Here is a 217,953-nt window from a genome sequence, read left to right as displayed (position 1 = left end):
TCTTTAAGAGAACAGCAGATGATAATAAGCGGGCTTTCTCCATAGAAGACAAACAGTTTCTGCAAATAATGGACAATGAGGTTTTTCAGGACGACTCCAATAGTTGGGTGGCTCCACTTCCATTCAAGTCCCCTAGGCCGCCTTTGCCTAATAATCGTGAACAAGCAATGAACCGCCTTACTTCACTTCAGCGCACATTGGAGCGTAAGCCAAAAATGAAAGACCAGTTTTTTGCCTTTATGCAAAAGATATTTGACAACAACCACGCAGAGGCAGCATCCCCACTATCAAAAGGAAAAGAGTGCTGGTACTTGCCGATGTTTGGAGTCTACCATCCAAGGAAGCCTGACCAAATCAGGGTTGTGTTTGACTCAAGTGCTCAATACAATGGCATCTCCCTAAACAACGTGCTGCTCAGCGGACCAGACTTGAATAACAGTCTATTGGGAGTCCTCATCCGTTTCAGAAGAGAACAAATAGCAGTCATGGCCGACATCGAACAGATGTTTCATTGTTTTGTTGTAAAAGAAGATCACAGAGACTACTTGCGTTTCCTTTGGTACCGAGATAATGACCCCAGTAAGGACATCATTGAATACAGGATGAGGGTTCATGTATTCGGAAACAGCCCTTCTCCAGCTGTGGCAACGTATTGTCTCAGGAGAGCTGCAATGAAGGGAGAGCAACAGTATGGGCCAGACACCAAACGCTTTGTAGAGCGAGAGTTCTACGTCGACGATGGTCTTGTTTCCACACCAACAGAAGAAGAGGCAATTTCTCTGTTACAGAAAACACAAGCATCTCTTTCAGAGTCAAACCTAAGACTTCACAAGATCACATCCAACAGCATCAAAGTCTTAGGAGCCTTTCCAGCTGAAGATCATGCTAAGGGTATTAAAGACCTCTGCTTGGATAAAGATGTAGTACCCACACAGCGAAGCCTTGGATTGAGTTGGGATGTCAAAAGCGATGTATTCACCTTCCAAGTATCCATCAGTGACAAACCATTTACCAGACGCGGTGTCCTTTCCACCATAAACAGTCTCTTCGATCCTCTCGGTTTTGTTGCTCCTGTAAGCATTCAAGGGAAGTCGTTGCTGAGGGAGCTCACCATGGATGGAACGGAATGGGACAGCCCACTTCCACGAGACAAAGCTGAGGTTTGGGAGACATGGAGAGATTCGCTACAGGAACTACAATATCTTAACATTCCTCGAGCTTATACTACTACTTGTTCCAATGCCAGTCGGAAAGAGCTATGTGTGTTTTCAGACGCTTCGTCCAAAGCAATCAGTGCCGTAGTATACCTGAAGACTACAGACGAAAACGGCCAGATAGACGTGGGTTTTGTCTTTGGAAAAGCTAAACTTGCACCTCCAACTGAACCAACCATACCCAGATTAGAACTCTGTGCGGCAGTGCTAGCCGTAGAAATGGCCGAACTCATCGTTCAAGAAATCGACATTGAAGTTGATGCAGTTACTTTCTACTGCGACAGCAAAGTGGTGCTGGGTTACATTCATAATGAGTCAAAACGTTTTTATGTGTACGTCCACAACAGGGTACAGAGAATCCGTCAGTCTACAGAACCAAACCAATGGAAATATGTGCCTACAGAGCATAATCCAGCTGACCATGCTTCTAGGTCAGTTCAAGCCTCAAAGCTCACCAAGATCAGCTGGCTCGCAGGCCCAGCGTTCTTACGCAAACCACGGACAACCATTGAACAGCAAGAGACCTTTGAGCTCATCAATCCAGATTCTGATGTGGAAATCCGACCACAAGTGACAAGCTGTGTTACAAGTCAAACGGTCAACCAACTGGATCCTCAAAGGTTTACAAAGTTCTCTTCTTGGAAGTCTTTACAAAGAGCAGTTACAACACTCATTCATGTTAAGGATTCCTTCAAGAAGGAAAGAAGGACCACAGAATGTAGTGGTTGGCATTGGTGTCCAAAACCTTTCACCACTGATGAGTTGTCGAAGGCCACAACAGCGATTGTTTTTGCTGTGCAGCGAGCCTCCTTCTCTAAAGAGCTAGACATTCTCTCAAAGGGAGATGATATTCCCAAAGGAAGCCCACTGACTAAACTAAGTCCGATTGTTGATTCCGAAGGCTTGCTAAGGATTGGAGGAAGGCTTCAACTTTCCGATTTAAGCGACAGAGAAAAGCACCCAGTCATTCTTTTAGGAAAACACCATGTGTCCATGTTGCTCATCAGACACTATCATGAGCAGGTTGAGCATCAAGGTCGGACATTCACTGAAGGTGCCATTCGAGCTGCTGGCATATGGTTAGTAGGTGGCAAGCGTTGTATAAGTGCTGTTCTTCATGCATGTGTCATCTGCCGGAAACTTCGTAGAAACAGAGAGAAGCAGAAGATGTCAGATCTCCCGCAAGAACGACTGAGCAGTTCACCGCCTTTCACCTACACTGGTCTGGATGTTTTCGGTCCTTGGAGTGTGACAGCTAGGCGCACAAGAGGAGGCATGGCTCAGAGCAAGCGCTGGGCTGTATTGTTCACCTGCATGAGCACACGTGCAGTCCACATCGAAGTCATCGACTCCTTAAACACTTCTTCATTCATCAACGCTTTAAGAAGATTCTTTTCAATCCGTGGTCCTTCCAAGCAGCTACACTCAGACTGTGGGACCAATTTCGTAGGTGCCTGCAGAGAGCTGGAGTTCCACAAAGTGGTAACAGACTCAGAAGTCCAAAGGTACACAAACAATCAGGGATGTACGTGGTGTTTCAATCCACCTCACTCTTCTCACATGGGGGGTGTGTGGGAACGCATGATTGGAATCGCAAGAAGAATCTTAGACTCGATGTTGATGCGTACTCCCTCCTCCAGCTTATCTCATGAAGTCCTGTGCACCCTGATGGCAGAGGTGACAGCCATCATCAACTCAAGACCTCTAGTTTCTGTCTCCTCAGATCCAGATGTTCCACAGATACTTACCCCAACAATGCTTCTCACTCAGAAGCAGAGTGTTTTACCTCCTCCAGGAGTATTCACTGAAAAGGATCTGTATAAGCAACAGTGGCGTCAAGTTCAAAGATTGGCTGACAAATTCTGGTATCGTTGGAGACACGAATACCTTCACACCCTACAACTTCGCCACAAATGGCAAGAGTCAAGTCCCAACGTTAAAAAGGATGACGTTGTTTTGCTGAAGGATGATCGTATATGTCGCAATGATTGGCCCATGGCTCTCGTGACCGACACTTTCCCAGGCAATGATGGCAAGGTCCGCAGGATTGAGGTCAAGGTCATCAAGGATGGAACCGCTAAAAAGTTTCTCAGACCTATCACAGAAGTTGTTATGCTTTTAAAGAATTAGGACTAGCAAGTTTATAAGTTTGTGTTTTAAGTACTGATATGTGGCATCTTGACAGATACCAGGCGGGGAGTGTTATGCCCTTTAATTTTATGTTAAGAGTAATAAGGCTTTTATTTTGAAGGTCAAGCTAGGTCTAGGACAGGAAGTCGTTAAGTTTCGTTTTGTTTTTTACTGTCACACGTGAGGAGGTGAATCGGTTACAATCAGCCTTTTGTTTATGCCATCGACATCACCGTCTGTAAGTTTTCATTTAATATTTAAGAGTAGATTTTATTTAGTGTCTTATTTATTAAGAATCTGTTTTTCGTTTGAACTCTTTTGTACTCATAGTAAATGCAGCTGTTTTATTTATGTTACAGTTTACTCCATGTTGTACGAGTGCTTGGGTCACCGGAATAAAGCAGAAGTAAAGAACCTGTATCCTGATTCAAGTGTTCATTCCAGTGGAGTTAAGCTTACTGCTGAATTGCGTTGTAAACACACAAGGAGAGCAGAAAACTTTTGAACAAACAATTTACACATGCTCAAAGCAAAAGTTTAAAACAAATGCAAAAGGAAAACATTCTGTACCATGGTTGGTCAACCATCTTGTTTCCAGGACCAGAAGGGGAAAAAATGGGGGTGGGGGGGAATTATTAGCAGCACAAGAAAAATCAAAAACTTTAATTGCAAAAACACAATTTAAAGTCATACTGAACTTTGGAGTACACAGAAAAGAGCAATTACAACACTAAAACTTCAAAAACTGAACTTTTTACACCACAGTCAAATTAAAATAACAATTTTAACTGATAAATTATTGAATAGAACATTGTCAACATAAGACTAAATTATTTCTCTTGGGAGGTGAGCCAACCTCACCGATCCAGCTAAGATCATCCCCATGCCTTCCAACCCTGAACGAGTGCTGCCTCACCCCATGGTCCACGTAGGTCTCCTCTCCCAGCTTGATGTCTCTTGTTTTTATTAGGAGAAATGGGTCTGCCAGGCCTGGGAACTTAACTAACAGACATTTTGTGTTGATGATTTTGGCAGAAAGGTTTATCGGTCAGCCAAAGATGGCGAGTTGCGGATGACTGTCACACAGGTGGACCTGAGAGTTTATGCAGAAGTCCTTGGTCCCCAGACTTGAAAAAGTAAATCTATGCATCTTGTCCCGCCTTCAGGGACCCCGCAAGCCGCCAGCCTTGGCAGCAATAGTGAATATTCCATGGTAGTCACATGCGATGGACCCCTTGATGAAAGTCCTGGTTGCAAAGAGTCATGTGGAAGAAAAAAAATATTATTTATGAATTTTTTTTTTTTTTAATTAAAGAAGTGTAAGTTTTGTTGAGAAAAAATGATTATTTTTAGTGTTTAATACAGATTAATCTTTTTGAACAAATTTTTAAACTTTGAACAGGTTTCTGTTAGTGATTTAAAATTAAACTATGGCTGGGTAAGTATTCAAAAATACCAAGGAAAATGGGGTGATCTGCAGAGCTTCTCCCTGGACCCCTGTGGTTGTAACACATAGGACAGGAGGCCATGGATTAACATATGCAGGAAGGTAGAGGCCAGTATCATTTAAATTACCTTGGGAAACAGGAACTTGCAGAGTTCACGGGAGACCAGAACCCTTCTGTGAACATCTGGGTTGTGTGAACATTTTAAACCACTAACATTTACCTTACAAGATATTTTTCTTAGTTATAGATAGCATGTTCTCACTGAAAACTGTATTATTTCTGACTGTTAGAATTAAATGAAAATGTTTAGTATTAGATAGAATTAATTTAGACGATGATAAATGGATTTGAATGTTATAATTAAATGAAAATGTTTTGTTTAGTATTAGAAAATTACTCAGGATTATGCTAAATGGGGTTTTGGAAAACGATTGTGTTAACTTGTATACTTAGGATTGAATATATGTTTCATAGATTAGAAAAAGGAATTGTACCTCATTTTGTTCTGTTGATTTTATGTGTTATTTTTGGTTTAAGGCAGGACTCAATCTTTTGGGATGCTGAGTGCAGAAGAGCAAAACTGAGTTTGTTAACATGAACTTTCCTTAAATTAATTACAAAATTTAAGTTTGTTCCTGAGAATTTATGTAGGGAGAGACTCCCGCTTTCACACATATCTGTGAAATCCTTTTCTCAGTATATCCTTTATTTAGATGGTCTTAAAACCGCAGGAGTTCAGGATGAGCCTCTCCTCTTCGTTTGTTAAACAAAAGAGCAAATGGCCTTTGTTCACAGCAGTAAATTAGGGGAAGTTCTAAGTTTTTTTGACTGTCCAAGGTAGCTTCCAGTTGGTCAAGCGGAGGTACGCCTTAATTGAATATATTAAAAAGGAAAGACACACCTACATTATAAAAGTTCGTGCCCAGGGAGTAAGAAGCCAGATTGCTGCCCCTATTTTGCCTTTTTTGCACCAGCTCTCTCCAAAGACGCGTCTTTGCCTTTTCTTTTATCTTTTTGTCTCAGGTAATCAATGTATGTTTCTGTTGTTCTGCAGTTTTGTTGTTGATTCATGAGTTGTTTCTTATTGGATTAAATTCTGTAATTCTGTGACGTCAACACGCATTGTTGATTTCCTTGTGCCTACACGTGGCCTGCCGAGAGGACCTGGGATCTAAGGAAGAGAGAGAGCCAACTTTTACCAAAGTTAACTATTTTAGATATTCTTCCTTAACAGTTTCCAAAACAAGATCCAGGAACCGGCATTTGATATCCACCCACCTCTTCTTTTGGGGTGTGGTGGATAGCACTGTGCAGATCTCCAGGACCTCCTCTGCAGTGTTACAGTTCCCAGTTCAGTTGGACTTTGCAATGAAGCTCTCCATCTTGGCCAATATGGGCTTCTACCGGTTCCGTTTGGCCAGGAGAAAGAAACTACCCACGCATGCGGTTAGAGTTGAATATAACGTTCCCTGCATCAGAACCTGGTACGGTAGGGTCAGTAAGAGGAGGAAAAGAAAAAAAGTAAATAAATCAGGTGATCCCACCTCGTCTTAAACTGAATCAATTGCAACTTGTCAAAGAGGCTCCTTGTCAGGGGGGAATCCGGCCTCCAGTTTTTTAGGAGGCGGTGCATCATTCAGGGTTATCCTAAAAGACTTGAGAAAAGTGCCCAGGTCTGTGTATCCCTCACAGCTTCGCCTCCACCTTTTGGGCCTCAGAGCATTGTCTGTGGAGCTAAAGGAGATAAATACATTAAACACATCACAAAACACAAACATGGCTACTCTGAGATCAAATACACACACCCTGCTCAGCTTTAGGTTTCCGCTCTGAGCTTCCACAGGATGCAGGACTATTGCTAGTTTCCTATTCTGAAGATTGGAATTTTGATTGTGGAGTCATTTTTTCATCACATTCTTTTCTTTTATTTTATTTTCAGCTGTGCCAAGCGCTGGAATGGTTCAATGAGATGAGAACTACAAAGATCTCCGCGAGTTTTACCCCTAATGCACTGCAGTTACTTGATTGCTCCTCTGAAGGCTGAGTGCTGTCTTAAAAACTCTGCTTTTCCACCAAGCTCTTTTAATTCTTTGTTTTCAAACTCCTTTTCCTGATATGAAGCTTGATAGAGCTTTTAATTTAATTTCTGAGCTTCTGCCGAAGGCTGGAACTACACAATGAGATTTGGACTACAAACATGTCCACTTCATTTACCCATCATGCTTAGCGGTTGGGACTTTAAATTAGCCTCTAGTTTGACCGTTTTGATGCAAACCCTGTTAAACTTTATACCGTTTGATTCAGCATGAACTTCTCTTTTAAACTGTATGGGTCAGAACGACCTTTAAAATGATTTGGGGATCGGTGGAGAACCGAACAGAAAATAAGACTTGGACTATATGGCCGCTGGACTTGCCCAGAGTACATTATGGCTCCTTCTTTACTACATACTACAGCTGCACGCTGCCATTTTGATCACAGAGAACGCATATGCCTACAGCTGAACTGCTGTGGCTAATGCTGGGCAAGTCTTCTCCGTTTTCAATGAGTGATTTAACCTTTTTTTGGGACCACTAAAAACCTAAAAAGTAAATGATAGAAGAATAAACCTGGATTTAACTCAGTTTAAAACCAGATTTTGGTGTTCTCTTGGAAATAAAGGTTTGATTTATTCTGCATTAATCTGATTTCAAATCCTGATTCATCTTTGGAGAATGAAAGGCCAATGGGGGCTCCTCAATAATCCTGATTGAGACTTCACACATGATCCTGGACAAATATACACAACTAAAGTCTCAATTTAACTCGATTTAACTCTTATTTTTATCTCGGACACACAGCATGGCTTGATCAACCATGACTGGACTCTCCTTGGGTAGGGTGTCTAGCGACGCTTTCCAGGGCACGGGCCCCTCTCTCGGAGCAAGCCCAGGGCGCCCTGCCCTTCACACAGTGGCGCAAAAAGTGGGTATGCAGCGCATGCAACGCATAGGGGCGCTGCACCAGAGGGGGCGTCAAAACCCCGTCTGGAGGGGGCGGCACCCCGATGATGCCTTCGCATACACTTCACCGCGCCCTGACGCTCCTTCACCTCGCGCACATGTAAATGTAAATGTAGCGAGTTTTACCTTTCACGTGTCTTCGTCTCCGGGGGAGGGGAGGGGGGGTAAACATATGGTCGCTCATACGGATAGAGCGACCATATGTTTTCTACGCTCCTTCACTCTTACACGTACCTTCCTTGGGGGGAGGGGGGGGGCGGCTGATTTATGTTTTCGCATCCACCTGAATAATATGTAGTTGCGCCCCTGCCTTTGTAAGAGCGGAAATACTATCTAAGGAGTTGTTTGGCGGAAAAATGACACTGGCGCCTCGGCGAAGACTTTGGCTTCGCACCAGGTCAACCTGACCAAATTCTTTCCTTCCATTTGCGTGCAAAGCGCAAATGGAGCCAGAATTTACTGGAAAGGATGTCTGTTTGTGCAAGATAAAATCAACAATTTGAGATAAATTGTTCTATTCAGCAATTCTGAAATGGAGCAGATGTTGAGTTCGTGAGGTCCAAAATATTTTAAAGGTCGTCCAATACACACTCAGTATAAAGCGTGCCAGAATCTTTCTGCAAAACAACAGTTGCACGCCATTGGTTGAAACTTTCCAACACACACTGATGAAGATGGAAAAGTATAAAACAGGTCGAAATTAAGACTTCGAGGAGATTTTTTGTGACAAGACGATGATGATGAAGATTTTGTATTGAACTGAAGAAACTGTAAAGAGGAAGCCGTGGAAGTGTAATAAATCTCCAGCTCGTTTATGGCCTAGCAGCAAGAACTAGTCTCTGTGCGTTATTTCTTTTACTTAGATATTTAAGAGTATAGCCACCTTTCTAATCCTCAATAAAAGTGGTGACACCCGACGTTTGAATGAACAATTGAACAACCAGGAGAAGGAAGGTGACTCGCTTCAGCCTGACTGCGGACGGGAGCCGTCTGGGCCCAATCACAGGAAAGAGGTAAGCTTTTATCTCTTTTACTTGTTAAAAACAGAACGGTTTCCTGTCTGCTGGCGGTCTGAAGTGCTAAAAAGAGTGATTAAGTTCTTTCTGCTTACCATAGGCGAGTAATTTCTTTGCGCAAAGAACGAGCTGCCAAAAATCTGAGACTCATAGGTATCTCGTACATTCTGGAAACATGCAGCTCGGAAAATAAGCACTTTTTCAGTCTGGTCTCACCCGTTTTGGTGACGGTAACAAGGAATTTCTTCCATTATAAGTTACCATATATCAGCCAATCTGGTGTAGTTCTTCTGAGCAGGCACTTTCATTGAGCTGACTAATAAATAATATATCACGATTTGTTAAATTTGGCAGGAGGCCAAGAAGCTTAACTTTAACATTAAACCAGCTGAGCCACGAAGAGAGATTGGGATCTCTGTGAAAAGCGCTATAAAAACAAAGAATAAGAATAAGAAGAGGCCAGGAGAGGACAGTTCTTCTTTTCTCTGTGAGACCACCGAATGTCTCCATGAGAGAGACAGCGGAGTTTCCTTAGCGGAGGGAACGTGTTTTTCTCCGAGGAGTGACCACGACATATCCCATCCACGAAGAGAGCAAAAAGCTCGTCTGGTGGGAGAAACCAAAGTCCTCCATGAGATGATGTGTGGCCTGAAATAGAGTTGAAAATGAGTAAAAAGTGAATAAAGAAGTTCAAGTGAAGAAAATAGAGTTTTACAGATTACTTTGTGAGTTAAACTGCAGTAATTGTTCTTTCATTTCTTTGAGTTTTTGGTGAGGAGTTTAAGTGTTTCTGTCAGCCTTGGCTAAAATAACTGAAGTCCTAATATAATTAATTGTGTGCACACATTAAAATTGGACAGTGGCTAATTAAATCAACAGCCAACTAAATTTTATATATTTATAATAAATATAATTACACTCACTAGAATCCCCGGGGAGGAGAAGGAGTAAGGAAAGAATAAGGAGTAGAAATGCAAATGGAATGATTGTTGCTGAGATGAATGCTGAATAATTGGGAATGTATGTTGTCTATTGTGTAAGTATTTGATTGGCATGCCTGTATATATTGTAAAAATCTGAAATGTGCATGTTTTTGGCTTATTGAATGACTGACTGCTTTCAAAGTAATGTTGAGCATTAGAAGCCGCCGTGCTCTGTATTAAAGTTGAAATTTGGTCTTCATTTTGACTGCAATTGTTAACGCTGTTGTAACGTCTAATTTTATGCTGTGCAATATAGATAGGAAATATCCATATCTCGCTGCTATATTTCAGAAAAGTTGGGAGAAAGAAAAGAGTTTCTTGGCTGAATCCCCAGAAACACACACACGAACCTTCCCTCCCACCCCTTCCCTCCCTATCCCTTGACCTCCCTTCCTCCCTCCTCACTCTCTTTCCTCTCTCACTTTTTCTCTCTTGCCCTGCCCCTATCCTATCCTCTCTCTCTCTCTCTTTTACTCTCTCTCTCTCCACAACACGTCATTTGGTCCCGGATCTGTCGTGAACTGAGACCATTCTTTGTTAACACCCATTTGTAGTCCATAGTATTTAAGACAGCCCACTTCCTATTACGCAAAGTTGGCCCCCACCTTTGCTCATTTCGGACTGAAGCAGACTGAAGTTTAGTTTTTCCTTTTTTCTCTCCTCTGCTTACAACGGTGAACAGGTCCAAGCCTAAAACCTTGCGTTGACTCACATAATACAGACTTTTATCCAAATAATCATTGTTTCTGTGACACTGAACTATGTTAAACATTTTTCAAATGTATATTTTACTGTAAATAGAGTTGAATAACTGTAAAAAACTTGGTTAACAGTTACACTTATTGAAGAATACTTAACACATGTAACAATATATAGCAACTATAAGCAATAATACTACAAGGAAAAAATATTATAAGAATAACTAACTAAAAATCAACTTATTTTTTACTAAATTGGAAAAATTAAAAAGTTAAAGGACAACAAAACTGCAAAAGACAGAATTCTAACAGACAACTGCTAAATAAGCAAGATGAGCAACATACCTATTGTCATTATTGGTTCAAAAAACCCAGAATATGCTTCTCAAATTCCAAAAATTTCTAAGAAGTGGCAAAAGAGAACGCAAGGACTTCCATGCCCATGGCCAGAAAATGGGAGCTTTGACTTATCTCTTTGTGAACAGATGGAAACTCGGATTGCAGACTACAAAGCAAAAAACAAAGGAAAGAAAAGACAAGCCAAAAGAGAACTAGAATTAAACATTTTACAACTATTCAAGGAAGAAGGTGAAAAATACCGGAAAAACTTAAAGCAGCAGGTAATTGAGCTAAAAAATAATTATGAAAAACCAGACGATGATCAAATGAACCCTGCTGGGTTGTATCCAGCCCTGACAGGAGTTCTGAATATCACAGGTGATTTTGGATACAGGAATGATGATCAAATTAGGGACATTAAACAAGGTAAAAACAATGAGATGGAAACTCAATTAGACAGACCCTCTACAGGGCACACACCACGATCAACAGTGGTTCAAACACCAGCTCCACCCAGAGGTGCACCACAGACGAGCACAAGTGCTACAGACAGTAGCACAAATAATAAGCACTCAAAAAGCATGGAACTACCAACGTCATATGCAAATGCAGATGGCTATAAGCCAGCTGGCAGATATGACACATCATTACCGCCAATCCAACCCAGAAGTCAAACCTCTGGTGCCGGATGTTCCACAACACGGACAGTTGGAAATATTAAAATTCTTGACTGCTACGCTGGAAGTAATAATAATAAATTTTTTGATGGCTACGCGGGTCATCTGAAAAGACGCAGAAGCGGAGATGCTTATTGGTTAAAGTTAGGCCCAGAAGTCTTTAATATAGAACGTAAAGCAAACCAAACACAGATACAGGAAATAGAGGAAGAAATTGATGAAGGCCTTGTACGATTAGCTGAAACAGAGTCAAGATGTGATAATGGTGAAGACGGAGCAATGGCTGGTCCAAGTACAAGCACTCCGGTCAAAGAACAAAAAGCCCCAAACCAAAAAGAATACGATTTGAGATCCAGACCTGACATACGCAAACCTGATCGTTATGACCCCTCAAAACAATTACCAATCATATTAAAAGGAGATATTGCTCAATATTTGCCATTTGCCTCGATGGATCTGGTAGGGTTAGTCTCGCGGTTGCCGGACATTCATAATGGTGCAGGAAGATGGATAAGAGCACTTGAAGAAGAGACAGTTGGCAAAATGTTGGCACTTGGAGACATCAAAGCCATTCTAGCAAAAGTTGTTGGAATTCCCACCATGCAGAACATTTTGAAGGATCATCCCTGGATGCTACAAGAAAGAGCAGACGGGATTGAACTAAATGCATGCCGGACAATGATCTGGGCAGCCTTGAGGGCAGAATTTCCAAACAAAGTGGACCCTAAGAACATGAAAGCGGAACCAATTGGTGACTCGGAGAATCCAGCATCCTACGTCGCCAGGCAGTTGAGAAGGTGGAACGAAATAATGGAGTTTGATGTTGACGAGTACCCAATGATTGCAGGTGTGTTTCGAAAGTCATTGGTGGATGTAATGCCTGAGCCAGTGCGCACCAAACTTGAAGAGGTGGTGGCTCTGATGTCTATGCCACACAAAGAATTTCGTGATCATGTGGTACACACAATAGAAAAATACCGAAAAGATGAACAAAAACGCACTGACCAAGACAAAAACATCCAAAGGAAATTGGCTCAATTACAGCTTGGAGAACTTCAAGGAAAAAACAAGACTAAGACCCAAGCTGCAGTGGTAAGGGGGGACCAGCATCCCGCCCCAAATGTAGCCAACCTTCCTAATTCTGTGAATTCAGCGCCACAGATGTATACTCCAACTTCGCAAATGACTCAGCCTTCTCAACCAGTGGTGAATATTTATTCACAACCATGGAACTCACGTCCATTTGTGCCTCGAGGAAGGCAGCAAAGAAGCCCTTCATGGCCTAACAGGGGACGAGGCGGTCCGCCCAGAACACCCGGAGCATGCTGGACATGTGGTTGTTTTGGACATCGTGCTGACCAGTGCCGAAATGGTGACAACTCATTCCAAAGACGGCCGCGTGGCAGAGCCAGACCAGGTCCACCGACAGCCCCATACAATCACCAAGCAGTTCCATATAATCAACAGGGAACTCCATACGATCCTCAAGGAGTCCCATACGATCCACCAGTTCAACAAAATTCACCAGCTCAATACAATCCACCAAATTTTGGATACTAGGGATGCCCAGAGGACCCTAGGGGAGAGAGTCAGTACCCAATTCTAACTACAGGTGCTGACGATGAACCAATATTGAAAATTCAAATTGAAAACAGAGAAACTCCAATGTTGGTCGATACAGGAGCAGCTTACACTTGTGTAAGTCCAAACTATGCAACGCATCTCCCCATGTCTGATAAATTTGTATCAACAATAGGGTTCTCGGGAACAAGACAATTAATCCAAATGACAGCTCCTGTTCGACTTACAACAGATGACAATGAAATAAAAATACCAATTTTGGTATCTGATCAAACCCCAATAAACCTGTTGGGAAGAGACGCTCTATGCAAATTAAAAATAAAAATCTGGTGTTCTCCTCAAGGTGTGTATGTTGAAAAAGAAGGTGTGGATCTTCAAATGTTCATGCAACAACATGAAGCCAAAGTTTATTGGCTTGGAGACATTAATAACTCCATTAAAGAGGTAATTTCCAAATGGGGACAGTACATTCAAATTCAAATTCCAGAAGCTAAGAAACCATTTCTAGACTATCATTGCACAATGTACTATGACATTTCAAAAAGTACAGAATTTGAAGAACAATGGGACAAAGAAACACAAGGTGAAGCGGTGAACCTTGAGTCCCAATATATCATTGTTGGGAAACAAGGAGCAGCGCTAAATGTAGAAATTAATGATTTCATTTCACAATGGTACAATGTTGCAGAATCTGTACCCCACATAACTTTGTTTGTAAATAAAAACTTTCATGCCAAAGATCTTGGACCAATGATGAAAATCGCAACACAGATTCAATGGGAACAGACAGAAAGCCCATTAATTTTCCAATCAGAAGATGCAAGAATGATTAAAATAATAAGTGAAACTACTATGACAGCAAAACCACAGGTGGTAACAGTACCGATTAATGACACAAAACAAACAGAAGAAAAAGATGAGTCAGTTGAAAACCCATTAATGCAGGACATGTTAAAGCTAGTTCCTGAATCAGTATGGTCAAAACATGAAACAGATGTAGGATTAGTGAAATCAGCTAACCCATTTAAAGTTGAACTGAAACCAAATGCTAAACTTCCATTTCGTCCTCAATATCCATTAAAACCAGAAGCAGAAGAAGGAATCAGCAAAACCATTGAAGGATTGTTAACAGCAGGAGTGTTGGTGGAAATTGAAAGTCCATGCAATACGCCAATTTTTCCAGTTCTGAAAGCAGATAAGTCAAAGTATCGCCTGGTACATGACCTTCGCACAATAAACGATGTAGTAGAAGACAGATCATCGGCAGAAATGCCTAACCCACACACACTTTTAACCGCAATCCCTGCTGAAGCAAAATTTTTCACGGTGATTGATCTTTGTTCAGCATTTTTCACCATTCCCTTAGCGGAACAATCTCGATACTTGTTCGCATTTACTTACAGAGGTAAGAAGTACAGCTACACTCGATTACCTCAAGGTTTCAAACACAGCCCTCATTTGTTCAATCAAGCACTCAGACAGGACTTAGAAGGATTGGAAATAAATAGCACATTGCTACAATTTGTTGACGACATTCTAATTGCGTCACCTACATTGGATGATTGCCATCAGGATTCGATAAAAGTCCTTGAAAGACTGGCTGAAGGAGGGTACAAAGCCTCCAAAGACAAATTACGGTATTGTCAGACACAGGTAGAATACCTGGGTAGACAACTCTCAGAAGGGAGCATTGGCATATCACCTTCTCAACTAGAGGGTGTCAGCAAAGCTCCATGTCCACGAACAGTTGGAGAAATGATGACATTTCTCGGTATGACAGGTTTCAATGCTGATTGGATAGAAAGTTATGCAGAAAAAACAGCACCACTCAGAGAACTCATGAAAGAACCAGGTCATCAAAACCAAAAGAATCTGATAAATTGGACTTTAGAAGCAAAAGTAGCATTTGAATCTCTAAAATGTGAAATGCAGAGTGCACCTGCACTAGCAGTTCCAAACTATGACAAACCATTCTACCTATATGTTGCGAACAAAAAAGACATGTATGTCACAGCAGTTTTGATGCAAGAAACATGTACAGGTCGAAGAAAACAACCAATTGCTTATTACAGCACAAAGTTGGACAATGTAGCACAAGGCTGGCCACCATGTTATCAGGGGCTAGCAGCAGTCTACCATGCTTATGAAAAAGCTTCAACCATAACAATGGGTTATCCAGTTACAATATTAACTCACCACAAAATCGCAGAGTTAATAAATCTAGGAAAGTTTGTCGTAACACAAGCAAGAAGTTTGCAGTATATGCTACTTCTGATATATCCTGACATAACTATTCAAAGATGTATCACCAACAATCCAGCAAATGTGATTCCTTTGGATTGTGACGGAGAACCACATGAGTGTGTAGCAGAAACAATGAAATACACAAGACTCAGACCTGATTTGGAATCCACTCCATTGCCTGACGCAGAAGTCACATACTTTGTTGATGGGTCATGTTTCAGAGACCACCTAGGAAACCACGCAGGTTTTGCAGTGGTACAACAAATAGGTGAACATTTTGTAACCATCAAAGCTGAAAGATGTGACCAACCATGTTCTGCACAACTTGCGGAACTTAAAGCATTAACTGAAGCCTGTAAAATGGCTAGGTCAAAAGTCGCAAATGTGTTCACTGATTCAGCCTATGCCCACGGTGTATGTTTTTTATTTGCCGCAATTTGGAAACAAAGAGGTTTCAAAAGGGCAGACGGAACCCCAGTGCAGCACGAAGCACAACTAAAAGAATTAATTGCTGCCATGATGCTTCCTTCGAAGCTGGCAGTGATCAAGTGTCAAGCACATCGCAAAGGCAATGACATCGTTGTGAGAGGTAACAACATGGCAGATGAATTGGCAAAAATGGCGTCCAGGAGCCAAATGGCTATCTTGGCACCTGTGATAGCTTTAGAACCAGCTGTAACACCGGAAGATGTCATTTTGATGCAACAACAAGCAAGTAACAGTGAACGTGATCTTTGGGCACGAAGAGGTGCTACGATGAGTGAAAATGGCTTATGGAGGTCACACCAAGGCCTACTAATAGCACCAGTAGCATTATTAACATTATTGGTCTCAGAAGCCCATGGCTTAGACCACTGTGCCCGAGGAAAAGTCATGGAAAAATTGAAAGAACAAGGTTTCTGGTCTCCATACATGCAAGACATGGTGGATGAAATTCTAAGCCAGTGTGAAATATGTGCCGAAAACAATGCTCGGAAAGGCATAAAACCAGGTATTGGACACATTCCAGTTCCAGACGGACCTTTCAAACACCTGGTGATAGATTATGTAGACATGCTCAAACCAGTTCAAGGTAAAAGGTACATGTTGGTGATAATTGATCGTTTCAGTCGATGGGTTGAAGCAGTACCATCAAAAACCTTAGGAGCAGACACAGTTATCAAATTTTTGACAAGAGAAGTAATTCCAAGATTTGGAATTCCATCTGAAATCAGTTCAGACAATGGTTCGGCTTTTGTACAAAAAGTTGTTAAAGGCATTTTGCAAAAGCTACAGATCAAACAACGTTTTGGCGCAGTCTACCACCCTCAGAGCCAGGGAATGGTGGAACGCATCAACGCCACGTTGAAAGCAAAGCTTCGGAAAATTTGTGCATCAACTAAACTAAACTGGGTAGATGCTTTGCCACTAGCATTAATGAGCTATCGCATGCAAATGCACAGCAGCACGCATTTAACACCGCATGAAATGCTGACTGGCAGACCTATGCCTGTGCCGCAATGGAGGTTACCTTTCAAGGGACCTCCCCTTGAGCAATTGCAAACTGAGTTGAAAGACTATGTTGAACAACTAACTGCTATCCATAGAGCTATCTATTTGCAGGAAAAATCCAGAAGTCCAGAGTCGACGGTGTGGGAACCACCGGTGAAACCTGGAGATTTGGTGTACATCAAGGTGTACAGACGGAGATGGCATGAGGCCCGATGGGAAGGACCTTATGAAGTCAAGAGAGCAACCCCAACGGCTGTCCAAGTAGAAGGAAGTACCACTTGGCATCATTTGACTCATTGCACTAAAGTTCAAAATAAAGACAAACTGAGACTTGAGTTTCACAAAGAAAATGAGCAGAAGCCTCACAGCGATGAGACTGATACTGATAACTGTCCAACTGTGGATATTGACAGAAGTGGTGAACCAAGCAGCAGTGACGGCAGAGACGAACTTACACAATCTGCAGCCGACACTATGGACCAAACCAACCACGACAAACCGCGGTGACAGAGAATGGACTCTCAGACAGCCTCCAGGGGGGACAAACGGTGACTCAACGATGACTGTTCACAACACAAGATCCATCTCCAATGACAAAGATAAGTATCACACAACTTATAGAAATCCAGACAAGTACATACCAGTGTTCTTTCCAGCAAGTGTCAATTTAAATGTTTCCATAAAATTGATTTGCAAAACTAGATACGTGCACTTACAATGGAAATGGACAGCAAGTTTAACAGATACCGAATTTCTAACTAATTCATAAAATTTAATTACCAGTAACCCTAGTGTATGAAGGAGTTAAAGACTTGGTAGGAATGCACAACAATAAAACAAGGCTTCGTAGAAGCCTGGGGGATTATGGGTTGAATGAAGGAGTATATTTAAATCTTATAGGTCAACCAAGAGGAATTCCAGATGAATTCAAAGCGCAACATGAACTTCGCGCAGGTTTTGAATCTATCTTACCTTGGATCACAATTAACAAAAATGTTGAATGGATTAACTATGTTTATTACAATCAACAGAGAATGATCAACTTTACAGTTGAAGGATTTATGGCCCTAGGAGAACAACTCCATGAAACCAGTAGAATGGCAAAACAAAACAGACAAGCGTTAGATTGGATCTTAGCCAATATGGGAGGAGTTTGTCATATGTTTGCTAATGAATGCTGTACTTATATCCCTATGAATACCTCACCAAAAGGTACATTTAGAGCAGTAATGACTAAGTTGAAGAAACTGAAATCGGAATTCAAAGAAAATGCAGGAAAGAACACTTGGTCATGGAAAAGTCTGGAGGAAATTTTAGGTGAATGGGGAGCCTTTGTAGTTAAAATAGGAATAACACTGGTAGTAATACTAATTGTTATTTTTCTGCTTGTGTGTTGTGTGATCCCTATCATGAGGAAATGGATTGTAGGGACTGTATACAGATGGATGACCAAGGACGGTAAACATCAGACGGACTAAGCACAAGGCCGCCCGGACCAGTGAACCTATGACCGATTCGAAGGACTGCTGAGCTCAAGGATAATTGATGCCTGAATTAAAATGGCTTATGGAATGTTGAAAGATCTAAAAGGTTCAAGGGAAATGAAGTCAAACTTGGGTTGGAATAAACGGACTCATGGAAAAGACACTGTTTGCATACACCATTACACATACTCATTACACATAGTTTATACACTTTATATACAATACAACACGGGTGGCCCACACATAGTTAACACACTAGGAACACGTGTGAATGAGAATGAATGTGTGAGACAGTATGAACAAGAATGTGAGTATGAATGATAATGTAAGAGAGCGTGGATGAGCACAAGCATTAAGCGACCAATACTTTGATCATTATGATTAGCATTTAAATCACACAATCACTCTGATTATATGTGCGTCATGGACACTTCTTCATAATTGTCATCAAGATTATGTATCAATGTTGAAGTACTATTGTTACCATGTATATCTATGATTTTGGTCACTGTGGATCCATGATTGTGTTACATTTGTGCCAGATTATGGAATACTGGTGGTCGCCCATGGCGAGCGGGGGCCATAAGGTAATTTTTTCCCTGGAAAGCAACAAAAGGCCAACAGGGTTTTTCGACCTTATACAGATGGAAGAACAATCATGGAAGCAATGACCAAGCAATGTTTAATCAATGTATTGGAATTGTTGTATTAGTTACAGTAACTCATGAAACAATGTTGCCCCCACTATTCATTTTATTTCACTTTTAAGTGACTTCTATATATATTTCTAAGGTTTATATACAGAGTTGTACTCACAGGTAAATATGTAAACTTAGTATAGCAATTAACCAAACAACTGCTAAGGTTAATTAGGATTCCACTTGAAAGCGGAATAGGGGGGATTATGTAAGAGCGGAAATACTATCTAAGGAGTTGTTTGGCGGAAAAATGACACTGGCGCCTCGGCGAAGACTTTGGCTTCGCACCAGGTCAACCTGACCAAATTCTTTCCTTCCATTTGCGTGCAAAGCGCAAATGGAGCCAGAATTTACTGGAAAGGATGTCTGTTTGTGCAAGATAAAATCAACAATTTGAGATAAATTGTTCTATTCAGCAATTCTGAAATGGAGCAGATGTTGAGTTCGTGAGGTCCAAAATATTTTAAAGGTCGTCCAATACACACTCAGTATAAAGCGTGCCAGAATCTTTCTGCAAAACAACAGTTGCACGCCATTGGTTGAAACTTTCCAACACACACTGATGAAGATGGAAAAGTATAAAACAGGTCGAAATTAAGACTTCGAGGAGATTTTTTGTGACAAGACGATGATGATGAAGATTTTGTATTGAACTGAAGAAACTGTAAAGAGGAAGCCGTGGAAGTGTAATAAATCTCCAGCTCGTTTATGGCCTAGCAGCAAGAACTAGTCTCTGTGCGTTATTTCTTTTACTTAGATATTTAAGAGTATAGCCACCTTTCTAATCCTCAATACCTTCACAAAGAAAACAGAACTGCTGCCAGCTTCTCCGGGTTCGTTTGCGTTACCGCACTGGGCGCCTCACGGCGCCTATCTCCACCGCTACAGGTTCAGAATAGTGAGTACTCTACAGTTTCTAAAATATAAGCTAAAGAATGACTAATAAACTAGAGTCTGGATTCCAAGTTTGTTCTAATTCTAAGTCCGAGCAGAAAAGTAGTAGTTTCATAAGAACTCAAGAATATGTGAAAGAACATGCATGTGTGTGCTTCAAAGTTTGACTTTTAGTGTGGTCCTTTCCACCTGTAGTGATACTCGTAGAGCTGACAAACCTTACAGGTGAAGCACAATGTGTTGGTCTTTCTGTCCTCATTGCTAGGGAAGACCTGACACCTGTTTCTTTTTGAATCACATGGTCTCACTGGGGTTGTAGCTGTGGTTGATGTTGAGGCAGGGCTGGCTGAGGAGGACAATGATGCTGATGGTCTTCTTGTTGTCATCCCTGGGGCCTTGCCACGAAGGAGCTCTTTAACCACCTCAGTGACCTCATCCCCAGAAATGGGAGAGCCTGTAGGGAGTTGGTTGAGTGAACAGAATCCTGCCTCATATCAGTAGCTGTTAGCGATCAGTAGCACACTGCGGGCAGATGTTTGGTGTACTACGGAGAAGAAAGCTAACGTAGCTGTTTCTCCCTACATCCAGTAGGTGACTAAGTTTGCTACAATCGATAGCCACTCAGGCACACTCGCTAGAACAGTGGTCCCCAGAGTGGGTCCTAGAGGGTCAGCATCCTGCATGTTTTAGTTCTCTCCCTGGTTTAACCCACCTGGATCAAATGATGGCTCATTATATGGCCTAAGAAGAACACCGACATGATGAAAAGGTTGTTACTACCACCAGGGAGAGAACTAACCCATGCAGGATGTCGGCACTCGAGGACCCACTTTGGGGACCACTGTGCTAGAAGGAAACAAACGCACCCAGTACAACTTCATTCTATTGGCTGAAAGGTTGCCAGGTGACTGTGCCAAAATGCAGTTCTACATTTCGTAAATGAGCAGAGTCTGAGCAGAGACTAAGTGTGAGCGTGAGGAAAAGTTTTGAGTAAGCATTACAAGTTTTGAGAAGAACGACATGAAGTCCTGCTTTTAAAATAAAAATGTATGCAAAAGTATTAAAAGTTTTGAGAACAAAAGATATGAAATCCTGCTTTCAGAATGAAAATGTGTGCTCTTGGATTATGGCAGAAAATTTCCCCCATAAATTAACCATAGGAAAAAGTTTGCAAACAACAGAAGCATGACTGGCAAAAAAATGAGTAATTTATTGGACAAATAATAAAATTGTCAAAAATGACCACTAGCAAAAATAGATTTAATTTAGAACAGTAAAATATTTTAGCTATGCTGGCGCTGGGAAAAGGAATGAAACAACCAAAAAATAATAAACGATCTTCAGAAAAGTAGTTAATTACCATGCCTCCAATAGGGAAAGCTAAGGGTGAATAAAATATCAACAAAACAAAATCAAACACCAAGGCGTTCAAATAGCAAATATCAAAAAAAGAAAAATTAGAATATCTGAACACCAGGAATCTTAAAATGGCAAATTAAACCCCAGATACAACATATAGTAAAATACCTTTTTTAGAGAACAGCTTGTTTGCTCTACAAGTGTACCGAGGTAAACATTGGTAGGGTCAAGTATTGACTCAAACAGTAGCAGGCCAACCTTTACACTGAAAAACAGACCCTTGCCTGCGGTCACTTGATGTCAGGAGGATCTTACTATAGAATAGCGAGGAACTGTTGAGGGTTACAGTTAAATTCAAATCAACATTTTTACACAGCCTTCTTCTCAATAATAGGCAACTAAAACAGGGTTACAGGACAGCAGAGTCACCTGTCTTGACTGAGCCTTACCAATGTTTTCCATGAGGAAAGACAATTAACATAGGTAATTACTAAGTGCAGTTTTTAAATGAAAATGTTTATTATAAAGGGGCAGTATTACATCACTTCAAAGACTCTCCCAATCAACTTTTTCAGACTAATCAGCAGCAATTAGCAAGCAACTGGTGAAACGGTGCAACTGCTGAGCTCATTATAAGAGCTACTTCTCAGTGCAACATTGGTCAAAATTAGTTAATAAAGGAATGCTGTTGAGAAAGCTTCCTGAAGGCAGTTTCAGAAAGAGCATAAGTTTTTAAGGTGACAGACATCCTATTTCAAGGCATTTATTACAAAGTCAAAGTTCTTTTAAGTCATTTTTGATATAGCATTTTTATAACAACTTAAGGTAACAGTTTGTGCTATAAAGTGGTACTATGTGCTTGGAAAATACATAATGCTACCCCTTTAAGGGAGAAAACAAACCCAAATCTCTGTGGCCCTCTGTAAAAAAAAAAGGGATGGGATTGCTCCTGCACCTAATATCTGGTTGGGCTACCCTTAGAAGGAACAACTGCAAGAAAGCATTTGTAATAACTTGCAGTGAGTCTTCCTTTTGAGAAATTTTATTCCACTCATCTTTGGAGATTTGTTGTATTTCAGCCACATTGGAAGATTTTCCAGCATGAATTACTTAAGTTCATGCCACAGCATCTCCATAGGATTCAGGTCAGGACTCTGGGATTATGGACTGTCCATGTTAGCTGTGACTTTACAATAATGTCACATGAACTACACAACTGAACGGTGTATTATATTACATTGGATCATTTCACAGCACAATACCTCTGGTAATCTCTTCCAGTTAAGATAATCCTTTCACTACAAGAATACTTTTGGCAAGAAAGCATTTTTGGTTTAATTCCTTGAGAAGTTCAGTAATAATATTCATTACTACACTGTGCCTCACTCAGTATGTTGTCATGTATACCTTACATCTGAACAACTTTTGATTGTTTTGCAAGGTTTGTAGTTTTTTCAGAACATATACAGTGTTTTAGATGTGGATTTACATAATCCACATTTTTATTGGAAAATTTCCGGCTCAGAGTGAAGGAAATGAAACTTCCCAAAGAATATTTAATCCAATAAATAGTGAAGAAGTGCCAAATACAAAGACACAGATAAACAGGTATTAACTGTCATCACACAGACAAAACACTTTGTTTTTGATTCATCTAGAAATTCAGCATTAGAAGGTCTCTGTCATTTTGTTAGTGCATAAAAACAAATTCTGTAATTCATGATTACATTTTGGAACAAACTCTTAAGAAAATTCTGAAGGGGTAAATACAATATTTGATGGACTTTTAAAATAATATAAAGTCCTACACAAACAGTCCCAGCCTGTTAGCTAGAACAGGTTTCAGACTCCTTTGACTTTGTATTTATTTATTTTTTATCTTGCAAGATTTTAATGAATTTCTTACTTCTTCTAATCCAGTCTTGTTAAAAATGTGCTTTTAATTACTACATTTAAAGAGAAGTAATAAATGTTCATATAGTAGTAAAGCTTAAGGAAAAACAGCACAAGTTTGGATTTCTATACCATAAAGATGTAGCTAGATGTTGTGGATTTGATGAGAAAATATTTATTACACAGGTTGGAGACTTGACTTGGAAACCCTGACACTGTACTAAAGGACCTAAGCTTTCTCAAGTACAGTTCCCTCTTGTATAAAGATTCTGTCCAGTATGTTGTCTCGGTGTACAACAAGGTATTTATTCTTTTCATCCACTCCCAAGCTGAAAATACTATTTTAGGTACTCATATTTTCCCAAAAGTCTAAAATCAACTTCAGTTTTTTCACATTTGAGATGTGTTATTTTTGCACTTTGTATGAAGCAGTCCACCAGCTCTCTCTCCACTTGCCCATTTCTGATACATCCCAAAACTGGGTATTTCCACAGACAGCAGTCTGAGGTGACGTCACTGTCGTCTATGGATTCTTTGGGATTCAAATCGGGACTTTGTGATGGCCATTACTTTGTGATAACCCATACAGCAAATATGACAGACTCCTTCTGTGTTAATATTTCTCTAATCCCAACTGACCTAAAAAATCAAAAGCTTAGTCCATTTAAACTCCAATAACAGTAACCAATTGTGTCGTTTTATAAAGTTTGTCTAAATATATGGCATAAGCTACGCATGGCACTACTAAATGGCATTTCTAAGTAATACTGTTATGAATTATTTAATTTAAATTAAAATTAGCATAAAAAATAATTATAAAACACTACAGTGGGGAAAAAGTATTTAGTCAGCCACCAATTGTGCAAGTTCTCCCACCTAAAAAGATGAGAGAGGCCTGTAATGGACATCATATAGACTTCCAGTATGAGAGACAGAAAGAGAGAACATATCTAGAAAATCACATTGTCTGATTTTTTTAAAGAATTTATTTGCAAATTATGGTGGAAAATAAGTATTTGGTCAATAACAAAAGTTTATCTCAATACTTTGTTATATATCTTTTGTTGGCAATGACAGAGGTCAAATGTTTTCTATAAGTCTTCACAAAGTTGGCACACACTGTTGCTGATATGTTGGACCATTCCTCCATGTAGATCTCCTCTGGAGCAGGGATGTTTTGGGGCTGTCGCTGGGCAACATGGACTTTCACCTCCTTCCAAAGGTCTTCTATGGGGTTGAGATCTGAAAACTGGCGAGACGCATTTCAGGACCTTGAAATGCTTCTTAAGAAGCAACTCCTTCGTTGCCCTGCTGGTGTGTTTGGGATCACTGTCATGCTGAAAGACCCAGCCACTTCCATCTTGCTGATGGAAGGAGGTTTGCACTCAAAATCTCACGACACATGGCCCCATTCATTTTTCTTACAGAGAACCAGAAATCTTGCTTGTGTGTTATTGACCAAATACTTATTTTCCACCATAATTAGCAAATAAATTCCTTTAAAAAATCAGACAATGTGATTTTCTAGATGTTTTCTCATTTTGTCTCTCATAGGTGAGATGTCAATTACAGGCTTCTCATCTTTAAAATGGGAGAACTTGCACAATTGGTGGCTGACTAAATACTTTTCCACCCACTGTATCTGGTCATCTATCTTTCCATCTTTCTAAAGTGTTGCAGACTGATAGACATTTATGAAATTGTGATACATAATTGTACTTTTAAACCTTTAAAGTAAATTTTGGTTCTCCTTTCAAAACAATGTGGAAGTGACTGATGGGAAAAAGAAGTGTTCGACTAAAGATCCGAGAACTTTAACTATCTACTACTTGATGTGGTAGAGTGACGGATGAACCATTAATAAATGAACCCTGTTTGTCTCTTCCTTTAAGAAAATAAGTGAGCAGTTCTCCTTTTCCCTTTACAAAGATGGGTCCTCTTCTCACAAAGCGGAAGCCATACTCCTTCAAAATATTATAGCAGTCCTCCACTACCTGGGGAAAAAACATACTGTCAGACAGATCATGAAAGTTAAAAAATGTATTGAAAACAGAATCATTCCATGGATAGCCAACAGTGATGTTGGATATCAGAGACATCTTAAACTACAAGATTGTAAACAACAATTGACAAACCTTATTACAAATATGGCTAAGAGAGTTGATGTTTTCAATGCCAATCAAGATGGCGCCAGTGTGTACGGCAGGCCGTCTGTCCTTACCTTACCTATGTATATTAATGTTTGTATTAGCGCTTATTTGCCAAAGTTTTTATACCAGCGCTCTACTGATCTATGACCGCCGAACTCTTTTGGATCTCCGATCCTCAGCAGAGACGACATTTCTTTATGGAAATCCGAAAACTTTGCCTCCGGTTCTCATGGGAGTACCGGATTACCTCCTCTGCATACTGGTCACACCTTTCCGGAGAAAACGCCATCGCGTCCGGGGGAGACGCAGCGGTAGGCTGGTGAGGTTGAAGTTCAGCTTATCACGGATTGCCACAACTGGAACGAATCTTTTTTGGTCCCCTCTGGATTCTGCTTATACCTGGTTGGTGCCGCTGGCTGGCTCAGAAGGACGGGTTTTTCAGCAACGGCCCCGCTACCGTATTCAGAGACGCTCTAGACAGCAGGGAGTGAACTCGACGAACCTCCAGGCTCTACGTCGGGGTGTTTACAGCGGTAAAGACCAGAACCGACCGGCCCCTGTCAGGATCGGCTTGGTAAATGCCAGATCACTTTCAAATAAAACTTATATTCTTAAGGACTTCTTCATTTCAAATCGACTAGACTTCCTGTGTGTAACAGAGACTTGGCTGAGTGTTGGTGAGCTCACTGCATTCTCTGAACTTTTACCGCCAGACTGTGTTTACTTGAATTGTCCCCGAAAGTCTGGTCGTGGAGGAGGAATAGCAACCTTTTTCCGGAATGTATACAAATGTAAGCCGCTGTCCACGTCCTTCTCCTCCTCCAGTTTTGAACTGAGTATGTTTGAGTTAGGTCGCTCGTACCCAATGCTGTGCGCTGTTATTTACAGACCCCCTGGATATAATAAGGACTTTTTGAATGATTTTTCTGAACTGTTGGCATATGTTTTGCCTCTATATGATCAAGTTCTTATTGTTGGAGATTTTAATATTCATGTTTGTTGCCCGGACAAACAGATGGTAAAAGATTTTTTAAATTTGATCGATTCTTTTAATTTCATTCAGTGGGTATTTGAGCCCACACATGAAGGTGGTCATGTATTAGACCTTGTTCTATCTTTTGGGTTGTCAATTTCCCACTTGATGGTTGGTGATGCTGTGTTTTCAGATCATAAACCGGTGTTGTTCAATATTGATATGCCTAGCAACTTTGTAAAACCCTGTGTTTCTGCACGGTGCCATCGCGTAATAAGCCAGCAAACGGCTATTCGTTTTTCTGAGTTATTTGAATCAAAAATTTCTATGCCATCATTTACTGATACAGAGACCCTTACCGCTTGGCTCTATTCTACATGTCAATCGGCTCTAGATGAAGTGGCTCCAATGAAACTCAGGAAATTGAGGACTAAAATGGAACCATGGCTCAATGATAGAACTCGTGCTGCTCGACGTGAATGCAGAAAATTTGAACGAAAGTGGAAAAAAGACAAGTTACAGGTGTCGTTCCAGCTGTTAAAGGATTCCTGGCATCGATATCAGCTAATAGTGAAAGACACCAAACGGGAGCACTTGTCAAATATAATTTTACTTAATCGTCACAAGCCTCGCTTATTATTTCATATTGTTGATAGTGTTTTGAATGTTCCGCATTATACGGGCTTTGAGCCATCTCTGGAGGTATGTGAGAAATTTCGTGTTTTTTTCTAGGACAAAGTGGCTGGTGTTAGGGCCAATATTATGTGTTCAGCTTCTGACCCTTCAGTTGCTGTCAAATGCTCCACTGCTTTGTCTCAGTTTGAACCTGTTACTTTGTCTTTAATACATGAGACTGTAGGTCATCTTAAGGCCTCAGGTTCTGCAGCTGACATTTTACCCCCACGACTTTTTAAAGAGGTTCTTCCTGTTTTAGGGATTTCTATTACGGCTATTATAAATAGTAGCCTGATCACTGGTGTGGTTCCAAAACCTTTTAAACAGGCATCAGTTCAACCGCTGATCAAAAAACCTGGCTTAGACCCTTTTCTGTTATCTAATTTTAGGCCTATTTCAAAGCTTCCATTTATGTCTAAAATTTTAGAGAAAGTTGTTTATAATCAACTAAAGGCCTATCTCGATGTAAATAACATTCTTGAAGATTTTCAGTCTGGTTTTAAAACTTTACACAGTACCGAATCTGCATTGTTGAGGGTGTTTAATGATATCCTTTTGGCTACTGATGCTGGAGATCCAGTGATTTTAGTTCTTTTAGATTTGACTGCAGCCTTTGATACGGTGGACCATGATGTTTTACTTTCCCGTTTAGAGCATTATGTAGGTCTCAAAGGCACAGTCTTAGTGTGGCTTAGGTCGTATTTGACGGATAGATCTTTCTGTGTTGACATAGATGATTTTAGATCATCGCCTGCTCCTTTATTGTGTGGAGTACCGCAGGGCTCGATACTTGGACCTCTTTTGTTTTCTCTATATTTGCTTCCCCTTGGGTCAATATTTAGGAAACATAATATTGCTTTTCATTGCTATGCGGATGATACACAAATTTATGTGCCTCTCAATCGTAAGGGAGTCAATACAGTACCAATTTTAATGGAGTGCCTTGATGACATAAAAACTTGGATGGCTCTGAATTTTTTGAATTTTAATGAAAGAAAGACGGAAGTTATTATTTTTGACCCTGGTACTACCTGCAAGTCCACTCCTGTGGATTTGGGTCCGCTATCACATTACGTAAAGCCATTTGTTACAAATTTGGGCTTTGTAATGGACGCAAATTTTAAGTTGGATAAACAAATCAGTGCCGTTGTGAAAACGAGCTTTTTCCATTTGAGGCGGCTTGCTAAGATTAGGAATATTGTACCAGTGGATTATTTTGAAATATTAATCCATGCTTTTATCACAACACGACTGGATTACTGTAACTCCTTATATGTGGGTGTTAGCCAGTCTTCCTTGTCCCGTCTTCAGCTGGTCCAGAATGCGGCTGCTCGGCTTTTAACTGGATCGCGGAAGAGAGAACATGTTACCCCGATTTTATATTCTCTGCACTGGCTGCCGGTACATTTCAGAGTGCATTTTAAGATTCTTTTATTTGTATTTAAATCTTTAAATGGCCTTGCTCCCTCCTATCTCTCTGAGCTGCTACATATACACTGTCCTCCTCGAGCTCTTAGATCAGCGAGCCAAATGAACCTGGAGGTGCCGAGGACTTCCAGGAGGCAGAGAGGAGACAGGGCGTTTGCTGTTGCAGCTCCCAAACTTTGGAATTCTTTACCTATGTTGGTAAAACAGGCCCCCTCTTTAGCAATTTTTAAATCTGCTCTTAAGACTTATCTTGTTCGGTTGGCCTTTGATTCAGTTTGAGATGCTGCTTTTCTGTATTAATCTGGGTATGTTTATGTATTATATAGAGTGTTTTACGTCACTGCATTGTTGGTTTTGATGTGTTTTAATTTTGATTTTTATTTGTTTAATCTTGTGATTGTACAGCACTTTGGTCAGTGGTACTGTTTTAAAGTGCTATATAAATAAACTTGCCTTGCCTTGCCTTGCCTAAGATTATTTTGAGAAAATACCTCAAACCCCCTAAAAGTAATTCACTACTGATTAGCTTAACCTTAATTTAAAGACAGACTATATAACCCAGGGCTGGCCCAAGGCATAAACAAACTAAGTAGTTATTTGGGGCCCCGGGGTCACCAGGGGCCTCTTAAGTGGAGCAGATTTTTTTAAAAATGTTATTTTTAAGTAATAATTCTTGCATAATGATTTTAACAATGACAGACATTATAAAGCTGTGATTGCTTTAGTATAATCAACGTTTATGTTTTGGGATGGCAATTTCCACCTTTTTACAAAAAAGGAAGACAAGGCCTTTTCTTGTCAACTTAATTTTATGATTTTTTCTTTTATCAGACGGTTTGTGGATTTGGAATTTACTCTGTTATATATTGCTTCAGAGATTTAATGTATTTTTGCTTAATACTTTCACCACATGCTGGTGAAATCAGTGTAGCTCACAACTGTTAGATATCCCCCATCTTTTCTGCATTTTGTTCACACCTTTATGTTTCATGTTTACTTTTCTGTATATTGGACTTTTACTTTATTACATTTTGTACTGCTTGCTTATATATAATTTTAAAAACAAAACGTGGTTGACCAGAGTGCTAAACTAAATAAAACAGATTCTTTTTGCCTCATAAACCAATTGCCAACTAACAGGGGTGCCGCCAGGAATCTTGGGCCCCATGACAAAAAATTAGATTGGGCCCTCCCCGCGCAGCTGCTGTTACAATTTTTTGAGTCTATCTAACCCACCAAAAGTGTTGCAGTTTTAAAGACTTGCAACTGCCTTGCTTTCTTTGGTCCAATACTGACAACTAGCACAATATTTACTGGACTGTGGAGTGTTTTACATGCAACAGTCCACATACAGTATGCAAGTAGGCTGCTTACATTTTTTCTATTAGTTTTAGCTTACTGAAAGGCCTACCCACGAACAAGTCATAGGCAGCATGCAAAATATAGATGCAGCAATCCAGACTTCTCAAAAATGCTATGTAGTTGCATTTTATTCAAGTTGCAGTATATAACTTTAATAAAAAATATGTTTTCTCCATATTTGTTAAAGCTGTCACCATGTCGTGATAGTTTGCTATGAGACAGATAATCTGTGAAAATATCAATCTCCTCCATCTCCTTCCTGAGCTGCTGCTGCTAAAGTAATGCAATGTTCCTGCCACAAACAACCAATCAGAACCAGGAGGAGGGTCTCAGTGTCGTCAGTCAACTTCATTCACTGCTAGATGTGCTAATGGTGGAGAAACAACTTATCATTACAAGAAAATTGTTCATCTGCCATCATTGGTAGCTGTGCTAACTAGAATGAGTATTCACAACAGGTTTTGCTAGCTGCAGCATAGCACAGAGCAAGGATGAGCAGCAACGTGAAATTGTGATTAACAGCGCTTAAACTGTCCTGCCACTGACTGGTTGTTTCTAGATAGCACTGGGAGAAGGCAGAGGAAATAGATTTTTCACAGATTATCTCTCATGCCATACTTTCGTAACACTGTCAGTTTTAACAAATATGTAAAAAAATATATTTTTTTATAAAGGTTACATACTGCAGCTTTAATTTCACTCAGGAGAGAACAGGTCAGGAGAGACGTGGGTTAGAGCTCCTGCTGACTGACTCATCTGTTGTTAAGTGGTAAAAGGTACAAGGGACAAGTTAAATATATGAATATATTGGTAATTTCTTTACTTATTTCATTAAATGCCTGTGACATGGAGGAAAACAGTAGTCTGTACCTAAGCCAACTATGCTGAATGATTGATAATCTCACACAGTCTACCCACCTCTCTCGGAGAATTGGGTTACAAATTGACACTCTTGCCTTTTTCTCTCTCACTCTCTATTTTTTTGGAAAACTTGACTTCATCATTTTTTTAGTAGCATAGTAACCTCCACAGTTGTTCTTGTCTTATGCTTACTGCTGCTGAACACCATCACCGTCAAGCGCGAGTTGGAACGAACCATTTCATGCAGATCTGGGGGGGTCCAGGGCAAAATGTGTGCTTTTTGGTCTGGGGGTTAGGGTTAACCCTTACCCTAACATTTAATTTTTACTGCTATAGCAATTTTAGAAAACACAATCTAATTTATTTTGTAATTGACAGGGCCCCATTTTTTTATATTTCTATGAACAAAAACAAAAAAAATTTGTGGAAGGCCCCCTGTCGGTCAGGGGCCCTTGAAATTGTCCTGTCTTTTTCCCCGTGTCACCGCCCCTCAAAACTCAGGGATCATACATTTTCAAATGCTATTGCAAATCTAACAATATTAAAAAATGTATCTGCATAAACCACTGGCTCCAGCATTGTATGGCCTGCTTATCAAAACAGCTGTTTTGTTGTTCAATAGTCTCAAAACAGTTTCCAAGTTCAGTTTATTAAGTCAGTCAGTAACATTGAATCAAGACTCCCAAGTCTGAGAGAGAAAAAGTGTAAATGATTAACTGGGATGTGTGTTTTTAGACTTAACACAGTGTTACGACCCCTGGCCTCTTGAGGCTGTGCAGGCTCCCTTTTTGTTATGCAGGTTCAGCTGTGAGAGCACATCTTCCTGAGTGGCTGCCTGAAGGCCGCAGGAGAACAGCTACACCATTGGACCAACAGAGGATTGACAAGCCAATCAGATGTTGATGAGGCCCACCTCTACTGTATAAAAGGCTCCTGAGTCCATTCCTCCAGTGGGGCAGCTAGTTTGAAGAGGTTTTGTGAAGCTGTCCCCCTTGTTTGGTGTTTGCAACTGGTTTGGCCAGTTTTTGAATAATTTGGTCTTGTTTGTTTCTGCTTGTTCAGTTGAGCGATTTTGACTTTGCTCTAGTTTAACTTCACAAGCTAAAAGCTCGTGTTTGGGAGGCTTGGCCCTTAGCATACCCTTTGTGTGTTCTTTTTTTCTCCCTTTTGGGTTATTTTGAGGTTACTTTGAATTGATTTGTGTGGACATTTTGTAGCTTTAATTTGCATTTGATAATCTTGAATTTGTTAACCCCTTTTGTTTTACATCAATTGGGTTAAATTGTATTGTTTTGAAAAACTTACTTTTGTAATAAATCATTTTACATTCCACTTGTTTCTCTGGACACATTTTATGTTACCGCCCCTGGAGCCCTAGACCTTGGGGGCGTAAAACTTTTTAAAACCGTAAACATTGGTTACTAGTCAGCTTCTTCAGCTTGTTTTTCCACAAGGTATGTAGTTATTTTTAACATTTGTTGTGCAAAATTTGCAGCAATATTGGTTATATTTCAGCTTGTCAGATAAGATGAAAAGTGCATGACATTGTGCATTAACATTAAAACCTTCCTGACCTATTTCTGTGAGATACAGTTACTCGATTATGATGATGTTGGGCCAGACTAAGAGTTATTTGGTTTGTGTTTTAAGACTGCAGGAGGCCAAATGGCTATTTAACACGGTCCAAGCTGCATCACAAGATGATTGCCATTGTCCCTGTAGTTTCACTTTCCCATGTTGTAGTTTAGTTTGATAAGTATTAAAATCTTTAAAAAAAACTTTTTGTGTGTGTGTGTGTGTGTTCAAGACCAAATTTGTCATCTTGAAAAGCAAAATGCAAATAACAAACCTCATGCCGCCCTAGACAAGAAGCCGCTCTGGGCCACTCCATGTTGCCCATTTCAGAAACCTCTACTAGGTATACATATAAATATATCTATATGACACTTGTGCTGATGTTAAAGGTGGACATGTGATGTATGAGATGTGAGAACATGTAATTTCGATTTAGGAACCATGAAAATAAAGCATAATACCTGTTTTGTTTTGTGCTGACTTTCTCCTGTTGTTTTAATTCACATTTTGTGAATTGATATTTAGGTGTTTTACATTTCATATTATGAATGTAATCTTGATTATTTGCCCAGTTAAAAAAAAAACTTCTTATTTAGTTCTCAAATAAATCCAGGAATACTTGTTTTTTAAACTAAAACATCAGTGTTGTCTATGAAGTAATTACTTTCCTCAGTCATGAACTTTGCACAAACATATTACAGGTATGATTTGTACCAAGTACCTTTCCAACACTTAAGAATAACCAAAAATGGAATAAACCTAGTAACCAAGTTGTTTGTTGGAGCGCTGAGAGCTGTACCTGGATATTTCCCATCACTCCTGTGGACTCCATACGACTGGCCACATTCACAGTGTTTCCCCAGATGTCATAGTGGGGTTTCCGGGCACCAATCACTCCAGCTAGCACTCCTCCTTTATTCAGGCCTGTAGGAGAGGGTTTTTATGTTAAATGAAAGATCATAGAGTATGTAAGGTTTAATACTAATTGAGTTCTCAGGAGTGGTGTGGAAGTAAATTGAATGTTTAGCTGTGTTATAAACTAATGAATTGGTCATATTTGTCTTGTAATTAAAGGAAGTGAAGGAGGACTACACTTCCTTTAACTTTATACTGTATAAAAATTACAAATCTTCAATGTTGTCTGATGAAAAGATGTAATAACATATCTACAAAACTGTAAGGATGTACTCATAAAACTTTACTTTCAAATTTTGTTACTATTTTATGAGCAGAATGAAGTTCCACTTGTGAATTTCACAAAGAAAATGAGGAAATATTGATATCAGAATTTTTAATTAAAGGATCACCCTTATAAATAAAACATTGAACATTTCCTTGGGGCTGAAAAATCTTTTTCTTTCAGACTAACACTTTGACTAACATCAAAGTGTTAGTCAGTGAATGGATCTGCTGACTATTCCTGGTGGAGTGTGAATAATTATAAAATAATATAATTGGAACTACTTACTATACATTTTGTTAAAAAATGTAAGTTTTAATTGAGTTATTTATTCTTAACGTTCTTTTTTGTATTAGTTATGTTTTACTGAAATTTTTTGGTTACATTTGATTTACTTGTTTCTACTTTTGATTCTGTTAAAGTTTTCTATTCTGTTGTGTTAATTTCATTTTCCAAAAAAGTAGAAAATTATAGAGGAAAACTTTTAGTTTGACCTTTAAGGTGTGAAAACTGTGCTTTGAGAGCCACAGAGTCATGAAGAAATGAATGTTACTCTGATCCCTATCTTGAAAAATGTTAAGGACTTACAGGGCACACAAAACACAACAGCTTATTAAATGCGTCCCACTAGTTCTTTGTGTCATTGTACACAATAATGTTAAGTATTTATTTATTTACTTAACTATGTATTAATTAATTTATTTTTAACATCCCAGTTGTTCTGAGTTTATACTCTATTTGTTATATTTATATTAATTAGTTTTACTTCTGTGTAACCAGGTTGTTGTTGTGTTGCAAATTTCTGCCCAGGTCCCTATTGAAAATGAGATCTAGACCTCAATGGGGTCTTAAATACAGGAAAAAATACATAATAATAATAATAAATTAAGATATATTATTTTATTCAAAATCTGACTTGCCTTTGAGAGTTGCTATTTTAAAATTTTGTTGTGCTTTATTTGTGCACAATGACATTAAAAGGAATTCTGATTCCAATTCTGATTATGACATGCATTTCTATACATCACGGAACTCTGAATAAAACTATGCTATTTCAGATTTGCAAACAAATCAGACCTTGTTTGCAAACCTTTGGCTTATACTCTACAACTCATGCTCCAATAATGCCTAGGTAAAGGAAAAGGTCGTACCAATGCGTAGCATGAAGTTGTTGAATGACTGGTAGTTGATGTTCATTAGTGTCACCTTCATGGCCAGAGCAAAGTCTGCCAAGTCTGCCAGGTGCTGCCAGCGCTCTCTGTCAGACTGCTCTTCCTTCTGTATGACAGGAATACAATGCTGTAGCATAAGGATGATTGTTAACGTTAACAATGTTAACAATGTTAACAATGTTAACAATGTTAACAATGAACAATGTTAATGTTAACAATGTTAACAATGAACAATGTTAATGTTAACAATGAACAATGTTAATGAACAATGTTAACAATGAACAATGTTAACAATGAACAATGTTGATGAACAATGTTAACAATGAACAATGTTAATGTTAACAATGTTAATGAACAATGTTAATGTTAACAATGAACAATGTTAATGTTAACAATGAACAATGTTAATGTTAACAATGAACAATGTTAACAATGAACAATGTTAATGTTAACAATGAACAATGTTAACAATGAACAATGTTAACAATGAACAATGTTAACAATGAACAATGTTAATGTTAACAATGAACAATGTTAATGTTAACAATGAACAATGTTAATGTTAACAATGAACAATGTTAACAATGTTAACAATGAACAATGTTAACAATGAACAATGTTAATGTTAACAATGAACAATGTTAACAATGTTAACAATGAACAATGTTAACAATGTTAACAATGTTAACAATGTTAACAATGAACAATGTTAACAATGAACAATGTTAACAATGAACAATGTTAACAATGAACAATGTTAATGTTAACAATGAACAATGTTAACGTTAACAATGTTCAGTGTTAACAATGTTAACAATGTTCAATGTTAACAATGTTAACAATGAACAATGTTAATGTTAACAATGAACAATGTTAACAATGTTAACAATGAACAATGTTAACAATGTTAACAATGAACAATGTTAACAATGTTAACAATGTTAACAATGTTAACAATGAACAATGTTAATAATGAACAATGTTAATGTTAACAATGAACAATGAACAATGTTAATGTTAACAATGAACAATGTTAACAATGAACAATGAACAATGTTAACAATGAACAATGAACAATGTTAACAATGAACAATGTTAACAATGAACAATGTTAACAATGTTAACAATGAACAATGTTAATGTTAACAATGAACAATGTTAATGTTAACAATGAACAATGTTAACAATGAACAATGTTAACAATGAACAATGAACAATGTTAACAATGAACAATGAACAATGTTAACAATGAACAATGTTAACAATGAACAATGTTAACAATGTTAACAATGAACAATGTTAATGTTAACAATGAACAATGTTAATGTTAACAATGAACAATGAACAATGTTAACAATGAACAATGTTAACAATGAACAATGTTAACAATGAACAATGTTAACAATGAACAATGTTAACAATGAACAATGTTAACAATGAACAATGTTAATGTTAACAATGAACAATGTTAACAATGAACAATGTTAACAATGTTAACAATGAACAATGTTAACAATGAACAATGAACAATGTTAACAATGAACAATGTTAACAATGAACAATGTTAACAATGTTAACAATGAACAATGTTAACAATGTTAATGAACAATGTTAACAATGAACAATGTTAACAATGAACAATGAACAATGTTAACAATGAACAATGAACAATGTTAACAATGAACAATGTTAACAATGAACAATGTTAACAATGTTAACAATGAACAATGTTAACAATGTTAATGAACAATGTTAACAATGAACAATGTTAACAATGAACAATGAACAATGTTAACAATGAACAATGTTAACAAAGATACCGTTTCCATTCACCAGTGACCCAAACATTACTTAAGAGAAATTAGGTAATCTGTTTACCTTCATGTACATGTAACCATCATTGACATCAGAGGTGACACCTGATGCTGCCATGTATGTGCTCCCAATGGTCTTGATCTTTGTGATGTAGCGAAATTTGGGCTCATCCAGTAGCTGACATTGATGCATATAAAGAAAGATAAGAACTTTATTAATTCCACAGGAAATCAAGAATATTTTCAGGGCCTGGGTTGTCTTGATTTGTTTTGGGACTTGATTCTAGCTTTAATATTATTCTGTGTTCATTAGTCTCTTTCTTTGACTAGATCAGCTTTGTCTGTTTGACCTTAGTTCAGTCCTTTAGTTTTATTATGTTCCTTATATGAAGCCCAGTGTAAATTCAATAAAGAAGAGTCTTCATCTCACCTGCTCAGCTAATCACCTCATTAGGCTCCTCCTACCCAGCCATCTCCTCCAATCATCAGAGTTCGCTCCCTCCATAAAGACCGGCATCCTCTACACCTGTTCCTCAGTCGAGCGTCAAGCAAGCTGCTGCACAACCTCCATACAACCTTATGATATGCCGGGTCCTCACTCCTTTTCATGGAGATCACTAGCTTATTTTTGTTCTTTTTAATCTATGCTCAAAAGCTCTGCTTGCGCTGCTAGCACGGCCCGGGGTCTTTCTGCATGGAGTTTGCATGTTCTCCCTGTGCATGGTGGGTTCTCTCCAGGTACTCCAGCTTCCTCCCACAGTCCAAAAACATGACTGTCAGGTTAATTGACCTCTCTAAATTCTCCCTAGGTGTGTGTGTGTGTGTGTGTGTGTGTGTGTGTGTGTGTGTGTGTGTGTGTGTGTGTGTGCATGGTTGTTTGTCCTGTCTGTCTCTGTGTTGCCCTGTGATGGACTGGTGACCTGTCCAGGGTGACCCCGTTTCTCACCTGTTGACAGCTGGAGAAAGGCACCATCACCCTTCCCATCCCCTAAATTGATAAGTGTGTTAGAAAATGCATGGATAAATGGATGGATATATAAGCTAATTTCTTTATTTTTAGTGCTGTTTTGGTGATACGAAACTGTGATTACTTGATTAATATTGTGGAATATGGAAAAAATTGAGAAATTACTAAAGATCCCTTTAAATTTGAATGGTAATAATTAATGGATATTAATGTATTGAATTTTAAGCTGCTTTATTCTGGACTTTTCTTGGTCAGTTTTTTTGTTGCTGTGGTGAACTATTTGACCTGCAGTCTTGCAAAGACAACAGCATTACCATTCCAGAATTGGATGGTGAGCCACAGCTCAAAGGATCAAATAAACTGATAGATTGTGACCAAACTGGTCACTAACAATGAAACTTTGAATGAACATTGACAGATACATTGAGAAGTAATAAATGACACATTGGACAAACATTTGACACATTGAAAAGACTATGAATTATTATTTTTTTCCAATAGGGCTCAATTTTGTTTATTTGTAAACTTGGATCCAAATATCTCAATGAGTTAATTCTCTTCTCTCACAAACTGTGTATGTTTTCCTCTGTTGCTCAGACCTAGGCTCCCACAAATTCTGAATTTTCTGATCAGACCCAACATCCCCTACAAGTCTGTAGTATAGGTATTAGTCATTGAAGTAACTTACCTTACTTGTTATCTAATAACTATCAAGGATATTAGGGTTATGTACATTACATAACCCTTTAAATTGCCTTTTTTAAATTGTGAATAAATGTTCCTTACAAACTAACTATCCCACATCTTAGGGACACAATACTTACACTATCAAAGTCTGAGATGATCTCGTTGAGAAACCGTAGACATTCAATGCCACCATTATTGATGCTCTCCTCTGTGTAAAAGTCAGAGAAGTTGGGAATTGAGGCAAACATGACACCAATCTCATCGTATGACTGGCTGTACAACTCCTGAAAAAAATAAATGCATAAATCAATTCAGAAGCAAGACAAAGTGAGATTCCAATCTGTTATTTCCTGAATATTTGAAGGTTTAATTGTAAAATCAATTATTCCATTTTCTCTAACTTTTGCAAATGGTAGTATGGTTAGGGGTTTAAGATCTCAAGATGTAAAGGGCATGAGAAATAAAATGTATAATTATTATTATTATAAAAGCATGTTAATCTACACAGAAAACTCTCATTACTTGTTATCCAGGTCACTCTTCCAAATAAGATCTGGATCTCAATGGGGTTTTACCTTGTTAAGTAAATGAAATAAAAACAAGTTGGAATTTAATTATGGAAAATTTAGTTTAGTTTGGAACAACATAAAAGTTTGAGTTTAAACTTTTTGTAGAATTATGTTAAAGAGATTTGAATTATTTCTTAGAAAAAAATGATTTGAGTAAGAGTGACTTAAATTTGTCATGTTAAAAACACTTAATGAATTCAGTTTAAAAAAAATTGTAAATTGAGTTGTACAAACTTAATTGAGCTGGATCATCATTGTAATATATTTGGCTTCTTGTCTAATGCTTTACATGAAGGAGCGATCCTGTTGGGAAGCTGCTGGGGTTTTTGGTTTCTTTGGGGTTTTTCTTCCATTTCCTCTAGTCATCCACCAGATGGAGAAAGGACATTGCCCATCAATGGCTGAAGATACAAATTCACATCATCAGCCAGTGTATAAGAGAAGCCAGTTGCCAGTCCTTCAGTGCCTGAGCGTTAGCCATTCATGGTACTCTGCGCCCCTCAGTGTTTGCTCTTCCTGAGTCTCTCTTGAGTGTTTAACTCAACTCTCCTTTGTGATCTCCTTGCAGATTCTGTAGTGGGGCTCTGGGTGTTACCCTTTGTGTCTCCTGAGTCCTTCCAGTTCGACAACAAGAAACTCCATAAAGAAACCTCTGGTTCGTTATTCCACGACTGGCGATATTCCTCTTCTTGTGCTGCTACCTGTCTCCACGCCAACAAAAACAACAACCTAGCAATCATCACCGCTCTTGTCTCTCTGGCTTCCCTGGAAACAGTTTCACTCGCACCTGGACCAAACATCTCAAGAAACTAAGCCCCAGCACCAGCCTTTCTTCCCCCCTGGCAGATGTATCTCCACTGCACAAGTAAGGTCATCCTCTCAATCTCTCATTCACAATCTGTCGAGCTGAGCTCACTTCTCATCTCCTCTGTCCTCAGTGCTCCAGATCCCCCCCAGCCGTTCCAGTCCCCTGACAAAGGAAGCTCATTCATGTCTTTGTGTACATTAAACTTTATTTTACTGATTCATCCATCTCCTGAGTGCGTCCTGTATGTGGGTCAAATGATCATTTGTGGATGCTTCAGTTAGTTTTATTGGTAACCAAGACAACAGACGTAACGTTGCAACCTTACATGTGAGCATGCGCTGGTGGGTATTACTATAACCCCACTAACTAGAACCAGCACCAATACATAATCAACATCAGCATACTACATGCCTCCGTTTTTAATTTAAAACTCCTGCAACTTTTTATTTTTCTATTAATTAGAAAAGTATAAACCAAAAGCTAACCAGAATCTAACTTTGCATAAATAACTTGCATAACAATATTAAACATCTATTGCTCTGCTATATACTTTGAACTGCCTTGTTGCTGAAATGTACTGTAGTATATAAATATACCTGACAGGTCCACAGTTTAGTATGTTTTGGAGTGACTCCTCTTCACAAAATGTCTTCTCATATCTTTTCTGATCATCACTCTCAAATTTATTTCCCTTTTTTTCCCCCAAGTTTCTTTTATCACAGAGGGTCACCCTAAAGTCTTCACTTAACATACCCTAATTGAGCTGTAAATGGTTCAGAGCCCATGAGTCACTTAGGTAATTTTGATCAATCCACAACTAAAGTAAAAGTCCAACTTTTTACAGTTATAAAAAACCCCAAGATGTTTTATATGCCGTATAAGTTTAAAAAACAAAATTGTTCTTACTTAATTAGGGCAATCAATGTCAAATGTAACAGATTTGTTTAAAATAATTTTCTGCACATCAAGTTTTGCTTTACCTTTAGACCATTTAGAAATTTCCACAAATGGAAATGATGAACTGGATTTATGATCTCAGGGGTGTGCACTGACCTGACGTTTAGAAAGGTAAAAACTAATTGTAACAACAAAGGTCTTACCTCATCCCTTTTCTTGGAACCCAGGAAGTGTCGAGCCACGTGTTCAGGTAACATGTTTGTTACGAGAGCTTCATTCCAGCGCCTCATTTCATATACTTTCTCCTTCTGCTCATGGACTTCTATCTTCCATAAGAAAAGCGTGCGAGCAAGCTTCTCCACCTTCAACCAGGACAGTTGATATTAGCATTATTAATTAATAATATTAATTAGCATCAGACAAGCATAGAATTAAAAGCTCATAAGAGCTTGTTTTAAATGGCCAAAGCACTTCATACATTTCACATTTTAATTCATCCATTGACATACACATTCATATGCTGATGGTGCTGCTGGATTGCGGCGACATCTGCCCTGGGACAGTCTGACAGAAACAAGGCTGCCATTCACCGGCACCACCAGGCCCTCTACTGTTGTGTCCTTCGCCAAGACAATTCAGAGGCTGATGGAGCAGGAACTGAACCGGTGGGTTTAGGAACTGAACTGGAACTCTTACTAAGACCGTCCTATTATGTTTACTTAATTTGTCAATATACACACTATATTGCCAAAATATTTGTTCACCCATTCAAATAATCAGAGTCAGGTGTTCCAATAACTTCCATGGCAACAGGTGTATAAAATGAAGGACCTAGGCATGCAGACTGTTTTTACAAACATTTGTGAAAGAATGGGTCGTTCTCAGGATCTCAATGAATTCCAGCATGGAACTGTGATAAGGATGCCACCTGTGGAACAAAACCAGTTGTGAAATTTCCTCGCTCCTAAATATTCCACGGTCAACTGTCAACTGTATTATAAGAAAATGGAAGTGTTTGGCATGTTCAGTTGACACAATTGAACATATGTCACTGAATAGTCAATCAGTTATGTGGGTTTGTCGCAATTTGTCCCACAGTAAATGCCCCTTACCTGGAGGACAAAATTGCCAGGTCTACCATGAGCTACAGTCTGGCTACTGGTTTGCTGCTTGCTTGCTATTAAATGTGATTTAGTGGAAAATAATCGGAAAAATGTTAAAAGTTATCAGTGGAACATGCACAAGACACCCTTTACCCAGAGGATTTAGAGGACAGAACAGACTTTATTCCATTGTCAAAACGGAAGTCTGGAAAAATGTAAAAGTTGGACAAATGCCTGCAGCTGACCTCATGAACAGCTGAATACAGTGATCAACGGTATTAAAACATGCTCGCATGAAGGTTTTCTCATCATTACATCATATGCTTAATGGTTAAATTACAGATCGATGCATCAAGCTTGGTCCAAAACAATAAATGTGTGCTGTTTCTGCAGTCTCTTTGTAAAGCAGTAACTTCTCAGGCATGTGGTACAAATATTCATACACAGCCTGACATACGTGATCAAAACATAGTTCAGATACACACTATTAAGTAATTGCTCACCTGCTTGTTGCAAGTGCAAAACATGCATGATACAACTACGCTGAAGATGCATAGACATGACAAAAATCACGACTGGTCAAATATTTGGAAGATTTAAAAATACATATAATTAAATAGATGAAAAATATCCTCCAGCAAAGCCAGTTTTGAGCAGCAGGACAGTAACTCCAGCACATCATCATGCTACATCTGGATGTTCTGGGTCTAAAGCCAAAAGGCTCAGATTATATTTGCTGCATATTCCAACAAACTGTGTTGGCAAAAATGTCTCAGTGGGACGGCTAACCAGCAGAACTGCTGACAATATTTTTTGCAATAAAAACAAAATGAAAAACACCACGATTAAACGTTAATGTACTTATTTAACAAATAAAAACAAATTTCAACAGCCAACAGAGACCTGAAAACCATAAGTAGTCATTGATATTGAAGATAAAATAAGTTAAAAAAAAATAAAAAATTTGTACAAAAAATCAATTTCTCTGTGGTTTCCAAAAATAACTCCGTGGGTCTGATGTATGAGTCGTTCAAAATACTTTGCTTGTCTTGCTTTCATTGCATGGCTGACTTTTGGATGAGCAAAGAGGAAAGAAAACTATTGGGGAAATTATTTTTCGACTTGACAGCAAAATATTATCTGCTCTGGGCAAAGTGTGGGTGAGCATTTGGTCCGGACCCGTATACGGACATGGGCTTGATGTCTTTTTTTTAAAATCCCAACGGATGGAAAGAAAACACTGCCACAGTTCTATAAATATAGCATTTGGGCCTGATGTGGCGCAAATACAGAATTATTATTTCATTTTTAGGAAGATTTGGTCCAGACCCGGACTGGATCAGAGCCAAAGCTTTTCTGAGGTGCCAGAGCGGTTCATGATCCCAACCCAACCCGGAGCTGGTGCATACATAAACCCAAGTGACTGTCATGTGATCTGGAGCCTTCATAGATTTGATCAGATCTTGATGCTGTAGGTTTGTCTGTATATAAACACAGAGATGTCAGTCACAGATTGTCAGAGTTGGGTCCAAATGTCTGGTGGGACCATGAGACGGGGAGGGCTGTAAAATGCCCTGCCCGGGGGGCAAAATTGTTTCCATTTCTATTTTTCTTACATGTTTTAAATGTTATATTTCTTTTAATTAAATTAGAAACATTAGAATACTATCCAAATGACTTTCTTCTACAATTATTATTGAAGGTTTCCTCAAATAAAGGCATTTGAAAAACCTTCAATTAAATTCAAGTGCCTGTCGTGGCCTTCTAGGTTCCAAAACCAAACATTTCCAACAAAAGCCCTGGGTGGTAACATGTGGTTTGATTCTTGCCTCTTGCATGCATGTGAACTTACATGTCTGGAGAAGTAATAGAAGCTGACCATCATAATGAAGATCATAACTGTCATGGTGAACTTGGAGGGAACCATCTCTGAGCTGGAAAAAGAAAAGTGTCATTCTAAAATATCAAGGTGAAAACCAATGTTCCATTCCTAGTTAAAGGACGAATTGCTATTTATATTCCCTATTTCCTGCAAAGTGGGGCTTTTGTACAATGCCCCTATTTTGGTGTTCTAGCATAGAACTGGAGAACATAAGATTTGTGTAACCCAGAAAATTGTCATACATCATACACATCACACGAAACTCTATGTTGAAGCTCCTACATGTGCAACAGCTGAGTTAATGTTAATGCTTTCTTAAGGACTGCACTCCACCGGTTCAGAGAATTTTCTTCTCTTTCCCAGTGATGGAAGAACAAAATTACATAATTCAGTTTTGCAGTCTGTCTGGGAGCTCTGCAGCTTACCTCTGGTCAACCATCCAGACAAAATGCATTTTTCTTATGTGGAGTCTGACAACTTTATATACTGTTGAGACGCTTTACCAAGGTCGAGAAAGAGTCACATGCTGTTAGACAAAAGGCCGATTGTAAAGAGTTACATTTTTGATTCTGTTAGACGCTAAGGCCCATTCCTCAGACAACAGAAACTTATCAGGCCACAGAGACATGGTGTGATTTCAGGGAGTGTCTTCAGTCCATATAATCAGCTGCCCTCCTCCTTCTCCTCAGACGCTGCACAGACTTTTTTAGAAACTCTTCTCGAATGTAATGGTAAAGCGTCTCCTTTCAGCGCTGAAAGTGAAAAAAATAAGTAAAGTCTGAATGCTTTTCTTGGCTGATTTTATGCTCCATGTGTCAATATAAATTATGATTCATCGATTAGGATGAATCATACACACAACATACATAAGACGTATGAGTGTTTCCTAAGAACCTGACACTTTGCAGAGACTTTGTACTTATTTCTACTACTTCAAATAAAAGATAGTTGACTACTCTTGTGGAATTTGCGTTGCCCTTTACTCTCACAGAACGTTTTCTGTTTTCAGAAAGTTTTACCTGTATTCTTGGAAGCGAACCATGTCGTAGTGGTCAAAGATGTCTTTCCAACTGTAGATGTTAACGATGCCAGTTGTTGCTGTTATAAGTAGCATCAGCGTAAGCTTGACCATGTGACTGACCTGAACTAGCATGGTAGTGGCTATTAGTGCAAGCACTGCTATAAAGCTGAAATATTTAGGATTATTCACGCATCCTCCAAGCCTGGACTGTGAAGATGAGGAAGAAAACGGAGCCGCTGTGGTGCTGCCTGAATCTGGGACTCCAGGCGTACAACTGAGCTAAATATCAAAGAGACATAAAGGGAAATCAATGGTTATTTCTAAATATTTTCTCTTTCAGAAACCATTTTAACATGGTTTTCTAATTAATGGCTGCTCTAGATGCACAGGAGTTTTCTCTGTAAACATGAATTTACAGAAATTACAAAACCCTCTTGTTAGAAATAAGTCAAAGCCACTTACCATATCTAAAAGGTCTGCCATGGTTAAGATGAAAATAGCTGCAATGGCCCACGTATTTCGAGCCCAACGGGTGTGGTCAATCCAGATTGAGAAAGACACCAACTTTTTGGGAAAGACCTTAAATGAAAGGATATATTTTGTAAACTAAGCCAATCATTTGCAACTTATCTTTTTCATGCCACAACAAACGGTACACAGCTGGTTTCTTTTATTAGTTTTACACAATCTAGCTTTAATGATTAGTTTTGCTTCCCACAGCCTAGATAGACAAGAAGTTGAGGAGCAAAATATTCAATTACTGCTTTATTTTTACTTGGTTCTTTTTATTTAGAACTTAAAATTACAGATTGTATTTATTTTGTTTTCTTCACACACCTCATCTTGCTTCCATACCCTACAGCCAAATGATAATGCTGCAAATGTCCATTGTCTTTCAATGTGCAGGTGGTCAGCCCAATGTCTTCCATGTTAGAAAGTCAACAGAATGTGACTCTCCCATGTAACACTGTGTGGAATCACCACAGCATTTGTGATTTGTTCTTTACACAAATCAAACAATTTTCCTTTTTTTTGGAATGAGACTTTCTGCTACTTCTGTAATTCCGGTAAAATAAATGAGAAAATGTGTATTTTGCAGACACTGTTGTGACATTTTTCCTTCTGCGGTGTTCTTTCATAAAACAGTCAATGATTGTAAGGCAGCTAATTTGGGATGAGTACTGTAGTTTTGGGATCAGAGTATACAATCAGATAATCACCTTGGGGTTGAAACCAACAAGATACCCAGGCAAGATCACTGCAAATGCTCTGGGTGAAGCATGTCAAGTGCATGTTCCCCACTGACAATGTTTAACCTTTTTTTTTTTTTTGGATTATTTTTCATTAAATTGGTGCACATTCCTAATAATAACCCTGATAAAAGCCCACATTTTATCAGAAGTTAATTTCCTCTAGGTAAAGGGCGTGTAACACAGGATAAATTGTGTCCACTGATTGGTCAGTTGACAAACCCACTGGACTGGTTGACAGGTGGCGTGACATCAATTTTAGTTGTTTTTTTATATCTTTTAGTAGAATTTTTTTATTTATTATTATATTTTAATATTTTAAATTTAAAATAAATATTTAAATATTTTAAAATATTTATAAAAATCTGTAGAGGTTTTTAAAAAAAAATTTAGTTAGAGAAAACTAAGGGTAGACTGACATTCACAATCAGTTACGAGTACCTCTTAACTCTTGTGGCATTGCAGGCATGTAAAATGACAATATTTAATGCAGTATTGACGGTACTAAAAAGCCTTAAGCACTATTTAGATTAAGTCTATATTTTCTGTTCTCATGAGATTGACTGACTTACTTTGTGTAGCTTGTTGACCTAAACTGAGTTTGTGAAAGCATCTGTCAATATTCCGATATTGACCTGCCTGGTAAATGTCAGGAAATGACATGACTCGACAAAATCAAAAGTATTACATAAAACCCAAACACCCCAAGAGTTATGTGGTATCCAAAGCTACACTTTTATAGACAGATAATAGTTTAATAAGTTATGTTAGTGTATGATGGTGTAGAAATAGCTTTGTAACTCACTCCTGGAAAGATAGCCGCAAGAGAGCAGATTGTCAGGATAAACAGCAAAATCTCTCCTACTCCAAAGGTGATGTAGTTTATAATGAGCCTGTTTAAAAACAAACATACCAGATAACATTTGGGACCAAGAGCAGTTTGTCAAAAACATTAATGAAACTTTTTCACAATTATTTTTTTATCTGTGTTATGAAGTGCTATGGGAAATGATTTTGGTGTAAAACTGACCTGGGGTCTATGAGTGCCTCCATTACTGTAGTAAAGAGAAGAACAACACAGGAGCAACAGAACGCAGCACCACTCTGCTTCTCCTTCTCAATAGAATAACGAACCTCTAGGTCTGGATCCACAAACCTCAAAGAAAGTCTGTTGGTGTGTTTTCCCTTCAGACTGTCAAGACATTAAAGTTCAGGCGTTATAATGAGAGCCTTTACATTTTTGGCATTCTCTGATATTTTTTTAACTATTCTAAAAAAATTGCACATCTGTTCTCTAATATGCTTCCATGTTTTTTATGTGGGTGTCTATTGTCTTAATCCCAAAACTGAATCAGGTTTTATGTCTTATGGGTTAGTCAGGGAGTTGTCCATATACATTTCATGAATTAGATCTGTTTTGGTGTAAAATGTCGAGATTACATTTGTTCTGAATTGGCACAATGCAAAAATGAACTATTTTAAATTAAGCTTAATTCAACAAAATTTTATTTGGTTGCATACTATGGGTAGGTTTATCTCAGAAAACACAATATGACTGGCATGCCTCTTTGTAAGCCAGTCAATTACCTGGCAAGCATAAATGCCTATAAATGAATACCAGGAAATATTTGGGCTATGCCAGAATTATTTCTAAATCTAGATTTTTTTTTCTTATGGGGCAAATAAATGACTAATTAACTTTCATAAAATAAAAAAAGAAAATATTTAAAACTTAATTTAATTGCTTCAATTGGTAACAAGTAATTCAATTATGTTTATCCAACTTAATTCATTAAGTTAAATTAACAAATTTAAGTCAGTCTTACTCAAATCATACAGCTTACTTCAAATAAAAAGTAAACTAATAAAGGATTTTTTGGCTCAGGCTGCCTTTATTTGAGAGCAGTTAGACAGGAAAGTGGGTAATGAAAGAGGGGGAAGACATGTGGCAAAGATCATCAGGCCGGGAGTCGAACCTGTGACAGCGCCTCCACAGCATGAGGGGTGGTACAGGATCTGTTCCTGGTGAAGCTTGTGTCATGATGTCAGACATCGGATACAAACGTGGCTTTGCATTTAATTGTTTCAAGTAAAGTGAAAGTAAAAAGTTCCTTTAAGTAAAAAAAAAAAAAAAACTTTTAAGTTAATTCAACACAAAAAAGTAAGTTAAGTAAATTAAGTGAGATTAATGTCCATAACATGAACTGCAGCCTAAAGACACTTTTTAGAGTGTAGACTTATAAATAATTTATACTTTTTTTTCATTCTTTTGTAATGTTGCCTAATATTAGTTGTGTTGTAAAGTGGCTTTATGTAGATATTAAAAATTAAAGGAGCCAGTTCTCAATCACGGCGAAGTTGCTTAAAGTTTAACTGGTTGCTGTGTTTAAGGTTCTTATCTTCCTTCTGTCAGCACCACATGAAGAGAGAGACATTGAACACTTTGTTTTGTGTAAAATAAAAAGCACATTATGACTTCACTCATCTCTCAATTTCTCACCGCTCTTCCAAACACAGACAAGACTCTAGTACAAATTAGGAATTACACTTTTACATAAACAATATACCATATTTTCCGGACTATAAGCTGCTACTTTTTACCTAAGCTTTGAACCATGCGGCTTATATGTGGATTTTTCTTCAACCACCAGGGGGCTCTTTAACAAGAAGTGAATCATTGGAAGTCAAAATTGGAAATAAAAGAAGAAAGCGCCCATTAAAACAGAATTAAGTTTTAATAGGAAATTGAAATTTGAGAATGTTGTTGATCAGTTACATAGCATTGAGGGGACAAAGAAGATTTTTCGTTTTTTAAATAATACTGGGATCATTATAAGATTTTGAGGTGTAGATATTAGGATCCAATAGATGGCAGTAGTGCATCAATAATGGAAACAATGGATGCAAGCTGCTGTTAAAATCTGAAGAAGAAGAAGAAAAAAGCACCCATTTTCATTTAGCACATGCTAGTAGCCGACAGTAAGGAGATTTTTCTCTTCAAACTCATAATCAGTTCAGTTAAATCTAAACTTGTCAACTTTTTCTTTTTCAACCATAATAAATGTGATATTCAATTGACCTGTTATGACTCAGATTTTGGGTGTCCGCTCCCCTCTGCTGCTGCATCGTTGTGGAAAACCTGGAGCGGCAGAGATATCTGTGGCTTATAGTTCGGTGCACCTTATAGTCTGGAAAATATGGTAATTTAGAACTAAAGCATGTCATTTCAGCTTCAAATATGCTCAAAGCAGACTTGCACATGATTGCCTTGGGATATATCAACATTTGCTGCAACAGACTGGCAACACAACCTTTTGCAGAGCATTTTCATTGAAACTACAACCAGTATAGATACAACAATGGGAGAATATAGAAGATGCGCTTATTTAGCAGTCAGGAAAGAATTTTGGGGAATCAGTTTTCTGACTGGAAGAAAATGTCAGTATCACTGGTCATTTCTGGTTCAAAAGGAAAAAATTGACACTTACGCTTGAACTGTTTCTCTCTCCAACAGAGCCTCATTAAGCAACTTGTTAAGCTCTTGCTCATTCTCTTGGGCATCAATCACCCGTTCAGCCAGGTCCCGCAGTCGGAGCCTCCTCCGTGGATTTGGAAAAGATGGGTTCACTACCTGCAGTCCCAGAAAAATAAAAACAAAATTGTGTGCTATTGTTATTGTTTCTTTGCTGGTTTATTCATTACATAAAGTGGTATTCTCATATTATAGACCTACCTCTATAATAAGGTTTTTTTCCTCTCTTGATCTCAAAGGCAACCGCTTTTTTCTTCTGGTCCCTCCCTGCCCTTGCCTGTCTTTTTCTATATTTTTGGAGCCTTTCTTTTCACATCCTCCAAATCTACAGATTATGGATCTGGTCAACCAGTCTCTCAATGTAATTGATCAAATTTTCTCAATGAGAAGACTGAGCACAGGAGAGCCCTAATGTCCTACGTGGACACACCCGGCATGATTCACCCTGGATTTATTCATGATAACAGGATTTCTGCTGTTTGGAGCTTGTGGATTCCTCGATTATCGCCAAATTTGTGACGGACTTGGCCGAACTAGCAAACACTCAGACTGTTGGTGTGGACAGAGACGCAAGTTGGATGTGAGTCTTGCCGAGACTCGCAGCCCAGTTGAGGACTCAAAACTCACTAATGGAATGGAATCGATCTTGGAGAAGTTGCTAGTTTCAGCTCAGTGGAACGACCAAACTAATTTGGATAATTGGGAACTGAGATGTATCGAAGGGACTTTAGGAAGATTGAAATTTATAATCTACCTGACCTAAGACATTCTGTATCTGAATTGGCTTTTCCCGTGTGGCCTTGGAAGGGCTGCATATTTCCAATCTCCTTGAAGATATGTAAACGTAACACTCCTTCCCACCTCACCCCCTCCTGTATCCATGGAGCTGTGGAGCTGAGCGCTCCCAAGGACATTCCTCGATGATAACACCTTTATCGGACTTCTGCCAGGAGCCTGAGCAATGTGGTTTCATGACCCTTTGATGGTACCGCCTTCACTCATGTCTTTGTTTTGCCCTTTGTTTTGTCTGAATGTTGCCATTTCCTCTAATGTGTCCTTTTCTCTTTTTTATTTTATTTAGTTTACCTGTTAGAAACTGTGGAGTACTCACTTTTAACCCAGAAAAGGAATTAGATTAGTCACTCTTTAGCTTATTTTTTCAGAAACTGTAGCGTATTCACAACTTAGATGCAGCGACCAGAAGCCCAAAGGACACTTTTGGATGATTGTCAATATGGATTTAGAGCCAAAAGATCAACTTCAATGGCCAAAATACAACCAGTAGAAGATATAGAAAATGTAATGATAGAAGACAATATACTGTGGGAGTGTTATATAGACATAAAAAGTATTTGACACGATAGACAATGAATTACTTTTACATAAATTAGAGAAATATGGTGTATGAGGCATTGTAGTCTTGGATAAGAGTTCCCTGCATCAAAGGTATCAATATGTACAAATAAGTATCATACATTCTGATTTACTAGAAGTTACCTGTGGAGTCGGTAGTGGGTCCTAAACTTTTATTTTACTTTACATTAATGATATATGAAATTAATTTAAGTTGTTAACATTTACTTTATTTGCTGATACTATCACACCATATTCATCTGGTAATAGTTCAGACCAGGTTCTCACATGCATAGTAGGAAAAAATATCAAATTTATCAAAATATCAAATATTTGACCTGACTGCTTACCCTTGTGTCCAACTCTTCTGGTTCTTCAGGTGTGTTGCAGGCTGCCTCCACGCTGCCGTTACACTCTGTTGTGTTGATTAATAGTGGGGAATTTCCATTAGAAGAGGTTACTGACAGCTTCTGAGAAAAAAACAAAACATGGGTCTTCTGTGATTATGAGTGAAAACTTACCAACTATGTATGTATGTAGTTCTAAAACCTTATTTCACGGCTTTTTCAAAGAAAAATGTTTAAACGTTTTCAAAATTACATCTCTCTTCCGTCCTGTCTTCTTGTACATACTGGTGATGAGAACAGTGAAAATGTTTGAACATTAACATACTTGCTGTGAGTGTCTGGATGTTTAACTAACCACAGGACTGATTCCATTCCTTCCCAGGGGATCTTTAGGTACCATCACCAGGTAGGTCTCAATACCTCTCTCTCTCAGGTAGTCACAGCGATCGCCTCCATTTCCTGGCTCCACATTGAACTCTCCATGAAGACACTCCATGGTACTTTGTGAGATGTGAACACGTCTAATCCAATAGCACAAAAGAATGAAACATCAGATTTTTGTTTTTAGTTATTGTTTTTGTTTTGTTTGTTTTACCAGCCCAAAAAACATTTTTGGAGAGAAAATTGCCTTTTGGTGTCTAGTGTGATTAAAAAAAATTGCCCATTTTTTGTGTTTTAGTACACCTTTATCAAATTGAAGAACTTATACAAATCAATTTGCATTATATGGCTTTTTTTCCCCCAACTTTTAACATTATGTTCTCTGTTCTCTTATGTTCTCAGAAAGCCATCCGAACTGGCTTTCTGTTAAGCTGTGACATGTTGAGGATGGTGTCACAGCTAGTGTGTCCTACAGATGACATATTTGCCCCTGCCTAGTGCTGTCTCCATTGGCTGAACTTTTCCTCTGTGTTGCCTTTAAAGTGTCTCAGAGCTCATCTGTCAAGATGCGTTTCTCTCACAAAGGAGACATCACTCCTAAAGGTGACACCACTAACGGAGTTCCTACTAATGATACATTCTGACTTCTCTATAACATAGAAAAGATTCCAGGATCAGAGCTTCTGTTTTTTTCTGTATCTGCTCCGTCTTCTCCAATCCCCATTCGGTAGCTCATACTGACTCAGGTTCTGGTTCTGCTGGAGGTTTCTTCTTTGGAAAGTCAACAACACATTGCACAGGACTGTCCATGGGATTGTTGAAGCATTCACTTCAGGAGGAGTGAACGCTTCAAGTCAATGACTTGATGCTCTGCTGGGTTTCCAAAAATAGAATTTTCCTCTAAGCTAATTTGAATAATAAACTAAGCTTAATGCACTGATTGATAGCTAGAATCGATTGGATTTATAAGAAATTTAATTGAAATGCCTTGTTTTTTGCCAAGGTAGGCAGGCAAAACACCACACACACTGTCTGCTACCTGGCCTGAACAGTGAAAACTGGGATTCTTCCATAAAGACACCTCCAAATGTGCCAGACTATCAAATATGAGCATTTGCCAACTCAAGTCGGTTACAGCGACAAACTGCAGTCAGGTTGAGACCTCGTTGAGGACAATGAGCATAGATAAATCTTGTTTTTTGTTTGTTTGTTTGTTTGTTTTTATTAGGTGAACATGTTGGATGTGGAGGTCCTTGGCAGGTTTGGTTATTTCTGCGTGGTCTGTAAAGGTGGGGCCGGTTGATGTACTACCAAATTCTCAGAAATGCCTTTAGAGACGGCTTATGGGACAAGAATGAACATTCAGTTCACGGGCAGCAAGTTCTGCTTGACATCCCTGGAGTCAGAATGCCAATCGCATGCTCCCTCAAAACTTGTGACATCTGTGGCATTCAGGTGTGTGATAAAACAACATATTTCAGAGTGATCTTTTATTGTGGCCAGCCTAAGGGACACCTGTTCAATAATCATGGTGTCTACTCAGCATCTTGAGCTGGAATGGATTACCATATCTATGCAAAGGAGAAGTGCTCGCTATCTCAAATTTAGACAGATTTGTGAGCAATATAGAAAATGTATCAAAAATGTTTTAGATCTTTGAGCTCATCAAATGAAAAATGGGAACAAAAACAAAAATTTTATGTTTGTTTTTTTCTTGAATGTAGATGGATTTGTTTGTGAAATTTGTGCCATTCACTACAAAATGCTGTCTTAGTGTAATGCTCAGGAGAAAATGTCACGGTCAGACAGTGGGGAAATGGGAGGTTGCCCTGTCGATACATTCTGCCACAACCAGCCCTTTGTGGACATTAATGCTCTTGACATGACCTGAAATGAAAATAAGTTTGACACCCTCGAGTTATATGAACAGAACTTGCTCTTACCCTGGAATGCCTCCTGCTTCCATTTTGTTGGCTACTGTGACATCCGTAGACCAAACATCATACTGCCAGCGTTTCTGTCCCAGCACTCCTCCAAGTACTGTTCCACTGTGAACTCCAACCCTCATATCAACATTGGTTTGGGTTTTTTCACGAACATACCTAGGGTAGTTTCACAAAAATGTATGCTAAATAAAAGGCAACACAAGGTCCCCTTAAAAGAGAAAGTTCCTGTACAAAAGCTTATTTTCTTATATCTAAAAACTGAAAACAGCTAGAATACATTTTGAACCAACAATGTATAAAAGGTAATTATTTCTTAAACACAGAGAGGACAATGCACATTAGAGAATATGGAAGAATTAGAGTTTTTATCTGTAATCCTTCAGTGTAAAAATTATAAATATAAAAGCAGTGTACACAAGTTAACAAGAATTTTAAACAAAAATTCGTCAAATAACATATCATGTAACAAACTTACAAACTAATTAACTAATTTCAGTACTGGTTATATACACATTCCACCAGTATTTTATTCCATAGAGATTTTAAAGGTGTATTTTAAAGATACATACACTTTTATAATCACGGTTTTAGGTTAAATAGAGATCAAACTTCTCTCATTTTAGGTTAGTTCGAATTACCAAAATTATTTCTAGTTGCTAAATAAATAAAATTGGTGTCCATGGCAGCATGTACAGATGCAATGGCTTGGAGCATCTCTCACTGCCTTGTTTTTATTTGGTTTTATTTTCTAGTAAATGACTAGGATCATCAACAGTTAAGATCTTTTCCGCATTGGATTACGGAGTGAAGAGTGCATAATCGAGGACTTTATACAGATGCACAACAGCCAGCATGTTTGGCAAGGGATCCAGCACATCACCAACTTCAGATCAAACACCACCACCAAAATCTCTGGGGGATGCTTCACTGGCAGAGGAGATCATTCATTTCTTTGCCCATTTTGAGGCCGAATTACTGTAGCTGTCAATTCCTCCTCAGCCTGACCATCACTGAACAGGAGGTATGGAGAACCCTGAGGGTAGTGAACTCTCGGAAAGCTGATGGACCTGATGGTACTATTAGAGGAAAATCTGTAATCTAGTTCTCTGGTGGTTTTTGATATGTTTTCGGTTTCTAACGCCAGTTAGCAAAAATGATTCACACTACCCATCATCTGTTAGGGATCTATATTAAAAATATTAGGGTAATAGAGATGCCATCCTGTGTCACTGAATGCATGTCAGCCTGACCAAAGTGCTGCATCCTAATCAATTTCTTCAATGATCTCTTTAAGCTTGGAAAGAATCAATAACTTTCCATCAGAGTGATCAATATAACACTGAGGGCAAAGTCACCAACAAAGTCCTTTATAGATGGACAGATGACTGACATGAAACAGCACCAGGTCATTCCTGTACAGTATTTGGCATCACTGAGAACCACCCTAATATGGAAAGAACTATATATATATATATATATATATATATATATATATACACCACAATGTCCCAACCGGACATTGTGGTGGTGGATAAAGAACAGAGGAAAGCCGTTGTGGTGGATGTAGCAATACCAAGTGACCACAACATCAGGAAAAAGGAGAAACTGGAGAAATACCAGGGCCTCAGAGAGGAACTGGAGAAGGCCTGGAAGGTGAAGACCACAGTGGTGCCTGTGGTCATCGGGGCCCTCGGGGCAGTCACCCCCAAACTGGAGCAGTGGCTCAAACAGATCCCAGGAACAACATCAGACATCTCAGTCCAGAAATGTGCAGTTCTAGGCACAGCCAAGATACTGGAGGAGAACCCTCAAGCTCCCAGGCCTCTGGTAGAGGACCCGAGCTCAGAGGATGAAAGAGACCACCCACGGAGGGTGAGAGGGGAATTTATTTTATATATATACACATATATATATATATACATATATATATACATATATATATATATATAGTGAGAGATAGATAGATAGATAGATAGATAGATAGATAGATAGATAGATAGATAGATAGATAGATAGATAGATAGATAGATAGATAGATAGATAGATAGATAGATAGATAGATAGATAGATAGATAGATAGATAGATAGATAGATAGATAGATAGATAGATAATATTTTAAAAGACCACACCAATCCCAACAAGCCCGGTCACTATGCAGCCACAGAAAGCTCAGCAGGAACACAAACCAGCATCACCTGATCAGAAGCCCAGAGGCATTATAGAATTACACTGAACAGAAAACCACCATCTCTGATGTTTACATTAGAATCAATTCATTAGCTCCCAGTCTTAAGTATTTCCTAATTTTACTAACCAATAAGTTTGGTATAATGTGAAAATCACTTTTACTTGTTATTACTAGATAATGAGATAATTTTACTTATAAAGGAATTATCATACTGTCATGTGGCTAGCTATCAATGCACGAGATCAACATCTTGACAACAAAACATAAAACAAAAGTGTAAGAGTCAAATCAAAACATTTAAATTCATGAAATTTTCTTAATTTTGTGTTGTAGAAACATCATGTAGAATAAGCCAGAAAAAGTATTCCAATAGATGGAAATTAAAATCAGTAATTTTTTGCACTTACGAGATAGCATCCACCATTGCCAGGCCCATCCTGATGGAACAGGCAGCATGGTCTCCCCTGTATTCTGGAAGTCCACAGATGCAGTAATAGCAGTCTCCCAGGATCTTGATCCTCAATTGATGATATTTCTGACAGAAATGTACACTGAGCTTAATTAAACAGAGAAAGAGAATACATATACACACACCTCTATCTGTCTGTCTGTCTAAGTGTTTGGAGATAGACCCAGATTACAACATACACAGGCTTTTTAACATCTTTCAGGGGGGGGGGGGGGTTCTCTACATTCTCTATTGCTACAGCTAATGTGATGTAAAATCTCCTTGTTTTCTGTAAAGGAAAGTGTTTTCTCTATTTTGTTTGAAAAATGAAGTGGAAGTCTTTATCTTCCCCAAGATTTAAAATCTCTGCTGATCTTCTGTTTGGACATGTCTTTTCTTCTGTAAAATGAAGAGTCTTTTCGTTGTTCCATTAGCTTGAGTTACAGTTAAGTCCAAAACATTAACATACCTGGCTGATTTAGAGTTAAAGCAGTCTTTTAATTATAATATTTGTTTCAACAAATTTGAGAACATCCACCATACAGTCTGGACTGGAATGAGAAGGATAATCTGTGGAAAGAACTACAGATTAAGGTTATGGTGAGGAGGCCCCTGCCTTTCCAGCGGAGGCATTCAGAGGTCTCTTTGCTGGTTCCAACACCTGCAGAACTTTGTGTTTCCTCAGGACAACCTCCGGGGGGTCTGCCTAAAATGTGCCCCAATGAGACAACTCCCATAACCTCTTTGTGGAATCCTCCAACCACACAGCCATCCTCCATAGACTCTTAATTGGATCCTCTGGTCATCCATCTGAATTCCATTGACTTCACCCTCCTGAATTCTGCTTATGTTTTTGTTGTTTCTCGCCCTCCTTCTGTGGCTGCCCACATGTTGGTTGCCTCATTCTCTTTGTTGTTTCTGATGAATCCATTAATCTTTACATACTGCGCTGTGCAGTACTGAACGATGGCTAGTGCCCTTCCCCAGCAACCATTACCAAATGGTACACAACCAGGGACAAAAATAGACTTACACAGACTCATTGTGCCCACTGCTGAAAAGTTTTATCTTCCAGAATCCAGTTATCAAACTGAATGTTTCCTAAGTATAGGGCTTCACATTTTCAGGGAATTCTCTCAGTAAAGATGTTATTTAGGTAAACACATATCTGCTCCCATAATACTTTAATCACCGGACAACCCCAGAAGATATGATTTGCCCTATTTGATCCACAGAGTCTCCAACAGGTGTCTCCGATCCCCCGGTGTCTTTTCTGGAGTCACAAAATATTAAACCGTGTTTTTCCAATAGAATTCTCTCCGTGTGTTGGAGATCAAGATCATCCAGTGTAATTCGTTGATCTGTTCCCATGAGATAGATCTATTTCCTTCTTTTATCCACTTGTTTCTTATGTAGTTTATGTCAACTTGCTTAGAAGATAGAATACCATTGAAACGTCCTGGTTTAGGGTGCACAACTTAGAAGCACAACCCATGGGTTGTGCTTCTAAGGCCTCAATACACGTATTGAGGCCTTAGTTCTCATGCTGGTGGTCGCAGATTTGATTCCCAGCCTGGCGACATTTGCTGCATGTCTTCCCCCTCTCTCATAACCCTCTTTCCTGTCAAGCTACTTTCAACTAAAGGCCACTAGAGCCAAAACCTTTAGAAAAAAGTCCTGGTTTGTTTTTTTCCCAATTGTCATGTATATTTAGTTTGAAATAGGCCCTAGCTTACAGATATCTGAACAAGTCATCCTTTTCCAACCCATTAGATTTCTGAAGTTCCTCAAAACTCTGAAACACTCCCTTCTGGGTAAAGGTATAGTAAGTGGCTAATCCTTTTTGGATCCATCCTCTAAATTTCCCATCAATCTGTTTTAGTTTAAAAGCTTAATCAAAGGCACCATATGAGAATTTTTATCTGAACATCTAATTTTCAAAGTTAAACTACCTTTCTCCAAGAATCCAGCATTGTGTGTAGCATTACTCAGCCCCTCTTGTAAATCCTTGTCCATTAATACTGATATTAAAGATATTCCTTCCATTGTTGTGCCTTCCATATCTTTTTATCTTGCATCATAAGATGGAGAACATAGACAAACCACTGGTCTTAACTGAGCTGACAGGTAGACCAGTACATTGGGAAGACCCAGTCCACCTTTCTTTCTTTAACTGCAGGGTTCTGTACCTCACTCTAGCCTTTTTACCCTGCCAAATATACTGAGATATTAATCTGTCCCACTCTATGAATAGCCTGTTCAGCCCCCTCTGGAACACCACAGATCCTGACATTCTCTCTCCTAGATGGTCTCTCCAGGTCCACCAGCTTATCCTCCAGATTCGTGTGACTTTAGCAGCTCTGCTACCACTTCCTCCATGTTTTGGGTTCGCTCCCCCGTCTTCTCCAGCTGCTCCTCTACTTCACTAATCCTTGTGTTTTCTTTTTGTAAATAAATAAATGCATAAATAAATCTACATTGGTTATGCCAAAACAATTTTTTTCAAAAGCTACAAAAAGTGATTGCTTGCTTACTGAACTCAAAGATTTGTATGTGTCCTGAAAATGGCTTACATAATTTCAATTCAAGTAATGTTATTAAGCACTTCACATAAAATTACTTGGAGTTTATTTATTGGTCCCGTATTTCTGTTAGTTGATTTTTTTTTTTTTCAAAAATTTCTGACTTTTCTTAGCTTTGTTGTATAATAAGAACAGTTATTTCTTTGAGTGCCTATCTGTTTTTTTAATAATGCATTTCATTTCCTCCATTTTATAAAACAAAAATGTCTCTGCACCTTGTAACAAAGCGTGAACACCATGTAACCTACCCACCTACACTTTTGGCTTTTAACCTAGATGATAATTTTATTAAAATTTTTATTATTTCCTCATTTTTATTTGGTGCATTTTATATAGACTTTCTCTTTAATTTCATTGTTTATTATCTTTTATATTCTGCAATTAGATCAGAGCATGCTATATATAAAGTGCTTTGATTAAAAGTTGCCTTGCTACTATGATAAAGACTGAATATGGATGAATTAAGGCCAATTAATATAAACAATATTGTATAGTGACATTAATTTTTGTAAGTCAAACCGTTAAAGCAATGTGCATCAAAATATGGATTAGTCTGGCTAGAATTTTGGCTAGATAGACTTTCTGCAAGTCAATCAAGCACAGCAATTATTGGGAGTTACATTAAAAAATAATCTAATGTTGCACTCTTATGCTTCCTCTGCCCCTGTAATTAGAAGTTTTACAAACCAGTCAAAGAGGAGCAGGACATATTTGATTAATCAGTGATATTTAATCTGCAAGCAGAAACATAGTATGAGAAAAAAGCACAGCAAATAAAAAAAACATCAGGCTGGCTTTTTTTTTTTTTTTTGAGGTGCACAAAAGTGTAGTACTTTATCTCAATGTAAAGAGAAATTATGGTCTTAAACTGTTTTCTTAAATTAAAATAAATCTCCAAGGTTGTATGAAAGCAGGAAACTCACAGCAGCCAGCTTGTCAAAGCGAGCAAAGAGCTCATTGAGCAGCTTCACCAGCTCCTGGGCACTGCAAGATGACGACAGCTGGGTGAAACCCACAATATCTGCAAACAAAATACTACATGACAACAAGACACACAAGACAGCATGTTACTACAACATGCTGCTCACTTTTTTTACAATTAAAAACATTTATGGCATGATAATACAATATTTAATAATAACTTATGGGATTACTTGTTAAATGAAATAATATTTATAAGTAATCCATCTTCTTCCTATCTAACTCTTTATCACAGATATAAACAGTAAAAAAAAAAGATTCCATTTCATAAGCCACTGGAGTGATGCATTATTGAAACTGAGAAGTACAGCTAAGACATATGGAGCTAAAACAGTCTCAATATTCACAAGTGCACAATGCATTTTTCCACACGCACAGAATTAGATTTATGAATGCACAAAACAACTCAAATGCACAGAATGATTAATTTTTGCACAAACAACATTTACAAATGCACAGAAGGATTAACACTTAAATCTTTGATGCAAACACAAATGCATCTCGACAGGGGTGCTGTCATGAGGTGGCGGTTTGTGAAGGTCAGAATGAACGCAGGAGTCCAGGTTATGAAGAAAGTGATGATGAATTTAATGATGAAAGTAGCTCAAACAGTCCAGATCAGGCAGCACGGCAGAGACAAAAAGCACACAGCTAAATACCGGTAGCAACTGACACAAAGACTGAACATGGAGCAAAGTAGTCTCAGGACTATACAGTTCGACTGAGAACTACTGACGACAACCGACAAGATACATACAACAAGGATCTGACAACAGACAAAGACAACAGGTGGACTTAAATACACTGGGAGGGTGATCAGGGAACGAGACACACCTGGGAAACAATCAAGAGGGAGGACAGGACATCACAGAGACTCATGGGGAACAGGATCACAACAAACACAGAAAAAACCCAAAAATAAACACAGAAAACTCAAATCCTAACAGGCGCGGTATAGGGGGGAAAAGCGATGACAATTCTAGGGGCCCTGACTAACAGGGGGCCCTCCACAATTTAATGATTTATTTTTTGTTCATAGACATAAAAAAAAAAAAAAATCAGGGCCTTGTCAATAACAAAATTGATCATATTGTATTTTCGAAGATCGTTTTTAGCAGTAAAAATTTAATGTTCCCACTCCCAGATCAAAAAACACTCATCCATATTTGCCCTGAACCCCCCTATCTGCATTAAATGGTTCGTTCCTCCTTGAAGCGCTTCAGAGTGAGCTGTTAGCAGCAGACGGTGGGAAACAAGAACGACTGTAGCAGTTACTATGCTGCTAAGAAAAGTTATAAAATCAGGTTTTCAAAAAATAGAGAGAGAGAAAGAGAGAGAGAGAGAGAGAGAAAGAAAGGCAAGAGTAACCCAGTTTTTTTCCAAGAGAGGTAGGCTGTGTGAGATTATCAACCATTTAGCATAGTTAGCTTAGCTACAGACTGCTGTTTGCCTCCATTTCACTAGCATTTAATGAATTAAGGAAAGAAAATACCAACATATTCATATATTTAACTTGTCCCTTGTACCTTTTACCACTTAACAGATGAGTCAGTCAGTCAGCAGCTCTAACCACCGTCCCTCCTGACCCATCCTCTCCTAAGTGAAATTAAAGCTGCAGTAACTTTTATATAAATATTTTTTCACATATTTGTTAAAACTGTCATTATGTTGTGACAGTATGGTATGAGCGGTAACCTTGAAAAATCTATTTACTCTGCCTTCTCCCAGTGGCTAGAAACAACCAGTCAGTGGCAGGAGAGTTTTAGTGCTGTCCATCACCATCTCATGTGGTGCTGCTCATCTTTCCTCCCCCTCGATTTGTGCTGTGCTGCAGCTAGCATAGCACAGAGCTGTGAATGCTCAGTTTAATTAGCATTGCTACCATAGCTATGCTATGTTATGGTAGCTATGGGACCAGCTATGGTAGCATAGTTACCAATGATGGCAGATAAACGATTTTTTGTAATGATAAGTTGTTTTTCCACCATTAGCACATTTAGCAATGAGTGAATGAGGCTCATTGACAGCGCTAAGAGCATCCTACTGGTTCTGATTGGTTGTTTTGATCAGAACGGTGCATTACTTTATCCAGTAATAGTAATTCAGGAAGGAGATGGAGGAGATTGATTGTTTTCACAGATTATCTGTCTCATAACAAACTGCTACGACATGGTGACAGCTTTAACAAATATGGAGAAAACATATTTTTTATTATTTATATATTGCAGCTTGAATAAAATGCAACTACATAGCATTTTTGAGAAGTCTGGATTTTGCTCATTGCTTTTGACTGTTGCTCATGGGGAGAGACATTTCAGTATCTAAAACTAAAAGAAAAAAATTTAAGCAACCTACTTGCATACTGGATGTGGACTGTTGGATTGTGCTAATTATCAGAACTGAATCAAAGAAAGCAAGGCAGATGCAACATTTTAAAATTGTGATGCTTTTTATGGTTTAGATAGACTCAAAAAATTTTAACAGCAGCTCTGCAGAGGGAGGGGCGTGGGGGGGGGTAAACAAATTTTTTTGTCAGGGGGCCCATGATTCCTGGCGGCGCCCCTGGATCTTGATATAAATACTAATTCTGGCCTGTGGGCTTCACTGCATTTGTGTGTGAATTTTGAGATTCTTCCAAGTGGCTCAATCCACAAATGTCTTTTTTTAAACAGGGAATGTTCAGCAACCAGTCAGATACAGACCTTTTGGAATGGGTTAATGTGACTGGCTTATACAAAAGTTACCCAAAGTGGGAAAAAAGTGCATGAATCATCCTCTGCATGTGTGGATCATTCTGCATATTTGTGACTTGTTTTGTGCATTTGTGATGTAATGAAGAGAACTTCAATACTGGGACTATTTTACTTAAGTCACTGTATAGCACTTTAAAAGCACTTTTTGCACTTTATTAACAAGCACTTTATTTAGCACTGCACTTTAAGCAGAGATTTGCACATAAATAACAATTTGCACACGAGAAGATTTAATTGTGTTTCTTGAGTATTTTAGTAATTAGCATGTAGCCTTTTGTTCTGGGCTCTGCACAGCTGCTCCTCATTGAGAAGTGAGCTGGTTGCCTGTGGAGGGAGGATAATTGTTACTCAGAGCTACTGGTGGGTAAAACTGAGCAAATGTTTGTGCATAATCTGTTAGGTGTGGAGTGCTGATATTAAGTGACTCACCTGTCTTTTCTGTGTCCTCTCCAGGGTGTTTGGACAAATACAACCCCAGGGGTCCAGACACCATTTACAGGTTCCGGGAGAGGCCATTGAAAAGTGGGGGGAGGGGGGGATCATATATGGGTTTCTGTGGTGGCTTCATTTGGTGTAAGATAAAACATAAAATATTTATAAAAAGTAAATGGAAATGTTTGTAATTTGGTAAAAGGTATTTTATTTAAATAGATGGAGATTGGTGAATTGAGATCCCCCTGTGAATTGGAAGTGGTTTGGTCCGTCACAGCTGAGACTATTTAAGCCTGCAGTTTCACCTGTGAAATGTGTGTTGATGCTGTGAGAAGAATAAACCCACTGCTGTTTCCACCTGACTCTGCCTCAACTAGTCTTCCTCACTGTAAAATCCAGCCGCAAAAGGCCGCCTTGTTGCATGTGAATATTGAGACTGTTTTAGCTCCATACTATGATTAAGTGCACAAGATTTATAGGCAATATCTCTCAATAGAAGAATGTTTATGTACGGAAGCGCATTGCTATCATGCAGTAAAAAAAATTTTTCGATCGCTATCTCGTTATAACGAGTTACGTATCTCGTTTTAACGACTTACGTATCTCGTTTTAACGACTTACGTATCTCGTTTTAACGAGTTACGTATCTCGTTTTAACGAGTTACGTATCTCGTTATAACGACTTACGTATCTCGTTTTAACGACTTACGTATCTCGAGATACGTAAGTCGTTAAAACGAGATAATTTTAGGTCCAGGAAGTGGCGGTATTATGCTAGGCTAGTACAGTGACTAACATGAATTGGTCAGGTTTCCCTTCATGTTTGGTCTACAACATGTAGAGATACGGATGCTGCTTTGCACTGTGGTTAAAACCATTAACAGCATGCCTACTCTGACAAGATCCTAAACAGAACGGGACTGCACAGAAGGAGACGTCAGTCCGGTCCTCTAGCTGTGGCGGCGTTCCTGACTGGATCGAAGCTGAAGTTGGCTTCCGATTGTAGCTTCTGATTCGGGAAATGGCTAAAGGGAGATTATAACGGAGGCTCAGACGTATTTGATGAACATTTTCTGGTCAGATTTTTTTATTAGAACAGTACACTTGCTGAACAACGGCAACGGCTGTTCGTAACCAAGCAACCGAAATCAACAGAAGGCTAGGTAGTGGCAAAAGACAAAACTAGATCCTGTTAAGCATTCTTCAAAATAAAAGACTTCCTCTCTCCAAAATAAATCATAAATCAGCAAAAGCTGAATGGCCTCCTTTAAGCGTCTTGAGAAACAATCACCTAATGATCCCGATTCATAAATCTCTACTCGGCTTGGCTCCAGCATACTTAAACTTTCTTTAACATAGGTCTGTTAATTCCCATTCTTTACGTTTTTACAATATTTTTCTTTTGCATGTTCCACGTTTCCAAACTGAAAAAGGGAAGCAAGCTTTAGTGTGATGGCTCCTACAGCCTGGAATCAGCTCCAGTCTGAAATAAAGATGTCAAAACTGGTTCCACTGGACTTATTTCGAGCAATTCTTAAAAACAGACGAGATTCTCTTAAACGGTGTCACTGTTTTTAAATTCTTTTCTACTGTTTTACACTTCTGCATATAATTAATTTTATTTTGTAACCAGGTTGCTGTGTGTTGCAGACTTCTACCCTGGTCCCTCTTGAAAATAAGATAAGATGTGTATCTCAACGGGGTTTACCTGATAAAATAAAAAAAATAAAATAAAAAATAAATTATAATATTTGTCAAATATTGGTCAAAGATTTTTAATATTTGTCGACAAACAAGGAGCAAAGAAGAGACACCTCTCCTTTACCATATAGGTGACTTACAATAATGTCTTCTAATGAAGACAAAGAGGGTAGATAAAGATTATTGTGTTGCTTTGATAAAATAAAACTCTGAACTTGAAGATAGTTATAGAAATATTTTGTAGGAATAACATGTTTGTTTTTAATTTCTTCAAGTTACATAAATACCTTCCCAGGAAAAAGATCAGACACTTTAGTTATATCCTTAGCAGTTTAAATCCTGCTCTACATGGATGAACATTACATCGGATAGTTGTTGCATTTCTCCCAAATAATCAAGTGTTTTTAGCCAGATCATCATTGTATTTTTCAGAAATGGGTATTTTGTTTGCTTAATTAACCTTTTCCTGCCTGATGAGTACATGTACAAGTCTATAGCAATAGAGATCAAGTGGGACACAATAGTAAGCCATGCTGGGGGCTGTCTGGCAGTAAAGTAAAACATTGCTGCCCTGATCTGGGTTGAAATAACATAATAGGTTTGATAATTGTTAACACCCTCTGTCATATGGCAGATATAAGAGAAACAGTTTCATTATTGGGCGTTTACCATTTAAGTGAAGTTGGAAAAAGTTATATTTAGCTCCTTAAAGAAGAAGGGGAGTGAGGAAATTGAAACTGATTGGAAAACATATAAGAATTTTGGTAATATTGTAATTTTTATAATATTGATGTGACCAATTAAGGAGATGGGTAGCATCTTTAACTATTAAACTTTTAAAGCTAACATACTTAGACACTTCCGACCTGGAATAGATTATTCATCTCTGATGCTACGTTGCATCACTATAAATTGGAATCTGAAAAGTTGTTGGCATTATTATCCCAGCTGATGGATCCTTGTAAGCCACACAAAAAGGCAGGTGCTCTAGGACAAAAAAGTGAAAGAAAACAGAAGGTTAAAATAATAACAAATATTGTAAATGTGATAGGAGTTTATTTCTAATGCACTCCAGATGCAAAAATATTTTTAAATCTCTCATTACTGAGGTTTCAATTCAGATAAAGATTTCACAAATCACAAACTAGGTTTGAAATATTCTGCCATTAGCGTAGATTAGAATAATCTACTCCAGATTTGAAGTGTCGATGTATGTTCGTTTTTAAAGCATAACAAATGATTTCTTAACATTTATATGTTAAATATAATTTCCAGTTACTTATTTACAGTCATATGTCAAGTCATATGTTAAGTATAATTTACATGATAATTATTATTCACCGAATTTAACTTGATTGTACACAATTCCAAAAGGTGACGTGAAAAATAATTAAATTCAAAGCTTTGTGTATGATTTATTTTGGAGAGAGGAAGTCTTTTATTTTGAAGAATGCTTAACAGGATCTAGTTTTGTCTTTTGCCACTACCTAGCCTTCTGTTGATTTCGGTTGCTTGGTTACGAACAGCCGTTGCTGTTGTTCAGCAAGTGTACTGTTCTAATAAAAAATCTGACCAGAAAATGTTCATCAAATACATCTGAGCCTCCGTTATAATCTCCCTTTAGCCATTTCCCGAATCAGAAGCTACAATCGGAAGCCAACTTCAGCTTCGATCCAGTCAGGAACGCCGCCACAGCTAGAGGACCGGACTGACGTCTCCTTCTGTGCAGTCCCGTTCTGTTTAGGATCTTGTCAGAGTAGGCATGCTGTTAATGGTTTTAACCACAGTGCAAAGCAGCATCCGTATCTCTACATGTTGTAGACCAAACATGAAGGGAAACCTGACCAATTCATGTTAGTCACTGTACTAGCCTAGCATAATACCGCCACTTCCTGGACCTAAAATTATCTCGTTTTAACGACTTACGTATCTCGTTATAACGAGATACGTAAGTCGTTAAAACGAGATACGTAAGTCGTTATAACGAGATACGTAACTCGTTAAAACGAGATACGTAACTCGTTATAACGAGATACGTAAGTCGTTAAAACGAGATACGTAACTCGTTAAAACGAGATACGTAACTCGTTATAACGAGATACGTAAGTCGTTAAAACGAGATACGTAACTCGTTATAACGAGATACGTAAGTCGTTAAAACGAGATACGTAAGTCGTTAAAACGAGATACGTAACTCGTTATAACGAGATACGTAAGTCGTTAAAACGAGATACGTAAGTCGTTAAAACGAGATACGTAACTCGTTAAAACGAGATACGTAACTCGTTATAACGAGATACGTAACTCGTTAAAACGAGATACGTAAGTCGTTAAAACGAGATACGTAACTCGTTATAACGAGATAGCGATCGAAAAAAATTTTTTACTGCATGATAGCAATGCGCTTCCGTATTTATGCCTCTAAATAATTTACTCATGAAAAAGCAACTGAAACTAATTACTACCCTAGGTCTGTTGCATGAATGTGGAAATAATAGCAAAGTTTAAAAATAAATTGCAATTTGTATACTTAAATTAAAGGTTGAATCATTGAACTGACACAAGTCAATATGTACAGTAGGTCTATTCCATCAAGGGACCTGCAGTAGTTGTTAAAATATTAACATAATAGCTACACATTAGCAATTTTGTATTGCAGGACACATGGTTGGTACTGAATACATGCTGAGAAAGGTTCACAAAATTTTGACTTTTCATTACTTTATCAGCTGCCCTTGGTTTTATAGATAGTAAACCCTAATAGCGTCTAGCAAGACACTGGAAGTACTGCCAGTCAGAAGAACATGATTACCAGATTCCATTTATTGTTATCGCTACTGCAAATAGCTTTTTACCAATTGAGTTTTTTTCCCCTTTTCCTCTAGGAAGAAAATTAATGCTTGATTTTTAAAAATAAACAGAGTATATTATGTGCAAACAAGGGCTTCAACTTTACCATTTCACTTCCCCAAAATGCTATGAGTTTCATATTGTACTCTATTAAGCTCTGCCAACTGGGAGATGGTAGAAGAGTCACCCCTGGCTGGCAGGATGTACCACAGTGTTACAGGCATTCATGATGTCAAGCTGCCATGTGTACATGAGAAAAAGACAGTAAAGAAGACGCAAGATCACATCTATGATTAAATCAGCATTCATAAAATAATTGTTGAGAAAAAATGTAGCCACTTTTTTTCTTTGGGCTTCAACTTATAGATATTGAGTAACTGAATTTGATTAATTTATGTGTGTTAACTAGCTCCACCATTCTATGACCAGAATATCAAAACAGCTAAAATGAGCAGTAGTATGTCATTTTATTGTTTTAAGTTTCCAAACAATTTCCAAGTTTAGTTTATTAACTAAGTCAGTAACATTGAATCAAGACTGCTCAGTCTGTGAGATTCTCAACAGAAAAAAGTGCAAATGATTCCCTGACAGGTACATTTTTAGTCTAACAGAAAAACTTTGTAAAAAGTTTGTAAAAAATAATTTCCAACTTCTTCAGTTTGTTTTTCAAAAGGTACATAGTTTTTAAAACATTTTTTGTGCAAAATTTGCAATTATATTACTTATATTCCAGTTTGTCAGAGGAGATGAAATGTGCATAACATTTTACATTCACAGTAAATAGGCTTCATATTTCTGAGAGCTACAGTTACTTGCTTACGAAGATGTAGCCAGACTAAGAGATTGTTTTTTTGCTTGTTTGAAATATAACACAAAACTTGTAATAATACAATATAGTTGTAATTTTATTAGAATTCTACACCACATTTGTGATAAAATGAGGAATATTGAGGGTCTTGTGAAGTTATAGTTGGTATTGGTTTTACAAATAAGGAAATACTTCATCTTTTAAAACACCAGAATAAAATCATCAGCCAAATGATTGTTTAAACTACTTTTTATTTCAAAGAACCAGACTTGCTGAGCTGGTCATGTCAGATCTTGATAACTATCAAACTTTTTTTTAATTAAAATTACATTTTTTTTCTCATCTTTTGACTGTGACGACTTTGTAGTATATCTGTTCTCGTAATATTATGACTTTATTCTTGTAGTTAAAAAAATATATTAGTCTGGCCCTAAAACTCCATCATGCTTGCTTTACTAACCTCTGCCATGATTTTTCTTTTCACTGTCACAAACTTCTCCATCTCTTCTCTATGGCGGTGGATGTGTTTCAAAACATCTGCGCTTCTACCCTCAGCTCTGAACCAGTATTTCAGTGTAGACTACCTCTTCTACTGGCTTGAACAGGCAGCCTGTTGATTGATTTGAACACTGCTGCCACCTAGTGACTGGAGGTTTGTTTATCAGTCAAGCATGAGAAAAGAGGACAACTATAAAGTCCTGCTTCTGACGCCCATAGTCATGATGCTCAGCCCCCCAGCCCGCTGCCCCAGGGGGCGCACCCCACTATTTCAGAAGTACTGCTTTAGACAGACTTACCGCAACATACAGCCAAGTTACCTGACATTTTCATGCCTGTACATGTACATGGTGTTGAACTGTTGCATCTCTTTTTGACTGGGCTCCTTCTTCATATCCTGAAGCATCTCATCAGCTATATGCTTGGGAAGAATGGAGAGCAGGAGACGTTCCTGTAGAGCACATGACAATAAATCACAGACATGAACCATACTTGTGACTGAACACATACTTTGATTTACTTTGACATTCCATGCTTTCTCTTTATTCTCTACATACTCTATAATGTATTTATAATGTGTAAAAAGCACAATAAACTTGAAAACAACTATCTTCCAGGATCCAGGGTTGATTAGATTTTCAAGTTTCTTTATTTTTATCCTCAGCCTTAGTTTCTGTCTTTAGATTGAACATAGGTTTAGTTCTGTGTGTGTAGTTTCATCTTTGTATTTAGTTTATATTTTACTACAGTTAGATTTATGTTTTGCCTGTTTCCTAGTTAATGTTTTCTCCTCCTGTGTCAGTACCCCCACTCTCTCACTCTCCCTGTCTGGTCTCCACCCTCAGCTGCAGCCTCTTCCCAATCAGCCACCAGTGCTCCGTCCAGTAATCATGCTCCCAGTTTATAAGCTTTTTACTTTCTGACAGTCCACTTCTGAAGAAATGTCTTCTTCTGGACCTGAGTTTCTCAAATTCATGGATGGAATGAATCAACAAGTTATCAAAGCTACTTCTTTTCTTAGTGCTCACAAAGCAGACTTTACTCCATCAAAACCAACTGGCTCTGATTACCCAGAGCATCCACCACTCTGTGTATCAGAGATCGGAGATTTCAGACAGTAGCTTTGCACCTGTCTTCCTCTAGAATGGGCCATTTTAACTCTTTCAAATATCTGAGAATTGAGGTAAAAACCCATACACAAACTCTGACGCTAACTTTGTACAAAAGCTCAACATGTGTAAAAATTTCTTCATTGACTTTAATGAGCTTTTATCTTTTATATGCATTGATAGTGACTGTTTAACAATTGTGGGAGATTTCAACATCCATGTTGACAAGTCTGAAGACAGAGGGGCAACAAAGCTGTGTGACATACTTGAAAATTTTGGTCTAAATCAGCTTGTTAAATAAACACACAATTGAGGTCACACACTGGACCTGGATATCAGTAAGGGTGTGAATATTTCCAATATCTGTAACTGATTGTCGCCCTGTCTGACAAAGATGCTCCTCCCGGTGGGACGTGCCCTTAACACCTCACCAGGGAGGTGTCCAGGAGGCATCCTTACCAGATGCCCGAGCCACCTCAACTGGCTCCTCTCGACGTGGAGGAGCAGTGATTCTACTCTGAGTCCCTACCGGATGACCGAGCTTCTCACCCTATCTCTGAGGGAGATCTCAGCCACCCTACGGAGGAAACCCAGTTCGGCAGCTTTTATCCGTGATCTCAATCTTTTGGTCATGACCCAAAGCTCATGACCATAGATGAGGGTGGGAACGTAGATCGACCGGTAAATCGAGAGCTTCGCTTTTTGGCTCAGCTCTGTCTTCACCAAGATGGACCGGTACAGGGCCCGTTTCACTGCAGACGCTGCACCAATCCTTAGCCAATCAGCTACTATCATAAAACACTCTTTCACAGACAACACAGCAGAAACATTTAATCAAATCTACTCTTCTTCCTCGCCTTTAAGCTGTAACCATGTAGATGAGTTGGTAGATAATTTACATTCTAAAATTTCAGGTACCATTGATTTCACTGCTCCCACTGAAATGAAGGTTGTGTCTGGTAGGAACAAGTTTCCATGGAGAAATGCACAAACAGTTAGATCTGGAAGACAACTTTGCCGTAGGACCGAACGTAAATGGTGTAAAACTCAACTTCACGTTTATTATGAGATCTATAAAGAAAGACTGCATAGCTATCACTCAACACTAAAACATGCAAGGGAACTGTTCTTTGCTGAAATCATAAAACAAAAACCTTAATGATGGTTGAGCTTTATTTGCAGCACTTGACAGGCTCTTAAGACTTGAGTAGGACTCTCTGGTCCAGTATGCAACTGGTTCAAATCTTACATAAAGAACTGGGATTTCTTTGTTTCAATAGGAAACTTCTCATTGAAGCGGACAGAAGTCAGATGTGGGGTACCCCAAGGTTCAATCCTAGGACCATTCTAATTCAATATTTATATGCTCCCAATAGCTCAGGTTATAACAGTAAATAGGATTTGTTACCATAACTACACAGATGATATACAGCTTTACATTACGATGTCACAAGGAGACTCTGAACCCATCCAATCACTGAACAGATGCTTAGAACAGATAAATGTGTGGATCTGCCATAACGTTCTCCAGCTGAACAGAAACAAAACTGAAGTTATTATTAAGGAGGTTATTATCTTTGGACCTAAAGAGAAACGATGTAGAGTCAACACACAACTTCAGTTATTACAGTTAGAAACCAGCGATCAGCCCGAAACCTGGGAGTAGTGATGGACTCTGACCTGAACGTTCAGAACCACAAAGACAGTTACAAAGTTGGCCTTCTATCACCTGAAGAACATCTCCAGGATTAGTGTCTCAGCAAGATCTAGAGAAACTCATCCATGTGTTTCTTTAGTCGCTTGATTACTGCAACAGTGTCTCCACAGGTCTGACTAAAAAAATCAATCCTCCAGGTCCATTTGATCCAGAACGCTGCTGTTCATATTCTACTAAAACCAGAAAGATAGAGCACATCACCCAAGGTAAAAAGTCAATACACTGGCTCCCTGGACCTCAGAGAACATACTTTGAGATACTGTTGGTTTATAAATCACTGAACGGCTTAGCACCACAATACATTAAAGACATGCTGATGTTGTATCAACCTTCCAGACTCCTCAAGTCTTCTGGTTTCTGATCTGCATGTAGTGTTTCAGTTGTTGACTGTGTGTTTCTATGACTTTGTATTTTTGTGTTTTTATGACATAAAGCGGGCTGCACATTGGTGCAGTTGGTAGAGCTGTTGCCTTGCAGCAAGAAGGTTCTGGGTTCAATTCCCAGTCCAGGTCTTTCTGCATGGAGTTTGCACGTGTTCTCCCTGTGCATGGTGGGTTCTCTCCAGGTACTCCGGCTTCATCCCACAGTCCAAAACCATGACTGTGATGTTAATTGGTCTCTCCAAATTCTCCCTAGGTGTGAGTGTGTGTGCATGGTTATTTGTCCTGTCTGTCTCTGTGTTGCCCTACGACAGTCTAGCGACCTGTCCAGGGTGTACCCCGTCTCTCAAAAATGTTTCTTTCAGAATGGGCCCGGAATGTTAGCTGGAGATAGGCACCAGCACCCCCCTGACCCCACCAGGGACAAGGGTGTTAGAAAATGGATGGATGGATGACATAAAGCGCTTTGTTGCTGAAATGTGCTATACAAATACAACTTGATTTGATTTTGATTTGACTGTCCCACTTATTACAGTAAAATATTTACAATAGAGCCCTTGCAGAATGAGGTCACGTGCACAAGATCCTGCCCCCTCCCCCTTTAAGTGTAAGCAGTGCTTACACTTAAATGTCTACACTAATTGTCAACACTATGATAACAAGATAACAAGGTCAGGAAAAACTTTTAATTAAGAAAAAATAGCAAGGGAGAGGGAAGTAGTGGACAACCGTAGCATGTAGATGTGAGGTGAAATTCTGTGTGTTTAAACAAAAAAAGGCGACCCACACACAAACTCTGACAGATCATCAGCAGAGCAGGTGTTTAAATGAGCTAATCATCTAGTTAGACTAGCTAATAGCAGCTAACTAGATAATAAATAATCTACCACAAAGATTACTTATTAATGATGCAAAATAAACATCAAGCCTAAAAACATAATACTGAATGTTCTGTTCTTTGTGTAGGAAATTTTTAAGTCTGTGAGGATTTGAGTTTTCTGTGTGTTTATTTTTGGTTTCCTTGTCCAGTGAGTCTCTGTGTTGTCCTGTTCTCCCCTTGATTGTTTCCCAGCTGTGTCTAGTTTCCCTGATTACCTCCAGTGTATTTAAGTCCACCTGTTGTCTCTGTCTCTTGTAGGGGTCCTTGTCTAATGACAGATGTCGTCGTGTCAACGCTGTTGTTCCTGTCTGTGTGCCTAAGGCTCCAGTTTCCCTGTGTTGCCAGTGTTTGGATTTTGTTTCTCAGATTCATCATTAAACCTATCATCTTCTAATTATGTCAACCTGGGCTTGTTGCGTTCATCCTCACCATCACCAACCGCAAATCATGACAAAGTTTTTTTTGGCATTGAATCTTGATACTTTAGTGGCGTTGTTGTCAATCAGTTGCTATGGCAACAAGTCTGTGTGTATTGTAGCCGACACAGGGAACAACAAAAATACGAGAGGTTTTGAATCATTCTTCAAAAGTTTTTCCGAGTTATTTTTCCCATTGCTGTGGCGCTGCACTGAATTAATAATACCAACATCTTCAGTTTCATTTTGCTAACAAAATTATTGTACCACAGCAGCCTGGCTATGGATGGCATGTAAAACAACAGTCTTTTTTCCCTCCAGTGTTGTGCCCATATGCAAAATTTCCAGAGGTAAATGATAGCATGCAAGGTGTCTATAGGTCTTCTGACCTGTTGCTGGCTTTGCTCTTCTAGGTTAAGTTTAACTTCCAGTGACTGTCTTGCTTCCAGAAAAGCCTTTCGATGCTTCCGGTCAGCCATGTAGTACGATGTGACACCCACGGTGATGGCACAAATATAGATCACAATGTTGGCCAGTAGCTTGAAAACAAACATGAAGAGAGATTCAAAATTAGAACTCAGGGTTAGATGAGGATATACATCTATTTATGAACTATTTGACTACAAGAAGCCCTATACATAGTTCCCACAAGTCTGAACCAGAAGTGATCCACACTGTCTTAGTATATACCAAGACCATTTGTTTGCACAATGCGTAGCAGACCCATGGCTTCGAGACCAACAAAAAAGAAAATATCTGGACACAACCGATGTGCATAAACAAAGCTGTTGCTTTCAGGAGGGACCCATATGAGATAGAGAAGTACAGTATGTCAGTCAATGTGGCGAGGCTCCCTCCAATCTCATGTTACAAGATAGTTAACTAACTAGTGAACAGGGTATTAATGCTATAATCTGTGTTAAATCTGTCTATAACATTTTTAATCCTGGGCAGATTACAAAAAATAAATAAATGCATTTTCAAAATTGATGGGGACAAACAGCAGAGATGTACATGCAATCACCGTGATCATGAATATCATTAATATCTGCTTTCAAGGATTTTTATTTATTCTTAAATTTCCATAGTGGAGTATTTAAAAACAAAAAAAACAAGAATTGGTTGCTTATTTTGGGGATTTTTTTCTAATTAATTGGACATAGTTGCATACATACGTAGTTGCCTACAAATAAATAAGGAAACATTATGTCCACATTTTTGAAGCTATCAGCAAGTTTTTGCCAGAGATTTCTTGCCACAGTTGACACCAGAGCTGACTGGGAGCGAAGACAACAACAATGGTGACTCCTGAAGCAGCTGGAAAAACTCTGAAGGTCAGCAGTTCATAGACTGTGGACAAGTGTTGTTTCTTCTTTAAACAGTGTTTAATGGCAATACTTTCAATGGTTAAACTGTAATGGTATAAAGTTCACAAATAAGTTTAAGATTTAGCTATGTTTAATTACGGCGTGGACAGCTGAGTGGAAAATTCACAGATCACACTTTACTCTTGAAAATGTCTAAATGAAATGTTGTTAAAACAAATACTGTTTCTCTCTAATCTTAGTGACCAAATGGTGATTCACACTAAAACAAATCATTTGAGATTTAAGAAACACCTTGGGCTGCCTCTGGATCAATTCCCAACTTTACCAACTTGTTTCCAGATTTACTACCTGGCTTTTCCCATTGTTAGACCACACATTTATAATTTTTTGTTCCAGTTTATTTCAAATTATTAATGTGTCTATTACACAATCACATTTTCATCAAGAAGATGAATATATGTGGGCTTGTGCTTGTTAACCAAGTTTTGTTTGTCTCCAAAACCACCTCAGCCATCTGGCCCCGTTTCAGAAAGCGGGGTAAGTGCCAACTCAGAGTAAGTTCAAGGGTAGGGATGTGCAGACCCTGGGTTTTCAGTTTCAGAAACCCAGGCGAATCCAGTTACTACTACAACTTACACTGTGAGCCAAGACAGAGTGTTGGTTCACTCCTCACCTCTGTGTATGACTAATTAGTTTCTTGATCACTCCTTTAGAAAAAACACAGACATAAAATAAAGCGTACCACAGCACTGGGAACTCCACCGAGTTAGAGTTGAATAGCTCTGGCCCCCAAGAAACTGTGGCAAATGTTCCTTATTTTTATTTCTGAAAGATGACAACTCTACCACCTCTCTCCCATGTCTCCACCTAAATATGTTCTTTCCAGCCAGACATTTTCTGCTAGATTGTATAATGCCTGAGAGCCTGTCTAGGGTTTCTTCTTGCCTTGCCTTGACCTATTGTTTATGACCATGGCCCATTTCTGACCTCGACTAAGGACTATGTCTTGGGATACTTCTGCCACTTTTGAATCTGGTTACTCAAACTGGACAGAGCTTCTGGAAATAGGCACCAGCATCCCCACAACCCTGCATGGAAAAGCTGGTGTAGGCCATGTTTGTCTGTCACAAACATGTAACTAAATCTAGACGTCACAAATTATAAGCTCCACATTTTAAGTACAGTCACAGAAATTACAGAAGAACACTAGTTATTTCTGTCCAAAAGTTCATTCCTGTCTATCACTGAAGAACATTTATTAACCCAGGTTAGCTTACGACAGTATTTCTCAATTCCTGTCCTCGAGGACAACTGCCTTGCATGTTTTAGGTGTTCCCTCTGCATGCAATCAAGTGCATGGAGAGGAGGTCATGCAATCATTTGAGTCAATTGTTCTACAACAGAGACACATCTAAAACAATTACATAAGAACATAAGAGCCACAATAGAGAAACACTAGTGTGAGACAATCTCACTGACCCAACTTCCCCCCCTCAAGTGTTACCTGTCTGGCGAGCGCTGAGCCCTGGATGTTCTCCTGCTGCTGCTGAGCAATGGTGACTCCAAGAACCAGGGTGTGAACCCCACAGGATACAGTAGTGATGAGCACAATGGGTGTTAGTCTCAAAGGCAGAGTAAGGAAAAAAGAAAAGCTGAAGAAGGCCTGCCAACCCACTGTGTCACTAGCCTGGTGGAAACGAGCATAATTTAGACCCAAGTGGCAAAATATCTGTAATGCGATAAGGACCCAGAGGGAATAGGGCACAAAACGTCTTGAGATCCGGTCTGGTAACAACCCAAAGCGGCACAGCAGGTAGAGAAGAATATCTCCTGCCAATCCCACAGTTGCCACAGAAACAGATGCAAGTTTTTCAGAGGTATAAACCACTGCACACATGATGAGGATGTAACTATCAAAAAGAGCAGCAAACACAACCAGCACCAAAAGTGTTTCATGTCTCTGCCTTCTGAAGTAGGTCTGGTAGAGATTCTCCAACGACTCTGGTGCAAATGTCAGGCGCATAAACCGTGGCAGGCAAAGGCAGGATCCAGAATTTCGAACTGTAACCTCGTGTGTTCGCCCAACAGCCTGCCCCGGATCAGAGGGCAATGTCACAGAGCAGTCTGCCGAATACTCCACAGAGTACTCTGGTTCAGAAAAAGCTTGATTGCGAGGCATGGTGAAAACTGAACCAAAATTTTCAGTCTTGTTTTAATCAAAGAATATAAGGCATGTTGTCCTGCAGCAGTGGATTAATATAAAAATAATGTTCAAATGTATCACTTTTCTCTTTGCAGAGTGGTCTTGATTCTTCTGAGCACACACAATCGAGTGTTCTCATAGCTTACAGAACTGGACAGATGTATTCTTTCATCACAGCACTGATGTCCCCTTAGTCCAATGCAGTCAATCAATGTTCTGTCACCAGCACAGGGTAGTTCTATCGTTTATCAGAAAGATGAATCAATACTGATTAGATGCTTCAAAATTCATTAACAATATGTGACTTTCTGCTATATTCCATATTTGTCTATTTTTTAAGAATTTGTTTCTTCATCATTTCTCTGAATTGAATAGTGTTTCCTTCTTCATCTTTCCATGCCTGAATACAGATAGACAGAAAGTTTAGCACATAGATATTTATACCCATCCAATAATAGCTGTAGCATAGATTATGTCCACAGATAGATAGATAGATAGATAGATAGATAGATAGATAGATAGATAGATAGATAGATAGATAGATAGATAGATAGATAGAATAAAGTATCTGTCTTGCAAGTGATTTTATATATATATAGACAACATGTGGATGTTGGCCTGCATAGCAACATGTTTGCTCCCTCACACAGGTATGTTGTGGAAGCACGTCTAAAATCTAACATCCTAATCTTACATACCTACAGCCTATACATTACTTTTTTTCACTGCTTATCGACAGGCAACCTCATCTTCGGTTGCAAAAGCCTCAATTAAAACATGTACATATTACACACACTCCTCTGACTAGGATTTTTCCTTCATCCCCTTATTCTCCAATCCTTATTCCCTGTTTCCATGAACCTAGCATGCAGGACACATTTCATTTCTATAAGCTGTTCTGGATGTTTGGGAAATTATGTACATCATATGTCCTCCTACTTCCACTTACCTTCAGTAACGCCAGATTATGTCTCATTGTTTGTGCTAAATATAATTACCATTAGAATAACGAGGCTTCTCGCAGTCCTCTTGAAATGCTGCAGTTTACAATAACACAGCCATACGGAGGGAATATTTTTCATCAAAATAAATAACCCAGTGAGAGAAAATAAACGTAAAAGAGACGTAAAAGAGAGAGTCACCCTGACTTAGCACCGCATCTGTGTTCTCAGCAGAAAACGGAAAACCAAAAGCAATCAAAGATGTACATGATGATGTCGCCTTGACTACTGCTGTTGATACGAACGATGCGGCAATACCATCGCCATCTTGGTACGGGTTAGAGGGCTCCTCCCTCTAACATGACGTCCTAGTCACTCGGAAATGTAAATTCAAACACTCATATTTAATATATTTAAATATGTTCTGATGAGGCCCATTTGTCAGATTAAAAGTGCTTTAACTTTAAGTGAAATATAATTAAAAGGAATAAAGTCGTTAAAAGGCCAGTCTATATGTAATGACTTAGTGAATTGATTTACTGAACGAACTTTTCAAATTCTAAATTACTTAATGCATCGGTATATATACATCCATATTCAATAAACTTATCTTACTGACAAATTAATTCATGTCATGATTTACTACATATATTTAGTACAGAGACAGTGATGATGTTGAGCCTTTATTTTTGATAAGGATCATTTTCTACATACATTTTTTTCTGCTAAAGTTGTGACATTTAAAATTACATTACACCAAAACAATAAACTTCTGCACTATGGTGCATCAGAAAAGTATTCACAGCACATCACTTTTTTTCACATCTGAACTACGTTACAGATATTAATTTCAAACTGTAATAAATACCTCTATTTATTACCATATCTAAACCATATCTTCTAAGCATAGAAGACTCTTTGGTACCTGAGCCTTGTCATCTTTCCTGTTGACAACTGGTTCTTTCTCCAGGTGCTCAGCACTTAGATGTAGTTCAGACAGGGTTTCTCTTAACAGCTTTCGATGCGACAAAAACAGCAACAAGGTGTTACACTTGAGAAGCCACTAGCAGCCTTCTTAAGGCTAAGTCATAAAGAAAAGTAGTTAAAAAGCCTCTCTACTGGACTATCTTGTCCATCTTGAGTAAAATTCATCACCACTATTTTGACCTCAGGATCTTGAAATGTCTTTCAAGATCTCAGGGATTTTTAGCCATCTGTTCTCGGGTTCACACAAGAAATCTGGACCAGAAAGCCATTCATCAGATGTTTAGTGTCTGACCTCTGCACCCCTACAGGTTAAATCTGCATGGTTTCTTGAAGTATTTACATACATTCATTAAGATGCGTTGCACAGTTTATACATATCTGACTCTCAGTTTGCTACAAAGATTTTGAATCTAGAAGTATAATTTTTACAGTACTTCAAAACAGAAGGGCTGTCTGTCCAAAAGACATGCTTGCAGGGTTAGGGGTAGACAGGTCCATTTGTAACTCCTTCCTCAATAACTTGTGCATCCTGCTAGCAACCACTGCAGCAGTCAGCTCTTTACAAGGAATAGTGACAGGCTTCAGAGAAGCTACATGTGCCGCACACATCACAAAACAATGAGATGCCTGCTAATCATGACCAAAATTGGAAGAAATTATTGTATTTTATTTGTCCATTGCAAGCACAATAAAAATTCAGTATTTTCTCTTTTTTTTAAATGAAAACTTACATTTAAAGAAAACCCTATTAAGGTGCCCTTGCTCACATGGATATATTATTCAGAGGGACTCCACATATCTCAATGAGAGCTAATACTCTCTCCGCGAACAAAATTGCTTTAATATTTCTAGTAAGTGATTACATCTGCTACTGAAGTTTGGGCTATTTTCTCCTGTCATTATCCACTTCACCTGTATGAATACATACAGGCCATTAATGGATCACTAATCTTAATTTCGTAGCTTAACTAATTTTATCACGCCGTGATAAAAAGTTGTAGTACACTAAACAATATGTTAGCTGTTGTTAAAACAGCAAGACAAATATGTTTAACTATGGCAACCCGTGACAATTTAGAGGCCGCCTGACTCTTTCTACTTACTATATATGAGGGAGAGGTGGACCTGGAGGGATACACCTCCTCTGTTCTAGGCTTCATCTCTAAGTGTGCTGGTAATGTCACCACCAACTGGACAGTACGTTATCCAAACCAGAAACCCTGGCTGAATGCCGAGGTGAGAGCTCTGCTGAAAGCTAGGGATGCTGCTTTAGGAAAGAACTGACTGCAGGCATTGTGAGGGAGGGCCAGAGCCACATACACCCAGAAAATTCAAGGCCACTTCACCACCAACGACTCCCGGTGGATGTGGAAGGGCATCAAGAACACAACAGACTACAACATCAGGGATGCACAATGCCCAAGGGACCTCTCACTGACAGATGCACTCAATAAGTTTGATGCCTTCTTTATGGATCCTAACACCACCATCAGCACCAGACTTATACCACCACCTAGTGACACACCTCTCTGTGTGACCACAGCAGATGTGAGGCCTTCAACGCCATCCCTGCTGCAAAAGCTCTTGATTCAGTTTCACAAAAGAGGTAACACATAACTTACCATGGTAATTTATTCTGTGAAGCTAGCCTGCTCCAGACCAGGCTAACGGCCAGGCTTAAGTTAAACCTGGAGCCTTATCTGTTCAGTCTGCGCTCACACTGATCAGAAATGTATGTGTTTTGTCCGTGATTTTGTTTTCTTATTAGTTTTAGTCTTTCTTGTCACCAAAAAAATACTAGTATTCACTCAAGTACTTTTATTATTTTAAGATTGTGATGGTAATAACTACCATTATCCATTTCAGAATGACCCACATTGGCTCTGTTACTGTTAAATTGTGTTTCTGAAGACCACTGTTTGGCAGAAAGGCCTTTAATAGACCATTGTAGAGTTGACAGTATTTGAAAAATTGGATTGGTCATAAACAAAGATATTGGGTAACACTTTATTTGAAGGGGGTGAATAAGACTGTCATGACACCATTATAAACATGACATAACACCTGTCATGAACATGAATAAGCCTTTATGAATATTTATGACTGTTGTCATAAAGCGTCATTCGGTAAATTATGACACTTTTAATACAAAGTTGACATTATTCAAAATGTCTTTGTTATGACAACTTGACATTAACCAGGAAATCATTACTGATATAAATTTGTTATAAAAGTATTACTGATTGCACTTTAAAAATTAGGTAACTTTATGTTATTAAAGGTAAAGTTTAAACAGTAATGATTTCCTGGTTAATGTCAAGTTGTCATAACAAAGACATTTTGAATAATGTCAACTTTGTATTAAAAGTGTCATGATTTACCAAATGACACTTTATGACAACAGTCATAAACATTCATGAAGGCTTATTCATGTTCATGACAGGTGTTATGTCATGTTTATGACAGTGTCATGACAGTCTTATTCACCCCCCTTCAAATAAAGTGTTACCAGATATTGTAATCAAATCAAGCCACTGAAGTATAACTAAAGTATATGTAGGACAGTGCTTTAAATATGTCAGTGCATGTCACCAAAATGTTAGATTTTTTTCTTTGGGTTGTGGAAGTTGGTAAAGTGTGTCTGTTGAAGAACTCTGTACTTGGTGTCTGTTACTGTGCGTTGGCAGTACAAAGGTCAGTATTTGCTGTGAATTCTGAAGACAAGCAATACTGACTGCCAGCCCCTCACTGTAGCCAAGTGTTACTTTTAATGTCCAAGTAGTTAGTTTGGTATCATTTTGTCTTTTTCTTCTATTTTTTAGTATATGCTATATTTGTAAACAAAAACAAAAAAAACTGCGTTGATGAGACTTATGTTGACACGCAGTATTTGCTGTGAATTCTGAAGACGAAGCTGCTGCGCTGTCCAAATAGACGGTCTGAACCACGATCTCAACCGCCGTGTGTGTCCGATTCCTGCCTCAAGTTTTCTTCCGACAAAAAAAAACCCTTAAAGAAAACACAATGCAGAGTCTAAGAAACAGCGAGGTGTCATCTCACACGGACAGGGTTGCATATACTTTAGTTATATGCTGAAACTAAAATTAATTTGTAAAAGTTATTTTAAGTGAAAATTCGCAAAAAAACAATGAAAACAAGCGCTTACATGATAAACATTCCTTTTGTCTTTGTTAAGCGGGCTGCTAATAAGATACATTTTATAAGGCTATCTTTATAACCTGTCGTGTTTTGATATCGGTGTTTTATCTGCTGCCTTCGCGCTGACAGTTAAGACATTTTTGCTTCAAACCAAATGCATCACAATTCAAACGACTGTTGCTTTTATCCAGCTTTCGCTGTTTTTGTGTTCAATAAAAACTGAACAGAAAATGTTTAGTGAAGACATCTGAGCCTCCATTATAATTGCAGAAGCTTTTTCTATGCAACAGTGTTCTCATATGAATAAACTGAAATCAGAGGTAATATTCTTACAGGAAACGCATATTTGCACCAAAGGCATTCCCAAATTACAGAGAGGTTTGGTGTCACAGGTCTACCACTCTCAATTAAAAACATTGTGGTTCAGCCATTTTAATTGGGCTCAACAGCCTGATAAAGAAGGCTGGTTCAGTTCTGATTCAGTTCTGGTTCAGTTCTTCAGATTTAGTGCAGTACAGAGTGCTGGAGAAAATCTTTCCTGCCAACAGCCATCACCATCTTCAATAGATCTTTGTAGAATCTAAATTAATGAGCTACAACATTTAATTTCCCATTGGGATTAATAAAGTATTTTTGAATTTTGAAAAATGCTTTTTAAATCAGGCTAATCGTAAAAAAGAAGCTACTGTATGTTGAGAAAAAGCCAACATACAATTTTTTTTGGAATACAATTTTCCAACCACTGGTCAGTCCAGGTTTCTACGTTCTGCCCCTTTCATTTTCCCCATCTTGTGGTCAACACTGCCCACAAAGCTCTTGCTGTGAATCAAACCAATTACTAAAGATTTGAAAAATGCTACAAGAGCCAGAAGGATTGGAGGAAGAATTATATAGAAATAATTTTGTGCCTTTGATTCTTTTATTTAATCTTTAAAAAATAGAAATAAAATACCAATATGGGGATGACTGAAACACATACGACTGTATATCAACAGTCGTAAAAACATTACAATCAATAATGTTTTTAATAAAACTATCTGTGGTCACATCAACTTAATTCAAATCTGCTATTTTCGGTTCATACTAATTATTCAAAGACAGTATATTTACAACTAAACCTTAAAGTTATTACTTAATTTCTAAGTTGGCCCATCTAATAAAGATATTTCTCCTCTCAAAATCAAAATCTCTACAATAATGGAAAACATTCGAAAAGTGGTTATTGTGTGTGTGTTCCTACAAAGATGTGGAAATAATTCCTTTACATAATAATTCTACATTTTCATGAACCCATTCATAAAGCCTGTTTCTCAAAGAGTAAAGTGAATCTGAACCATATTCACAGAACAAAAAATGTACTTTATAATATACAGTTGTTTGGGCTTGAGCCTTATTGAAACCTATTAAACCAGTAATTGTAGGTGCTGACAATTTGTCAGAGGTTTATTAATCACAGATAATATGCATCATTTAGATCAACACTGGAAAAAGGTACTGCAAAATTAAGAGCATTCCCACGATGATGAGCCCACAGAAGAAAAGCCAGGGAGGAATAGGCCCTAAGATAGATGGAGAAAAAATAACAGCAAAACATGAGAGGCTCAGAGATATGCATTTTAAATGAAAAAATGAAAATGCCAGACTCACTTTCTTTGGTGACAGTATGTACTTGACATCGACTATCCACAGCTACACTCAGTAATGCTGCTTTGTTGTTCCCTTTGATATTTTGGCCTTTCATCAAGTTGGGCAGAAAGACTACGTCTGTCACAACAATGCCATGTGACTCATGAACATAGTACAGCTTCTGCAAAAATTAACATACAAATAAACTTTTATGCATACACTTTATATGTTACGGTTAGTATGATGTTTATGTTACCTGTAGAGAAAAAGCAATATGAACTGCTACTGATCCATTTACTGTTCCAAGGCCAAGAAACCTCCCAGAGTCACTGTTACAGATAAGTCAAAGATTACATTTTCCATCTGCCATCCTCAAATGCGTGATTGATCTACTTTCTATATGTGCACACAAACATATACATATATATATATATATATATATATATATATATATATATATATATATATATATATGATGCCAGTAACAAACACATCAGAATTAATTATGGTATAACTCCCCCCCCCCTTTCAAAAGAAATTCCAATCTTCATCTTCTGGTTCTCCCAGTTCAATTACCTCACAGCCAGACAGGAGATAACTTCAGTACCACAGGGAGATGTTAACATTGGAAGTAAGATCTTGCCGTCCCACTTGGTGATATAGCATGGAGGAGGTTTTTTGTCTCGTTTATGAGGTATTTGCACTGTGTAAAGCCTTATGGCATCTTTCTCATCTTCACCATTTCCAAACCTAGAAAGACACAAAAACAACTTAGATGGACCTTTCAAGAGAAGAAACCCTTCTCCCATTTCCTTATTATCATACCTGCAGGCCATATATCGATAGGTCTTTTCAGCAATTTGAGGCATAGTTTCAAGCCAGTTCAGACTTGTAACCAGTTGGTTGTCACTCCACACATTGCAGACAAAGTCTCGCCCCACAGTCACAAGTTGCTGCAAGAGGAAACATGAAACATGAATGAACATTTATTATGAACATTCATTACATTCATATTAAGAGCAGTTGATAGTTCACCTTGCTTATTGTACTCATATCCAAGTCATCGATCTCCTTTTCATGTGCTTTAAAGTCAAACTTTTTCTCAAGGGATGGAAACTTAAAAAAAAAAAATCCAGTGACAGGGTCAAAACAAAAACACACCACTACAAGACATCTACAAGGTTTATACGGAAACCTGCTAAACATATTTAATGTTTATTATTATTTACATTAATACCATTGTTAGTAAATGCATAACTGTTAAACCTTCTTGTTGTGTCAGCAAAAGAAACTTGGAGAATTTTTTTGTTTTGTTTTCTTCTTTACCTAAATAGTTTGAATTTGTCACTTTTGCTAGATTGGACAATAAATAAATAAATAAATAAATAAATAAATAAATAAATAAATAAATAAATAAATAAATAGAGATAAGCTGTTGTCTGATTTTCAAATGTTTCATATGATTCCATGACCTAAAAGGCAAGTTTTCAAAATGTTATTCTGGGCTAAATTAAGGGAAAAACTGGAAGATGGGAAAAAAGAAAAAAAAAAACATGATGGATATTAATGTAGTAGTAAGAAGGACCAGTGAAATGTTATTCTTTGAAAAAACAAAATATATATATTTTTTGTTTCTGATTACCTAAAGTAGATTTGAAAACATAAAAATGTCAGCTGTCACATTTAAAAACTGATCAAAGTTTACCTCCCAAACTCTGATGTATCCGTCGGTGCCTCCAGTCAGCAGAAGGTTCATGTCAGGACTGAACCTAACAACTTTCTGAAGAGGGTCATGGGGGTTTAGGTCTGACAGCACTTCAGCTATATTGGTCACTGTGATCTGAACCGTCTCATTCCTAGTATCAGACACGTCTCCAGTAGTAGAACGGTTCTCAAGATTACCTTTGCCAGCTTTCCCAGATCTCCGTCTGGCAAGGGTGTTACCTATAGCAGAAATAACACTCTTAACAACAAAACACAAATAATACAATAAGATGTTTTGAAGATTTTGCAATCCCTGGAATCAAGGTGCAGTAATATATACTATACAGCCGCAGCAAATTATATATATATATATATATATATATATATATATATATATATATATATATATATATATATATATTACACACACACACTCACTGGTCACTTTATTAGGTACACCTGTCCAACTGCTTATTAATGCAAATGTTAAATCAGCCAATCACATGGCAGCAGCTCAATGCATTTAGCCATGCAGACATGACCAAAATAATCTGCTGCAGTTCAAACTGAGCATCAGAACGGGGAAGAAAGATGATTTAAGTGACTTTGAACGTGGCATGGTTGTTTGTTGGTCTGAGTATTTCAGAAACTGCTGATCTACTGGGATTTTCACACACAACCATCTCTAGGGTTTACAGAGAATGGTCAGAAAAAGAGAAAATATCCACTGAGTAGCAGTTCTGTGGGCACAAATGTCTTGTTGCTGCCAGAGGTCAGAGGGGAATGGCCAGACTGGTTTGAGCTGATAGAACAGCAACAGTAACTCAAATAACCCAAGGTATGCAGAAGAGCATCTCTGAACGCACAACATGTTGACCCTTGAGGCAGATGAGCTACAGCAGCAGAAGACCACAGCAGGTGCCACTACTGTCAGCTAAAAACAGGAAACTGAGGCTACAATTCACACAGACTCACCAAAACTGGACAACAGAAGATTGGAAAAATGTTGCCTGGTCTGATGAGTCTCGATTTCTGCTGTGACATTCAGATGGTAGGGTCAGAATTTGGCATCAACAACATGAAAGCATGGATCCATCCTGCCTCCATCCTGCATCAATGGTTCAGGCTGGTGGTGGTGCAGTGATGTGGGGGATATTTTCCTGGCACAGTTTGGGTCCATTAGTACCAACTGAGCATCACGTCAACACCACAGCCTACCTGAGTATTGTTGCTGACCATGTCCATCCCTTTATGACCTCAGTGAACCCATCTTCTGATGGATACTTCCAGCAGAATAATGCACCATGTCATAAAGTGTGAATCATCTCAGACTGGTTTCTTGAACACAACAATGAGTTCACTGAACTCGAATGGCCTCCACAGTCACCGGATCTCAATCCAGTAGAGAACCTTTGGGATGTGGTGGAACGGGAGATTCACATCATGGATGTGCAGCCGACAAATCTGCAGCAACTGTGTGATGCCATCATGTCATTATGGACCAGACTCTGAGGAATGTTTCTAGTAGCTTGTTGAATCTATGCCATGAAGGATGCTGAAGGTAAAAGGGGGTCCAACCCGGTATTAGGAAGGTATACCTAATAAAGTGGCTGGTGAGTGGATATATATTTATTAGAAATTGCTTTGGGTTTATTTCAACTGCAATGGACACATACTTGGAAAAAAGCAGGGAAAAGAGAGAAAAAAAGTGGGGGAAAGGCTTAAAGGGAAAGAAGGAGATAGGAGTAGTGAAGGGAAATTAGAAAATAAAGCATACAAGTCAACCTGGAGCCTTGGCCAACGGCCCGGCAAAAATGAACCCACATCAGAATCACTTCAACCCAGGGACACCAGGCCCAGTTCCCTTGGTGTTTTTATAATATAATTATTATTCAGTTTAATGGGTTTGAATTTACTTTAGAATACATTCATTGATCATTGTGTATTCGTATATAGTTGTGCATTTTCTGGGATCCTGAAAATGTGCATTAAAGAGCTAATTAAAACGGAGCTGGTAAGGGGACATGGAAAAAGAAAAAGCAAAACCGAGAAATTACTTTCTCTTGATTCCAAGTAACTTTCTCTAACTGTCTCTTTTCACCCTTTTTACCTTGGGTGAAAAGGGTTAGGGTTATAGCCCAAGTCTGTGACTTCAAATTACAGCTCAGAATCGCCTCCCACAGACAGACAGTACAGGTATATTATACATTTTCTGAATCCTTAAAGTCTGTTGAATATATTAGTTGTCAACTTTTGTGTCTCTGATGTCCCTGAATACCACTAGGATGAAAAAAAAATATTTAGTTTAGTCAAAAAGTGTGGAAAAATGTGTATTATTTTTGGTTTAACAAATTCTAGTGATCTCTGTGTTGGTCAGAGACTCAAAATCTGACTTAAATGAAAGCCAAGAGTGTCCCCTTTAAGATGATACCAAACACTAAATTATAGAACTTTAACAAATGCCCATATCATGAGCTTAAACCAGACATAAATCAGTCTCAAAAAACAGAATTTGTCTAAAGGTGTTGTTAACTTCAAGAGCTGATATGACTCAGCTACCATTTTGGGAAGGCTATCATAACAAAATATCAACTAGAGACTAGAGGTGTGCCGATCGATTGGCCACCGATCATAATCGGCCAATTTCCGTGAAAAATTGTATGATCGGTGATCGTCGATCACTGTCTCTTGTTCCCGATCACCAAAACCGATCGTAGTCATTTATCTCACTTCGCAGCCTATGTGGGCAGCTTATTTCCTCTTTCCTTCACATGGTGCGGCAACAAATCCTATGGTGTGGAACTATGACGCCCTGAGTGAATAGGAAAGTTTGCATTTTGCAGCGGAAAATTACCTCGGGGGTGAAGCACGTCAAAATGCATCAACACAATGAATCTACCGTAACATGGCATTTAAAAAACAAACACTTGACGGAGTTTGGCTATATCGAGGCTCACTGCAGGAAAAAAAAGGACATCCAGAGCGGCCAAATAGCAGGTAAGCCAATGCACAGCTACTAATACTCACTTGGATTAGCATGATAGTCAGAAAGCTAAACAAATAACCTGAAAAATAATTCGGTGTAAGACGCTGGTTCTGCTCTCGCTCTTGGACCGCCGCTATGCTCTACTGGTAGTAATATTTCACAGACCGAGCGCCGCTCAACCTCCACCAGACAGTGAACTCTCACACAGAACATCTGCTTAAAGCTGCAGCACGTAACTTAAAAGATTTTAGATATGTGTTAAAATATGTCTATGTCTAAATTAGGTGAATTTATTGCCAGATAATTTTTCCATTTTGCCAGATAACATAGCATCATTTATACCTGAATAAAAAAATTAACAGCCATTCCATCGGCAGATATCGGCTTCATGGATGATCGGTATCGGAATCAGCAGCAAAAAACCTGATCGGAGCATCCCTACTAGAGACATGTAGCCTTTCAAAAAAGATATGGATAGACTTTGCCATCCAGAGATGGACCAAAAAATGGTCTGGGATGTGGAAAAAGAAGGGGTAGCAGTTTGATAATCTACGTAACCCTGGCCATGTCGTAGTTAAGGCAGTGTGTGTTGCCCTGATCTGGAGCTGATAGCTGTCAGCCTGCGTCCCTATCATCTTACTCGAGTCACATGATCTTTGTCTGTCAAAGGATACAAGTTGTCACAACACCCTGAGGCCCTCTAATAATATCAAGAGATTGTAATCATGTTACCTTGGATTTCACTCTGGCTACTTTTCACCAGGTAGTCAACTTTCCCACCAGAAAAAAACAGGACAACTGATTTACTGTACACCAATGTAAAGGATGCATGTAAAGCTGTTGCCCTTCCTCCACTGAGTCTTTTAAAATAAGTAGATCCATTTATGAGTGAAATACAGTGGCACTGTTTGTTTAATTTCAATAATAGTGTTCCTAAAGTTTTACCTTTTACTGAACCACATTTGAGTTAAGGTTAAAATTATTTCAGGTTTCACACTAAAGACACTGGCTAACTTTGAATCAGATTACAAACCATTATATATGGTTGCTTATAATTTTTGAGCCCCGACAGCAGATGTGTGGTCTATTAAAAACTAATCAAGGAAAAGCAACACAAAAAACAACAAAAAAAACAACCAAAAGTAAATAAAAATAAATAAATTCTGCATCACAATCAAAAGTTTAAATGGTAATTCCACCTCTGACTCCAAATGGGAAAGATAACAACCCTTTAGTTCAAAGTATGTTTTAACTGTCTTTTCAAAACAGCAAGTAGTCTTCAGAAAGTTGCAAACCATACCATCTCTATGCGTAGAATTTTCTTCTTTCTGCAGGCAGAGTTTAAACCTCATGAGGCTGCATGTGCCATCCTGTCCAGCAGCAATCACACCATCACCAACAGCCATGTTTATAGTGGCGCGTGTGTCCGTGTCATGAGAGTGAAGAAGACTGGAGCTGTACTGATTTTTTCCAACCATCTGCACATCCAGGAAATGCTGAAAGACAAGTTTGCTTCTGATGAAATCAGATTTGCATTCTGTCATTAGGTGTCTGTGCAAATTTTCACCACAATATTAAAAAGTTATATTAAAATTAATGAGAATTTCTTTACTAGAAATAAAACTAGAGATTAGTACAATTAAAATGTACAAATAAAACAGACCGAACTTATAGTGCAGTTTCAGACATTTTCTTAAAGTGCGTTGAGATGACGTGTTGTGAACTGGCACTAAATAAATTAATTGATTTAAGCTGATCTTGTCAGCCATTCAAAGCAATTTCCACACAACCTATTCACACACAAATTAATGTTAATATAATACTTCTTAGTACAAAACCTTTTTTGGTGCCATACATTCAGTGTCAGGGAATGGTGCTGGTTAAAGTTGGACCCAAATGCAGATGCCTGAGGCATGATATAAACTAACCAGCAGAGCGCAGTAGAACTGCAAAAATATTTAGGACAAGGACCAAGTCCTCCTTTTTGACAGTCCTTTCCACAAATTACCTCCCTTTGTTGGTAAATATTGTGAAAGTGATCCTCTCCTTGGGCTGCCACCTTATCACAGTGGAGGGGTTTGTGTGTCCCAATGATCCTAGGAGCTATGCTGTCTGAGGCTTTATGCCCCTGGTAGGGTCACCCAAGGGAGACAGGTCCTAGGTGAAGAACCGGACCAAGCGCAACCCGAACTCCCCGTATGACGAACAATAACAATGGTTCTAGTTTTCCCTTGCCTGAACGCGGGTAACCGGGGCCCCACCTTGGAGCCAGGCCTGGAGGTGGGGCATGATGGCAAGTGCCGGATGGCTTGGCTCTTACCTATGGAGCCTGGCTGGGCTCAGCCCGAGGAGGAGACATGGGTCCCCCTGCCCATGGGCCCACACTCCATGAGAGGGGCCAAAGGGGTCGGGTGCAATGTGGGATAGGTGGTGGCCGAGGGAGGGGGCCCTGGCGGTCTGATCCTCGGTTGCAGAAGCTGGGTCTTGGGATGTGGAATGTCACCTCTCTGGTGGGAAAGGAGCCAGAGCTAGTGTGTGAGGCTGAGAGGTTCCGGCTAGAAATAGTCGGTCTCACCTCAACGCATGGCTCTGGTTCTGGAAGCAGTCTCCTTGAGAGGGGCTGGACATACTTTCACTCTGGAGTTGCTCGTGGTGAGAGGCGCCGGGCAGGAGTGCACATACTTGTTGTCCCCCATCTTGGCACCTGTACATTGGGGTTTGCGCCGGTGAACGAGAGGGTAGCCTCCCTCAGCCTATGGGTGGGGGGGACGGGCTCTGACTGTTATTTGTGCTTACGGGCCGAACGACAGTTTAGATTACACCCCTTCTTGGAGTCCTTGGTACTGGAGAGTGCCCCTCCTGGGGACTCCCTTGTTCTGCTGGGGGACTTCAACGCTCACGTGGGCAATGACAGTGAGACCTGGAGGGTTGTGATTGGGAGGAATGTCCCCCTTGATCTGAATTCGAATGGTGTTCTGTTGTTGGACTTCTGTGCTTGTCATGATTTGTCCATAACAAACACCATTTTCAGGAGTAAGGGTGTCCATATGTGCACTTGGCACCAGGACACCGTAGGCCACAGTTTGATGATCGACTTTGTCATCGTTTCGTCTGATCTGCGGTGGCACGTCTTGAACACTCGGGTGAAGAGAGGTGCGGAGCTGTCCACTGACCACTACCTGGAGGTGAGCTCTCAGGAGGGGAAGCAGTGTAGCACCAACACTGTTTATAGTTGGGAGGATGTGCTGCTGACCTCAACCTAGGACGTTGTAGGCTGGTGGGCAGAGTACTTTGAAGATCTCCTCAATCCCACCAACATGCCTTCCATTGAGGAAGCTGAGCCTGGGGACTCTGGGTCAGGCTCTCCAATCTCTGGGGACGAGGTCTGGCTTTAGGATCGTATCTCTGCAATCCTAAACCCAGACCTTTAAGGGTATTGGGGGGTCCTACCCCAAGTGGAGGAGTTTAAGTATCTCGGGATCTTGTTCACGAATGAGGGAAGAAGGGAGCGGGAGATCGACAGACGGATTGGCGCAGCGTCTGCAGTGAAGCGGGTGCTGTACCGGTCCATCGTGGTAAAGAGAGAGCTGAGTCAAAAAGCCAAGCTCTCGATTTAAAGGTCGATCTACGTTCCTACCCTCATCTATGGCCATGAGCTTTGGGTCATGACCGAAAGAACGAGGTCTCGGATACAAGCAGCTGAAATGGGTTTTCTCCATAGCTCACTTAGAGATAGGGTGAGAAGCTCAGTCATCCCGGGAGGGACTCAGAGTAGAGCCGCTGCTCCTTCATGTCGAGAGGAGCCAGTTGAGGTGGCTTGGGCATCTGGTCAGGATGCCTCCTGGACGCCTCCCTGGTCAGGTGTTCCAGGCATGTCCCACCGGGAGGAGGCCCAGGGGAAGACCCAGGACTATGTTTCTCAGTTGGCCTGGGAACTCCTTGGGATTCCCCCGGAAGAGCTGGAACAAGTGGCTGGGGAGACCAAAGTCTGGGCCTCCCTTCTTAAGCTGCTACCCTCGCAACCCGACCCTGGGTAAGCAGAAGAAAATAAATGGATGGATAGATGGATGGATGGTCTTCTATACGTAGTATATACATGCAGCTCCTGTGGGGCTCTTTTATACTGAATTTCCCACACTCCTTGAAGGGAGCATTGCCAAAAGTAGTATAACGTGCAGGTGGTGGAATTTTGCTAAGCTATCACTTCAAGCTTGCAGTCGTCGTCAGTCTAGGATAGCAGTTCTCAATGTGGGCGGTACCGCCCCCCAGGGGGCGTTCAGAGGATGGCAGGGGGCGCTGGCGGACATTTTTACAAAAGGGGGGCGCTGGGATGCCTTTGGGGGGCGTTTGGTCGAAGGTAAATTTTACACTTTAAATGCACAACAATGCCAGTTTAGACTTTGAGCAACTTGGTAAAACTGTATTGTGTAACATTAAAACACGTTTGGTTGCAACAATATACATGGCAGCTCTTCTTCTATTCAGTGTTTGTTAGCTTCTGTTAGCTTCTTGGCGCAGCTCCGTTCTCCTGGTACAGGTAGCTAAAATCACGATACCCTCACTGTGTATCCCTCTGAAAAATGAACCATTTAAATAAAGAAATCCCTCCATAGTGATACCACGATAGAGAGCGTTCATTTTATAGCGATAACACCGGAGCTGTAAGTGGTCCGGTATGAAACGGGTGTGATAGAACAAAGGTACCACAGCACTTTTAAATTTCAATAATCAGAATACCGAAATTGTTTCCGTTGTTTTAAAAGGTTTATGTCAGTCTGCCTTTTCCCCATCCATACGCTTCCCGACCGCCCTGCACCTTCGGGGTGTCATAAAACTAGGTTGTGGTGAGGATGAGGACGCAGACAGACCCAGGATGTAGGTGAAAATGATGAGTTTAATGATAATCCAAGCACAGAACAACGGAGAACAGCACGGGGAAACAGGCATCACACGACAAGGATCCGACAAGAGACAAGGACAACAGGTGGGTTTAAATACACACGGGGTAATCAAGGGGATGAGACACACCTGGGAAACAATCAACGGGGAAGACACAGAGACACAGGGAGCAAACTGAACACAAAAAACTCCAAAAACAAATTCACAGAAACACGATCATGACAAGGGGCTTAAAAAAAAAAAGACGCGCACATTGCGCTAAACTCTGAAACAGGAGAAGCAGGACATAAAACGGAGCGACGAACTAGATGTGAATTATGGCATAAAAACAGAGAATCCAACGCTGAACAGTAAAAAATCAACACATGATGTGAAACATGATTAGGTGGCGCAGCAGGTGATGAGTGAAGATTAATGATGGTCAATAAATGATAAAATAAATCTAGCAACAGGAAAGAACTAAAGTGGACATAGCAATAAACCAAGAGAGGATAATTACTAATCAAAGGAAACTAAATGGAAATGAATGAAGAACAAAATGCAAGAACAAACTAAGAAACTAAAGTAAATACAGAGGAATGAACTGGTATGGCAAGAATAAACAGACACTATTTCCAGATAAAAGGTAAAATAATATTGTTGAAGTGCCATGGGTTTGTTGAGACCATATCTAGTACTGAGAATAAATATCTTACAGATCATAACAGTAAATAACTTATCACTTATTCATGTTTTTAATTAGATTTGATTAAGAACCAGATTTGTTCTTTGTAATTTCTGTCCAGTAAAACTATTAATCTATAAACCAATAGAGAGGTCTATATAAAGATCAATGTTTCTGTCTCATATTTCTATGGCATTAAAAGGACCTGGAACTTTAGTTTTTCCACTGAAAGCTCTGGATTGAACACTAAATGCCATTGTGGGTGAAATTTTATGGATGATACTCTGATGTCCCATTCTCCTGAAGGCAGCACAGAGCTGGACCACCAGAAACTCACAGAAACACTGAAGAGAAGAAGAGCTATGATTAATGTAGTTACAGTTCTATCCATGTTTTAATGCTGCAGAGCTCAGTTGTTTTGCAAATAGTTCAAAGTTTAAACTGGCATGTTGTTCATCTTTTATCTGGTCATTTTGTGGAATATTTAGCAACTAGAAAATGGCTCAAAATAAGAATATTTTTTCCACTCCGATTGGCTGCTGTTAGGCCTACCAATTTTAACTTGAATGTTCATTGCATTTTTCATAGACGCTTGTGAAAATAATTTCTATTCCCATGGCTTTTTTGTTCTCTGGGAAATTATTTTTGATGATAAATACAAAAACAAGTATAAAAATCAAAACATCTACAATAGTGATAGTAATATTAATGATAAAATAATGGTCAGTGCAAAGTAGCCTGCAAATTTTTTGGTGGGGGGCGGTGAGGGACCTGGATAAGGGCTGGGGGGGTGCTGACCCAAAAAAGGTTGAGAAACACTGGTCTAGGAGGAGAGATTTTAGGTGATAGATGAGAGCTGAATCATTTAAGAATAAAATCTGTTTCCATGGTAGCGGCTTTCCTCAGCAGGTCTCTGGACTTCTATCGGCTGTATTATTTCACATTGGTGCACTTTGCATTGCATCCAAGCTCAGAGGAGTGTGGCGCAGAGTGAAGTAGAACGAGCCACTGCTGCTGTGCACATAAGATACAAGTGAACATTATGGCTGAGTTTATGCTGTTGGTTCTGGAAAACAAACTGGTTCTCAGTGGAAGTTTCTGGGAAGGGCCCGGAAGGGTGGTTTGCCCAGGGCGCCAAACAGGCCAGGACCACTTCTGCTGGTCCTGATCACATTAACACAATCAATGCTTTGTGCACTACTGTTTTGAGTTACAGATTCTGAAAGTATGAATTCTAAGCTTTTCCAGTTATAAAAAACACATGGAAATCAAAAAATGTTTTTTACTAGAGTTCTGTGCACTAATAACATTTAAGGGATATTTCTAATTTAGAAGCATAATAAAGGAAAAATAGACTTGAGTTGCCTTGGCAAAAACAAACATTTTCTTTCAGCCATTTTATTTAGCCCAATATAAATAACTTTATATTTTAGGTGTTAACATGCAGTTGGTCAGCATAGGCGCACCTCTGCGCACCACCTCTTCCCCATCATATCGCATTCACTGGACTTACAAAACAAAAGTTCTGGACCTCACCCTGAGAAACATTCCACTGGTATCTTCTGGTTTTCTTTTCATTGACCTGGTCTTAAACCATTTGTCCATTATTATTTTAAGTACATCCTTTGGTAAGCCAACTGTAGCGTAGCACGGGAAATTAACAGTTGTTTACATGCAGTACATCGCAGCCCACACTTTGAGACAGACTGATCTAAACAATCATCAGTACTTACTACAGCATTTTTTATTCCTGTCTTTGAGGGACCCCCTCCTCCAGCTGTTATCACAAGCCCTGTAGTGGCATCCACTTTGACGGTGTACAGTGGAAATGGGGCTCTATACAGATCCAGCACCTTCTTCTTCCCCATAGTTTATCACAGACGTCCTTAGTCAACCACACCTGTTGAAAACAAAGTATTAAGCTTTTCTGGTTATGCATAAAGTGACACAAATAAACACAAGATAGTTGTCATAACACTAAAATTTCAAGATTGATGTGATACTAAGACAAAAACTATACAATTTTGGTAATAGTGGAACATTTCTATGAAAGAACAGAATGTTTTCTAGCTAACTGCAAAAAATAAGATTAATTAATATGACAAAAGTTCCTTTATTTGTGCAAAACCAATCAGTAGGGGACACTTTAGCCATGGCATAGACATAAATACATAATTAGAGAGTTATTTTTTTACGGTTTGGACAAACAGTAGACAGGGTAACACTTAAACACTAAGCAGAAATGTTAATATCATTTTGCAATCATTTTTATTTAATTAAAACTGCTTAACTTTAATATGTCACTATGTTTCTATTTGCCTGTCAATTTGCTGTTAATCGACTAAAAATAAATTGTGTTTCAACATTTTTTTTACAGCATAAACAATATGGCCCATGCAAATGAATTCAGCAGCAATTCTGTACATTTCTTTTTTCTTTTGTAAGTATAATATTTTCTTTAGTTGCTAACTACAGTAGTTTGTGTGGTTGCATACAAAGTATGAAAACATAGAGCTTAAGTTCAACATCCAGTATGTTTTTTTGGGACACACCAGCTAATATTACAAACGACTGAATCAGTCAAACTAACCATGTCAAATTTTGAGGTGAACATTTATCCATTGACACACCTGAAAATAACAGCCAACATAAAAATCCCTACATGAAGCCCAATGAAATCTGTCAGCAAAATAAAAAGCATGAATAAAGAAAACTGAAGCCAGTGTGACTGCATTTTGCCTTCAGGCTAATTACACCTTTTCCACAAATACAATTTTAAAGCAAAATTAAAACAGGTTTCACAGTATAAAACAAATATTATACAGCTGATTTAAATTATACACTTAGAAAACCAATAAATCCACTGAACATATTTTGATAAAAATAAAAAAACCAACCTAACACTGCAAAATATTCCAAATTGAGGTCAGGGGTGGACAAAGAATAATAAACAAAAAAATGTAACATGGTTAAAGGAGAGGGCTGAACAATTAACAAGCAAAGATGTTTACAGGCAGGTACGTTAACTTTATACGTGGCGAAACATATTCACTGTAATTATAACAATATATCTGTTGTATTTAAAAACGATGTATCGGGGGTCGTTGAGCTTACACTTTAATGTTCATTTTGTATGGAAAAGATGGCGAACAAGCTGATCGCACTTCCATTTCGTACCTAGAACGACATTTCGCACTCACATATTAAACCCTGCTGTGTGAATTTATTTTTCGTTGGCAATAACAATGCGTACCCTTAGGTAGAAGTTAATTCATTAATGTAATTACATATTGTTCGAAAACTTTTTATTACACTCCTAATTGTAATGGCTCTACTTCCCAATCAGAACACCAACATGACGCCTACCCTTTATGTGCAGCATCATTAACGCTACAGGATCGGAGTCTGTCTGGCATAGCAGTAATATATCAGAATTACAACTTTCTGCACGGTACCCATCTTGTCACGGAATCCTAAGTTCCATACCTTTGCAGTTTTTCCGGTTTATCTTGAGTAGCGTTTTGTTAAAAACCTTAGCAATAAACCGAACGAATTCATTTTTGAATAATTAATAATAAAAGAGTACACTTTGATACATGCTAAAGCTAACTTTCCAACCTACACGTCAACAAGAAGTTCTTCTTCCTTCTTTTTCTTCTTCTGTTTATTGCGACCCAGCTTAAGGGCCCTTTACCGCCATCTACTGAGGTGGTGTGTGAGCCAAAAGATAGAGCAACCATCCAAACAAAAACAAATGACCGATGTCCTTTTGGCCAGTCTAGTTTCATTATTCAATCGGGTCTTGTAGCAGCCCCTCAGCTCAACACTCAGCGAAGCTTGACTGGTGATTTTCAGCGTTTTTATTTTCCTTTTGATCCAGATCACCATGATCACCGTGAAAACCAAAACAAAACGTACCTCGCTACTTTCACCGGGGAATGCAACGCATTTGTTTGTGTTTATGCAAACTTTTCATTACTGACAGTTGTTTCATTCATTAGTACAATTTCTTTTGTGTCTTATTTGCGGATGGCAACCAACATATTTACCGCCACCTACCGGACTGGAGTGCGGTCATCAATGATATTCAAAGGGAATTTAATAATATCTCAATGGTATATGCATGTGTGCCTATTTACACACACATACACATAAACAAATATTTGCATGTGTATGCACATGCATGCATACATATACACACACACATACTTTGTAAATTTGATTAAATAACCTAGTATTGTTTTTTAAATTTAATTAATTGATTTCTAATAGATTTTGACTAATTTCCTAAAAGATTTATTATAGAAAGTCTTTTTTCCTCTCTGTTTAATATTGACTTCAAATTCTGACATTCCTCTGAATATTTATTACATTATAATAAGACGTGTTCCACTGTTTCTGATTACAATAAGTACAAGTCCCAGTTTCATGTTTCCCTATTTGAGAAAGTGAACTATTAAGTCACGTATGACCAATTCTAAGAGATGATATGATTACTTCTTCTTTAAGACTTCCATCAATAATCAGCCATCTTTCTACAAACTAGACTAACAAACATTATGACAGCAGTATTACTGTAAAGGGGGTGAAGGTAACAAGCCCATTACAGGTTTACTATAGAAATGGACAGTAAATATAGGAGTACATCTCAATAACAGCATCCACACATACCCTTTTTCACAGTCTCCTCTTTTTGAGTTTCAATATGATGTTCTGCATTGCTTACCAATTTCACAAATTGAACAGTGGTGGAACAGTGTAAAAATATTTTTATCAGATAGGCTTTGTTGTCTTTCATGTTACATAATGGGTTAATAGAAGATAATTAATATTTTATCCATTAAATTATTTGTTAACATTTCATCATAGTCTTACACATCTTGACAGATACCTAGTTTTATTTCTTTATTTACAGTATTCAAGCAAACTTGAGCCATTAACAAAGCACATTCTTTTTTGAAAGCAAATTGAGTTGCACAGGGAAAACAGTGCCAACTAGAGTCCCAAAAAGCAATAGTAGGGATCAGCCAGAAACATAAAAACATGGTTTCCCAAAGGCAAATGAAAATCAAACTAAATTAAATTTTTTGCTGAGCTGTTGACCATAAATGTTACATTTTCCATTTAATAATTGTGTATCTTATAGCAAAAACCATATAAGCATTTCTTTTTGTTTTTACATCACTGGGTTTTGATGAGAAACATTAAAAACCTTAATCCGATCATACAAATTCCTGGTCCTGCCCTGTCAACAGAGTCCAAAGGATATTTTTCATGCATATTTGCACAGCAGCAGTAGACCATATCTCATATTTAATGGGGGCTATTGCAAATAAAGTGAGATATTCAACAGTTTCTACTTGCAACTGTGATCACTGTCAGGCTGATGTTTCATATGTTGAGCATGCTGTGTAAATGAAACTAAATAAAGTAGGCTAAGTGGATCAGTTGTATGCATTACTTATTAGTAATGTTTTGTAATTGACTATGTCTTACATTTTTTTTGTTTCAGCTAACTGAAGCACAGAGAAAAAAAATTCACACCAACATACAATAAAAAGCAAATGTGATTGCCCTCATGTCAAAAAAGTATTTAAAAAAATAATATAGGGTTCTTTACCATACAAAAACACATTTTTGGCTATTATGAAAGTGTTATGCACTGGATGGTTAAATATTAACCACATAACTGTATCAAACTGCAAACCTTGGATCCTGACAACACAAATCAACAGTGTTCTGAGACATTTCATCCAAACAGTACAGATGTGAGGGTGGTCACTCTGTTGAGGGCCTCAGTCATTGATCAGAGCCAGGATCATGCTGCAAATACATGGAGGAAAAAATAGTACTGTGCAATTTACTAAAATAATATTGAATTACATTATCTAAAGAATAAGATGTCTATAAACAAAATGTGATGGTTTTGTTACCTGTACAAATAAATGAAGAAGCAGAGCAGGTGGTATCCTAATTTAATCATGGCCTCCTTCATGTACGATTTAAGCAGACCCCTGTTGTGGATCTCAGTTGGGTCAAACACGCCCATGTTTCCCATAGGAATCTTCACATACCTAAGGGAACAGAAGAAGAGTCAAACAGAAGCTTGCAACGTGTACTGAAATACAGTATTCATGTCTCCATCTCAGATCAGACGTGTGACATATGGTCTTTATGGTTTAGCAAACTTCATCCTACTTACCTAACAACAGCTGCATCTTAATAAATTCTGACATCAAATGTGTCCTCTCTCACTCGTTTCCTCCTTCACAGTGACCGAGTGTGTGAGGATGATCTGATTTGATTCTTGGCAGATTTATACATGGGCCATATTCCTTTTATTTGTTGTTAATAAACTAAACTGAACTCCAGAGGATGTTCGGGGCCTTAGAGATTTGTTATATCCATTCCCTGACTGATATTTTTCAACAGCTTTTTCTCTGATTTATCTTGGAGTGTTCTTTACTCTTCTGAAATCCTGATTAACCAGTGACTGGACCTCCTAGAACCAGCTGTCTTGTACAACAATCACTAGAGACACACTCACTGCACTCAGTTCATCTCCATTCCACTCATTGTGAGATTACCAGTTGGTTGGACCTATGCTGAATTAGGTCAGTTACTTTGAAGGGGCAAATATTTGTACTTCTTGAGGAAGCTAAGATCCTTCAAGGTTTGCAGGAAGACACTGAAGATCTTCTTTGTTGTTGAGAGCATCATCTCTTCTGCCCTTCATCTGTTGGGGCAGCAGCAACAGAACAAAGGACTTAAAAGGCTTTACAGCCTGATAAAGAAGGCTTTATCAGGCCTTCTTTATCAGGTTCATTCTGTTTGTCTGGTCTGTTCGTCTGGTCGACCCTCTGGAGATGATGCGGCAAAGAAAGACTTTTCATAAAATCAAGAAAGCTATGGACAACCCTGACCATCCTCTTTATAAGACTGACTTGGGAAAACAGAGTGTCTTCAGTCAGAGGCTTCTTCAGATTAAGTAAAGTTGTATGAGAATAAAGGTGTAATTTTATGATAACTCTTTCATTTTATGTGCTAAAATGAGGAATGCTGACGGTCTTGTAAAGTTATAGTTGGTATTGGTTTTACAAATAAAGAAATAGTTAATCTTTTAACAAAATAATCAAATTATCAGCCCCAAGACTTTGAAACGATTGTTTAAACAATATTTTATTTCAAAGAAAGAACCAGACTTGCTGAGCCTAAGTAAGGAGGCCCAGACTTTCCTCTCCCCAGCCACGTGGTCCAGCTCCTCCGGGGGGATCGTAGGGCGGGTTAGATAGTTAGATACATAGTCAGGCTGGCCTGACTATGTATCTCAGGCCAGCCGAGATACATAGTCCCTCCAGTGTGTCCTGGGTCTTCTCCTGGGCTCCTCCCAGTGGGACGTGCCCAAAACATCTCACCAGGGAAGCGTCCAGGAGTTCAACATGTAGAATACTGGTCTTTTAACAAGGTTTGAAATCTTTTCCAGGTGCCATAGTTATGTTAACTTAATTTTACCTTTGGAAGGGGATAGACTGATCATTGTGCAGTAAGCGTAATTGATGTTGTTTGTGTTCAATAAAAATACCAGTTCTTATAATATTACCCTGGAGTGAAGATCTTTGCTTTTATATTGTGATATATCAACTACAAATGTTTACACACTCAAACCGTTAGCTATGCACTAGCTTAAAAACATGGCTTACCTGTAGATGTTCCAGGCTGCTACAGGCATGTTGAGCAGGAAAATGAACCAGTGCATGGAGACCAGCATGAGCATCATAGAGAGACACTGACCAACCATCTCTGGAATTACCCACTAGAAACATTAAACCATTAAAATCTGTATTGTCTGTTATTATTGTATAAAAACAGACACATTTCAGGACATATAATTAACTATAAACATATATATTTAAAATGGAGCATAAACACAAGGAAAAATAATGTCTTTACAATGGAAATCAAGAACACAGAGATGGTACTTACTTTGTTCAGCTTGGAGCAGCATGCTCGGGCATTAATGTAGTCACATTCTAGATCAGATAGAGTGATAATCTTTAAATTAATGTCAAGGTGTCATACTACAAACTTTGTTTGTTTTTTTTAAAGAAAAGTATTTTCCATATCGCTCTGTCATCTGACACATCTGTTATTTCTTGATTATTATTGTGGTACAATCTGTCAATTATTGTGGAGAAAATTATACATGAGACAGAAGTGTTCCTATCTTTGGATCTAAGGCTTAATCTGTGGACTATAGATGATGCCCTGGGAAGCACTGTCCCCTGTTTTATTTCTACTAAAGGTTGATATTTGAGGATTTCAATTGATATTATAAACTTACACAGCATTTAATTCTATGTCCAGATTTTTCCATTCTTCTTAAAATCATAATCAGGACACACAAGTGAAGTTTAGACCAACAGAAAATGAAGTGTTTGAAGGTCAGAAGAATTTTCCAAGTAAGCCGTTATTTCATGTTTAAATTAAACCTGAAATTCGGGATTTAACTTGACCAGGGTTGGTTCAAGGAAGAATATCTTGTTTTAATTTTTAAACAGTAAAAGTGTTTTATTCTACAGTACTGAACAGGACACAGATAATAAAGGAACTATTGTAGATCAGTTAACCGTCATTCATGCTAACACCTAAAAAGTCAACATTAATCACAGATAATTTGAGAAACGTTATCAAAAAGATTTCTTGAAATGTATTAATTGATTATTATGGTGCTGCAAATTTTGTAGGTTCCAACGCTAAGTAAGAGAAAATAATTCCTCCACAATTCCAGTTTTAACAAATAAAGTGGAGTAAAGGAAGAAGGAACCGATTTATTCGGTTATGAAATTCTGCCAAAAGTTAATAGAATATTCACAATTTCCGGGATAAACCATTTTAGTCTATTACTGTTGTCTAGCAGCAGCAACCCGCGACAGGCCACTTGCTTCCGTGTCCCCACCAAGTTCCGAGGAGCCACGGTCTTTTGGCTGTATGAAATGCTTCATTATCCAGGGCTAACTAGGTGGCTAAATGTGTAGCCTACACAGATTGTGTAGAAAAAAACAAATACAGGAGTTCCGATTAGCTTTTAGCTGAAAAGGCTACTTCAAGCAATTATTTTCAACATTCACGAGAAGCATATACAATGAAAGGATACAAAGTAAACCGAAAGAAAAATCAGTGCACAACAGTCTACAAGCGATAGGATAAACACAGTCGCCTCCATTGTAGCGCAATCTTTAAAGTTTTCTTCCTGTTTCCGGCTTAGGCCGGAATCGACGTAAATCTCCTTCTTCTTTTTTTATTTTATGTCGCTTACAGTTTTATTGTAATAATAATAATAATAATAATAATAATAATAATAATAATAATAATGTTATTATTATTATTATTATTAGTAGTAGTAGTAGTAGTAGTAGTAGTATTCTCTAACATTGACTTAGATTATCTGACAGAAGACAAGAGCCCACATTAGAAATGTGACAATGTAACATATATTATAAAACTTATATTACTTGTTATAACATTGACCAGCAACGTTTACACAGGTGGTAAAGACTATTATTTATATGTTATTCTTTCACTCTGTCAAAAGTAAGATAGCTCCCAAATCTTCCGTTTTTGATTTGAAGGTTTCCTAAAGACACGATGTGAGGAAGAAGTGGGAGATATCTTTAGAGAGAGACGGATTCACTGCACGGCATGGATTTTGGACTCAATCTCAGCTGCTGAATCACTCTGAAGCTAGAAATCCTCGGCTGGAAAACAGCCGATATATAAAAAATAAAAATTCCCTTCTCACCCTCCGCGGGTGGTCTCTTTCATCCTCTGAGCTCGGGTCCTCTACCAGAGGCCTGGGAGCTTGAGGGTCCTCCAGTATCTTGGCTGTGCCTAGAACTGCACATTTCTGGACTGAGATGTCTGATGTTGTTCCTGGGATCTGTTTGAGCCACTGCTCCAGTTTGGGGGTGACTGCCCCGAGGGCCCCGATGACCACAGGCACCACTGTGGTCTTCACCTTCCAGGCCTTCTCCAGTTCCTCTCTGAGGCCCTGGTATTTCTCCAGTTTCTCCTTTTTCCTGATGTTGTGGTCACTTGGTATTGCTACATCCACCACAACGGCTTTCCTCTGTTCTTTATCCACCACCACAATGTCCGGTTGGTTCGCCATTACCATCTTGTCTGTCTGGATCTGGAAGTCCCACAGGATCTTAGCTCGGTCATTCTCCACCACCTTTGGGGGTGTTCCCCACTTTGACTTCGGGGCTTCCAGTCCATATTCTGCACAGATGTTCCTGTACACTATGCCCACCACTTGGTTATGTCGTTCCATGTACGCTTTCCCTGCCAGCATCTTGCACCCTGCTGTTATGTGCTGGACTGTCTCAGAGGCCTCCTTGCACAACCTACACCTTGGGTCTTGTCTGGTGTGGTAGATCTGAGCCTCTATTGCTCTGGTGTTTAGTGCCTGTTCCTGGGCGGCCAGGATGAGGGAGAGACGGATTCACTGCACGGCATGGATTTTGGACTCAATCTCAGCTGCTGAATCACTCTGAAGCTAGAAATCCTCGGCTGGAAAACAGCCGATATATATATATATATATATATATATATATATATATATATATATATATATATATATATATATATATATATATATATATATATATATATATATATATATATATATATATATATATATATATCAGTGACGTGCGGTCAGGGGAGGCCTGTCATCATGGAAAAATAATATATAATAATAAAACCATTTATATTGCTATTTTCACCCTGTGGTTTGTACTATAAAGTATCTATTTTTTACTTAGCTTAACCAATTCTCATTATTTTTTTCTTCAAAATTGCTGAATTTTCGCATTTTCCCATTCAAATGCTTGGAAGCGAAGCCGGTGTTACGTCAATCCCCGTTTCGTTTCCCCATCAAATACGGTTCCCCCTTCGTCTTCTTGCCGCTCCGCCCCGCCCACGCGGCAAAATACGCGCGTGCTCGTGATAAGCACTGAGAAAGCACGCGCGTAGCAAGCACACGCTTGTTCGGCGCGCTTATCTGGGGAACTACGGACACCGTGAAAGCTCAAATAACATGGTTCGGCAAAGTTGTCACTTTCTTCACGTTTTTGCGTGAAATTAATAATAATACTAATAATTATAATAAATAATATATATATATATATATTATATATATTATAATTATAATAAATTACATATATTACATTTATAATACATAATATGTTATATATATTATAATTATAATAAATAATATATATAAGTTATATTATAATTATGATATAGATAGATAGATAGATAGATAGATAGATAGATAGATAGATAGATAGATAGATAGATAGATAGATAGATAGATAGATAGATAGATAGATAGATAGATAGATAGATAGATAGATAGTGCTATATGAATTAAAAACAGGGCAATGCATTTTAATGCTCAATATTACCCATCAGACACCGTTCCCCCTGTTTTAATTTTAATGTGGGGGAACAGTATCTGATGGCCATAAATCTCCCATCAGATACTGTTCCCCCACTGTAAAACAGGCTAAACAGTATCTGATGGGTAATTTATGGCCATCAGATACCGTTGCCCCTATGTTAAAATCACCCATCAGATACCATTTCCGCTATGTTAAAGGGGGGAACAGTATCTGATGGGTAATTTATGGCTATCAGATACCGTTCATCTCCCTTTACCACAGGGGGAACGGTGTCTGATGGGTAATATTGAGCATTAAAATGCATTGCCCTGTTTTTAATTCATATAGCACTATCTATCTATCTATCTATCTATCTATCTATCTATCTATCTATCTATCTATCTATCTATCTATCTATCTATCTATCTATCTATCTATCTATAATTATATATAACATATATATATTATTTCTTATAATTATAACATATATTATGTATTATAATTATAATTAAAAAAAAAAAAAAAAAAAAAATATATATATATATATATATATATATATATATATATATATATATATATATATATATATATATATATATATAATTTATTATAATTATAATATGCATAACATATATATATTATTTATTATAATTATTAGTATTATTATTAATTTCACGCAAAAACGTGAAGAAAGTGTGACAACTTTGCCGAACCATGTTATTTGAGCTTTCACGGTGTCCGTAGTTCCCCAGATAAGCGCGCCGAACAAGCGTGTGCTTGCTACGCGCGTGCTTTCTCAGTCCTCATCACGAGCACGTGCGTATTTTGCCGCGTGGGCGGGGCGGAGCGGCAAGAAGACGAAGGGGGAACCGTATTTGATGGGGAAACGAAACGGGGATTCACGTAACAACGCCTGTGTGCTTTGTAAAATGCTCATCATACATCAATATCAGGGTATTCTATTCCTATTCTATTGTTTTCCCCACTAAGCATATTTACATATGCTGAACTATGTCAATACAATTAAAAAATACAATTGTTTACAAATGTTGCTTTGATAGATGTTTGAATATGGTTTCCAGTAACAAAAAAGTGTGTTATGATCGATTAAATCCGCTGATACGTCATTGTGCTGCTAAACTTAACGCTGAGTGGAGTGGTGGACCGCTCCAAGATGGCCGCCCTAAATCTCGTCAGCGACAATAAGCGAGAGCGGTCCATGAGGGTCTATCCTTATATTATGTTTATGGTTTACATGCTTTGTGTATTACAGCCATCAACGGGACCGAGATGTAATTCAAAAATTATTTTTTTCCTTCAAATGTTAAAATAACTATATTATATAGATACTTATACACTCACACACATACATACTAAATCCTCTCAGCTAATTTTGTATCTTTTAAATATTTAATGAATGCTTGAATTATATCATGTAATTGATGCTTTTGATTTTCTAATCCTTACCTCAACCCCTATAACTTTTATTTCTTCATTTATCGTAAACCTTCTTCTTTCTGAATTACTTCTAGACTTAGACTTATTTTATTGTCATTGCACAAAGAAACATAAGTAAAATTGGCCACCGGAGCACACACAAAAACACAAGTGTGCCTTCTATTACATAATATACAAATAATAATAATTATTTTCAAACTGTCTCAGACAGCCTTCATGATGGGATTGTTGAGCAATCTGATGGCCAGTGGGAGACTACTATTTCTGAGCCTGGCTGTTCTGGAGCAGATGCTGCGGACTCTCCTCCCAGATGGCAAGCGGATGAACAGACCATGAAGAGGATGAGTGGAATCAGAGAGGATCTGGTTTGTTCTGGCTAAGCAGCGTCTGTGTGCAATGCTTTGGATAAGGGGAAGTGGAGCCCCAAAGATCCTCTCGGCTGTCTTCACCACTCTTTGCAGAGACTTCCAGTCTGATCAGTTGCAGCTTCCAGACCAGATGGAGATACTGCTGGTCAGCAGGCTCTCAATGGTTCCTCTGTAGAAGGTGGAGAGGATGGGAGGGGGGAGCGAAGCTCTTCTCATTCGTCTCAGAAAGTACAGGCACTGCTGTGCTTTTTTCATCAGTGAAGCGATGCGAGTTGTTCAGCTGAGGTTGTCTGTAATGTGAACCTCCAGGAACTTAGTGCTGCTGACGATCTCCACTGCTCTGTCGTTGATGAGGAGTGGTGTGTGGTTGGGTTGAGACCTCCTGAAGTCGACAATGATCTCTTTTGTCTTGTCGATGTTCAGGGGCAGGTTGTTTATTCTGCATCAGTCCACAAGATGTTGTACCTTTTTTCTGTAGTTTACTTCATTGTGGTGCTGAATGAGTCCCATAATTGTTGTGTCGTCTGCATATTTCCTAATGTGGTTGGTGTTAAACCTGGGATGACAGTCATGGGTCATCAGGGTAAACAGCAGGGGGCTCCGGAAACAGCTCTGAGGGGAGCCAGTGTTTAAAGAAATTACATTGGAGGTGTTATTATCCACATGGATAAGACTGAGTTCTGTCAGTGAGGAAGTCCAGCAGCCAGTTGCACAGTGGAGTATTGATGCCCAGGGAGACCAGTTTGCATACCAAATCCTGGGGGATGATCGTATTGAACGCTGAGCTGAAGTCCAAAAACAGCATCCATACGTGGATGCTGTTTTTCTCCAGGTGTACCAGGCTCAGATGAAGAGCAGTGGAGCAGTGGCATCCTCAGTCGAGCGATTAGATTTGCATACAAATTGGAAAGGGTCAAATGATGGAGGCAGTATAGAGATTATATGACCCTTAACCACTCTCTCAAAGCACTTCATGATGTTAGATGTTAATGCAACAGGTCAAAAGCCATTAAGACATGAGATGGTTGGTTTCTTGGGCACTGGATTAATAATAGCTGACTTAAAACATGAGGGGACAATGGCCTGATACAGTGATGTATTGAATTTGTCTGTGAGCACATGGTCTAGCTCAGTGTTTTTCAACCACTGTGCCACGGCACGATCGTCAGGTGTGCCGTGGAAATTATCCAATTTTACCGTATTTTCCGGACTATAAGCTGCTACTTTTTTCCTACACTTTGAACATGCGGCTTTTCTGTGGATTTTTCTTCAACCACCAGGGGGCTCTTTAGCAGGAAGTGAATCATTGGAAGTCAAAATTGGAAATCAAAGAAGAATGCGCTAATTTTCATTTAGAACAACCACATGCTAGCAGCAGGCAAGACGGAGAAATGTTTTCAAACTCATATGATGCAGCTTCTAAGTTGAGGAGTATCGATCTGGCAGTGCAGGAGGGAAATAAAGTCGCTGCACGTAAACTCGGCATGAACAAAACCGGATTTAGGGACAGAGAACTGCGTCCTTAATATAGCCAGCAGTTATTAGGATGCAGCCCTCTGCTGGGTCATTATGGGAACTCCATAGAATACTACTTTTTTTTGTTTGACATAATTTTTTTTTGATTGAATAATTGTGAAACAAAACTAACTCCATATACCGGCGGCCTGTAGCCCGGTGCGGCTGATATATATAAGTTTCCAGGAGGGGGGAGGCGGGTTCAAAAAATTTGAAGATATGGTTTATAGTATTTTCCGGACTATGAGCGCACCGCTCATAGTCCGGAAAATACGGTAATTGGTCTTAAAGATTTTTTTAAAACGAATTAATTATTTGCAAATAACGGCATCTTTGAGTGTCTTTGCTGTAGTAGTGACTAGTGGTCATGTAATTTTATTATCACTAGATGGCAGTAGGTACAGAGCATTTTACATTAAAACAAGAGAATTAGTGATGCATGAATGTTACAGTGCTACAACCATAGACATAAGGATAGACCCTCATGGACCGCTCTCGCCTATTGTCGCTGACGAGATTTAGGGCGGCCATCTTGGAGCGGTCCACCACTCCACTCAGCGTTATGTGTTTAGCAGCACAATGACGTATCAGCGCATTTAATCGATCATAACACACTTTTTTGTTACTGGAAACCATATTCAAACATCTATCAAAGCTACATTTGTAAACAATTGTATTTTTTAATTGTATTGACATAGTTCAGCATATGTAAATATGCTTAGTGGCTATAACAATAAAATAGGAATGGAATATTCTGATATCGATTTATGAAGAGCATATTACAAAGCACACAGCCGTTCATAATTTATTTAATAAATTATTTAGTAATATCAATACATATTTTATATAACTATACAAACACTAATAAATAAAGATTAATAATGGCACAAATAAATAATGATTATATATATATATATATATATATATATATATATATATATATATATATATATATATATATATATATATATATATAGGTTTTTCAGCCACGAGTCCAAAATCCGATGTGAGATTCATCCGTGCTGCAGTGAATCCGTCTCTCTTTATAGATTTCTCCCTCTTCTTCCTCACATCGTGTCTTTAGGAAATTTTCTAAACAAAAACGGAAGATTTAGGTTGTATCTTACTTTGACAGAGTGAAAGAATATAAATAATAGTCTTTACCACCTGTGTAAACTTTGCCGGTGAATGTTATAACAATAATAATCAATTTAATTTGTACCGCACTTTTCATTAGAAAAAATCTCAAAGTGCTACACAGTGCAACTAAAATCATAGATTTAATATAACATAATATAAGTTTTATAATATGTGTTATGTTGTTTCATTTCTAATATAGGCTCTTGTGTCAGATAATCTAAGTCAATGTTAGAGAATAATTAATTCTTTTAGATTTACAGAATCTCAGTTAGCCTTCATAGCGGGGCTGAACCCGTATTACACCAAGCACTGTAGCTAATATTAGCTGGTATCTCGCCGGTGGACATAAATACATTAAAGTAATATTCTCCAGTAACTCCAGTCCTCAAAGGCCGATGTCCTGCAGTTTTTAGATGTGCCACAGCTACAAAACACTGGAAGGAAATGGCTTAATTACCTCCTCCTTGTGTAGATATGTTCTCCAGAGCCTTGCTAATGACCTAATTATTCTATTCAGGTGGTGCAGCAGGTGCAGCAGTGGCTCATCTAAAGGTTGCAGGACACCAGCCCTTGAGGACTGGAGTTTGACACCCCTGGCGCTAGCTGGTCTGCACACTCTTTGATCAGCCTTGCTGGAATACTGTTAGGAGCTGCAGCTTTTCGGATGTTAACGTTTCTCAGGGATGTTCGCACAGTACATGTTAAGAGCCTGAGGGCCTGTTCATCAGGGTGAGGGGTAGCTTTTCTTGCAGGGGTCTTATTTAGGGCTTCAAATCTTCCAAAGAAGTTGTTGAGCCCATTAAAGAAGTTAATGCCATCTTTGCAGGATGAAGATGAGGTTTTATAATCAGTGACAGATTGGATGTCCTGCCACAGTTGTCTGGTGTTGTGTGGGCATGTTTTGCTGCCTTGATGGAACGGTTTAGATTGGCCCTCGCTGATCTAAGTGCGACCATGTCACCAGATTTGAAGGCAGCATTACATTTCCTCAGTCTAGAATACACCTCTTTAGTCATCCAAGTTTTCTGGTAGGCCCGTGTGACAGGGCCGTGCAGAGACCACTAAAGGGGCAGGTGGTCAAAAAGAAAGAGGGCACATCTTACCGCATTCTAGGTCAAAATATTAACAAAGCCACAAAGTTTAACAATCATAAATTACAAAATTGTGAGATATACAATCAAAGCTAAGGAAAATCTCTATATAGAGCATACAACTATGCATATGTAAAATGTTTTATTAGTAATTTCTTTCTGCAGGTCTATTTTGTTGTAGGAAAGTATTGTAATATTCAAACCTGCAATTTAGCAAGATATGTAAATCAGAGCTGGACCACCAGACATATTTTGTCTTTACAGAATTACACTATTAAAAATATAAACAAGGGCACAATGCAACCTTTTAGTGACTGTAATCTATAAAAAAGAGCTGCCTGTTTGCTACACTTGCAGTGGAGATGAAGATGGTCCATTCAGGAAAGCAGAGCTGCATGAAACTTTAAGGTGGAACTGCAGAAAAAAAGAAACAAAAACAAAACTTTAATTGTTAATGCATGTCAACATGAGAAAGGAATACTGAGTTTTGCTTTAAAAAACTTGTTTTAAAATTAGAATCACACATTTTTGTGTCATGAAGTGAAAAAATGATTTGCAAAAAAAAATTATTTGTGAATGTCATAAATCTTTTCTTGCTATTCTAAGTTTTTGTTTGTGACTCAAAGTTTTGCTTGTGATTCTCACATGACGTCGTGGGCAGGGCCCAAAATAGCAACAAAAAAAGATTTCTGATGTGTGCAAATAAAAGTTTGTTTGGCAAATAACTTTTTAAGTTCACGAGACAAAAATAAGTTGTTTTTAAAAAAATTTTTTTAAACAAAATGTTTTGTTTTAAAAAAAGAAATCATTACAATTCCAGACGTTTTGATTACAATTTTGTTTTACTTAACTGAGGTTAGTTTTCCTGTTTTTCCATTGAATATTTGGGAAAAAATAAAAATAAAATTAACTTCATACTCTGCCAACCAGACCCTAAACTTGCTTAAAGTCTGGATTGAGTTTTTTCCCCTTAATTAATGAGACACTTTTATTACATACATTATATCTATCATGGTAATTCAGGTGAGTTATTTTTAATTGTAAATGAATATCCTTGTTGGACTTTTATTTAAGTGCTATTCTCCTTCAAGACACATTTACGTAACACCAGAATAAATCGAATGTATTGTTTGACCATGTTTTCACATTTTGGTCACTAAGAATTGATCAGGGGCTTAAAAGTTTAAACTCAGTTTTAATTATCACCTATTAAGGTTACAGGTTTTGGACACATTTTCTCCCTTTCTTACATTGAAGATTCTGCAGGAAGACAGATAAACAGTGAGTGGATAGAATGATGATGTATAAATAGAAACTAACATGATTTGTATTTTGGGTTCTTGTTAATAGCAACCCTGATAATAATGTCAAAATGTTTGGTTTGCTGAATAATGTATTCAGTTTTGGATGCCTTCATTGGTAATCTACAATGTTAAGTTCAATGAAATATTTATATAATGATATTTTTTCCCTCTGGCTAAAGCTCCTCACATTTTGGGAGGATTGTATTAGGACCTTGATGCCATATAAACTACAGTATATACAATATTGTCTGGAGTGAGTATAAAAAAGAGAGACTGTTCATTGAGAGAAAACAGCATTTATTTTTCCTTTTGTTTGTCTCAACTCTCCATGGAGCTCTGCCACCTCTGCTGGTAGCTGCTTCCTCCTGAAGGAGATCCAGTTGTCAGCCATGTTGCTCTTCTTCTGTTCCCTGGGAAAAGTAATCAGATGTTTTAGCTTATAGCACATAAATGTAGATAAATAACAGTTACTGATGTGGAACGTACATACACAGTGATGGCATAGTTACTTTGAAAAAGTAACTTTAATCAGATTACTGATTACTCCTTGAAAAAGTAACTTAGTTAGATTACTGATTACTTGATTTGGAAAGTAACTAAATTACATTAAAAGTAACTTTTTTAGTTACTTTCAGCAGCAGGGCCAGCCCCGAAAAAAAAAGCCGGTGGATGGAAACGCTCGGAAAGCGAGCCGAGCCGGTGGAAAAGGGCAAATGTCACCAGGTGACTTCAAACTCATCCAAGCACTGAACAGATGCTTAGAACAGAAAAATGTGTGGATTAACGTTCTCCAGCTGAACAGAAAGACAACTGAGGGTATCTTTGTACCTAAAGAGGAGCGATGTAGAGTCAACACACATCTTCGGTTTTTAGCTTGAAACCAGAGATCAGACCCGAAATCTGGGTGTATTGATGGACTCTGACCTGAACCTTCAGACCACATAAAGACAGTTACAAAGTCGGCCTTCTGTCACCTGAAGGACATTTCCAGGATTAGAGGACTGATGTCTCAGCAGGATCTAGAGAAACTCATCCATGTGTTTAATCTTAGACTTACTGATTACTGCAACATCGTCTTCTCAGGTCTGCCCAAAAAAGTCAATCCTCCAGCTGCAGCTGATCCAGAACGCTGCTGGTAATGTTCTACTAAAACCAGGAAGATAGAGTACATCACTCAGTTCTAAAGTGCTTCCACTGGCTCCCTGTAGAACAGAGAATAAACTTTAAAATACTTAGATTGCAAATTACTGAACAGCCCAGCAGACCTGTTGTTATTGTATCAACCTTCCAGGCCACTAAGGTCTTCTGGTTCTAGTCTACTCTTCATTCCCAGAATGAGAACCAAACATGCCGAAGCAATATTTCAGCTTCTAAGCTCCTCTAATCTGGAACAAACTTTGAGAAAATTGCAAAACAGCTGAAACACAGAGTTCCTTTAGATCAAGGCCAAAGTTCCACTTGCTCAGTTACCTTTGACTAATAAATGGAAAACAGGTTAATTCTTGTCTGGATTACAACTTGTCATTATTTATCTTTATTCTGGTATTGTAATGTAATGTCTTTTGTTTTGTAAACGGTGTGTTTTTAATCATGTAAAGCACTTTGAATTTACTGGACTTGACTTAATATTAGACTACCCAGAACATATGCATATACCTAAATATCTTAGTAGGTTGCATTACCATTTTCATGTCTAACCCTCCCTAGAAACTATAACTTATATGCAGTGTGTACAGTGTAGTCATCAAATGTTCCCAGAGGTCATTCAGTTTTTTTCATGGCTTTCAATCTTGTATGATGTGATGTGCATGTCTCTTGAATATGTGTTATACTGGATACTCTGTTCATATTGTTGCTTAGAAATCACAGTATACCAGCATGTGGCACATTTTAATCCCTATGTCCTCTCCTTTGGGTCACAGCCGAACAGTAGTTGGTTTGGAACAGAGGAAGAATGGCAGCCTGTCCCTCCTGCTTTTAGATCCTGGCTCTTCATCATCTGAGACCAGAAAGCTGCTGAGCAGGGACACGTGCCTGACTGCCGTTCAGTTTGTCAGGAAGTTCCCCAGAAATCTAAAGCACAAACAGTACCAGCTCATAGCAGTACAAGGCGTGTTGTCTCATGAAGAGAAACAGGTGAGATGTTTTTCAAACACAAAGCACAACATATCGACACAGAATCAGAGCCATGGAAACTAAATTTGAACCAATTTTAGTTCACTTAGGAAGTGATCCGGGTAGGAAGGACTTGTTCTCTATAAATCAGCCTTCTTTTCTGCTTGCTTTGTTTTCACAGATAAGAATCTTCAACTCCAGAACATTATCTCCTGAAAGGCTTCCATGAATGCAAATGATTTTTTATATATACAATACTAATTGATATACTACAAAATTTATGTCCAATTTTAAACTTTCTAAATAAACAGTTCTATTTTTTGCAGTCTTACTTTCATGATGTCATGTTTTGAGTCTATGGTAGTTGTCTATTGAGTGCATAACTATACAAAATATTGAATCCTTTTGGAATCAGGTTGTTTGCATGTATTTTAAAGGGATCCAAGATTAGTTGAAAATGTTGACCTAAATATATTGCAGTTTTTCAATTGCCGTTTGTGATATGTAACAATTCATCATTTGTTACATATGGATTCTCATCTTACATTTGAAAATCACATTAAGCATCTGTTTAAAGTCTGTTTCTTTCATCTTCGTAATATATCCAAAATTCGTCCATCTCTCTCTTTCTCTGATGCCGAGACTCTCGTCCATACCTTTGTCTCCTCCAGGCTCGACTACTGCAACTCTCTGTTGGAATCCATAGAAAACATCTTCAGAAGCTTCAATACATTCAAAACAGCGCAGGAGGGATTCTACTGAGAGCCCCTAAATCTGCCCATATTACATCTATTCTGCATGATCTTCACTGGCTTCCTGTCACCTACAGAATTCAGTCAAAATCGCTCTCATTACCCATCAGTGTTTAAACGGAACCTCACCGGATTATCTGAAGGATCTTCTCATTCCATATTCATCCACCAGATCTCTACGATCACAAGACTGCAACTTCCTCCACCTTCCTCGATCCAGATTAAGGACCATGGGAGATCGGGCATTCGCTGTGGCTGCCCCCCGTCTCTGGAACTCTCTCCCGGACCATTTGAGAGCTCCACAACCACTGGTTGACTTTAAAAGAGGCTTAAAGACTTTTCTATTTAAGCAAGCCTATTCTGCCTCTACATGATTTTTATGATGCCGATTTTATCTATGACTTTAGTTGTACTGTGTAGCACTTTGAGATTTTTGCTAGTGTGGTACAAATTTAATTGATTATTATTATTATTATTATTACTACTGTAATATTTTTCCATTACATTTTTTCACCTGTGCAATGCATGCTGGGTTGATGACCCGGTTGGCCCTGTTCTGTACTGGAATGTATGGATTAAACACAGGAAGGCTAACTTTACCTGAGTTGTTGTTTATCATATTACATTTGACTTGTGTAATTTTAGATAATGCCACACTGTGTCACTGTTGGATGTAATTTAAAAAAAAAGCAAAAAAAAAAAAAAACTGTTTTTACATATAAAACAAATATTTCACAAATAAAATCTATTCTTACAACTTATCAGGGATCCCTTAAAGTATTTCTAGTAAATTGTAGACGATGCTAAAACCTTTTTAATCTACCGTATCTCACAGCTGTAACAAGTCATATAAAAGGATAACTAAAAAAGGGTTAGCAAAGGACCCAATCAAAAAAGTACCTTATATTCATGAGGGGAAAATGAAAAATATGACCAACAATAATTACACAAAATTTGAAATAACCACCAAAAATGGAGATGGAAGTTTAAGATGAGCCATAGTTTATGTATTTATTCAGAATGTAATGTTGCAATTGATCTGTAATTCCACTGGATTCACTCTATAGTTTTCTACAAACTCAGCAGTTTAATGATGCTAAATAAGTTTGAACAGTTCTGTTCAGAGAACTTGGTTTTCTCTGTGGAGTCAAATCTAGTAACGTGTCCATCTCCAAATTTTTCTGAATCAGGACAAAAATAAAATCTTCCTGTTTTCTAGGAGTTATGGATATTAGATCATTAAACGTTTGTATGAGGTTGTAGCTCTTCTCCTCTTGACTCATAACATGAGTTGGAGTTTAGAAATTGAAATATTATTCACCATAGTTTTTTGAAGATTTATTTTGGAAATTTCAATTTGTTTTTTTTTAATGTCTTCTGTTGTAGTAAACTGAGATTTTTCCTATTTTCTCCAAGAGTCTTCAAAAATGCCATAATTGGGTGGAACTATGAGTGAAGCAGTGGTCTGCTAGGGGTTTTTAACTGTCTGTTGTTTTGTCCAGCCTTAGTCTTCATCGCTGTCCATATCTAATGGGTCAAAGTTTGGATCGTCTTCATCCAAGTCCAAGTCCTCAATGTCCTGGAACAGGGACTCGTCCACTTCAACATTGTTTCCAGCTGAGAAGAACAAACAAGACCGCTTTAGAAGAAGGGTAGTGAACAAATCACCCTTCAAGATGCATTCCAGCACAGGCCCTGTGATTCCAAACATTTTAGCTTAAACTGTGAAAACGAAAAGCCAAATATTGTTATTGTTTGGAATATAGAAAAAAAACAAAACAAGGACATTAATGTAATGCTTGGCCAGCCCCGTTTAAAGAGAACCAGAAACACGCTGCTCTGTTAAGAGTTGGCTCTTGTGTCAGATCATCGCATCATAGAAGAATATAAACTAACTCCAACTCCCAGTAGTTTTGTTTCCAATGAGTGGTTCCTAACTGAAGGTAGTAAAAACAAGTCTGCTACTCTGGCAAGTCAGCTTCAAACACAAGACACATTTAAGTTAATCTAGCTGGAGTTATTACTCGAAACGGATTGAAATTATGGGAAAAATCCCTCCAGTTTGAGAAAATAAGAGTTTTCCAAATGTAATATTTCACAACAGGATCTGTTTATTGTAGAGCTTTACTTACCCTCTTCTAGGAACTGAATGTCTGATGTGTCAAGGTTATGATCTCTCTCAAACAGCTGTTTGCCTAAAGAGGAAAAAATAACACTTTATTTTGAAAGCAGCTTCCAAGGTTTTGACATAAAAGTGAAACTGATTTACCAGTGAGTCTGGGTTTTCCAGCCTGCTCCTCCTCTTTCTGTTTTTTTCGTCTGAACTCAGCCATCTCCAGCTCAAACTTGGCTTTCCATGCCAGGAAGTTTTCAATTGTTACCACTGTACCCTGGAACTTCACCTGCCAAACACAAGCATCCTTCACTGAGAAGGTGTCCACGCATACTGCCTTCATCTCCTTAACGAATCTAAGGGAACCTGAGCATATCACCTAAGCCTCTACAGAAATAGAAGAGGCAAACCAATCAAAAGTCAAACAAGTATTCAGACAGCCGTCCAATTACCTTTTCTGCTTCCTCTGCCTCCTTTTCTTTCCGAAGTTTTTCCTCTTCTTGTCTGTTTTTCATTGCATCCACAATTTCATTAAGTTTCTCCTGAACAGCTGTTACCAGGGTGAAAATCATCACCATACCCAGGTTTTCTTCAGCCTGCATGATTATTACATACACATGTTGATAATAGAAAATAAACAGCATAAAACAAGCAGCTTCAGTTTACAGAGTTACATTAGGTCCTTGAACAAGAGCCACCGCTAATTTAGAGCCAGGTTGTGCACGGAACAGAAATCTTTTCCAGGTGACCTGTTCCCTCCTTTAAGTGCAAATAAAAATTGGAAAAATGTAATGAATATTTTTTCAGTTAATGTGGGACTATTGTAAGACCAAAAAGCCCACCCTCTGCCCGAGGCACTTCCCTTTGCCTTTACAGAGCTCTATAAAACATCAAAAAATACACCAGGCAGATTATATAATTTTAAACTTTTAAACTCTGGCAATTGAGCAGCTGATCAAAAGTTTAAGACCATTAAGCCCCAAACAAAACATTTCCAAGTGTCAAAACAAGGAATCAATAGTGAGCAGCTGCTTTATGCAAGAGCTTTGATTGGGGTGGTTGGAAACTTACTCCATGGAGCAAGTGGGAACCATGGGGCAACCCCCCACATGTTTTTATTGGATTCAAATTAGCATCAGAAAATTAAATATGATATAATGTTGTGAACTGCAGTTTTGTCATGTTCAGTATGACTCTAAATATGGCCCTTTGGTGCAGTTTACCACAGTGATCATTGCAGTACTGACGAACCTCAGTAAAGAGGGATGCCCACCAGAACATTTCCACACTGCCTGCTGCAGCTTGATGCCACAGCACAAATTAAAGCTCAACTGTTTCATTAAAGGAAGAAAAAAAAACATATCTTGCGAGAGGCTTGGTGGCATGACAGAGGACCATAACTGCATGGACTCAATTCATTAAATGTTAGTGTCAATATGTGTTCCAGTTCACATTCAATGATTTTTTGACCAAACTTTGCTGCATGGTTGCCAAGACTAAATATGGCTCTTTGGTCAGTTTATATTGAATGTATGGAAATATCCTAAAGCAGGGGTGTCAAACTCCAGTCCTCAAGAGCCACTGTCCTGCAGTTTTTAGATGTGCCACAGGAATAAAATGGCTTATTTACCTCCTTCTTGTGCAGAGGCCTGCTAATGACATAATTATTCTATTCAGGTGGTGCAGCAGAGGCACATCTAAAAGTTGCAGGGCAGTGGTCCTCCAGGACCGGAGTTTGACACCAGAAAAAAAAGTCAAAAATACTGAACAAAGCAGAAGAAATTAAACACGATATTTATTCTCAGATAAATGAACACACCTGCTGCTTCAACAGGGTGAGAATGTTCTCCAGGTCGCCATCTTCCAGATTTTCTTGAGAGTAGATCTCCCACAGTGGGGGCTCATCTGGGTATTCTGCTACATATGTAAACTTTAAAGTTGCCTCAACAGCTGGAATGAGAGTTAAATGAGAATAATTCCTTCTCACTTAATTGAAACCATCTTTATTTGGTAACTTCAAACCATACATTAACTCAGATAAATCAAAGTCATTATAGAAGAAGGTGTCAAAAATAAGGAAATGTCAGAATATAACACATTTATGAATTGAATATACTCACTTTCCCCGTTTTCTCCTGCGTCTGACGTAACGGTAATAGTGAAACTGGTGGGTTCTTCTGACAGCACTGCAAGCCCACATGAATAACAGATCATTTCTGCAAACTTGCATTAGAACACAATGATCACTAGTGCACTATTGTTCAGACAGTTTTCGTCCATTTAAACTATACAAATATTCCTGCTTTTCATCGTAAGACCAAACCCCTACATCCCGGATTTAAACTAGTCTATTTTAGCTATAAAAACCGAATCGTTGCTTCTCGTCGTGAGCTTGCTGGATGTGAACGTGAATAGCCCTGCAAGACGTGGCCAAAGGCCAGAGCATTTACTGTCTCATTAGCTTTCATTGAGCAGAAGTCATCACAACTATCAAACAAAAATAAAGTAGTTCCAACCCAGTCCGATAAATTAAATAAGGCTTACTGCGATGCTAGCTGTAAGCTAGCTACTATTTTTAATCAACTCCCACCTGTAAAGGAGTCGGGATAGATTGATTCTATGGCTTCAAGTTCATTCCTTTGCTCCTCGACGTAATCTGTCATTTTTAATCTCAAGGGGTTATCTAGAGTTTGATAAAATCATTCCAACACTGAAACTTTTGGCAACATAGAGCTCGGCGTGTTCTATCGGTCCCATCCACTCAGAACGCGATCGATGATGTCGGAGATTGAAGTTTCTGTCTGATTCAGACACTGCAAAAGGAGAGTCCGGGGCTTCCGGTTATCTGTTTTGCAGACCACTAAATCGATCTCAGATTTAGTGATGCAAATACGGAAACCCATAGACATGAACACGTGTGTGTGTATGTATGTGTATATATATATATACACACACGTGTATATATATATATATATATATATATATATATATATATATATATATATATATATATATATATATATATATATATATATATGACTACCAACAAAAAGTCTCAATAATATACATGTCACTGTAAAGACAAAAATTTGAATTTTTGCTTATATCTGTTTAACAACCCTGGTTGTAACAACCTGGGTTATTATTCTTCTGTTAACCTAATTTATTTGTTTGTTATTGACTTTTGGGCAATTAAATTTCTTATGTATACACTGCGAATGGTATTTTTATTACCGTTGATCATGTTGTTTTTCATGTCTCCTTATGTCTTTTGTTCCTCCCATAATTGATGGAGATAAACAGATATTATTCATAATGTATAAAAGTATTGTCATTTGTTAGATCTACATCCTTAAGAAAATGAAAAAATATGTTGTTTTATGAGATAATTTGTCTTTGACTGTTCCAGTAATGGCAGAATTAATAATAATAAAGACTTTATGGTATTCTGATTTAGAAATGTAATTATATTAATTGTGTTACGACCCCCACGCCACTAAAGGCAGTCGCAAGCCCGAAAAGATGCAACTAAGGAGCAGATTTAGAAGTACACCGAAAGCTACAGAATTAGCTAAAACTGTGAGCTGCCGTGAAGTAAATAAAAGAAGGAAGCTCAAATACATTCTGAGAGTGAAACTCCTTCCTAAATGTGAAAATATATCACAGATTTCAAAAGACAATAAAAACGGAAGTATAGGAAATAGCGCCCCCTTCACTTCCGGATTGCAATGGTCCCGTGTCCAAATAAGGTATGAGACTGACAGTGGTCCGTCCGCCCCTTTCTGTTTGCTGCAGCGAGGTCCTTCTCGCGAGGTGTACTTGGGTCAGCCCGTTGCAGCGATACGTCACAACGTCCGCCATATTGAAAGTGGCCTATGTGCCAATAAGCTAATACAAGTAAATGGACCGAACTTCAGAAATTGCCGTTCTACAAAGTATTTTAAATTAATTCCTGTCATTGACACATTTTCTCAAACACATTAATATTTTTCGCAATCAAAGAAATGACTAAAGACAGAGTTTCTAACTTTTGATGTGATTATTTAATTGTTTTTGGGCATTTCTGAATAAAGAGCACAATGTTTTATTTGATAGAAATTATTCTGATAATTTTTATATTGACATTGATGAACAGACACTTTTACAGTGTTTAATTAAATAACACACATTAATGTACATTTAACATTTCAAGACAAGAAACACATTTTCTTGTATTCATTTTTTATGCATTGAGAAACGACTTGATTTATAAATCAGTCATTGTCAAACATTAAACTACATATTTTTCTTACTTTTTTCCAGAGAAAAAATATTACAGTATGTCAACTCTGCTATTGACAGCAGAGTGAAAATAATTCTAACAGAGTAAATTATTTTTATTTCATTACATAAGATGTATTAATACACTAATGCTTTAGATTGATATATTTAAAAATGCACAAAAAGTGAAAGAATAAAACATTTATTTATTATACTGGGAACACTGGTCACAGGCTTCAGTCTGCTGGTCACACTGGGAGAACTCAATGACTTCTGAGACGTCCTGGTTCACAGGTTAAAGCCAAGGATAAAAGAGAAATTATCCAAACATGTAATAGAAAATATGTTTCCTTCACATTCAGAAAAAGACATTTTCAGCATGTTGGGCTCTGACTCGTAGCATCTTTATAGCTAAATACCGACATGGTGAAGCTGAGCTGGAAACAGACTGAAGAACAGCAGCTCCAGCTCTGATCCTGACTGATCTTTCTTCACAAAATCCCCTGATCTTTAATGAACTTCTCCTCTAACAGCGGTTTCTCATCAGCTCTCTCTCATTAGAAAACAGTATGAAAACATTAGCTGCTAAGCTAACAATCAGCGGTTACTTCGGGCCAATTTAGCTACATAGGAAATATTTTTCAGTTTAGAAGCAAGTTTCTGGCTGCAAAGTCAAGTAATTCTGATATTTCATTCTTACCTGTGAAAAGTAATGCCATTGAATCCAGTTTGTTTCGTAAAACGGTTGAAACACACAGAACTTAAGGAGCTCCGATCCTCTGCTGCCTTAAAGAAAATGGCGGACGGTAGTGATGGGCAAATGAAGCCTCATGAAGCAATGAAGCTTTCCAACCCTTTGCTTTGCAAAAAGGTTAATTACGCGATGCTTCATTCATCACTCACTAGTGACATCTGCTGGTGAAACTGTAACAGCCTTGTCACTCAGTTGGATCGTACTTCCAAAAATTACTGAATGCAATATTGTCACAAAGTTTTCATCAAACTCATGTTTAGTAACAAGAGAATCAATGAAACCATATTTAATTGTCATATGTTTTTTAAAATGATTTGTCGCCAATCTAATCCTGGTAGATGTTGAACGTCAGTGGTTGTGTTGGGTTTTCTTTTATGTCATAGGCGGATTTGACAATAAAGACATTTGATGTTTTAGTGTCTTGGGAGTGCAGTGCTTGTTGGAGCATTTGCTTTTTCTTGGATTTCTAATTGGTTCTGATCCCTTATATTTGGCTACATGTTGAATTTTAGTTCTGCAACAGGATTAAATCTGTTTCTGCTGTGCAAGACTGATATATCTTTGCTAATCAGACTACAAATAGTGGAACTATCCAGAATGTGAGAAATTGGGAAGTGGAGGGTTAATTATTGTTATCTAAGAATAATTTTATTGTGAGGATAATCTCAAAGAATTCCCAGATGTCAGAGATTTTCCTCTTGCTGGCTCCATTTCAGACAATCAATCAAGTTTATTTGTGTAGCAGGTTTAAGCAACAATGCAGTTCAAAGAGATTTACATCATAAAATCACAAAAATATAAAGTCATAAAAAAATATAATCTACAATTGAGAAAACCAGTAACAAACATTAAATTTTGATGAGTGCCATCATCAATACACATCAAATATGTTGGTCAATGTTCATTTTATTTTGGCCACTGAAGACAAATATTCTCCTCTGATGAGCGACCAAATGCACAACAACCCATGAAGCAGCACGGCTCATCGCGCTTTTATTTTGAAAACCGACACGCAAAATGAAGCAGTCACGAGATCCAGGTAATGGATCACGAGGCATCGTTTGTCTTTTGTTTTTTTTATTAGTATATAAGAATAACAATGACAAAAACTCACAATGTGTCAAAACAAATATTACAGATCACAACTCCTAATGTTAACAATCACATTAATTTCAGAGGATCAAGAGAAAATTATTATTAAAGGTAACTAAATTAACAGAAAAAAATGAAAGAAAGGTAATTAAATGATGAAATAAAAGGATTTAAAAAAAATAAGATATGTTAGGGGCTACAGACTAGAAATCTGTCATTGACTCATACAAATTGAGAGGGAGCATTTTGCATAACGACATTTATGGATATAATATTTTGTTACAATAATCAGAACATTGACTAAAAATTCCATATTTTTTTCTTTAATGGATAAATCAAATTGAATATTTTGTAAGGAAACAAAATCCAAATTTATTTTCTTAGAAGACAGAAAGTTATGAAGTTGATCCCATAAGTTTGATACTTCTTTACATTCATAAAACAAATGTTTAGTTGTTTCCAAATGAGTTGTACAAAAACCACAATTCTCTACATTAAAATTAAATCTCTCTTTTAAGAAGTCATTTGATGGATATATGTTATTTATAATTTTAAAATGTAGTTCTTTATGTTTGGGAGGAATTGGAAATTTCAAATAATTTGTCCTTATTTTGACTCTCATAGATTTGTTAAAATTTTGTAAGAGAACTGTGCTTTTTGGTCTTCCTGGGTACATGTTATGTATTAAATACTTGTTCAAAAACCTGTTGTTGCATTTATTATCTCTAATGTCCACATACTCAATTTGAATCTTGTGGAGTCTTGGAATAGAGAAATTAAATAAATTGTTCTTAACTGACAAAAAAAGAACAACAGGGATGCTACGTAATACTTTCTTAAAATTTGTTAATGAACAGTCAGTTCCATATTTCCTGTTAAATACCTCCAAACTGAGAATTTCACCATTTTCATCCAATAAATGAGTAATTGACCAGATCTGTTTATTCCACCAGTCATTCATGAATATAGATTTTCTACCACATAGAATGGCTCTATTGTTCCACAGTGGGACATTATGGGGGCTAAAGTTGTGTTTAAACATCAACTTCCACTGTAACAAAACTTGTTGACGGAAAGCAGAGAGTTTTAGGGGGAGTTTAGATAATTCAAAATCACATTTCAATAACAACTCAATACCTCCAACTTCCTGAAATACGAACGATGGAACAACAAACCAAATAAGATCACTGTATTTTAAAAGGGACTGAAGCCATCTAATTTTTAAAGTGCCAATCATAATTTCAAAATCGATTGCCTTAATACCACCTTCCTCATAATTTTTTAACAAGTCACTTTTTCTGATGTAATGGTGTTTGTTTTTCCAAATGAAGTTAAAGTTTATTCTGTTAAAACGTTTTATGAGACTTGGAGGGACGGCTAAGGAATATGCAGGACATGTCAGCCTGGATAAGGATTCAGTTTTTGTTAATAATGTTCTACCAAACAACGTCAAATCTCTCTGAAGCCAATTATTTAAGGTTCTGCCACATTTATCAATGTTGTCTTGTAAATTTTTTCTTACGCTAGCAGCTTGACATTTAGTAATCCATATTCCTAAATATTTAATTTAATTTTTAACTGGAATATCAGAAATTGAAGAATCAGAACAGTTATGGATACTCATAATTTCACATTTATTTATATTTAGCTGCAGCCCTGAGGCTTGAGAGAACAACTCTATTTCCCTTAGAGCTCGAGGAATTTGGTCTTTATTTTTTAGGAAGAGGGTTGTATCATCTGCGAATTGGCTTATGATTATTTTCTGGTTATTAACTTCCAAACCTTCTATAATAGAGTTATTAATTGTTATTGCTAATAATTCTGTGACTATAATAAATAATAGAGGCGAAATACTGCAACCTTGTCTGATTCCTCTTTCTACTTTGAATCTGGAGCATGTGCCCTGAGGCACACAGCTGTTAATGTTGGTGTTAAACATGGTGATCATATTAAGAAAACTGCTACCAAAACCAAAATGTTTCAAAGTGTTAACAATAAATTGATGTTCCACAGAATCAAATGCTTTGTGGAAATCTAAGAACAACATAAAACCATCATCTCCTATTAAGTGTCTATAATCAATCAGGTCCAGAACCAGGCGGATGTTGTTATGGATGGATCTGCCTTTAAGAAAACCGGATTGAGTTTGACTAATTATTGCGGGTAAGCCCGTTTTTAACCTCGTTGTTAGAACCTTTGTTAGGATCTTGTAGTCCGTGTTCAACAAAGTGATGGGCCTTAAATTATTTAAATTTTTCTTATCTTTACCAGGTTTTGGGATTAGCTTAATTACGCCTTGTTTCATAGTTTCCATGAGTTCCTTCTTTCCAACACATTCTGCTACAGCCTGGAACAACAGAGGTTTTAAATCCTCCCAGAAATGTTTATAAAAGTTAGCTGTAAGTCCGTCTGGCCCGGGGGCGCGGTCAGACGCCATAATTCTTATAGCAATATCAAATTCGGAGATTCTTAGCTCTTCATCACAGATTTCCTTAAAATTTTCATCAATAACAGGAATCAGATTTCTTACTTTATCAAAAAATGATGAAGTACTTTGTTCTGTATGTGAAGATTTATAAAGATTACTATAGAAATTAAATACTTCCTGTGTTATTCTCTTAGTCTCAGAACATTCGACTCCATCAATCATAAGGCTATTAATTGCGATATATTCCTGTCTACGTTTTTCTAAGTTACAAAAGAAGGCACTATTATTTTCTCCTTCTTCAATCCACCTGGCTCTGGACCTTATATAAGCACCTTTTGCCCTATTTGTATATATTTCATCTAATTTAAATTGTAATTTATTTATTGCATCTTTATCCTCATCACTCCAACATAATTTTCTGTAAAGTGACATAAGATCTTTAATCATCATTGTCTCTTCTGCTTTTCTTTTTCTATTTAAATCTTTACCAAATTTAATTGAATGCTTTCTGATGCTATATTTCAAGTATTCCCATTTAAGAATTGGTGTTTTAAAAGAATTGTCATTTGACATATTCAGAATAAGTTCCTTAATAGATTGACAAAACTCTACGTTTGTAAGAAGCTTTGCATTGAATTTCCAGTAATTATTACGTTTGTAATTTCTATTTAGTTTTTGTAGTTCTACTTTGACCATTAGGTTTGTGCCAGGTGAACTGTTTGACTCCACTGTGTTGCACTCTCCAGACTTCCAACAATTTTGTGTTATTAACAAATTCTTTAAGAATAGGATTTAGAGTTTCTTTTACCAGCAGTGAAGGCCATCGATCCATCCATTCATCTGGAGCTAAATTGAAATCCCCTCCAACTATAATATGATCTATAGGAAAAATAGCAGTGAACTCCGCAATAACCATCGTTATTTGATGTAGCAGATTTCTATTGTATTGATCATTATTATATCCATAAATGTTTAACAAAATTAATGGGACATTGTCAACTTCCAAAACACAGGCTACCCAATGTCCAGCTTCATCCGCTCTTTCACTCAAAATCTTACCCAGACATCTGAAAAAGCAGATGGCAACTCCAGCCGATCGATTTGTCCCATGACTGAAGATAATTTTATCACCCCATTGCTGCGACCAGAACTTCATGTCAGATGCATCAGAATGTGTTTCCTGTAAAAAGGTGCGGTGTGCTTGTTGTCCTTTACAAAACAAAAAAACAGCTTTCCGTTTAAGTGAGTCTTTTAGTCCCCTTGTGTTAAAAGAAACAAATGAAAAATCAGTTTATATCTGAAAAATGGAACACAAGAACAGACGGTTTAGGAGAGTGAGAAAAGAAAACCCCTTGAGGTAGAGGTCCCATTAACAGAACTGACCACTATCATTTCATGCTAATTCCTGCTGTATCTCAGTTCCCAGCTGAAGAAATGTCCATGATGCGTTTGCCTTCGATGAAACCAAACAGGCCCCTGAAGCCCGCAGCTTTGCCTTCTTTTCTTGCTTTTTCAATTTTTGGCCAAAGTGCTTGTCTTGCTTTCCAATCTTCTGGTGTCAAATCTTCAGAGAAGCGAACTCCTTCTTCTTTGCAGATGGGAGAAGTTTTAGTTCTTCTCCAGATGTCGTCTCTCAAGGTTCTTCTCACAAAAAGAATGATGATCTGTCTATCTCTGTTATCCACCTTTTGACCCACTCTGTGTACCACATCAACCTCTTTGTCCATCTTTGAAGCCAAATCAGGTGCAATTTTGCACAGAAGTGCCATCACTTCTTCTCAGATGTTCTCACTAGACTTTTCCCTCTTTCCTTTTAAGCGCAGGCACCATCGTCTTTTATATCTTTCGCTATTCTTTCAACTGCATGTTCTCTTTGGAGAGTGTATCCACTTGTTTTTCCAATTCCATTATTTTCTTTTTGCTTTCTTTTAGTTCCTCTGAGTTGAGCTGATCCGACTTAGCAATAGCAGCTAGCATAGCACTATGCTGCTTCATTTGCGCGCCAACTTCTTCCATGCGGTCATCTACTTTCTGTCCTAAGGAACTTATAGCGCTCAAAATAGCCTCAGTATTCATTTCTTCCTGGGACGTACTTTTTGTTCTTTTTTCTATGTGGGTTTTTTTTTCAGGAGTGCAGGTCGGGGTACCGGCTTCCCTCTCCCGTTTGCTAGCTGCAGCAGACTCTATTGGCACCGCATAGTCGTGCTCACTTTCGGAGGTTTTAGAATGCGGAGACTTGACTCCAGGCGGCATAAACTTGTTGGTTTTCTTCATACTACAAGCTGAGTACTGATATTTCAGATATTTATTTGTAGTTTACTTTATAAATTAACTTACAGTCGGGACCTCTTTGGGAGCTCAGAGAAACATGACTAGCTTGTCCGCCATATCCCCGGAACTCCTCACGAGGCATCGTTTGTTGCCCGGTGTTCCGTCAGATAGCCATGCGCTGTCAGGATCATAGACATACGATGGCCGACAGGTGCAAATGCGCAGCAAAAGAGAAAACATGCAAATAAAAGAAAAGACACGCGCACAAATTAAATGCGGCAAACAAAAAGCAAATAAAATGCAGCAAACAAAAAAGAAAACACCCCCGAATGAAATGCAGCAAACAAAAAGTGTTGAAAACGGAAGTGCTCCAGACCACTAGGGGGAGTCTAACAAAAAATAGCTGTGTCCGAATTCAGGCTCTGCATCCTTTCAAGGGCCCTGAGAAACTGATCCTTCGAAGCATAGACATAATAAAAGAGTAGATCCCCCCCCCCCCACGATTGGCTGCTCCGGCGCAAATACGCTCTTGGAGCGGTCGTCCCTCCTGCTTTGCTCAACCAAAACAGCAGAAGATGCCTTCAGCACTGCGGAATATTGTTGATCGGATCGACGGACTACTGACGTGAGGGCTCGACAGACTTTTCGCAAGTAAGATGGACATATTACTGTGTATTTTTGTGATTAATACTGAATTATATATATAAAAACATGTGTGTATATATATATAAATATATATATATATATATATATATATATATATATATATATATATATATATATATATATATATATATATATATATTGTTAAGGAAGAAAATTTTCTAAATAAGTTAACTTTGGAAAAAAGTTTGGCTCTCTCTTCCTCTGGATCCCAGGTCCTCTCGGCGGGCCACGTGTAGCCACAAGGAAAACAACAATGCGTGTTGACGTCACAGAATTACAGAGTTTAATCCAATATAAGACAATGCACAAACTTACACCAGAAACTGCAGAACAACAGAGACATACATTCATTTACCTGACATAAATGGAAAGAAGGAAAAGCAAAGACGTGCAAAGACATCTTTGGAGAGTTGCAAGAGCAAATCTAATCTGTTACTTCTGTGTAGAAGGTTTTATCCTCTTGTATTTAATTTATTCAAACAAGGCGTATCTTTGCTCATCCAACCAGGAGCTATCTCTGACCCTCTCTCAAGCCGAAACCCCTGCCGTGTTTACGGCCTTTCACAGATGAGTGTGAAAAGCTACAACTTCCACTGTATTGTTTTCCCACAGACAAAAGGCAGTTCAAACGATCCTAGCAAACCATCTGCTGTAACTACAGGTAAATTAAAGGTCAAAAAGTCAGAATACATTACTAATTTCAAAACCACAATTAGGCCATTTGAATCAAGACATGTTAAGTTTTAAAACTAGCTTATTTTAAATGTATTTTCTCAACAATATATATATATATATATATATATATATATATATGTGTGTGTGTGTGTATATATATATATATATATATATATATATATATATATACACACACACATATATATATATATGTTTTTCAGCCGAGTCCAAAATCCGATGTGAGATTCATCCGTGCTGCAGTGAATCCGTCTCTCTTTATAGATTTCTCCCTCTTCTTCCTCACATCGTGTCTTTAGGAAACTTTCAAACAAAAACGGAAGATTTAGGATGTATCTTACTTTGACAGAGTGAAAGAATATAAATAATAGTCTTTACCACCTGTGTAAACTTTGCCGGTGAATGTTATAACACATAATATAAGTTTTATAATATGTGTTATATTGTTTCATTTCTAATATAGGCTCTTGTGTCAGATAATCTAAGTCAATGTTAGAGAATAATTAATTTCTTTAGATTTACGGAATCTCAGTTAGCCTTCATAGCGGGGCTGAACCCATATTACACCAAGCACTGTAGCTAATATTAGCTGGTATCTCGCCGGTGGACATAAATACATTAAAGTAATATTCTAATCACAATATATACACAATAATATGTCCATCTTACTTGTGAAATGTTGTCTGTGGAGCCCTCACATCAATAATCCATCAACCAGAACAACAATATCCCTCAGTGCTGAGGCATCTTCTGCTGTTTTGATTGAGCAAAGTAGGAGGGTATACCGCTCCAAGATGGTCGCCGTATTTCCCGCGCCGGAGCGGTCCATGAGGCGTCTATGCTTATATAATGTCTATGCTTTGCTCAACCAAAACAGCTGAAGATGCCTCAGTAAGTAAGATGCATCCTGTCAGGATCCGTGTTTTTGTGTGTTTATTTTTGAGTTTTCTGTGTTCAGTCCTGTTTCCCTGTGAGTCTCTGTCCTGTCCTCCCCGTTGATTGCTCCCCAGGTGTGTCTCATTCCCTTAATTACCCCGTGTGTATTTAAACCCACCTGTTGTCTGTGTTCCTTGTCGGATCCTCGTCGTATGCGTCGTAGTCTGTTGTCATTGTCTAACGTCTTGTGTTCGCGCCAGTTGAACTGATAAGTCCTGGTTTACGTTAGCGCTCGTCTCTAAGTCCTGTTTACCAGTTGCTACCGGTATTTGGCTATGTGCCTGTCTCTCTGCCGTGCTGCCTGTGTTGGACTATTTGAGCATCTTCATCATTAAAACCTTCATCATCACTATAACCTGGGTCTCAGCGTCTCTCCTCACCACCCACCAACAACACCACCTTATGACAGAAGGATCCGACCAAGAACCGGTGAGGAACGCTTTCATCATGGACCCAGCAACCACCACCACAACTCCTCCGCTCTTCCCATTCCTAAAATCTCCGGACATTTATAATATTGAGTTTGAGGAGGATTTCCAGTATCTATTCAACATGTTTCACGCTGACCCGTTTATGCTGGAGTTAGTGCAAGAGCTCCACGAGGAATTCATTCAAAGGAAAGTATTCACCACACCTGTCAGACCTCCGCCAGTCCCAGCTTCCGCTCCAGCCGCCTCCGTCCGCCCTGCGCCGCCGGAGATCCCGGCCCCTGGGTCTTGTCAGTCTCCCCCGCCTCCGGTCCCCGCGCCGAGGCGGCGTCAGTCTCCCCCGCCTCCGGTCCCCGCGCCGAGGCGGCGTCAGTCTCCCCCGCCTCCGGTCCCCGCGCCGAGGCGGCGTCAGTCTCCCCCGCCTCCGGTCCCCGCGCCGAGGCGGCGTCAGCCTCCCCAGCTCCTAGAGTCCCCCGAGCTTCCTGAGTTCCCTGTGGCTCCGCCCCCCGAGTTTGCGGACGACCCCGAGTTTCCAGAGTCTGCTCCCCCCGAGTTTCCAGAGTCTGCTCCCCCCGAGTTTCCAGAGTCTGCTCCCCCCGAGTTTCCAGAGTCTGCTCCCCCCGAGTTTCCAGAGCCTGCTCCCCCCGAGTTTCCAGAGCCTGCTCCCCCCGAGTTTCCAGAGCCTGCTCCCCCCGAGTTTCCAGAGCCTGCTCCCCCCGAGTTTCCAGAGCTTCCCGAGCCCGCTGCTGACGAGCAGCCCGTCCCTGAGCTTCCAGAGCGTGCTCCGTCTGAGCCTCCTGCCGGCCGGCCCCTCTGCCGGCCTTCTAGGGCCTCCAGCCGGCCCCACGGGCCCGAGGGCCTCCTGCTGCGGTGGCGGGAACCACCGGACCCGCCTCCACGTCTCTGCTTCCTGCGCCGGCGGAAGAGACCGCCGGACCCGCCTCCACGTCTCTGCTTCCTGCGCCGGCGGAAGAGACCGCCGGACCCGCCTCCACGTCTCTGCTTCCTGCGCCGGCGGAAGAGACCGCCGGACCCGCCTCCACGTCTCTGCTTCCTGCGCCGGCGGAAGAGACCGCCGGACCCGCCTCCGGGACTCCGGTTTCTGCGCCGGAGACGCCGCTCGCCGGACCCGCCTCCGGGACTCCGGTTTCTGCGCCGGAGACGCCGCCTGCCGGACCCGTCTCCTCGCTTCCTGCGCCGGCGGAAGAGACCGCCGGACCTGCCCAAGGGGGTCCGCCTCCTTCGCCGGCAACGTCCGCCGGATTAGCCTCCTGGTTCTCCGCCCACTCTGATGGGTAGTTTTTTGTTTCTGGACTCTGGCCCCTTCCGTCGCCCCTCCGCCCACCCCGTTGGGTTGTTTTTTGTTGGACTCTTGCCCTCCTTCCGTCGCCCCTCCGCCCACCCTGTTGGGTTGTTGTGTTTTTGGACTTTTCTGTTTTTTGTTGGGCGTCTGGTATCCGCCCTTGAGGGAGGGGTACTGTCAGGATCCGTGTTTTTGTGTGTTTATTTTTGAGTTTTCTGTGTTCAGTCCTGTTTCCCTGTGAGTCTCTGTCCTGTCCTCCCCGTTGATTGCTCCCCAGGTGTGTCTCATTCCCTTAATTACCCCGTGTGTATTTAAACCCACCTGTTGTCTGTGTTCCTTGTCGGATCCTCGTCGTATGCGTCGTAGTCTGTTGTCATTGTCTAACGTCTTGTGTTCGCGCCAGTTGAACTGATAAGTCCTGGTTTACGTTAGCGCTCGTCTCTAAGTCCTGTTTACCAGTTGCTACCGGTATTTGGCTATGTGCCTGTCTCTCTGCCGTGCTGCCTGTGTTGGACTATTTGAGCATCTTCATCATTAAAACCTTCATCATCACTATAACCTGGGTCTCAGCGTCTCTCCTCACCACCCACCAACAACACCACCTTATGACACACCCTAAATCTTCCGTTTCTGTTTGAAAGTTTCCTAAAGACACGATGTGAGGAAGAAGAGGGAGAAATCTCACATCGGATTTTGGACTCGTCGGCTGAAAAACACACACACACACACACACACACACACACACACACACACACACACACACATATATATATATATATATATATGATTCACTATTAATCTTTATTTATTAGTGTTTGTATAGCTATATAAATATATATTGATATTACTAAATGATTTATTAAATAAATTATGAACGGCTGTGTGCTTTTTAATATGCTCTTCATTCATCGATATCAGAATATTCCATTCCTATTCTATTGTTATAGCCACTAAGCATATTTAAATATGATGAACTATGTATTAAAAACATACTTAAAAAATACAATTGTTTATAAATGTAGCTTTGATAGATGTTTGAATATGGTTTACAGTAACAAAAAAGTGTGTTATGATCGATTAAATGCGCTTTAGCATTGTGCTGCTAAACACATAACGCTGAGTGGAGTGGTGGACCGCTCCAAGATGGCCGCCCTAAATCTCGTCAGCGACAATAAGCGAGAGCGGTCCATGAGGGTCTATCCTTATATTATGTCTATGGTCAGGATAGCATACATGCAGTCGGTACCATGCCCGCGCATTAAGAAGTCCGACCGTCAGTGGAGTTGTCAGTTCAGCAAACGCAACAAGTTATGACCAAAATAAGTCATTAAATTGTTTATAATATGATATAATACGATAGCTAGAAGGGTATACATGCGTTGTCGTGGTTTCAAAGTGTATTTAAAGCAGGTCTGGCTGCAGCTGCAGTCAACTACAACACACGCCCGTGTAAAACTCATTAACCTACTTAACTGCTAAGTCAGGATGCCATATAACTGTTAATAACAAAGTGTAGGATGATCTACGTCATGATTCTATGTTGCAGATTAAATAAAATCATATGGTAATGACAACGTATGCATGTCTGAGCTAAGCGTATGACTATTTGACAACGTATGCTGATCTGACAGAACACCGGTCACGTGGTTTTCAGCAAGACAACACAAGCCTCGAAGCGGGGCTTAGTCGGACACGCCGCCTTTTTACTCGGTACAAGCCTCGAAGCCTGGATTCAGATAGCCCATCACTAAGGGAAGGGGTGCGGCAAAACAGCTGACATTCAATGTTGATCAGACATCGGCATTTCAGTCATCAGATTTCAACCACAAAACAACATTGAATCAGTGACACAGTTTCAACGGTTTGATTGGATGGTTGTTTGATGGTTGATCCACCGTCATTTGTCGACTTCAACCAAAAATCAATGATTCTAACTATAATTCAACGTTGATTTAACGTCATGTGCTATCTGGGCAGCATTGATGAGTGTGACATTTGATTGCTTTAAGTAACTGGAGATACACATGGGGACGGATCTCAATATCAGGTACAAACTGAAATTTTGTTTGCTGGCTACAAAGCTCAGAAAGCAAGTTAAGCCCACGACTGACGTTAAGAGTTCCAGGAAATGACAACATTTGTGGTGATGCCATTTAGACATACGGGGTGGAAGTGAAACTGCAATGCTTATTTCAGCTCTCTCTCTCTGTCACCCAGCAGCTACCAATGGATAGGTTTAAGACGATTCTGAATATTGCCAGCAAGCAGACCAACCTTGGTTTTGGGTTGGTTGCTCTGTTGACAGCTGGAGGCGAGCAGATCTTCTCCTCGGTGGCATTCAAGTGTCCCTGCAACGAGCTGAACTTCCTGTATGGCTTGGTCTTCCTGTTGGTTCCAGCATTAGCTTTGCTGCTGCTAGGTTATATTCTCAGCAAAAAGATGTGGATATTGTTTACAGGTATTTGGCACAACAGGGCAAAGTTGTGTTGTTGGAAAAACCTGGCTACCACTTGCACAGCTTTCTTCCAAATCAGTTCCACAGCCCTGGTGGCACCGTCCAGCTGGTTTGCTGTTGCTCTGCTTAATGGTAACTATTATGAGTGTGCAATGACTGGAACCAATGTGAGTGTTTACAACCAGTATTTGTGCAAAGATATGAATTCTGAGTTGGACTGTGCAAAGAAACTTCCCATGCTTCCTTGTGATAAACGTAATGAGGAGCTTCTGCGTACACTAAGATCTCAGTCTCAGGTAAGCAGTTTTCTGATGTGATCCCACTCTACCATTTATAACACAAGTCTTTAGTCATCACAGCATTCTTTATTCGTTAACTTGGTACTGAGCAGTACAGCAAATCTTTGTCTGGAAACACTGCAAATGTTTGTTAGACTATCAAATAGTTAATTATTTGTGTAAAAATCAGCATTTGCAGCTATTTTAGGATGAAGAAATATGGAATTCAAATATTGCTAGTTAAAATCGTTCTCCCTACAAGAAAACATGAGAACAACTATATTTGTTTTAGTATAAATATAACCTTTAGCTGTGTTGATTTGACAACATGTTTACACTGCAGACTATTTAGTGTCTTTAATAGATGGATGGATAATCACAGGAGGGTTGTATCTGGCTGCATTTACTTGAGAAACCTTAAAAAAAGAAAAAAAAACTCTAGAAGTAGTTTTAAAGGGGCAGAATTATGTTTCCAGGCACATAGTACCATTTCATAGCATAATCAAGTAACTATGTCACCTTCAGTTGTCATAAAAATGCTGAATATATCAAATATGACTTAAAAGAAATTTTACTTCCTGTTTTGATGGGATTCTGTACTCTTTAAATACTTCTGCTCTTTCTGAAACTCTGTCTTCAGGAAGTCATCAGAACATGACTTTTCTATTAACCCTTTAACACCATTGTTACCAGTGTTGCACTAAGAAGTAACTGGTATGAGATCAGCAGATGTGCAGTTCCACCAGGTGTTTGGCTAGTCTGAAGGAGCAGAGCAGGGAGCCAGGAGGGAAGGCTGCTCTGTGAGGTAGAAGCTTGGAAACTGCAGCCCTGAGAGTAGCTGCACCTTGAAGGTGATGGTATTTCCAATCAATTATGCACAGCTGAATGGCTGCCATGTGAGACGAAAGGATTTCTCAGACATGCATGAAAGAATCAAAGTAACACTCCAGGTATGTTTTTGATTAGAGAATAAGATTATAACACAATGTAAAGCTAAAAAAGTAGATTTTACATGATACTGCTCCTTTAAAGGAGCCAAGAGAGATAAAGAAACAACCCAATGGCTTCATTGTAATGTTAAGGCCAGAGAAACTAAACTCCTTCAGAAGTCCTTTTTCAAAAGCTCATGCATCACACAATAATCTTAATACTGCTATGCAAAGATTCAGCTAATAATCATAGTAACCTTAAATAACCTTAAAATTTTCCCACAACACAGTAATGCATATAAAACAATGAAACATAAAAACATTAAGAGTGGACACAGTTCTATTTTTGACATAACTAAAGTTCTGTTTGTTTTTTTTTGAACATATTAAAACTGGTTACAGACTTTAAATTGGCAGGAAGTGAGCTCCAAACTGCAGATCCTCGCACAGACGGAGCACTTTGAGCAAAAGTGGTTCTATGGAATGGAACCTTATAATATCCATGTAAAGCTGCTCTGGTAGATCTACTGCTGACCTGCAATTTCTGTATACATTCACTTAATGGGTTAGGTGCAAGTCTGTTTAAACATTTAAAAATTAGTCTTAAAAGGTCATGGCTTATAAAAGTAGAAAAGTCCAGAATGCCAGATTTAGCCATCGAATTGGCTTTTGATATAAAACCTTTCAGGCCTGATTATAGAGACTTTCAAATGGTTAGAGTTTGGCTGGTCTGTGGCCAGACAGTAGCTCCAAAGGATGGACGTGAGAGGATCATGGAGTTTCTATTTCTACTTGAGTAATATTATTTTGAGTTATCACTACTCTTATTTGAGCTCAGTTTCTGGATGCTCTACCTACCTCTAATTACATCACTGGATGAAGAACAAGGATGTTTTAGTCCAAAATACATCAGACACAGAAAAACACTTTTCAAGTTGATATTAAAGGACTTAGAACAAACTTAGAATTTAGTTTTAGAAAATGTGGAGTACTGACTTTTAACCCAGAAAAGGACTTAGATTAGTCACTCTTCAGCTTATTTTTTCAGAAACTGTAGAGTTCTCACTATTTAGATGCAGAGACCAGAAGCCCAGAGGAAACTTTTGAATCGACACTACTTTTTAGACTCTTGTTCTTCCAACCCGGAAATGGAATGGGCTCTTTGCACCTCAGCTTCCGCGTTCGGGGAAAAGCGGCTCGGTTGTTTCCGATCTATTGAAAATGGCATTTTACATTAGGTCCTTGCAGGGCTTGGCCGAGTTTATGTACATCGATCCAAAGCCCCAACAAGTCAGCTGGAGAAAGGTTTTAAGATGTTCGCCTCGTTATACATTCACTGACACGAAGGTGAGTTTTACTTTCGTGGCTAACATTAACCTTAGCTTATGCTAGTAGGCAATATTCTCTGACATTGTTGAGCCAAATGTGCTATTTAAGTATCTAAACATTCCAACGGACAATATTTTTTCAGGTATATTATGTGTGTTTATTGTCGTTAGTGTCAGACTAACGGGGTTCGGTTACGGTTCGGGCTTTTTACTTCCAAATCATGACGAAGCTCAACAAGCCTCGTAGCTTAACAGTAGCGCAGCTCTGGTGTCAGAGATCTGGTTCAGCTGTTCAGGTTCAAAGTTGCTGCTTTTAGAAAAATATGACCGTGTTGCTTCATGTCTCCGTGTTATTTCGTTTTATTACCTTTGCATGTTTCTTGTTCAGAGCTCAGATAGGACGGTGTTTACAGCAGGATGTACAGGCGGATCAGTTGCTCGGCTGTCTGGCTCTGGTCTGCTCTCTCGTTCCCATAAACTCTTTCAGGCTGAATACAGAAGTGATTCCATGGAAATAACTCAGGGAGGCTCCTTTATTTACCATCCGTATCCCCGGTACATTTAGGCTAAAGAAGCTGATCCGGAGTGAATGAAGGCTGCAAACTTTGTGCTGTGCGCGTTAACTTTAACTGGTAATGACAAATATTTACAAGCCATCGACTTCTTAATTTAGGATTGCTTGGAAATTAATGAAAACTTTAAAGCCCATTATATTAGGAAGACACCAATCTTCATAGTATTGCTTTATTTGCGTCTCAAATACGACTTTGTCTTTTCTAGCTGTCATGGTAACTCAAAGCGGAAACAAATGAGCCACATTGGCTCATGAAGATGTGACATCAACGCCGTAGGTGCAAAGAGTCCATTAGACCAGAGGATACTTAGCAGCCCTGAACAAGAGCACCTAGTTTACATACTTTAGATCAACATCAGATTCTTTTTCTCTTTTTTTGCTCTTTCCTTTGGTTTGTTATTTTGTTTGTGTTTCCTTTTAATTCCCGTAAAGCAGTTTGTATTGCCTTGTTGCTGAAAATGTGCAATATAAATAAAATTACATTTACATTAAAAGAGGAGCTTTTTGTTTTGATCCAAGCTTTATTATTTTGAAGATAGTTTACATCTGCGTACCCTGCTGTGCTGTTTGACAACAAACAGCTGATATTGTCAGTAGTACTTTGCAGTGTTCTAACATAAATACATTAAGTATTGGTTTCAGTAGGTGGTTTATGTTATAAAAAAGTTTGCAATGATGTTACTGATTTTTACTCATTGACTTAGTGATAGACAAAATTAATGACATTTTGTCTATCACTTTGAATTGTTTTGTTTCTGAAATGTGCTACACAAATAAACTTGGCTGATTGATTGATAATGTACCAGCTCTTAAATAATTTACCTGTATGTGTTCCAGAGATTATGTTCAAATTAGACCATTCCTTCTTTTTGTGTAATTTGGTGCTTTTTTGCAGTAGATTGTAGTCTTAAATACTAATGGTAAATGGCCATAGTGATAAATAATCTTTTTATTTTGATGGTTACAACAGATTCTAGGTTGGCTTGTCATCACCTTCATCATGTTGTCCAGTTTACTGATCATCTGCCTGGCTCGCTGCAACTCGCCCATCAGCTATCAGCAACTCAAGTTCTGGAGGGCATATGCTCAGGAGGAAAGTGAGCTCATGGATTTATACACCAATAAACACGCTAAAGATCTTGCTGAGAGAAACCTAAAGAGCTTTTTCAACCAGATGGAACCTGCAAACATCACCACTCCCTCCAACAAGGACTGGGAGAAAATTTCCTTATTATATAAGTTTAGCACCAAAGATCACTTCTACAGCACTTTGCATCGATATGTGGAGACAAACCAGGAGGGTGATGGGATTAGGATGGTTTCAGTAAGATCAAATGAGTCAACTGACAACCCTGCTGTTCTCCATTTTGTGGATGGTGGAATGGTTTCAATATGAAAATAATTTAAATTGATAGAGGAAGAATAATAAAGCTTAGGATATATTTCTAAACATGATATAAGTGAGTTTTCTTAGCTTTAAAAGTATATGTATGCTCATGGCAGTTGTAAGGAGTCATGATTTGAAGGATTTTGGTTTGTTTTTCAGTTTTATTATATTTTGTCTCAGTTTTGTATTGTTGTGGACTTATGTTCAGAATTTCTACTTACTTTTGAATTTGACCATATTTTTGCTATTGTTTCACATATCTTCATGTTTTTCTGGTAATTCTGTTAGGCAACCAGTTGTTGGTTAATTCCTCACCTCCATCTCTCTCACCACTGCTGAACACCAGAAATCATTCCTCTGTCTCCCATCCAGTAATCACTGTCCCTGTATATATCCTCCCTGTTCTTCCCCCTTATTGCCAGGTCTTTTTGTTTGGTCCTGTAAATGTTTCTTACGCCCTTGTGTCTTTGGATTACAATGCATGTGTTAATTATTCTCTGTAATTTTGGAGGTTTTCTTCATCATTAAAGACTCATTTATTTCCACTCTGCTTGCTTGCCTGTTTGCCTGGGTTTGTTGTATTCTTTGAGTGATCTGGCAAAGTAACAGTGTGGATGTTTAAATTGGATTATTATATTTATGAATGTTGCTTGACAGTAATTAGAAACTAGATTCTGTTTAATCTGAGTTCATCCAACAGTCCTGACCAATAGCAATATATCAAAAAATTGTTTGATACTGACAGTGGTTTTTATCAAAAGAAAATTATATATCTTACAATATAGATTAAGAGCCTAAATGTGTTCTGTAAACAAGTACACAAAACTGGTTTTGCAGGAGGGGAGCCTGAGAAATAAAAACTAAACATCCAAGCATCTACGTTAAGACAGAAATGCTAAAGATACCTGTCAAGATCCGTGTTTTTGTGTGTTTATATTTGAGTTTTCTGTGTTCAGTCCCGTTTCCCTGTGAGTCTCTGTCCTGTCCTCCCCGTTGATTGCTCCCCAGGTGTGTCTCATTCCCTTAATTACCCCGTGTGTATTTTTACCCACCTGTTGTCTGTGTTCCTCGTCGGGTCCTTGTCTATTGTCGTTTGCCTACTCGCGCCAGTTGTACTGCTAAGTCCTGGTTTGTGTTCGCTCGCACGAAGTCCTGTCATTCAGTTGCTACCGGTATTTGGCTGTGTGCCTGTCTCTCTGCCGTGCTGCCTGTTTTGGACTGAGCTTTATTTTCATCATTAAACATCATCTTCACCATAACCTGGGTCTCGGCGTCTCTCCTCACCACCATCCAACACACTTTATGACAGAAGGACCCGACCAGATCGGTGAGGAACGCCAACATGGACCCAGCAACCACCGCCACAGCTCCACCCGTTTACCCGTTCCTCAGATCTCCGGACATCTACAACATCCAGTTCGAGGAGGACTTCAGTACCCTGTCTAACATGTTTCACGCCGACCCGTTCATGCTGGACCTTGTTCAAGAACTTTATGAAGAATTTCTGCACAAGCAGGTATTCACCACACCCGTCAGAGTTCTGTCACCCCCACCGTTCAAGCCTCCTCCGCCAGTTCCAGCATCCGCTCCAGCCACCTCCGTCTGCCCGTCTCCAGCCGCCACCTCCGTCTGCCCGTCTCCAGTCGCTACAGTCCCCGTGGTGCTGGGGTTTCAAGGAGCCAGGCTGTCCCCGGGACGTCAGGCGGCACGGCTAGTGGCGTGGCCCGCACCCGAGCTCCCCGAGTCTGCTGCCGGAGCGCAGCCGCCCGAGCTCCCCGAGTCTGCTGCCGGAGCGCAGCCGCCCGAGCTCCCCGAGTCTGCTGCCGGAGCGCAGCCGCCCGAGCTCCCCGAGTCTGCTGCCGGAGCGCAGCCGCCCGAGCTCCCCGAGTCTGCTGCCGGAGCGCAGCCGCCCGAGCTCCCCGAGTCTGCTGCCGGAGCGCAGCCGCCCGAGCTCCCCGAGTCTGCTGCCGGAGCGCAGCCGCCCGAGCTCCCCGAGTCTGCTGCCGGAGCGCAGCCGCCCGAGCTCCCCGAGCCTGCTGCCGGAGCGCAGCCTTCCCCCGAGCCAGAGCTCCCCGAGTTTCCTGAGTCTGCTCCGCCCGAGTTTCCTGAGTCTGCTCCGCCCGAGTTTCCTGAGTCTGCTCCGCCCGAGTTTCCTGAGTCTGCTCCGCCCGAGTTTCCTGAGTCTGCTCCGCCCGAGTTTCCTGAGTCTGCTCCGCCCGAGTTTCCTGAGTCTGCTCCGCCCGAGTTTCCTGAGTCTGCTCCGCCCGAGTTTCCTGAGTCTGCTCCGCCCGAGTTTCCTGAGTCTGCTCCGCCCGAGTTTCCAGCCGGCCTTCCTGCCGGCCCGGCGGACCCGCCTCCACGTCTCGGCCTTCTGCGCCGGAGACGCCGCCCGCCGGATCCGCCTCCACGTCTCGGCCTTCTGCGCCGGAGACGCCGCCCGCCGGATCCGCCTCCACGTCTCTGCTTTCTGCGCCGGCGGAAGAGACCGCCGGACCCGCCTCCACGTCTCTGGTTCCTGCGCCGGCGACGCCCGCCGGACCCGCCTCCGGGATTCCGGTTTCTGCGCCGGCGACGCCCGCCGGATTCGCTCCTCCGCCCACCTGTTGGGTTGTTTTTTGTTTTGGACAGTTTCTGGACTCTGGCCCCTTCCGTCGCCCCTCCGCCCACCCCGTTGGGTTGTTTTTTGTTGGACTGTTTTTTCTATGGACTCTTGCCCTCCTTCCGTCGCCCCTCCACCCACCCTGTTGGGTTGTTTTGTGTTTTTGGACTTTTCTGTTTTTGTGGGCGTCTGGTATCCGCCCTTGAGGGGGGGGTACTGTCAAGATCCGTGTTTTTGTGTGTTTATATTTGAGTTTTCTGTGTTCAGTCCCGTTTCCCTGTGAGTCTCTGTCCTGTCCTCCCCGTTGATTGCTCCCCAGGTGTGTCTCATTCCCTTAATTACCCCGTGTGTATTTTTACCCACCTGTTGTCTGTGTTCCTCGTCGGGTCCTTGTCTATTGTCGTTTGCCTACTCGCGCCAGTTGTACTGCTAAGTCCTGGTTTGTGTTCGCTCGCACGAAGTCCTGTCATTCAGTTGCTACCGGTATTTGGCTGTGTGCCTGTCTCTCTGCCGTGCTGCCTGTTTTGGACTGAGCTTTATTTTCATCATTAAACATCATCTTCACCATAACCTGGGTCTCGGCGTCTCTCCTCACCACCATCCAACACACTTTATGACAATACCATCATTATTCAGTCCTTGGTTATTACAAGCTTTATATGTGAGGATTTTGAATTGCATTGCAGATCAAACAGGGAATTTAGAAGTAAATAAATAGGTGGTGAAATGGCATTACTAGCTAGTTCTTTCAGTAATCTTACTGTCTGTTTTAGAATGAGTTCATAGAGACCATGATCAATGATGCCAGTAATTCATTCCTTAGGGACAGGTTACTCTAATATGACCTTTTTTAAATAAGGACTAATCTAGTCCCTTCCTATTAATAAACCAGTAATCAGATTAAATTGCTTATCCAAATTACGGTGTTATGTCATTTTTCTTTGTAAAAAGAAATATTTCCTATTTTCTTGCATCATGGTGAGTCACAACAAGTCATGTTCTCAGCATGAGAACAACTCACTTGTAATTCACACAGCCAGCAACACAAATGTAAACAATAGAGTGAGGAGAGAAATGCATGTTTTCTAGTTGAAAATGCCATCAGGTAAAGATATCAATATTAAGCTGTATGCTCTGTGCTGGTGGCAAAGGCTTTTCTAGTTTCAAAAACACTACGTCATATTTAAAGAAACTCTTTGTTTCACAGCACGGCACGGTCAGACTTACAGAGGAGGTTTCATCAGGTGGTGAAAAGCAGTGAGCTGCGACTAATGCAGGAGGCCTCCACTGTCCACAAAAGCTTAGCCTGGCCACTGCCTTTCTGTGCAACTCCTCCAAAGAAGTTTCACATTCTTCCCTTTTCTTGGATTATCCCTGGTAGATAACAGAACAGAAGGAGAAGTTGTAAATGATGATGCTGATTTTCTGTGATGTTTTAGCATTTTTCCTCTGCCTGTAGTTTTATGAATGGCAGCAGAGGAGTTGAACGAAGCCGTTCAGTCTGTGTTTGTTATATTAGGGTAATATAACAAACAATATTTAGAAGCTATGCTTCTAAATAAATTGTTTAAATAAATTGACTAAATGTAATGTTTGCTGTTCCCAAAGTAACATCTAAAACATGTTAAACTACCTTCTTTAATCCCACCCACGATTGTCCTCAGCCAGGACATTCTCAATTATTTGAGGTTGCTTTTCATCACAGACAAAATATTTAGACATTCATTGTATTTAGATATTTAGATTAGACCCAGTTTGCCTGTGGTGCTCAGTGCTTAGAGTTTGTTGCTGCAGAGGATGACTTGGTTTGAAAAAAGGATGCATCTGTGTGATGGACTGCAGTCTAAATGGCCAGTCCTGTGGGACGGGAAGAGTAAACCACAAGGAGGATGTGAGCACTTCCCCCAGTGGCTCTTGTTCTCTGAATGTGCTCCTGCTGCAATGGCATGTTCTACGTGTTTAGTCTTGTCTTTGCAACAGACTGAATATCATATTAAATGTACATTGAGGGAATTTGTATCAAGAAATAACTAAGGTTATTCAAGAACCTTGAATAACCTTGTATTTTCGTTTTCATTTCTTTGTGCTTGATGTTGGTTCTTCTGTCAGAAGTAAATGTAAGATATCACACACTAACACTTATCCCAGTATCACAGCTGGAAAGGAAAACCTATAAAGAATAACTAACCCCAACGATTGTTATTTCTATTAGTTCGAGCACAGCAGATACTTCTTCTCAGGGCAGAAGAATTCAGTGTTGAAGTGAACAAAGGAGGAGCTTGACAACAGACCACCAAAGGGAGGGGCACAAACTGGTTTGGCAGATGAATCTCTGACAAACATCAGAGCAGGAAGTAGCTGATAGAGGTTTGGTTAGACTTTTCTCTGGGATAGTTTTGGATAGCTCCTGGATACAACACCATGGATAACTTCCAGACAGTACTGCGTTTCTTCATGAACCAAAAAGCCACCATTGGTTACAGTTTTATGGCACTCCTAACTATAGGTGGGGAACGAATTTTTTCCATGGTTTCATTTCAGTGCCCATGTAACCATGAGCAGAATTTCACGTATGGGATGATTTTTCTGCTTGGTCCAGCTGCAGTGCTTTTTGTTTTTGGTCTGTTCTTCAGCAGCAGGCTGTGGAGGCTCTACACCGGCTGCTGTCTTAACCCCATGAAGCTTTGCCCTCGCGGGAACTGCCTGGGCTGTTTCAGGGTGTTATTGAGCATTATTACTGGTGCTTGTGTGGCCCCTGTTATGTGGCTGTGCGTGGCCTTGCTCAATGGGACCTTTTATGAATGTGCCATCAGCGGTCTGGATGATAACCTGGTTGTGAATCTGTTTTGTAAAAACAAAACGTTGCAGTGTCGGGACCAGCTGGCCCTGGTTCCCTGTGGTAACTCTAAACTCTCCAGTGATGAACAGATGAAGCTGCTGATGATGTTCAGGGCTCAGTCACAAGTAAGACACACCAATTCCACACATCTAGAGAATTTCACTTAATTATCCCTAACCTCCTGTGCATCTGAAAGAGCTTTGTGAAATCTGAAACTTACTACCCAAATTCTATCATGGCTTTGAAAATTTGTAAAACAAATGTTGTGCAGCAGTCTAAATAACACTATAGCTTTAAGGGCAGGAGTGTTTTCTAGACAGGGAAGTTATTTTAAATGTAAAATCTGCTTTTATTGTGGGAAGTGTAAGATCCAGTAAAACAACTGCAAAGTGACTCCAAAAGCCTGTGAGTTCATGGAGATAGTGTTCAGAAAAGTGACAGATAACAATAAATAATAAATAAATATAAATACAAATTACTTATAATTTAACTCTAAATAAGCCATCGAGTCTGTCAGATGAGCTGTTAACTGAAAACAGAGAAACATATATTACAATATTTATTTATCACAAACCCATGAGATTTATGGATGTACATGATGGAATTTGATGATGTCTGTTTTTTTCCCAGGCAGTAATAAAGAATAAAGTGAGTTAATAATGTTACATAGAATATTGGCAGATAGTCCTAAAGTTTTGCTACCCTAGCATTCATCAGCTGATAATTATTGGAAAATATGCATGTCACTAATTGACAGAATGTTTTGTTTTCATTACATCTGCAGATTTTGGGCTGGAGTGTCATAATGGTTGCTGCCATTGTAGGTCTTTTGGGCACTTGCTGCAAAAACTGCCGCTCCCAGGTCAGCTACCTGCAGCTTACGTTCTGGAAGCGTTATACTGAGAAAGAGAAGGAGCGCTTTGATGCCTTCACTGTGGACTATGCAACAAAGCTGGCTGAGAGAAATCTGCAGAGCTTTTTTGAGAACAAAGAACCTGATCCCATGCCATTTCCAAACCACAAGGCATGGGAGGAGATCTCTGCATACTACACTTTCTCCAGGAGTGAACAGTATTACAGTACTCTGCAGCGCTACATAGAGCGGACAGACAGGGATTTTGCACCAGAAAATCGACCCGTTTTGGACATGGAGCATGGGATAGAGATGACCTGAACAACAACCCACTCAAGAGAAAAACTAAGGTCTGCTAACAAAATGGATATTAAAGACACTCATACAATTTACTGATGGTATTTAACATTCGCTAATTATACTTGATCATTTCCCACAACCAGCTACAGTCAACAACAAATAAACAGTAAACATAACTATATATACTGCTCAAAAAAATAAAGGGAACATTTCATTTTAATTTTGTGTGTGGCTCCAAATCCAGGCCTCCATTGGTTAATAAATTTGATTTCCATTTATGGTTTTTGTGTGATTTTGTTGTCGGCACATTCAACTTTGTACAGAACAAAGTATTCAATGAGAATATTTCATTCATTCAGATCTAGGATGTGTTATTTGAGTGTTCCCTTTATTTTTTTGAGCAGTGTATATAAATATATATATATATATATATGTGTGTGTGTGTGTGTGTGTGTGTGTGTGTGTATATATGTATATACACACACACTGTAATTCTATAAAACTTTCTATGAAGCTTTTTGGATGGTAAAGTACAAAATGTGTGAAATTTAATTTGAATTTGAATGTTAACTTTGAATTTCACACATTGTTGTACTTTACAAGTCATTGATTTGGTGCAATTTGCTGCAGTTACTTAGAAAATTTTTAATCTCATTTGAATATTAAACTGAACTTAATGCACTGATAACTAGGATTAACTGGAATGTATGTGTGACTGAATTAATTTGTTTTGTAAACTGGGTTGAGACATTTGTGAAATGGCACAAGAATCAATCATTTGAATTTCTCTCAGACCACAACCCAACTTGCTCTGTTATTATTATTATTATTATTATTATTATTATTATTATTATTATTATTATTATTATTATTATTATTATTATTATTATTATTATAGTCACAGTTCTGATTACAGCCGCTCTCAGTGAATGCCAGCTGGAGACATCCTTGAAGGAAGCGGGTCAAAGTGGAAAACTATTTGGACCACCTATAATCTGCATCAGAGGAAGGTCCAAGACTCCCTCTGTTTGCGTAAATTCCATTTACATAAGTAAACTGAATATAATTTTATTTCAGAGGCAATGTTTATATTTTCAGTCACAATTATATTTTCCAATTCCAATATTTTGGGCTGCATATAGTCATTTGTTTTCAACTTTCTTTTTCTTTTTCTCTTTTTTTTTATTTTTTTTTTTTATAAATTTTGCTTCGAGTTTTTACAGAGTGCACCGGCCGATACTTTCTGATTAGTGTAATCAGAAAGCCTGTCCTGATTACAGATGGGGTGGATCAGTCCTGGACAGATGCTGTCTGTCCCTGACCTGATGTTTTGGTCAGGATCAGGTCAGGGAGAGATACAGTCCAGGAAAGCACTGATTCAGACATGTAGGAAAAATAGTAACTGCACATTTCAATTTGATCCCATTAGGCAAAAGCAGGAGTGATGGGACAACAAAAATGATATATCTATATATCTGCTGAATGCAAGTTAATGATCTATAATGTAAAAGAAAAAAAATGTTCATATGATTTTCCATGAAAGAATTTTAGACAAACTGATTTTAAGGAAACTGGGTTTGTTGTGTGTTTACATTAACATTGTATTCTGTCTTTCAAATGATGTCTAAATGTTGTAATTAAAAATTCAACTCAACTATCCTCAGAGTCAGTGACATCTTTGTGTCAAGGTTTAGGGTATACTTTTTGTCCACATGCCGAACACTCAGGATGCAGTTCTCAAAATTAAGGAAATTGGCGCAGATAAATGTATCATACATGATATATGCATATAGAGTATAATGTAAGAAGCACTGTCAGAGATGCAATAAGTTTTGGAGGTGTGTGAATGATTTAATTGCCTCACTGTTGATTGCAGCAATCCACATTATTAGTAGAAATAGTGGACCCCAAAAACAAATTTTGCTTAGCTATTGGTTTATAAAAGTCCAGGCATATGGAAAGCCATTTGCGCCAAAATTGAATAAATAAATAAATGGGTTAAATAAATAAAAAATGAGTAAAATAAATCAAAAAATGAAGTAAATGAGTGAAATAAATAAAAAATTTGTTAAATAAATAGTTTAGCTTTTTCATTAAACCAATTTTTAATTTATTTATTTTTCATATTATCAATTTCCCAATTTCTCTTTTTCATTTATCTATTTGTCATTTATCCCTTTATCCATTTACCCATTTTTCATTAATCTATTTTTCATTTGTCCATTTTTCATTTATCCCTTTATCTATTTACCCATTTTTCATTAATCTATTTTTTAATTTAACCGTTTTTCCATTTCCTATTTCCATTAACCCGATTTGCTATTTCCCACTTTCATTAATCAATTTCTCATATATCCCTTTTCTTACTTACCCATTTTCTTTTATCTATTTTTCATTTACCCATTTTTCATTAATCTCTTTATCTATTTACCCATTTTTCATTAATCTATCTTTTAATTTAACCATTTTTCCATTTCCTTTTTCCATTAACCCGATTTTCCTATTTCCCACTTTCATTAATCAATTTCTCATATATCCCTTTTTTTATTTACCCATTTTCTTTTATCTATTTTTCATTTACCCATTTTTCATTAATCTCTTTATCTATTTACCCATTTTTCATTAATCTATCTTTTAATTTAACCATTTTTCCATTTCCTTTTTCCATTAACCCGATTTTCCTATTTCCCACTTTCATTAATCAATTTCTCATATATCCCTTTTTTTATTTACCCATTTTCTTTTATCTATTTTTCATTTACCCATTTTTCATTAATCTCTTTATCTATTTACCCATTTTTCATTAATCTATCTTTTAATTTAACCATTTTCCATTTCCTTTTTCCATTAACCCGATTTTCTATTTCCCACTTTCATTAATCAATTTCTCATATATCCCTTCTTTATGTACCCATTTTTCTTTAACCTATTTTTCATTTAACTTTTGTTTGAAAAACTTTTAATTTTCCCATTTTCCAATTTCCCTTATTCATTTAGTATTTCCTTATTTTCTTATTTATCACATTCTATTTTCCCCGCTAAACTTAGGGGGAAAAATAAATGCAAATGAGGAGTGGCACGTCATCAGGCTACAACTTCCCCAATTGGTTGGTTAGCGTCACACCTACTTTGCTTTCAAGAAAGATGGCGACCTACTAACGGGTTATCAATAAGCATAAGCTCATTAACTTCATTAGAAAATAGTGTTATTACTCCTGACTTTATTTTTGTGTGGCCGCTCAGACAGAACGTGTTTCAGCTGGCGGCTCTGATGGACTCAGAGCTTCACCGTCGGGGTTTTTTATAGTTTGGACGAAGCGGCCGCTGAAGTTGGCTTACGATTGAAGGTTCAGGACGCCTTCGTAGCTACCAGCTGCGATTCAACTATAAGGAGCAGACTTGACTGTACATCGTAAGTGAACTGCAATATCCAGTGGCAGCTCTACGGAGCATCGAGCTGAAAGAATGACGGTGGCAAGCCTTGGAGATCTGCATCGGAGGCCATCTTTCAGACATGCACCGCTGCTGTCCGTCCAGGATCCTCCGGTTGCCCAGACGGTAAGCTAACGCTGATGTTTTCCAACTATAGTCATATTTGTAACCAAACTTGAGGCCAACAGGTGTACTTTTGATCGCCACCAGGTCAAAAGTACAGCTTGTTTTTGCAGCACATTCATTAATGTTTCTATCGTGTATGTTTTCAGATGTTAAGCTGTCACAGCAGATCATCCTGCAGGCCTCTGGTCTCTGTTTCCAGTGGGCTCACAGCTTCAGGGTGACCAGAGACCTTCACCTTTCTGGAGCAGGAACACCCGGCCAAATGCACTGGTGACACATTTAATTTAAAAAATGTGGGGGTAAATTAACGCTGATGTTTGTAAACAGACTACCTGAATACAGTGACCTTAGTGAGGGTGCAGAATGGATTAAAGCTGAACTCCTGCTAAAATCTGTCCCTATTGGTTACATCCCTGAAATGTGCCAAGTGTGGCCCACATGCATACATGTCGTATTCATATAAAGTAATTATGACTATTCATTTCAGTAGTTCTTTGTGGATGTATAACTTGGCCACCTTAGTTTCCCTGTTTTTGTTCAACATATATGCCTCAACATTTGGTTACTGTTCCATAATTTGTACTCCAAACATGTTTTTACTCATGTTTATCTCTTACTTACATGTTTAAGTAAAAAGTAGCTGAATAAGAAATTACACATGAGTAAAGAAGCATTTGGTAAAAAGTATACAAGTACTGAGTAACTGATCAAGTTATCAATTATGTCATATCTTAAAAAATTACACAATTAGAGGGCTCAAAATATAAAGTTCAGCGGAATTTTTAGTTTTTTAAAGACAAAATAAAAAATTTGTTTAAATAAGAATAGTGATGCTTCATAATAAAATGACCTGAGTAAAAGTAAAAAGTTCAGCATAGTAACGGTACTCCTAAAACTTCATTTGAGTTTCAAAAAGTTACTCAACTATATTTGAGTAAATGTAATTAGTGAGTCCTAAACTCTTTCCTTCTGAGGGAACAGGAGAAGGAATTGTTAAGGAAATAAATTAATCTTATTTTTATATTAAACATTGTTTTAATTAACAAACGAATCATAAATAACACCCAGAACATATTCTGTTATGTTTATTCAAGGATCAAGAAAAATGACTGGAGATTCTGGCTGAGAGAGGGACAACGGCAAACAGGGAGGAGAACCGTCTGCACTGTGAGCAGCACCAGAACTCCTGATGGATCTCCTTCAGGAAGAACCAGAGAGATGGCCGACCTCCGCAGAGAAGAGTTCACCCAAACATCAGAGGAAAAATGAATTTTTTTTTTCACTTTCAAGGACTCTAAAAAGCTTGCTGATTAAATTTTCAGTTAATGTTCAGCAAACATTCAAAGTTTAGTGTTTGGATAATACTTATGCAGTATCACATGTTTAGACTAAATTATCACATGACTAGAGCTGATTAAATCTTGGTTGCACCTCGGCGAGAAAAAGAGTGCCACAAACCTCCCAAAGAAGAGGATAGCAATGTATGTTTAAATAAACATACAACAAAGATTTTTGGTGCACATCATCTTTAAAGTGTCTAGTTATGATATTCACCTGCATTTATAAAAATTTGTTAGGTGTGTGAGCAGGATGTGTAAACATGTTGACGGTCATAATAGTGACAGGTGGGAGAATACGTTTGACCAATAGGTCCACTTATTTAAATACATACCATATTCTTCCAATTCCTAACTTCTTCCTTTTTAAGATTAATTTTGAGTTTGGTTCTTGATTTGTTGGACTTTGTTATAGCCAGACAAAGCATACAACAATGTAGTTGTGAGAAAAATGGAACCCTTACTGATTTTGATAGTGATGGCTTAAACATGGACTATAAGGGGAAGATGGGCCATTTTCCATGCCTGATTTTGAATGCATATGATCAGTTCATGGGAAAAGAGGATGATCTGACCCTTCATCAGGCATGTGGTACTCTGTTACCACCTGCAAAAGTTTATGACGAAGGGACAGCTGTCTCTTTGATGTACCCTTTAAAGAGGATCCAAATGAGGTTCCAACACAAGATGAGAAACTGCTGATCCACTAGAAAAACAACAATATTTTCCTAATGGAAACAAAGATGAAGAATTATATAGAGACTGATGTCAACTAGATCAATGAGCACATGAGAGGTGTAGACCTTTATGACCAAACCCCCTCAAGGTTCAATGTCATGGTCAGGTCCAAGAAGTGATGGTGGTTGTTGAGATGCTTTACCAAGGCCGAGAAAGAGTCACACGCTGTTAGACAAAGGGCCCATAGTAAAGAGTTACATTTTTGATTCTGTTAGACACTAAGGTCCATTTCTCACGAGAAACAGAAACTTATCAGGCCACAGAGACATGGTGTGATTTCAGGCAGTGTCTTCAGTTCATATAATCAGCTACCCTCCTCCTTCTCCTCAGACGCTGCACAGACTTTTTTAGAAACTCTTCTCGGATGTAATGGTAAAGCGTCTCCTTTCAGCGCTGAAAGTTAATAAAATAAGTAAAGTCTGAATGCTTTTCTTGGCTGATTTTATGCTCCATGTGTCAATACAAATTATGATTCATCGATTGAGATTCTCGTTCTCAACATGGTTCATACCAAAAGCACACCTGAAACGGTGCCGGTAGCCTAGGAGGTTGGAGTTTATCTTGTACCTGGTGGGTTGCCTGCTGGAACCCCCACTTTGTTTGTGTCAGTAGTTGTGACCTTGATCAAGAGGACAATTCAGCCACCATGCCAGCCGGTGGTATTCAGAGGACCCTGGTGGAGGAGCCGGTGTATGACTGCCTTACTTCTGTCAAACTATGGCAGGCAAGCTGTAGCTACAATATAGTAGCTTACTGCTGTCGGTGTGTGAATGTGTGTGTGAATGGGTGAATGACTAAATGTGGTGAAAACATTTTCAGGTCATTTGGACTTGATAAAGAACTACACAAGTACAGGCCATTTACCTTTCAGATATTATTTTACAAATGTGTCGTAGGAGGAACAACTGATTTGCTCATCATGGCTTATTATCTTATGCAAAGGTTTGGTATAAGGCCAGCAGGTCATGGAAATAGATCTCAAATGGACACTTCTCTTCAAGTTATGACGAGATGTAACCAAGACACTTTCTGGCCAGTCAATGCAAGAGTCGTTTCCAGAGATGTTGTTCCAGTTGTTGCTTTTGCACCACCCATGCGTTGGAGAAATTCAAGGTTTTATTGCACACTGAGTGCTTCAAGAAAGAACATGGAAAGTAAGAAAGAGATGAAATAACCTAAAATTGAAGAAAACCAAAGTCACCAAATGGTGAGAAGGAGCCATACTACTCTCCTTTGATTCCAGGCCTTGGGGTCCGGTATCCTGCAACTTTCAGGTGTGTTCCTGGTCCAACACACCTGAATTAAATGGATCACCCTCTCAGTATGCAGTCCAGTTCTCCAGAGTCCTGCTTATCACCTGATTCAGGTGTGCTGAAGCAGAGGCGGATGGAAAAGATGCATGACACAGGCCCTAAATCCTGGAGACGGAGACCCCTGGACTAAGTCTATTGAGTTTTACTTTATGACAGTGTGACAAATGTTCATAATTTTCAGAAATATAAATGAAAGCCTCTACTGTAGATGTTATCTTTATGATCTATGTTACTGTGATGACACTACAACTGACTGAAGTTCAATATAATTATGCATAAACACTCAAGCACTCAAATTTACCTTGGTTTAGAATATATTGATAGTCAAATTTGTACTTTACAGAGCAAATGTTGCACTAAAGTAATGCTGTGGCAAGATATATTCTACTAAAGAAACAATGTTCACATATTATGATCATGTCTATTTGGAAAAAGCACTTTTAGCTCATCTTAGTATTAGAACACCATATTATCCCACCGGTCACAATTGTGACCGAACATAAAACACACTTTTTTACATACTTTTCCACAATTTTTAAAATTATTTCCCTGATTAGTTCAAAGGGCTATCAATGACATCGGATTTTCATATTTACATGTTTGGGAAAAATTTGGAATGAATGGGTTAAAGCCACAAACAAACTATCCATCTAATTGTCTCTGGGATGTGAAAACATGAGATTTGATTAAATTAGAACTACACAGATGAGAAGGAACACAGATTTCATAATATATATATTTTTATTATTAAAAACAGTAGATGGTTCTTGCATATCAATGCTATAAGAACAGCCACATTTTTTAAATTAAATGTGTCACCAGTGCATTTGGCCGGGTGTTCCTGCTCCAGAAAGGTGAAGGTCTCTGGTCACCCTGAAGCTGTGAGCCCACTGGAAACAGAGACCAGAGGCCTGCAGGATGGTCTGCTGTGACAGCTTAACATCTGAAAACATACACGATAGAAACATTAATGAATGTGCTGCAAAAACAAGCTGTACTTTTGACCTGGTGGCGATCAAAGGTACACCTGTTGGCCTCAAGTTTGGTTACAAATATGACTATAGTTGGAAAACATCAGCGTTAGCTTACCGTCTTCTGGGCAACCGGAGGATCCTGGACGGACAGCAGCGGTGCATGTCTGAAAGATGGCCTCCGATGCAGATCTCCAAGGCTTGCCACCGTCATTCTTTCAGCTCAATGCTCCGTAGAGCTGCCACTGGATATTGCAGTTCACTTACGATGTACAGTCAAGTCTGCTCCTTATAGTTGAATCGCAGCTGGTAGCTACGAAGGCGTCCTGAACCTTCAATCGTAAGCCAACTTCAGCGGCCGCTTCGTCCAAACTATAAAAACCCCCGACGGTGAAGCTCTGAGTCCATCAGAGCCGCCAGCTGAAACACGTTCTGTCTGAGCGGCCACACAAAAATAAAGTCAGGAGTAATAACACTATTTTCTAATGAAGTTAATGAGCTTATGCTTATTGATAACCCGTTAGTAGGTCGCCATCTTTCTTGAAAGCAAAGTAGGTGTGACGCTAACCAACCAATTGGGGAAGTTGTAGCCTGATGACGTGCCACTCCTCATTTGCATTTATTTTTCCCCCTAAGTTTAGCGGGGAAAATAGAATGTGATAAATAAGAAAATAAGGAAATACTAAATGAATGAGGGAAATTGGAAAATGGGAAAATTAAAAGTTTTTCAAACAAAAGTTAAATGAAAAATAGGTTAAAGAAAAATGGGTACATAAAGAAGGGATATATGAGAAATTGATTAATGAAAGTGGGAAATAGAAAATCGGGTTAATGGAAAAAGGAAATAGAAAAATGGTTAAATTAAAAGATAGATTAATGAAAAATGGGTAAATAGATAAAGAGATTAATGAAAAATGGGTAAATGAAAAATAGATAAAAGAAAATGGGTAAATAAAAAAAGGGATATATGAGAAATTGATTAATGAAAGTGGGAAATAGGAAAATCGGGTTAATGGAAAAAGGAAATGGAAAAATGGTTAAATTAAAAGATAGATTAATGAAAAATGGGTAAATAGATAAAGAGATTAATGAAAAATGGGTAAATGAAAAATAGATAAAAGAAAATGGGTAAATAAAAAAAGGGATATATGAGAAATTGATTAATGAAAGTGGGAAATAGGAAAATCGGGTTAATGGAAAAAGGAAATGGAAAAATGGTTAAATTAAAAGATAGATTAATGAAAAATGGGTAAATAGATAAAGAGATTAATGAAAAATGGGTAAATGAAAAATAGATAAAAGAAAATGGGTAAGTAAGAAAAGGGATATATGAGAAATTGATTAATGAAAGTGGGAAATAGCAAATCGGGTTAATGGAAATAGGAAATGGAAAAACGGTTAAATTAAAAAATAGATTAATGAAAAATGGGTAAATGGATAAAGGGATAAATGACAAATAGATAAATGAAAAAGAGAAATTGGGAAATTGATAATATGAAAAATAAATAAATTAAAAATTGGTTTAATGAAAAAGCTAAACTATTTATTTAACAAATTTTTTATTTATTTCACTCATTTACTTCATTTTTTGATTTATTTTACTCATTTTTTATTTATTTAACCCATTTATTTATTTATTCAATTTTGGCGCAAATGGCTTTCCATACAGGCATACATGCAAACAAACAAACCCTTATCTTGGCTTTTTTCTATTCTTCTCTTTCTTTTCTCTATCCCTGAAGGAAAGTTCTTTTTCATGACGTTGTTTTGATAACTTATCTTCCAGCGGTGCTTTGGAGGTTTGGATATGTGCTGCACATTGGAGCTCATATTACTGTGACCAACCGTGGCCACCAGGGGGCCCTCAACAGCATTTTTTTTTTTTTTGTCCATATAGACAATGATTTCTACATACAATATCAAATATATATTATTATTAAAATCACAACTTTATAATGAAATGTTGTGTTTTTGTTAATATAATCACAGAAATCATTACAAAAACTAATAAGAAAATCCCATTTGGGTTGGCCCTAACCAGCCACTTAGTTTGCTTGTGCTTTGGGCTGGTCCTGAATAGTAAAAATGTGCTTATTTCCTGAATCCCAAAATATAGCATCATATCTTTGCTGTTTCATAATTATAATTCATGTTAGAGTAAATGTTTCCTCTAAGCTGTTATTCTTGATTACGCAGACATGATTCTTCTTTTTTAGGCTTTTTTGTCTCTGAGATACCGCTGAGAAAAATGAAACTATAAAGTTACATCCCCCAGCAGATTTTTTATTATTAAAATGGTAGATTTAGGTTTGCCTGGACTTTTATAAACTAGTATGTTTTCTATGCTTGACTTTTTGTATTAATATTGGTAGAGATAATGGGAGACGTTTTACTGCGTTTGCTAGTAGTATAAATTAATTTAATCTACATAATTTCAAGAGAATTTTCTTATATTAATATGCATTTTCTAAGTACTAAACATTTCAGTTTGCTCTTACTCAGCAACTTCTGTGTTTCGCCTCTGAAATAGTTTCCCTTATTGTTATACCAGAGCTGTATCACTTAAATTAAACATTTACTGTACTTTATACAGATGTATAGATATATTTATGTATATATTGACGCATGAATTAAATCCCCATGAACCGCACTCCATACCAGTAGGTGGTGGTAATACTTACTTAACGTTTTTAGGAACCGCCAATAAAACTCAAGAAGAAGAATGTTTACCAACAAGGGGCGCCACTGAGTTCCTGATCGGTTTAGGATTGTCATTAAACACCAAAGAAGAATATATTAGAGCGGATGAGATAATTTGGCTAACAGATTTGTTTATCTATTTGAAGATATTAAGTGTTTATCCGTCACTTTTCTATGTAGTTTAGTTAGTAGACGTTGTTTAACGTGACCTAATTTTGACAGCAGCCTAATATTTGTCTTATCCTTAAGTCCTCAAGTAGTAATGGCAGAGAACAGCGGTGAGTTTCTCCGATTTTTTCAGGCTAAGTGGTTAGCTATGCTAACTTAAAGTTGGTGATCAGATGACGAAAAGCAATTATTTGCCAACAATATTTTAAAGGAACGTTTTGATGCTTGCACTTTGTTTAGCTGTGAACCTGGACCTTTTTCAAACATCAAACGTTTCTCTGAATGTTTGATGTTTCAACTGTAGACCGGTGTAGCTCTATGCCACCAAACAGCTTCTGGTTTCCTCAATACGCAGCATACAGGCAGCTTTGCGCTTTTATCTGACGTCTCTGAAAATAGCCCAGAGACAATCCAATGGAGGAGTCGATAATACTCATATATTTCGTTTTCTGGGGAGGGAGAACGCCGGTGTTCTCTGACTATCTGTCATACCCGTAAATTCAGCATATCTGCAGTGCAACATACTCGGTGCACTTTTCACAGCCACCTTTAGATCGTACTTTGATTAACAATTCTGGGGAAAAAATAACTGCAACAAAATTTATAGCTTAAATATTCCCTGAACTTTTCAACCTGCTATGATTCAGCTCATCAAATTCGGAATAAATTTAAATATACCAAATTGATCCCAAAGGGAAATTAAGTATTGTTGCTCATTAATTCAGATTCTTTAAAGAGTTATTGTGATGGCTGTTGGCAGGAAAGATCTCCTGTAGAGGTCTGTAGTACAGTGAATCTGAAGAAGCCTCTGACTGAAGACACTCCGTTTTCCCAAGACAGTCTCAGAAGAGGATTGTCAGGTTGTCCATAACTTTCTTGACCTCATGAAGAATCTTTCTTTGCCTCATCATCTCCAGAGGTTCCACAGTCGTCCCCAGAACAGAACCAGAACAGAACCAGCCTTCTTTATCAGGTTGTTGAGCCTTTTTATGTCCCTGGTTCTGATGCCGCTGCTCCAACAGATGACGGATGAAGAGACGACACTCTCAACAACAGACTGATAGAAGATCTGCAGCATCTTGCTGCAAACCTTGAAGGATCTTGGCTTCCTCAAGAAGTCCAGTCTGCTGTACTCGGCCTCTTGTCCATCTCTGATTCAACCAACAACTGCAGAGTCATCTGAGTATTTCTGCAGATGACAGAAGTCAGAGTTGTGCTGGAAGTCTGAAGTGTAGAGTGAAAAGGAACGGTGAGAGTACAGGGCCCTGTGGTGCTGCTGTGTTGCTGACCACCTGGTTAGACACACAGTCCTTCAGTCTCACAAACTGTGGTCTGTTTGTGAGGTAGTCATAGATCCAGGTGATTGTTGAGGACTCCGTCTGTGTCTTCTGGAGTTTCTCACAGAGCAGATCAGGCTGAATCGTGTTAAATACACTGGAGAAATCAAAGAACGTGATCCTCACAGTGCTGCCTGCTTTGACCAGATGACAGTGGGTTTGTTGAAGAACATGTATGATGGCATCATCAATTCCAGATCCACGGCGATAAGCAACCTGCAGGGGGTCTTGATATGTCTTTGTCTGCTTAGTCATGTGGGCCAACAGGAGTTTCTTCTTTATCTTCATGATGTTTGTTGTCTATAGTGATTGATCACTGATGGGTCATTAATGACTATAGACTGATAGGTAAATTTTCTTTGGAACTGGAACCAGGCAGGATGTCTTCCACAAAAACAGAACCTTCTCTTGGGTCAAGCTGAATCTGACCCACTGAGGCCGATCAGAATGACTCCAGGAGTCTGCCAGTAGGAGATTCTTATCCAGGTGTTTCTCTATTCTATAGCAGCCACCTGCTTATGGCCCTTTATATGTGTTGCTAGAATCTTCACTCTGCTGTGAGGTGCTGGGTTGTAGCTGGGATTTGTCTTGCTCTGGTAGGTCTGGGTGTTGTCCTTCAGTCTGGCCCTCTGCAGCCCTTGGTAGGATGAGGTATAAGACCTCAGCATATATGAGGTGTTATTGTTGTATTGGAGTTCTTTTGAACAATACTTTAAAACACGACAAATTAGAAGAAATCAATTATATGACAGGATCGCTGTTGTTTTTTGACATTATTATTATTGTTAGTATTATTAGTGATTTCTTACTATTTGCAAACCCTGTTAGGGGGGATGATTTAAAAATGTTGCCAGACTGAAGGAATCTCCTGTTTCTTGCTGGTTCCATTACTGACACACATTCATCCTAACAACAAGCTGTGGTGAGGTAAGGTAAAAACTTTATTAATTCCATAGGGAAATTAAGATTGTCTGAGGAAGCAGCGTTTTCAAAGGTCACCACACGTCATCAAGTACATGCTGGATTACTGGACACAGAAGGACATATGAACCTTGTTTATGACCTGGTTCAGATGAATTGACAAGATCCTAATTCTGTTGTTCCAGTTCCAGCGTGGGGCCAGCCATGCTCACTGCTTGCTACTGTGGAGAAACAACTCTGGCCATGTGTTCAAGATGCTTTCTTCATGAATGTTTTGTGTGTTTCTTTAGAGGTTAAACTGTTTTTTGATTATTCTCTAGCTATGATTAGAGTTATATTTATGTTTTCTACTTGTCACAAGGTAGGATATACATTTGGTGAGCTACTTTTAATGCTCCTTATTCTGCCTGTGACTTATTGTAAAGCTGGAGAGAAGCCAGGTCTAATTTCTACCCCAATTTTCTACCCTAAATATTGTAATGCAGCATTTGGCACATATTAATCTGTTTGTTTTTAATTGAGCAGAATTAAACGAGGCAAAACATAACGGCTCGCCGTCCAGTGGGATGACGGACCAGGAGAAGGAGATGGCAACGAGTGCATACCAAGCTTTTCTGGTAAATATTCTCTTTTGATGTTTTGGGGGATCTTAACATAATCTGTCTGTTTTCAGGTTTCCTGTGCCAAATATGTAAAGCTGCAGCCATAGTAAAAGGAGCAAAAACATAGACACTAATAATATTGGAATGAGCTAGAAGTTGATATTTGTCAACAGTGGTAGCCTGGCCATTGCTTTCTTAAGCAGTTCCACTGGATTCTCATCTCCCTTCAGTGCTCCACCTCGGTTTATCCCATTGAGTTTATTTCTCACAATGCATTTAATCCTGGCCAGTCAGCAACGAGTTGTGAACGATGACGTTGATTTTCTGTGCTGTTTAGAATTGTAATCTGTCTATTATTGTATTTTAGCAATGGCAGCAGAGGAAGTGAATCAAATCGTTGAGGTTGTGTTGGACATGCTTCATGATTGAGCAGTTGAAGTCGGAGCAAGAGGAATGCTTAAGACAGTTTATTGCTGTGTCAAAGCACAGATATTGCTCTGGTTAATTCAGATCCAACTGTTTTAGGGTGCATTTATACCTGACACATTTGGTCCACTTTAACGGTTTCCTCCGTTTGTCCAGACTCATCCTCCATGTGTGAATCCACTCAAGTGAACCCTTGGAGCCAGACCCTTTTTATGTGGTGGTTTTGGTTTGCTTGTGTGAACACAGACCAGCCTCCACCCAAACAAACTACGAGACAAAAAAAAACTACAAGAAATATATCTTTTTGGACTTTGTGAGCCACCGTTACTTGACATTATGGTAACCATAAGCCTTTGGCGTTGCTAGCGCTACTCCTGCTATTGGTTGGACTGGAATTGCACCTCATTTTCTGTTTCCTGTTTAATGATGCTGCTGCCAGCAGGATGTGGGTCAGAACATGCAGAGCATCTCGTCTCATTCATCTACAGCTGTTAGCAACGCTGTTCCAAAATTAGAAATATCTCAGCACAAAAGATGTATAGAATGAGCTGGAGGTGTAACAGCAATGCATCAAGCAGGACCTACAAGGGAGTTGTACCGATGGTGATGGTGTCAGTAAAAGTTGGAATGAGCTTTTATGGACTTTGCTGTTTGTTTTTATAGTTCACATAACTCCCCCCACCTGCTCCAGATTTGTGAGATTGTCCAACATCCTCTTCATAGGCTGGAAAGTATGACGAGTCTCTGAAACAGCTTGAAGCCTTGCAGGAACTCAACAAAGAGGACTACAAAATTTCTTTGAATAAAGCTGTTTTAGAGTTCTACAGAAGTGGCCAGACTGCGACGGGTTCGTTGAAGCAGACCCTTTCAGCGATGAGGAATCAGGTAAAACTACACATCCGTCTTTTCTCTTCTACACACACACACACACACACCTGTTTTGTTCATGACCATGACCTGAGCTCTGTGTCCCAGCTTCACACAGCCACAGAAGATGTTGATGGCTTGGATGATGTTGAGAATAGTTTGCTGTACTATAACCAGGCCATCATCCACTACCACATCCGCCAGTACTCTGAGGCCATCTCTATAGGAGAGAAGCTCTACCAGTTCCTCGAACCATTTGGTATGTTGTGCTGCTGGTCACAGTCCCTGCTGCTCTTTCAGCGGCAACAAGTTTAATGTTTTTGGTTTTGCTTAAGAACCTGATGATGTGTTTTTAAATGATACCTGGAATGTGACTTTTTGCACATGAAGGCCTTTGGCTTGGAGTTAATTATTGTATTTGCTCTAGAAGAGAAATTTGCCCAGTCAGTGTGCTTCCTGTTGGTGGATCTCTACCTGCTGACATTCCAGCCAGAGAAGGCGCTCCACCTGCTGGCTGTTCTGGACAAGATCTCTGTACAAGGAAGCAACAAGAACGGCAAGGCAGAGGTAGCTGACCACTCTGCCAAATGGAAAAAAATATTTCACTGTTTTTCAGAGTGTATCATTCACCTCTAAGACAATTTACACACAGATAGGCCTGTCACCAGAACACATTTTGCTGGACAATAATTCAAATTCAAAAATACTTAATATTGTGCTTAATTTCTCAAAGGGAAATTAAGCACAATATAATTATAAACACCTATATAAAAATACTTCTTGATGGAAATGGTCTGATCAAACCCTATTCCTCCTGAAATCAACGATCATCTCATTTGATGACGTTTTTCCCTTAAAGATGTGTGGTAAATATCACGTCTTTGAAAGAATATTGTTAATTATAACAGTTTTGTTTTTTGTTTTTTTTAGAGCAACAACTCGGGATCAAACCAAAAGGTGGAGTTTGTAGCAATGATGGAAGCAGCCAAATCCAAAATCCATCAGGTAGGAATGCTGGTCGGTGTAAACATGACCTGCTGTTCAGGTTCTCTCCTGATTCACCAGCTGCCTGTTCTTGGCTTCTTTTCCAGTACAAAGTGAGAGCGTACATTCAGATGAAGTCCTCCAAGGCCTGTAAGAGAGAGATTAAATCAGTGATGAACACGGCAGGGAATGTGAGTCCATGACAACGCTGCAGCAGGGAACATCTGGGGCAAAGTTGGACTAAGACAATAGTTAACCACTAGTAAAGATTTTAGTGCTGAAAGTCATACACAGAGCTGTGGGACTTTAGGCAGATCCTTGTCTAAATCATGTCGTCTCCTTTGTGAGTGTGGAGCGGAGGGGAGTCTTCAGAGAACGCCTCCCAGCTCCTTCTCTCCTGTCTCTTCTCTTCCAGTCTGCCCCCTCTCTCTTCCTCAAAAGTAACTTTGAGTATCTGAGAGGAAACTACCGCAAAGCAGTGAAGCTGCTGAACAGCTCCAACATGGCAGAGCATCCTGGACCCATTAGAACCGGTGAGATCTGCTGACCACCAGCCTGCAGTCAGATCTGAGATCTCCACTCATTATGTGAAGCTGTTATTTTAAACTCATATGCACAACACTTCACCATGGGAACAAGCAGGAAGTGTTTGTCAGGTTGAGGGCTCTGTCCATCCTGAGGCTCCTGGCTGACCCATCTGTTTGATCCAGGTGAATGTGTTCGCTGTATGTTCTGGAACAATCTGGGCTGCATCCACTTTGCAATGGGGAAACACAACCTGGGCATCTTCTACTTCAAGAAGGCGCTGCAGGAGAACGATCACACTTGTGCACAACTGGGAGACGGCAGCAACAACCAGTGTAAGCTCCAGAACCCAGACTGTTTCCATGGTGACTTTGATTCATCTCGCTATGCTTTATGGATCTACCTCTGACTGCAGTCGTGTTAAGAAAACTGAACCAAGATAGAACAAACAGGATGTAGTTTTTTATCTGGTGATTATCCATTAGATTTGAATCCAGTGACAGTCACAGCAGTGCTGAATGTTTAGTTTCTGTCTCCAGGTAAAAGACCGTCGGGTGTCCCTATGTGCGCCCTGCTGTCCAACAAGCGTTATGAGCTGCTGTATAACTGCGGCGTCCAGCTGCTGCACGCCGCCAGGCCGCTAGCAGCCTTTGAGTGTCTGATGGAGGCTGTTCAGGTTTACCACTCCAACCCGCGCCTGTGGCTGCGCCTGGCTGAATGCTGCATCTCTGCTAACAAAGGGGTATGTTCAGCCTGCATCCACCAGCTGCTGAGTTAAGGATTTTAGAGATCAGCCCTTCTTTAGTGCCGTAGGAATTGGTGTATGTTAGTGAATCATTCTCAGCTACCTGGAACACAACCTAAAGTGAAGCAAATTTTATTTTCAATCCCTTCATCCATTTTTTGGGGGTCAGGAGGGCTGCTGGTGCCTAACTCCAGCGGTCAGCAGGCGAGAGGCGGGGTCACCTGGACAGGTCGTCAATCCATCACAGCAAATTTTGTTTTATGAAATTCAAATTTTAATATGTCTAGATGGTTTGAACAAAAAACATTACATTAATTTAAAATATTAGTCCAGACATGTGTGTTCATCTCTCCTGCATCAAACCATGTAAAAAGTGAAATAATAAGGAAAGGTGTTTTTGACAACAGACTTGTTTTCATGTTGGGACGGTAAGACTGGAGCTACTGGTTTAATGGAGTAGTTGCTTCCTGCAACACAACTTCACTCAAAATAATTTTAATAAGGTATTTTACAAAACCAAAACATGACAAAAAAGCAGCAGGACTACCTGTTGCATAGAACAGGAAAAGCATAAAACTCCACCACAGAGCAGAGATCTGACTTGCAAGCCTGCCATCTGCTGGAAGAATGTGGCACAGCAAGACAAAAAGAACTGGAAACTAGACTTCATAGTGATGAGACATAAATGAAAACTGAGGACATTTTTCTGTTAATTTTAGGCTCAGAGTGCCAAGAGCTCAGTCTATGAATAAAATTTGAATGGATCCCAAATCTTTCCAATAATTATTTCCATTCCATATGGTCAAAAGCTTTTTCCACATGAATGGAAAAACTCGTTCTGGACTGTTCAGGATATTGTGGAAATGTCGTCAACTGTGGAATTTAACTACATAGGAAATATGTTTATGCTTTGAAATATAATATGTTACAACTGGGCAACATAGTTTGTGAATATGTTGTGATGTTTGCTAATGTTTCCAGGGCTCCGAGCAGGAAAGCAAGAGTTTACCTAGTAAAAAGGGAATAGTCCAGTCTGTAATTGGACAAGGATACCATCGCAAGATTGTTCTGGCATCACAGTCTTCACAGAACACCAACTACAGGTCAGTCAGACATCCTTCAACCCTGAAATTCAAATATGAGATTACAGGAGGAGATGCTTACGACAGGAAAGGTCAGTGGGAAAAACTTTAACTTGTCACGTAGGAGGCAGTGAACTGTTGGGTGCCAGACTGATTTCAGGAGCTGACCTAGATGCTGACTCTACCTTCTTGATGTCTCTGTTCAGTGAAGGCCAATCTGCTGCCATCCCTGTCGCCAGTATGGAGTTTGCTGCCATCTGCCTGCGGAACGCCCTGCTGCTGCTGCCTGACCACCAGCAGCCGGATGCCAAGGCTGAAAGCGGCTCCAAGAACTCCAGCCAATCAGGAAGCACAGAGAGCGGCAGTGAGAACAGTGACCCCTGCAGGTCAGAATAACCCATGTACCATTACATCTGTATGTATGTGGGTAATAACTTACTGAACCTTGACATGCTTAGTGTTTCATAGGATGATATGCATTTATTTGTCATGATATTGTCAGTTTTTCTCACTGTTTTTCTGACACTTTTATCAGCTGTGCCACCCTGAATTCTACTCGTATATAGATGAAGCTGGAACACAAAACCCAATTAATTTCTTCCTTTGTGGGCGTTTTATTCTTTTTATGGGTAAATGCCAGACATTGCTTTCCTTAAAAATCACAGCCACACATTACGATGTCTGGGAATGAATTAAAAGGTTTATTGGAAGTGTAACTGTTGATTTGTTTTAGCTGAGAAGATGTTTGTCAGGTCTCACTGGGGATTATGTCCAAAACACAGAAAAGTGAGAAGAAAGAAGACATGATGGTTTCTGGACAATTACAACTTAAACAGAAAGGAGGCACTATAACAATATCAGTTTTTGGTGGCAGCATCATATTACATTTTGCATTTAGAGACACTGCTGACCATGAAACTACAGCTGCCAAGAAAATGAGTTGCTTCAGAGCTAAATGTCTCTATGGATATTTGCTGGTTTTCAAGCAGTTCTCCAAATATTCATCATTCCATACAGTTTATTATGTAACATCCTTCCACAACATGGATAATCTGGAGGCTTTTTTTCCAAAAGAAAGAAAACTTGGATTTTTTTTTTTTGCGCTTTAAAAGATTTTCAATTTTATGCTTTATTCATGCACACACACACACACACACACACACTTAGCAAAGTGCTGATCTTTCTTGCTTATTTGATCATTTTCAGGTTTAGGAGTTCTAATGATGCTGCACTGTGATGTTCTCCAGGACTGGACGTTGCTGGTGATTGTGACATGGTGTGTTATTCTTATTGTTGTTTGCAGTGGAAAAAGTCAAGAAGCTGATAAGTTTTTTTCTGCAACTCCATCGTCTCCACTTCGAAAACAGGAGGTGGAAAACCTCAGGTAAAGACAGTGAGCCATGATGATGTTAGGATGATGTTTGCTGTGCTGTGACGTGTAACCACAGCCGGTCTGCAGGTGTTCCATCCTGGCTTGTAGTGCCTATGTGGCACTGGCCCTGGGAGACAACCTGCTGGCTCTGCACCACGCTGACAAACTGCTTCATCAAACCAAGGTGTCTGGCTCCCTCAGGTAAGCATCATCATCATTAACTCTGGCTACAATACATGGCATAACCTTTTCAATCCCATTCAGACAGCAATTCTGAATTAGGAAGCAAAAAAAATTATTTGCAAACTTATTTTGCCCTTTCCTATTTGTTCCTCCAAATAAGGAGGGTCAGGGTTGTCGGTAGCCTTATAGGCACACTGGACAATCTGAATTCTGTCCTAAAGTGAACTGGAAACCAGCTTCAAATGAAGGTGAATGTTGTTGGGATGTAAACCAGTTATTTTTATTGTCTTTACTGTTTTTATTTTATCCAGTGGTAAAATGCCATGCTTGGCCAGGCCAACAAGTCCAGACCGGTTCTGATTAACTGAAATCGCATGTTTTTGTTTTCGGTACCTCTGCTGAACTTCTTGCCCCTCTCTGGATGTGAACCTATTGTAGGATTGATCAGATGTCAGTCAGTGCTAGGCAAACTTTACTGGCTTCCACCTGCTTTTACTATGCATTTTAAAAGTTGTTTTGTTCTTTAAGTCTCCATGGCCTCGTCCCACAGTATCTGTCTATGTGCTGCAGCCTTGCCTCAGGTCAGCCGGTCAGTTGTCCCAAACACAGTGAGGAAGCTGAGAGGTGGCTGTATGTTCCAGGGGCCAAGAAACAGGCTGCTGTTAGTCACCTAAAGACCTTCACTATGTCTTCAAACACATTTATCTGTTCTAAGCATCTATTCAGTGATTGGATGGGTTCAGAGTCACCTGGTGACATCATGATGTAGAGCTGTGTATCATCTGCATAGTTATGGTAGCTGATCTTATTTCTTGTTATAACCTGAACCACTGGGAGCATAAAAATATTGAAAAGAAGGGGTCCTAGGATTGAACCTTGGGGTACCCCACATGTGACCTTTGACCTCTCTGATGAGAAGTTTCCAATTGAAACAAAGAAATCCCTGTTCTTTATGTAAGATTCAAACCAGTTGAGCACTGGACCGGAGAGTCCGACCCTCCAGTCGATTCAGTAAAATTTCATGGTCAACAGTGTCAAAAGCTGCACTGAGGTCCAACAGAACCAGCACTGTGGTTCTCCCACAGTCTGTATTTATATGGATATCATTGAACACTTTGACTAGGCCAGTCTCCGTGCTGTGGTGAGACCGGAAACCAGACTGGAAGGAGTCAAAGCGGTTGGTTATTGTTAGGAAGTTAGTTAATTGTTTAAAAACTGCTTTTTCAATAACTTTGCTGATGAATGGGAGGTCAGAGGTCAGAGGTCGGCCTGTAATTCTGCAGTAGTGATTTGTCCAGATTGTTCTTTTTTATCAGTGGTTTGATAACTGCTGTTTTCAAAGCCTGGGGGAAAACACCTGAAGAGAGCGATGAGTTACTATTTGGATCAGATCATTAGCAACGACAGGCAGGACTTTCTTAAAGAAATGTGTGGGTAGGACATCCAGACAGCAGGAACTGGAGCTTAATTGACTTATAATTTCTTCTAGGGTTTTATAATGAAGTAGTTGAAATTGGGTCATTTTTCCTGCATTTGTTTTGTTTGGGCATAGCATTGGTACTGGGTTTGGAGTGGATGTGCAGATTAATCCTCTGATCTTTTGAATTTTCTCTGAAAAGAAACTGGAAAACTTGTTGCAGGCGGCATTAGATTGAAGTTCAGGTGGAAATGTCATTGGAGGATTTGTGAGCCTGTCAACAGTAGCAAATAGAGCTCGAGCGTTGTTAATGTGTTGGTTTATGACATCTGCAAAGAAAGCCTCTCTTGCATGTTTTAGTGTTGAGTGTCATACAGGATGATTGGGATTGTCTGATTTGCTGTTTTTGCTAACAAGCAATTGAACGGCTGTCTAAAGATATCTTAGTGTTTTTCAACCCTGGTCCTCAAGGCACACTGCCCTGCAGGTTCTAGGCATTCCCCTGCTTCAGCACCCATGATTTCTACTGATGGCTGATTAATAGGGTTTTACCAAATTGCAATTATCTGAATGGGTTGTGTTGAAGCAGAGGAACATCTGAAACAGGCAGGTCAGTGTGACTTAAGAGTCACAGTTGGGAAATGCTGATCTATGTGACGTGCTGCTGTGTTTCTTCCTCCTTCAGGTTTCTGGGTCACCTGTATGCTGCTGAAGCTCTCATCTCATTGGACAGAATATCTGATGCAATCACTCACCTGAACCCAGAGAACATCAGCGACGTGTCACTGGGCATGCTTAGCAGCGAGCAGGACCAGGGTGTGTGGACTCTCACACTTCAGTAAACTACGCCAAACATTTTCTTTTCTTAATAATCGCTTCATATTTTATCTGCAGGACATGAGAAAGGAGATGAGCCCATAGAGCCATGTAAGTCGTCATCCTAGTGTTTGGTCCTGTCCTCCAAATAATGAAATGAATTACTGAACGTAGAGTGACGTGGCTCCCTGTGTGTGCAGCAGCTAAGAAGACGCCGCTGTTTTACCCCAGCAGTGTGGCAGCAGCGCAGGCCATGATGCTCTTCAACCTGGGCAGCGCCTACTGCCTGAGGAGCGAGTATGACAAGGCCCGCAAATGCCTGCATCAGGTACCCACCTCCACATGTCATTGCCTAATGTAGCTGGAGGTCCTGTCACTTTGTGCCTCGCAAACTAACACTGCAACACAAACATCAGAAGGGAGTGAAGACCGCAGTACAGCAGCAGGCTTGGCCTTGTTGTCTTCAGATTGTTCCTGTTCTTCATTTCCTGGGTGGTTTTCTTGCGGGGTGGCGTGCTGCACGCCTGCCCCTTTTCTCTCCTCCCCATTTCCTGCCTATTCTCCATTCAGTTAAGGTCAGAGAATAAAAATGGATTTAAAAAACACTCAACACCACATTTGAGTGAATGAAGGGAGACTGGTGGTCCTTCCAAACTCCCACTCTCTGGCCATCATCTAGAGTAGGAAACCTGCAGGAGAGTGGGCAGTGGGTGGTCTCCACTCAGAATTAAATGACCCCCTCCTGAGGTCTGGGGGCTAGCTGCCCTGTGGTGGGACGCTGCCTTTAGTATAGAGTGTGACCTGCAGCATCGCATCCATAACGGTCACAGACTGATGGAAGCACGGATGAGATGGACAGGACAGAACAACATTTCATATCAGCAGCACAATATTTACTAATTATTTCTCCACTGCCAGATTTTCTAATATTTGCAGCTCTAACAGGATAACATGCATCAAAGCTGGCTGGAGGCAGCATGACTTGAGGTGTTATTCAAGTCATCTGTTGAAAATTGTGTTTTTTCATATTGCATTCATATCACAGTATCAGCTTTTTCAAATGTTGTGCTGTCCTAGCCAAAGCTATACTAATCCCTAAACACTTCTAGTTTACTTGCAAAAATGCATCCAATTTTCTGTTTCTCAAAATTGGATATAAATTAAAATTAGGATAATCAAGTTTTGAAATTTGTTGATCGATGGAGAACCGTCCATAAGTACATTCTGGCATCCCAGACTAAACATAGCTAAAGTTAAACATAACCACTTCATGTTGTTGTGTATAACTGCCATATATACTGTGATGCCTTAAGTGAGCAAATTGAGCCTTTTGCTGAAGTTTTAGTTGCTAGGCAGCAAATCTTAACTTATTGATACATTTCTCCATTTTGACACATTTGTGTTTGTCTCCATCAGGCTGCAACCATGATGAACTCCAAAGAGATTCCGCCTGAAGCCATCCTGCTGGGCGTCTACCTGGAGCTACAAAACGGTTTGCCTTTCTTAAAGCGTCTCAATCTGTTGAAGATTAAACCTTTTCAAGGTTTTTAAAATATACAGCAGCTTATTGCTGTTATTTGCTTCTTTGCAATTTATTCTCAAAGTGTTTCTACTTAGTTTTTTGTTCATTACTGTTTGTTCTGTGCAGCTAGAAAAGGTTTTGGTCTGTTGAGCAGCAGGTCAACATCTCAGTAGATCACATTGACCAAATGAAGACCATAAATGCTTGTGATTTTTATCAGCTCAATGATTGCCAAGCTGCACACACTACCAGTCAGTTGCAGTAATGTCTGGAGATTTGAATCTTGCTTCAATCTTTGCCACACTTCAACGTTTCAACAGTTTGTCATCTACTATGAGGTCATCTGACAGCTAAACAAATTTGTGTCATGCAAATTTCAGGTATGCAGACACTTCCTCAGTGAAGTGGGCAAAGCAGATCATGATTTTTTCTTTCTTTGCTTCGTGTGTGGAGCTTGTGTTCAGAGGCAACTGTTTGAAGATCCTGTTGAAAATGAGTTGATGTAACTAAGAACTGATTTCAATACTTGTTTTCTTCAGTATTATACATGTGTTGCCATTGTTCCGTTTTTCTTATGTTCATTAGGCATCGTTTTCTCCACTGTGGCCAGAATCTGTTCCAGTCTTTGTTTTCAGCTGCACATTTTAATCCAGTTTTGATCTGGGTTTCCAATGATCGCTGAGCTTTTGTTATGTCTCCTTAGGAAACACTCAGCTGGCTCTACAGATCATCAAGAGGAACCAGCTGCTACCCTCAACCCTTCACAGGTCCTCGCCAGACCCTCGCAAGAAACCTTCACAGCCCCTCCAGCTGCCCTCATCCTTCACACAAGTTCAACGGAAATAAACCTCTGCAGTCGCTTCAGCTGCCTGGAGTCACCCATCAGCCAGCTGTAATCTTTTTGAAGCTTCAGGGAGTGGAGGACCTGTCCAGCTGGGGTTAAGCTTCAATGTGACTGAGGAGTTTGTGCTGAAATGAAGAGACAATAAATGTATTTACTGTATGTATGGTGGACTTCGACTAGTCATTTAGCTGAATATTCAAATTCAGAAACACTTCATTGATCCCAAAAGGAAATTGACCCTTTCTTGCATGAATTATAATCTTTTGTCAGGATTTTCTTAAGGCATGAAAATAAGGTGGGGACAAAAATTTTCTAGGATTTTTTTTTCTAAGCGATCAATTATTTTCTCCAAATACAAAGGTATTTGGAAATGTCAAAATATGTTTGTTTTTTTTCAGCTGCAAGAGTTTTCTACAGTAGAAGGAGGGACTGGGTTGGTTAGTATGCCCTTTTGTCTGTCTGCCATATTGGATTTAACAAAATATTTCTTGCACTTCCAGTGGATGAACAGTAGGTGGTGTATGATGCACTAGTGTCCAGTGGTCTGTGTGCATTTATAACATAAAAATCCACAGGAAACATAAGAAAATGGCTTTTAGATAGCTGTCCATTGTAGTGACCACTATGTATGAAAGGTTTAGTATTGTAACTCAATTCTTCAGAGTTATTGAAGATTGTCATGGCTGTTGGCAGGAAGATCTCCTGTAGAGGTTTGTAGTACAGTGAATCTGAAGAAGCCTCTGACTGAAGACACTCCGTTTTCCCAAGACAGTCTCATGAAGAGGATTGTCAGGTTGTTCATAAGTTTCTTGACCTCATGAAGAATCTTTCTTTGCCTCATCATCTCCAGAGGTTCCACAGTCGTCCCCAGAACAGAACCAGAACAGAACCAGCCTTCTTTATCAGGTTGTTGAGCCTTTTTATGTCCCTGGTTCACCAGATCTCTGTACTCGGCCTCTTGCTGACCACCTGGTTAGACACACAGTCCTTCAGTCTCACAAACTGTGGTCTGTTTGTGAGGTAGTCATAGATCCAGGTGATTGTTGAGGACTCCGTCTGTGTCTTCTGGAGTTTCTCACAGAGCAGATCAGGCTGAATCGTGTTAAATACACTGGAGAAATCAAAGAATGTGATCCTCACAGTGCTGCCTGCTTTGACCAGATGACAGTGGGTTTGTTGTGTATGATTGCATCATCAACTACATCTCCATGGCAATAAGCAAACTGCACAAGGGGTCTTGATATCTGCTTGTCAGGTGGGCCAACAAGATTCTCTTTATTACCTTCATGATGTGGGTTGTCATGGCAACAGGTTCTTCATGACTGAGTTGTGAGTTTTCTTTGGTACCAGAACAAAGCAGGATGTCTTCAACAACAGAACCTTGACTTGGGTCAGGCTAAGGTTGAAGAGATCCTGCAGAATCCTACAGAGCTGCTCTGAAGCTTCAGGCCTTTAACACTCTGGGGTTGATGCCATCTGGACTTGCAACGTTGTTCAGGTTCAGTCTCTCCAGCTGCCTCTTTACCTTAGTTTCAATCTAAACTTCAATTTTAATAGCTAATCTTATTTTCTAGCATACCACTAGACAGAAAACCTGCAGCACTGTTTTAGTTATATTCAAATCAGGAATTATTAGCATACCTGAGTCGCTTATTTTATCATATCTGAAGTAGCGTTCCTCCTCACCATTCTATTTTAGGAACTGAAGCATCATATGAAGAGATGTGTATGTTCTTGAAGGATGAGTCCTGCTGGTTTACACTTGGAACAGGGTTTGTTCATGCGATAGAACAATGGTGTTTTATTGTTTTCTACATTCTTAACTTGAGCATACAGTTTCTGTTTGCTGTGTTTTCTAGTTTTACATTTATCTCTTATTTATAGATTGTGAATGCAAAACATTTCTCGGAGGTGAATCCACAGTAGCCATAAAACACGACTCAGCTCTTCCAGTCCCAGGGGACACATAGGTCGCCGTCCTGCATGACAGAGTAAAAGTGGGAGACACAGACGTGGAGCCCCTGCAGCAGTGGGGGGTGCTGCTCTATGAACCTCCTGCAGCAGAGAATCATGTGACTGGAGCTCAAGCTGGGCTCCTTGGAGAGGCCCCTCAGAGACAGCCTCTGGACACAGAGCTGCACCACTGCCTCCTCTTCCACCTGCAACCTTTACAAAATACACAGAGGAAGATGAATCAATGACAAAATTGATAAACAGGTGTGTGCTCTTCAAGCACAGGGGTTTAAGGTGGGCTCAGAAACCTGATGAGTCCAGATTGAGGGGCTGCCTCATGTGAAGGCTGCTTCCTTTCTTCAGATCTGTGGTCTGGTGCAGTGGTCCCCAATCCCCGGGCCACAGACCGGTACCGGTCCGTGGACCAATTGGTACCGGGCCGCGCAAGAAATAATTAAATATTTTCGTTTTATGTATTATTTGAGTCTGGAGGATCTTTTATTTTGAAAATCCTTTAACCGGATTTTCTCAGTCACTTGCGCGCCAACACTGAGCCCACGAGCAGCAAAATGAGTAAGAAACGGATCAGGTGTCTTTTTTTTTACAAAGGGGAAAAGGCCCAGAGAAGAGACAGGAGGATGGATTTATCCCGGACCGGTAGGCGAGTCAAACATTACAAGCCACTCTGTGTAACATGAGGCGACCGGCTGCTAATGAGGCAATGAAGCTTCAAACTGCTTCACCACGTAGAGACCAAGCAGGCTGAGGATATAAGCAACACTTCGGGTGTCATTGTCTCCATCACTCCCAGATGGGACCGTCTCGTTGCAGAGAAACAAGCTCAGGGCTCCCTTAGTCTTTATCGTGAGTTAAAATTTTCACGAAAGTGAAATGTTTGTTTTTGTGGCGCATCTGTATCTTATTTTGAAGGGATATGTAAACGTTACCATAACGACCAGAGTCGGAGCGTTTGGGCAGTGGTCGAGAGGAGATGAGTAGAGCTTGTGAGTCTTAAGTCTGGTTTAAACGGAAAGATTTAAGAATGTCGGCCGATTCTCCAAACCTCTGAGACCACAGAGCTGATAAAAGTCCAACAGGTTCGATCGGTTCGTGTTCAGCCACAAGGCAGGAGCAACACGAACCGATTCCAGTCACGAACATCCCGATTCCAGAAGATAATCCAGTAAAACCCCCAACATAGCATACAGGAATTTAGAATAACCAAACACGGATGACGATGTAGAAGCAATAGTGATAGTTTGTGGAGTCATTTTAAGAGATAAAAGACAAAACAAAAAGAAAAGGCGGTGAATAAAAGACAGCGGGAGCAGCCGCTCTATTTGCTGCACTATGATTTGGAGGTGACTGTGTTTTTTCATAGTTAACATTTTTAACTGAATAAACATAAACATAGATAATAATGACCTTTACATATAATAAACATTTCGACATATCATCTCCTATCCACTGGACTCTCGCGCAATATGTCAGCTGTTTGGGATTCCCCTCTGTTCTTACGTCACCACGCTTTCTGATTGGCTACCTGTCACATTCAACAGGTTGTATTCTCGTTCCCAGTCAGGGTAAACCCCACAGGCTGCGATAAAAGGGCCAAGACAACCAAATCGGGTATATTCAGGCTTTAGCGGGATGCAGAAGCCTTATCTGACGTTTCGTAGTCGTCGTCCCTGGTTCTGATGCTGTTGATCTCAGCCTCGAAGAAAACCTGGTTACATTTCATTTCCCTTGTGGGATCAATAAAGTATATTTCAATTCAACTGAATATTTCTAAAAAGATAATATATAGCATAGAAGTATCAAGTTGGAGCTGAGCCCTTAATTTGTCAGTCTGATCAAGTATAAACATTCAAAATCACAAGGAAGACTCAGGAAAACTCATTGTCATTGCTGAAAGGCTGGAATTTAGACGCCCAATCAGGGAATGTTGCCAATCATGTGTAGTGATGGAAGGCTGGATGGATCTGACGTGCCTCCACATACACTTTGAATGTAAACCAGAGTTGACACACAAAATGCTAGCTAAAGAGCAAAATGTCTGCATTCAATGTGCACACGTGTCCAACTTGAAGTGTTGGATGTGTTTTTTGACACGCGTAATGCGTTTGGTGTGAACACCATTACGCATCCTGACAGATAGGAAATCCAGAATTCAGTTCCCCAATGTGGGACTCAGTCCAAGAGTGGACAGCTTCTGTACCAGGGTTTGTGGGATGATGGTGTTGAAGGCCAAGGAGGAATCCAGAAAGAGCACAGGCTGGGAATCGAACCCAGGACCTTCTCGCTGCAGGGCAATAGTGCTACCTACTGCGCCACTGTGCAGCCCCTGTCTGTCCTCGACATATAGTGCTTAATTTGAAATGTGATGAACTTATCACAACATAAAATTCTCCCACTCAGAGCACTAAGAGGAGGAGGGGATTGGTCCAACACACAGCATACAGTGATTCAACATTGATCAGTCGTCATTTCAATCATTAGAATTTGCCCCTAAAACATTGATTCAATGACATCTTTACAACATTAGTTAATTGGCTAGAATTGGATGATTATTTGATGGTTGATCCACCGTCAGTCATCAACCTTAACCATGAATTCAACTTTTTGACCATAATTCAACATTGAGTTGCCATCGCTTGCTATCTGGGTTGAGACCATAATTGTGTCATTAATATTTTCCTTTACACGTTGGAACACATTGGACTAGTTATGAATGTCATTAAGTGTTATTCACTGTCAAAAGCTTTAACAACACACACATTAATATTAATTCTTACCTCAACTAAAGTGAAACAAGTAGGACTATTAATAAGGACATCAGTAAGTTTTATTACATTTTCAAATGCTTTAATAACAGAGTCATTAATATTAACTCTTACCTTAAGCACAGTACCCTTGCTAATCAAGACAAACCATCTTAAGAAAACTGTAAGAGTGTTAACATTGTGTTAGATTATTTAGCAGCATGTCATTCTATAAAAAATGCTCCTCCTTAATGCTCATCCACACGGGGGATTTCTTATTGGGCTAGTTATACAGACAGACAACAAAGGCTGGTCAGCTAACCTCAAGTTTACAACTATAAGCTGCAGGTAGATTGCAGCAGCCATGTAAATAAAGTAGGTTACTACAATATTTTAACTAAATATCAAGCTATAGAAAGAATCTGTTTCACCAGAATACTTAGCATTCAAGACATGTGCAACTTGCCTCCTGATGGTCTGCCATGCTGCTGTCCTAACTCAGCGAGTCCCCTTCTTCAGCTTCCTCTTCCTCGTCTTCCTAGTAAGACTACCAATCACAGAGGACAAGGAATGTAGCTAATCTCATAAGTAGTGATAGAAGACTAGCTGGATCCACCCACCAACAGCCAAAAACATTAACCGCAGAAGCAGGAACCAGCAAGTGAGCAGAGAAATTCTTCACGCATCAACGCAGAGACCATGCACGTGTGCGCTCCGATATCTTGTGCATCTATATTCCACTTGCTGAGCAACTCTACATGTGTGTGGATCCCTATATATTCTTACACTGGGTCTCAATTTCCTTTGAGTGAGGTCTCATTTACTCTCGACTTTTGGCATGATGATGACAACATACAAGTCACTACAAGCAGTGAAGCGGTCCACCTCCTCCTCCTTTTTACACGAGTGGTATGTACCAACCACACAGCCCCTTTGCTGCTGGCTTGTCTGAAACTTGATTCTTGTTTAATGTCAAGTTGTTATAACAAAGACGTTTGAAACTGCCACCCTAAACACACACGCATCAGACAATGGTTCCATGTGGACATCGCTGTCCTCACAGCACTTAAAAGGTTAAATGATGTTCAAATGAAGAACAAATTTGGGCACACTCATCATCTTAGAGAAGTAGCTATGAGGGAGGCATCATTAGATGCTTCCCAGTCTTACTGATGTCTTTGCAGGGTGCGACTTCTGGCCTCAGGGGCATGGCTCTGGAGGAACAGCTGGAGCTTGAGAGGGTCACAGTTGATGGGGATAATGAAGTGCCCCGTCTCATGGAGACTAGGTGTAGAGCGATCACTGTCAAAAACAGAAACCAGAAAGCTTTTTGAAACATAAATGCTTCATGCAAAGCTCAGTACTTTTTTTTTTTTTTTTTTTACCAGAAATTAGGGAACCCAATCCAGGTAGGTTTCCTATATTAAATGTGATCAGTTTATGATAAATTTTGTTTATAATGTTCCAACATGCATCTCCCTAAAGATAGTAATTTGACCTCAAGGTGCAACTGTCCAAGATGAGCATATACCTGATTATCAGTACCAGTTGGTGTTTGGAAAAAAGAAAGTTGGACTTGACTTAGTACAACTTTTCAGACCAGAGTGATAGAAGATCACAGCTCCACTGAAGAAGTCAGGTTAGTTTTCTGTCCTGCTATCCTAACAGTCATTAGTACTTTTCATTCAGTTTTGCAGATTAACTGGAATTTTTCTTGTTATTGTTTTCAATGTGATTTATTTGTAACATGTTTTTCTTCCATATAACAGATTTGTGTCTAAGCAGAGATTTGTCAGTATCTGCTGTAAAGCCTCTTAGTTGCTGTGAAGCTTCTCTCCTGCGTTTCTATGACATCATACAACTAGTTGAGGTCAACTTCACTTTCATCAAGTTGAGCTTGACTTTTCAAGTCTGAAGTCATGGAACTCCATAGTACATACTTGTCCAGCACCATGGTAAGGCCATGCAGGCTCCTGGGATGCAGGTGCAGGCGTCGGGACATCAGGCTCTTGTGGAAAGCATTTAGCGTGCTGTAGTGCTCAGCGATAGGCTGGACTGGTCCGAGGTGGATTACTTGGGATCCACCCAGGAGGCAACTGATTCTTTCCTTCAACCAGTCTGTTTGCTGCTGGAGACTCCGATAGCTGGGCAGCTGCTGGAATAACTGAAAGCAAATGCAGGGAAGTGTTAAAGAAAATTAAGTTGAAGAAGGAAAATATTACAGCAGAATAACTCCAGCTGTATTACTTTGGTCCACTGATGGTGAACATCCATGGTTCCCAGCATGACGTCTCCAGAAGCATTCATGCCCGACTGGTCAGCGAACACAACAGTATGGCCTGGTGGGGAGGTGGGACAACATTTAAGTGATCCTAGCCATACCACACAACAGCTTTATTTTCTAATTTATTTCATTGTTCTGCTCAATACTAGCATTGGAAATCAATCACTACAATCTACTCCCATTTTTAAAAACACCAATATGGCCATAATGGGAATTATCATGTTTGAGGGATTTCAAAAGGGTCTGGTAAATACAACATGGGAGAATTTCATGGATGCATAATGTGGAAATACTGCAATCCTTGATAAAGTTAGTTGAACGTTTGTTACCCTATTTGCAGAAATAGACTGTTCTGTCAGAAACAACCACAGACAAGAGGTGGGTCTTAGCAATGTCAATCATGCCTGTGTAACTGCTGCTCACAATTTCCCCCTTGCTTCTGCTACGCTGCAGCTGGTTCATCTCAATGGAGCCAGCAATGAATGCTAAAGCTAGTTAGCATGCCCCACCAGTAACAGAGGATAAACGGTTTCCCTGGAACAGTAAGTTGTTTCTACACCATTAGCACACTTAGCAAGCACATTTAGCAACATGTACATTAGCATGATTGATAATTGGAAGCCCCCTCCTATCTCTGACTGGTTGTTTTTGACCAAGAGCAGTGCATTTCTTCAGAAGGCAATAATAGGAGCTTGATTTTTTTCTTAGATTACTGTCATGACATGATAGTTTTAGGAAATCTGTAAAAATAATTTTTTAATAAGAGTTGCATACTGCGGCCTCAGCATTTATTTATAAATGACGACCCCATTGAAACATTACCTTGCAGATTGATCAGGTCCTCTGGGTTCTGGTGAGACAGTCGGGTCAGACTCTGAAGCTGAGAGCACTTATGAGCCACTCCCCAGCTGCGCTGCCACCTAAACACACCAATAATATCACTAGTCCATCTTAAGACTAATCTGTGTACAGCTTTTTGCTAGTCCATCTTCACCCTTATGTGAAAGTGACACCCACCCCTCAAGCAGGGTGTTGTAATGTCAGAAATCATGTCATTCTGAAGTATAAAAAAATCCATCTTTTATGTTACCTATGCAACTCACAGTAATTTTAAAGCATAAATGTCAATAGTCTAGTTGCATATGGCAACTGCTAGCCTACCTGCTGGTCTACAGGTTAGATTTTATGAATAGTGCTTTTGTATGAACTAAATAACCAGCCTTATTGATTACTCTTAATACTCATTTTTGCAGTGACATTCTGTAGATGTTGCCCCATAACAATCCACAATAACTCAATTGAGTTAGCAAAGTGTCAGCCTACGTCTCCTCCCAAAATAAAAAGAACGCTTACATGAAACAAAATTGCACTTCGATAACCAGCTGAAAGCACCGTACATGGACTGTGCTGTTCTGGAACCAGGTTATTCAGCTTGTCTAATGTTTTTTATGTTTCTCATGATATATATTTTTTGTTTGTTTTGTTTTGTTTTACATTGAATTGTATTGGGTAAATGTAACAATAAACATTTAAAATAGCTGAAAATGACTGATTGTCTTTACTTCACAAAAATAGTGGAACTGTAATAGTGATTTATGTACTTTTTAAGGCTTCTGCAGACTTATAAATTCTGACATTATTTTTCAACACTGATTGGCAGATGGCTGGACAATAACTGGACATTTTCAGTAAAACTATATAGTCAGCGTTAGAGGACGCAAAAGAAGCATACTTGATATCTGCCAAAAGAAACTTTTCACACAGTTCCTTCTTCAATCTGCTCAGCTCTTCTCTCCTTGGAAGACTAGCATTGTGTTTCTTTGTTGCCTCAGGTTCATTGTTTCTCAGCCAACCACTGCCAAAAATATCAAAAACAAGAAAACAGGTTTTCAAAAAACATTAATACAGCTGAAAGGGCTATAGTTATATTTTCCTACAAAAACAGGACCTCGGAAGGTACTGAAATATTTTTCTTATAAAAATATGTCTGACAGACTATACTGATATACTGGATATAGACTCAGGGTTACTAACTGGAGTGTAGGTTCCATTCTCTTGGTCTGCTGCAGCTCCTGTTCAGGATCTCTGAACCCAGTGAAGATGTAGTAGCTTTTATCCCATTTTATGGGTCTATGAAAAGATTCTCCTCCGTCAGGCCCACTTTTACATGTCCCAAAGCTTTTTTCATGTCTCTCCATATGCTCCACAGGCAAACTGCAGGATGTCAGCACATTCATCACGGTACTCAAAATATCATTTGTGTGTAGAATGAAACTCACAGACCGGAAACCTGTAAAAGTTTTAAATAAATTAAAATTTAGTATTTTCAGTGTCTACAGTAAAATGAATGTGAACAGTACCTGAAGAGACAATGTCTGGCTGCTTCTCAGTGCTCTCCTTAGTGTCCCTGATATAAAAGGTGAGCTTTATTGGCTGAACCAACTTTAAGCCAGGCTTCTGCAAATTTTCCATGTAGCCATTTAATTGCTTCAAAGAATTTTCATTCACTTCCTGGACAAAAAAAAAGCAGTTAAACAACTTTAGTTGCAGCAAATATGATTTGCTATAGACAGTGTACATCCCTACAAGAAACTGTAGACATCCAGACTTAACCATTCAGACTTTGTTGCAGAACTGAGGTGCCAATAAGTGCGCACATACACACACACAGGGGCGCCGCCAGGAATCTTGGGCCCCCTGACAAAACATTTTTTTGGGCCCCCTCGCGCAGCTACTGTTACAATTTTTTTAATCTATTTGACCTATAAAAGCATCACAATTTTAAAGGCTGCCTTGCTTTCTTTGGTTCAATACTGACAACTAGCACAATATTTACTGCTCATGAATTTAACATCCAACAGTCCACATCCAGTAAGCAAGTAGGTTGCTTAAATTTTTTCTATTAGTTTTATATACTGAAATGTCTCTCCCCATGAGCAACAGTCATAGGCAACATGCAAACTACACATAAAGTAATCCAGACTTCTCAAAAAATGCGATGTAGTTGCATTTTATTCATGCTGCAGTACATAACTTTAATAAAAAATATGTTTTCTCCATATTTGTTAAAGCTGTCACCATGTCGTAGCAGTTTGTTATGAGACAGATAATCTGGGAAAACAAGAAACAACTTATCATTACAAGAAATTGTTTATCTACCATCATTAGTAGCTATGCTAACTAAACTGAGCACTCACAATTTGAATCTGCACAGCTCTGTGCTATGCTAGCTGCAGCACAGTACAAATCAAGGGGGAGGAAGGATGAGCAGCACCACATGAGATGGTGATTGACAGCACTAAAACTCTCCTGCCACTGACTGGTTGTTTCTAGCCACTGGGAGAAGGCAGAGGAAATAGATTTTTCACAGATTACCTCTCATACCATACTGTCACAACATAATGACAGTTTTAACAAATATGTGAAAAAAATATTTATAAAAAAGTTACTGCAGCTTTAATTTCACTTAGGAGAGGATGGGTCAGGAGGGACGGTGGTTAGAGCTGCTGACTGACTGACTCATCTGTTAAGTGGTAAAAGGTACAAGGGACAAGTTAAATAAATTAATATGTTGATCATTTTTTTCCTTAATTCATTAAATGCTAATGAAATGGAGGCAAACAGCAGTCTGTAGCTAAGCTAACTATGCTAAATGTTTGATAATCTCACACAGTCTACCCACCTCTCTATGTTAGAGGCGGGTAGAAAAACTGGGTTATGAATTAACACTCTTGCCTTTTTCTCTCTCCCTCTCTCCATTTTGTTTCTGAAAACCTGATTTTATAACTTTTCTTAGCAGCATAGTAACTGCCACAGTCGCTCGTGGCAGTTGTATACAGCTGCAGCTTTTACTGACTGCAGCTGAACAGCATCACCGTCAAGTGCTCCAACCAGGGACAAACCATTTCATTCAGATCCAGGGGGGTTCAGGGCAAATATGGACGTGTGTTTTTTGATCTGGGAGTGGGAACATTAAACTTTTACTGCTAAAAATAATATTTGAAAATACAATATGATTAATTTTGTATTTGACAGGACCCCATTTTTTTTTTAATTTTATGTCTATGAACAAAATATAAATAATTAAATTGTGGAGGGCCCCCTGCTGGTCAGGGCCCCTAGAGTCGTCACCACTTTTCACCCCTTTACGCGCCCCTGCACACACACATGCAGTCCCATGGGATGTTTACATAATGAAAGTTGCAAACCGATCAATGGACGGGGGTTTGTTATGGCAAATTTATAACAGAACTATGATATGAAAGGTGCAACTGAAATAACAAGAATGAGTGCAAGTCCTAACTTTAAGTGCTTAGTGGCAAGATTTTACAAATAGATTATGTTTATCTTGAATGTTGTGGTGAGACAATCTCTGCTGTTAATGTATAGCTTGAATAAGCAATAAACAAGATGATAAAACAAGTTAATATTTGTTTTGTTATCAAGTTAATGTTCAATTGGTTTAGGATTGGGACTTCTAAATTAATATATTTACAAATCAACAAATTATTCATCTTTTTAAGTATGGTAATTTGAAGATAACTTGCCCGTTCTCTGGGGAATTGACCAAAGAAGTCTGGATGAACAGCAAAATAAAATGGTCTGAGAGCGTTGACAGCCTCTGCAGCTGACAGAGCTCTCTGTTGGACTAGAAAAGTCATCACCTGCTGCCTCTGTGACCTGAAACAAGATAAGACATAGATATTCATTTCAAGGGTCCTGCTTAGTCTGCCTCCTTATACAGAAATAAAATATGGCTGATTTTGTGTGTGCAGTCATCTGACTGCACACACGATGTAGTGACTCATAGTTCAGACTGTAATAGCAACCCTGAACAGGAGCATCTAGTTTACATACTTTAGATCAACATAAGATTATTTTTCTTCCTTTGCTCTTTTTCTTCTTCTTTCCTTTGGTTTGTTATTTTGTTTGTATTTCCTTTTAATTCATGAAAAGCACTTTAAATTCCCTTGTTGCTGAAAATGTGCTGTATAAATAAAATGACCTTACCTTACCTACCTAATAGATGAGCTGTTTTTCTGCTTGAATGCTTACTTTAAATCAGGAACCCTATTCCCATGTTTTTCAATTATTAGATGACTTCCTGCTCCAAAGCACTGGAATCAGATGGCTTCATTTCCACCTCACCGTCTCTTTAGGTTTTGCAGAGGCCCAATAATGAGCCATTCATTTGTTTCAGGTGTGTTGAAGCAGTTTTAAAAGGTTTCAGAAATATGGCTCTTCAGGTTCCTCTGCTGTAGAACTTGACAGTAAGCGGAAAGGTAAATAATTCATTTGACTCAAGTGTGTTTCAACCTTTTAAAAGTTGGAGGTCATAGGGGCATACAGAATGAGTCGTTGTTTTTTCCCAGAGGCAGGGACGGAGCAGCAGGCTTTCACTGCCAGGCCCTGGACCAGTTGAGTCCCCCTATTCAGAGCAGGCTGAGCGGGCTCCTGTGGTGCTGCTTAGACCGGACCCCTCAATCCGACCAATGTCCTGTACCAGACTTACACCCTACTACAAAGCCTCAAGTCTAAGGAAAACTCAAAGCACACTTCTTTTTTCATTACAGAAATGATTTGACACAATATGGACTTGGTGAATTCTTATTTGACAAAAGATTTATGATTTCAAAATGTTGGCAAACTGAAATGTAGGGATTTATAAGGCTTACTGGTTGGCACATTCCATTAAGATAATGACTTCAACAACTTTTCTTCCAACCAGACACAGGCAATCAGAGAAGTCTTCAGGCCATCCAGACAGATACATATGAAATCTTAGCCTAAAATAAAAAGTGGGGTGTGCTAAGAAGCTATTGAACACTATCTACAACTGAGATTGCAGTGGTGCAATCTCAGCATACTCATACAATCATTTGCATACTGTGGTTTGGCATCATCTGTAAAGGAGAGACTTACAAAGATCAAATCCAGAAGGTGTGTGGCTTACATACAATCATCAAGCAGGACATGCTTGATACACACATATCTTCTTTACATTCTTTATTAAATTAAATGTTATTGATATTGTTTGGTTTTGTAAACAACTGTTTTAGGTTTTAGCAGCATGATTGTCACGACACTTGCAAAGGAGATCTTTGATCTCAAAATTTTTTATCCTGGTTAAATAACGTCTAAAGGAGAAGACCACATTAAATGTAAGTTTTAGTCCATTCTAGAATCTAGAATATAAAATAAATATAGAAATTAATGTTGACCAAAGATTTAGGGCATAATATGGGAATTGTTTCAAAGGACCTTAATTTACAGGTGGGTCCAAAGCAAATTGGACCCACCTGTCCAATTTATGTACAAAGCTCAGTGATGCATGTGGGGAGCGAAGGCTGGTCGTACGGCCTGACCACACAGATTAACTACTTTAGCTCAAATTACTAAAGAAATCAAATCTGGAGTATTTAACTGTTATAAAACTTTTTTTAATTTTTTTTTAAATTTGTTCAAACTGTTACCATGTTGTGACAGTGTAGTATGACAGATTAAAAAAAAAAGAGCTCATCCACCTCCTCCCTGTGCTACCAGACATCCCCCCTTTGATAAACCACCAATCAGAACCAGGAGGAGTAATTTAGCTTTGTCAATCACATTCACATACTACCTGCTCGGTCTGTTAATGGCAAAGAAACAACTTACCATTACTGGAAAACTGTCATCGGTGGTCATGCTAATTAGCTTTAGCATTCATGACAGGTTCCATTGTGGTGAACCAGCTGTAGCATAGCAACGAGCAAGAGGGAAATTGTGGGCAGCAGATACACAGGTATGATTGACAGCGCTAAGACCAAATTCCTGTCTCTGATTGGTTGTTTCTGACAGAGTAGTCTATTTCTGCAAATGACAGCAGGACCATAGGGAGATGATTATCTGTCTCATGCTATCCTGTCACAAAATAATGAAAATTTTGACAAATATGTAAAAAAGAAACATTTTTTTTAAAAAGTTCCATATTACACCTTTAGCATCATGCTAATATCAAGATGCCACAAACAACAGAATATCTTCAGGAATCTAATGGAGTCCATTTCTCAACAGGTCAACTGAAGCAGAAGGGTGGATTAATCTGCACATCCACTCCAAACCCAGTACCAATGCTGTCCCCAAACAAAACAAATGCAGGAAAAATGACCCAATTTCAACTACTTCATTATAAAACCCTAGAAGAAATTATAAGTCAATTAAGCTCCAGTTCCTGCTGTCTGGATGTCCTACCCACACATTTCTTTAAGAAAGTCCTGCCTGTCGTTGCTAATGATCTGATCCAAATAGTAACTCATCGCTCTCTTCAGGTGTTTTCCCCCAGGCTTTGAAAACAGCAGTTATCAAACCACTGATAAAAAAGAACAATCTGGACAAATCACTACTGCAGAATTACAGGCCGACCTCTGACCTCTGACCTCCCATTCATCAGCAAAGTTATTGAAAAAGCAGTTTTTAAACAATTAACTAACTTCCTAACAATAACCAACCGCTTTGACTCCTTCCAGTCTGGTTTCCGGTCTCACCACAGCACGGAGACTGGCCTAGTCAAAGTGTTCAATGATATCCATATAAATACAGACTGTGGGAGAACCACAGTGCTGGTTCTGTTGGACCTCAGTGCAGCTTTTGACACTGTTGACCATGAAATTTTACTGAATCGACTGGAGGGTCGGACTCTCCGGTCCAGTGCTCAACTGGTTTGAATCTTACATAAAGAACAGGGATTTCTTTGTTTCAATCGGAAACTTCTCATCAGAGAGGTCAAAGGTCACATGTGGGGTACCCCAAGGTTCAATCCTAAGACGTCACCAGGTGACTCTGAACCCATCCAGTCACTGAATAGATGCTTAGAACAGATAAATGTGTGGATGTGCCAAAACTTTCTCCAGCTGAACAGAAACAAAACTGAAGTTATTATCTTTGGACCTAAAGAAGAGCGAACTAGAATCAATGCTCAGCTTCAGTTATTACAACTGAAAACCAGCGATCTGCCCGAAACCTGGGAGTAGTGATGGACTCTGACCTGAACCTTCAGAGCCACATTAAGACAGTCACAAAGTCGGCCTTCTATCACCTGAAGAACATCTCCAGGATTAGAGGACTGATGTCTCAGCGAGATCTAGAGAAACTCATCCATGCGTTTATCTTTAGCCGCATTGATTACTGCAACAGCGTCTTCACAGGTCTGACTAATAAATCAATCAAACAGCTGCAGCTGATCCAGATGCTGCTGCTGGTGTTCTCACTAAAACCAGGATGATAGAGCACATAACACCAGTTTTAAAGTCCCTACACTGGCTCCCTGTAGCTCAGAGGATAGACTTTAAAATACTGTTGTTAGTTTATAAATCACTGAACGGTTTAGCACCACAATACCTTAAAGATCTGTTATTGCTGTACCAACCGTCTAGACCCCTCAGGTCTTCTGGTTCTGGTTCTGCTCTGCATCCAGAACCAGAACCAAACGAGGAGAAGCAGCATTCAGTTTCTATGCACCACAGATTTGGAACAAACTTCCAGAAAACTGTAAAACAGCTGAAACACTGAGTGCCTTTAAATCTCAACTTAAAACCTGTTTAGAGTTGCTTATGGCTAAATTAGGGTTAGAGTGTGGGTTTTGATGTCTTCGATGTTTTTAATGTTCTTATCTTTACTTTTCATCTAGTTATTAACTTCTTTTTATTTCTCTTTCACACTGTCTATGTAAAGCCCCCCGGAAAACGCCCCAGTTCAACGAATCTATATCTAGGGGTGTGAGAATCCTTGTTAAATGACGTTTATCTAAAGTCCTACGGGGTTTAGAGTCCCAGTTGACGGCGTTTCAACTAAAAACCTAGAGGTTGGAGTCCTTGTCAAACGGTGTTTTTGACTAAAGTCCCAGAGGGTTAGAGCCCCAGTTAAATGACGTTTAACTGAAATCCTAAAAGGGGTTTTAATGCTTTTATCTTTTTAAATCATTTTCAAAATGTCTTTCTCTTTCTCACTGTTTATTCAATGTCAGAGTCTGGATTTTGAAACAATGCTGATTTCCTGGAGAGAATCTAAAACCATACTAAGTATTACCTAGTGGTGCATCGCAGGAGGGCGGTCACAGACATCACTGATGGGCACAGATGAACTTGTAACCAGGTCATGAGTCCTGACTCAGAGTTATCTGCATCTGTCAAATACCTGAAACGACATCCACAAGTGTCTCAAGATTTAACAGAAGCTAGTGTTCAAAATCAACTGGATTTTAGATCAACTGGTGCAAACGTCTGACTGAGAACCGTGTTTAGTAGGCTGAGCTTCTCTAGGATCCTACACCAGGAAATAAAAACTGCAGTTAGAATTTGACTTAATTTCACCACAAATAATTGCAAAATGCTGGCCAAAACTTTTACAATTATTGATATGTCATTTTAAGTAGGCTAGCGTAAACATGCGAAACAAATGCAAGAAAGTAAATGAAGAATTTATTTTCACACAATTGTTGGAACTGCAAAGAAGAATTCCACTTCTTTGCAGAAGAAATTCTGTACAGAATTAGAAATTCTGTTCAACCAACCAGCTTACATGTGCCTTGTGGACTTGGTTGAGTGTGGGGGGGTACTCCAGGAGTATGGGGTACCAGGTCTTTCAATACAGGCTGTAACCAGTGTCAGAGCTTGGCCCTCATTGCCTGCAGTAAGGCTTGTTTCCAATGAAGTGTTAAAAGCGTTAGAAATCATTTAATCTCCCATGGTAATTGTTCACCTATGCAAAATTCCTGGTTGGACCCAGACGTAGCTCCTCCTCAGAGCTGCAGCATCCCAGCTTCCACCTCACAGAGCCCTCCGCCGCTGCTCCACCACTCAGCTCCAACCAGCAGCAGTTAGCAAACACCTGGTGGTTTCACCCTCATAATTGTCTACTATCCTCTTTTTTAAGTCCAGACTATTTTTTTTTCTTTTTGAATGATGAATTTGCTTCTTACCAGAAGAATCAGAGTAATGCCTTGTCCTTCCAACTATGTAAGGGTCAATGCTGATTGGATACTCAGGTGTGGTGTGAGTTACAAGGCTGAGATGTAGGCTGAAATAGGTAGAAATAGTTAACTTGTTCAGGTGGTTTTAAAGCTAGCTGAACGGTCAGATTTACCTTGGAAGCAAAGAAAGCAGAGCACTGCTAATAACGTGGCATTGTCATTTTTCAGTTTTCTTGTTAGAATTCAGCACATCAGAAAAATCTACTTATAAAACTTTGTGGAGATTTTGTCTTTGTTCATTTAGAATCAATAAAAGTATGAATAGTTTTTATTATAATTGTTTCCATGAAAGTATAAGTTTTGTGTGATTTCATCAAGGGGATTAATAATTCTGACCTTAACTGTATATACTAATTTGTACTTTTTAAACCTTTATTATTATTATTATTATTATTATTATTATTATTATTATTATTATTATTTTAGCACCCTTACCTTTTGAATGACTTCCAGCCAAAAGTTCAAAGCTGGCTGCATTTCTCCAAACAGAAGCTTTGAAATAACAACAAACTGAAAATATTCGGGTTTTGTTCATTTTGTCATTGTTGTAATGACTACGCCATTCTGGATTTTAGATTTCTCTTTCCAGGGTATGCAGCTCTTTTATCTCACCTTTTGGAGGATTTCTTTTACTTCTTCTGCCCATCTCTGTTTCCTGACATATTTCAGACTTTATGCTAGAGTTATGAGACCTCAAAAGTAAATAAACTAATCATACATTTTATTCTTTTTTGATAACACTTGGGTTGCAAACAGGCACAGCTGTAAGCACGGTTACCTTGGAACAAGGAGGTCCTGGGTTTATCCTAGCCCAGACCGTGCAAAGGGTCTTCCACAGTCCAATACCATGCATGTCAGGTTTATTGATCACTCTGAATCACCCTGATGGTGAGGACACCTCTGCTTATCTCTGCTTTGCCCTGTGATGGACCTGTCTGGGGTAAACCCAGCATCTTCATCCACTCTGTCAGGAATAGCCAGCCCTACCTTGTTCTTACACAGAGTTAGCAGGTCTATAAAAATGATGGCTGGATGATAACCATATTGATGGGTGGAGTGCACACCTTCTACATCAATAACCATTCTACTTTTTTTTAAATATTTTTTTTGTTCTAGAGCCTTCATTTGATAGTTAATTGACAGGAAAGTGGGTAATGAGAGAAGGGGGAAGACAGGCAGCAAAGCTCGCCAAGGCTGGGAATCAAACCTGCGACAGCTGCGTCGAGGACTAAGGCCTCCATATGTGGGTTGTGCTTAACCCCTGTGCCACCACAGCACACCCAACCATTCTACTTTTATAATACGGTTGAAAAAAAAAATATTTTTATGCCATATATATCCTAATTTATTTAGAGACATTAATACCAGAGAACACCATGAGATTTATTGGAGGCAAAAACCGTTTTGCAATGATTCAACTAAAATACTAGTAGCCATTATTATTAAGTACTAGTATTATTAGTAGCATGAGTTCACAAGAAACAAAAAAAATATATATCTCAAACTAAAAAAACAAAAACAAAAAAACAACAGGTTTTTAAATCCAATTTCACGAGTTTTCATGAGTAGGTCTCATGACCTACTCATACCTACTCATACAACTCATACAACATCGTTAATCTTTAATGAAACCTGCTCCCAAGCAGGTTTCTATAATGTTTTATTAGTAGATATAATAATTCTGTCCAGATATGACGTGTCTACGGTGGCCCTGAGGTGCAAAACACTACAACATTATCGAAAACACAACATTAACAAAACGGAAAAGGTAGGTCCCAGTGGGAGACCTAAGAAATCGCTGATTGGACTACAGCTCGTTTTACTTCTGAACTGGAAGTTTTTCTGGAGACCCTTTTCACAGTGATGTCAGACAATGGGCGCTGTAACTCGAAGAGGTGTATCTTTACTTCTGGGGAGGGCGGCAAGATGGCGGAGAGAGCGGACGCGTAGTAATGAGCTCCGGGTAGCAAGCTCCTAAAAAAATAATAGTACATTTATGGAAGTCCGGATTTGACACCAAGGAGTATCATGGTGAACTAATAATAACTTAAAACATCTAGTGATAACGGGAAATTAACTACAAGCAAGAGTAAAACAACAACGGTCACGGCTAACAACAAAGCTAACAAAGCTCTGCTAACTCACGACTACTGCTCGGACGCAGATGCCAAAGGGACTAAAAATGCCCCAACTTCACCGTGCAAGACCCCAGTACCACACAAGAAGACAAAGGGAGACGAGCAGGTTAGTTCCAATGCCAAGATCTTAGAAGCAGTTGAAAATCTACAGAAAATGATGCTGAACTTTGGAGAAGAACTGAAACAAAACACGCTCTCTATTGCAAACATTGCTAAAGCGGTGGAGTTCAACAGCGCTGAAATCCAAGATTGTAAAAATAAAAATAAAAAGATGGAAGATGAGATTGGACAACTTAAAACCACAAATGCTGTGCTGACAAAGAAGGTCCAAGATTTTAAAAGGAAAGCGGCAGAATCAGAGCGCTATAAAAGAAGATGGAATCTGCGCATCAACGGCTTAAAAGAGGAAAAGGAGGAAGACACAAGACAGAAAATCACGAATCTCATTAAGCAGATTATGCCACACTGGAAAGAGAAGTTGGACATTATTCTCGACACTGTGCACCGTCTTGGCCCGAACAACACCAACCGCTCATGGCAGATCATTGTGCAGTTTACAGGTCGGATCTTCAGGGATGAACTCTGGCGATCCACTAAACAACACCCCGTCTGCAGGGAGCTCAACATCCGTTTCTCTGAAGACCTCACCAAAGAAGACCGTGAAGCACGACTGGCTGTGTGGCCCAAAGTAGAGCAAGCACGGATAAAGGATAAGCTGGGATAAAGGCGGTGTTCAAATGTCCATATGCCTTTATCAACGGACAACTAGTTACTCCTTAGGGGCACAATAGCAATTCATGATAATTTCTGACTCAGATAATTTTATTAGTTCAGGAGCTTTTGCTACCTAAAGTTCAATTTCCTCTCAGGTAAAACCCATTCAATACTGTTCAATTTTACTTTATTTTGTTAATCTTTAATGTTTAACTTGAAAAGTAAACTCTCTCTTATTTCTGTTAATGCAAGGGGCCTGCGAGATTTAACTAAAAGGAAAAGTTTATTTTTATTTTGTAAAGGGAAAAATGCAAATATATTCCTACAGGAAACTCATTTGAAACAAGAAGATGACATCTTTTGGTCTAAACAATGGGGAGATGAAGCTTATTTTTGTCATGGCTCTTCAAGATCAGCAGGGGTCGCTATTCTTTTAAAAAACTTCCAGGGTCAGATTATCTCAAATAAAATGGATGAAAATGGCCACTGGTTATCTCTCACTGTCTGTTTAGATAACTTAATTCTTATTTTATTAAACATATATGGTTATAATAATCTAAACCAAAACAAATTATTGCTAGAAGAAATAGCCTTAAATCTAGACCAGCTAAAATCATCTTTCTCAACAAACAATGTTATAATTGGTGGAGATCTCAACCTTGTTCCAGATGAATTTTATGATAAGTGGCCTTCTAAATATAACTCAAGTCACCCAAACAAAATATTTAACAATTTTTGTAATAAACAAAATCTAGTTGACGTGTGGCGTCACCTTAATCCCAATTGTATAAAATTTTCATGGTCTGGTTCAAAGAGCAAATCAAGACTTGATCACTGGCTTTTAACAAATGAATTACTAACCAATGAAATCAACTCAGATATTTCTGCTGCACTGTTGACTGACCATTGCCTTATTTCCTTACAAATGAAACCTCAAAACTGGAAAGCGGGTGCAAGTAAATATTGGAAATTTAACTACAGTCTTCTTAAAAATGACACTTACTGCCAAAAAATCAAAGAACTTATCCAAAATATTAAGGACTCTGAAGAACTAAATAGTCCTGTTCAAAAATGGGAATTCCTAAAGTACAAGGTAAGACAATTTTCTATCTCATTCAGTAAACAAATTAAAAAAGAACTCCAAAAAAAGAACTTGATATTATACAACTTAACATATATTGCAATAAACCCAACCCCTCAATTGAAGACAGACAAAAAGTACAACTCCTCCAACCTAAACTAGATGAAATATATATTCAAAGGGCTAAAGGAGCTTTTGTTAGATCAAGAGCGAGATGGATAGAGGAAGGAGAAAAGAACCCTGCTTACTTTTGTAACTTGGAAAAAAGAAGACAACAAAATTCTATCAACTCCTTAATAGTAGGTAATGTTGAAACCAATAACAATCTTAATATCAACAGAGATTTTTAAATTCTATAACAACTTGTATACCTCCAAATTCTCAGAACAAAAATCTTACCTTTTTTTAAAAAATTGAAACATTTATCCCTAAAGTAGAAGATCATTTCAAACAAACTTGTGACAACAATATTATGATAGAAGAACTTGATAAGGCTGTTAATCGCTTATCATTAAACAAAGCACCAGGTCCAGATGGACTCACAGGAAACTTTTATAAACACTTTTGGGAAGACATAAAATATTTACTACATCAAGTTTTTACAGAAATTTTTAAAAATCATACTATACCTACTACAATGAAACAAGGAATTATTATTTGTATCCCCAAACCAGACAAGGACCCCAGATTTATTGAGAGTAGAAGACCAATTACACTCAGAAATTCAGATTATAAATTACTAAAATACATATTTACCATGCGTCTCCAAACAGGAATCTCAAACATTATTGCTGAATCGCAGTGTGGCTTCTTAAAAGGAAGATCAATCCACAACAACATTAGACTGGTAAAGGACCTGATTGAATATAGAGACATGATTAAAGATGATGGCTTTATTCTTTTCCTTGACTTTTATAAAGCCTTTGACTCGGTGGAACACAGATTCTTATTCTCAGTTCTTGAACATCTAGGCTTTGGAGCAAACTTCATTAACTTAATTAAAGACCTATATCAAAACATAAATAGTTGTGTAATACTGCCTAAGGGCAGTTAATAAGTATTACACAGATAGGTTTAACATTAATGTTGGAATTCCTCAAGGGTGTCCCATTTCCCCATATCTCTTTAATTTAGTTGCAGAGATGTTAGCAATCTATCTTAAAAACTGTGAAGACATTGAGAAATTAGATGTTTTTGGTACAGAATTAATCATTAGCCAGTTAGCAGATGACACCACCGTTTTCTTAAAAAATTACAAGCAAGTTTCAATTGTAATTGATAAAATTAAACTTTTTTCAGAGGCTTCAGGTCTAATGCTAAACTTAAAAAAATGAGCTTATGGCTATTCATGACACTTCCCTAAAAGAAATATCTAGCATTCAAATCAAATCTGATATTAAATACTTGGGAACTGTTATAACCAAAAACCAAGAATCAACCTTAAATATTGAAAACAAGATTAAAGAATGTAAATCCAAACTTAACTTATGGCTCCAACAAGACTTTTCTATTTTAGGACGAATTTACTTATCAAAAATGGAAAGTTTATCAAGATTAATATATTCAACCTGCAGCTCTGCTGTCCCAAATAGCTTAACTAAAACTATTAACCAAATGAACATGAACTTTATTTGGAGAAACAGGCCACACTACTTATGTAAAGGTCATATGATCAAAGAAATCAAAGATGGCGGTCTGAAAGTAATTGACTTTGAATGTCTTAATGGTACTCTTAAGGTTAATTGGTTAAAATCCTGGATTAAAAATTCCCAATTATTTTGGTATTGTGTACCTAATTATATTTTTAACAAAATAGGTGGTCTAAAACTTGTTCTTCTAGCTGATTTCAATATTCATAAATTGGCCATTAAACTATCAGAGTTCCATAAACAAGTGTTACTGGACTGGAAATTGCTCTATGTACATAATTACTCGCCACACGGCTCTATCATATGGAATAACAGATTCATACTACATCGCAATAAATCCTTATTTTACAAAGATTGGATGGAAAAGAATATCTGGTCTATTATACACTTAATGGATGTTAATGGTTGCATGTTAAACTACGAACAATTCTGTGCCAAATATCACTTCTTTCCCCCAAAAGTTGAGTTTACAAATTATATAATGCCTTACCAAAACAATTTATCAATCAGTTCAAAAATATAATTACATATTATCCGATGACCCCACAATTACCCAATTTATTTATTAATGGAATATCACTCACTGATCCAAAATTCAATAACCACACAATTAGAAACTTTTTAAATGAGACTTTATTCCCTGGGAAAATAAATAAAAATGACATTCTTTGCAAGTTTGATAAAAAAATCAATTGAAAGGTTGAGAACTCTTTATTTAAAACTCCCCATTCAACCAAAAGCTAAAGAAACACACTTTAAAATTTTTAATGCAATTTACCCCTCAAAAGAACTTCTAAGAAATCACTTTAATATCGATGACAATAGATGCTCATTTTGTGAAAGTGATGTTGAAACAATAGACCATGTCCTCTATGACTGCAGTCACACCAAAATATTTTGGAATTGCTTAGAAAGGTGGATCAAATCAAAAATTGTACTTCCTGAATCTATTTCGAGAGATATGGTAACCTTTGGAGTATTATTGAAAAACAAAACAATGGAGCTATGTTGTAACATAATATTTTGTTTGGCAAAATTTTTTATTCATAAACAAAGAATGCTGAAATCATCTACAGTTTTTAAACTTTTTTTTATTTGAATTCCAATTATATTCGAAATCTCTTAAATGTATTGGGTCATTTGAATTCCTGACTGAATTTTTAATGGAATTGCCCATCAATCTATGTCAATCCTAACATAAATCCCCTTGTTGCTATTTCAGTTATTGTTTCAATATTTTCATGTATTTGCCTTTCTTGTTTGTATTTACCTTGTTTAAATAAAGTTTGATTAAAAAAAAGATCTTTACTTCTGGTGTGATTTTGCCTCGGGAAACCTGACTGAAAAATTCACGGATACTCATTATTTTAAGGATATACTAAAAGGTAAGGTTAATTACAACAGCATTTACGTGTTAGCCGTTATTACTCATCGTCAATCCACCATTCTCTAACTGTATATATAATAAACAGCCTCCGATCGGAGAATAAACCAGCTAGCAGTAGCTTTAGCCACAGTTGGGAACATATATACACCGCTGTCTGTCAGTGCTGTAACGTTTAGAGGTTCACTTTCTGTATTAACTTTAATAAAACAGTATTTAAGTGTTAGCCGTTATCAGTCATTCTCCAACTGTATTTAATGGAACCAGCCTCCGATTGGAGTGTAATTAAGCATTAGATTAATTTATTTTTTGCTAAATTAATTTTCGCAGATCTAGGTTATGTGAATAATAGATCTATTGTATATTTATGTATTTATTTTGCTTAGACCCTCTTCCTTGTCAGTCAGCCTCCTGCAGTGATTAGCAGGCAGAAGCAGCTGCTGGGGTTGATCTGATTGTTTGGTGGAGGAGTGAGGAGTGAAAAGGTTTTTGTACCACAAATTAACGTTTATATTTGAAGTCAACTCAGACATTATTTTTTGTTACTTTTATAAGTAAAAGAAACCCCTTTCAAACAGGAGAAGTCTCTGCGAGTGCTTTTCATTTTTTCTTTGAGTGAGTTGAAAACCTCCTAAAAGACTACTCTTGCATTTTTGTTTTTTGGACTTTATTATGATGCAAGAGTGGCCATAACAATATATATTAGCTCATTAACTTCACATTTCTCCAATGAATATTTATCAAAGGTTATGATTAGAAGGATACATTTCTTTTACTTTGTTTTCCTGCGGTTGTAGACTTGGCAGTAGAAAATTGATAATATAGGAATAACACCTTTATATCCCTTTTAACAGGTTACACTTGATTCTGCTGTGGTGCCTGTGGAAACAAAGTGCATGAAGTTTGTGCTCAGCTGGGAAAACCCTGTGGATCACATGGTGGGACTTCTGCTTCAAACTGCTCACCACAGTTTACCATTGGCTCTGTCACCCACCAGTTCACTGCAGACGCCAAGGACCCTACATGGATGTCTTCTTAAATTGTAAACCCTGAGTACATAATGTTGAAATAAAATTGATATACCTTTTGTAAATAAATTTTCTCTGTCAATGACTTAAATTGTTAACTGTGTTAATTATGTTTGTGTAATGTAATATATATATATATATATATATATATATATATATATATATATATATATATATATATATGAATCCATGTACAGTGTTTAATATAATTATTACATAGATGTTTGCAAGAAACGGCCACAAACCTTATGTCTTTGTTCCACAATGGCAGCTTTAATTTTAGCATTTCCTCTCCTCCACATACTTCGTTGCCAGATGTGTAAAATTTACAAAAAGAAGCAATTTAAATGTAAAAGTTGCACATATGTAGATTACTAAAGAGAAGCTATTTACAATAGTTTTTACAGATACATACAGATATTAATTAAAGGATAGATACACAAAGATTTCATTTCTAACACAGCTGCAGTATTGAGTGTTCATCCAAGAAGTGTGACTTGCAGGAGCAGGGAGGCTCTTTACTGGTTTGTCTCCTTTTAAATCAAAAGGCTCATGATAGTTTGACTAGGCAGCAGATGTCCCACAGCTGATTGACTGAACCTGCCATGGACAGAGGAACAAGACCATCCCAGATATGGTATGTTGTTAGGTAGGTTACTGTTGAGAAAACAATATGAGAAATTATGAATCACATCAGAATATGTAAATTATTTGGCAGATAGCGCTTAAGTCAATATTTAAAATGCTTTTCTAAACAACTGTTGGAAGATGTCAGTGATTTTAGTGAAACTTAATACAGCACTGACAGGCAGCGGTGTATATATGTTCCTAACTGTGGCTAAGGCCCCGTTTACACGACAACGATTTCGGAGGAAAACGGAAGAGTTTTGTTGCGTTTGTAGTGCGCATTTACACAAAACCACCGAATGTTTTCTCTGACAACGGCACAGATTGAAAACGGGTTCCAGAGTGCGATGTTTCTGAAACGTACCGTTTTCCGTTGTCGTGTAAACCGAGAGAACGGATCTTTTCTTCCAGAGAATCCCCAGCTCATGCATAGTATGACACAAAACATAGCTACTTCCTACAATCCACAGAAGAAGAAACTACTCACAATACTGGTGTTACTGTTTCCCCATCAGATACGGTTCCCTCAGCGTCTCTTCACCGCTCCGCACCGCCCAGGTGGCAAAATACACGGCTGTTTGAACTACGGACCAGCCCCGGCTCCAGACACAGGGGGGGGCATCGACTTATTTTGGGGGGGCAAAATGAGTCTACGTAGCTGAACATAGACAACATCAATAGCATACAGGCTACTTATTTACAATCTTAACGTGCTGTATTGATATTAGCTAGTCATCTTTTAGCTATCATTACCTGCATCCAACAGCTTTACTCAACTCAGTCGGTTCCCCAGATAGCACAGAATGATTGAAAGAACATTGAATCAATGTCAGCCAGAAACATTGAATCAACGTTGAATGCTGACATTGAAACAACATTGAAAGTGGTCGGTGACTTGTATGTTGAATCAACATTAGGGTTTCAACCAAAGCTGACATTATATCAATGTTGATTCAACCATCATCTGAACGTGGATCTGCATGCATATTTGTGTTGATTCTACATTGAATAAGTTAGGAATCAATGGTGATTCAACCATCATCTGAACGTGGATCTGCATGCATATTTGTGTTAATTCTACATTGAATCAATGTTGATTCAACACTCATTTGACTGTGGATGTACATGCAGATTTGTGTTGATTCTACATTGAATAAGTTAGGAATCAATGGTGATTCAACCATCATCTGAACGTGGATCTGCATGCATATTTGTGTTAATTCTACATTGAATCAATGTTGATTCAACACTCATTTGACTGTGGATGTACATGCAGATTTGGGTTGTTTTTATATTGAATGAAAGCTAAGGATTTATGTACATGTTACGTCTGATAGGTCTACATCATAACATGCCACTAAAAGTTTCTTCACTGGTGTTAAACACTGTATTATTGGCAGATGATGGGTAAACTGTGTACAAAAGTTTAAAAATGACAACATGGGTTTGATTTAACATTTTATTTAAGAAAAGAGGGACAGATCTTTAAACATATTTGATTCCTTTTTGACTGTCAAAACAAGTCTGTTGTCCACAGAAGAACAGAGTCCATGAAGTTAAGCTTTGTACTGTATGAAGTAGGGAAACAGTACAAGTTGTGGTAACCCCAGTTTGACTCTGGTTGGCGTCACTTTGATTCCTTGCGATGTCTTCCTCTCATTCTGGCGCATAATGAAGCCACTTCTTGACAATTTTGCTGCAGTCCTCAAGAGTCAGCTTTCGGTCAAACTGCAGAGCAACAGCTGAAAAAAATAAAAGTGAGGAAGGTGCCAGTTAGAAATATGATAAACATTTGAAAAGTTCTGAAACACAATGAAAGATTAAACAGTGTACTGGTTACAAGTCTGAGAACAAATACAAACCATATAGTTCCCCATGTACACTCACTGTTAAATTAATATCTTAATCTCTCATTAATATTTATCTTAATGTTTACATATACAACTACATTTACCCATCAAGCTGCAGTATAGTGTATGATTTACGATATTGATATTAAATCAATATTTAAAATAAAGGGCTGTTTATCAGAAAACCTAACAATAAAACTCAGGGAGGATCAGGTTTATTTAACACACCAGAGACAAATAAATCGAACAAAAGGTGATTTATAGTGTAGTTGGAAAAATTATAATTTATACAGAATAAACTTCCATCAAATAGCTGGTTCAATCTTCCATCAACTACAAATATTTCCAAATAAGTTGATTAAATTCCTTAAAAAGTGTCTATATGCTAATAAAGATCCCACACAAGTAACAATAGTCCAGTTCAATTTAACCAGTTACCAATCCAAGGATCAACAGACTGAATCAGTCATTAGCAGGTTTAGTTCAGTGTTTCACCTGCCTTACATGTTAAGTGTTTCCCTTCTGCCTCACCTGGATTGAATCTGTGGATGATTAACAACCTTCTGCACTTCTTGATGGCTGCAGACGGTCATGTAATCATCCAACTCAGCTGTTCTGGTACAGAGGCTCATTTAAGCACGTCCCTAAGCATATCATAATAAAAAGTTAAAAACAAGTGATTACTATCACAACAATTTAAAGCCCACCTGGACCAGCCAGCCTTACACTTTCTTGTCCACCACATGTTCTCCCAGACCAAACAATAGGCCCCGCCCTATTTTAAAAACTCAAATCCCACAAAATCTCGCAGGATTTCATACTTAGGCCTGGAGTGGTGGGTAGGATGAAAATAATACAAAAGGAGACATGACCTCAATTATTAAAAATATCCGTTTTGCCCCAAAATAACCAGGATTACTATGGGCACAAAACAATGCCCTTATTTTTCAATAAACACATTTAAGATCAAAGTAATATTGAAAAACTTACCATAAAAGTGCTCAGAGGAGAATTCAATTCAGAAGCCGGTAGCAAACAAGCCAGCAGCAAAGTGGCTGTTTGGTTGGGACAAACCACAAGTGTAAAATCGGGGAGGTGGACTGTACAACTCCTAGTACAGACTTGTAGATGTTTTTGTGTCAACACATTATGCACAGTCAGTAATAATATTTACAGACAAGTAAGAAAATGTACAGAAAGAAATCACAACCCACTGTTCTCAACATGTAGTGCTTAATTTGAAACATGATTAACCCCCACCTAGTAATAAAATGTTCTGACCCAGAGCTCAAGGAGGGGGAGGGAAGAAGGGATGAGAGGGGGTAAAGAGGAGAAGGTTGGGAGGAGCGGCTGGGTGGGGGAGGTTTGGGAGGGAGTAGGGGGAGATGAGGAGGTGATGAGGGCTGCAACAAACTGCCCAGATTGCACACAACGGTAAATAAACGTTGAATTATAGTCAGAATGGTTGATTTTTGGTTGAGGTCAACAACTGACGGTTGATCAACCATCAAACAACCATCCACCTCCAGCCAAGTAACCGATGCTGAAACTGTGTCATTGAATCAATGTTGTTTTGTGGTTGAAATTTAATGAATGAAATGCTAATGTCTGATCAACGACTGATCAATGTTGAATCAATGTTGAATCAATGTTGAATCAATGTCAGCTCTTTTGCCACACCCCTTCCCCTCCTCTCCTCCTCATCAGAGCTCTGGGTCAGAGCATTTTATTAGTGAGTGGGGGTATTACATTCTAAATTAACCTCTGTAAAGGATAGTGGGTGAAGATTCATTTCTGTACATTTTCTTTCTTTTTCATAAAAAAGTCCTACTGACCATTTGAGTGTGATATATTGACACAAAAACATCTACAACTTACTACAAGGAGTGGAGCGGTCCACCCCCACCATTTACATGAGTGGGATGTCCCAAACACACAGCCACTTCGCTGTTGGCTTGTTGGCAAAAGATGTTAATTCAATGTTGAATTGCCATCATGTGCAATCTGGGCAGGCGCAGAGCTATGGGGGGGGGGCTTAAATATCTGATTATAGACTGAGAAAGTCTACCGCCTGTTGAGAAAGGTCTATTTAATGTTAAAGTTACTTTCCCTCAATGGAATATATACTAGTCAGTCCCAGTGACCGTTTCACTCACGGTTTAGCCGATGTGTTTCCTGGGTAAAGATCAACCAAAAGACGCAGACCAACCTCCCCGCCCCTCGCTCAACAGTTTCTGGTAGCGCAGGCGATAAACGTCAGGGGCCTGGTGATTCGTTAGGGGTCCGGTAATTCGTTAGGGGTCCGGTAATTAGCCCCGCCCCCCGGCCCAACGCTGACTTGTTCCGCTAGTGAATCTGGGTACAGAACGGAATCACAACTCAGTGTTGTCAACACATAGTGCTTAAGTTAAAACGTGATTAACCCTCACCTAAAAGGGGTTGTGCTGTGGTGGCGCAGGGGTTAAGCACAAACCACAATCAAGGACTCAGTCCTCAACACAGCTGTCACAGGTTCAATTCCTGACCTTGGCAACCTTTGCTGCATTACCCCCCTTCTCTCATTACCCACCTTCCTGTCAATTAACTATCAAATAAAGGCCACTAGCCAAAACAATCTTTTAAAAAATGAAAAACCCTCACTTAAAATTAAAGTTGTTTCACCCGATTGAGGGGTAGATGGGCCCAGGTGGGGGGAAAGAGGTGTGTGTGTGTTTTTGGCAGGTGGAGGGAAGGGGGTTGGGCGTTTGAATGGCAGGCGGTGGTGAGGGGTGCAAAAAACACCTGAACACTTTGATTACTAGTTTTTCCCCAAACCTTATCCTCAAGGCAAACTGACCTGCATGCTTTCAGTTCAGCAAAACCTTGTTAATCAAATGTTAATTAAAATCATGTGTGCTGAATTAGGGAAATGGCTAAAACTTGCAGGGCAGTGTGCCTGGTGCCAGTGCTGAAAAACACTGGATTCGATGTGGCATTTCAATCAATGAATGTTAATTGGCTAGAATTGAATGGTTGTTTGATGGTTGATCCAGCTTCTGTCGTTGACCTGAACCATACATGCAGCCTTTGTGATCATAATTCAACATTGAATTAACATTGTGTGCTATCTGGGTAGTTCTTCCCCAAACCTTGACGTCAATCAAACTGACCTGCGTTTTTTCAGTTCAGCAAAACCCCGTTAATCAGACGTCAATTAATATCATGTGTGTTGAATTAGGGAAATGCCTAAAACTTGTAGGGCCTGGAGGACCAGTGCTGAAACACACTGGATTCGACGTTGGCATTTCATTTATTTGATGTCAACCACAAAACAACATTGATTCAATGACACAGTTTCAACATTAGTTAATTGGCTAGAATTGAATGGTTGTTTTATAGTTGATCCACCATCAGTTGTCGACCTCAACCAAACATGCAACCTTTGTGATGATAATTCAACATTGAATTAACATATTTTCCAACAAGCCAACAGCGAAGCAGCTGTGTGTTTGGGACATCCCACTCATGTAAACGGTGGGGGTGGACCCCTCCACTCCTTGTAGTAAGTTGTAGATGTTTTTGTGTCAATATATCACACACACACAGTCAGTGAGAATTGTTATGAACAAGTAAGAAAATGTACAGAAAGGAATCACCACCGACTATCCTCTGCAGTGGTTAATTTAAATGTGATAACCCCCACTCAGTAATAAAATCCTCTGACCCAGAGCTCTGATGAGGAGGAGAGGAGGGGAAGGGGTGCGGCAATACATCTGACATTGATTCAATATTGATCAGATGTTGATCAGACATCAGCATTTCAGTCATTAGATTTCAACCACAAAACAACATTGATTCAATGACACAGTTTCAACGGTTTGATTGGATGGTTGTTTGATGGTTGATCCACCGTCCTTTGTCGACTTCAACCAAAAATCAATGATTCTAACTATTTTTCAACGTTGATTTAACATCATGTGCTATCTGGGTAGTTTGGTTTAGTTTAGTTTTTTTTTAAAACAATAAACAGCTTCCAGTCCGGGGCCCGCTACGGACACCGTGAAAGCTCAAAAAAGGTGTTGCAGCAAAGTTATCCCACTTTTTCCAACTGCATGCGCCCTAATCAGACCACACAATGCGTGTTTTCTCCCAATCTATGGGAGAACGGTACCTGATAGGGAAACACGAATCCACATGCCTTCAAGTAGAACTTATTTTTAAACACATGCGCACTCAGTTTCAAAGAACCTAGCACCAACTAGGCGCAGCGAGAGCATTACACGTTTTCGATATGTGCCATTACTGTGTAAACACAGATCGTAATTAGAACGTTTTCGTGTAAACATCCAACAAAAAAGGAACAAAACTTCCGTTTTTGTTGGATCGTTGTTGTGTAAACGCCCCCTCAAGCTGCTGCTAGCTGGTTTACTCTCCGATCCGAGGCTGGTTCCTTTAAATACAGTTGGAGAATGGTAAATTGACAACGACTGATAACGGCTAACACTTAAATACTGTTTTATTAAAGTTAATGCAGAAAGTGAACCTCTAAACATTACAGCACTGACAGACAGCGGTGTATATCTGTTCCCAACTGTGGCTAAAGCTACTGCTAGCTGATTTATTCTCCGATCGGAGGCTGTTTATTATATATACAGTTAGAGAATGGTGGATTGACGATGAGTAATAACGGCTAACACTTGAATGCTGTTGTAATTAACCTTACCTTTTAGTATATCCTTAAGATATCCGTGAATTTTTCAGTGAGGTTTTCCGAGGCAAAATCACACCAGAAGTAAAGATACACCTCTTCGAGTTACAGCGCCCATTGTCTGACATCACTGTGAAAAGGGTCTCCAGAAAAACTTCCGGTTCAGAAGTAAAACGAGCTGTAGTCCAATCAGCGATTTCTTAGGTCTCCCACTGGGACCTACCTTTTCCGTTTTCTTAATGTCGTTGTGTTTTTCTTAATGTTGTTGTGTTTTTGTAATTTGTAATTGTGCTTCGTTAAAGTTGTTCTGCTTTGCACCTCAGGGCCACCGTACGTGTCCATATTGGTTTAACTACATAAAACTAGCTAACCCCTTTTAATATAGTCTCAGGTCATAAAAAATGATTTAAAACTATAGAGTAAATCTCTCCTAATGTGGTTTTATGCCATAAAGTTTATGGCATAAACGATCCTAAAATTTTTACTTTTCTAAGTCTTAAAAAATAGAATGAAGATTTAAAATATGGCTGATCGCAGATTTTAAAGTAGTGAAATTTCATTAAATGAAGCGGAATATATTCAAACTGTTACGAATAACTTCAGCGCGTCAAAAATGACACCAAAACCAAACGTAACCTTACAGACTGATCTAGAAGAGTTGCACTTTGCCTCGGTTCAGCGCTAGCAGTCCAGGACTCAGGTAATTTTAACAACCATTACGTCTTAATAGGTACAACAACGACGTTTTGCAAGTGGTTTGCTTATTTTTAGGGTAATTTTTATCTGACTATTTTCATTAGACGGCATTTTGAAAATGGGACAGATTCTTGCCAGTTCATTTTAACCTCTGCTGATGTCACACACCGACCTTAAACAGCTTGTCTTGTGATGTCAGTTGTCACCTTAACTAGCCAAAACAAACCATTCAGCTCATTCAACAGCCAGCGGTTCCATACCTGAAAGTGTCAGCACCTACAAATCATGCCTTCATTTCTTCAGCCTTTTCTGTGTCTTTTAACTGTCGTTATAGATCATCAATACATCAGTATGAGAGCTTATCAAACTAAAAACCAACCCAACGTCTCCTCGAAGAATTGTTTGTTTACCTCCTTGTTGATTTCCTTCTTCTTCTTGGCGGATGGCAAACAACTTCATAGGTGCATACCGCCACCTACTGTACATGAGTATGTAACCCCATGATCTGTAGTTGTTTTTTTTATCTTTATTGAGACACCGAATACAAAACAGTACATATGTGATATACTAATGACAACCACCAATGGGCTACAAACATTGAGACTACTCTACACAATAACATTAAACAAATACATTAAAAAGAGAGCACATAATGTGCACGTTTTAATTGCTTTAGAATAATTTTAAGTAAATAAAAACTTATTTTACTAATGGAAAAAAAAAAAAAAAGGTTTTCAAATCCAATTTCATGAGTTTTCACGAGTAGGATAACGGTTTCACTAATCCCAAGCAGGTTTCTATAATGTTTGATTAGTAGATATAATAATTCTGTCCAGATATGACGTGTCTATATTGGTTTAACTACATAAAACTAGCTTACTAGCTATGTTTACTGGCTAACCCCTTTTAAGATAGTCTCAGGTCATAAAAAATGATTTAAAACTATGGCCAACCCTGGTCCTCAAGGCACACTGTCCTACATGTTTCCCCACTTTTTTGTGCCTAATTCAATTGATTGCAGGTCAGAAAACGTCTCTCAATCAGTCATTGATTGAAATCAGCTGGACTGAAGCAAGGAAATACAGTACCTAAAACATGCAGGGCAGTGAGCCTTGAGGACCAGGGTTGGGAAACACTTGCATTTGTTACAGCTCTACCTTGTTGCTAATACTTCGCCACCACCGCTGAACTAAAGGCACCATGGCAGGCAAGGTGTGAAACATCTTGCCCAAGAACACAACGACAGAGGCGGGTGGAGCGGGGATCAAACCAGCAACTCGCTGGTTGTGGGGCAAACTCCTACCACCGATTATTATTTGAGAATGTCTTGTTAACCAACCCATATGTTTTCACCCATTCATATCCTGTTCACCCAAACCTATTCTTTTTATACCTGGAGTATTCCAGGTAATCCTTTAGTTAGTTTGCTTTTTTAAAGGTTTTTTTCTTCGCTGCTTTTCAGTTTTATGTGATAAGTTGTAGTTTTTACTCTCCTTGACTCATAGATTCGTATTAGTCTCTACTAAAATAGCATTGATGGAAGTGGTCTTAATTGCTCTACATACTCATAATGCCATATAATCAACTAGCAATTTGTAATGTAGACTTTGCTGGTGCTCCATGTGCTTTACATCCATACTCGAATGTTGTCCATGAATGGTGAATCTCTGCATTTGCTCAGCCCGGTCTCAAGACTCTGTCTGCTCCACAGTGCTCTCTGTTCAGAGTGCCTTGATCTCAAATTCTACCAGCCCACTGCCAACCAGAACCCTCATGACTAAATTATTAGTTAATCATTAAATTGTAGTTTGAACTATTTCAGGTGTTGTTTGGAAATAATACCTCTAGTTTCAAGAAAATAATCTTTGTCACAGTGTGCAAACTGTAACAAATGAAGCTGTAAAATTGGCACTAATAGAAATATCATTTTATGCTCCTCATATTTTCTTTACAATAATATTTCTTAAGTATCAATGCTGATTTTGTGTATTTTATGTTAAGCACGTGGTTCTGTGCTTTTGTCTGAACCCGTGTGGTAAACTACTTGTGAGTGAATAGTGCTCAGTGACAGTGGGCAGGATTAGCACAGGAATAGTGTGGTGCTGCTGAAAGGCCAGTGCTTCAGTTATGTCATTGTGCTGTTCAGGCTCTCTCATTTCTACCAGCAGCTTCTCTAAACACACAGCTGGGGCTCAGCTAATTGCTCACTCTTTGTTTTTGATGACTCCTGTTTACAGGTCCTCACCTGATAAGAACATGGAGAATAACCAAACATTTCTGTACTTTGCATATGGTAGTAACCTTCTAAAGGAGCGTCTCCAGCTCAAGAATCCCTCTGCAACAGTGTACTGCGTGGCAAGGCTCAAGGTAAAGTGATAAAGAAGTACCATCAGCATCTAGCTCCATATGCTGGAAATAAATCTGATCAATAACTTTCATGTCTTTTTTAGGATTATAAATTGGTGTTTGGCAACTACAAGGGTCTAGCCAGTGACCGCTGGCATGGTGGTGTGGCCACCATAGAAGACAGCCCAGGGGACGAGGTGTGGGGTGTGGTGTGGCGGATGAGCATATCTGATCTAGAGTCACTAGACAAGTAAAACGTTATTTCATTTGCTTTGTTTTTCAATTTTGTCTGGACATGTTTATGCTTTCATATGAAACTTAAAAACATGTGCACTCTTGTGTGTGCACACATTCAGTCAAGAGAATGTGATGTTAGGTGCTTATCGACCTGTGGAATTATCAGTGAAGACAAAAGGTCAAGATATCAGCTGTCGGACCTACATAATGAACAGCTGTGTGTATGCCAGACCGTCACCACAATATCTACAGGTAAGGTGTTTTTAAATCAATTTATGTTGGCTATCATGTAAATCCTGAAGGAGTTTCTATGCGCTTTAATTCAGTGGAAGTTGTAATTTTAACTCATGAAAAAGAAAGTTGGCATTTAGGTTCAGTGTTAAAATTCATAATTTATTTATATTAACTGCCCAGCTTTCATTTGTTAGTTTGAGATTTGCTTATGAAAAGTTCAAAATCCTTGTCTTGTCTATTATTTCCTTATGACATTCAGTATTGAGAGCATTCAGTCTTACTTCATGAGATGAAATTGTCCTACAATATTCTTCCAGTACTTATATATAATTAACATATTTCAATTCAATCCCATCCCTTTTGAGTAACATTGTGAATACTAAAAACACAATTATGTTGTTAAATTATCTCACCATTTCTAACTTTGATTGGTCACTGGCAGTGACGTGCGGTGAGGTTCACTGCTGGTGAGGCAATGAACCTCAGGTCCATGTTATTGGACGTACGGAAATTTCGTGCATGCATACAACGCTGGGGGGCAAAAAAACTAACCTTTTACATGTCATCCATAGCTGCGTTAACTCAGTGAAACTTAGAAATGTAGATATTGATTTCGTGCTATGATCCACAGCAAAGTGATCTCTATTGGTCAAGCTACGCAGACTCGTTGCCATAGCAACTGACAACAATGCCACTTCATGTTTTAGGATTTAACACCAAAAAACATTCAAGAATTTTGCACATAGAACATTTAGTCTGTTGTTGTAGGACGTTTTAGGCTTAATGTTTAATTAATAAACAATTGCTATGGTAGATTAGCTACCGCTTCTACTTAACTGCATTATTTAGACATACAAACTGCCCACAAAACGCACATTTCATAAAAAAAAAAACATCTTATTGCTGTCTTACCTTTACGTATCAATGAAATCCATGCACCGCTAATTCTGCACAAAAATATCCGTTCATCCAAAGCCAAGTCTATCTTCGGAATGTCTTTTCTACTCCGTTTGAGAATCATCAAACTGTCTCGAAGCAAAACCTTCAGCTCCGGTGTTGGTCTTCCTTTAGTTATTATCTCCTGCTTCAATTGAAAATCCACTTTAGAAAACTGTTTAATTGTAGAAATGTAGTCTTTAATGTTGACGTCGGAAGAGAGGAGAAAACAAATATATCGCTGTACTTTACTTATTTACTGTATGGCTAGCTCCATGACTAGCTCACTGTGTCTTACTCTGCAGTTGTGCAATCACAATATCTGGGATCATGAGCGCCCCCAGAAATGAGGCAAGAGAACTGCCTGCCTCACCTCAAGTCTGTTCTCTACCGTTTCTGATCGCTCCTCCGCACACAAAACACGATACACACACAGTTAGTGACAAAAAACACTGTACATTATACATAAGCGAAATTATGGAAAATCAGTCCATATATTAAATGTTTCTTAGCCAATTTATTGCCAGCGAACAGGACGAACTTGCTCCCACAGAATGGCAGCCAGTGCAGTTAGCGAGAGGTTGCGCAATCCCAGGTGAGGCTCAGCTGAGCATTTGAATGGGAAAATGCGAAAATCCAGCGATTTTTAAGAAAAAAATAATCAGAATTGGTTAAGCTAAGTAAAAAATAGACACTTTATAGTACAAACCACAGGGTGAAAATAGCAATATAAATTATTTTATTGGGGCCTGCCCATAGCAATGCATAGGGAGAGCAGTGACTGACTTGCAAAGCAAGTCAGTCACTGCCTCCATGCATTGCATGGCAGGCACCTATTGTTCTACACCCAATAGAATGTCTCTTTATTCTTATTATTATTTATTATAGCATGGATCTATTTATCAGGACAAATATAAAACGCTGGGATTAAAGTGATCGGCACACTTTGGCAGGCCCCTTAAAATTTCTGCAGGAATTTTCTAGTTTTTATATATTATTTTTCCATGATGCCTCCCCTGACTGCACGTTACTGGTCACTGGATATTCATGTAGCAAAGATAAATTCTTTATGTACACAACATAATGTAAAATGATACTTAAACATATCTGATTCTTCTTCATTATTAATGGCTCTAGAAGTCAATATTCATTGGAAAATATGAAATAATTTACATTAAAAACTATATGAAAGGAACCACAAATAATTCTATAGAAACTAACAATTAATGGAAAACTGTTGAGCGTGATGTGTCCAGACCACTGAAAATATTATCCACCCACCTGTTGTCTTCCATTTGTCCAAGATTAGGTCGCAGGGGCAACAGACCCAAGAGGTATATCCAGCCAAACCTTTACCTGGTGACACTGAGGCTCATTAAGGGGCTTTTCAAGGCATTGCCATGCCAGAAGAGACATCTACTCCCACCCAGCTTTGGGGTCTCCTCCCAGTGAGACATCCTGGACAGTCTTCAAAGGGAAGAGCTTAAAGGCTCCTCATGGGCCGGCATCCTGCATGTTTTAGTTCTCTCCCTGGTTTTACACACCTGCATCAAATGATGGCTCATTAGAAGGCCTAAGCAGAACACTGACTTGCTGAGGAGATTGTTACAACCACTAGGGAGAGAACTAAAACATGCAGGATGCTGGTCCTCAAGGACCCACTTTGGACACCCCTACTCTAACCACTTCAACAGACTCATGTAGATCAGGAGCGGAAGCTCCACTATTCAGGTCTCATGACTTTAGGTGAGGGTTGGAATGTAGATGAAAGAGTGAATTAATAGCTTTGCTTTATCACAGCTCTTCCTATACCACAACAAATCAGGTTGTGGTATAGGAAGAATGGTTTCATTCTTCGCTTGAGGCAGATACTGACTGCAGGACTGTATCAGGATGGACCCTGGTTTCTTTTAAATAATCATCAGTCCACTTGTCTCCTTAGCCTGATGACCTCTCACACTTCTGGGGTCCACCAAAAGATCCCCAGGTTGCTGTTTCATCAGGCTCCAATAATCTTCAGGGCATAGCTCTTCTAAACTGGATTATAAATAAAGTTACTGAACATAGTTTATTTGTATTCTCCAACCTCCCCTGGAACTTGAGATAAACACTTTTGGAGAAAAGTGAAAGAACTCATGGTACTACGGCTTCTCCCAAATGTTTTCAGTTCACCCTCAACACTCATTTGGGTTCATCACGTCCAGCAGACTCACCATTAATGAATTCAACAGATGGTGGTCAGGAGACAGCTCTGTCCCTCTTCAGAATTGCCCAGACAAATTTCAGAACATCTGAAGGTCACATCCATCCACTACCATCACTCTATCAGGTTTTTTTTTTTTTACAATCTATCCTAAGTTTGATAGATATTTCGTTAAATTAATGTTTTTTCATGTGCAGAAAAATTGTTAGAAACCTAAATGTGGATCAGAAACAAAAAACCCACCAAAAACCAAAAACATTAAAAGAAAACCTCGACTTTGTGACGTGTCAATCACTGGTTCTTTTCTTCTTTAACTATCTCACAATGTACAAAGAGTTGACTAATATTTTATTTTATAAATTATTATAACTTATTTTTATTTTATTTTTTTACTTATTGTGAAGGCTCTAGAATCCACCTAGAAACAATAAACCTATGTTTTAGCTCTATTTATTTTTCTTTGTAAATGATCTCAAAGAGTTTACTTCATTGACAAGCAGAACAATCGGGCCTCAGTGTGGCACTCTGCAGTTCACTGATCTGACAGCATGTTGTCCAGAATGCCAGACTGTTCTCAAAGCATGACGTTGCCATCACACCTTTGTGTTTTATAATGCTTCATCAGTTTTTGATCTCTATTATTTTATGATTGTTGTTGTGCATATAAATAAGGTAGTTGTCCTATTTGCATTCTCAGATCTATATATTTAGTTGATCCACAATTTTTTACCTAAACTGTGGAATCAATTTGGAATTTACAAAGTCAAAACCACAGTTAAAAACAAAATCAAAAGATATAAAAAGTAATTTTGTATTATCATGTTTAGGATAAAACTATTATACCAATTGGTTTGAAAATTAGAGTAATGTGATTTAATCCTGACCCTAAGATTAATAGAAGTATTGAATAGCTGTTGTTTAGAAATAAGCTGCCATCAGTTTAAATATTGACTTTTTTTTGTCATTAACATTAGGTGATTGTAATGGGAGCAGAGCAAAATGGCTTGCCAAAGGAGTACCAGGAGAAACTTAGAGCCATTAAGACCAACATGTATGACGGTCTCCTACCAATGATGACTGAGCTGGAACAAGCCAGAACAAGAGTTAAAGAAAGAGCCAACCAATGATCTGATGCCTGGTAATACAAAAAAAAAAGCTTGTCGTTAATTAAAATGAAAAAGTTAGAATCTTTACTGAATATTATAGTCTGACATAATTTGAAAGAAATGAAAGACAGGAAACAAGAACTAGAGTCCTATGTTTTTCTCTTTTGAAAATTCTGAATGACGAAAGAATGAATGAATATGTCTCACCTTCAAAATAAGGATCTGTACATTAAAATTCAAAAATACTTTATCAGTCCCAAAGGGAAATTAAAGAGTTATTGTAGACAGTGATGGCTGTTGGCAGGAAGATCTCCTGTAGAGGTCTGTAATACAGTGACTCTGAAGAAGCCTCTGACTGAAGATGCTCTGTTTTCCCAAGACAGTCTCAGAAGAGGATTGTCAGGTTGTCCATAACTTTCTTGACCTCATGAAGAATCTTTCTTTGCCTCATCATCTCCAGAGGTTCCACAGTCGTCCCCAGAACAGAACCAGAACAGAACCAGCCTTCTTTATCAGGTTGTTGAGCCTTTTTATGTCCCTGGTTCTGATGCTGCTGCCCCAACAGATGACGGATGAAGAGACGACGCTCTCAACAACAGACTGATAGAAGATCTGCAGCATCTTGCTGCAAACCTTGAAGGATCTTAGCTTCCTTAAGAAGTCCAGTCTGCTCCATCTCTTCTTATAGATGCTTCACTGTTGGATCACCAGTCCAGACTGTTGTCCAGATGAACACTGAGGTATTTATATTCCTCAACCACCTCCACTTCTTCTTCTATGATGGAAATGTGGTTTGATTTAATCATGTTTCTCCTAAAATCTACAATCATCTATTTTGTTGTGCTTACATTCAGGGTGAGATGATTGTTCCCTCACATCCTGCAAAGAAATAAACATAAACTGGAACTAAGGTCACCGACAGAAGAGCCAGTGGTAGTGGACGGCATCTACCAAACACAACAAAACAAAACAAAAAAAAACTGACGGCACCAGACACTTGACAGCTCAAGTTCAGCAACCACATCACACAGAAAAGTTAGACATCAGCAGTAGACCACCAGGACCACAATAAAACAATTATTGGACTTTCAAACCCCAAAGTAAAATCAAATGGGCAGATTGCAATATAATAATTCAACAAAATATACCAAATATAGCAGGTAAAAGAGCATCTTTAAAAATATGTTTACAATGAAAAAATAGCTAGTGTGAGAAGATGTTTCCTGCTCTAAAGCTGGACACATTAATTGTACTGAAAGTTGGAGGTCTCTCTGAACATCCTGCAGTGATGCACCCACTGGGAACGGGGACATCCCACCGCCTGAGGTCTGTGGGAATGCTCACTCTGATGGTGTGTAGCGACGATTTACCAAAATCTGAAAACACACACACAATATGAATTTCCATTAATAAATATGCATCACCAACATGCAGTAATTCCATCACTGAAACATGCTATTCATAACACCCAAGCTATTTGCCCCTGTAGGGTTAGTTTTAACCCTACAGGTTAAAACTAACAGGAGGAGAGCACAGTCCAGAAAGACGGTTCTCCTGGTTCTGCCTCTCTCAACCTCTTTCTAAGAGCTTAGGATATTCTGAGATATCTCTATAGTTATGCTGCTATAGGCTTACTGTTGCATCTCCAGAGAACAAACTGACCACTTTTTCTCACTTTCTTCTTCTACTATTCTCTAGATTGTATTATTTGTTGTCATTTGACCTGTATCTTCAGGTTTTCTCTCAGCTGTTTTTCTCTCCATAGAAGCTCCATCTGGTCTAATGTTCTAGAGCTTTGAAAGTGGACATTGACTGAATTAATGCTGCCATCAGCTAACCATTTTTTCTCTCCTGCTATAAATATTTTACTTTTCATTAGCATAAAAAGGACACCTATAACATTTCTTTTGTTTCTTTTTGTGCTTCTGCTCTGGCCCCAATCAGGCGTGGCAGATGGCTGCTTGTACTGAGCCAGGTTCTGGTTCTGCTGGAGGTTTCTTATTAAGGGAGATTATTTCCTCTTCACTATTGCTACATGGATCATATGAGGGACTCCTGCAAAGGCAGTGACACAACACAAGCGATTGTCTCTATGGTCTTCAGTTATTGGACCCAAAGTATTTGTGAACAAATCTAGCTCAAACACAAAGATTGCCCCATATTGTAGCCATGGTAACACAACAATAAAACTATCAAGATTATTCTTTGCACTTTTACAAAGTAAACTCCCTAATTAAATCCTAAATGTATTTATTTTTTTAATTTTATCTCTGCTGAATGAATTAAATACATTTAACAGCATTGTGATTCTCAATACATAAATACTAAAGTTTTAGATCTATGGTCTGTGTTACAATTCAACCATTTTTAGGGGCCCCTGACTGACCCCTACCAGCAGCTACTGAGTTTTCTTTGCCTTGATATCCCAGTCTTACAATTCTAGATCTCTGAGGTGCTAACATAGAATAAATATGTAGAGTTAACCCCTCTGAGTGTTTTTGATCTATAAAGCAGTCTGCAGCCAAGTTGATATGGAGATTAAACAGTCACATATTATTAGGTTTTAATTAGTACAATATCAGCAAATTTGCTTATTTCATAACAAACTTCTTCTCTGTTCGAGTTTAAAAACTACAGCCTCAGATCAACTCAGCCCTCCAGCTCTGACAGCAGCAGAAACTGAGATTAAATTTGCTTTGCGTTGTCCCCACATGCTGACAGTGATACAGTATGATCCAATTAAATATTAGATTATTGATTAATATATAGCTATGTTGTTGTATGGTGTTTTAAGATCTTGTTTAGTATGCCTCTTTTTAAATTTGAGCCCCTGGCCCTTCAAATGTCTCTGCATGGCCCTGGTGAAGCTATCAATAAACTTAATTAAATTGAATAGTTTGATAGTTATATACAAACATTAACATTAACTTACCCTGCTGTATCTGGGTCACCTTCTTTCCGTCAGCTGCAAGCGCTCCAAGGACAGGAATATCCTGTGGATCTTCTTCTTCTCTCCCCATTTGTTGTAGTCACACCATTCCTGCCATTGCACCTTAGAATTTCAGAAGAATCCCAATCAGGCAAACAAACAGCAATAGCACAGAATCCACATCCTTCAAATCTCTCTCTTCTTCCATTGTCTCAAAAAATGACCACATGTGCTTCGGTGTGGCTTAAAGCCTCGCTTAAGCCTTGGGTCGGCTCTATGTAAATGTATCTGTCATATTTCATCAGCATAGAATTTGCTTCTAAGTGCAACAGTTATGCTTTCGCCCAGTAGATGGTGCTCACATGCTGTGGTAAATTAGTAATGCTTATTCAATAATTCAAAAGTTTACTAGCTTTAATGTTGTTTTGTAAAGTCAGACATTTGCAATATGGTTAAAAGGAAATATTAAAGCTAAAGGGGTTTAATAAATATATATGGTAAACACATTGTGATGGCACTCAAGATAGAGATGACAAGGTTTAAAAGATGTCATAATGTAAGGTAAAGATAATTCAATAAGGCAAATGGATAAAAGTAACATACTGTTTGAGTTACTAATGGTAATTTTATTTAGTGTACTTTGCAGCTCCTACAGTGTGTTCACATGTTCAATAAAAGAATTGTGAACCATCAGTTTGAGACACCTTTTCCCACCGGGGATGCCCCTCTTCTATGGATAATTTTAGTCATTGCTGAGATGTGTTTTCACCTCCAAAAATCAACTTCCTCTGAAAACAGTCCCTATATTTCTAAAACAATGACTTGGGCTTTCTGTTAATAAAAGTACATTATTTACGGAAAACTCAAAAAACTTCTAACAGCGTCTGAGCCAGTGAGATCAGGGAGAAAAACTCTTTTCTGTGGGACAAAGGTAAAACACACATGCTGTTGAGCAGCTGCACGATGCTGAGAGCTGTAGAGTTCTGCACTCCAGCAGAGCAGAAAACTAAAGGAGATTTATTTTCTTTTCATCAGCATTGCAATTCAAACACAGTGCTATTGAAGATATAAAAAATGAGTACAATCAATTTGATTCTAAGAATTTGATAAATCCAATAAATTGCTGAGGGTTTTTTTCTTAACAAAAATGCAGAAGTATGGTACTTTTAATAAACATTTGTTCGTAAATTGTGACTAAGCTTAGTAAATTTAAGAAGAAAGGAGCATCATGTCATCTTCTTCTCAATCTGGTTTGACATAAATTAAGTCCACCTGTATAAACTTTCAGACCCCGCCTTCTGAAATCCAATTGGCCAATCACCTCAGCCTTCCTAACTTTCACATAAATACTGTTAACATTAAGAATTAGTTATCAATAATGAAATGTCAAGCAAACATGCACAAAATTTACAAGTCATCTAATTCTTCTCTCAGTTATTTTGACTTTGTTCAACCAATCGAAACCCTGCTCTTACCAGCTCACATCCTATAAAAAAGCTGCCACACAGACATGCCAACAACAATCAAACATTTTAGCAGTACTTTGGTATACAACAGAATGTTCACAAAACACCCAATCATCTAATTCAGTACAGAAAAGCTAGAGAAGAATTTTGTGCTTCTTAACTCAAGCTACAGGACAATTGTCATGGCTGTTAGGCAATGAACTCTGAAATCTGACCTAAAGTATGCATGTCATTGTTTTTGTTCACTATCACTTAAAGAAAACATTATTGTGTTGTAGCATGTAGTCCACGTTCATAGTGATTGACACATTGCCCCCAGGCTCCTCCCTCCACACACAGTTTTTCATATGGAGAAGGCAATTATTTGGGACACAGCATGAAACTATCATTACACAACCAGCTGTGTCCATCTGTGTGCACACAGCCTCTTCTCAGACAGGCAGAACATTTAAATACAAAGAGACAAATTAGAAGTAAAGTCTTCTAACTTTACTACTTGTTCATGCAATTAACCTAGCAAAGGTAAAAATGTATTGAAATTGCACTGTATTGAATGTGAAAATTAACTTTAAAAAGTCAAATGTCTTGCAAGAATCTTATTTGGCAGCAAGTTTTGTTTATCGCACAAAACCTACAAACTGATGCAATTACTCTATTAATTACTCTATTCTTAGAAAGCAAATTAATTCTCACATTGTCATATGACCATAAGCAGGAAACCCAGTTGTGTTTTGTTAATAAAGACATTTATAGGGGACCAGTGTCTTCTTGTGTGTCTTCCCTACAATGGAGTAAAAGCAGGGATGAAAGTAGTTTTAAATTCTTGGGGGGTACTATGACAAAAAAAATTATAAATAATTATATATAATTTTGGGTGCTCCACAGCACGCAAAATTATATATATAAAAATTCCCTTCTCACCCTCCGCGGGTGGTCTCTCTTTCATCCTCTGAGCTCGGGTCCTCTACCAGAGGCCTGGGAGCTTGAGGGTTCTCCTCCAGTATCTTGGCTGTGCCTAAAACTGCACATTTCTGGACTGAGATGTCTGATGTGGTAGATATGAGCCTCTATTGCTCTGGTGTTTCTATATATATATATATATATATATATATATATATATATATATATATATATATATATATATATATATATATATATATATATATATATATATATATATATGTCCAAGATATATATATGTCCAAGAAAGAGTCTCAGGTATGAAAAACTGGACAGCACCAGGACCTGACATGATCCATGCCTACTGGCTAAAGAAACTCACTGCCCTCCACGAGCGACTGGCAGCTCAACTGAACCAGCTGCTACAAAATGGGACTCACCCTGAATGGCTAACTGAAGGGCGTACAATCCTAATCCAGAAGGATCCCTCAAAGGGTTCAGTCCCATCCAACTATCGGCCGATAACCTGTCTCTCTACAACATGGAAGCTCATATCAGGCATCATAGCGGCTAAGATAAGCGGACACATGGATAAATACATGAGCACGGCACAGAAGGGCATCGGTATAAATATCAGAGGAGCCAAACACCAACTCCTTGTAGACCACACAGTCGCCCAAGACTGCAAAACCCGACACACCAACCTGTGCACCGCTTGGATTGATTACAAGAAAGCCTATGACTCAATGCCAAACACCTGGATCATTGAATGCTCAGAGATGTACAACATCAATAGGACTAAGGTAAGAATAAGGCAAGTCCTGAGAAGCCAGCTCAATGGCAAGAACAAGATCCGTGCAATAAACAGCTATGCCTTACCATTAATCAGATACCCTGCCGGAATAACTAGCTGGCCAATGGAAGAGATGAAGGCCACGGATGTTAAGACTCGGAAGCTACTAATCATGCATGGAGGGTTCCACCCCAAATCCAGCACCCTGAGACTGTACACAAGCCGTAAGGAAGGAGGCAGAGGACTAGTAAGTGTGAGAGCCACTGTCCAGGATGAAACATCCAAGATCCATAAATACATGAAGGACAAAGCCTCAACAGACAATGTGCTCAGCGAATGTCTCAGGCAATGGAGAACAGAGGATGAAGTGCTGGAGGAACCATCATGGGAGAACAAGCCCCTACATGGGATGTACCACCGACAAATAATTGAAGTGGCTGATATCAGGAAATCCTACCAATGGCTGGAAAAAGTTGGACTCAAGGACAGCACAGAGGCCCTCATCCTGGCTGCACAGGAACAGGCCCTAAACACCAGAGCAATAGAGGCTCAGATCTACCACACCAGACAAGACCCAAGGTGTAGGTTGTGCAAGGAGGCCTCTGAGACAGTCCAGCACATAACAGCAGGATGCAAGATGCTGGCAGGGAAAGCGTACATGGAACGACATAACCAAGTGGTGGGCATAGTGTACAGGAACATCTGTGCAGAATATGGACTGGAAGCCCCGAGGTCAAAGTGGGGAACACCCCCAAAGGTGGTGGAGAATGACCGAGCTAAGATCCTGTGGGACTTCCAGATCCAGACAGACAAGATGGTAATGGCGAACCAACCGGACATTGTGGTGGTGGATAAAGAACAGAGGAAAGCCGTTGTGGTGGATGTAGCAATACCAAGTGACTACAACATCAGGAAAAAGGAGAAACTGGAGAAATACCAGGGCCTCAGAGAGGAACTGGAGAAAGCCTGGAAGGTGAAGACCACAGTGGTGCCTGTGGTCATCGGGGCCCTCGGGGCAGTCACCCCCAAACTGGAGCAGTGGCTCAAACAGATCCCAGGAACAACATCAGACATCTCAGTCCAGAAATGTGCAGTTCTAGGCACAGCCAAGATACTGGAGGAGAACCCTCAAGCTCCCAGACCTCTGGTAGAGGACCTGAGCTCAGAGGATGAAAGAGACCACCCGCGGAGGGTGAGAATGAATATAATGAATGAATATAATATATATATATATATAATATATATAATATAGCTTCTTTGCGTGCTCTGGAGTTTCTGTGCTGGTTAACTTTTTTGTGAAGCGATAAAAACTGGTAGCTCTTGAATTGTTACAAAATAAAGCTGTATTTCTCTCAGCCCTCTGGCTGTAATGTTAATACCTTGAAATGCTATGAGACCTAAATTCTGAACATCATGGCATGGAGTGCATCCCAGTTTTCCATGTCTGGCATATAACCATTCATTTTAGCTTTTAAACTGGTTCTATTGATCCTGTGTCCAGACAGACGGATAATCAGTAGCCCAGCATAATGACCTGTTTGTTCTGAAGATCCTCCAGCTTCCACTTCTCTTCCTAACATGGCGCCTCCTCACCCTGACTCTCATACTGACAGGAGGAACCACAGAGCTCTGTTAGGTTAAAGCTCATCTTCTGAAGTTGGGATGTTTTTCCTCCAAAAGGTTCCAGAGGAATCACCTCAAACCAGATGTTGGACTGGATTTTATTTCAATGTCATTTGTGAATGTTAGAGCCTCATTTTCAACAGCAGAACTATAAAGGCTGAAAAAGGTTATTATTTTGGAGAAAGTATCATCAACATCAATATTTCCACTAAATAAGAGGCAAAAATTTTTTTTGTTTGATAAAGGAAAAGCCTCTCAGACTCTGAGCCCGACAGCACCAAGCTATTTTTTATATTAGATAATTAATTTAATTTCACATAATTATCGCGGTAGAAGCCATTTGTTTGTTAGATACTTAATGACCCAGATAGCACATGATGTTAAATCAACGTTGAAAAATAGTTAGAATCGTTGATTTTTGGTTGAAGTCGACAAAGGACGGTGGATCAACCATCAAACAACCATCCAATCAAACCGTTGAAACTGTGTCATTGAATCAATGTTGTTTTGTGGTTGAAATCTAATGACTGAAATGCTGATGTCTGATCAACATCTGATCAATATTGAATCAATGTCAGATGTATTGCCGCACCCCTTCCCCTCCTCTCCTCCTCATCAGAGCTCTGGGTCAGAGGATTTTATTACTGAGTGGGGGTTATCACATTTAAATTAACCACTGCAGAGGATAGTCGGTGGTGATTCCTTTCTGTACATTTTCTTACTTGTTCATAACAATTCTCACTGACTGTGTGTGTGTGATATATTGACACAAAAACATCTACAACTTACTACAAGGAGTGGAGGGGTCCACCCCCACCGTTTACATGAGTGGGATGTCCCAAACACACAGCTGCTTCGCTGTTGGCTTGTTGGAAAATATGTTAATTCAATGTTG

At 38.9% G+C, this 217,953-nt stretch overlaps 9 protein-coding genes and 3 long non-coding RNA genes across 23 annotated transcripts; 7 read left to right on the top strand and 5 right to left on the bottom strand.

Annotated features, from left to right (window-relative positions):
- Positions 1–3,349: 3,349 nt before the first annotated feature.
- On the top strand, positions 3,350–3,764 carry LOC148155200 (uncharacterized). The gene is made up of 2 exons (XR_015765670.1): positions 3,350–3,582; positions 3,704–3,764. It is a non-coding gene; the product is annotated as an uncharacterized LOC148155200 (long non-coding RNA).
- A 4,348-nt stretch (positions 3,765–8,112) lies between these two features.
- Positions 8,113–18,613, top strand: LOC148155199 (uncharacterized). Its single transcript, XR_015765745.1, has 2 exons — positions 8,113–8,807; positions 16,935–18,613. It is a non-coding gene; the product is annotated as an uncharacterized LOC148155199 (long non-coding RNA).
- A 6,173-nt stretch (positions 18,614–24,786) lies between these two features.
- On the bottom strand, positions 24,787–77,629 carry adcy3a (adenylate cyclase 3a). Its single transcript, XM_088013819.1, has 20 exons — positions 75,661–77,629; positions 73,218–73,367; positions 68,647–68,777; positions 59,227–59,338; positions 55,681–55,808; positions 53,082–53,240; positions 51,113–51,278; positions 50,761–50,880; positions 49,014–49,156; positions 46,556–46,717; positions 46,331–46,418; positions 44,738–44,854; positions 44,274–44,554; positions 43,225–43,306; positions 40,473–40,631; positions 38,133–38,279; positions 36,406–36,519; positions 34,507–34,633; positions 32,975–33,099; positions 24,787–25,145 (listed from the first exon to the last, which is right to left on the bottom strand). Exons 1-20 carry the CDS (start codon positions 76,333–76,335, stop codon positions 24,966–24,968), a joined length of 3,366 nt encoding a protein of 1,121 aa, XP_087869945.1. The 5' UTR covers positions 76,336–77,629; the 3' UTR covers positions 24,787–24,965.
- Positions 77,630–82,346: 4,717 nt separating this feature from the next.
- preb (prolactin regulatory element binding) lies at positions 82,347–97,097 on the bottom strand. 4 transcript variants are annotated; one of them, XM_014991704.2, is made up of 10 exons: positions 96,948–97,097; positions 95,059–95,225; positions 89,063–89,258; positions 84,778–85,016; positions 84,108–84,188; positions 83,898–84,025; positions 83,649–83,822; positions 83,329–83,401; positions 83,094–83,253; positions 82,347–83,005 (listed from the first exon to the last, which is right to left on the bottom strand). In XM_014991704.2, the coding sequence occupies exons 2-10, from the start codon at positions 95,191–95,193 to the stop codon at positions 82,917–82,919; spliced, it is 1,275 nt and encodes a 424-aa protein (XP_014847190.2). In that variant the 5' UTR covers positions 95,194–95,225; positions 96,948–97,097; the 3' UTR covers positions 82,347–82,916. The 4 variants fall into 4 exon arrangements, with proteins under 4 accessions (XP_014847190.2, XP_014847189.2, XP_014847191.2 ...); XM_014991703.2 differs by having other exon boundaries at positions 96,812–97,002; XM_014991705.2 differs by lacking the exon at positions 96,948–97,097 and adding an exon at positions 96,692–96,711.
- Positions 97,098–98,205: 1,108 nt separating this feature from the next.
- Positions 98,206–102,580, bottom strand: cnih4 (cornichon family member 4). The gene is made up of 5 exons (XM_014991706.2): positions 102,480–102,580; positions 101,309–101,377; positions 101,026–101,138; positions 99,259–99,399; positions 98,206–99,148 (listed from the first exon to the last, which is right to left on the bottom strand). The coding sequence occupies exons 1-5, from the start codon at positions 102,546–102,548 to the stop codon at positions 99,121–99,123; spliced, it is 420 nt and encodes a 139-aa protein (XP_014847192.1). The 5' UTR covers positions 102,549–102,580; the 3' UTR covers positions 98,206–99,120.
- Positions 102,581–115,497: 12,917 nt separating this feature from the next.
- rwdd1 (RWD domain containing 1) lies at positions 115,498–119,421 on the bottom strand. The gene is made up of 7 exons (XM_014978875.2): positions 119,216–119,421; positions 118,746–118,811; positions 118,445–118,575; positions 117,078–117,221; positions 116,782–116,914; positions 116,645–116,707; positions 115,498–116,129 (listed from the first exon to the last, which is right to left on the bottom strand). The coding sequence occupies exons 1-7, from the start codon at positions 119,286–119,288 to the stop codon at positions 116,017–116,019; spliced, it is 723 nt and encodes a 240-aa protein (XP_014834361.1). The 5' UTR covers positions 119,289–119,421; the 3' UTR covers positions 115,498–116,016.
- A 14,178-nt stretch (positions 119,422–133,599) lies between these two features.
- calhm6 (calcium homeostasis modulator family member 6) lies at positions 133,600–138,957 on the top strand. Its single transcript, XM_014975594.2, has 2 exons — positions 133,600–134,207; positions 137,991–138,957. Exons 1-2 carry the CDS (start codon positions 133,683–133,685, stop codon positions 138,414–138,416), a joined length of 951 nt encoding a protein of 316 aa, XP_014831080.1. The 5' UTR covers positions 133,600–133,682; the 3' UTR covers positions 138,417–138,957.
- A 4,369-nt stretch (positions 138,958–143,326) lies between these two features.
- Positions 143,327–146,657, top strand: LOC106909257 (calcium homeostasis modulator protein 5-like). The gene is made up of 2 exons (XM_014975595.2): positions 143,327–143,970; positions 144,630–146,657. The coding sequence occupies exons 1-2, from the start codon at positions 143,428–143,430 to the stop codon at positions 145,017–145,019; spliced, it is 933 nt and encodes a 310-aa protein (XP_014831081.1). The 5' UTR covers positions 143,327–143,427; the 3' UTR covers positions 145,020–146,657.
- Positions 146,658–147,414: 757 nt separating this feature from the next.
- Positions 147,415–150,614, top strand: LOC148155198 (uncharacterized). The gene is made up of 3 exons (XR_015765576.1): positions 147,415–148,556; positions 148,703–148,826; positions 149,651–150,614. It is a non-coding gene; the product is annotated as an uncharacterized LOC148155198 (long non-coding RNA).
- A 5,043-nt stretch (positions 150,615–155,657) lies between these two features.
- cnot10 (CCR4-NOT transcription complex, subunit 10) lies at positions 155,658–169,585 on the top strand. Of its 3 annotated transcripts, none has more exons than XM_014975597.2 (19): positions 155,658–155,893; positions 158,567–158,658; positions 159,793–159,954; positions 160,045–160,195; positions 160,367–160,503; positions 160,867–160,941; positions 161,028–161,111; positions 161,336–161,453; positions 161,631–161,780; positions 161,985–162,187; positions 163,172–163,293; positions 163,479–163,658; positions 164,576–164,656; positions 164,732–164,845; positions 166,930–167,060; positions 167,139–167,171; positions 167,261–167,388; positions 168,477–168,552; positions 169,286–169,585. In XM_014975597.2, exons 1-19 carry the CDS (start codon positions 155,878–155,880, stop codon positions 169,426–169,428), a joined length of 2,196 nt encoding a protein of 731 aa, XP_014831083.2. In that variant the 5' UTR covers positions 155,658–155,877; the 3' UTR covers positions 169,429–169,585. The 3 variants fall into 3 exon arrangements, with proteins under 3 accessions (XP_014831083.2, XP_014831084.2, XP_014831082.2); XM_014975598.2 differs by having other exon boundaries at positions 160,364–160,503; positions 167,264–167,388; XM_014975596.2 differs by having other exon boundaries at positions 155,659–155,893; positions 160,364–160,503.
- A 1,609-nt stretch (positions 169,586–171,194) lies between these two features.
- tcaim (T cell activation inhibitor, mitochondrial) lies at positions 171,195–202,735 on the bottom strand. Of its 7 annotated transcripts, XM_088013619.1 has the most exons (12): positions 202,696–202,712; positions 202,546–202,607; positions 185,489–185,596; positions 180,969–181,105; positions 178,786–178,932; positions 178,460–178,715; positions 178,158–178,280; positions 177,248–177,345; positions 176,389–176,480; positions 176,082–176,305; positions 175,312–175,443; positions 171,195–171,592 (listed from the first exon to the last, which is right to left on the bottom strand). In XM_088013619.1, exons 3-12 carry the CDS (start codon positions 185,557–185,559, stop codon positions 171,367–171,369), a joined length of 1,506 nt encoding a protein of 501 aa, XP_087869745.1. In that variant the 5' UTR covers positions 185,560–185,596; positions 202,546–202,607; positions 202,696–202,712; the 3' UTR covers positions 171,195–171,366. The 7 variants fall into 7 exon arrangements, with proteins under 7 accessions (XP_087869745.1, XP_087869746.1, XP_087869744.1 ...); XM_088013620.1 differs by lacking the exon at positions 202,546–202,607 and having other exon boundaries at positions 202,696–202,735; XM_088013618.1 differs by lacking the exon at positions 202,696–202,712 and having other exon boundaries at positions 202,546–202,689.
- Positions 202,736–204,538: 1,803 nt separating this feature from the next.
- Positions 204,539–209,537, top strand: ggctb (gamma-glutamylcyclotransferase b). Its single transcript, XM_014979299.2, has 4 exons — positions 204,539–204,652; positions 204,736–204,881; positions 204,988–205,120; positions 209,216–209,537. The coding sequence occupies exons 1-4, from the start codon at positions 204,542–204,544 to the stop codon at positions 209,366–209,368; spliced, it is 543 nt and encodes a 180-aa protein (XP_014834785.2). The 5' UTR covers positions 204,539–204,541; the 3' UTR covers positions 209,369–209,537.
- The last annotated feature ends 8,416 nt before the right edge of the window (positions 209,538–217,953 follow it).

This window comes from Poecilia mexicana, unplaced genomic scaffold (genome assembly GCF_051168715.1).
Source record: "Poecilia mexicana isolate PSO_F unplaced genomic scaffold, ASM5116871v1 scaffold_16, whole genome shotgun sequence".
NCBI lineage: Eukaryota > Metazoa > Chordata > Actinopteri > Cyprinodontiformes > Poeciliidae > Poecilia > Poecilia mexicana.
This window is presented reverse-complemented; position numbering and strand designations above follow the sequence as displayed.

What these genes read in the sequence shown, in the direction of transcription:
- cnih4 (XM_014991706.2), bottom strand. Translation starts at nt 102,548, where the DNA reads ATGGAGGCGACTGTGTTTATCCTATCGCTTGTAGACTGTTGTGCACTG. An exon ending in GCTGCTCCAAGCTGAACAAA is followed by an intron (nt 101,139 to 101,308) that starts GTAAGTACCATC and finishes TAATGTTTCTAG; the next exon opens with TGGGTAATTCCAGAGATGGT. An exon ending in TTCTTCATTTATTTGTACAG is followed by an intron (nt 99,149 to 99,258) that starts GTAACAAAACCA and finishes ATGTATTTGCAG; the next exon opens with CATGATCCTGGCTCTGATCA.
- calhm6 (XM_014975594.2), top strand. Translation starts at nt 133,683, where the DNA reads ATGGATAGGTTTAAGACGATTCTGAATATTGCCAGCAAGCAGACCAAC. An exon ending in CACTAAGATCTCAGTCTCAG is followed by an intron (nt 134,208 to 137,990) that starts GTAAGCAGTTTT and finishes TGGTTACAACAG; the next exon opens with ATTCTAGGTTGGCTTGTCAT.
- LOC106909257 (XM_014975595.2), top strand. Translation starts at nt 143,428, where the DNA reads ATGGATAACTTCCAGACAGTACTGCGTTTCTTCATGAACCAAAAAGCC. An exon ending in TGTTCAGGGCTCAGTCACAA is followed by an intron (nt 143,971 to 144,629) that starts GTAAGACACACC and finishes TTACATCTGCAG; the next exon opens with ATTTTGGGCTGGAGTGTCAT.
- adcy3a (XM_088013819.1), bottom strand. Translation starts at nt 76,335, where the DNA reads ATGCCTCGCAATCAAGCTTTTTCTGAACCAGAGTACTCTGTGGAGTAT. An exon ending in GCTCAGCGCTCGCCAGACAG is followed by an intron (nt 73,368 to 75,660) that starts GTAACACTTGAG and finishes TTTGTTTTCAAG; the next exon opens with CTACTGGCCAACATTGTGAT. An exon ending in AAGAGCAAAGCCAGCAACAG is followed by an intron (nt 68,778 to 73,217) that starts GTCAGAAGACCT and finishes TGTGCTCTACAG; the next exon opens with GAACGTCTCCTGCTCTCCAT.
- ggctb (XM_014979299.2), top strand. Translation starts at nt 204,542, where the DNA reads ATGGAGAATAACCAAACATTTCTGTACTTTGCATATGGTAGTAACCTT. An exon ending in ACTGCGTGGCAAGGCTCAAG is followed by an intron (nt 204,653 to 204,735) that starts GTAAAGTGATAA and finishes TGTCTTTTTTAG; the next exon opens with GATTATAAATTGGTGTTTGG. An exon ending in GATCTAGAGTCACTAGACAA is followed by an intron (nt 204,882 to 204,987) that starts GTAAAACGTTAT and finishes GCACACATTCAG; the next exon opens with TCAAGAGAATGTGATGTTAG.
- cnot10 (XM_014975596.2), top strand. An exon ending in GCATCTCTGCTAACAAAGGG is followed by an intron (nt 162,188 to 163,171) that starts GTATGTTCAGCC and finishes TAATGTTTCCAG; the next exon opens with GGCTCCGAGCAGGAAAGCAA. An exon ending in GAGAACAGTGACCCCTGCAG is followed by an intron (nt 163,659 to 164,575) that starts GTCAGAATAACC and finishes TGTTGTTTGCAG; the next exon opens with TGGAAAAAGTCAAGAAGCTG.
- preb (XM_014991704.2), bottom strand. Translation starts at nt 95,193, where the DNA reads ATGGGGAAGAAGAAGGTGCTGGATCTGTATAGAGCCCCATTTCCACTG. An exon ending in TATCGATATATGGCCTGCAG is followed by an intron (nt 83,823 to 83,897) that starts GTATGATAATAA and finishes GTGTCTTTCTAG; the next exon opens with GTTTGGAAATGGTGAAGATG. An exon ending in ACATACTGTCACCAAAGAAA is followed by an intron (nt 83,006 to 83,093) that starts GTGAGTCTGGCA and finishes CATCTATCTTAG; the next exon opens with GGCCTATTCCTCCCTGGCTT.
- tcaim (XM_088013620.1), bottom strand. Translation starts at nt 185,559, where the DNA reads ATGACCTGGTTACAAGTTCATCTGTGCCCATCAGTGATGTCTGTGACC. An exon ending in CTCCTGCGATGCACCACTAG is followed by an intron (nt 181,106 to 185,488) that starts GTAATACTTAGT and finishes ATCTTGTTTCAG; the next exon opens with GTCACAGAGGCAGCAGGTGA. An exon ending in GGACCTGATCAATCTGCAAG is followed by an intron (nt 176,481 to 177,247) that starts GTAATGTTTCAA and finishes CCTCCCCACCAG; the next exon opens with GCCATACTGTTGTGTTCGCT.
- rwdd1 (XM_014978875.2), bottom strand. Translation starts at nt 119,288, where the DNA reads ATGACAGATTACGTCGAGGAGCAAAGGAATGAACTTGAAGCCATAGAA. An exon ending in CGCAGGAGAAAACGGGGAAA is followed by an intron (nt 118,576 to 118,745) that starts GTGAGTATATTC and finishes CTCTCATTCCAG; the next exon opens with CTGTTGAGGCAACTTTAAAG. An exon ending in AGGCAGAGGAAGCAGAAAAG is followed by an intron (nt 116,915 to 117,077) that starts GTAATTGGACGG and finishes TGTGTTTGGCAG; the next exon opens with GTGAAGTTCCAGGGTACAGT.